General features: G+C 37.6%; 1 protein-coding gene, 1 non-coding gene and 1 pseudogene across 4 annotated transcripts; 1 reads left to right on the top strand and 2 right to left on the bottom strand.

Moving 5' to 3' along the window:
- Positions 1–35032: 35032 nt before the first annotated feature.
- On the bottom strand, positions 35033–39983 carry LOC130859246 (oligosaccharyltransferase complex subunit OSTC-like; annotated as a pseudogene).
- Positions 39984–46597: 6614 nt separating this feature from the next.
- On the top strand, positions 46598–46669 carry TRNAE-UUC (transfer RNA glutamic acid (anticodon UUC)). The gene has a single exon. It is a non-coding gene; the product is annotated as a tRNA-Glu (tRNA).
- A 33876-nt stretch (positions 46670–80545) lies between these two features.
- OLA1 (Obg like ATPase 1) lies at positions 80546–257678 on the bottom strand. 3 transcript variants are annotated; one of them, XM_057745501.1, is made up of 11 exons: positions 257536–257678; positions 256143–256243; positions 229528–229671; positions 224755–224882; positions 148765–148940; positions 126962–127042; positions 126566–126663; positions 87309–87449; positions 86521–86617; positions 84355–84477; positions 80546–81061 (listed from the first exon to the last, which is right to left on the bottom strand). In XM_057745501.1, exons 2-11 carry the CDS (start codon positions 256241–256243, stop codon positions 80960–80962), a joined length of 1191 nt encoding a protein of 396 aa, XP_057601484.1. In that variant the 5' UTR covers positions 257536–257678; the 3' UTR covers positions 80546–80959. The 3 variants fall into 3 exon arrangements, with proteins under 3 accessions (XP_057601484.1, XP_057601486.1, XP_057601485.1); XM_057745503.1 differs by lacking the exon at positions 257536–257678 and adding an exon at positions 254731–254805; XM_057745502.1 differs by lacking the exon at positions 126962–127042.
- Positions 257679–288358: the final 30680 nt, after the last annotated feature.

Below are 288358 nucleotides of genomic sequence, written 5' to 3'. Positions count from 1 at the left end.
GCTGCCCAGACAAGCCGACTGATGGGCAGATGTTTCTGAGTCTGCACATAACTGAGGGATGCCCCTTACAATGCAATAATTCTTAAGCCCACATCTGCTGACCTCCAGGGCATAATTATTTTATTTTTAAAATTGCACCCTGTGCAACACAGCCCTTAGGTACTTGTACAGAAAATGAGCACATTATAACAAATAAAGTATCACAGAACAACTAATAGCTTAAACCCATTAAAAATAAAAACCCACAGAATAGCCTTACTGCTGGCCCACTGGGGAGGAGCAAAGGCCTTTAGCCACTAAGACTGGGATGCACTAGAAAGAAGAGACTTTGCTTAGGCAATGCAGGAGAAGCAGGAGTTGGTAGAGGGAAGAGGGTTGGAGGAGGAAAACATAAAGCTTTATTTGGAGCACATTACTTTCCAGCAGGCCCACCAAAGGTCCCTGCTTTTGGCCCAGGCAGTACTGGCCCACATAGGCCCTGATGACCATAGGTAGGTAGGGTCATATTTGGTTTCTTGAGATGTGTAGTCCAACTTTATATCACTAACTGAAGCCTTTCCTGTTTCACTTTCCTGCCAAACTTAGAACCTGATGTCATCTCCCTTACTTTTCAAATAGGAAAAGTTCTATGTTATTTTAAAATTTAAATAGAACTTATCTATTTCATATACACAAATCACAACAGTAAAAGTGTATAAATAAGTGTACACAGGCATATGCAGACACACACGTATACACACACACTCTCACATGTGTATCTGTGAACTTGCCCTTTCATAGATGACAACATAGGATAACATAATTAATCTACTAGCCAAAATACCAAGCCAGTAGGCATTCTTGAAATAAGAGTGTACTCTAACTTTTCTTTAAGCCTCCACAAAGTTTTGCATTGCTATCAAAATATTTTTGGAAATTCTGTAATGTTTCTTGCTTTTCCCTTGGCTTCTTATTTCTGGCAAGGACTAAACCCCAAAATATCTTTCCTCTGGGACACTGAAATAACTGTCCCAAAGCAGCTGCCAGAGCTATAGCTATTCAGAATTTTAGGACAGATTTCAGCAAAGGCCACTTGCAATTTTAATTATTAGAGTTGAAAGCCCCACCTCCTCAGATTCTCCAGGAACAGGTGTGGGGGGGATGATGGGTAGGGGTGGTAATCTTCCTGGATTCTCTCATTTTCGTTCATGACTCTTATCTGCTGTTTCACTTCTGTTTCTTCCGTCCTTTTGTCTTTGCCCCACCCCTCCTCTGGGTTTGATTTTAGATGTAAAGAAAAAACAAACCACTCCCTCTCCCCCCAGTGCTCTGAAGTTGTATTCCTCCTCTGCTGACTTTCCAAAAGCTCCCTTACTATAATGGTGCCACAGAACTGGATTCTTTTTACCTAGGACCACTTCCCTCAAGTTTAAAACAAGTTAGAGGAGCTATCTGGTAGATAAAGAGAGAAAGAAAGAGGTCTCCACACCAAGTACAGCTGCCTGACTGGCCCAAACTGAGGGGCTTCCTGCAGACGAATAAGGTTTGGACCCATTACGTAGCACGCAGGGACCCTTACTGTGTTCGTGTCCAGGCTACACACCTTTACATCAGTGGTTCTCAACCCTGGATGCATCTTAGAATCACCTGGGAATGGTTACAAAAAGCACCTTTGTCAAAAAAAAAAAGACAAAAACAACACAAAAAATAAACAAACACACAAAAAAACTTTGTGCAAGTCTGATGCACTGAATCTGGGCCTGGGCCTGAGAGTCTCAATTCTTTAACAGCTCCCAGATGATTCCATTGTGCAGGAGGGTTAAGATTCAGCTCATGGAAGTTATCCAACCCTGAGCTTACTCCCTTCCTTCCAAATACACCCCAGGAGATTCCTCTGCCTGTTCTCACACCAAAGATTTCTGGGAGCCAGGAAATGGAGTACTGCAGCCTAGGGAATGTAGTTTAGTTTTTGAAGGGAAAGAGGTTGAAAAGAGAAGTGGTGCCAAGGTGTGGAGGAGGCTGGCCTCGCTGGTCCTCCGGGCCCCCTGGATGTGACGGCACACAGCTGGTGTACATGAGGCACCTCCTCTCCCCAGGGCCTGATTCTCTTAGGACTTGGAGGATGAGGTACTTTAGCGTCGTAATTCTCAGTTTCTTTCTTGCCTGGGTAGGAGAGGGGGAAAACTAAGTTGTCTAGGACACTGAAGACTCAGGAACTGTGATGCAGAGACTTGGGAAAAGAATACAATCTCCAGCCAGCAAAAGGGCAATTTAAAAATTGTCACATTCATGCTGAAAAGGTTAAGATACAATAACAAGTATGATTTCACATGCAGATTGTAGCTGGAGAGACACACAGCTGCTGCCGTGACTCAGCCCACTCCTGGTCACAGGGCTCAGCTGGCCCGGGAGAAGTGGCTCCAGAAGCCCCCAAACACGATGGCCACTTCAGACCCTCCAGCTGCTCACCACGCAGTTTGGAAAGAACAAGGAGGCCCCTCCTTGGAGCCCAGAGTTCTCACGAACCCCGGGGGGGGGGGGTTCCAACACCCCCTGGTTGCTAAGGCAACGGGTGGGCACCATCTGATTCTTCTAGGCCAGGCCGGTGCTGGGAGAGGGGCCGGCACTGCTGCTCAGCTCTTGCTCAGAGATTCTTGGCTGTCCGCCGGCCTCCCTCTGGCACGTTTATGGCTGCTGTTGCGCTCTTGGCTTCTTCTGTACAGAGAAGGTCTCCCTGCCTCCACCCGTCTTTCTTCCAATCTCTCTCTCTCTCTCTCTCTGCAGATGTCTCAGGGTTTATGTGGGAAAGCATGTACTTACAGCCTATTAAAGAGACGTTCAAAGTCATGCCTTCCCCTGCAGCCTCTGGGGTCCACCGCGTCAAGGCAGCGTGTCAAGGGGACTGAACCAGAGGGGGTGACTATTTGCATTCTCTGGACAGAGTTGCTAAATGTTTCTGGGTTTCCCCTGGCATGGTTCTGATCAGTGAGCATCCAAAACTCAGGTCCTTGCGCTCAGAAACAATTGTGAAATGCATGGGCAGTGGGATTAATGCAGATGTGCAACGTGGATGAGTTCCAGCTAGGAAGGAACAGGGTTTTACATTTTCTTGTTCAATTAAAATCCTCCCCATTCATACAACCTTGGTGCTTCCAAATTAACAAAGTTCCATTACTGCAGATTTTGGGTTTCTTTCTTCCTTTCTCTTTCTTTCTTTCTCTCAAAAAGAAGTTTAAGCAATGACCAAATGAGAGTGAATGGTCTCTCTTTCAGATAGTGAACCTCCAGAGGCCAGGCTGAGCTGTGCCCCACCAAACCAGCATACGTCAGCCGGTGCTGGTCACCACACTCCTGCCAGACTCAAGCCATCCAGCTGACTCCTCTGGGGCTGGGGGTTGGTCCCTTCTTAGAGCTTCAGCATAATATTTAGTAAACATGTGTACCTCCCAACTTCAAGAATAATTTTTTTTAATGAAATGAAACCACGTAACCTACTGTACTTGCATTCTAATCCAACAGTCAGACCTGGACACTGAATGTGATGTATCTTTAAAACTTATCAGAGTAATCACATACCAAGGAAATGGAAGAGGAATGCCCAAAGGCAGGTCCTCCTAGAGGAGGAGATTGGCAGGAACACCCTGCCTGGAACAAAAACTCCTGCTGCAGGGGTTTCTTGCCCTGTTTTGTTTTTAGAAACCAGAAAAACATGAAATGTAAAAAAGGCTCCAGTTCTAACCTTCCCACTCAGGCCTGGCCCCAGGCAAAACGAGGAACCAAGCCAGCAGGGCCAGGCCAGGCTTCCAGCCCCATCTGCCCCTGTGAAAGCCAAGAACCCGGTCAGGGACACCGTTCTCCCCAGCCCAGAGGAGATAGAGCAGCTCAGGGGCACATGCATTCCAGAAACCTCTGTGTACGGGACAGAGAGCAGAAAAGACAGAGACGTGTATCAAGGAGTCAATATAATAACCAGCATGATAATAATAACAAAAAAAATTATGGCTATGAGGAGTCTTATCTTCTTTCTGCTACTTAGAGGCTTTGTAACCTTGGACAGCCATCTAACCTCTCTCTTTCTTCACCTGTAAAATGTTACAATTATCTACCCTGCCCTTGTCCCAAAGTTGTCATAAGAACCAGCTGAGATCATATGAAGGTTATTTTGAAAACGGTTATGTTGCTTTGTAACCTGTTTAGCATATTTATTGTTTTTAAGACTACATAACCACACATAAATATTACACCCAGTAGATAGTATCTTAGTTATCAATTGATGGCTAAATATGCAGAATTTGGTGGGCACATCTGCTATATTGTATTTCTCTTACACTAGTCCAAACTGTTACTGAGGATATGTAAATCGCCTTATTGCATAAAACCAGTTATCACGGCATTTGCTAAAGTGGGGTTCTACCAGTGATGTGGTCTGGTTTCAAGGGTCCTTAAGGGGTGCTCTGCACAACTCTGAATGGGTGGTGCACCTCTTCAACTAGACCACATGAAAATTATCTCTATTCTCGTTGAGCACAGCTATCTCTGTGATTTGTGAGTAGGCTGCTCAATGAGTTCAAAAAAAATTTCCCTCTAGCTCCAGCTGGCAAGATGTCAAGACTGAAAAACACATTTCCTGGTTCTCTTTCTTGCCCCAATTGGGATGAATGACCCTAATTCTCACCACCCCATTTCCTTAAGGCATTAGCAGTGATTGACTCTCTGCCCATCCCAATGAGGCTCACACTGGCAATTTTAATGCACAGCAGCACTCGTAATAGAGAGAACTATGTTGTGAAACTTCAAATTTACTTTTAATTCCACCTTTGACAGAACAAATTGCAGCCATGGGTTATACTTTGCTATGGCCACTTAACACTAGCTGGAAATCCAGGCACCCTTCACTTTGTAAAAGTTTCCTTCTCTCATTAGCCCCAGATCAAATAGAGGCATCTCCATTTCTATCTTGATGGCTTTCAGTCCACAGAAAGGGTTCATCTTGACAGGGAGGTGGGATAGGAAGGACAGCCAGAAGCCAGTGTCTCTGAGAAATTGGGGACCTAATAGGAGAGAGATGATGAGATAGCCGAGTGTCCTCTTACTGTACATACATCCACAGTGCACTTGTTAAGTACTGCTGAGTGAGGAAGGAGTTTCATGAAACACAAAAACACTACAAGTAATATTCACTCATTAAGTGACCAAGCATCATTTATCTGCTATAAAGTTTCAGAGAAGAGAAATATAACAGCAACATCACCATTGACTATTATCTCTCTTTATTCTCACAACAAACACATGAGGTACTGTGATTCCCATTTTACAGATGAGGTAATAGGAGGCTTAGAAAGGTGGATAACTGTCAGTAGATATTGTCAATAGATATTGGGTGGCAGACCAAAAATTCGAATCCAGATTTATTTGAATCCCAAATTTTTTCTCTTAACCATTATACTCGGCTGCCTACCATTGTCCAGAGGGGTCAGTCAGGAAACCTTTAGGAAGGTGAGGCTTGAATTGGCTCTTGAGGGCAGTGTATGGTTTAGATTCCTTCGATTAAGGAAGAAGGGAAGAGGGCATAATCCAAATTGCCGAGTTTGTATTCACAGGACACAAAACACTGCTTTGTATATGGTATATGCTCAATATCTAGTCAGTGAATGAATGAATGAGAAACAGTATAAATAAAGACAAAGAGATGGGTTCAGGGTTGGAGAGCAAGGGCTGGGAAAGGGAAAATGAGGAAGTGGAAGGGGAAAGACGAGCAAAGAGACCAGATCTGCAGCGCAGTGTTCACTGTGGCAAGGAGCTGAGGTCATCTACGCCAGGTAGAATTAGCTGATGGAAGCCTTAAAACTCTAGGGTGAGGAGTTTGGATTCAGTTCTACGTATGTTATAAAATTAATTCCTAAAGAGGGACCAGATAAGGTGAAAGCCATGATTTAGAAGGATTCATCTGGCTCTCGTGAGCAGCAGGGGCTGAAGGTGGAGGGACCAGAGACAGTGAGACCAGCACAGGATGAACGCTGGGGGACTCACAAGGAGGACCTGGGGGCTCTGACTGGTGAGCTAGGGCAAGAGGCAAACACAGACCTGTGTTTTAGTTAGACAAGAGACCGAGGTGTTTACAGCAAGCAGAGGACGGCAGGGAAACACAGCAGCTCTCTTCATCGCCAGCACACTTCGATATGGAGATACTTTGAAAATATTCAGCTAAGCCTCACTGTACAAACAACGACTTCTAAACATCTTTGGATACCAGGTCAAAGAAATTGGCTACTGGTCTAAGCAAATGGTTACGTGTACTTTCAATGATCTTCGTTGACTTGAGTTTTTAAGTCCTCAAATTGGAGCAGTTCTTTGGTTTAACTTAGGTGGATCCTCTTGCTGATAAGAGTCATGAACCATAGGTAGCCATTTCCACAGAAGCTTCCCCAGCCAGATGGCCAACCTGTCAAGAACGAGGACGGGGCCTTCTCCTTTCGGGAGAACCTCACCGTGGAGTTCACAGAAATGAATATTTCACAAATACACACTATCTTGACTTTCGAGTCACTAAGAGAGCTTTGTTCTTATGGTCTATACAGACTTGACACTCAGCTGCTTCAGGTAAATACTCAAAGAGCAACTGGAGCATCAAACACTTGTGTCCAACATCAGTTCTCTAACTACACCTTGATCACATGCACCCACAGGGGTTGTGCCTTTAAGAAACGCACCTTAGGGTTTCTTAGATGTCAGTAGTATTCTATGAACAGAAGATGTTTGGAAAGTGCAGATATATAGATGTCCATCAATCATTCAACAAACATTTTCTGTGTTCCTGCTGTGTATACATATATATATATATACTAGGCACTGTTTATGGCACTAAAAATACATCAGTGAACAACATGAGTAATCCTTCCTCGTGAAGGTTACCTTCTAGTAGATGGAGAAAAATAAGCAATAAATATAATAAAAAAGTAAATTATTAGATTGGAAAGTGATAAGTGCTCTGGATAAAGGAAAGTGTGATGGTTGCGGGTGGTATCACAATTTCAAATAAGGTGGTCAAAGTAGGCGTCATTGAGATGGTGATATAGATCAGCGACCTGAAGGAGATAATTGTCCATGTGGTCCCTTAGTTATAATACTTAAATTTAAAGTCTTTCTTCAAACTTAAGGTAAAAATAAAACATTAGCTCATGTCTGGTATAGGCAGAGTTGGGCACTGGCCTTCTTATTATGAAACTAATCAGACACATATTTTGTACACTTACATATTAACAACAAAAGCAATTAGAAAACTTAATCTTTCAAAGGAGACCATGTTAAAATACCATCTCCAAAATCTTTCTATGTAACAAAACCCCGCTCGTTAAAACTCTGGCCCCACCTGTCAGTGCCACTCTCTCTCAGGTACTATTCTTCCTCTGAATACTACAATAACAAATGCTCTCTTATCAAGAGTAAAAGCAGAAACCAAATTTTTGTAAGGGATAATTAGTAGCCAACAGCAAGTTTTAGCATTAATGCAGCAGCATATGAACAAATTACAAAAATTTCCTTTCCTAAAGAAACAATCAGCTGTCTTACCAATCACCCAGCAGCCTTTATTCCCCACCTGGTACTATATGTATGGCTTTTATGGGGGATAAAAGAGGCTAAGAATTATGGTTTGAATAAATTTGCTATGTCTAACCAATGATAACAATTCATGTTTAAGTGCATATTGTTAAAATTGTAATCTCTGTTCCAGATCCTAAGCTATTGTAATATGCTTCTTTTCGCGACTTTCGGATTTCAAATGGCTCCCAAATCTAGAAAATTATCTTACTGGTCAGCTAGCCAAGGAGTTGACCTTGAATGAAACCAGTATGGAGAGTGCTCTCATGGGGAACTTTCACGAATTCTGCAGCATAAAGGTGTGTCTGAGAAATTAGCAAATTCACAACACGTGTTTCTGTTACATGATTGTAACTGGGTTTGTGAGTGGTGTTCATGGCTACTAAGTGGTTCTGCTCAAAGATTCACCCCCAGTACCTCCACATATCTGCCTCCTGCCTGCATACCTCTGCTGGTGCATAAATCTTCACTCTGACTTTGCTCAATGCAGCTCAGGCCTTCCCCAGTTCTGGGCTGCCTAGACCAGAGTGCATGGCTGAAACATTTTTGAATACTCATGTGAAAGGAACTCAGCTTCTGCTTTTGGGTCATTTAGTAACACTTGCTGTATTTCCTTTTCTTCTGTTAAGCAATGCTATTTGCACAGGAAAATATAACCAACAAGAAACATTTTTTTTTTTTACCAAGTAATGAAAACAATGATATAAACTAAACTATGTCAGACATTTACATAATCTACTCCATGCTCACTGGTCACATCTGGCAATGTGTTGTGAGCCCTTTCAGAGGAGAAATAACAAAGAACTTAAAAGAACTTTATAGAGATAAGAAAACATGGTTTAATTGTGACTTGATCTGATGAGAAACACTTCCTGCTTCAAGCAAAAAAACTTCAGACTATTGGGCACATTATCGGACTGATGTTGAATACCCTTATTTATTTTCTCCATCTTTTGCCCGATGCTCAATTCCAAGACTTGGTCTAGAACCAATGAATACTTCCCATTAAAGCACGGGCAGGAAATAGATGTTTCTTCCACAGGATGGCTCAACAGGAAAGCTCAGGCACCATCCCCTTGACCTATCTATTCTTGAGGCTCCATTCATGACTTTCTACATGCATCGAGCAACCCTGTATCTCACTATAACCTCAACCATCCTCCTAGTGTGCAGATGACTTAACTGTGACGAGATGAAGTGATCTGCCCAAGACCCAAGTGCCAGTGTCAGCATCGGAACTAGAATTCAGGTCTGCAGACTGCAGAAGTGCTCTATTGCTCAGATTTACACAATCATCACCTGCTTTCCAGCTTCCAGCAACACCCAACTCCCCCACCCTCTAGCAGCCCCCCTCAACACACCTAGCCTGTGCCTCACACACAACGGGAATGTCTCACTGCTATAACATGCATTTGTATCCACTCTCTCTTCTGTCATTCGGTTGAGTGCTGCCTGTCTTAGATGCTGATATTCAAAATATTGTACAACCGGGATGGCCTAGGCACTGACCAATGAGAAGGGATGCTGGCTTCCTGCTGGATCAAGAACCTGGAGGCTCCCCTCCCCCTGCAATAGGCCCCTTTGGCTGCAGGTGCGTAGGGAGATTAGAGGACCCCAGGAACGCCCTGCTTAGGAGCAGCTTCTGAAGAGAAACCTGTAAAGGATCCTGTCTTCTGTCATGCGTGCACCATGTGCACAGTGCTTCCAATTTATTATTCATTCAACAAATATTAAGTACCTACAAGGTGCGGAACCTTATGAGAAAAGCAAAGGCAGTCAGACATGCCCTCATGTCCTACCTTCTTTCCTGGTAGAATAGATAAGAAATGTACCTCAGCAGCTAGAGTAGAAACCAGGAATTTGTCTATGTTTCAGGATAGGTCCAGGAAAATGGGTATGGGCTGTTGACCAAAAAAGAAAGGATCCTTTCTGGTTGTAGGTCATAGAAGGCTTTTTGGAGGGCTCATCTCAGCTGTAGCTTCTAAAGGGTGGGGAGAAGCGATGATCATTTTTGTAACATATAGAAATATTAAATCACTATGTTGTGCGCCAGGAACTAACACTGTGGGTCATTTATACTTCAAAAACAAACAAACAAACAAACTCATAGAAAACGAGATCAGATTTGTGGGGGGAGGGGGAGGGAAAACTGGATGAAAGTGGTTAAAAGGTACAAACTTCCAGTTATAAGCACTAGGGATATAATGTACAAAATGATAAATATAATTAACACTACTGTGTATTATATATGAAAGTTGTTAAGAGAGTAAATCCTAAGACTTCTTGCCACAAGGAAAAAAAACCTTTTTCTTTTCTTTTGTATCTATATGAGATGACGGATGTTCACTAAACTTGTGGTGATCGTTTCATGATATATGTAAGTCAAATCATTATGCTGTACACCTTAATCTTACACTGTATGTCAATTACAGCTCCATAAAACGGGAAGGGAAATGAATGAATGAATGAATGAGTGGTGGGGAGGATTTGGTGAGGAGGAGCTAAAAGGGATGAGCACTCCCAACTGCGGGAAGAAGATAAAGGGCACACGTTTCGGAGAAATGCTCGGGTGGAGAAAGGCAGCAGTGGCTGGACTGAGAGGCGCTGGAGGGCACTGGTGGTGCCTGCACAGGCGGTGCCTGCACAGGCATCTGCTCCGAGTGGCGTCACAGACCAGGTAAGGGGGCTCAGCAAGGACCACGTGCTCCAGATCAAGGTTCGCTGGGGTTCAGCGCATGCTCCCTAAGGGCCCGCTCATTTCTAAACTGGCTAGGCAGCCCCTGCCCCCACCCGTTCTGACCACACTAGAGAACAAATAGGCATTTGCCAAGTGGCCTAGGGGATTACATGCCCTTGCCTGGCTCCGACGGGCCGGGGAAGAACTGGCGACTGAATGCTGCCCCTGGAATCGCTGCCTGGGAACAGGATGCGTTCCCTCAGCCTGCCTGGAGGCAGCCCAGCGCTGAATCTGGCTCCAGTCCAACCCAGCGCGGGAGCCAGGAGGGAGGACGTGGCAGTGGGCGGTGGGTGCTCCCTGGTTCCTAGCACTGACTCAGTTGAGGCTGGAGGTGGGAAAGGGGAGTGCCGGTCAAAGGCAGATCTAAAATAGGAGTAGGCAGACAACACGGGGAGAAGTCATTTGAGAAGAATGATGGATTTATCAGAGTCTGCTGAAGACAAAATTGGAAGAGATTTAAAAGTTGTTTTTACCATCTCCTATAGAATATAAGCGCCCCTCATAATTTTAGATGAATGACAAAAACTAGCTGCGCGCTAATGGGAAAGCGTGGGGGCTCTGGAGTTCCCTCATCTGGTCAAGTTCCTTCCTTGTCAGGAGAAGAGCACAATCCCTATTTACCTAGAAATGATGCATGGGCAGGGAGGGCTCGTGGAGTCACGATGAAGTCTAGGAAAAGGAAAGTTAGTGAACAATAATGTGTCAGTGCTTCTCTATCATAAGCCAAGAACGATGGAGCTTTGTTCTCCATGACTGCTAGAATCTTAAACAAAAATATTTGTAGAGCAAATGCAGGTTAGGATACCCAGCCCCCCTTGTCTGAGGGCTGTGTTCCCTGAGAACAGCCAACTCCCTCTGCTCTTATTCTACACCCACCAATCTGCTTTCTGATCTGCAATCTGGTTTCCTGAATGGACTAGCTTTAGAGCACCCTGTATCCATAACTAGCTCGTTTTCAAATGAAGCCTTTCTCCTATCGCATTATTTTTCATATTGGAGTCTTCAATCATACTCTTAGAGGTCCAGGAATTCTTTAGAATAACTTTAAAATTTTGTGTTTTCATTTTAAAGATAATATAAAAATGTTAACACAAGCATCACCCAGATCACCCCCTTTTCATAGAGTAATGCCATGTAATATCAATGTCCAGACTGGATTTGCATTCATGACTCTTTTGATCAAGTGATCACCTAAGTCTCATAATGTAAGTATAAATACAATGTTTCTCAAAGTGGGATATATTCAAGAGTCTACAAGTTTTCAAGTTTGAGAAATATTTCCTATTATAAATAATCTGACAAGTTGGTATATACATCAGTTTTTTAGGAGTTTGGCTGTAATGAACTAATCCTTTCCAGCCTAATCACTCTGAGTGAAGGGGTCCAGTAGTTATTTGATCTGTAAAGCTGATCTGTACCAATATACTGCCAGTCAGTGAAGCAACCAGCCAGATGGCCTCCTCCCGAAAATCTCCACTGTCTTCTATGTGATAGATGGATTGTAACTGGTTAATAGGACAAACCCACCTTAGATTTGAAATAGAAGATTTTCTGATCCTGGGTAAATCCCTTAATCTCTGCTCTCAATTTTGTAAAATACAGGTGATACTACCACCACCTCTACAACAACAGGGATCTTGTGCTGATAATTTCACACTTTCTGCCATACCAGGTCTGTGTGGCCCTGCTGCTGACACAGTACTCTAAGGGGCTTACAATCTGCCAAGAGACCAGTGAGATGAGGGAGGCATAAGAAGGAATATTTTGGGAGTCATCCCTGAGGTCTGGAGACTACCTCTGGTGGAACTGTGAGAAGTGTCTTTAGGCAAACAGCGCATCTGAGGGACATCTTGGAGTCTGGATGGGAGGAGCAATGAGCCTAACTTGGAGGCAAGTAATGAAGTAACAGGACTCACTGGCTCTTGTAACTGGAAGTGCAGAGGTGGATCAGGCTTCAGGATCAGTACTGCCCTCAGGACCATTTCTTTCTGCTACTCTGCCCTGCCACCCACAGGCTGATTCTCCTCATGGGCATAGGATGGCTGCCATGTGCTTCATTTGGGGATGCTCCTGTTCAGCATTCCAAGGAAGAATTCTAAGGTTCACCCTGACTAGAGTCCTCCTTGACACCTGTCTTCTCCAACATTCACATCCAATCTGTCAGAAAATGGCTCAGGCTTCAAAGTTTATCCAACATCCAACCACCTTTCACCATCTCCAATGCTACCACCTTGTTGCCAATCAACACTTGGATGACCAGAGTCATCTCCTAACTGGTCCTCCCTGCTTCTGCGCCTGTCCCTCCTACTGCAGACTGAACAATACTTTAAAAATGTAAGTCAGATCACGTCACTGCTCAGAATCTTCCGATGGCTTCCCATCTCTCTGGAGTAAAAGTCAATGAACCTGCAATGCCCTGTAAGGACATGATCTGACTCCCCTGTGACCTCTGATCTCAGCCTCTGCCACCTCCCTCCCTTTCTTACTCCACTCCAGCCCCACTGGCCTCCTGTTTCTGTTAACATGCCAGGTGCACTCAGCTTCTGATTGGAGACTTTATACTGGCTATCCCCTCTGCCTGGGACAGTCTTCTTCTGGAGAACCACATAGCTTACCTAAGTCATGTTGTCAGTGAGGCCGACCCAGGACACCCCTTTGAAAACTGTAATGCCCACAGACCCTCTGTGTTCAGTCTTCCTACACTGTTGTATTTGTCTACAGTACTGCTCACCTAGTGTATTTATTGATTTGTTGACTGTTTCCGCCCAGCTAGAATGTAAGGAATTTGTGTCTGTTTTATTGAAGTATCTCCAGACCCTAGAACAGTATTTAGTTCCTAGCAGGTGCTCAAAAAGTTCTGTTGAATGAATGAACAAATTGGACTGGCTTGGATACCCACTCTTCTTCTGAACTCTTAGGTGGGAAATGCTTAAATCCTTAAAGCTAAGAGTACAACCTACCAAGGCTGGACCAAGCTGGGTGTCTCCAGAACGTGGAATTTAAATTATGCTCTAAGAAAGAATCTAACACAAATCAACAGATAACCAGTGAGGTTAACAGCACCTGTGATGCTTATTTAACATGATTATCCTTGGGTCCCACCATAAACTTACAAATCAAAATTTCAAGGGGCAGGGGTCACACATCTGCTTTTTTTTGGTGTGTTTGTCTCTTTTTTCAATCAGCAGCCTCCAGCTGATTCTTCCGCTCATTAAAACAGAATAGTCTGGGGAATACGTATAAATGCTTGGCAGGAACAACCCTGGTGTACTGTGAGACATAACTGGAGTATGGCAAAGAAAACTGAGATATGATAAATGGCCCTGACCTATCAGAAAAAAGAACATATAAACAGAAGAAGGAAGCTGTAATATCACATCATCTGCAAACACTGACATTTTTATTTCTTCCTTTCTGATTTGGGTTTTTTTTGTTTTGTTTGTTTGCCTAATTGCTCTAGCTAGGACTTCCAATACTATGTTGAATAAAAAGTGGCAAGAGTGGACACACTTCTCTTGTTCCTGATCTTAGCGGAGAAGTTTTCAGCTTTTCACCATTAAGTATGATGTTAGCTGTGGGCTTTACCATGTTGAGGTACATTCCCTTTATACCCACCTTGTTGAGAGTTTTTATCATAAACGGATATTGAAATTTGTCAAATGCTTTTCCTCAACAGATTGGGACGATCATATGATTTTTATCCTTCATTGTGTTAATGTGGTTTATCACATTGATTGATTTGTAGATCTCTGGAATAAATCCCACTTTATCATGGCATACGATCCTTTTAATGTCTTATTGAATTCAGTTTGCCAATATTTTTTTGAGGATTTTTGCATCTATGTTCATCAAGTGTATTAGCCAGTAATTCATCTTTCTTGTGGCATCCTTAATTCTGGTTTTGGTATCAGGGTAATGCTGGCCTTGTAAAATAAATTTGGAAGAGTTCCTCCATCTTCTATTTTTTGGAAGAATTTGAGAAGGACTGGTATTAATTCTTTGAATATTTGGTAGAATTCACCAATGAAGCTGTCCAGTCTTGGACTTTAGTTTGTTGAGAGAATTTTAATTACTCCTTACCAGTAATTGGTGTCTTCCAATTTTTTATTTCATCAAGGTTCAGTCTTGGTAGGTTGTATATTTCTAGGAATTTATCCATTTCTTCTAGGCTGTCCAATTTGTTAATGTATAATTGTTCATTGCAGTCTCTTATGCTCCTTTGCATTTCTGTGGCATCAGTTTAACATCTCCTCTTTCATTTATGATTTTATTTATTTGAGTCCCCTCTCTTTTTTTCATGGTGAGTCTAGCTAAAGGTTTGTCAGCATTGTTTATCTTTTCAGAGAACCAGCTCTTAGTTTCATTGATCTTTTCTACTGTTGCTTTTTTTGTTTTTCTGTTCATTTGTTTTGTCTCTATTTTCACTCTAATCTTATTTTCTTCCTTCTACTAGCTTTGGGCTTCATTTGTTTTTCTTATTCTAGTTCCTTGAGGTGTAAAATTAGGTTGTTTATTTGAAACTTTTATTGTTTCTGGAGGTAGGCATTTATTGCTATGAACTTCCCTCTTAGAATTGTTTTTGCTACATGCTATACATTTTGATATGTTACATTCCTATTTTCATTTTCCTCAGAGATTTTTAAACTTTTTAGATTTCTTCTTTGATCCATTGGCTCTTCATTAGCATTTTGCTTAATCTCCACATATTTGTGAATTATCCAGTTTTCTTCATGGAATCAATTTCTAGTTTTATACCATTGTGGTCAGAAAAGATACTTGATATGATTTCAGTCCTCTTAAATGTATTGATTTATTTTGTGACCGAACATATTATCTATCCTGGAAAATGTTCCATGTGCACTTGAGAAGAATGTATATTCTGTTGCTTTTGGATGGAATGTTCTGTAAGTATCTGTTAAGTCCATTTGGTCTAACATGTCATTTAAGACCAATGTTTCCTCATTGATTTTTTTGTCTGGATGACCTATCCACTGATTTAAGTGGGCTATTAAAGTCCCCTACTATTATTGTATTGCTATCTATTTCTCCTTTTAGGTTTGTTAAATTTGCTTTATCTATGTAGGTGCTCCTATGTTGGTGCATAAATATTTACAAGTGTTATATCTTCTTGTTGGATTTACTCCTTTATCATTATGTAATGCCCTTCTTGGTCTCATTACAGTCTTTGCTTTAAAGTCTATTTTGTCTGATATAAGTATAGTGACTCCAGCTTTCCTTTGGTTTCCATTTGCACGGAATATCATCTTCCATCCCTTCACTTTCACTCTGTGTCCTTACATCTAAAGTGAGTCTTTTGTAGACAGCATATAGGTGGATCTTGTTTTTTTATCCATTTAGCCACTCTATGTCTTTTGATTGGAGAATTTAGTCCAGTTATATTTAAAGTAATTATCAATAGGTATGTGCTTATCACCATCTTGTTAATTGTTTTCTGGCTGTTTTTGTAGTCCCTCTCTGTTCCTTTATTCTCTTGCTCTCTTCCTTTGTGGTTTGATGACTTTCTTTAGTGGTATGCTTATATTCCTTTCTCTTTATCTTTTGTGTATTTACTATAGGTTTTTGCTTTGTGGTTACCATGAGGCTTACATATAACAACTTACATCTATAACAGTATATTTTAAGTTGATAACAACTTGAGTTTTCTGCCACCCCTATTTATACAAATGCAAGTTACACTGGATTAAAGGCCACCCTATTCTTAATCAATTCATCTGAAATGAATGACTCTATTTCCAAATAAGATCACATTCCAAGGTACAAGGAGCTAGGACTTCAACGTATGGATTTGGAGGGGACACAGTTCAACCCATAAGACCATCCATTCCTCTCTTGTGATTCTGAGATCACCAAACAACTTTCTGGTTACTAGCATGGTTTCCCATGTATACAGGAGTTAGTAGTGAGGATCCTGGAGGACATATGGGAGTCTCCTGATCACTGGAGATGAATGCCCCCATTGTGAACTGGCATTCTATTCACTCAAGAATCTTCAGTGAGTCTGGCTAGCACGAATCAGTCCCTGAGAATTTCGTCACTCTACTTGCATTGATAATGTTGAGTTTTGGGGACTACACGACTGTGATTACCTCTCATTAGGCCTGTTTGCAGAACTGGCTGGCTTCTCTCTCTGATATTATTGTGTTCTCTCTATATCTACAAGATGGCGCTCCATCTCAGAAGACTCAGAAAAACAGCTAATGAAGCCAGGAGATATGCCTACTGCACATCCCTCACCAGCTCTATTTCCAACCAATCTCCACACCAACCTAAGGTTCCAGGCCTAATATCCTCAAAAATGAAGAATGTCACACTGTGAACACTCATTTAAAAAGGTCTCCACCTAGAGGCTGTCATACAGAGTGAAGTGAGTCAGAAAGAGAAAAACAAATATCGTACATTAACACATATATGTGGACTATAGAAAAACGGTACAGATCAACCAGTTTGCAAGGCAGAAATAGAGACACAGATGTAGAGAACAAACATATGGACACCAAGTGGGGAAAGCGGGGAGGGTTGGGGGGGAATGAATTGAGAGATTGGGATACCAAATTGTACACTCTAAATATACACAGTTTATTGTACGTTAACTGTATCTCAATAAAAGTTCTTAAAAAAGGGGGGGGGGTACGGAGGTACCTGAGTTGCAGGCAGGGATTCCTAGATATTTCACCACAGATAGTTCACCCTTCCCTGGCCACGTCTCCCCTCAACAAGAGTCATTTTGAAAAGGGGTAAACTTCTGAGAGTTAGTCCTGCAGATCAGTGTAAATACATTTATTAATCCAGGAAAATACCTACCTGCCTTTACTACACTTTCAGGCAGGACAGCCCCCCATATCCTTTTTATCTGGGAGGCTCCACCAAGGAGAAGGAAGGTCTTGACTTCAACTTAAACAAATATTCTTGCTTGCCATATCCTTTTCTGGCACCATCAAATATCTTTCAAGTCCTATATCCCTGGAAAGAATACAGGACTTAAATGGAGGTTCTTAGAAGCCCAGACATTGTCATAAACTAGGAAAAATGTTTTCTTAGATTAGCTTAGACATTTTATCAATTAATCTCCTTGCTCTATCCATAGAGAAGGATATAATAAAAATGGACTTAAAATGGCTCAGTTATGGTTGGTTAACCATATAACATGAACTCTGTGGGCCACTAGCACTAACTCTAAGCTTGATAGTTTTAGATCCATGCCAGGTTTCTTTAAAACTCAAGCCGCACACCCAAAACTTGAGTGCAAGGAGATTCCCAAACCCTAGTGGTTGACCCAGAAATTTAATTCAACAAAATTTTAATACAGTAGAAGCCCTCTTAATGAAACACTGCTTAACTAACTCACTGGATTAACCTTCACTCTCTATCCCTCTCTAACCCCCACTGAAGTCAGGTGCACTGAATGCTAGGCGACTACTCTTTAAAACAGTATTTTTCAAACTGTAGGTCTTCATATCAATTTAATGAATTGAAATAAATTCACTGGATTGTGACTAACATTTTTTAAATGAAACATTACAGAATAGTTGAATTGCATCCTTAGAATCAGTTATTTATTCTAAAATGTGTTTATGCCTATTACATAAAACAATGAAATGAGTGCAAAAGAAAAAAACCTCAAAACAAAGAAGTAAACCAGACATAAAAAGCGATATTAAAATGAAGTTGAATGATTTGAAAAGAATATAAAGGCAGGTCACTAAACAATAAATAATAAAAATTGATGTCAAATTAGTTGTGAGCTAGAAAATGATAAAAGATGAAGAAAGAAACTGTAAAGCCTAAAATCTCCCCACTGATATTATTTTACAAGTGTCTTTATGTTCTCTCTCCACTACAGAAAAACAAAGGCTGGAAATCCTAAACCCAATGAATCAAGAGTGGGAATAATGCAAGAAAAAACTATGAGTAATTTTAATCGGAGGACCCACAATGAGCCCAACACCTAAAGACTTAAGAATGAATGTATATGCTTTAAGTAAAAATAAAAAGTTTAAGGTTTAAGATGTTTTCTAAGCCTCAATCATATCTAATAAAAAGGACTTACGTATTTTTAAATTTTGAGCGTCCTTGGAATATGATGGAATAGGACTTGACCATTATAAAGTCACTGCACCTATCAAGGAAGTAAGGAATCACAAAGCATACCCTTAACGTATCAGAGAATGTAATAAAATGACATCATTAGGGCAAAGTATGGAAAAAAAATAATAATTTCACATCAGGAAAAACTACCCACTTATAAGCTAAAGATTTGTAATCAGCCCAGATAAGTAGTTTTCTATGAATCTTTTCCTGCCTCCTCCTTCTCACTGTCCTCTTGCCCCACTAGAACTGGCTACTCTTTTGTGTCCCACTGGCTGCTGTAAGTTTGTCTACTCAGGGACCTATCAGAGCCCCTGAAATAATTCTCTATAACATCATTATTTATATATGCATGTCCATCAATGAGACCCTAAGCTCCTGGGGATAAGGACCAGGTCTTGACTGGTATTCCCAGCATCAGCACAGGGCATGGCATTTGGTAGGTGCCCAGTAAGATTTTGTTGAATGAATGAATGAATGATTGGGCAGATAAATCAAGCTGTTGTCCGCATTTTCAATAAAAATGGAAGGCAACTCTATGTGAAGTAAATTGTAAACCTGAAATTTTTTTTAAAAGGTGTTACAGTAATACAAGCAGAAGGGCACTGGTGAAACTCTAAGCCAAAAAAGAAAATCACTGGAAAGGTCAAAATTCACTAGACTGTTACAGCTTGGTTGAAATAACCATTAAGACCATTTTGCCTTGACTCTGGATTTAATATGAACCCTTCTATGATTTTTGTTCCCTGTCTGGGCTCTTGATCCTTCAAAGGAAGTCCCTAAATAGGCAAGACAAGTATTCTGGTCACTGAAAAGGAGATGTCTTTATACTTCAAACTAATAAGTTGATTTTCTAGTATGAATCAGAAAAGATTTCCTGGTCTGAAAAAAAATAGAAGAAAACTACTGCTTTATTCTTGGGATTTTTTTTTTCCCTCCATCTCTAAGTATCCAAAATATAATTATTTTTATCACCTAAATTATATAAAGAAGTTTTCCTGAGTAACAGAGTAATAAATACCCTGAAAGTATGGCCAGGACTAAAGGGTATAAAGCAGGAGAAAAGAAAACCACTCATAATTCTACTCCAACAGGGTATCAGCTCTATAATTTGTCATTGTCACTTCCAATTGTCTTTTTTACAGTTTATTTTATATAATTGAAATTACTATAATGATACCTTTTTATGGACCTAAACTAACAAGATAACGTCATCTATTGAGTTTTTTTCTATTTACCTTGCCCCATGAAGAGTTTTACTCTTCCATAACTTCAAACTTTCTAGAAAAACCTCTCCCTAGGTATCAGAGAGATTTTATTAATCGTTCAATCCACAAACATTTATTGAATACAAGCTATGTGAAATGTATCAAATTGGTGTCAGAGTACACATAGAAATGTGAGTATATTTAAAGAACTTAAAAAGCAGGTTGAAGAAACAATCCACCTATATGTACACAAAGAAAACATGTCAAGCAAGCCCCTGCTTAATGGGTTAGGTGGCAAAGTAATGGGGTGCATAAGAGGGGATATCCAGGGTAGCTTAGGAGTAAGGGGGCTCATGGCTCTGACAGATAAGACTAGATAAACTCGACATGAATCATTTCACTGAATCCTCCAGTCAACTTTGTAAGATGGGTATTACTATTATTACCTCCATTTTACAGCAGTGGAAACTGCAGTGTAGGCAGATTAAGTTATTTGCCTCAAAGCATAGATCTAGTTAGTGGTGGAGCTGAGATTCAATCAAAGTCTTTCTCCAGAGTTGGACTCTTAGCAATGCCTTCTATGAGATGCCCAAAAGCCCAAGGGAGTCAAAGAATAATGGGAGACATCAATCGTTAGCCGAAACGAAAGTATGAGCTTGTTACCTGGAGTTGGGAGGAGAAAATAATAGGCAAGAAAGGAAAACAAATGCAATGAACATGACTATTCAACGACAGGCTTCCCAGGAGATCATCACGGGCAGGACAGGAAGGAAGGCAAGGTGCCTGGACCATTTTTCAAAGATGCTCAGCACTTCTGTCCTCCTGGAAGATGGGGTTTCCCAGGGGACCGCCTGGGTTTCTGAATTCGGACAAACCGCCTCGCCTTCACCCCACCACTCGGTAGAGGTTTGGGGAGAGGGGTTCCTTCTTCATGGCTGCACACTCCTGCTCACATACCTCGGTACATGCTCGCATTCACACACCTTTACCTAGAGGCTCCCCCCGCACTTCTTCTGCCAGTTTCCCAATTGGGGACACAGAAATGCAGACCTCACTGTCAGAAATGGGAGCCCCTTGGAGGGGTTGGTTGGGGAATTGGAGGAGTCACACTGAATCCTGCGGAATCAGGCTCCCGCCATTCAGGCTTGAACACCAGAAGCGAGGTGCGCTCTTGGCCCCTGCCTTCTACAGAAAGCACCTCGCGGCCACACTCCAGCCTCACGCCCGCCCGGGGCCCCTGCCAGCCGCCCCGCCTTCCGCGGCGGCGGCGCACACTTCCGCTCCCTTCCCCGGGCCGCGACGCCCTGCCTGTCCCCCGGGCCTCCCGGGGACGCGCGGGAAACCGGAGTTGGCGCTCCCCTCGACGTAAGCAAGCGCTCACCAGCCTCCTCGTACGACGTCCGTGGGCCGGGCCCGAACTCTGGCGGCGCGGGCGGGAGGAGGGGCCAGGGCAGCCCCACCCACGCCCCGCCCCGCCCCGCCCCCTCCCGTGCCTCGCGTCCCCCTCCCTGCGCTCCGCTTCCGCCCCCCTCACCTGCCCGCGCTTCCTCTCTCCCAAGCCCCGCTCTCTTCCCACTCTTCTGCCCTCCCTCTCCCTCCTTACCCTCCCCTCCCTCCTCCTTCTCTTCCCTCCTTCCTGCTTCCCTCCCCCGCGCCCCGCAGGGCAGGGGGCACCCAGCAGAGGTGAAGACCCCTTCCCTCCGCAGGGAGCTGGACGCCGAGACCCTTGAGGCCGGGGCCGCGCTGGCCGCCTGTGTCCCGGCGCTCCTGGACCCGGAATCGGCAAACACTGAGCCGGTGACACTCGCCAAACGGGTTAAAGGCGCGCAAAGGGGTTTCAAGGAGGCTCTTTCGGTAAATCAAGTTTTCACACGAGTGGCTACTCCCTTAGGGCCGGGGAAGTAAAAGGCAACATTGCAACTCCTTGGAGAAAATGTTTGGACGCTCTCGGCCCTGAGGCATGGTGGAGAGTGGGGGAGATTTTAGGTGAAGGAGCAAGCAAAAGGCCCCGGTCTGGCCCAGCTCGCCTGTGTCCTGGGCCTCTTCCAGGGGACTTGAGCCCCGGGACGTCCCTGCACGGGCCCTCCAGGCCCTCGGGGTGCTGGAACCATCGTCATTGCCTTCCCCTGGTGATCTTCAAGGCTTCACTGGGAAACAGAATTTCAGGTTGGGGGAAGGGATTGCAACAGCAACCCCTCGGAATTTAGAACCAACATTCTGATTTGACCAAAAAACAAAGTGATGTGCTCAAGGGGGAAAAAAAGAAAAACCAGTCGGAAATACAGGAAGTTCTCCAGATCTGAAGTCAAAAGATGGACTTAAGTCTTGGCGTTGCTTCAGGCTAGTTTTAGGGCTTGAATGAATCACTGAAGCTCTTTGAGACCATTTCTTCATCTGTAAAATGGAATAATAATACCACCCTCCGAGTTGTTGTGAGGAGAAACTGAGGTAATGCGTGGGACAATGTGAACTGTAAAATGCCACACAAATGTGAGCTGTTACATCTTCTGAGATTTATGGCCCAGTGTAAGGAGAAAAGAAAACAGGATAGCTTAACCCCAACTTCAGCAAGACCACAGTGAAAGCCACATTTCCCAACACTGCTTTAGCAATACCCTGGAGGAGACCCCAGGGACCTGTGGGTCACAAAATTCTTGCGAAATTGTCTTGAACTGGGGTGCTTGTATTTCACCATCAGTTTTTAAAAGCTTACCATCTGAGAAGAGGGAATGTTATGAATCAAAGATTGGGTGTCAAAATAGTGAAAATGTAGTTGAGGATTAGGAAACATTGAGTTAAGCCAAATAAACTCTGTTCTTTCTTTGTTGTTTTACTACAGAATTCCTCAGAGCCTTTGGTATGTTATGCTCCAGAAAAAAAACTATTACTGATGGGATCCAAGTGTTTGCAACTCGGCAGCTTTGTCAGCCTTAAGCCTTTACCCAGAGAGACCCCCGTCTTCCTTACAGTGGGCAATAACCAAACCAGAGAGTGGTGCAGACTGCGGAGTCACTGGAACAGACTCTAGGGAACACCTCCTCATATAGTGAGCCCCCTACCACAGTGTCCTTGAGATGGCTTTGTGGGCCCCACATGCCTGCCTCCACCCTGCAGACTCATAACTCATTCATCAACCTTCACCCTCACTCTTCCCAGTCACCTTGCCTTTTACCTTCTTGGAAACCTAATGTTTACCAATGGCGAACAGACATGTGCCCCTTAATGTTAGAAGGCTTTACTGCCAGTGTCATCTTATTTAAAGAAAACTGCCTCCATGAAGAGAGCCCAGTTTCTCCTCTAGGCCCTTGTCCATTCTGCTTCTGCTCCCAGCCAGGCCAAAAATCCTCATCAAGAAGGGAGACCCCACCTAGCCATTGGCTCAGGTCACTGACCTCATCGTCAGGAGAGCCCTGTGGCTCCGTGGATATCGTTGGTCAGGATGAGGCTACCTTGGGCATCATGGTTTTCAAAAGTGAGTTTACTAAAAGAAAAATATTAAATGATAACCCATATGGTTTGTGGATAAAGCAAAATCATGAGGGTTGTTCACAAATGGCTGTAGCTGACGGACCGTTCATCCAGTGAATAACTCACCTGGCATAGAGGAGTGCCCTAAGTGTATGGGGGCGGGGTGGGGGGGGTGGGGAGCGGGAGGGAGGCAGCTGAGATGAGTGAGAAGGGGCTGGGAATCCTGTGTGTCCAGCCTGAGTCAGGTGGGCCCTCCCTCACGTCATCACACCTCCACACTCTTCCTTGAGTGGAACTTCAGCTGCACTTTAACGCTAATAGTGACAAAATCCTAACATTCTTCACAAGAAAACTCATTGGGATTTTCAGCAGGAGGGAAGCAGTTTTCATGACACTCTATCCCACAATTAAGCCACAGCAGGAATTACCCTTGGATGTTTGACTTCATGTGAACGGAGGGGAGGGCCACAACTGTCACTCTGCAGCCATAAATTGCCAATTTAATTATCCACTAATGTCCCGCAAACTGTAAGTCATTTGATATTTTCTCCAAGAAAACATCTCCAAATTGTCAGCAGTCTCCCCTGCGTCCTAATTATTGTGTCACCGACTGTGTTGGTTCCATTTCTTTTTTCCACAAAATGGGTCCCTCAGCATTGGCTGATCACAGTTATCATTTTTTAATGTTCAAATCTGGTGGATTTACAAAGAGTTTCCCCAAAGCCTCTGGCCACTTGGGCCAAATGCATCATTGCAAGATGAAAGGGAATTCCGTCTCAGCCATTTGTCAACACCTCAGAGGAGAAAATGTCAGCAGAACATGACCGTGATCAAAATAGTTATGAATTTGAATTTGGCTGTACTCCTTCTAAGGGTTATAACTGCACGATGTTAATTGCTTATTACCTTTACATTTCATAGTTGGTACATAGTATAATCTTCCTCCAAAATTCTTGGCCTACCAGCTATGGGTAGGATACCACCAAAGGAACCAGAGATTTAGTCTATAATAATAATAATTGCAAAAACAATAATAGCTAACAGTTAACAAGTACTTACTAGATGCTAGTCCCTGATCTGAGTGCTTTGTGTGCGTTAACTCATTTAATCCAACAAAAACTCTGTGAGGTAGTTATTGTTATTATCCCCATTTTACAGATGAGAAACTGAGGCACAGAGAGCTTTATTAAGGTTACGAAGCTGGGCAGTCTGCCATGAGTCCATGCCCTTAAAACTGATGTCCCCTAACAGAAGCAGCAGCATCTTCACTATCATAAAAAATATTTATCGATTACTTATGATGGGCAAGTGAACTGCTTCACAAACATTATCTCATTGAATTCTCGTACAAACCCCGTAAGGAACTGCAATTATTCCCCATTTTGTGGAAGAGAACACTGAGGCTTCCATAGTTGTGTGCCCAACTGCTAAGTGCCAGAACAGGGACAAAGGCTCTGTTGAATCTTTACCATTGTGAGAGTTGCCTGTAAGGAAGGGATTCTGGGACTTCCCTGTGGCACAATTAAGAATCCACCTGCCAATGCAAGGGACGTGTGTTCGATCCTGGTTGCCATGGAGCAACTAAGCCCGTGTGCCACAACTACTGAGCCTGCGCTCTAGAGCTGTGCGCCACAACTACTGAGCCCGAGTGCCACAACTACTGAGCCCATGCGGCTAGAGCCCATGATCCGAAACAAGAGAAGCCATCTCAATGAGGCCACACCCTCCAATGAAGAGTAGCCCCCTGCTCACCAAAACTAGAGAAAGCCCTCACACAGCAACGAAGACCCAACACAGCTAAATAAATAAATAAATAAAATTTAAAAAAAAAAGAAGGGATTCTAATCCTGGAAAAGCAGCAGGCCCTTAATCAAGCCAGTAGCATATCAACAGGGAAATTTAAAATGCCCTGGAACACCCTCTGGAGAAATGGCAGAGTCTATGGCTGGAGGAGCTGGGGCTGAAAATACAAAGTGATCTTGGGGCATCTTATATTGACAGAAAGTAAAGTATTGCTTAAAACAAAGCAACACACAAAAAAGCATGAGGGCATGCCGAAAGGACACAGGAGCAAATCTGAAAGCGCTCCCAATGTCCAAAACTGGCACAATTTGAGCAACAAAATTAATAACAATAGTATTTGATTGTAACTCAAAGAAAAAATAAAGATCCATGAGCCCATAGTGATATAATTAATTGGATTCATTAATAAATCAGAAGAGAGAAACTGTCCTTACAGAAGGATTCCAAGCTATAAATGCGGAAGGAATGAGGCAAGTCAGAAATCATCTTTAAAGCCCCATGATAGTAATTGCTTCAGGCAACATCCACTGAGAAATATGAAAAGTAGTGGATGAAACTTTAAGGAGAAACAGGATCTTTGTATAGCCTCAAAGTATCTGCCCCCAAATATTATTGTAATTAATTACTGTGGCATGTTTAGCATATGTCCACAAAGGTTTGATACTCCTTCCTCCAGAGAAGGAGCTTAATTTCTTTCCCCTTGAGCATGGGCTAGACTTAGTGATTTACTGGTAACAAGAGTATGGAAAAGAAAATTAGTAACTTTATAGTGGCAAAATCTGGCAGACATCACCTTGATCGTGACAAAAGTTCACATCGTCTGTAATATGTCATGTTCATGTCATGAACCCCCTGATACAATGCCATGCAAAAGGCACCTCCCAGTGGGGTCTTCTTCCCAAATATTCATAACCCCAGTCTAGTCATGAGAAAACATGAAACCCAAGCCCAAATTGAAGGACATTCTACAAAACTTACGACCAATGCTCTTCAAAAGTGTCAAGGTCGTGAAAGACAAAGGAAGCCTGAGAAGCTGTCACAGATTGGAGAAAACTAAGGAGACAGGACAAGTAAATCCTACAGAATATCCTGGATTGAAGTCTATTAATACAAAAAAGCAGATGTTAGCAGGAAAACTGGTGCAATCTGAACAAAGTCTGTAGTTAAGTCTCCTGTCAATGCTAGTTTCTCAGTTTTAATAAGTATATCATGATATGTAAGGTATTAGCAGTAGGGGAAGCTGGATGAAGGGTGAAGGGACCCCCCTTGTGAGGGCTACAGGGAGGGAAATACCCAGAGGTTGAGGACTGGAGGGAGGCTGTCGATAATCCCTTGCACCTGTAGGTTGCTTTGTGACTGTTAGTGCTTCCAGATGTTCTCTCTCATACTGGAGCCACTCACCCAGTTTCAGGATTTCCTCTGTTAGCTTTTGAAAGCTTGGAGGGAGATGTGCAAAACAGGGAGTACAGAGTGGACATGGAGACAGCTTGGATTGATGGTAAAAACTAAGAAAATCAGAATGCAGTATGGACTTTAGTTAGTAGTACACCATTATTGGTTCATTAATTGTAATAAATGTGCCATGCTAACATAAGATAGTACGAATAGGGGGAGTTGGGGGGGGGGTGGGTACAGTGAGGATAATATGGGAACTCTCTGTGCTATTTTCTCAATTTTTCTGGAAAATTAAAACTATTCTAAAAAATATAGTCTATTTAAAACGAAAACATTTTAAAAGCCCCGCCTTTGCTCCTAAGGTAAACAGACTATAAAGATTCATTGACGGTTCAGCAGAGCTGCCCTGGTTTGGCTGCAAGGGACTTGGGATGGTACCACAGAGAGGATGGGACAGGTACCACAGAGAGGATAGGACAGGTGGCAGAAGAACCAGAGAGATGATAGAAGGTCATGGAGGAGGGCACAAAATTAGTCATAAGAAAACAGGGAAAGGAAGGCTGGTGGGAGAGCAAATGAAGGACACCCTGTGCTTCAGGCAATCTGTTTTATGTGGCTGCCCTGCCCCATAATTCATTCCTCTTACCTGCTCCTCTTCCTCTTGCACCTGTTGCCTTTAAATAAACGATACGATGATGCTAGATATTCTGTTTGCCCCTTTAGATTCCCTTTCCACCCTTTTCCACACTGCTCTGTGCCCCAGGGGACTCCCTGCCTATAGCGTCCCTGGGGCTTGCCCAGTGAGAAGAGAGGAGAGTGGGGTCGGAGTCCTTAGGCCCCTTCCCCACCTGTGTGCCTCTCTTGGCCAGGTGCCGCAGCAGAGGCCAGAGCCCCGAGCTCCTCCCCACAGCTCTCGCTGGGTCCTGGTCATCACCTCTCCTCTTGTCCCTTCAGGACTAGATGTGGGTATGCTTCCCACAGTGGGTAATTCTGGGGTCCTGTACCATTCCTTGCTGGCTTCCCTGAAGTCAGCCCACATCTTGGTAAATCCTCCCTTTGTTAAACTCTTCTCAGTTACTCAGTTGAATGCATCATCTGTTTCCTGCTGGGACCACAACTGATATGTTGATTGTCTATTGTTTATCTTGCCCTTTAGAACAGAAACTCCATGAAGGCAGAGATTTTGTATGCTTCCTTCACTGCTGTGGCACTCAGAAAACATTTGTTGAAAAAGTGAATGCAAGTTCACTTTATCTATACCGTTTCAAACAGTCGTTACTAAGCTGCATGTGCCTATGGAGCACTTGGAATGTGGCTGGTGAGACTGAAAAACAATTTTAAATTTTATTTAATTCTAACAGCCACAGGTGGCTAGTGGCTACAGCGCCAGTCTGAGGAGATTTCCTGAACTCAAGGCAATTCTCCAGCTACTGAGGTCCACTCTGCCCCTAAATGGGCTGAACAACAGTAACTCAGGGGCCTGGGCTATTTCCCTGGCCCTGGGGAACTGCAACGTTGGGCTTTCCGGCGTTCTCTCTAGGCAGGCAAACTTGGGAACACGTGCCTTGCTTTTATACATTTGCATTTTTATTTCCTTGCAAACTTTCTGTTCCTTGGATAATAGAGTTATAGTGTGCTCACCAGGCCCTTGCAAACTTGCAGCTTACAAAAGAGCTCTGGCCCCTAGCCAAGGGAGTCTCCAGCTGCTGACTGACCCTGCCTGGAAAGTCAACTTGGAAGAGACGCAAATGTCCTAATCCTCTTCCAAAATACTCTAAGTAGGTTTTATCCAGTGACCTGTAAAACCAAATTAGTAAAGGGACACTTTAATTCCAGCTCATTAGAGAGCTTCTAAAATCTTTGAGAAAGCCAACACAGCAAATTTCTGTGCTGGCGGGCTGAGAAACCCATCCCGTTTTCAAAAGCAAAATGTCCTTGCTTTCCCATGGTTTCTCTTACATCATTCAGCATACAGCAGATATTTTCTGAGGCTTTTACAGGGATCCCTGGTGAAGGTGGGAAGCAGTTCTCCAGGAGGAGAGAAATATGGTGGCCCAGAGAGGTCAAGTGATTTTTCCCCAAGTTCTGCCAAGTTTGGTCGTAATTCTGGTCTCCTGACTTCCGTACAGGGAACACTTGCACTGTTCTGATTATTACCCCAGGAGCTGGCTTATTGCACAATATCAGGAAATCGTCCACATGAAATCCTGGCCCACAGAGCGTACATGTTCTGCTTTTTATTCTGCAGCTTTTTTATAAAGTGTGTTTTCCTTTCCCATAATGTCATCTGGAAGCAATTCCTCCCAACAGCTGGATTTGCTTTCACAATTGGTAAACACGTAAAATGGAAGGCAGGGGAAGATGCTGAGTGTCATCAGAGAGCCTTTTCCCCACCCGTTTGGCTCACGTTCTGAGGCTTATCTTGGGTCTCTGCACAAGCCTCATCAAACCCGAGAATGTCTTCAAACAAGAGACCCACCCTGCGCTCCCTCCTTCAGAGGGTCAGCATGTTCTTTGGGGGAGAAATTTTCTGAATGCTTCGCCAATAAAATGGATCAGATGCAGACCAGATTCCAGCTGCCAGGATCTCTGCGCTACATGTGGGGGCTGGCGGAGCAGCTTCCCCCCAAAGTTCCCACCATCCTGGTACAGTCAGAACGTCTGGGGTCCCCCAGGGAGCCTGTCTGAGAGCAGAGCCCTCCCAGCGCTGTGGTCACCAGAGCCAATAAAGAGAAGACAAGAACCCAAAGAGCACTAAGTAGGTCATCAAGGAAGATGAATGTCCCCCAAACGTGCTCTGCAGGAACATTTCCATGCAGACACAAGCAGAAAGGCCGGCCAGTGCTCTAAAATGGTCGAGGCCCAGAGCACAGCTGTCATCTGGGTGTTGGCTCACACCTCTCCACTCTTTTCACCAGCATGGCTAGCTCTGGTCCAAGAGGTCCAGAGGCACACTTATGCTGGAATGTCGCACCAGAGGACGAAGCTCAGGCTCCATGCACTTCCTGCTCTCATGTAAGAAATGCTATTCTTTAGATCAAAGTTTCAAATCTAGGGGAAGTCAGCCTAGCATATGGCTGAACTCTCAGAGGGAGCACAAGAGGATGCCAGTGGCCAGGCAGCTGTATGAAGACATAGGAGAGGGCGTGTGTGACCCGGCCCAGCTGCGTGGATGACCTCAAAGCGGTGCCGGCCAGCTTTGGGGTGGGGGTAGGAGGGGCTTCCTTCTAAACACCACCAACTCTCTAGGTAACTAGGGCCCTGAACCACATGAAGGTGTTTCCCTGTGTTTATGGGCCTTTGACTACAAAGTTCTCCCAGCAGTGATGGGTGTCCCTCCCACTGGACACACAAAAGGAGAGTCAGGGGCAGGGCTCACCAGAGGACCCTGGGGAGAGTGGCTGCCTAGCCCCTCAGTAGAAGCCACAGAGGGAGCCCCTCTGCCTGGACCCTCAGTGTGTGGCGCGCTCCACCCCTCTCAGTTCTGCTTCTCTCCTGGGGTCCCTCTTCTCTCTCTCTCCTCCAGCTACCTCCTTTTCCTCCTCTACGTGGAAGCTGTATCTTTCCTCAAGCCAGGGACAGAAACTACATCATTCATTTGCCCAAATCTCATGGTCTCGTACCTGGAATTTTGAACATCTGTGATGCTGGTTCCATGACAGGTCTGACACCTTCAGACCATGGTCACTCTGGTCTGGTCACCTGGACTGCTCTGGAGGGGTATACAATGTCTGGGATTTATTTTAAAATACTTAAAGTAGGGATTTCCTAGGTGGCACAGTGGTAAAAAATCCACCTGCCGATGCAGGGTTCAAGCCCTGCCCTGGGAAGATCCCACATACCACGGAGCAACTAAGCCCATGCGCCACAACTATTGAGCCTGTGCTCTAGAGCCCGTGAGCCATAACTACTGAGCCCATGTGCCGCAACTATTGAAGCCCACACGCCTAAAGCCCGTGCTCCACAATAAGAGAAACCACTACAATGAGGAGCCTGTGCACCACAATGGAGAGTAGCCCCTGCTCTCAGCAATGAGAGAAAGCCTGTGTGCAGCAATGAAGACCCAAGGCAGCCAATAAATAAATTAATTAATTAATTAATTAAATTAAATACTTAAGGTAAAAAAGCTGAAGAAGAGAATTGATGTGTTAGTCCATTTGGGCTGCTGTAACAAACACTATAGACTGGGTGGATTAAAAACAACAAGCATTTATATCTCATAGTTCTGGAAGCAGAAAGTCTAAGATCATGGTGCTGGCAGACTTGGTGTCTGATGAGAAGCCTATCCTAATTCATAAATGGCTGTCCTCTCACTTAACCTCACACAGTGGAAGAGGTAAGGGAGCTCTCTGAGGTCTCTTTTATAAAGGCACTAATCCCATTTATGAAGGCTCCACCCTCATGACCTAACCACCCCGCCAAATGCCCCACCTCCTAATATCATCACAGGTTTCAACACATGACTTGGGATGGGACACAAACATTCAGTCTATAGCATGTCGCACGGTGTTAATATTTACATTGAGATGATGGGTATATGGAAGTCTTTTTGTTTGTAAAATGATTTTTAAGTTTGTAATGGCTGCACAGTAGTCTATCATACGGTTGAAGAGTTTTTTTTAACTGTTTTTTTTTAATTAATTTTTAACGTTGAGATGTAATAGACACATTACGTTGTGTAAGTTTAAGGTGTACAACCTGAGATTGTACTTTTATATATGTTGAAAAGATTTTTTATAATAAAAAGTATAAAATATAGACTATTTTATCACAACAACTTACAGAATCAAACCCCTGTTTCGTGCCCTTGACGGTGACTGAATTCTGCACTAAGGTTCTTAATCCTGATCATCAAACCAGGGGTCAGGTCTCGGATATAATGGGGAGGTGATGGAGAGGGGCCAGTGGAAAAGGACCCCTATAAGCTTTGACCAGGGGTTGTAGCATAGCTCTCAGCTCATCTGCCTGGTCAGAAGTGGCAGGAGCTTGTCTCCCAGGGCACATGCAGCCTCCTTCACTCCAGCTCCTGCTGGCTTTTAGGGCTGTCATTTCCTCCTGGGCGTGCTATGTTGCTGCATGAGCAGTTCGGGGCCTGCAGGAGGGAAAGCAGGACACAGATCATATGCCACTGTAACTACCAAGTAAAGTTCTGGTGATTCCAGCTCCAGATGGCTCTTGCTGCCGTCACCCCCAGCCTTCTACAGCGTCCCATCAGTGTACTGACTGTCATCCTGCGCTGACTCACTCACAGACTTGTACTCAAGAGTAATCCTCTGCCCGTCTCCTCTCCCCCGGGGGCAAGGGAAAGGCCTCTACTTAGAAGAGTCAATGCAGGTGTGATGCTCATTCTCTTCCTAGCTCTGGCCCTTGCCACCTTCCCATTTCAAGTTAGTCTACGATCTTTAGCCTTAACCTACTGTTGGGAAGGAGATGATTCTTTGCTAGTTTCTTATCTCCTCTTTCTGGCTGAAATGCAGTCTCTTCTAGAAAACCATCTTTTTCCTCCTGCTTTAAAACATACTGGTTATTTTATTTTCCTTTAAGTCCTAAGTATATGTAAGTGCATTTTCCTGATGCCGGGCCATTCCTGGTCCTTTCTCGGTCCCCGCTGCAGCACCCAGCCCTCTGGAGTGGAAAAAGGCCTTCCCTTGTAGAGGTGGTGCCTAGAGAGTGCTCTTGCCGAGAACCTGCCCAAGCTGTTGCCAACACATGTTATAAGGAAGACTGCTCTCACAGAAACAAAAAATAAATTTGAAAAATCCTAATTATACTTTATGAGACTCAATATATGATATTCCTACACTTTAAATAGGTTCTCTCATTTTCCTTTTTTCCTTCCTAGTGGTTTCCATCTCTGTCTCAATTATAGTAAGTTCGTGAGAACTTACATCCTTTCATTTTTCAGATTTCTGCTCATTTTTAGTGAATAATAAGGGTACTGACACTACACAAACCAGGCTGGTGTGACATCACACAACAGCTCAGACATTTCACTTCTCAGTGGGTATGTGAAAGTCCAAATTCAGTCTACAAAAGGAGATTGGAGAAGGTCAATGGATGAAGTTGTAAGCCGTTCAAAGCCAAATATACAAAAGTTGAAAATGTTGCCCCATTTTCAGCCCAGCTGAAATGTAATCTCCTTGCAGGCAGTAATGTTGTCCATTTTGTATAGAGCAGTATCCCAGTGCCTAGAACAGGGCCTGCCACATGGTAGATTAGCTTAATACTTACTGGATGTGTGCACGGTCTGTGCTTTGGAACTCTTGTAGCCACTTTTCACATGCTACCATTTCTATTGCTATCATGTCATCATAATTCAAGATGGAAAGTTTCTCGGAAGCAGAAGTAAATCTTTCTGTCTCATAACACCTACATCACCCATAATTAGGATTCAATAACTGTCTATTGAACAGATAGAAATATGTTCTATTGGGAGCTAGCTAGTGATTAAATAATTTAAAAACAAAATCCCACATAGGTCATGAGAAAAGCCACGGGCCGTGCTGTAGAAATGAATGATTGCTGGAGCCCCAGAAGTTTCTAATGTACTGTGTGGCAAGGAAGTAAATTTCCTACCCCAGAAATCTGGAGAAAGAATTCACTTGAGGATTTAAGTCTCAGAAAAAAAGACTGAGGGAACGAAGCAGAGAAAGGGAGGTCTTTTCCAGGGCTGATAGATTAAGGGTATTTAGATCCCACTTAAGAAAGGAACCAGATGCCAGCCAGGTTTGTGCTTCGGTTTAACCACATTCCCTGCAAAACTTGCTTATGGGAAGATCAGAAGCTCTGGCGATCATTACTGAAGAGGATTCAGAGAAATTATCGCCTACTCCCGGTTGAAGAGAGAACAAGTCCTGGTCTTTTTTTGGTGTCAACCTCTACTGAAATGTGCTGTTGTCAAATCAAAAAGGGGACAGATCTGGAATTTTACAACTCTGATGAAAGTGAAATAAAAGGAAATCTGTATCATCTTGATCAAAGTGTGTGCCACCTGAGTCGGCTCCCTGTCTCGTCCCTTGGCCTTGGTGACTCTCCTGTGCTGGGGGTTAAGGATTTGTTAAGGAAGATGGGTTTTGATTAAGTGTCACATTTAGTGTGATGTGCCATGCTCTTTATCACTGCAAGGGAAGGTTGGGGGCCAGGAGGAGCTTTATAGCTAGTTCCCAATATAAATTAGGAATCTTGGGGAATGGGTGCTTTGCAGTTGGCCTTGATCTTTCTATGGCCCTCTGAATGTGTGTATGTGAGGGTGTGCATATAAGTGTGTGTGTGTGTGTGTGTGTTTGGAGAGATGGCAGAAGAGTCAGTTTCCAGGTGCCTGCACTAATGGGCTGGTTACCCCTCTTGGATTTTGACTTGCAATTGTAACACGAGGCTCCAGCTCTAAATGTGTCCATATTCTTGATGTACCGGGCAAAGGTCTCTGTGCCTTTTACTCTTCTGGAATTTCAGGGTTGCTTAGGGAAATCTCAAAGCCTTCACTCATCCCTCTTGGGGACCACAGCATGAATTTGAAGATGGAGAAGCAGGAGGAAGCATTCCAAGTGCCGCATGCCATTTCTAACCAGAGGTCGGGGTAATGGTTCCCCCAATTTCACCTAAAGAAAGGAGAGTAAGCAGAGCCAAAGGTGCCTCCCTCCAAATCTAAGATGTGCAACACACCTTCAGATTCTGATTCTGGCTTAGTATGGAGCAGTGAGAACACAAGGAAAATGGGGGCAGAGAAAAACCCCAGACTGATGGAGGCTGCTCATCAAGAAGGGGAAAACAGGTAGTAGGGATCTAGGAAAATATCCCAGAAGGGACCACTCCCACCCCAAAGGCACCCCAGCACCAGATTCATCTTCCTAAAATATTACTGGCATCAAGTACCTTCCCGGCTCAAAACTCTTTTCATAGTCCTTCCTTTCCCTCCCGTTGTCTATGAAAGAAAATCCACAGCTCTTATTCTGGTATCTGATGCCACACACCCTGAGCACCACCAGACTGGTCTACTTACTGCCCCCCAAGTGCAAGTGGGGCTGGAAGAGTGTGGCTAGGAGATAGTGTTAGAAAGCCCCTGCTTCCTCCTCACTTTCTAGGTGGCTGTGTAGGCCATATGGCTCTGGAAGAGTGTCTGTGGACAAAGGAAATGTAAGAAAATCTGTAATGTCAAATATTGAACAGAAAGGCCTTCCGTGTTTGTTGCTGTCAGTTCTGCATTAAGGAAGAAGACAGCAAAGCAATGGAGAGGTTTTCATTGTTGGCTTCAAAAGTAATTTTTTTTAACTAGAAAAAAATATTTATTTCTGCTCCTTTCTTACTGTTGAGGACACAGTCTGAAATACATATCTGAAATAATGTGCTGTCACACACTGTTCAAAGGCAAAGCACCATCAGTAGCGCTGATCGGCCATCCAGGGTTCTCAGCATACGGGATCTTGCTTCCTGATTTTACATTAATTTCTGAAAATCAGAAGTGTCATCTCCAAAAAAATGTTAAGGGGGTTGTAAGAAAGATTGTTGCATTTAGTAGTATAGTTGTAGAAATGGAGCATATTTTCTTTAAGAAACAAAAAACTAAGAACATGCCACTTAACATCATCAGTACGTCACCATAGGTCAGCAGGACAAAAATACTGTGATAAGCTTATCTCTTCCATACGCAGAAGGCATTCTAGTCCAAGCTTTATACGCTTCCTATCTTTTCACAGATGCTTCTTCTGCTGCTGCTTTTCATTCTTTCCCACATTTCATGTTAGAGGACTGATACAGCCTTTAAAACTTCATTAACAAGAGCAAATCCCTTATCCACTGTTTTCTTCTCAAAAGGCACACTAACGTTCAGATAGCCCGGCAGTTTTATTCTCATGAATACTCTAGCCATGAAAAAACTCAATAGGACAAAAATCCAATGAACAGAACAAGAAATCTATTGAGTTTTGGAATGTTTGCTGTCCTGAATCAGCCCGGGATTATGAAACCTAAACCTCGGATTGTAAACAGGAAGCTGGCTGCGGTCCCACATAGTATGTTGGCCATTTTCTCCGCAGGCCAAGAACGCTGCAGGCCTCCGAGGCCCATGTTCATCAGTCACGGAGCCAACACTGGGAGGTTCCACAGTGACATCATCAGTTATTCCTCCGGTGATAAGAAGTAAGACGAAACCACTGGAGCGCAGGCCATCACCAGGCACCCAGGGCGGCTTCTTCCGATCAGGTTGGGACATCGGAGCACTAAGCATGGGACTCAGGACAAAGTCTCCGTGTTTTTGGCAGCTGAAGCAGCTCTCAAACCCTACACTCGACCAGAAATCAGCTAAGATAACTTTTAAAAGATGTTACAATTATACAAGTATTAACTGGCAATTGCTTCTTGATAACAAATACATTCATGAAATTGCAAGCACCCCTGTGCTTCTTTATACAGTCACTGGCTGTCTCTGTGACCCATCGCTGACTCACCAGTTCCCCTGTCGTTTGGCTGGGATTCTCATCACAGACACTGCACCAAGGCTTATTTTTTTTCTTCTCTTTTTTCTTTTTTAAAAAAAAATTTATTTATTTATTTATGTATTTTTATTTTACTGGCTGCATTGTGTCTTCATTGCTGCACACAGGCTTTCTCTAGTTGCAGAGAGCGGGGGCTACTCTTCATGGTGATGCTCAGGCTTCTCACTACAGTGGCTTCTCTTGTTGCAGAGCACAGTCTCTAGGCTTCAGTAGTTGCGGCACATGGGCTCAGGAGTTGTGGCTCGCAGACTGTAGAGCACAGCCTCAGTAGTTGTGGTGCACGGGCTTAGTTGCTCCATGGCATGTGGGATCTTCCTGGAGCAGGGATCGAACTCGTGTCCCCTGCATTGCCAGGCAGATTCTTAACCACTGCACCACTAAGGAAGCCCCCGAGGCTTTCTAATACCATCTCCTAGCGACACTCTTCCAGCCCCACTTGCACTTGGAGGTAATCTGGCGTTGTGATGGAATCTGGAGTGGAGTCCCTGAGTCTTCACTTCCTTCTTCTACTCTTTGGGCAGCTCAGCCCGTTTGTGCCTCAATTCACACGTCTATAAATGGCGTTTATCCTAACATAGCCCTGCAACTCACTCGAGATAACCCACGCAAAACACAGGGCTGGGGCCTGGCACACCGTCAACCCACGCAAGTGCTCAACGCTGTAATTGGCCTCCCGCCCGGGGTTCATGCCTCCTGTTACAGCTTTCTTCCTCTTTCTGCTGGAACCACTCAGACTTCACAGCCCCTGCTCTCTCTATCACGTTCATGCCCACCGCATGAGTGCTGAAGTTTCCCAGGCTCTCTCAGCCCACACTTCCTATGTGGCCTCTTCGCAACCATAGCAGTGGCTTCAATCCTCTCCCTCCCTGTATATATTGGTGGCCACCACCTGATTTCTCTATCCCAGCCCCTCGCCTGCCCTCCAGACTGGGGTATCCACGTGGACAGAGCACCTGTAGGTACCAGAGGTCTCACAGTCCATTCAATCCAAACCTGTCTCAGGCTGCCCTCGCCTCCAACCTCCCACCCCCACCTTCTCCAATCCCTGACTGTCTTTTCCACCCCCTCTCTCCCGTCCTGTCATTCATTCCTGTAATCTTCAACACTCTGGAGCATTCATAAGGTTGAGAAAGATCTTTACAAAGTGGTCCCTACTCTCAGGGATCTCCCAGGTCAGGGGCAGATAATTACAATTCAAAGAGGAAAGAGGTTTAACAAAAGGAAGCAAAGGACTTAGGAGAGAGGGTAGGAGGGGGCCTATCTAGCCTCAGGGGTCAGGGCCAACTTCTCTTAAGAGGGCATTTTCAGCAGGAACAGACTTGAATAAATTGTCATCTAGGAGCAGGGAAAGGGTGTGATGGGAGGCCTCTTAATCCATTGCTTAGTACCTAAGGGAAGAAATAAGACCTCCAGGCCTGAGACAGTCGCGCCTGTAGAGACTCTGTCCTACCTTGGAACAAGCATTTATTATTATTATTATTATTGTTACTGTTATGATTATTTATTATTATTTTGGCCGCACCTCCACAGCATGTGGGATCTTAGTTCCCAGACCAGGGATAGAACCCATGGCCCCTGCAGTGGAAGTACATGCGAGTCCTAATCACTGGACCGCCAGGGAAGTCCTGGAACAGGCATTTAAGTGCACGTTTATCTCACAGGAAACAATTAAATTGTTGTTTCTGAGAGGTCTCATCATTTTGCTTTTAAAAATTATATAGCTATCAAAAAAAGAATTGAATATATATAAGCTATGAATTTCTCTCAAAGGTTAGTCAGAAACTCTCAAATATGAGACAAATTTAGCCTACAAATTGATCTCAAATTTAATGACATTTTTATGAAGTCAAAGGTAATGATTGAAGGAACTGACATAATTTACATTTTGTAGCCACTGCAATAAAAATCTCTAAATTTTAATTTTGCACTTTTCTTCTCATCTTTTTGAGCCCATGCCTTCCCCACCCCTGCACCTCCAGGTGTCAAGTGTGTTAGTAGCACCTTGGCACACCTGTAGCCCTGGCGATCAACTTAGGGAATTCACTGGGTCATCAGAGCCAAGCCCACCTCAGCCAGGATGGAGAGGACAGTGGGCTTTACGCTCTCCCCCGGAGGCGACGGTTTTCAGTGCTGATTCCATTCCATCCAGATTGGTGACATCGGGCACCTAGACACAGACTTGCAGGGGTGTAGGGGACCCAAGATTAGCAGAGGGAAGCACCTTCTAAAACTGAGTCACAAGGCTGACTTTTAAAACACTCCCTCCTTTACCAAAGTAATATAGGCTCATTAAATAAAATTGGATAACAAGGGAAAGTACATTAAAGAAATTATATTCCACATAGATCTGTTAGCCAAACGCAAGCATTGCTCATTTTTTTTTTTATCTTCTGGTGATTTTCTCTGCATAGAGTTGTTCCTCTCTCTCTCTCTCTCTCTTTTTTTTTTAATGTAGTTGTCATTGTACTATTTCATATCCTGCTTTTCCTACTTACTGTATTGTGTTTCCTTCTGTCATTACTCACTTCAGTTTACTGTAACAAGTCCATAAAATGTCATCATGGGATTCATCACAGTTTTCTTAACCATTGCCCTATAGTTGAACATTTAGATTGCTTTCAATGTTTTGCTATTATACTTTTTTGTTGTTATTTTCAATGATATTGCAGTTTAAACCTTTTTTTGACACAGGACAATTTCTTAAGACAGAGTCTCAGAAGTGGAATTATTGATTTAACAGATACGAATATTTCTAAGCGTTCAAGTCCATCTTGTTGAATTGCTCCCTAGAGAGGGCTGTGCGAATGTTCACTGCCTCTAGCAATACGTGAAAATTCTAGCTTCCTGATGGCTTCAACTGCATGGCCATTATGACTTTTTTTTCTTTTTCTGCTAACTTAGTAGGTAGAGAGTGAGGTTATTTCTTATGTAAACTTTATAGTGTGGTTTATCATACATTCAGAGACGTATACAACTCACGAGTGAATGTTCACCAAATGAACACCTCTGAGTAGCTAGCACACCGATCACGAAACTGAACATTAGCAGAAGCCCAGAAGCCCCTGCTGGACCCACGGTCACCCTCCTCCACCCCACCCAAGGGTAACTGCCATCCTCACTTCTCACACCATAGGTTAGTTTTGGAACGTGGCCTTATTAAGAATTTTCATTTCCTTGACGACCAGAGGAGCTAACCATTTTTCCACGTATTAGTCGATGAATTGTAGTTCCTCTTTTGTAAATTGTCTTTTCAAGTTCTTTGTTCAGGAAATGGTTGACTCTTAAGCAATCTCCTAATTTGAGTTTGGCTAAAGTTGGACTGTAGTCATCATGACATTGTTCAAAAAAGGAGAAGTGTGTGTATGTGTGTGTGTTTACGCTGCCATGATCTCACTCTGGCAATACTCTTCTTATTTGTTTATGTTTCTTTACTGCAAAGCGAGATGGCGCCTCCTTAGGCAACACCTGGCAGGGGTAACTTTTTGGTGACAGAGCTGAGCCTAAATAGACTGCTGTTCTTTCGGTGTCTGTGAGAATTACAGAAATAGGTCACTGAACCTTTTTAAAAATAGAAGTGACACATTTGGGGGAAGCATTTTTTCTGCTGAGATAGCACACAGTACAAGATGAAATGATCTCTAGAGGATAGATGAATTTAGACATTAGATATTAAAAATAAATATTCTTAATGGCAGTAACTCACAGGAAATATAGTGTCTTTCATAAGAAAGGTCTCTAAACATTGTTACCCGACCAGCTTACATAAAGTTTTCCCACTTCGGTTCCAGTGTGGGTTCTTCCGAGGCGCAAGCAAGTAGCTTGCTAACCCCTGTCCAGCCACACCTGGCAACAGCTGTAGATGGAGAGAGGGGCCACGTCATCAGTTGTGGTCCGTGTTTGTTCCGTCGCCAAAGCCAAGATCTCCTGTCCCACTGGGTTTGTTTTCTCCCCTCTTAAATATTACACAACCAGCTGTTCACCCTTGCGTAGCTCTCCACACTGCAAAACAGGCAGGGACAAGGCCATCTCTTCACCAGGAGAACGAGATGGTACAGCTCCGTTCCGGGCCCTCCAAGGGCTTGACTGATTTGTGGAGGGCCAGCCCCGGTGTCTCCGCCCACAGGCTCCCCAAGAGCTGTCTGTAGGGGCCCCAGGCCTGCCCTGCGGGGGGCCCTTTTCTGCCTGCTCCTGAGACATCCTCAGAAAGCTCTCTCTGGCTGTTGCCCCAGCCCCTGCCTGTCCTCACACACCCCCCCATCCTGCTGCCTTTCAGGAGCTCCGCGCGCCTCAGAGGCAGACATGTATGTCTTCTCCAGGGATTCCCAAGGTGCTGCCCACACCACCGTGCTTGGGCTCCACTCATGAGAGGGGCAGGATCTGTTGGCTGGAAAAGCAGGGCCTGGAGTCACTACGGGAAAGACACTTCAGTTCAGCCCCCAAAATGGCAAGGAGGATACACGAGGAGGTTGGCTACCCCAGGAGTTGGGGGGGTGCACGGCGGCAAGGGAGGAGGATGCAGAGCTGGAACGGGGACACCTGTGTTTCAGGAAAGTCTGGCCGCAGGGAGAGAGAAACAGGGTAAGCGAGCAGTGGCTGTGGGGGGTTGGGGAGCAGGAGGGGACAGAAAGACAGCTGTGAGGAATTTCTCAGAAGCAGAACACAGGCAGGACCTGATGACTTTGACATGGGCACCGAGGAAAGTGGAAGAGTCAAGGATGCCAATGCCGTCCTTTCTAGTGAGAACGTGATTCTTTTATACAACACGGATCCGCTCATGTACCAAGTGCATGTTGAGTGCCTCCCTGTGTCAGACACTGTTGCAGACTCTGGGAATGACATGTTTCTGCCCAAATCACATTTTCACTCTGTTGTGTTGGGGTCGGCAGTGCAGACAACAAACAAGTAAGCAAGTAAAAAAGACGATTCCCCGTGGTGATGGTTGCTCTTGGAAGATAATTTGGGCTGGGGGAATTGTGTGATCAGGCAGGACTTTTCTGAGGAAGTGATATTCCAGCTGATACCTGGATGATATGAAGCAGCCAGTCAGGAGAAGACCCTGACTGGCAAGAACATTCTAGGTAGTCAAAATGCCTCTGCAAAAGGCCACAAGATAGGCATGACCTTGGCACGTTTCAGGAACAGAGAGAAGACCACTGCTGCATGACAAGAGTTTTGCAAAACAAAGTTGTTTTCTCACCCATTTGCTGAGCTGTCCCTGGACCCACACTGCCTCGGGGTTTCATCTTTGCTTTCTAGACACTTCAGACCTCTTCTAGACCCTTCCCACATCTCTTTTCTCCTTCTCTCCAGACCAGCTCCACTAGGAAGGGAGACCAGTAGCCATAAGATCCAATCTGGGGCTGAGGAAGGAGCTAGAACCAGTTCAGTCCTTCCAGAGCCAAAAGGGGAGAGGGCCCTGGGGCCAGCATGGCTCCTTTTTTTCAAGTGGTTCTTAACCATTTTTGAACTAAGAACCCCTTTATCAATCTGATATAAGCTGTGAAAAATACACACATACGTAATTCTGTACATAATTTCAGGGGGTCTAGGGACCCTTAGGAAAGCTCATCATGGACCTCTTCTAGGGTCTCTACTTTGGCAGTTCTTTTTTAAGCAAACCATGTCCATTTTCTCATTAAGGCTGCATCGCTTCCATGAGAGGGAGGATACATGGGAAAATCAGCCTATTACTACAAATTCTTTTGACCATCATATCTTACAGACAGACAAATTCATACATGATAAGATGTAACCATGATGATAGTAAAAATGCATTTATACAGTGTTTTTTACTTTGCACACACATTTCCACTTATATCATTTTATCCCACTGACATCCTTGGCACACTGGTAGGGAAGGCACTGTTGTCCCATTTTACAGATGAGAATACTGAGGAGTAGGAGGCTAAGCAACATGCTTATGATAACAGTGCCAGCTGACAGTGGCTTTGGGCAGGAACCAAGTTCTTCTCACTCCCAGGCCCAGGCTCCCAGGGAAGCACGGGTCAGGGCAGGGGCCATCCTGACCTCTCTGCCCACTGCCTCACCCCAGGGCCTGGAGACACAGAGAAGACAATCTCTACGCACACACACTCTTGGCCCACATGGCCTTCCTGCTAGGAAACAGAGATATGGAGGAAGTGATATGTTCTAACAAGGGGAAAGCAGCACTGAGCTTCTTTTCTTGAAGCACCAAGCTTCAGCCTTGGCTACAGAAGTCAAAGTTGTGTGGATGGAGGGGAACTTCCCACTAGAGGCCTCCTCTTGGCCAATGAAACCTAACCAGTCATTTCCCTTTTCTTCTGAAGACTTAACAGCATTTCCTCCTACAAGTCCCGCAGAAATGAGTCTAGAGGAGCGCCACCTAGTGGCCGAGACCATAAGGATGTCCCCATTACCCCCACACCCACCGCCACTGCCACCGCCACTGCCACCCCGGCCCCAGCACCTCTCCAAGGGGCCACTGTGTCTATCAGAAAAGTGGACCCACACCTCTTACCATCCACCAGGATAAACGCCAAATGGACCAGAAATCTAAATGTAAAAGATGAAACCACACAAGTATTCGCAGAAAACACAGTGAACTTATTTATACCCTGGGTGTGGGAAATGTCTGTCTCTGACTCAGACCCCATGCAATTCCAGGGCAGCTCTGGGTACCTGCTCCTCCAGCTGAGCGAGAAAACGTGAAGCAGGTTTCTGTCCCACGTAGCACCCACCCCTCCCAATGAGAGCTAAGCCACTGTCCCCAACCAAGGTTCCTTGGGTAAAGGAGGGATGTGGAATTTCTGAGAGAGAAAGATGAAAAGCTGATCAGACTGGCTAGGCTCATGGACCCTATCTTCTTGGCAGAAGGGGAAAGAGGTCTCACCATGGTGACTCACGAAAGGGAGACACAATGCCGACATGCACGGAAACCCAGACCAAGCCTAGCCCAACTCCCAAATAAATGCTCTCTAATGAAAACTAAAATATCCAGATACAAAAAAGAAAATATTAACAAATTCAACATTTGTAAAAAAAAAGCTGCTGCATGGCAAAAAAAGCAAACTGAGAGAAAATCTTTGTAACATTTATCATAGATACAGGCTAGTCTGTAATGTTAGGAATATAAGGAACATTTAAATATTGAGAAAAAAAGGCTAAGACTTGATAGAAAATTGGGCAAAAAGTGTGGATAGACATTTACACACATACAAAATATGTAAATGGACCTTAAAATATGAAAAGATGTTCAGCTTCACTCATGATAATGTAGATGCATATCTGAACTACATTAAGATACCAGTCTTTATCAAATGTCAAAAATTCAAAAGTTTGGTAATACACTCTGTTGATGAGGCTGTGAAAAAAAGCGGATTCTCATAATCACTGATGGGACTGCAAAATAGTACAGCTCTTATGGAGGAAAACTGGAATATCTAGAAGACTACATATGCATTTACCCTTTGACCCAGCAATCCTAATTCCAGGAATTCACCCTGAAAGTACACTCCCACAAATATAAAACAATATATTTATAAGGTTATTCACTGAGACATTATATATAATAACAAAATATTAGAAACTACTTAAATGCTTATCCATTAGGATACTAACTGAATAAACTATGATGAGTTCACACAATGGAGCAATATAAAGCCGGAAAAGAGAAATATTTCTATGAATTAACATGTGGTGACTTCTAAGAAATATTAAGTAAAAAAATCAAGGTGCTAGAGAGTGGATATAGTATGTTACTTTTGGTATAAGAAAAAGAAACACAGTGAGTGTAAATCAGAAACTAATAGGACTTTCTAGGTGGCGCAGTGGTTAGGAATCCACCTGCCAATGCAGGGGACACAGGTTTGAGCCCTGCTCTGGGAGGATCCCACGTGCCATGGAGCAACTAAGCCCGTGTACCACACACCACAATAAAGAGTAGCCCCCGCTCTCAGCAACTAAAGCCTGTGTGCAGCAATGAAGACCCAATGCAGCCAAGAAATAAATAAATAAACTTGAAAAAAAAAGGGAAAAAAAAGAAACTAATAAAAATAGTTGTTTATAGTGGTTGGATAGGAATGGAGTGGAATGAATAAAAATGGGAGGAAGACTTCCAAGTATACTTTTTAATATAGAGAGTTTTGACTTTTGAACCATGTAAAAGTTTTATATATTAAAAAATATAAAATTTTAAGAGATTTGAAGAAGCAAATCCTGAAACTAAATGCAAATAGAAACAAAGAAGCCTAACCACATATCAAGTCAGTAATGGAACCTCCCTCCCCCTCAAACACACACAGAGTTAATTTCAATGCTTTGTGAATACTATACTCTGTATACCTTCAGTGGGATACATTCTAAGAACAAATAGAACCACAAAGTCTTGAATTTTTCTTAGAAGTCTTCTTCTTAGAAATGGTATTGGGGTAGTAACTCTGAAACTATTTTGAATATGTTGTAGGACAGAGCAAATTATTACGTATACTGCTGTTGCAGGGTTCTCACTGCGGAGGAAGAAAGACACAAATATGGAAAGGGAAAGTGAGGAAGAACCCCACGGAGTTGGATTTAAATGGGAGGAAATGCATTTTAGAAAAAATGCATTTCCTACTTCTGTCCACTAAAAGATCTATAAGCAATGTTATCCCAGTAACAGTGAGCAAACCTAGGGACCAGAGCCTGGTTTCTGAAAGCCATTCTCCACTAAAAAAAAAACCTTGGAGAGAGGGCTGATTCCAGGTCTGGAGCAGGGAAAATACAAAGTGAGCCAGAAAGTAAGAAAGTGCTCAAAGAACTGATGGAAATATGTCAGGATACAGACCTCAGCTTGAAGGAACTTCTACTAATTTGGGACAGTTTGGCTATCAAAAAGATGTTATGATAGTCGATTATATCACTCAGGCGGCAAGCCTCTGAAGATTAATTTCCAAGATCACTCCTGTGGGCCTCTCCATATGGCCACCTCAACACCTACCCACCCACCCACACACACAGACACACACACACACACACACACACACACACACACACACAGCAACTAACTTCCCCCAGGGCAAGTGATGCAAACAGAGAGAGCTCCCAAAATGAAAACCACAGTCTTTCAATAACCTAATTTCAGAAGGGACATTCCATATCTCCTGCCATAGTCTAGTCTCTAAGGTGAGCCGCTAAGTCCAGCTCACGTTCAAGGGGAGGGGGACACACAGGATGTGAACACCAGGAGGTAGCGACCGCTGGGAGCCATCTTAGAGCCTGCGCATCACACCAAGTAATCAAACATAAGAAAATCACCAATAATGGGACAAACTGACATCATATGCCTCCTGATACAATACAGCAGGCGATACACAATGACACCTATGAAAAACACAAGGGAAAAACAGAGAAATCCAGAATGTGGGATGCTCTACAAGAAAATTTTCTGGACTCCAAAATGTCAGTATCATGAAGAAAAAAAAAGTCAGTTTTAGGTTAAAGAAGACCAAAGAGAAAAGATAACTCAATTAGATCCTGGATCAAAAAACAAAAATAGCTATAAAAGGACATTCCGGAACCAATTAGGGAATTTGAGTATAGACTCTATATTAACCATTAAGTGTATATTAATTCGTTGGGTGTGATAATGATATTGTGACTATGGAAGAGAATCTTTCTCCTTAACAGAAGCATGCCAAAATATTTAGGAGTCTGCAAATTATTTTCAAATAGTTTAGCAAAAAAGCCAAAATACACAAAAAACCCTAAACCCCTAATATGTAAATACATATATGAGTGTATATGTATGTTTGCAAATATGAAGGGTACACTCATGTTCACTGTCCTACTCTTTCAACTCTTCTCCAGGTTAAAAATTTTCCAAATAAAAGGTTATGGGGGTGGGAGACAGCGTGGGGGGGGAGGAGTGGTTAGCAGGAACTCAAGGCAAATCTCCATGAAGACCCTCGGTATCTGCTAGGCTGTCATGAGGATTCCAAGGAACCCATAAGCACTTTAAAGGTCTCTTGGTGGTGCGCCGTGCACGTGTTGGGGGTTCTTCGAGTGAATCCTCACTCCATCATGTGGGTAAAAATGTGGACTGGGGAGTCAGACCGCCTTGCTCTAATCCCTGTTCTGTCCCTTCCTGGCTGTGTAACTTGGGGCAAGTTACTAAAGCTCTCTGACCCTCGGTTTTCTCATTTGTGAAAAGAGAGATCATGCCTAGCCTGCAGGGGTACTCAGTACATAATACTTCTTAGTCCCACCTCCCAAACTGTCAAATCACTCATTCCTGCATGCATTCAATACCATCTCTTGTTATTCCCTGCCGTGGGCAAGGCTCACAAATATGACTCCAGCTACTTTAGGGAACTCATGATCAAATGGTGGCGGTTAGGGCGGGGCAGGGGACACAAATACTAAAAGATAAGTGTGACAGGAGCCCAAAAACTTCATGGTAGGCGGGGTGAGGGGGTGCTCTGGAACGGTGAGCTTGGTGGCCTGCATGGGTAATGAGGAAGGAGAGAGACCTGCACGGAAGGCCCTCAGGGGCAAAGGGTGAAGAGACTGGGACAGAGTGGGCAGGGCCAGGTCAGGAAATGAGCTGTGGGGCCTTGTGAGCCATGTGGGCCCCGCTCTAGAATGATGAGGTGCCCCTAAAGGATGTGTTGCCAAAGATCTTTTATCATCATTGACCACAGCAGGCCTTGATGTTCGGTTCAGAAAGTATATTCAGCAGAGCTCCTCTGTATTATATTCGTTTAAAAAACACTCGCAGAGGGATATTAGTTTAAAAAACACTATATAGAAAAGAAATAAGATAAAATAAAAATATAAAATGCTTGAATTTGAATTCCCTGATGGTCCAGTGGTTAGGACTTGGCACTTTCACTGCCAGGGCCCAGGTTCAATCCCTGGTCGGGGAACTACGATCCCGAAAGCCACAGGGATTGGGGGGGCATGGGGGACACTTGAACTGACAAACAGAAGGAAGATACAGACCCTAACCTTTTCCCTGTTGCCCTTCTCCCAGCCCTCTTCCCAGAAGGGGAAGGGAGAAAGTGATAGAAAGGGATTGCCAAAGAGTAAAGTTTACCTGTTACCTTGTCTGCCACCATCCCCTTATCCAGTCTCTGTCCCCAAGCACCTAAGACTGTTAGGTCCACCCAGCACCCAGCACCCAGGATGGCAGGGATTTCTACTTTCTAAATCCCACATTTCTGTAATGCATTAATATACCCCCTCACTGGGGGAAGCACGGAGAACCCCATCCTGAGCCAGCGCCCCAGAGCTGAGAGCTCCTGGTCTCCTGTCCCAGCGGGCGGGTGCCTGGGCCCTGCTGCCAGCCCGGGCAGAGCGGTGGGGCCCGGGGAGCGCTCAGCCCCGCTGAGGGCGTACGCGGGGAAGGAAGCGTCTTGCCTAATTCCAAATCATTTTTCTAAGAACAAAAACTATGTACAAATGAATATTTCCATCTTTATTTCAAATTCTAGGTTTCAACTGCAATATTAATGCTACTCCACAGTGTAATTTACTTGTAATAATATATCATTATTTCCATTTTACAGTTCTCTTCTTAAAGTAGTAAAGCAAATGTTTAAAACAGCACCAATCCCCAGCCCCACAATTCTCCATTCAGGCTCAGAATTTGTGCTCTCCTTTCAGAATTGCACATAATTGAAAACAATGAAAACCCCCGATGTGCTAAATGCTCTAGTCATTAAAGCATTTTTTTATTTTAGAATAAAAGACCGTTCTCGTGGCTGTGGTTATTATTTATTTATTTATTTTTAGAAGCCCCACACAAGCTGCTTCCTGTTCCCAGACTGACATCTGCTGGGGATGTCAGGCTGACCTGCTTCCCAGGCGGGCCCGCAGCCGGCTGCCACTCAGCCCACCCTGGGGGGGCAGGGGGCTGACCCCAGGGGGCCAGGGCCGTAGAGGCAGGCCAGGGCCAGGGGGCCTCTGCTCAGGACTGCTTTCCCCTCAGCTGAGATCTAAGCCCAGCAACGGGTCCCGGGGTCCCAGTTTCTCTCCTGCTTCTAGCAGCAGGGTTAAGTCCCAGAACGGCACGGTCTCGCATAGGGTCCCTGGTGTTCGTAGCTCCGGCAAGGGGCTGATGGGCAGGACAGAGTTTGGGGGCAGAAATAGGCAGGCAGGCAGGATGGGAGTCCTCTGTGTGACTTTGTAGAGGCAAGCCCTGTTTTCTTGCTTTCTCCAGGATGTCTCCATGTGCATCTTTCTTTTTAAATTAATTAATTAATTGGCTGTGTTGGGTCTTCGTTGCTGCACATGGGCTTTCTCTAGTTGCAGCGAGGGGGGCTACTCTTCATTATGGTGCGCAGGCTCCTCACTGCAGAGGCTTCTCTTGTTTTGGAGCACGGGCTCTGGGCACGCCAGCTACAGTAGTTGCAGCACATGGGCTCAATAGTCATGGCTCGCGGGATCTAGAGGGCAGGCTTAATAGTTTTGGTATATGGGCTTAGTTGCTCCGTGGCATGTGGGATCTTCCTGGAGCAGGGATCGAACCCGTTTACCCTGCATCGGCAGGTGGATTCTTTTCTTTTTTCTTTTAATTAATTAATTTATTTATTTCTTGGCTGTGTTGGGTCTTTTTTGCTGTGCGCAGGCTTTCTTTAGTTGCACTGAGCAGGGCTACTCTTCATTGTGGTGTGCAGGCTTCTCATTGCAGTGGCTTCTCTTGTTGTGGAGCACAGGCTCTAGGTGCGTGGGCTTCAGTATTTGCAGCACATGGGCTCAATAGTTGTGGCTCACGGGCTCTAAGGCATAGGCTTAATAGTTGTGGCACACAGGTTTAGTTGCTCTGCGGCATGTGGGATCTTCCTGGAGCAGGGATGGGACCCATGTCCCCTGAATTGGCAGGTGGATTCTTAACCACTGTGCCACCAAGGAAGTCCCTCCATGTGCACCTTTTTTTTTTTTTTTTTTTTTTTTTTGGTATTGGTTCTTTTTCCTTTGGTAGAACAGCTCTCTGCTTTGGCAACCCTGGGCATCAGATCCTCTAGGGGAGGGTCTCCATCTTTCACCAATTAGATCCCAATTCCACTGGCTTCAGGATTAACAACCAAGGACCAAGTTTCCTTTTCCACCTAGAATGAGGGCCCCTTTGCTTATTTCCCAATTTGTAAGCAGACTCTGTCTCCTCCCTGATATAAACCACGGTGGGGGGGTGGAGATGAGGACATGAGGGGTTGGGGGAGTGGAGTGTTCTTTTCTCTCTCCTGGAGATGTCCTCCAGCCCCAGGGCCCTGTTACACAAAAGGATGGCATTCACAACTGCATCTCTGGCTCCCAGCTCTGGCTTCCTGTCCCATGAAGGACATTTTCTGTAAGATGCACTTAGCCCCCTCAAAGTCAGCACCCTGCGGAGCCAGCCCACAACACACTCTTCTACATACCCGGGCCCTGTCCCAGTACCTCCAGTGGGTCTGCACTCCTACCCCTTTGAACCCTCTTGTCCTCCCATAGCTGTTCCACATCTGTCCCTTCATGACCACCAACCTTTCCCTCCTGACCAATTTCTCCCACTTCAGCCAAACTGTTCACCCCATCCCCAGATGAAACTCTCAAAGGCACCCCCAAACCTACTTAAATATCATTAATGGAACCTCATCATCCACAGAAAAAGCCCAAGCCCTTGGCCTGAACTTCAGAGAGCATGGCCCAGCCCAGACGCAGCCAGGGTTTCCCAAGGCTAGGAACCTGCCCTGAGCATCGGCAAATCCATGGGATGATTTTAGGTGGAATGAGGAGGGAGCATTAAAAAATGAAATGACTGGGACTTCCCTGGCTGTCCAGTGGTTAAGACGTCACCTTCCAATGCAGGGAGTGCCAGTTCAATCCCTGGCCGGGGAGATAAGATCCCACATGCTTCGAGGTCAAAAAACAAAAACATAAAACAGAAGCAATATTGTAAACAAATTCAATAAAGTCCTTTAAAAATGGTCCATATCAGAAAAAGAAAAGAAAAGAAAAGATAAAGAAACGACAAAGTGATTCTACTTTTTAGTCTTTCAGTTATCAATGTCAAGAGAAAGTTGACTTTTTAAAAAATTAACTTAACTTTACAATAGTTTCGACTTTCCAGAAAAGATGCACGAATATCACTTAGAGTTTCTGTGTGCCCTACACCCAGTTCCCGGCATTGTTAACATTGCCAGGGGAGGTTGTGAACACCTGCGGCAGGGAGGGTGAGCTGGACTTTGAATCACATGGTTTCCTTTGCAATGAACATATTTTCTGTTACCTTCCATTTCCAGCAAGTGATACTATTCACCCACATTCTAAAATGCAAAAAACTCTGAAAAATGAAGCTTGTTTTTTTTTGTAAGTTTGGAGCCAAAGTTGATTTGAGGCATGCTATATATAGTCTTTATCTTAGTGTAAATATTCATACATTTCGCTGCAGAAATATTCATTGATTCTTTTGCCCCCTGGTGGGGTGTTAACTAATGTTGAGTATACGCATTATATCACCTTTCTGAATCTGAAAAAAATATCTGAATTTCAAAACACATCTGGCATTTTGAGCTTTCCGTTTATGGTTGTGACATAAAGTTTCTTCGAAAAACAAATTCAAGTTAAAAGAGCAAGTCATTTAAAGAAAAACAGTAAGTAAACTGTAAGTACAGATGACCTGTATTTTAAAGTTTCTCTTTCACTCTTTCCCGCTCTTCATATAAACACACAACTAGCACCAAAAACAAGACAAAGAATCTGCAAGGCCTTCAAGACCCAGACCAAACCCCTCCGCTGGTATTCAAGTGCGCTCTGTGCCCTCCCCACCCCCGCCCATACCTTAGACACCTCAGTTCCCCCAACACACCAGTCATGCTTTCACGCAATCAGCTCCATCTCCCTGAAATGCCTTCCACCGCTGGCAAACTCCTGGCCCTCCCTTCAACCTCAGGTTGGATTGCACGTCTACGGAAAGCCTTCCTTGGTTGCGCCCAGTCTTGCCCTATGCGGTCTCAGGGTACACTGCACAGTGTCATTGGTAAGGAAGTGGTTTGACCCCTAGCTCTGCCCCCTTTTAGGTGGCTGATTTGGGTCACTTAATTATACTCACTGAACTTAATCAGTGAGAATAGGAATGATAGCTACTATCTATTGAACTTCTGCACTGTTCTCAGTGCTTCACATATATAAACTCGTTTCATCTTCACAAGCCTGAGAAGTAGAAGCTGTTTTGATCCCCAACTAACACATGAAGAAACTGAGGCCCAGCGAGGTTAAGTTCCTTTTCCCAAGGTCACAGGAAGCAAGGTTTCTTCCTCCATCCCTCTCACTCCTCACCATGGAGCAGCTGGGACAGTACCTGAATAACGGGGTTACTGGGAGAATAAAATGAGATGATCTCTGCCACTCATACTCCAGACACGGCAGGCTCTTATTTGCTTCCCAGGGGAGCTCAGCGAGGGGCCTACGAGTCCCTGCTCCTGCCCCTGCTCCTCTTTGCTTTATCATCTCCTCATTGGAATCTTCTGGCCTAAGCTCAGTCTGGGTGGGGCCTGCCCACAGCTTCACACTGTAATCAGTGTTTACAATGTTGGCCGCTCCCTCTGAGCTCAGCAGAAAGACATGTGCCGGACTCACATTTGTCTTTCATCTAGCACCCTGCACAGGGTCCAAACCAAAAGAGTTTGGTAAACATGCAAAGAATAAATGATGTATGGATGTATGGATGTATGGATGGGTGGATAAAATAACAAGAAGTGGACACATTTTTGTCTTTAGAATATTCAACATATTTGACATACCGTGACTAAAGCAGAGTGAAAAATAACATTATCCAGATAACATTCTTCCAACCAGACGTTCAGAGACTGAAGAAGAAAGGAAAAAAAAAACAAACAAAAAAACAACCCTTCACACTGCATTGCACTCTGTGTCTGCATTTCTAGTAAAATAATGTGGTAGTGATATTCAACCCTCAGGATTCTCACTTGAGATGGGAAGCCAGGAAGAGAACAACCGGCATTCGTGATAAACTTAAGACATATGAACTGGCATTGAAGAAATGTGATGGTATAATAACACTTGTAAGCGAATGTGAGGCAGAACCATAAGTGGCAGCAAACAGCGGCAGTGGGTCAGCAGGTGCTGAAAGGTGCCGGGCCACACGGGACCAGAAGGGATCGTCACCACACTTCAGCACTGGGAAAGGAGCTCCTTACGGAAAAACTACATAGAGGACCAGATATGACCCAAAACAGACAGTTTATATTTCAATGATGACAAAAGGATGAAATGTCATTGACATTTAATTTATTAGACTACTGTCCCTCTTTTTTTCTTCTCTTCTAAATTTGGCAGAGGAAGGATAACGCATTCATTGATGAGCGCAGTTTTTAAAAGTGTCTAGTTATGGATAAGAGGAAATTATTTTTCCAGGGAGTGCAGAAGAACCCAGAGTCTGGAAATGGTACCCTCGGGTACTGATGTTTAATTTATAAGCTATGTATCTCCTCGCTTACACCTGGCAGAAACAATTAGCACTTGGTAATTTGTTGATCTTATCCAGGCCCTAGGATCTGTTATCATAGCCGCCTCCACTATAAATGCTATGTGAAAAAAACAATGTAGAAATGGCCTGCTGTGAAATCATGCCCATTTAGCCAGGTTTGAGTTTATTTTAGCTTGGTGGAGTTTTTGCATTTTGCGTCACTTCTAAATCAGTACGTTAATTCTCCAAGGGATTGTAAGATGCTTTCAGAGCCCTGTGGGGATCAGCATCCTTTTCAAAGTGCTATCTGCGCCTCAGAAAGTACCAGTGGAAACAAAAGCGAAAGGGCGCCGAAGATGCAGACTTGTAAGAAAGTTTTCAAAAAGCCACCAAGAACAGCAACCTTCCCCAACTCGCCCTCTGCAGCCCAAGGACTCAGTACCTCCAGATCAACTGGGACTCCCCCAGCTGCACCCTCCCTCCCCTTCTGCACCTACGCTCCAGAATGGCCCACAGCGTCCGGAGATGAAAGCCTTCCCTACGGTCTGTGGCCGTCTGCAGACTGTGAGCCCTGAGGCCATCCCGTGGCACTTCCTGGGCACCCGGCAGGGTCCTCAATAGGCCACGTGGGAAGCTGCTGGCAGACTTTGCCTGAAATGTTCCGAAGTTCAAACAGGTGTGATGGCGCGAAAAGTATTTTCGGATATGAACGTCTTCATCCCATCTCCCCCAGTTTCATACGTTCCTCTTCATTTAAGCAAATGAGGGGTACAGTGCTCAATGCCTTAAAGGAGGCTTCTGTTAGGATAGAAAACAAAACAGCCAGCCTTTCTGGCTTTTGTAATTTAAAACTTAAATCCTTAGGAGAATTCAGCCGATTTTCAAGCAAAGACTGGTTGACTAGAGAGGGATCTCCCCAGCCGGGGAAGTATTTGAGCTCAGGAAGGAGAGGAGGAAGGGAAGAGGGAAGGATCAAGGAAGGGATGGGGGAGAAGGAGGCATGGGGCAAGGAAAGGGGGAGTCAGGAAGAGAAGGTGGGAGGGAGGGATCCTGTGTCTGCCTGTGGTGCAACAGAGCCAAGGGAGGTGGCAAAGGAAAAGGTCAACACAGCTCGGAGACCAGAGTTTGCAGCTCAGAGGCTTTCAGGAGCCTGGAGAAGGGGAGACACAAGCCTGAGGTGAGAGGAGTGATGCAGACAGGGGAGCTGGAGAAAGTGCCTCCTGCCTACAGGACGGGATTCCTTTGCTCTGAGTGTCACAAAAGGACCAGCCCAGAACTAAGAACTGGCCCGGCCGTGTGGGTAGGGATGTGGGGCATCTGAGCAGTGCCTGGGTGGACCAATGAGTGAGAACCAGAACCAAAAGGGCACCCCTCCTTCCACCTGGAACCGGTGTACAACCCTGGGGGGTAGGGGTGGTGAGAGAATTTCAGGAAGGAGAGAAGTTATGTTTCGTTTTGTTTTCTCATCAATCTGAAAGAAAGGGATTCAGAATCACAAATTAAATATCTTCTTGTATACTTGAGCCTGTGGCCTAAGATTTGTACCCATGTCGTATGTTTGGGAAATGCTTATTTCATAAAGTTAAACAATTTTCCTTTATGTAGGACTTCTCAGAATTTTAATTTTCTAAAGTAACACATTCTGGACCTCAGAGAAAGGGATTCAGTAGATCACTTGTGTGCTGTTAAGTGATCAATAACCCACTCAAGGGTCAGATCAGGGATTAAAAGTTCTGACCTGTAGCATTTGCCAGTTTCCATGGTGTAAATATTCTGAAGGGCCATCCAAGCTCCAGGGTTCTCCTGGGTCTTTGCTGTAGTTCAACAACTCCCTGATCCCATCCTGCTGGTCCTTCCCATAGGTGGGAGTGTGGTGGTCCAGAGGGCTCTCCACAATCAACTTCTTGGGTACAAATCTCTGCCTTGCAGACCTGACCTAAGACTTGTCCTTTTACACATGTGTCATCAGTTTTGATCAAAGGAAACAGTTTCCTGATTCATTACAGTATTTCTGCATAATTGGGTTAAGTGATTATACCAATCCCAACATCTATGACCTGTGAGGCATAACATAAAGAATGAATAAAGGACGGGGTCCCCATGGTAGCCAGCCTCCAGAATGGCCACAAATGACTCCTGCCTCCTGGTATTCACACCCCTAAAAAGGGCTGATCTGTGTAACCAATAGGATATTTTGCAAATGAGTGTGTGACTTATGAGGCTAGGTCATAAAAGCCCACTGTGGCTTTTGCCCTGTCCTTTCTTGGATCACTCACTCTGGGGGAAGCCAGATGCCACGTCATGAAGACTCTTGAGTAGCTTTATGTTGCCGGTTATTTATTTTTTTAAGTTTTAATTCTTTTTTGGGGGGCGGGGTTGGGCAGAGACATGCTGCATGGCATATGGGATCTTAGTTCCCTGACCAGGGATCGAACCCATATGCCCTGCATTGGAAGTGCAGAGCTTTAACCCCTAGACCACCAGGGAAGCCCCTTGAGTAGCTCTGTGGAGGAGTCCACGTGGTGAGAAACTCCGTAGCACCACCCGGAAGCAGATCCTCCAGTCCAGTCAAGACTTTACTTACAGGACTGCAGCCCAGCTCCTGAACTTCTGACCTGCAGAAACTATGCTTGAAAAAAAAATGTTTATTGTTTATTTAGCAGTTTATTTTAAGCTGCTAAATTTGGAGGTAATTTGTTATGCTAACATAACTAGCAGAGTACCTAATCTATAGGCGCTTTATAATTAGCAGGGGAGAGAAGCTAGGTATGGGTATACACAAATATGTGAAGCCAGTGTATGTATAATCACATACTGACTGTTACAAGCTCTGAAAAATGGAGAGGGTGGGAGGGGAATGAGTTTGTACAGCTGAAAAATAAAGAGCCCCATTTGGAAAGCTTTCAAGAAGTCAATTTTGGAAGAAAGGGAGATTGAAGAAAGGCAGGATCATATTTTGGGGTTTCTCTTTTTTTGGAGAAATCAGATTCCTGAGGAGTTGATGCAAATGTTCTTTGCAAAATGTGAAATTCACTTGAAAATAAAGAATATATCTTTTGAGACTTCCCTGGTGGTCCAACGGTTACGATACCATGCTTTCACTGCAGGAGGCCTGGTTCAGTCCCTGGTTGGGAAACTAAGATACTGCATGATACACGCTGCGGGGGGGGAAAAATATATATATATATATATATATATATATATATATGTATATACATATGTATGTATGTGTGTGTATATATATAAAGTATGTCAACCTGTTTTTATTTTATTTTTTTAAACTTTTTATTTTACATTGGAGTATAGCCAATTAACAATGTTGTTATAGTTTCAGATGCACAGCAAAGAGACTCAGCCGTACATAGACAGCTATCCATTCTCCCCCAAACTCCCCTCCCATCCAGGCTGCCACATAACATTGAGGAGAGTTCCCTGTGCTATACAGTAGGTCCTTGTTGGTATCCATTTAAAATATAGCAATGTGTACATGTCAATCCCAAACTCCCTGACTACCCCTTCCCCTCATCCTTCCCGTCACCCAGCCCCTGTAACCATAAGTTTGTTCTCTAAGTCTGAGTCTGTTTCTGTTTTGTAAATAAGTTCATTTGTATTATTTCTTTTTAGATTCTGCATATGAGGGATATCATATGATATTTCTCTTTCTCTGTCTGACTTACTTCACTCAGTATGACAACCTCTAAGTCCATCCATTTTGTTGCAAATGCCATTATTTCATTCTTTTTAATGCTGAGTAACATTCCATTGTATATATGTACCACATCTTCTTTATCCATTCTTCTGTCGATGTACATTTAGGTTGCTTTCATGTCTTGGCTATTTTTAGACAGTGCTAAAATGAACATTGGGGTGCATGTATTCTTTTGGACCATGTTTTTCTCTGGATATATGCCCAGGAGTGGGATTGCAGGGTCACATGGTAGCTCTATCTTTAGTTTTTTAAGGCACCTTCATAGTGACTGTTCTCCATAGTGGCTGTATCGATTTACATTCCCACCAACAGAGTAGGAGGATTCCCTTCTCCCCACAACCTCTCCAGCATTTATTGTTTATGGATTTTCTATGACAGCCATTTTGACTGCTTGAGGTGATATCTCATTGTAATTTTTATTTGCATTTCTCTAATAATTAGTGATGTTGAAATCTTTTCATGTGCCTCTTGGCCATCTATATGTCTTCTTTGGAGAAATGTCTATTTAGGTCTTCTGCCCATTTTTTTATTGGGTTGTTTTGATTGTATTAAGCCTCATAAGCTGTTTATAGATTTTGGAGACTAATCCCTTGTCAATCACAACATTTGCAAATATTTTCTCCCAATCCATGGGTTATCTTTTCGTTTTGTTTATGATTTCCTTTGCTGTGCAAAAGCTTTTGAGTTTAATTAGGCCTTATTTATTTATTTTTGTTTTTATTTCTCCTTATTCTGGGAGATGGATTGAAAAAGATATTGCTGTGATTTATGTCAGAGAGTGTTCTGCCTATGTTTTCCTCTAGGAGTTTTATAGCATCCAGTCTCACATTTAGGTCTCTAACCCTGTTTGAGCTTATTTTCATGTATGGTGTTAAAGAATGATCTAATTTCATTTTTTTACATGTAGCTCTCCAGTTTTCCCAGCACCATTTGTTGAAGAGACTGTCTTTCCACCATTGTGTAGTCTTGCCTCCTTTATCGTAGATTAATTGACCATAGTTGCATGGGTTTGTTTCTGGGCTTTCTATCCTGTTCCAGTGATCTATATTTCTATTTTTGTGCCAGTACCATACTGTTTTGATGACTATACCTTTGTAGTATAGTCTGAAGTCAGGGCGCCTGATCCTCTAGCTCCTCTTTTTTCCCCCTCAAGATTGCTTTAGCTATTCAGGGTCTTTTGTATCTCCACACAAATTTTAAGATGTTTTGTTCTAGTTCTGTGAAAAATGCCATTGCTAATTCAATAGGGATTATATTGAAATTACAGATTGCCTTGCGTAGTATAGTCATTTTGACAATATTGATTCTTCCAATCCACAAACTTGCTATATCTTTCCATCTGTTTGTGTCTTCTTGGATTTCTTTCAACAACATCTTATACTTTTTGGAGTACAGGTCTTTTGTCTCTTTAGATAGGTTTATTCCTAGGTATTTTATTCCTTTTGATGCATTGGTAAATGGGATTGTTTCTTGAATTTCTCTTTCTGATCTTTTGTTGTTAATGTATAGAAGTGCAACAGAATTCTGTGTATGAATTTTGTAACCTGCAACTTTACCACATTCACTGATGAGCTCTAGTAGTTATCTGGTAGCATCTTTAGAATCTTCTATGTATAGTATCATGTCATCTGCAAACAGTGACAGTTTAATTTCTTCTTTTCCAATTTGGATGTCTTTTATTTCTTTTTCTTCTCTGATGGCCATAGCTAGGACTTCCAAAACTATCTTGACTAAAAGTGGCGAGAGTGGACATCCTTGTCTTGTTCCTAATCTTAGAGGAACTGCTTTCAGCTTTTCACCAATGAGTATGATGTTAGCTGTAGGTTTGGTGTATGTGGGCTTTATTATGTTGAGGTATATTCCCTCTATGCCCACTTTCTGAGTGTTATTATCATAAATGGGTGCTGAATTTTGTCAAAAGCTTTTTCTGCATCTATTGAGATGATCACTTAGTTTTCATTCTTCAATTTTTTGATGTGGTGTATCACACTGACTGATTTGTGGATATTGAAAAATCCTTGCATCCCTGGGATAAATCCCACTTGATCATGGTGTATGATCCTTTTAATGTATTGTTGGATTCAGATTGCTAGTATTTTGTTGAGGAATTTTGCATCTATCTTCATTGGTGATATTAGCCTTTAATTTTCTCTTTTTTTGTGGTACCTTTGTCTGGTTTTGATATAAGGGTGATGGTGGCCTCATAGAATGAGTTTGGGAGTTTTCCTTCCTCTGCAATTTTTTGGAACAGTTTCAGAAGAATAGGTGTTAGCTATTCTCTAAATATTTGATAGAATTCAACTGTGAAGCCATCAGATCCTGTACTTTCGTTTGTTGGGAGTTTTTTAATCACAGTTTCAACTTCTGTGCTTGTGATTGGTCTGTTCATATTTTCTATTTCTTCCTGGTTCAGTCTTCGAAGACTATATCTTTCTAAGAATTTGCCCATTTCTTCCAGGCTGTCCATTTTATTGGCATACAGTTGCTTATAGTAGTCTCTTATGATCCTTTGTATTTCTGTGGTGTCAGTTGTTGCTTCTTTTTCATTTCTACCTTTATTTCACTTTTATTTTTATTTATTTATTATTTTTTGGCTGCATTGGGTCTTCAGTGCTGCATGCGGGCTTTCTCTAGTTGTGGTGAGCAGGGGCTACTCTCTATTGTAGTGTGCCATCTTCTCATTGCCGTGGCTTCTCTTGTTGCAGAGCAGGGGCTCTAGGTGTATGGGCTTCAGTAGTTGTGGCATGCAGCCTCAGTAGCTGTGACTCGAGGGCTCTAGAGTGAGACTTTGTAGTTGTGGCACATGGGCTTGGTTGCTCTGTGGCATGTGGGATCTTCCCGGACCAGGGATCAAACCTGTGTCCCCTGCATTGACAGGCAGATTCTTAACCACTGTGCCACCAGGGAAGTCCCCATTTCTGATTTTATTGATTTGAGTCCTCTCCCTTTTTTTCTTAATGAATCTGGCTAAAGGTTTATCAATTTTGTTTATCTTTTCAAAGAACCAGCTTTTAATTTCATTGACCTTTGCTCTTGTCTTCTTTGTCTCAATTTCATTTATATCTGCTCTGATATTTGTGATTTCTTTCCTTTAACTAACTTTAGGTTTTGTTTGTTCTTTCTCTAGTTGCTTTAGGTGTAAGGTTAGGTTGTTTATTTGAGACTTTTCTTGTTTCCTGAGGTAAGATTGTATTTCTATAAATGTCCACAAAAGAATTGCTTTTGCTGCATCCCACAGGTTTTGGATCATTGTGCTTTTATTTTCATTTGTCTCTAGGTATTTTTTTTATTTCCTTTTTGATTTCTTCAGTGACCTATTGGTGGTTTAGTAGCAGATTGTTTAGCATTCACATGTTTGTGTTTTTTATAGTTTTTTTCTCTTTTTGAGATATAATTAACATACAATAAACTGCATATATTTAAAGTGTACAATTTGATATTTTTTTCTTATTAGTAATGCATATATGGCAATCCAAATCTCCCAATTCATCCCACCCAACCCCCCCACCCCACTTTTTCCCCTTGGTGTCCATACGTTTGTTCTCTACATCTGTGTCTCTATTTCTGCCTTGCAAACCAGCTGATCTGTACCATTTTTCTAGATTCTGCACATATGCATTAATATATGATATTTGTTTTTCTCTTTCTGACTTACTTCACTCTGTATGACAGTCTCTAGGTCCACCCATGTCTCTACAAATGTCCCAATTTCATTCCCTTTTACAGCTGAGTAATATTCCATTGTATATATGTGCCACATCTTCTTTATCCATTCATCTGTTGATGGGCATTTAGGTTTCTTCCATGACCTGGTTATTGTAAATAGTGCTGCAATGAACATTGGGGTGCATGTGTCTTTTTGCATTATGGTTTTCTCTGGGTATATGCCCAGTAGTGGGATTGCTGGGTCATATGGTAGTTCTATTTTTAGTTTTTCAAGGAACCACCATACTGTTATCCATAGTGTCTATATCAATTTACATTCCTACCAATAGTGCAAGAGGGTTCCCTTATAGTTTTTTCTTGTAGTTTATTTCTAATCTCATAGTGTTGTGATTGGAAAAGATGCTTGATATGATTTCAATTTTCTTAAAGTTACTGAGGCTCACCTTGTGGTCCAGCATGTGGTCAATCCTGGAGAATGTTCCATATATATTTGAGAAGCATGAATATTCTGCTGTTTTTGGATAGAATGCTCTATAAATATCAATTAAGTCCATTTGGTCTAATGTGTCATTTAAGGCCTGTGTTTTCTTATTGATTTTCTGTCTGGGTTATCTGTCCATTGATGAAAGTGGGTTGTTAAAGTCCCCAACTATTATTGTGTTGCTGTCAATTTCTCCCTTTATGACTGTTAGTATTTGCCTTACATATTGAGGTGCTCCTATGTTGGGTGCATACATATTCACAATTGTTATATCTTCTTCTTGGATTGATCCCTTGATCATTATATAGTGTCCTTCTTTGTCTTATAACAGTCTTTATTTTAAAGTCTATTTTGTCTGATGTGAGTATTGCTACTCCAGCTTTTTCTTTTGATTTTCCTTTTGTGTGGAATAGCTTCTTCCATTCCCTCACTTTCAGTCTGTATGTGTCCCTAGGTCTGAAGTTGGTCTCTTGTAGACAGCATAGACTCTGCCAGTCTATGTCTTTTGGTTGGTTCATTTAATCTATTTACATTTAAGGTAATTATTGATATGTGTGTGTATTCCTACTGCCATTTTCTTAATTGTTTTGGGTTTCTTTTTGTAGGTCTTTTTTCTTCCCTTCCTTTTTTTGTTCTCTTCTCTTATGGTTTGATGACTATCTTTAGTGTTCTGTCTGAGTTGCTTTTACTTTTGTGAGTGTGTATCTATTATAGTTTTTGGGTTTGTTATTCCCATGAGGTTTTGATATAACAGTCTATATGTGTACAAAGTTGTTGTTGTTGTTGTTGTTTGTTTTTTGTTTGTTTGTTTTTTAAGTTGCTAGTCTCTTTCCCACCTAGAGGAGTTCCTTTAGCATTTGTTGCAATGCTGTTCTGGTGGTGCTGAATTCTCTTAGCTTTTGCTTCTCTGTAATGCCTTTGATTTCTCCATCAAATCTGAATGACAGCATTGCTCGACAGAGTACTCTTGATTGCAGTTTCTTCCCTCTCATCACTTTAAATATATTGTGCTACTCCCTTCTGTCTTGCAGAGTTTCTGCTGAGAAATCAACCAATAACCTTACAGAAGTTCCCTTGTATGTTATTTGTCATTTTTCCCTTGTTGCTTTTAATATTTTTTCTCCATCTTTAATTTTTGTCAATTTGATTACTATGTGTCTTGGTGTGTTCCTCCTTGGGTTTATCCTGCCTGGGACTCTCTGCATTTCTTGGACTTGGTTGACTGTTTTCTTTCCCATGTTAGGGAATTTTTCAGCTATTATGTCTTCAAATATTTTCTCAGGTCCTTTCTCTCTCTCTTCTCCTTCTGGGACCCCTATAATGCAAATATTGGTGCATTTAATGTTGTCCCAGAGGTCTCTTAACTGTCTTCATTTCTTTTCATTCTTTTTTCTTTATTCTGTTCTGCGGCAGTGATTTTCACCATTCTGTCTTCCAGGTCACTTATCCGTTCTCCTGACTCAGTTATTCTGCTACTGATTCCTTCTAGTATATTTTTCATTTCAGTTATTGTATTATTCATTTCTGTTTGTTTGTTCTTTAGTTCTTCTAGGTCTTTGTTAAACATTTCTTGCATCTTCTCAATCTTTGCCTCCATTCTTTTCCCAAGATCCTGGATCATCTTCACTATCATTATTCTGAATTATTTTTCGGGAAGGTGGCCTGTCTCCACTTCATTTAGTTGTTTTTCTGGGGTTTTATTTTGTTCCTTCATCTGGTACATAATCCTTTGCCTTTCATTTTGTCTAACTTTCTGTGATTGTGGTTTTTGTTCTGACAGTTGCAGGATTGTAGTTCTTCTTCCTTCTGCTGTCTGCCCTCTGGAGGATGAGGCTATCTAAGAGGCTTGTGCAAGCTTCCTGATGAGAGGGACTAGTGTGGGTAGAAACTGGATCTTGTTCTCGTGGGCAGGGTCATGCTCAGTAAAACTTTAATCTGCTTGTCTGCTGATGGGTGTGGCTGTGTTTCCTCCCTGTTGGTTGTTTGGCCTGAGGCAACCCAGCACTGGAGCTTACAAGCTGTATGGTGGAGCCTCCTCTGGGAGGGCTCACACCAATGGGTACTTCCCAGAACTGTTGCTGCCAGTGCCCTTGTCCCTGTGGTGAGCCATAGCCACCACCCACCCCCACTCTTCTCTGCAGGAGACCCTCCAACACTAGCAGTTAGGTTTGGCTCAGTCTCTTATGGGGTCACTGCTCCTTTCCCCTGGGTCTTGGTGCACACAAGACTTTGTGTGTGCCCTCCAAGGGTGGAGTCTCTGTTTTCCCCAGTCCTGTGGAAGTCTTGCAATGAAGTCCTGCTGGCCTTCAAAGCCAGATTTCCTGGGGATTCCTAGTCCCATTGCCAGACCCCCAGGATGGGAAGACTGATGTGGGAAGCCTTCGCTCCAGTGGGAGAACTTCTGTGGTATAATTGTTCTCCAGTTTGTGGGCCACCCACCTAGTGGGTATAGGATTTGATTTTATCATGATTGCACCCCTCCTACCATCTCATTGTGGCTTCTCTTTTGTCTTTGGCTGTCGGGCATCTTTTTTGGTGGGTTCCAGCATCGTCCTGTTGATGGTTGTTCAGCAGTTAGTTGTGATTTCAGTGCTCTCACAAGAGGAGGTGAGTGCGCATCCTTCTACTCTGTCATCTTCCAAGTCAACCTGCTTTTAGAAAAGTAATTTACTCTTATAAAAAGTGCAAAAAACTTATCAATACACACAAAAGTTGTTACCAGTTTGCTCTCTACTACCTTTTATGTTGGTTGAGAAATAACAGAATACTTATTTATTAGGTTGGCTTAAATTAAAAAATAAAAAGATTCAGTTCTTGGCGGGGGGGGGGTTGGGGGTGGTTTCCATGCTGGAGAAATGGATATAAACTGAATTAAAGGAAATGAGTTTTATTTAGTTGATAAAAATAAAAGTCCTTCAATCATCCAGAGGCAATAAGTACCTCTTTCCAGTCTATTGTCTTTCATTTCGCTTAGTTTTGTTTTTGTTTTTAAAGAAGTTTAAAACCATAGTGGAAGTCATGTTGATGTGGAATGTTGGCTGGGAAAGCATCTTGGTATCTTTTCATTTTGCCTGATTCTTACTCAAGATATTAGTTTCAAATGGCATGGGAATTTTGCTTAAATCAAATAGAAAATTAAAGCACATGAATTAAGCATCTGGAAGAGAAAGTACTATAAATATAAAGTAAATGCATAAATATATCAAAAAGATATCCAGCCTCACGATAATTAAAGAAATGCAAACTAAATTGCAAGGAGATGCAATTTTTAAGAGCCTGTCAGGTTGGTAAAGACTAAAAAGTTGGATAATACTCAGTAATTGGGAGTAAGGGGAATTGGGCAGATCACAGGCCAGGGGTTGGAATGTAAATTGATACAACCATTTTAGACAGCAATTTGACAACACCTAGCAAAATGTTAAGTGCATATACCCTTTGGCATACCAATTCCATTCCTAGAAATTTATCCCAGATGTGAATATATAAGTACAAGCTCAAGAAAATTCACTGTGGCCTTGTTAGAAATAATGGGAAAATTAGAAATAGCAATGTACACAATAGACGGCAGGCTGAATAAACAAACAAATAAAAGATAACACATGGAATACTTGCTTGTTTTGTGTTAGTAGTGTTCTAAGAGCTCTACATATGTGAAATCATGTGATCTCACAAGAACCCTCACACTTGGTTCCCGTCTTATGATGGTACAGCCATATAAACACCATTCAGCCATCCAAAAGCACAGGAGTAGGTCCAGATGTGCTGACACCAAGACTACTCATGAAATAGAAGGAATAAAAGGAAATTTCAGAACAGGCTATAGAGCACAATTTCATTTATGATTAAAAAGAACAATAAAGTGAGTGTATATGTTTATATTTGTGCAGAAAATGTCTAGAAAGATAAACCAGAAAGAAAGTTAAAGTAGGATCCTCTGGGGAACTGGGACTGATGAAGCCAGAGAAGGCAGGAAAATCTTGCATTTTTTAATTAATACCTTCCTTACTTTTAAATGTATTTTTTTATGTACAGTGCATGTATATATACCTTTTGCCTGGAGTTAGACAAACTGCAAAGTTTGAGGTCACAGTTCCCTAGACTGTCTTTCCTTCTAATACCAAATGCATGTTTTGGGGGAGGGGTTCCCAAGACCACCCTTAAGCTTGATAAATCACTAGAAGGGCTCTAGAACTCACTGAGAGCTTTTATATACATGGCTATGGTTTATTACAGGGAAAGGAGACATTAAAATCAGTCAAAGGAGGAGAGGTGTTGGGCAGAGCCGGGGAGGGTTCCAGATGTGCAGCTTCCATTATCCTGTCCTGTGGAGTTAGGATGCATTTCCCTCCTGGCATCTACATGCACACATGGAGTACTACCCACTGGGGAAGTTCACCTGAGCGTCAGTGTCCAGTTTTTATTTCATTGTGTAGGCATGATTGAGTGCCCACATGGTTGAATTCAGCCTGTAGGTTGATACTGTGTGACCTAAGCCCCACCCTAAATTACTTGGCTGGTCTTTCTGGAGAGGCCAGTCCCACGCTACAATCTGATGTGGCCATCCTGGGCCCTACACAAAGACAGTCCTATCAGGTATGACACTGATTAATCCCATAAGCTGAGGGCAAAGGCCAGACCTCTCTGGGCAAGGCCAAATTCTTTACTGCACATTTCTATAATTAAAACCTGCAATAAACCTGCAATAAACAAAAAATAGCAATATAAATGAAAACTTGCAATAGCTATGCTTTTCCACGTGCTTGTCCATACATAGTATAGTTTCTAAGTTCTGTTTTTATGTAAGAGGATTGATTTGCCCTGAGACTTTCTAATCATGTGGATTTTTGTTCTGTGCTTTCTTAGATTCTATATTTGTCTACTTGGCATTCATTAGTTCACAGGGCTAAAATAACGGCCACCATTGTTGACACCTCCCCTATGAGCTAGCTTTCGTGGGTGCACAAAAATCATATTACAAACCCTCTAACCAAGCATGAGTCCGCATTCCCAACCACCTCCTTTATTTAACTCTCACATACCAAGCCCATATTCCTCTCCCCTAATCACCAGAGAGAGGTAGTGCACAACTAGACACCATCCCTATAGCCCAGAGCCTGCCAACGTTATTTAAACTAACGAATCCTAAGCTGTTTTCCCTGCCTCACTTTGCCATTTCCTGGGGAAAACAATAAAAGTCTGGACCATGTGTTCCCTTTGCTGCTTCTGCCTTCTGACTAAACCTGGTGCTTTCCCGTGGGCCCCTGAGAGGTATGGCAAGCTCCTTTCTCTTGGGAAAGGTAAGTAATCCCTATCTTCCTTCAGCGGCATTAGCCTCTCTGTGATGTCACTCAGTCACCTCCATCAATTAAAATCCTGTGGGTACAATCAAGACAACTTTAAAACCCCACCTCCACGGACCTCGGTTTCAGAGGGTGATAGTCCTTACTGGTTGGCACAAGCCTGGCTCACGCATGCTTGTTGAAGTTAATGAACAAGTTTACAGTCATTGCTCCAGTGACGCAGGAGATGAATTATTCATCCTGCTTGATGCAGTCAGCACTCTACCTGGAATGTAAGAATACATCCCATAAACCACTTGCGGGGACATGCATTGTCCTATAAATTCTGCACTGACTGAGTTTACAGGAAGCATTTATGTCCTAACTTGGTCACTGTACTTTTGTCACTCTTCCCTCCCCTCTCCCCCACCATCACCCCAACTCATTGCGTTAAAAAATAAGCTTGTACCTACTGTCATTAACTACAGCTGCCTTGGCCAACATGAAAGCTAAAACTCAGCATGAAGAGAAAGTTTATTCCATCCAAGCTTGTTGCACGGTTTATTTTAGGCTCTGAGAAAATGCTCGTTTATGACCATTTTTGCTTATTACAAAATGTCAGGGATTTCCAGGAGCTGGTTTTAACTCAAACACTTTAACTGTACTCTCAGGTAAAGATATCAAAAACAGAAAACTTGGTAAACTGAAGATGTGCTTTTGGTAGTTAATTGTAAATGACAGTATCACCATCTTTGATTTGATCCAGCAATCCCCAAAATGAGATTTAGCCATATTCCCGCATTTTCAGGGACACAAGGTGTAAAGATATGAATGGATTGGAAAGGAGAAAAACTGTGATAAGAATATTAAATACAGAATAAATTTAAGTCTCTAGTAATAAAAAGTGGATAAAGTGCTGAAGTTATGGACAAATAAGGTTAAAAAATGTCAAGCCACAGAGGATGAAGAATATTTGGGGTTTTAATAACACAAGTGAGCTTTTATAGCAGCAGCAACAACAACAATAATAATAATAATAATAATAATAATAAAAAACCACAGTGACTGCCTCAGGCAACAGCAGAGGCTGTTTATGGTTGGTTTCTAATAATTTCCAAAGGCTGACTCAATTAAGAATTCAAGTTCTGAACCAGAAAGGTTGAAAAACACTTTAAAGATAAAAACTCTAAAATGGCTATTTGGGAATACTGACATTCTCTCTTCTACAGATCAGTTAACAAAAACTCATTTATTTATATTATTCCACTTAGCTATAGTGTAGCAGAAAATCAGAAGAATTAAACTATTTTGCTTCTTATAATACTCTTGGATCTTTAACTACATTTAACAAGCTACTCAGGAACCATGGTTTAACAGCCAAGTAGAAGATGGGGAGCTGTTTTCGTTGAGTCGGGATAAGCAGTGTTATAGATGCTCTTGAGCACAGTAAGTTCTGTGAAGTCAGGTTTATCTGGAGGCTTTTAGCTGCAAGTAACAGAATACTCAGCTAAAAGTGGCTTAAACAATGAGAGCATGAGAGCATTTAATTCTTGCACAAAACAAGAATCTGGAGGGAGGCTGACCCAAGATGGGCTAACAGATAGGGATGCTTCTTTGCCCATCTCTTGGCTTTCCTTTTCCACAACTCCAAACTCAGTTTTTTACTAAATCGATTTTCAAACAAAGGAATGATGTATAGAGGGCCCCAGAATTCACCCCAAATCCCTCGTGGCAGGATGGAAAAGAGAGCCACAATGTCTTCTTGTCTCCCTCGTTTCATCAGGGAGGAATTCCCCGCTCCCCCCCCCCCCCCCAACCAAAGCTCTGCCAAGCCCCTCTCCCGACCTCTTTACACTTCACAGGCCAGAGCTGGGTCACCTGCCTATCCCTAACCCTGGTGGAGGAGAAAAGAGATTACGTGATGAATTTAGGCCAGTAACAACGCACTTCCTGGAGCTGGGCACACTTACTCTCTGTGGAGCAAATTAAGATTTTGTTGCAAAGGCAAAGGGGGTGTGTTGAAAATGGTTACGGGTAAATAATCAACACTGTTTGTGGTATTTGGAGGCACAAACAGGTGAAAGGAGGGACTTTGGTCCCAATGCCTGAGCTGGTCATCACTATTCAAATCTTGCATACGAAAGGAAACAGAGCTTTCATTTGTTACACAGTTTAAATTGGGTAAAGATCTTAGTCAAACCAGAGATGGGATATACCTTTGGATGAGTTAAGCCACAGGCCAGGCTCCTTCCTCGGAAATAAAACTAGGCCAAATGTGACACAGTTCTTCATTACATGTATTTGCAAGTAAAAAAGGAATGATGTCCAGAGGCCCCTGGAATTCACCCACAAATGATACAAATATAAGAAGCCAAATGGCCAGAATCACTTACACACAAAATTTGACCAAAGCAAATATGCTTGCTTTCATGCTGTGATCAGAAGAGCAGCAAACTGCAGGCTTTGTTCAAAGCAAAGAGAGCAGTGAATTCTAAAGATGAGGGTCTTCCAAGGGGGCCAAAAGATGTTAGTAAACAGGGTTAGTTAATCCACTCAGGCACGAATCGCAAAAGTCCAAGGGGTGCCCTCTGGTCTGCCTGTCATGAGATTTCAAAGGACTGACATGAAAGGATGAACTGTACACCCCCACACCCCCATTTATATCATTGACAGCAGCAGCCGTGACTGCTATTCTCTACTGAGACAAACTTTTTGAAGAGGATAGTTACCCTAAACAGAAACTGCTCAGATTAGGCAGGCCTCACAAGGGAAAGAATTGAGGAATCCTACCACAAAAATAGAAAGATAAAATTCCTTAAACGTTGGTATTTCCTATTCCCTGGCACAAGGTAAAGAGCAGGCTCACAAGGAGTGAGAAGGTGCCCATTCCCCCAGGATGACACTGAGCTGGTGCACTGTCCTGCTGATACTGGAATCCTTTTAAAGTTGACTCAAACCCCAAGTGCTCCTCCATCCCCACAATCCAATAAATGAAGGGTTGATAAAATAAATGGAGGCTTCCAGGATTCTGTGCTAGCCCACGGAAACTTGGTCTAAAAAAAAAGAAGAAACAAAAGCAAAAAAGGCAAGTTGAAGAGAGCTGTGGAAAAGCTTCTACTAACCCTTCAAACCTGCTCTCTCCACACACCCTCTGCTATGGCTTTGATCCAAACATCACCGGGAAAACGAGCTACATTTCTACTCATGTTCTCCCTGTCTTCTCTTCTGTGCCAGCGGAAGAAGCATTCCTGCATCTACCAAAGGCCAGTCCCTCCGCCTGGGTTCCAGATAGAACTCTCCCACCCCATAGCTTCTCAAAGCTGCACTTCTATCCTCTCCTTTCTCTCTTGCCTCATCGGCCTCAAATTCTCCCTTCTCCAAGAGCATACCTACCAACACCCAGACAGGCTCTAGCATTTCCCATCACACAGAAAACAAACCAGACCAAAAAACCAACCAACCAACCAACCAATCAAAAAACCCTCTTGCCTAACATTTCCCTCCAGCCTCTACCCCCTTTCTCTTGTCTCCTTTACGGAAAAATTTCTCAAAAGAGTAATCCAAACGTGTTTCAAACGAAACAGAACTTGTCAACCAGCATTGTTTTCCCCAACTGCTCAGCAGCATTTGCTTTCTTTTTGAAACTCTGTCTTCTCCTGGATGCTCTGACCATACTCCCTTGGTTTGTTCCTGCTTCATGAGCTCTTCTTTCAGTCTGTTTTGCTGATCTCTACTCCTTTCCTTGACCTGTGATCAGACTCATTCTTGGGCCCTTTCCTCTTCTCTTTCTATACACTCTCTCTAGTCTGGGTGATCTACTCTAGTCCCCAGGTTTTAAATGCCATCCATATTGTTGTGATTCTAAATTTATATATCTGCTGCCTCAAACTTCCCTCTGAGCTTCAGATGTTATGTAGCTAGTGGCTAACTTTATATCTACCCATCTTGAACCTACGTTTAAAACATTTTTTAACTGGGCTGTTTTTCTTATTGTTGAGTGTTAAGAGTTCTTTGTATGTTTTGGTTAACTGTTCTTTATCAGATGTGTCTTCTGCAAATATTTCCTCCCAGTCTGTGTCTGTCTTCTCATTCTCTTGAGAGAAGAGCATAAGTTTGTCATTTTAATGCAGTCCAGCTTATCAATTCTTTCTTTTTTTTTTTGATTGTTATCTTTGCTGTTGTATCTAAAAAGTCATCACCATACTCAAGGTGGGCTAGATTTTCTCCTATGTTATCTTCCAGGATTTTTATAGTTTTGCATTTTACATTTAGGTCTGTGATCCATTTTGAGTTACTTTTTGTGAAGCATATAAGTCTGTGTCAGGATCCATTTTTGTATGTGGACATCAGTGGTTCCAGCACTATTTGTTTGAAAGATTTGTTGAAAATCTTTGCTCCATTGTATTGCCTTTGCTCCTTTGTCAGTGATCAGGTGACTATATTTATGTGGGTCTATTTCTGTGCTCTGTATTCTGTTTCATTCATCTATTTGTCTGTTCTTTCACCAATATCACATTGTTTTGATTACTGTAGCTTTATAGTAAGTCTTATGGTCAGGCAGTGTCACCTACATTCAAAACAGATTCTTGATACCCACCCTCACACACATCCCATACCTCCTCCTCCCCCAGGTCTTTCCCATCTCAGTATCCATCGTGCATCTACTTGCTCAGGCTAAAAAGCTAGGAGTCATTCTTTTTTTTTTTTTAATAAATTTATTTATTTATTGGCTGCATTGGGTCTTTGTTGCTGTGGGGGGCTTTTTCTAGTTGCGGAGAGCGGGGGCTACTCTGTTGTGATGCGCGGGTTTCTCATTGCGGTGGCTTCTTGTTGAGGAGCATGGGCTCTAGGTGCTCAAGCTTCAGCAGTTGTGGCTCTTGGGCTCTGGAGTGCAGGCTCAGTAGTTGTGGTGCACAGGCTTAGTTGCTCCACAGCACGTGGGATCTTCCCAGACCAGGGCTTGAATCCATGCCCCCTGCATTGGCAGGCAGATTCCTAACCACTGCACCACCAGGGAAGCCCATAGGAGTCATTCTTGATTCTTCCCTTCCCACTTCTCATCCATTCCATCCGTATGTCTTATGAATTCTTCCTCCAGCAAGCAAGTCAAATCAAGTTGCATCTCTCCATTTCTTCTTAGTTTAAGTCAAGAGTCATCTCATTGGTATCTCTTATAACTGACCTTTCCCATGTTTTCCTCTACAGTCAGTGAGCCCCCCGCACACTCTTGTCTTAAAAAAAGAAAGAAAAAAAAAAGCAGTAGGGATGAGGATTTATGATACACTTTTTATATTCAGCCTTAAATGAAAACACAGCCAGTGTAAGCAAAGTGGGTTTTTATGCACTCTGTTGAAATCAGCTGGGGATGAGAGTAGGCCAAATTCCTTAGGAGAAACGGAAAGCCCTAGACCTGCACTATCCACTACAGTAGCCACTACAGCACATGTGGCTGCTGAGTACTGGAAATGCAGCGAGTTTAAATTGAAGTGTTGTAGGTAGAAAATACACTCCAAGTTTTGAAAACTTAGTATGACAAAAAAAATTGAAACCATCTTATTAATTTTTAGGTTGATTACATGTTAAAATGATAAAAATTGGATATATTGGGTTAAATAAAATGTTATTAAGATGAATTATTATGAAAAATGTGGCAATTGGAAAAATCTGAGTTACATACATGGCTGACAGTATTTTTCTATTGGACAGTAATACAAGCTCGGTGTGGTCCTCTGACCTCTGACATTCCCTTTTCCTGCCCCCAGGATCTCTTTGGCTAAGATGACAGATGGGTCAAGATTCCAGGTAATTTTTATTTTTTTAATTTTTTTATAATTAATTTTTATTGGAGTATCATTGCTTTACAATGTTGTGTTAGTTTCTACTGTACAGCCAAGTGAACCAGCTATAGGTATACATACATCCCCTCTTTTTTGGATTTCCTTCCCGTATAGGTCACCACAGAGCACTGAGTAGAGTTCCCTGAGCTATACAGTATGTTCTCATTAGTTATATTTTATATGTAATATCAATAGTGTATATATGTCAATCCCAATTCCTCCCACCTCCTTTCTCTCCCGCCTTGGTGTCCATATGTTTGTTCTCTTTATCTGTGTCTCTATTTCTGTTTTGCAAATAAGATCATCTATACCATTTTTCTAGACTCTACATATATGCATTAATATACGATATTTATTTTTCTCTTTCTGACTTACTTCACTCTGTATGACAGTCTCTAGGTCCATCCGCATCTCTACAAATGACCCGATTTGGTTCCTTTTTATGGCTTAGTAATATTCCATTGTATATATGTACCACATCTTCTTCATCCATTCATCTGTTGATGGACTTTTAGTTGCTTCCATGTCCTGGCTATTGTAAACAGTTCTGCAATGAACATTGGGGTGCATGTGTCTTTTTGAATTACAGTTTTCTTTGAGTATATGCCCAGTATTAGGATTGCTGGGTCATATGGTAGTTCTATTTTTAGTTTTTTAAGGAACCTGCATACTGTTCTCCATCATGGTTGTATCAATTTATATCCCCACCAACAGTGCAAGAGGGCTCTCTTTTCTCCACACCCTCTCCAGCATTTATTGTTTGTAGATTTTTTAATGATGGTCATTCTGACAGGTGTGAGGTGATACCTCATTGTAGTTTTGATTTGCATTTCTCTAATGATTAGTGATGTTGAGCATCTTTCCGTGTGTTTGTTGGCCATTTGTATGTCTTCTTTATAGAAATATCAATTTAGGTCTTCTGCCCATTTTTGGATTGGGTTGTTTGTTTTTTTGATATTGAGCTGCATTAGCTGTTTGCATATTTTGGAGATTAATCCTTTGTCAGTTGCTTCATTTGCAAATATCTTCTCCCATTCTGAGGGTTGTCTTTTTGTCTTGTTTATGGTTTCTTTTGCTGTGCAAAAGCTTTTAATTAGGTTTCATTTATTAATATTTTTTATTTTCATTACTCTAGGAGGTGGGTCAAAAAAGATCCTGCTGTGATTTATGTCAAAGGGTGTTCTGCCTACGTTTTCCTCAAGAGTTTTATAGTGTCTGGACTTACATTCAAATCTTTAATCCATTTTGAGTTTATTTTTCATTTTTTAATATTTTTTTTTAAAGTGTTTACTTATTTATTTATTTGGCTGCACCAGGTCTCAGTTGCGGCATGCAGAATCTTTGTTGCCGTGTGCAGGACCTTCACTGAGGCACGTGGGATCTAGTTCCCTGACCAAGGATCAAATCCCTGCATTGAGAGTGCAGAGTCTTAGCCACTAGACCAGCAGGGAAGTCCCTGAGTTTATTTTTGTGTATGATGTTAGGGTGTGTTCTAATTTCATTCTTTGACATGTAGCTGTCCCAGGTGATTTTTAAAAATATAAATCAAATTATATATCCCTTTTGTTTAAAATCCTTTAATGGTTATCTATTTAAGTCAGAATCAGATGTCAGAACTTTCTCATGTATGCAAGGTCCTGCATAACCAAGAACCTTTTACTCATTATGCTTCAGCCACTCCAGCTTCCTGTTCCTCCAAAACACCAGGTCCTTTCCAGCCTCACACCCTCTGCATTTGCTGTTCCTTCTGCCTGGGATGCTTGTACCCTACTTGTTTTGATGGCTGCATACTTTTCATTCTTCAAGTCTTGTCTTAAAGGAATACATGAAAGTTATCAGATATGATGGGTAATTCTAGATTCATTTTTACATTGCCTTCAAATCTTTAATTCAGTTATTTAAGTGAAAAAAATTGCATAATAATTAGAATCCCATTTATGTAAAAACATATGTAGATGTATACATATATGTAAGTATAATGATAACTATTTGGAAAGGTACACACCAAACAGTTAATTAAAGGTTCCTCTGTGACCATACTATACAAGTTCTACAACTTACTTTTTCACAAAGCAAAATGAATAAGAAATCTATGCTGCTCATATAGATGTACTTTATTCTTTTTAATGGCTGAAGGTAAGTCTTTTCTATGGATGTATTATAATTCACTTCACCATTTTTCTATATTGATGAATATTTAAATTGTTTCCAATTGTTTTTACTATTACAATTGAATCTTATTATAGCTGATATGGATTTCAATTCTTTGGACCACAGAAAATAATTTACCTTCTCATCTATGGGAATGAGTCTTTTATCATGGTTTCTGAAATAATACCTCCTCCTGTTCAGTTGTGAAATGTGTCCATCTTAAGCATTAACAAATTTTTTGTCTGTGGCTTATACACTGATATTATTGCTAGCCAATATCTTTAAAAATTTAAAGTGTGTAAGCACTCTATGAACACTCAATATTGCAGTAACACTTTGGGCATAAGGGCTATACCAACCAATTATTTGAGGGATGCATTTCTTTTTTTTTTTTAATTGAAGTATAACATATACAGTACTCAAGTCTTGACTGTACAGTTGGATGAAAATTTGCATATATGTACATCTGAGTAACTGTTCCCCAGGTAAAAATAGAGAGTGTGTCCTCCACCTTAGCAAGTAGAGAGACAGCACATTTTTATCAAATAGAATTACTTTTTTGCTGTGCTGCGCAGCACACAGGATCTTAGTTCTCTGACCAGGGATGTAACCCGTGCTCCCTGCAGTGGAAGCACTGAGTCTTAACCACTGGACCGACAGGGAAGTCCCAAGTAGATACTTACGCTGCCTTCTTTTCTTTATATTTCCACATTCTTCACTTCTTTACAGTAAATAGTCCTTTATGATTCTTATGGTGACAATATTTTGAAGGAGAAGAGGGTAAGGTGAAGAAATAGAGGGATCACAAGGCTCTGTTGGGTATTCTCTCACCTCTACGCATCCCTAAGCATTTATTTATTTTTAGAAACTGCTCGTGGACATCCTGGACTGAATTAATGGGAAAATCATGGATTGTGGAAACCTTTCGCTTTTATATGATTCAGGCTGGCAGGATTTTCATTCTGCCCTCCCAAACTTGTTTCTATTCATTAAGGCCAAAATGCATCATTCAATGCAAATAATGCTCTACTGTGCTGGTTTAAAAATTATGAAATCATCTTTTTTTTTTTTTTTACAGAGAAAATAATGAGCTGTGTAATTTGCTTAAGGGATTTAATTTCCTTGTGTCTTTACAAAAAAAGGAATAATAAGAGAGAAATAGGCTGTGGTCAGATCATCAGTGACCTCAATTGCCAAGTTGAGATGTTTGGGTTTCCTTACCCTTTCTTTTTCCTTGGCTGTCCAAGACCCCCTACAGTATTTCAGTTACACTGTGTTGAATAGGATTTTGTGCCTACTCTGAAAATGTAATAACTGTTTTCTTGTGAAAATTAATTTCAACTTTTAAGTAACGAATTTATAAATTAATCTTTGCAACACAGTTTATTATGTTATGACAGTCATTATGGTTAGCACTGCTTAATCTTTCTGCTTCTTGGTTACTTTTTTTTTTTATAATATAGTATTTTTTTATTTGGCTGAGCTGGGTCTTAGTTGCAGCATGCAGGATCTAGTTCCCTGACGAGGGATCAAACCCGGGTGCCCTGCATTGGGAGCCTGGAGTCTTAACCACTGGACCACCAGGGAAGTCCCCTCAGTTACTTCTTATTTATAGGGTAGGTAAATTAAGCAAGGTACTCTGAAATGACACTTTCAGTCTCAGAATTCAATGATTTATATGAGGTCCTGGCATGTTATTAGCAAAATGTCAACATTTATCACTCAGTTCAACTATTTCCCCTTTCAGAATATTCTTTAGCAACATTAAAATATTAATATTTCTTCTACAGGACAGGTATTTAAATAACCCCAGAAAAACATGCTCTATGGTTTTTTTGCGTGTGGTACATAAGGATTGGGCCTGTTAAGAGTGCTTACTTTTGGGTGATGTTAAAGGAATTTACATTTATTGTGTGCCTATTATATATCTAGCACTCTCTTTAGTCCTTTCACACTAAGCCATTTAATTTATGATCTCCATTATACCTGTGAAGAATCTAAGACAGGAGGAGTAATTTACAGAAGGTGACACTGAAGCAGTAGAAGTGGTACCTGACCCAGATTGGATTAGAAGCTCTTTCTACACAATAAACTGTGCTCATAACATAGAACAGAAGGTATAAACTCCAAAGAAGGTATACTGGAGACAAGAACAGAAAATGTCTATATTTACTAGGGTAAAAGCTAAGCTGCTACAACAGACATATGGTGGCTCAAATACAGTAGCTTAAAGAACCCTGAAGTTTATTTCTCTTTCACGTACCAGTCCCAAGGGAAGCAGTCAGGTTCTGGGGTACTCCGCTCGCCAGCGTCCTTCAGAGATGCAGGTTCCTGCCATACTGTTGCTCTGCTGTCCCCTAAGGTGCTGTCATTTTTTTGCATTATTAACAAGGGGTTCCCTGGAAAGAAAGCAGCTCCTGAGGGGAGCACATACCCAAGGTTTAAAGGCCTTCATCCCTATTCCACTAACAAGAACTTAGTCAGGCAACCTACATGTAGCTGCACAGAGTGTGGGTAATAGTCTGCAGCAGGACAACCAGGTGCCCAGCTATAAGTTCTCTTTAAACTATGAAGAAAGAAGAATGCATTCTGGTAGACAACTAGCATACCCTCTTATAATGTCATTTCCTCAGGGTAAAATCAACATAGGATGGATGAAATAAACTGCAAACAACCTTTTTCAAACAAATAGTTTACAGTCATCATCTGGAGAGTAAAGTGTTTTATAAAACAATATCAAGAAGACTAGGAAAATGTGATTGAAACAATTAAATGAAGATGCGATCTACTCCTTATACTCTAAGGCAACCAAGATGGTTTATTTCACCAGAAAAAAAAAATGCAATTTGCATGCAGACCAGAAGGAGAGTCCAAGAATTGAACATTTCACTCTTTATCCTTCTCTCCCACACTCCTGTGGCAAGAGACTGCACTGACCTTAGTGGATGGGCTCTGTGGGGCCTCAAATGCAGGCCACATACACAGGCCCCTTATGACAGGTTCTTCCCTCTTTGGTTGCTTGCCAAAGCATGAAAGCAACTCTACTATCCATATAAGAAAGCAGATATAGAAGTGCTCCTCTGGAATGGTATCAAAATAAGCCACTCTTTAGCTTGGGAAGCATAAATTCAGAGTCAAAGGAAGAGCATTCCAACTCATGTGACCTGAGTTTTTTCATGTTTCACTAAGAACTCTGCTGCACACCCTAGAGCCTGGAGGTCTACGATGCTAAAAAGGTAAATCCCCCTGTTATCTTCCATTTTCATGTGTCTTCAGAAGAAATACCATAATTATTTGTGCCCATCTTTTTACTATGACCATATAGAGGCAGGACTAATAAAATGACCTGCTGACCAAGTAGACAGAAGTATCCTTAATTGGGGACAACCACTAGAAGTCCTGGAAGTGATTTCCTAAAGAACATTTACATTTCTCTCTTCTAATTTTACATTCACCAAGCAACTTACTGTTCTATAGTTTTGTGTCGTGAATGGATAGAGGCTAGAAGGAAGCACTCCAAATATAAGTTAACAGAATTGCTTACATTTACTAAGTACTTACTAGTTACTAAGCAGTTTTAGCATTTTACCGGCATCTCTCACTTTATTGCGCTTTACAGCTATTGTGTTTTTTACAAATTGAAGGTTTGTGGCAATCCTGTGTTGAGCAAGTCCTTCGGTGCCATTTTTTTCCAACGGCATTTGTGCGTCTGTGTCACATTTTGGTAATTCTTGCAATATGTCAAATGTTTTCATTATTATATTTGTTATGGTGATCTGTAATGAGTGATCTTTGATGTTACTACTGCAAAATATCACAACTTATTGAAGGCCTGGATGAAGGTTAGCATTTTTTAGCAATTAAGTATTTTTAAATTATGTACATTGGTTTTTCAGACATAATGCTATTGCACACTTAACAGACTACAGTATAATGTAAACAACTTTTATATGCACTGGGAAATGAAAAATTTGTATGATTTGCTTTGAGTTATTAGATTTATTGCAGTGGTCTGGAACCCACACTATCTCTGAGGTATGCTTATACATATATAAATTCACTTAATCCTCACAACCCCATGAGGGTGGTCCATAATCCCCATTTTATAGCATAAGAAACAGGCTCAGAGTACTCAAGTAACTTACCTAACTAAGGTCACACAACTAGGAAGTGGTGTAGTCAGGATCCAAACCCTGGCCTCCTGAGTATGGGCCTTCACCAACACTTCTTATTTATATATCTGGAACATCTTTTACTATAAATGAAAGAAACTGGCATTCCAGTTTATAAATGAGACTCTTAGAAGTTTGGAAAATGTCACACAGAGCATCAGCTGAGCTGAAAAAATCAAGTCCCTAGACACGTAAAGCCAAGGACCAGATCTGATAGGTGGTTTGAGAACTCTGTAAGTGCTACCCTGGGAGGTTGAGTCCCATCTTTTTTATACTTTCTAATTGAAAAATGGGGCTTTCCACTGAAATACTAATTTACAAGTGGCTTAGGATATTCACAGATCATGAAGGCAAACCAAGAAATGTCAATTTTTATATGGGGTCCCAAATCAGTTCAGACAAAAAGTCACTCAAAAGACAAACCTAGCTCTTTTATTCTATCACTACAGTGTATCTTTACAAGCTTAAAATGAGATCAGTTTTCCTGGCTAATACACTGTGCTGTCAGAAACAACATTTCTGAAATTCCTGGCAAAATAAAAAAAGACCATTACGTGTATTTAAGTATACTAATCAAAAAATATAAAGGACAGGAAAAGAAGAGGTTTTCTGTCTCTGACTCTTTGAATGAGGGGGGACAGAGATGTTACAAAGGAGCTTTGAGAATATAATACTAAGAGACAACTAGAGATAAACATCAATCTGGATTTTGATGCAGGAAAGCTGATTAATGAGTTAGAAAATTTACTCTCCAAATGGAGCTGGCAGATTATAAGTGAACAGAAGCTTCACACAACTATGTTAACAATAAAAGCATTTGTGCTTTTTGCGGGGTTCTGATCTGAGCGATGCCCATAGTGAAATTATGAAGGTAATATGTTAAAACTAAACTAAAATGCTATCACTGACTTTTTTCAAATCAAATCTCTCAACTAAAAATCTGATTAAGATGGATCTACAGTCAGGTTAAAAAATATTCACTTATAATGCTAAAAATACATTAACTATCACCAATATTAAAGGAGGGAAAACATGAAGATAATAGGCATATACCCAGTTATCTATAGGCAAAAGTTCTTGGAATTCTCAACTTTTTAAGAAAATACAAATTTGAACACATGTATGGAATGCTGCAGAACTTCTAATCAAATTAAACATCTTTAGCATTTAATTTCAGTCCCTAATGAAGGCAGTTACCTCAAAACTAACTCCTTTCTCTTATTAATGGTTCTGTTCTGTAATATGCAATTATCACATTAGAAGTTAGAGAAAGTAAAATTATACAATCTTAAAGGCTTTTTAATGAGATTCCAAACTTCTTTAAGAAGTCTATGCAATTTACTTTGGAGAGGACTCAAAAGCAAGAGATTGGATTCCTTCGTATACTGCTGAAATCCCTGACAATCCACTAATCTCAACATTCCTCCAATACACAAATATAACAAGAATTGTCACTGCAAACCTAGTCAACTGCACCTGTACCTGAGTTTCATTTCTGCTTTACTTAGTTCTTTAGAAAAAAACAAAGAAAAACTTTTCACTTAATTTTATTCTTATTTCCCTGCTACAGTTTACTGATTTTTATGTTAGCAAAAGAATATCACTATTTGATTCTCAAAAACAACATACTCATTAAAGGGCTTCTAAATTGTGTTCATTACTCAGCTGAATCTTCTTTAAACGTACTTTCCTCTGTAGAGCAATTTGCTTTTAAGATCATTTCTTTTCTTGCTTTTTGTGCTATATTAAGTAACTTTCAATGTTAAGTTCGTGTGTGTGTGTTTTAAAACTATCTTTTATAAAAATAATTATTATTTATATATTTATTGGCTGCGTTGGGTCTTTGATGCTGCACATGGGCTTTCTCTAGCTGCAGTGAGCAGGGGGTACTCTTCATTGTGGTGGGCGGGCTTCTTATTTTGGTGGCTTCTCTTGTTGTGGAGCATGGGCTCTAGGCACATGGGCTTCAGTAGTTGCGGCACACAGGCTCAATAGTTGTGGCTCGTGGGCTCTAGAGAGCAGGCTCAGTAGTTGTGGCCCATGGGCTTAGTTGCTCCTTGGCACGTGGGATCTTCCTGGAGCAGGGATTGAACCTGTGTCTCCTGCATTGGCAGGTAGATTCTTAACCACTGCGCTGCCTAGGAAGTCCCAAAACTTTCTTATCTTTAATGTAACAAAGTAACACAGCAGAAGCAAGGGCTGGCCTAGGTGGGAGTCTGCACTCCACTGAAATGGTCCTCTGGTCTCAGAGGAGCACAACAGGGCCATGGATGGGGACAAGGGCAGTCTTGCAGGAGTGTGAAATTGGAGAGAAAGGGAGGGCTCAGGGAGGAGGAAACTCTAAGACTGTCATCATGAGAAGAAGGCTAAGTGGCAAATGATCTCCAGAAAACTACTTTATCATTATCTTCTTCCAGGATTTTCTGCTACAATTTTAGAAAGTGCTTAATTTATATATACCAAAATTTCAACTGGTCCTAAGATATTTTAATAGGAAGTATTAAAAAAGTTTTATAATTTTCAAAGTCTAATCTTTTTAGTAATGAACTTTTTACACTCACTACTGAATCGAAACAAAAATATAACCCACCAGGTATGAATGGGTTAGTTTTCACAATAATTTCATAATTTCAAAGGAATGATTAAAAATGAACCTTCTCTTCAATATGGCCAGAACAACAACAACAACAACAACAACAACAACACCACCAAAATCCTTTAATTTTGGAAGCATAATTTTTTTCCAGCATTATTTGCTTTTTGGTCACAGTCACCTATGTTATATCCTTTGTAATATCATTGCTATCATCTTTCAATAAATGTCCATCTACAAATTAACTTTCTTGAGACAAATCCCTGGTATACCATTCTTCCGATTCCTATGAGAGACCCACTTTTAAGATACAATTGCAGCTGCCCCACATGCTAGTGACTGTGTCATACACACGCCTTAAAATTCTGTAATCAGCAACCACCAGGTGCCGTATCGCATTCAGCACACCACAGTCAGTCAATACAGACATCCCCAAACACACCACGGCTGGTTTTGTCAAATGTTTTATTGAGTGTAGACATCTGGAGTACTGTAAAACATGCATTATCTGTAGATTCAAAAAGGAGCAAGCCACATTGTCCTCACTGTCAAATGTGTCAAGCTTGGCATACATGATGGAGATTAATGAAGTATCATGAGAGTAATATGGTTCCTGAAAAGCTTCTACAATTTGGAGTAGGGTCTTAATCACATGAAAAGCAAAGCTGTTCGCATTTAGTGAACTTGCATTTCACTGGAGGTACACAGTATTTTAATTTTAAAACAAATAAAAATAGTTCTGTTTGTAGAAGTTTCCCATCCCCCCAACTTTATTTGCCTTTTCAGTTTTCAGAAATTTTAATTTAAAAAAAAGGTATATGCCTTTTGGAAGCTGTATGTTTATCTGAGCAATAACTAAAATTTATTTTTTCTTCGGTTGCTGAGGCGTATTAAATTTGAAGAAGATAATATCTCCATCTTCAACAATATAATTTCTGCCTTGTTGTCTGTACTTTCCAGCAGCCTGTAAAAAGGAAATACAGAGGAAATGGGTTATTTTACAATTAAATATATAAGGTAAATGGTAGGAGCACATGTGAAAAGTATTACACTTCTTGGGTCATATTAAAGAAAAAAGAAAGAAGAAAAAACACAGGAAGGCACACAAGTTCAAAACTAGACTTGGAGAGAAGCAAAGTATTCCTGATTTGGGCAGCACTAGATTTTCCCTACATACATAATCATAATGTATTCTCCACTAAATTGTTGGTACATAAATGTAATTATACCAATATCATTAACTTTCATTACATGTTGTTTATGGTACATTTCTGATGTGTCTGCAAACATTTGGCAAGTCACTGTAACAAACAGATCAAACCAGGCAGGAAAAAGATTATATAACTAGGTTAAAGCAGCTTTATTTGCTTAAAGAAATTCTTTGGTGATACTGGTAATGCCAAAAACACAGCTTGCTACACGGAAAACTATTATCAACTGTAATGTACAGATTTTAAATTATTTCTTTATAGTTTTTAATTTGATCTTGACGATGACCATACATAGTGGTGTGTACTAGAATTCAACACGAAGGAGTTTACTGACTAAAGGCCCTAGTTATAAGCAGACTCTTACAGGTTGGAACTGCAAAGGCAGATATTTTTTCCACTTGTAAATCAGTCAGCAAAGCAACTGATTCCACCCACTGACATGTAGGTCAAGACAGCAATCCTCTGGTAATTCTAACATAAACAAGCAGCAGTTTCAGAGACCCAGGTATACCCTGTGGCACAGCACACACACTTCATTCTCAGCACAACAGGCTCTTTAACATCTGCACATCCACACTTAACACTGCACACAACCAACCCAGGCCCACATGACCCCACATCAACCACTCAACACTGAGGACTTGAGGATCTTTTGGAAAAAATCCTCAAAAGTATTTTCCTTCTGTTGGAATTTATTGATAACATGAAACCTTTGCTCAACAAGATTAGTATTTCCCTTTGAAGATATTGATGAGAATGTTAAAAGTCAAGTGCAATTATATTAATCAGAAACAAGACTAAGAAAGACCATACATCTGAGGTTAAAATCAACAAACCAGGTCATAGAGCCCCTAGTAAGCATATTTCAATTATCTAGACCACATATTAAAAAAAATCTACTAATAAATAAGTGCTTTTAAAAATGAAGCTAATTTTTAAAAAGCCAATATACCCTAACATTCTAAAAGGCATACCCCCTCCCCACACACACTCATACGACTTTTGTAAAGCTGTGATATATGGAAGGCCATATGCTGCTTGTTTTGAGAATCTAAAGTCCAATGTTATAAAACTACACAGAAAATTTAAGTCCAATACATACTGACATGACATATTAATGTAAGTTTACATACTTTGCTATCACTCAAGTTTACTACTAATTAAAGGTGACAGTGTTCCTTTAAATTCTCTAGAGACCATTTAATCCATTTCCACTGCTATCAGAAACACTGGTTGAAAAAAAAATCAATACCCATTTGTGAATCTTGAGTATGTATTAAACAAGACACGTCTAACCAGTTCATTTGCACTTGAAAGCAGCCATCTGTAGAAGCCAGCTTTGCCTAAGCAGATATGATTGCTAATAATGTGATATCCCTGTAGACTACAAAGCCCACACAGAGCTATTCAGTATATAGTTCACAGCACTGGCATTAAATTAGTTATGCTGTACTGGTGTTCGAAATATATATACATACATACACATATACACAGATCTTGCTCTCAAACCGAAAACCTGCTTGATAATATGCAAGAAAGTATTTGTTGAATAAAAGACATTCATAAATGCTTCATTTTACTTGGAGTTCAAATTTTGAAATGTTAGTTTTGGAGATTAAAAACCACAAAAAATACATAATGGTACTCTAAGCTGAAAAGCCAGAGGTCAATCTTTTCCAATTTATTGTATAAAAGCTCCCAGTCAGTGCTAAGCATTTCTACAAGCAGGCAACATTATTTTACTGTATATTAAAAAAATCTGTCTGTATTGTTAAAGGAAGTATTCACAATTTATATATCTTTCAAGTTTATTACAACATGGACATCTATTAAAGGTTGGTAAGACAGGCTCATCTGAGAGTATAAAAAAGAAGCATCTGATTTCTAGATTCTAGTAACAGAAAAATATTCTTATTTTAACCATCTTTACTCTATGAAAAAAATACACGCCGGCAATGATGTAGCATGTTGAAAAATAACCTGAGATTTTTCAAGTCTAATTAGTATTCTTGACAAAGTTCAATCTTAATACACTGTATTTGCATATTTATCTAACGACACAGATGACACCATCGAAAAGTTAATGACTTTGTTTGGTTGTAAATTGTAACTTCTTTCATTCCTTTTTAAAAAACAAAATGGCTCTCATTCCACACTAAACCAATTATACCAAGATTTTTCCCTTCTCTTCCTGGGGTTCCAACAATTCTATTATAGTCCTGCTGTTCAGTATGATCTTTCCAGTGATACCAATGAGAATAAACTAAACTTGAAATAAACTTTTTTGCATTCCTTTCAAATTAGGAAATAGTAAATTCTTTAACATTTTCTATAGTAGTCTTCAAATAACAAATTAAAGATAAAGAAGGCGTCTTACAATGTCAGTTTAATCCCTTTGACCTATCTATTTATTGATTAGAGATGACATACCTACTGGATTTTGCTAAGTAAACCTAATAAAGTCAAACAAAATCAAGCCTGCAACAGAATTTACATTAAAAGAAATCATTTATTACTCATGTATAACACAGCTTCACTTTTAGTGGATGCAAATCAAATTACACTTAATTAGCTAAAATAAAGCACAATTTTGGACCTGTCCTCTAGTGTTGAGAAAGCAAATCAAGTTCCCAAAGATCTTTTAAAAAAAGTACAACCATGAAGTTCAGCAAGAACAGACTTTATATTGCTTTCCTTGAATTAATGATAAGCACGTATATTCTACTTCTATTTCAGATATTCAAGCATAATGAGTGTAATTTTTCATTGGCCATCGGTGAACAAATTTTTTGAAATTATTTATAACTACTTAAAGCTAGCTTTAAAATTTTTTTTTCAGTTTTAGAAAAACACCGCAAAATTACTGACAACAATTTACACATTTAAAAAATTGTCTAAAAGCATGTAAACATCTACAGCTCTTCAATCAGTTGACAGTAACACTAACACTGACACTCAGTTTAAAACTGTTATGATTCATTTTAATCATGAGTATCTTCATATTGGCAAAAATTATAAAGTGTGAAACTAGAAAATAATTCCTTACTTTGACCGCATTTTCAGAACCTTCCTCTTTAAAATCTTCGTATTTCATTACTTCAGCCATAATGAATCCTTTTTCAAAATCTGTGTGAATCTTTCCTGCAGCTTGAGGAGCCTTCGTCCCTTTCTTTGAAAAGAAAGACCAGAGAAAACTAATTGCATTTAAGATGACTGAAAGCGCAGAGTTTCTTTTCTCTGATCTGCAGTTGGGCTCAACTTAAACTTAGTTTAGTATCAGTTAAGATGTCAGATATACAATTAGAACATTTTCAACACTGGGCACTATCTGTGCAGCAGATTTAGCACAGACAGATCAGTAGATATTAAAAGAAGCTAGCTTTGTTTTCCCTAACAGTCATCCACAGATTTATCGATTTAGATGCAGTGGTCTGGTTTTGACGTAGGTTTCATTTCGATTTTCTATTCTTCACAATGGAAAAAAATAAGGATTTTAAATAGCTTTGAAGCTGAATTATCAAAGGTTTCAAAAAGATAAAAAGCCTTGAAAATTTCAGCTCATCTAAAGAACACATAAAAATCAATATATAAAGGGATATTTTTAAGACATTTCCAACAAATCATACAATCTACGTTCAGCAAATAATTTTAAAATCCTCATAAAATTTTAATAATAAAATTTTGAACACTTTACATAATACACCCTGCCTCTAACCATCATGAAGGAAAATTCAAGTTGATATAGGAAGAGAAATGTCTTATAATTACCCCATATGTTAAATTACAAGGACATACATTCCAGACACACACAACCATGGAAAGAAATTTGAGAAATAATGGTGACCTAAAGGCTGCTTAATAAAGCATGTTAAAGTGATAAGGAGTCTGACACTATAAAGCACAGTTTTTACAATAAAAGATGTATTGGGTTAATATGGCTACTCACTGATGCTTACCTGACTAAATATCTTAGCACATTAAATCATGGATACTTACAATCAGTCTTAAGATAAACCAGCTTTCACATTTTCAAGCCCAGAATATGTTATCTTTCCTGCTGCACATACTTAAGTCTGAAAGTTTTAAGGCTTTAAAATATATAGTAAAAATAAACCCTGGCAATTTGTTTACCAACTCGGATTTGCTTTGACATTATCTTGTAAGTCTATATAAAAGGACCTTAGTTATAAATCAATCAAACTTTTTTTTTTACAAAGAGGAAATCAAAGAAAAGTGAATCTCACATTCACACAACGCATTTAACATTATGTTGAACTGACTCCCTGTTCCTATCCATCTTAAATCAAAATAAATGTAACAATAAATTAAGGTAGTCAGTGAAAACAGAAACCAAAGCAGCCCTAAAATTTATCATGTAGCATACATTAAAAAAAATAATAAAAGAATGAATAAGACACTGAGTATTTCTAAAAGTTCTGACATTATTTTTAGATTCTATAACACTATTTCGGACTACATATATTTCAAAATATTTTTCAACAGTAACTACCATATTACAATATATTTTCATTTAAAAGCAAGCCATTACAGTTCAGTTTCTATTGTCCTTTGGGAATAAATTAGTCATTCTTTCTGGCAGTAATCAGTTATATATCAATATTTAAAATACATATCACATTATTAAAGAAGATTGAATATAAAACATTGCAAAAATAAACACTACTTCTATGAATTCAAATTTTAAAAGCCATGAATTATTACACATTGAGTTTAGCTCTTTGAGCCCAACTGTGTATCTATGAAGAGCATAATGATGTCATATTGCTTTTATTGCTGAAAATGTAATCCGAGCAAAGCAAAGGAGGAAAGAACCACCCGCAACCCAAACAAACTTAGCGAATACAAAATGAAAAGCAACATCAATTTCACTGCAGACAAACCCAGTCACACAGATTAAGCAAGCACAATACTGGTGCGTCTTATCTCTGACCACAGGAGGAGGGTAGACAGATTCTACAGGATGAAGAAATTCAGACTATGTAATAGGCAGAATCAATTGTTACCTGCCTCAATCAATGCCGCTCCACTTTCACTGTTCAGCAGCTCACAAATAATTAAAGTTATCCTGGACAAAAACCTCATCTGTAATGACTAGCTAACCGCCACCATGACAAACTTCAAAGTCAGTGATATCAATCTGAATTCAATAGTGTGGAACTGGATATAGCTGATGAATAAGTATGAATCTTACCCTGATGGTCCATGCACGTACTTCATCTGGGCCTGCAGTGAAAAAGTATTCTAGTTGGAGTGCTGCAAACCCAGCCTTAATGATCTTTGGCAAAGCACTGAAATAAAATGTAACAAATCCACTCAACATATAAGTTGATTGTGCCAGAGATCAGTACAAAGCTGAAATTATTCATTTCAAGCAGAAAATGTTAGAGATATTAGCAAATGACCATTCATCTTTTATAACACATTTGAAGAAGTCAGAAAGCACATAACTATTTCTAAAAAAATCCCTTCTAAAATTGGTTTTAATTGTGTTAGTCTGAACACATCATTTTGAATTGTTTACTATAAAAAAAGAGAAAAATATGATCTACCCATTCTATGATTATATTCCTCCAATATCAATTATTTCTAGGACGGGGGTCACGAAAGCAAAATTATTTGATTGAAATCTAATGTTTAAACAATATATTACTGTTACTCAGAAAAAATTAAGGCAACTGATTCACCCTTTCCCCTCCCCCACTGAACATGACGAAAGAGTTTTGGCGATCATTCTTTCTCAAAAATATACATAACTAATACCTATGTTATAATTAAAACACTGTACGGAGATGACAGATGACAGTTAAAAACTTAATTTAAAATAAATCTTTTCACTCTGTCTCATGGTAAAGAAAGGAGAAGATTCCCTCTTTATAATGGTAATTACTCTGTCATTTATTATTCTATCAGCGCAAGCAATTAAATTACTGCAAGGAAATAGTTGATAATAAAGTGTAGGGAAAATGAATGCTAATTAACCTTTGTGTCATGTTCGCTTCCAGATACTTCTGTCTCTCCTCAGCACTCAATTCTTGCAACTTCAGTTCCAAGGCCCCACTAAAAGGAATGACCAAAGCACCTGGGTCATACTTGTCCACCCACTCTTTAATTTTTATCAACCTGTAGACAAAAAAGGGCACAACATTATCTTGTAGTGCATGCATGACTGTACCACATTCATTATTATCAAGTAGCACATACATATTCATAAGAATTGCACGGTTTTATGATGCCATCTTTTTGTGTATAGCTTTCCAAGGTCAAGGCATTAACAGGCAGCAATTGCTTCAGGTATACGCCATAATATTTTACTGTAATCTAGTTTTACTTTAACACATTAGCTATAGGAACTATTATACAAATATTTTAAAACTTTTTACAGTTACACTAAATTTGTTCCACCTTAACACCTGTGACCTTGAAAGCCTTAATGTTATGATTTATTATTTTCCTTACTTTACAAAGTATATTTTTAAAAAGCAAAAACACAGAGTTCTATATTTATAGGAATCACACTAAAAGCATCAGGTAATTTTGAAGAGCTTTGACAAATAATTTGTTCCACCCAGATATCTATATGCCTGGTTCAGTTCCTTCTTAGACTAACAACACCTTACAGTTGTCACTGGTTTTGAGGGAGACTTTTGCTAATTAAAAAAAAAACAAATGTCCAGAAATGCAGATTTACAAACCTAGTTGATTGTGTACACATTGCTCTTATGAATCTCACTTTCGTAGGAACATGAATAATAGAACTACGGAGGAAATAAAGTCCTTTAATAGCAAAAGGGTTTGGAAAGCCAAATCAGTTAGGAAATTGATATCAAGTGTTACCTGAAAAGACATTATTGAGTGATTTCTCCCAAAGCATGGAGTATTTTAGCCAAGCGGTAGTTAGAACATAAATGAAATAAGTGTAGTGAATATATTAACCCAGGTTCTGATCCTACCACTTTGCTAGCTCTTTATTCCTAGGCAGATTACTAAACCTTTCTAAGCCTCAGTTTCCTCATCTACGGAGATAATAATAGCACATGCTATACTGTAGGTAAAGAACCTAGAAAAGTAAAGCTTGGCATATAGTAAATAAGTATTAACAGCAGTTACTATTGTTAATTTTTATTCTCAGATAATCATAGCATATATGCCTATGATTCTGGAATAGAGTTTAGTATAGAACTGGATATAGATTTCATAGTTCAATGTATATCACAGCCTCACATAGTTCCACTTGTCTCTCATATTTAGACCAAGGTTTTAATAATTATCATGGTAAAAAAGTGAGGCAGGAATCCTTAAATAAACAATGTAAATGTCACTACAGTGGATAAGAAACACAAGAGCTAAACCACAAATTCATCAATACTCACCCATCAAAGAAAATGGCAGGGATGAGAGTTATTAGAAAATTAAGAATATGGTCTACTGAGCAGAACTGGATAAAGGAATGAAAAGTTTACACAATAGTTCATACATGTTTGCTATACAAAGCTAACCTATAATTTACTTATTTAATATTTATCAGTGGTTTTTGATCTTCATAATATTCTTTTCCCCTTTTGGTCACAACCTAAAAATAATGAACAAATCCCTAAGATGTATTTTGGAATAAAGCATGTGTCCTTTTAAATAGGGAATCCAAACCAGCTATTTTCCTATCCAAAATTATGAAGGAAAGGTTAAAGAAAAAAGTAAAAATTTAAATTGATACTTCTGCCTATAATAACGTTATGAGATTCTAACTTATTTTATAGACTTACACTATTCAAACAAGACTGTATATTAAAATTTACCATCAGTGGTTTAGTAACATACATTTACTATACAACTCAAATCAGATATGTAGCTAAAAAAAAAAAGTCACATAACAAATACAGATTCAATGAAAGTAAAATAAAACAAACCCATGTAAAAGGGTAACATAAATATATAATACACATTTTGTTTCATAAATATGGTCAACATAACTAATAAAACTAGAACTGTTACGAGACAACAAGATAAGAAATAATTACTTTGGCTAAAACATCAATTCAGAATAACAATAGTTTTACCCTGTCATTTTAACAGCCTTTCCTGCAGATTCCTCAGAGGGATTATTTGCATTCCTCAGGTGTTCTATTGTACAATTCAGATGAATAAAGACTTACAAATCATTCCTCTACCGCCAATGTGAGACTTTGATCTGGTGAATACACCATTGTACCTTAACTATAATTGGCAAAAAACCTGACAGTGTAGAGCATCACAAGCTTAATAACAAAGGAGAATATCTCAAAGTGTTGACAGATGATCTTCATAATGCAGAAGCAGAGCTGGTACATTTTAGCAATAAATGAGCACTGAGGTCTAAAGGTCTCTAAAGTGACTGACATCAGACCTGCTATAGCCTCACTAAAAGAAAAAGGTACCGCAGCACTCTCCGTAAAGTGAGTTAGGTCTTTGCCTGCAAGCTTCACTTTTGTGACTTTCACTGTCATAGAAAACACAGGGAAGATGAAAAGTGAGTTAGGTTCTTTGGCTGTCTGTTTTACTTTTGTTACGTTTACTATCAAACAAAAGTGAGAAATGTCCCAAAGTGATTTCTAATTACATATTTGAAATAAGCCTTGAGTAATTAAAAATATGACTTGATTTCAAGATTACAGACTGAAATACACACAATATATCTTTAGGTCTGATTGGTTACAAAAGTGTGATAATGAGGCCAAGATCACAAGTTTGAACCCCATTGGGACCAGTTACCTTTTGCAGAAAGATATCTATTCTATTGCTACAAACCATACCCCAAACTATAGTTAGTCATCTCAAAAATGTAAGCTACTGGCACATGAGGGATATGGAAAATCAAGGTGAGCTCAGTATCACTAGTAGAAAAACAATTTCAAATACATTCTGTCAAAGTGACTGAATAGTAATCTCCATACACAAATGTTAGCAAATGTCTAAAGAAAACTATCCAATTGTTAGTAACCAAAATAATAATGATAATGATATTGTCATAGAACATCAAATTATATGAGGGGAGAAGACAGACAGTACACTCCCAAAGAGTTATTAAACTGTAAAGATTTTCACAGCATTCATTTTATAAATTTATTTAAATAGATTATTACACAAAGCTGGAGATTACCGATAAGGAGCCAGAGCCACACTGATTTCCCCGAAGTCTTATGAATGACAAATGGAAAAAGGAACTGCCTTTAGTTGTATTTTTCTTCCTAGTAACAATTCCACAGCAAGCAGACGAAGCAGGGACAATCAGTTTTAAGGCTAAAGGGTTACGCTTTGAGATACACTGGCAAGTTATGATTGGTTAGAGTCTTTGGCAAAATGAGATCTTTAATATTAAACTAGCATTAAATTTCTAAAAGTTTATGGCTCAAATTTACCTTATCTGACCTTCTTATCCAGTCTTGAAATTTGATTTTCCTAGGGTTAATTTACATGGTTTATATTTCTCTTCCCAGATACAAATTTTATCTAAAAAGTGTATTTGTTTCTCTTTAAATCTGCCTGTTCTTTTTTGGTTACATTTTACTCTTGTTTAATGAATTCTTATTCTCCTTCAATATTTTTAAAAGAGTAACTTAAAAGTCCCTTTCAGACTGCTCTAATTACTCCTAGTTTCTTGTGTGTAACCCTGCCCCTCCACCCCCATCATATACCATCTGCTAATGACCTCTCAAAACAGCTGGCTCCTGTGTATGTGCTGTGTTATTCTTGGATGTGTGGTCATTTGGCAGGAGCCATTTGTTCCAAGAAAATCTGTGGTCAGCCCCTGGGCTGTTGACATGGTTTTGTGGTTGTTTCTTCTAGGAAAAGACCTATGGAGGGTCTTGGGTTCTGGATCACTTTGACGCTTAGCGTTTCTGTCTCATTTACTGGTAATGCGAATGAAGACCCTATTCCTCTTATAGTGCTGTCCCAGTTTCTAATTTCCTAATAACGGTTTCTTCCCTGCTCTGGAAGGGGTGGGAGCTGGGGGGTGCATTTTTCTAGTATTTGATCATGGAAAGGACGGCTCTTTCTGGGCTTTATGAGCGAGCCTTATTCCAGCACCTGTAGCCTGGGGCCCGTGCCCTGAGTCTTATTCCTATACGGACACTAAGGTCTCTAAGCCATACAAGCTCAGTTTTCCCTGAGGACCATACACTGTTGAGTTCACTTTCTACTATCACTGAGCTTCCTCTTTGTTTTTGGCACCTAGAGAATCCTTTTTCTTGCTTTCAAGTCCTGCCATGTTCTAAAAATACCACATCATCATCAATACTATCCTTCCTGGCTATTTTCTCTGGTGTTTCTATATATTAGAAACATGAAGGGAGCTTCCTGTATTGGCTCAGTCCACTCTCTTAACTAAAGCTCTCCATACTAGAGTTAAATCCTCCATTTTATTGTGTCCCAGTACAACAGCTTTCAAACTTTTTCTGACCATCACCCATAAAAGAAATGGAATTTATACTTGATTCAAACATATGGTGCATAGACACATTATTTTCATATACATAGCCAAACTGAGACTGGTTTCACAACACAATACTCACCTTTATAACGGGAAAGAGCAATCTCAATGGTACGATGATATCTCAATGGTATGTTATTCTGCGTAAAACTAACTTCTTGCAATTTAAACTCCTGAAATAGTTTTCTCTAATACACTTTAATAAGAATTTTAATTTATTCTTTTCTACACTTCACGTCCATCCAGCCATTCAATTCTCCCCAGCTACTCAAATTCTGATTTTCTAAAAATCCTTTAAAGATGGCCCATTTTAGCATGAAAGCCAAGTTATATTACCATTTACGATATCTTTGTTGAACATTAGAACTCTCTCAAATCTCCTTATTCTACTTTCCAGTGTCAAAGCAGATTTAAAATGTTTAAAATTGTTACATATGGTAATATTAGGTCCTTATACAAACTTGTATGGTTTCCTGTGTCAATCTGGGTCTTAACTTTCATGTTGTTCAAGGCATAGATATACCAAAAATCCAGGGGACACTGATAAACAATGAGGTTATGTCTAGTCTCCTTCCTTGCAGGTTTACTCCCATTTCTATTAAAACTGCTCAAAGTCCCAAATAATGACTTTAAGATATCACATTTTTCTATTCCATTTTCCAAACATGATCACTGCAAATTAATGTCAATTTGCAGTGTTTTAAAAGAAAAAAAAAAAAAAGTAAGGCTTAAAGAAGGTAAGGCTATCTTCTTAAAGATAACATAAACATTATTTAATTAATCCAGTTATTTTACAAATGGCAATAAATGATACTAGAAACCTGCACTAAAATTAATACCACAAATAATATACAGACTGAAATATATACCATAAACAATATTCATTCAAGACCAAAAAATTAGTTCTAGGAAATCCAAATTTCCCAACTCTTTAAAAGTCTTTGTTTGAATAAAGTTATTAGAATGGGGTTATTAAGGAAGCCAGTGGGAAAAAAAGAGGGAGAAAGAAGAAATACCAAAAAAATTCTAGTCTGATTAGTATCCTGAAATCTAATCCCTCTTCTAAAAGAGATCCCCATCTTTGATATATGTAATTGACTTCAAGCAATTCAACTTTGCTTCACAAAGTGTGGTCTCATCACTCTGGTGCTTCTTAGAAATGCAGAATCTCAGAATCTGCGTTTTAACAAGATCCTCAGGTATTTCATGTGCATGTTAAACTTTCAGAAGCACTGAATTAAAGGACTTGGAAAATAAAAGCACATTAACTAAAAACATGAAAATGTCTGCAATAACTGCAGACCAACTGATAACTAAGCAGAGGCTGGCTACCTATCCCATTGATATGAGAGGAATGAGAATAACAGAAGAATTCCTGCTTACATCTCCCAGGCTCAAAACCAAAAGAGCAAAAAGTCACTAGAATTTCAGCAAGTATAAGGAAAATGTTTGCTCTGAATCCCCTGTAGTGTCAAAGAAGCTTTAGATTCACAGTAAAAATAATTAGACAGAATTAGTATGGTCAACAGTTTCTTACTTTTTAAGACACGATTATGCCTCTCTTACTCTAATAAGCCTTAATACCTGGAAAAACATCTCTAGTAAGTTAGCTTTGGAGTCTAGATTCAAATTATAAGAAATGATTTCAGCAGACAGGACTTTGTGAAATCTGAATTCATATCAAGTAGAAGGGATATTACAACAAATTGTTCCCTATGAGGACCTCACAGAATCACCATCTGAAAAACCCCATTCATTTTGCAGTCACCATATTAAAATGGCATTTGTATATATACACACGTGTATATGTGTGTGTGTGTGTGTGTGTGTGTGTGTGTGTGCGTAGAAAAGGAAATAAATTCCAGGGAAATGGACATTCCTTTTACAGCAAATAAATAAAACTTGGTTTTTAGGTTTTCTGTTTCAAGAATTAACAAAAGCTTTTTGACTCTGGTGGTAACTGGAATGTTATGAGGAAATTGAAATGATAGTCATGACAAGCAGACAACCTTAAAAGCAAATTAGAGGGGGTTCCCTGGTGGCACAGTGGTTAAGAATCCGCCTGCCAATGCAGGAGACATGGGTTTGATCCCTGGTCCAGGAAGATCCCACATGCCATGGAGCAGCTAAGCCCGTGCACCACAACTACTGAGCCTGTGCTCTAGAGCCCATGAGACACAATACTGAGCCCGCCCACCACAAATACTGAGCCCGCGCACTGCAACTACTGAAGCCCATGCACCTAGAGCCCATGCTCCGCAACAAGAGAAGCCACCACACTGAGAAGCCCATGCACCGCAATGAAGTATGAGGAGAAACACTGGAAAGAGCAAGAAAGGAAGAATAGGGAGGTTCTGGATCCTATACTTTTGCATTTAACCAGAGCTGAATCATTCTTATATGTTGGACTTTTGCATCAGATTTCATCAGAAGAGTTCTGTTGTTTTTAACAACTCAAGTTCAATGACTAAATGATCCTTTTAAGATGGCAAATTCTACCATTTTACCATTTTATGGCATATGCCACAAATTGAACAAATACAAGTGCTGAAATCTTTAGGCACTTCAAATTTCTGCTTAAATGTTACTTTTCACCATCTTAAAAAAGAAGCTAAATAATAAATAAATAAATAAAATTAAGAAAAAAAAAAAGCCTATCCTTTTCCATTTTCTGTCACTCTCTAGTCCCTCACCTTGACTTATTTTTCTTCACAGCACTTAATATATTATGTTCTTTTAAAAAATTAGTTACTTAATTACTTTATTTATTTGGCCATACCACATGGCACGTGGGATCTTAATTTCCTGAGCAGGGGTTGAACCAGCAGTCCCTGTAGTGGAAGAACGGAGTCTCAACCACTGGACTGCCAGGAAAGTCCCATATGTTCTTAATGTTTATCATCTTCCACCCATTATTGGTAAACCCAATTACTCAGTTATTAGGGCAAGGAACTTTTTGAGTATTTTGTTCACTGCAGTATTTCCAGCACCACTTATGATAGTGCCAGGCACAAACATATGCTCAATAAATGTTGGGTGGATCAATAAATAGGAATGAATTAAGCTGAAAGTTAATCTAAAAGATTAGGTAAATGAACACTCAGAGAAGTACATATGTACTTCCTTAGGTACCTGGCTCTTCTGCCAGAGTCAACCTTTAGAAATTAGTAAGCTATGGTTGACCTGACCATTGGAAGTATGCACATTTACTAGAATAGTGAAGTGAAAAACTATACCAACAGACCATGGGGAAAGTACACCTAATCCAGGTAAGGCTACACAAAGAAAAAATCACAGTATAGTGGGATTATTTTCATTCCTAAGGTAAATCTGTGGCTTGCACTACTGTAATTCAAGTCAGGACCATCAAGGTTCACTGAGAATGTACCAAAACGAGCACCTCCAACTTCAAGATGTTCCCTGAATCTCAGGCTTCTTATCTCTTTCAAGGCTACCGGGTTGGGATCTGCATTCATACTAAGTGATACTTTTGATACTTTAGAGCAGTGTTTCTCAAAATATAGTTCCTAGACCCCCTGTGAATCTAAGGACTTTATAAAAAACCCTAGATTTATGATCATTAGAAGTGGGATTTGCACCTAACCCTTAAAACACTCTGAATTTTGAAGTCTGAGAGCTACTATTTGTGAATCTCTACCATTTCTTTATAATTCTATATTCTAATCTTAAACATTACACATAGAAACATTCTGTAACAATGGTTGTCATGAGGTATGAAACCAGTATTTGTAGCTTGAGACTATGAAACTCTGTTAGCTACAAGAAAACTTCCCAACTATATTATGATCCTATAGATGAGATTTAATTACTTCTGGCCATGACACCCCAGGATAAATTATCTTTTTTTCCATTTTTGTGCAAAGGTTGATTCAATCTATAATCAAAACATAAATTTATAGGGAGAGCCACAAATCTTGATCTAACTATCACAGATACAAATTTTTTAATGTAGATGGTATCAGAAATGGGACTTCCATACCCAGACTACTCATGAATATGAAGAAAGTAAAGAAGACTATCTTTGATATCTTGGGAAAAATAGGGGAGAAGATCCTTGGAATAAGAATAAGTGTGTATGGGGGAGAGGGGGGAGAGCATGTGTTGCAACATGTGTCACTGTGGTAGTGCACCAAAGAAATGCAGTACTATAAAGATGATGAAAACTTCAGAACCCAGTCTTTTTGAGATTGGCCTAAATTTATGAAGGGCTTACAGATGACAAATAAAAGCTAAACTGAGATAGGAATACATTGAACAAAGGAAGTGTACTTGTAACAAAAACTACAAAGCACCATCAACAGAAATTAAATACCAAATTAAATGGAAAGACATCCATGTTCATGGGTTAGAAGACCTAATATTGTTAATAACTGACCTACAGATTCAATGCAATCTATCAAAATTCCAGCTGCCTTTTGTGCAGAAATTGACATGCCCATCCTAAAATTCATATGAAAAATGAAAGCACCCAAGATGGCCAAAACAATCTTGAAAAAGAATAAAATTATAGGACTCACCCTTCCATATTTCAAAACTTATTATAAAACTAGAGTAATCAAGACTATGTGGCACTGGCAAAAGACTAGACATATAGACCAATGCAACAGAATTGAGAGTTCAGAAATATACCCATACAGCTATGATCAACTGATTTTTAAAAATTTTGTAATTGCAGTAAAAAAAATAACATAAAGTTTACCATCTTAACCATTTTAAAATGTACTGCTCAGTAGTGTTGACTATATTCACTCTGTTCTATAACGGACCTCCAGAACTTTTTCATCTCGCAAAACTGAAATTTTATATCCAGTGAATTTTATATCTGCTGTTTTTCACCACCCCACCCCACCTGACCTCCAGCCCCTGTAAACCATCATTGTACTCTGCTTTTATGAGTGTGAATACTTTAGACACCTCTTATAAGTAGAATCATACAGTTTTTGTCTCTTTTGTGATTGGCTTATTTTACTTCACAATGTCTTCAAGTTTAATCAAAGTTATAGCAGATGACAGGATTTCCTTTTTTGTTGTTGTTTTTTTAAAGGCTGAATAATATTCCATTGTATGTAGTATATACCATATTTTGCTTATCTATTCATTCACTGATGGACATTTCTTTGGAGAAATGTTTATTCAAGTTTTTTGCCCATTTTTTAATTGGGTTATATGAGTTTTTTTGTTGCTGAGTTTATGATATGGTCAACTGATTTTTGACAAGGGTACCAAAACAATTCAATGCAGAAATAACAGTTCAATTCAATGCAGAAATAACAGTTAACAAATAGGGCTTAGACAAGTGAATATCCACAAACGAAAGTTAAAATGGACCAAAGACCTAAATGTAAGAGTTAAAACTATAAAACTCTTATTAGAAGAAAGCAGGTGGAAATCTTCACAACCCTAGATTAGGCAACAGTTTGTTAGATATGACACCTAAAGCACAAACAACCGAAGAAAAACTAGACTTTGTCAAAATAAAAAATTTTGTGCACCAAAAGACATTATCAAGACAATGAAATGGCAATCCATAGACTGGGGAAAAAAAGTTTGGAAATCATATATCTGATAAGTGCCAAGTAAAGAGACTATCTAAAAAAATTCAATAACAGATATACAACAAGAATTTACTGTATAGCACAGGGAACTATATTAAATGTCTTATAATAACCTACAATGGAAAATAATCTGAAAAAAAAATATGTAACTAAACTACCTTGCTGTATACCTGAAACTAACATGATACTGTAAATCAACTATACGTCAATAAAAAACACCACAATAATAATTAAAACTTACAACTCAGTAATAAAAAGGCAGAAACCCAATTTTAAAGGGGCAAAGAATTTGAATAGACGTTTCTCCCAAGAAGATATACAAATGGCCAACACTTACTTGAAAAGATGTTCAACACCACTAATCATCAGAGAAATGCAAATCAAAACCACAATGAGATACCATTCTACACCCACTAGGATGGTTATAATTAAAAAGATGGACAATAAGTGGTATATCCATACAATGGAAAGTAATTCAGTCATAAAAAGAAATGAAGTACTGATATATGCTACAACATGGGTGAACCTTAAACAATATTACACTAGGTAAAAGAGGCCACATACAAAAGGCTACATATTGTATGATTCAATGTATATGAAATATCCTCAAGGGACAAATCCAAAGAGACAGAAAGTAGATTAGTGGTTGCCAGGGGCCAGGTGGAGGAGGCAATGGGGAGTAACTATTAATGGACAAAGCGCTTCTTTCTGGGGTGACGAAAATGTTTTGGAACTAGTGGTGATTGGCACATTGTGGATATACTAAGGCCTACTTTAAAAGGGAAAATTTTGTGTATATTAATTGTCCGAAAAATAAAAAACCCAAAGCTAGACTGAGAATTTAAAGATAAAAAACAAAAACGCTAATATTCTGTACATTATGATCTTATAATGTCTAACCTTCCTGCAGAGATAGAAACGATCAATAGAAGAAGCAGAGATTCTGGAGTAAAGCAAATATCAATTCAAATGCCAGCTTAATCACATACTAGCTACAAGAGTCTGGGAAAGTCATTTAAGCTTCCTGAACCTCAGTTTAATCACCAATAACATAAATAATATATCCTCACAGGCTGGGGTATTAAAGTGCCTAGAGCACAAGAGGTCTTCAAAGGTGAGCCCCCAAACTTAGCTGTCTTCTCTCAGTGATTAGGGCCATTCTCAACAGTTACTACAGAATTTTAAAAAACATTAGATTAAAACATTAGATTGCTTGGAAGTAAAGAATGAGAGTTCTTTTAAAAAACCAGGTCTGTATTTCTGGAAAGAAGCCTTGCCTAACCAACTCCTTATAAGACATGAAAGTAACTGGAAAGAATGCAAACACACACACACACACACACACAGAATGCAGGCACAATGACTGCAAATATAGACAGTAAATAACCATGTATGCTGATAAGTATTATGTTAAACCTTGGGCAAGCAACTTTGGAAAAGGAGGTGTAAGGGATGGGGGAGGGAAAAGAGACATGCATAATCTAAGAAGAGCATGATAAGCACTCTGACGGGGGAAGCAATGTGCCACAGGCATGATGAGGAGGGGATGCACAATCTCAATAAAGGAAGATTTTGGCCTCGTTATGATCATGACTTTTTAGAAAAAGAAACCAATACATTTAATGGCCTTTTCAGTCTTATAACTCTAAAAAAAAAAAATAGGAAAAGCAGAAAAGGAAAGGGGTCTTTGTTCAAGACAAAGCTAGGATTTTGTGGGGCCAGTAAAAAGTAGGAAACCCCCAAGGGAAAGATAAATATGGGTCTGTATGTCAGAATCAATCCTTTCCCATATGGATCCTTCTTCCTGAAGTTGTTCTTAATTCAGCCTCTGGAGGGTGCTTCTATATTCTAACGAAGGAGTCCATTCCCTCATGAGCCCATTTATCCAAATCCTCTATTTACCATGTGGGATACATGTGAATTTCATAAAGGAGCAGACACAGAAAGATACAAACCCAAGGCAAACAGTCACTGTAAAAAAGGGAAAGTCACTTTCTGTATCTTTTGAGAACAGTGATTTGGGGACAGTGGAGAAGCAAGAAGCACTAAAAAAAGAGAAGAGCTCTTAATGCAAACTTCAGTAGTTGCAAACAGATACAGGCAACTATTCTTATTAATAGACATTTTCACAGATGCTAAATGGAACCATGTTAGATGAGAAATGAAGCGACTTCTCCCTGTCAGTGGTAAGTAATCTGCGGCAAAACTCCCAACTGCTTCTAAAAGAAGACTTATTCTCTGCTATAAGAATATTCATGTTAACATAATTTGGTATGCGTAGTCTTATACAAAGTGCCAACTGGTTTAGTGGAATATTTTCATACAAGAAAAGGGATAACTAAGAAATGTGGGAGTTAGAATCACAGCTATCAAAATTTGTAGTGGTTTCACAGCTTGTAGTTTGTCCTAGCAAGTAATAATATGTCAGAGTCCATTATTTTACTGAAAAGATATTGTATGCAAAATGAACTTTTGTAAATAAAATACAAAAGTTAATTTATTTTAATGAAAGGAATCTTATAATTAAAGGATTCTCACACATAATCCCTTTGCAAAGGGAGGAAGTATTGAATATGGTTACAGAGTACTACAGCCAGGCAGAGGTGGTATCCTAGCCATGTCATGGAACCTTTCTTGTCTCAGTTTTCTCATCAATAAATGGAGATAATAATAGCATCTACATCAGAGGGCTGCTGTGAAGATTAAATGAGAAAGTGCATGTGATATGTTTAACATGGTATCTGACACAAGATAAGTGCTCAACATATATTATCTATTATTATTTATAAAGTGAAGAATGGCTTTGCCTTTTTTGAATACCTCAATGTTCAGAACATAATTTCTTAAACAGAAGTGTGTTGTACATTTATCTGTGATCTGGCTATTAATCAATTTATCTGAGAAAGCAAGTCAAAGCACTAACCACTTCAAACTTTATTTAAAGGGATTTCTTTTCTTTCTTACTTTCTCCTTAAACTGTCCTATTTGCCGTATAGGGAAATGGCAAGTTTTGCCACTCATTAAAATCACTGCTGAGTGATATTCCGGCAGTTTCTAAGAAGGTCAAAAAACTACCTAGGGTTGCAAATATATAAAAAATAGATTTGAAGTGAACCAGTAGGAAGTATATTTGACTTTGCTAAAATTTCTAAATCAATATTCATCAAAGTAGTCAGTCTAGGAACCACTTGTTCCTTGCCTCTGAGTATGAAAAGCAGCTTCTCACTTCCTGTTCCCTGGCCATACTGGGAGACGCAAAATTAATAAAACCTTTATTCCTTTGCTCCCATTCTTATTTCAGAGGTTTCTCTTTACTGCCTTTACACACTGCCTACTACACTTATCTACTGTTTTAAATAAATTCACTTGAAAAGAAATTTTATTAATGACATATTACAGTTAAAGTATATTCTTGAGTGGTTTCTCTTACTTTACAATAAGATTTCTTCTCTTAGAATATATCAAAATAATAACTATCAATGAGAAATCAAATGCTATGCAATTGACTTAAGCCCATGTTTAATTCTGTTCCTAGTGGAGATGCATCTTTTCTCTAATAATTAGTTTAACAGTCATTAAAGTTACCCTATCTTTACTCTGTAATCAAAGAAATAAAAATTGAAATAATATACTACTTGTTGTCTATCAAATTAGTAAAGATTAAAGCAAGAATAACACCCAATGTTGGCTGAGGTTAAGGAAAATATACTTTCTTGGAAGGCTACAAGGATGTTCACAGTACTTTTTCACCAAAAAAAAAAAAAAAAAAGTCAAATAACCTCAATAGGAAACACTGGGGGATCTGTATAACTGAAAAGGTTAATATCAAAATTATATAAAGGAATCATACAATTCAATATCAAAAACCAATCTGAGTTTTAAAATGGGCAGATAACCTGAACAGACAATTCTCCAAAGAAAAAATACAAAAGGCCAATAGACACTTGCAATGATGTCCAATATCACTAATCATCAAGGAAATGCAAATCAAAACCACAATGACATATCATCTCGTATCTGTCAGAACGGCTATCATCAGAAAGACAACAAACAACAATTGTTGTTGAGGATGTACAGAAAAGGGAATACTTGTGCACTGTTGGTGGGAATGTAAATTGGTGCAGCCACCACAGAAAAAAGTATGAAGGTTTCTCAAAAAATTAAAAATAGAACTACCATATGATCCAGTAATTCTGCTTCTAGGTATTTACCCAAAGAAAACAAAAACACTAACTTGAAAAGATATATGCACCCCTCTGTTCACTGTAGCATTATTTACAACAGCCAAGATATGGAAGTAACCTGTGTCTACTTATAGATGAATGGATAAAGAACGCACGCGTACACACACACACACACACACACACTGCAATATTACTCAGTTGTAAAAAATGAAATCTTGCCATTTGTGACAACACAGATGAGCCTAGAGGCTATTATTATTCTAAGTGAAATAAGTCAGTCAGAGAAAGACAAATTCCTATGATCTCACTGATGTGTGGAATCTAAAAAACAAAACAAAATGAAAACAGACTCACAGATATAGAGAACAAACTGGTGGTTGCTAGAGGGGAGAGTGGTTGCTGGAGGTTGGATAAAATAGATCAAAGGGATTAAGAGATACAAACTTCCAGTTATAAAATAAATAAGTCATGGGGGTGTAATATACAGCATAAAGAATACTTAATAATACTATAATTTTATATGGTGACAAACGATTACTAGACTTACGGTGATCGTTTCATAATGTATTTGACTGACAAGTCACTATGTTGTACACCTGAAACTAACATAATACTGTATGTTAATTATAGTTCACTTTAAGAAATAAATAAAATACAGCACATCAATATAATAGCATATCACACAGTAATCAGAAAAAGTATTATACAATATGTGCAAAAACAATCATGGTGTGTTAAGACTATTGACACACAAGAAGTACTTATTAAATATTTACTAGGTGCTAGCAAAGTGCTGGGTTGGTAGGAATAAATGAGATAAACATTGTCATCATGTTCACAGAGCTTATAAAGTCAGCCTGTTGATCTCTTTAGGTATTTTAATGTATATTTGGATATACCTGATAGGGATCAAGGAGCCATTGATGGCTTTTTAAAATTTTATTTTTTTGCTGCAGTATAATTAACAAAAAAAGTCTTTTGCCCATTCTTAGAATTGGGTTATTGGTCTTTATATCATTCATTCATAGAAATTTAAAAATATATTCTGGATATAGGTCCTTAGTCAGAAATATGCATAGTGAATATGTTTTTCCAGTTTGTGGCTAATCTTAATAATGGTTTTTGGTGAACAGAAGTTATTCGTTATAATGAAATCCATTTTTTTCTTTTATATTAGTACTTTTTCTGTATTTCATCCCAGGTATCTTTGCCTATCCCAAGTTGTGAAGATATTCTATATTTCAATAAAGGATAGTGGGTTGAGAAAATGTCAGAGTGAATATGTTTCAAGCAAATCAGAATGCCTTGCATAGGAAAACAACCTACAAAGTCAAGGATGATAAGCTGGGAGACTATTACCTAACTTAAAAATGAAGTGATAAAGTTTTGGTTTGGGTTAATAAGCACTCTAATAGAAGAGGAAGAAATGAGTAAGGGCCAGATTTAGAAGGAAAAAGATTGAACTTAGTGACTAACTGAATAATATGTATGAAAGAACATATGTTAAAATGATTGGAAGAAATGAGCTTAAAAGAATCAAAGAGTATCAGGGCTACTAACAAAGATAAAAAAAAGTTTGAAAGTAGTTTCTACTGTGGATGTACTGTAGGAAAAAATAAGGAGTTTAGTTTCATACATATTAAGCTTCATAATGATAATGGATTAGCCAAATGGAGATTTCTCGTTGACAGTATGGAATAATGAAACTTGAAAAGGGCTAAGAGGAAAATGTAAGGCTGTAGATCTAGCAAATCACTAGCTGAGAGCGGTGCATCTCAAAGTAACATCCATGTATCAGCAGCACCCAGGAACTTGGACTTGACAGTTTTCGGGCCCCTTCCCAGACTGAATGAATCAGAAACTCTGGCAGTAAAGGCAGCAATCTGTGTTTTAATAAACCCTCCAGAGGATTCTGGTGCACACTAAACTTTGAGAACCACTAGCATATATACAGGTTAGAGTTGAAGGTATGAGAGCAGAGGGCACGTGAAAAAAGTTAACAAGAATCACTCAATTACTAATTGTTAGGAAAGAACCATGGCAGGCAGAGAGAAAATTAGTAAAGAGAAGAGATTAGAAGTGGAAGGCTAATATGTCTGTCACCCAAAAGTCAAGCAAGAGAATGTCATGAAGTTTCTAAGCACAATTTATTCAGAAAGAGACAGAGGTGGTGCACTGGGTAAGACTCTGTGCTCCCAATGCAGGGGGCCCAGGTTCAATCCCTGGTCAGGGAACTAGATCCCACACACATGATGCAACTAAGAATTTGCATGCCACAACTAAGGAACTTGTGTGCCACAACTAAGGAGCTGGTGAGCTGCAAATAAGGAGCCTGCCTGTCGCAACTAAGATCTGGTGCAACCAAAAAAATTAATGAATATTTTTTTAAAAAAGAGACAGAGACAGAAAGACCGAGACATGTACACAGAATGGAGCCTTCTTCCATCTATTATATACCTCTTCTTCACCCTACTTGCCAACGGGGGCATATTGTCTAGTTTTCCTTTAAATAAGGAAAACCTGCAAAGTAACACAAAAAAATACAACTGTACAACTACATTTCTTTTAAAAGGAAAGGAGAAAATGACAGGCATCTTATATATGTAATTTCATTTAATACTTATATAACTCTTTCCAGAGGAAGGAGAGAATGGGCTGTAGTGTGAAAGGCAAGTGGGGTCAAAATAAGTTGTTGTTCTAAAGATTGGAGAAATGACAGCATGCCTATATATTGATGGGAAACAACCACTCAGAAAGGAAAAACTGTTGATGCAGGAGAGAGAGGAGGAACTACTTCAATAGATGAGTGGGGATATATAATCACGTGCACAACTGAAAGGTTGTCTTTAGCTAAGTGCATGGAACAGGGGTCAGCAAATCATTGCATATTTTTGTTTGACCCGCAAGCTGAGAAGGGCTTTTATATTTTAAAATGATTTCTCAAAAAAACAACAACAAAAAAGGAAGACCATTTTGTGGCAGTGAAATTATATGAAATTCAAATCTAAGTGTCCATAAATGAAATTTTATGTACTGCTGTTACAGTACAACAACAAAGGTGAGTAACTGTAATAGAGACTGTGTAGTCCTCAAAGCCAAAAATATTTCCTTTCTGACACATTATGAAAATCATCCGCTGCCCCCGGCATAGACATCCATCCACCTGTGCTCTAAACCTTTGGTGTATCTAACCAGAATAGATAAACTTCAAGTGACCTACATATTTCTATTAATGAAGACTAAAAGTCACAGTTGAAACATCAAGGAATAAAGTCAACCGATTTCATCCAGCCAGCCATTCAATCAACCACAAAATTTACTGAGTCTGGTGCCAAGCACTGGAGACATAAAATGAACAAAACAGGCATGATCCTCATTCTCATGGAAGTAAATTCTTATGGGACAGAGAGACAAATAAGTGAGATTATATAACTTATGATAACTGCTCAGAAGCAAATACACGCGGTGCTTTGAACAAAAGGGAGTCTGGGGATTACTCTAGACAGGGTAGCCAGGGAAGGGGTTTCTGAGGAGGCCAGAGGAGCCAACCATGGTGGGGGAAAGAGGTGTGGTGAACAGGAGGAGCAGACAATTAAATGTCCTTAGATTTCCACAGACAATTCCACATGCCAGGATGGAGAAATTTATACATTGTGAGTAGCACATGCATGGAACACTTTCCCTAATAAATTTTCCAATGGTATTTTTACTACAAAGTATACACAGAGTAATTATATAATGGGTTCAAATGGTTTGGGAACAAAATACAAATTAAAAAAAAAAAAAAAAACCCACAACACTGTATAATTACTTAATTACCCAAGAGATAGGAATGGGTCCAGAAAGCCATTTCTGCTTACCAGGTATATACGGTAAGAGTCTTTTTTTTTTTTTTTTTAATGGGGGAGAAACATTCCACACAATGTTAAGTTTTACAGGATACTGGCAAATGCAAACTATCAAAGAAAGTATAAATGGTAGGCATTTCTTAAATGCTTAAAATAAAATTAAGCTTTTCCTACATCACCACAAATAAATATCAAAAATGATCATAAAAGGACAAACAATACTGGAAACCACAGAATGTGCTTAAGTTATAATTCTTACATAGCTAATACAGTATAACATATCAGTTGAAGCTTGACAAATGATAAGCTGTGGACTTTGGGAAAGAGTTAGTGTCATCTGGTGCTTAATTCTAAACTTCTTATTTGCCATGTACCAAATTAACTATTTAAAACACCACCTGCCCATTTTGTGGGTTCGTTATGTAGTTTGTTTCATGTTAAAATAATCGGTTCTTTCATTACCTTGTTTTTCAGGCACAAATAACTTCCTACTTAAAATTTAAGCAGGTTGAGGGAGCATAAAATAAAATGTTCAGTAGTAATCTTTTAGATATTTATAAAATTATGCAATTCGAGTTTATTTTTCCTTATGAAAAATGATGAAACATGACTTTCAACCATTTGAAAAGGCAGACACAGGTCTATCGAAACGTAAGGTACATTCAATGCAATGATTCATAGTGTCTCTAATAGAAAGATTCAGCAATTCTCAATCGAGACCTTTATTCCTTCTCTGAATAAATGATGCCTGAAATTTTTATTCTTGTTCTAATGGAATTTCAATGGCCTTCACTGCAAATCTACTGGAAATTTTTGCATATTAAGTGGAAAAAATTAAATGATGTTAACCACATTTTAATGTGATTAAGGCTGACAGGGTCATTATTTCTGCTAATCACTCAGTTTAAAAAGCTCAAACAAAACTTTATAACAGACAAGGTTTTTAATTTTCTGTATATCTTGTTGAATTAAAAAAAAAAAAAAGAACCCGAAGAAGAAAAAGGGAAAAAATCGTACTAGAGTCCTTGACAAAAACCAATGAGTATTTCCTACAATTTGCAGATGGGTTTCATTATACTTAATCTGGTGATGTGAAAACAAAAATGCAAAACAATCTTATACTGCACATGCTTCCCTGGTTTCTTTCCCTTTAAACACAAAGATGGTAAGAAAATACACTTTGTAGAATTTTGAGTTCTGTGTTTCCTATTTGCTGCTAAATGGAAACAAATATAGTTTTTTCTTTAGATCTTATAGCAAACTAAAAACAGAATTAATGTATAATACTGCCTCAAAAAATTCCTCAATGTTCTGTGTTTTAGATTAATCTATGCCATTCAACACAGAATATTTCAAATATATCAAAAGAGTAATGCTAACTGCTGTAAGAATAACAGGAATTCTACTTATAGATAATTCATTTTTTCTGTTTTCTGATAAGAAATTTACTTTGGTCACGATCATTCTATACTAGAAACTTGATATTAAATTAATTTCTTAAGATGGCAGGTATATTTGACGTAATTTTGGTGCTCTACTTGCAAAGAATTGTTTATAAGTGTATCATAATATTTTTAAAGTAAAAATGACTTGGAACCTAGCCTAAAAGACTTAGCCAGGATATTCACTAATTTTCTGGGCATTTCAGTATTTTCCATAAAGAATATGCTAGGTACATAACCCATACAACTATATAATGAATGAGTCAAGTATCTCACTGCTCCTTTTGTTGGCTGTCAGCTGCTTAACCAACATGAGTTGTTGAAAATCATCTTTATCTTTCAGCTACTAAAATGGTAATTTCTAAAAATGATTTGAGGACTGTAATTCATTTTGACATATGAAGGAAATATGACTATTCCTAATCCAGGAGTTATAGTTTTTACAGAAACAAAATTAATTATCTTTTAGGAAAGTATGACGAGCAAATGATTTTTGAAAAGAAATACACACCTGAAGTTCAGACGGTCTAATTCATATGATTCACTCCAATCTAGTAAGCTTAAACCAAATTCAATGACTAAAAACAAAACACTTCATACATAAAAAAAGATTAAGTAAATATCTTTTGCATTGTAGTTTTTCTAAAGCTGTATGAAATTGTGTCACTGCAAATAATAGTTAAACCAACAATTATAAAACTTAAGCTACAGGTGCAGTACCTTTATTCAAAACAAAAACAAAAACAAAAATCCCCAGACAAACAAAAAATAAATGATCATCCTTTTCATGGTAAATTACTCAACTGCATGCAAATAGATAAATGAGTTTACCTCACTGATCACAATCTAAGCAGCTAACAAAAGCAGAGCACCTGGCCACAAACAAGTCCTTTGAAATACAATTTAGTATAAAGTTTGAGAAATTGCTGTTCCGCTTTCATATTAAAAATCATCACCAAACTACTTTTCAGCAGGAAGCTCAGCCTTTTGTGAAGAGGATGAGATTAGGGTCTGTAGTGGATTATTTAAATATCAAGAAGTTCAATATTAATGCCGCACTGTAGCCATAATCTTTGGTGTTTGTTGAAAGAATTAATATTGTTGAATTTTTAAAAATTTTTAGCGTGATGCTATGCAATGGTGCATCAACTAGTAACCCTCCAGAATTTCTGTGCTCATCTAAAAAGAGTCCCTGCTGAACGTTCTAATGCATCTTATTGTGAATCTTCAGCAAATAAAACTTCATGTATGAGCTCATGATGTGCTTTGCAGCCAGAAAGTCACAGACTCTGTGGGAAGCTCTTTATCTTCCCAGCAGTCAGTTCTCTGAGAACATCAGTGCAGCTACTGTAGTTACCTGTAGATTACTTGTATTTTCTCACATCTGTGTCCAGCAATCTAAACCATGATGATAAAGGGTCATTAGGTTTTGAGTGAGGAAGGGGATGGACTAGACAATTTGCTCTGATAAGCTCCTGGTTGGGAGCTCCAGTTTAGAATGTGAAATGTTGGTATGTACAGTTTTACACTAAAAAGGAAAAAGAATTTCACTTTTCTGCACTAACAATTAAGAATGATACAGTTTAATATCTCACTATAGTCTACTGATTCACATTTTATTTGGGGGATTTATAATTAAAAGTATTTAAGAGAAATAATTTTCTGCTTGTAAACGCTCTATTAGCCACAAAGAATTCAGGTACAATTACTAAGATAACTGCTGTTTGGAGCACAGCAAAGCAATTTCCCGCAGTGGGACTTACAGTTCAATTTACCAGTTGGGCAAATATTTTGTGCTCTGTAGTGGCCTAGAGAGTTAAAAGCTATAGGTAACAGTTGAGCCATGTTATACCTGGAGAAAAGTTTCTTCAATTCAAATAGATGGTTTAGATTTCGAAGTAAAGAGACTACCCCAAAAAACATTTCCCCAAATTAAAATTATATAATTTTAAAGCTAACACAATATATAGTTGTCACAGAAACCCTGACTGACCTCTTGTCCTCCCCAAAAATAGAGTTCATAATTTAGAACTCAACACTATTTTATTTTCATATTTGTGTTGCATCCTAAATCATTCTGATACTTAATCACATTTTCCTAGTTAGTAATCAGCTGATAGAATATGCTATATTCTTGATTAGATTATAGAATGGGAATACTAATTACTTAATTTCAAATGGCTTAGAATAACTGTGTCAGGTTACAGAAATATAAAAAAGAAAAAATTTTTTTCTGGCATCCTTCAGTTACCACGTGACACACCATATAGACAGGATAAAAAGAAGTGTTTTAGTTTAGCAAAAGAGAGAGTTTAAAAAATGCTTGCTAAATTTGCATTCATAATTTATTTATTTAGGTATGCTTATTTTTGTACAATATTATATCTTCTATACATCTTCCTCCAAAAGGAAATTTTAAGAGAAAATAGCGACTGGAATAAATAAAACACTACCCTGCCTTAAAAAACTGTATTAAAATTACAAAAGTATGTGAATAAAAGCATACATATTTTAAAATAAAATGCCAAGTAGTGATTTTGCTTCTTGGAAATAACTTTAAAATAGTATTCATTTGGACCATTTGAGGGCTTCCCAATGCTGCTGGAGAAGAAAAATAAAAATAACTTATTCTGAAAGTTGTTTGCTAGCACTAAACACAAGCAAGTAATATTTTCTAACAGATCAAAGATAAATGAAGCATTTAAAAACCCCTGTTCTTCCTTTCAAATATATGAATTCTTTAAAATCCTTTTAAGAAAGATCATAAGATGGAAGATATGTCACCAATATCAATATGGAGACATTTCCTAAAATAAAAATTACTGTAAAATATAACATTTGGGTAACTAACATTAACATCCTAAGGCAATATGGGAACACAAATCCATAATAATTATTCATACACCAAGCCACTGTAAACCTAAGTCATTTCTGAAGACCTGAATGTGTCAAGAACTTTGACAATTATGACTGGAGCCAGGAAACTGTAGCAGTGCAGAATTTCTTATGAATTTCTCCAGTTACTTTTTATAAATGCTGTCTTGGATGACAGCTTAATGTGTACCACATGCAATATTTATTCTTCTTCAGTGTCAGACTGTCTAGCCATCCAAGGGAATACAAAGAATGTCACTTATTAGGATAAAAGCACAGGGAAGGTAATCAAGGACATATGTAACATCAGCCAATCATGCCCTATTTCAACATCCTATTCCATTCATAACAGTTCAACAATTATTTGCTTACTGATAACTTGCTTTCAGGCTATTTGTGTTCACCATAATGGTGGTTTGCATTTATTTTGCTCTTTAGAATTGGACACTTGCTGTGCCATACGTGTTTGTCAAAACTTATATATCTTCTGTCAGAAATGGCTTAGTATATCAAATAATTTCTATTTGTCAGGAACTACTAATACAACAATCAGTAACCCTTGATGTCAACAGGGCACTGAAATAATCATAAAACAGCAAATTATAACTATTAAATATTTTACCAAAAAAATCCTATAAGTGATATATAATTATTAACAGCTAAGTCACACTCACATAAGTTCCCCTGCATATAGCTAAGAATATTTAATAGGCATTGCTTTTCCTTTTGTTTCGGTTTTCCAAGATTGTAAAGCTGTTAAGAATTTTGCAATGTAATTTGGTGCTCTCTAAACCATATAGCCAAAATGTCTAAGTAATACCATGTCATATTAAAACATATACTTGGCCACCAATACAAATTTCACTTAATAATAGATTTAAAATAATGTCTGATCATGTATCATAATCACGAAATGGGTAACTGCAGAAACACAATTACTGAATCATATTTCATCATTAAACTTTAACCAGATATGACTTCAACTATTTATTCTAGTAACATTTAAAAGCTTTTGAAAGTACTAATTTCAAGAGATCTAGACAACTAAGATGTTTACCTCTGAACACGGGAAAGGAAACAAATGGTTGGTATTCTCCATATTCTCTTTCCTGGTCTCTTTTTCTCTTCTGTCTCAGATTTGGCCTGAAGTAAAGTTCTACAATGCAAGAAATATCCCGTGCAAACTATTCCATACAATATTTTTTTAAAAAAGACTCAGAAAAAAGAAACAACCCCACTTTTAAATAATAAAAACATTATTATAAATTGTTCTTTTTCAGTCTACATCTACCTGAACTGTCTTGTAAACCACTGATTTTCTTAGCTACATAGTACACGTTACAACGTACCTGCTGACAAGACTAAGGAAAAACCCTAGACAGAGCTGGAAAGGTATAGGGTTTAGTCTTGATTCATGACAGGAGAAACACAGCAAGATTTTCTAACTGCTACTGTTCCACTTAAAAGTCTTGAGCGTTCAAGAAACAGTAAAATCTCCAAATATGAAGTATGGTACTTACATTTCTAAATAGACTTCTAACTGGATCCTAAACTTAAAAAAAAATTTTTTTTTTTAAATTTTGGTAGAGGAAGGAGAGAGGAAACAAAAACACAGTGAAAGGAAGAGAAAATGCAAGTGACCTGATCCTTGTAAATTTCAGAAGGCAGACCATTACAATATTATAGAAAATACAAATATGTCTACTTAGGAGAAATAGAAGAAAACGGGAAATTGCTTCCTTTATTTCTTGAGAACTAACAGGTTGAAAAATGTTTTAAAGACTTAACTTGAGCTCATGAAAGAAAATACAAAACATTCTTTTGCATTTATAGCATGCTTTTCATGCAACCAAAAGTGCAAAAAGAGTTGTCTATGTTGGTTGTATACCAGTGAAAATTACAGAAATGCATACTTGCTGGGAAGCAAACATAACTGCACTGGTTTATGAAAGCAGGACTCAAGTTAGTTAAGAGAAATTATTGTGTGATTATAATCGCCAGACTAACTATAAATCGATCATATATATGCTTTTCTCATCAAATTATGAGAATTAAATTCCAAGACAAATGGACCTATCTACCACAGAATAATTTCACTTAATATACATAAAATATTTTATTTAATTCTCATTATTCTATAACATTCTATTTCACAGGTGAGGAAACAAGGACTGTAAGGAAATTAACTAAACTATCTTGAGTCCTGCTTTCATAAGTAGTATATAAAAACACTACATTTATGTTTGTTCTCTAGTTGGTATGGGTTTCTGTGTAATTTTTACCAGGATACTACCAACACAGACAACTCTTTTTTGCATTTTTTATTTCATGGAAAGCGTGCTACAAATGCAATAAAATGTTTTATACTTTCTCGAGTTTGAGAGAAAGATAGATATTTGGGTAGGTAGTTGCCTTGTGGTGAGGATGAAACCAAACGAGAGAACATGTGTAAGTGCTGACATGCAACAGGTGTTCAACAAATGGCAGTCATGATTTTGCCCCAGACTTGTCTCTATGTGTACATACACATACATGAATATGCATATACAATGTTCTTTCATCTATATTCCTATGTGTTAGTGTAGTATTTGAACAGAATATCACACAAATTATCTGCATGCGCTCTGGCTAATAAAAGAGATATGTGCACATACATGCACAATTCCCTACTCCCAGGAAGGTCTCAAAAACATATCCAAGTTACTGAAAATGCAAGGAAACAGAACAAATCACTCTGTGGTTAAAAACAAACACATGAACAAAAAAAATCAAGTGGTGGAAGAAAGTACTTATCTTAAAAAAGAATTGATAACGTATTTTCCATGTAAAATATATATAAACTATTTTAATTACTGACCATACAAAGGGCTATTGCATTGGCACAGAGATAAGTCCATGAAAATACAGATACAGTTTCAGGTAAAATGTTTATATTACCTTCAGTTAGCATTCTCTAACCAGGTTATAGTGAATTTTTAGTCAAATGTTACAGTGCATGAACTACGGCTAAATGAAATGTAGTGGCAGGGAATGTGGCTTGCACGTGACCTATTTCTCAAGCCTTGTCTACCTTTCCAACATCACCAGTGCCTCGATGCTGAGATACCAGGGCACAGTAGTAAAGAACAAGAACTCTGGGCATAAACTGCTCAGGTTTGAATCTTGGCACTCCTCTTGGGTAAGTTCCTCAATCTCTCTATACTTGCTTTGCCTTTCTTAAAAAAACAATAGTACTTACTCTGTAAGGTTGGTGGGAGTCTTAAATGTAATGCATACAGTTAAGTGTTTAGTACGTGTTGCCTGATGCCAACTACAACTAACACAACAATACTTTAGGTGCATGAACTATCTGCCATTGTTCTATTTCATGATAGTCTCTCATTTCCCTCTTCATTTACACATCAACTCCCTCACCCCAGCAGTGAAGAATTGTTCTTAATAAACTGTATGGTATGCTAGAAGACAGAAAAAAGGAAAATTCTGCTTATCATATTAATATTCAAAAACTGAACCTGGTGTACCCCCGGAAAAAAAAAAAAAAAAAAAAAAACACTGATCCGTGGTTATAGCTGTTTTCTGAGGTCTATTCTGTAGTATTATTTTAGACTTGGCAACTTCATGCAATTTTTATATTGGCTTCAATGAGAACCACTGTATTTTCTCCACCAAAATTTTCATACATGGTATTAACATGTCTAAAAATGGATGCTAAAGCGGGAGCTAAAATATTTTGCTGTAACAATATCATATAGTTAACAAAACTACAAGGCAAGACAAAATGGCAGCAGCTAAAACTTATTATCCTAAGAAGAGCACACAGTTGTCATCTTGAGAATTATTTTCTTTAAAATTAACTAAAACAATTTGATGCAGATGATATATTCTGAGATAAAACATAGCTGAATACAATGTTAATTAAAGCAATATTTTCGGGCTTCCTAGGTGGCGCAGTGGTTAAGAATCTGCCTGCCAATGCAGAGGTCACGGGTTCGATCCCAGCTCCAGGAAGATCCCACATGCTGCGGAGCAACTAAGCCCGTGTGCCAAAAAAAAAAAAAGCAATATTTTCTGAAAATTCACAAATCTGTCTTGCAGTGATGTGTGGCACTGGCACAAATATTCAAGTCAAATGGGTCTATTTCTTCTACTACTATAAGAACTTGGGCATGTTCTGAATCTCTCCAACTGTCTTATCTGTAAAATGGGCATGGTAATACCTATGTTCCATAAATATTCTTAAAATTTTCATATGTTTCATCTATTCTTCTATTAACATCTCACCAATTTTGAAGCTCTAAAGGATGCCTAGCACATAGCGGGAACTTGATAGCAGGACAGAGAAAAGAAAAATGGCACAATTTAAGAGATAACAATTTTAAATATAAATTATGTATGAAAACTACTAGTGACCTTCACATTTCAAACATCCAGATATGTTCTTTGGGAAAAAAATGAAACATCACTTAAAAAAAAAAAGAGCTAAAAAACAATTACCAACAGACAGATGTTATTCGATCTTTTCCTTTTGAATTTCAAAACTGACTAAACCCAAAGATGTTTTCCATGGACTGTTTTTTTAAAGAATTTCTAAGGAAAATGTTGATAATCACCTAGGAATACTGATGAGTACCCTTGGATATTAATGACAAATACTTAAAGTACTAAAAAGGCACTTTTGTATCTGTATTAATGGAGACATAAATTTTACTTATATCTCTCCACTATCTTAACCCATTCCTAAACTAAAATGCAGATCTCTTAATCCAATTATGAAAATGCTTCATTTTAGTAAAAATTCAATTCAAGGCCAAATAATAGTGCCATAAGGGCCATCTCGAGATTTGTCTGAGGATCCAAATGAAGTAAGTTGAAACACTGTAAACTTCTGACAGATGTTGGTTGTTGTTATTCTTAGTAAAGTTCAATCTACTTCTTGGAGGTCATACATCAAGGGATTTTTAAAGGAAGTGATTTACGAGTAGTAGTGTGGGTCAGCAAGTTGCTAGACAAGCATGAAAAAGATAAAATTCAAAATAAATCTCCATAATGGCAAATTTTACTTGAACACACTTAGGATATGTTTTAATATCTTTTTAATTGCAATGTATTGGAGTAAGAATTTATTAGCTCTTTTCAAGTGGTTGTCTTCACCTTTTATATCCTTTTTTGATGTTCCATCACATTTGCCTTTGCATTTGCTGTTCCTCTCCCTCCACCAAGCTTTCCTCAGATCCTCCCTCTCTCATGGTGCACTCCCTTAATTCTTAAAGTCCTCCACTGAGCACCCTAACTAAAATAGCACCCTCCTACCCTGCTTTATTTATTTTATTCATGCATTTATTCTTTCATTCATTTGTAAACATCGAAAATGCTTCTTGGGAATTTACTATGTACCAATTACTACCCTAAGTGATCAAAGCGTATCAATACATATAACAGTCATAACAACTTTATGAGGAAGATAGAGTTATTATTTTTATTTTTAAAATGAGAAAGGCAAAATTTCCAAAAGATAGACTTTAAAAGCCAGATATACAATTCTGGCAGCCTAATTTTCAGAATTCATAAACTTCACCACCACATTATTCATTCAACAAATATCCTCTGGATGCTAAATGCTAATTATGCATTATGCTACATGCTAGGTTTATTTGAAAAAAGGAAGACAGTGGGATTAGTCATAGAGCAATAAAACCATACACGATAGAGAGGGCGGGGACAACAGAAACGGAAAAAAACACATTAAAATGTGAGAAATATTATGAAAAAAGTTTACCAAGAGTGAATAATTAATTTTGAAGAAAAGTATAAATCTCAAATATTAATTCTGATATTTCAAACATATAGACTAGCATAATGATGGTATCATAAACACAGATGAGGAAATAAAAATAATCAAGTGAAATAGTGATATAAGTTAAGCCACTGAGGTTATCTATTTCTTTTTTTTCCCTTCTTTTTCCAAAAATTTTTACTTTATATTGGAGCATAGTTGATTAACACTATTGTGTTAGTTTCACGTGTACAGCAAACTGATCCTAATCATTTCCTGACATTATATTAAATATTTGTTTGCTGGTTGTCTATTATCCCATGAGACTATAATCCTTATGGAGGCAAAGGCTTCCTCTATTCAGGCTCAATGATTATGTGCTTAGAAAAGAAAAAAGCAAGCATAGTACCTATCTCCTCAATGAGCTCACAGTCTTCATAAGAATACATAAATTTGAAATTTATATTCATATTGACAATTTTTATGAAGCTAATTTGTCTTCCTGATAAAGCATTAAAAAAAACTGAGTCAGGTTGCTGTCCAATTTTCCCAGCACCATTTATTGAAGAGGCTGTCTTTTTTCCATTGTATACTCGTGCCTCCTTTGTCAAAGATAAGGTGCCCATATGTGTTTGGGCTTACTTCTGAGTTCTCTATTCTATTCCATTGATCTTCCTTTCTATTTTTGTGCCAGTACCATACTGTCTTGATCACTATGGCCTTGTAGTATAGTTTGAAGTCAGGAAGCCTGATTCCACCTACTCCATTTTTCCTTCTCAAGATTGCTTTGGCTATTTGGGGTCTTTTGCGTTTCCATACAAATCGTAAGATTTCTTGCTCTAGTTCTGTGAAAAATGCCATTGGTAATCTGATCGGGATTGCATTAAATCTGTAAATTGCTTTGGGTAGTACGGTCATTTTCACAATGTTGATTCTTCCAATCCAGGAAATTAGAACACTTCCTAACACCATACACAAAAATAAACTCCAAATGGATTAAAGACCTACATGTAAGGCCAGACACTATAAAACTCCTAGAGGAAAACATAGGCAGAACACTCTTTGACATACATCAAAGCAACATCCTTTTTGACCCACCTCCTAGAATCATGGAAATAAAATCAAAAATAAATGAATGGGACCTAATGAAACTTAAAAGCTTTTGCACAGCAAAAGAAACCATAAACAAGACTAAAAGGCAACCCTCAGAATGGGAAAAAATAATTGCCTATGAAACAACGGACAAAGGATTAACCTCCAAAATATACAAGCAGCTCAGGCAGCTTCATACCAAAAAAGCAAATAACCCAATCCACAAATGGGCAGAAGACCTAAATAGACATTTCTCCAAAGAAGACATACAGATGGCCAACAAACACATGAAAAGATGCTCAACATCACTCATCATCAGAAAAATGCAAGTCAAAGCCACAATGAGGTATCACCTCACACCAATCAGAATGGCCATCATCACAAAGTCTGGAAACCACAAATGTTGGAGAGGGTGTGGAGAAAAGGGAACTCTCCTGCACTGTTGGTGGGACTGTAAGTTGGTACAGCCACTATGGAAAACAATTTGGAGGTTCCTTAAAAAACTACAAATAGAACTACCATATGATCCAGTCATCCCACTCCTGGGCATATACCCAAAGAAAACCATAATCCCAAAAGAAACTTGTACCATAATGTTTATTTCAGCACTCTTTACAATAGCCAGGACATGGAAGCAACCTAAATGCCCATCAACAAATGAATGGATACAGAAGATGTGGCATATATATACAATGGAATATTACTCAGCTATAAAAAGGGATGAAATGGAGCTATATGTAATGAGGTGGATAGAACTACAATCTGTCATACAGAGTGAAGTAAGTCAGAAAGAGAAGGACAAATATTGTATGCTAACTCACATATACGGAATCTAAAAATGGTACTGATGAACTCAGTGACAAGAACAAGGAAGCAGATACAGAGAATGGACTGGAGAACTCGAGGTATGGGAGGGGGCGGAGGGTGAAGGGGAAGCTGAGAAGAAGCGAGAGAGTAGCACAAACATATATATACTACCAACTGTAAAATAGTCAGTGGGAAGTTGTTGTATAACAAAGGAGTCCAACTCGAGGATGGAAGATGCCTTGGAGGACTGGGGCAGGGAGGGTGGGGGGGACTCGAGGGGGGGGTGTCAAGGAAGGGAGGGAATATGGGGATGTGTGTATAAAAACTGTTGATTGAACCTGGTGTACCCCCAAAAAAATAAAATAAAATAATAAAAAAAAAAAAACTGAGTCAGGTACCAATGTGCAGCCCCAAATTTATAGACAGGGGTGAATTGAGAGTTCCTAAGTCAGTTATTTTGAAATATACTTTTCAGCAGAATTTTAAAATTAGTAATAAAAATGGTCACAGATACCAAAATATGTCTCACCCAAACTGTACTATTTTTACTACATGGTGGATTAAGTAGGCTTTTGAGGGTGTTTTATAATCAAATGTTTTTGATGGGGAAATGCTTTCTAGGTCAATTTAGAATAAGGAAATGCAATATTTTGAGTAATGTAACTAGCTTCAAATACAGATATGCCAATTCTACAGGTAAGTTTTATTTCCACTTTGTTCTCATTCTAGTCAGAGCAATAGCTGCCCCCTATGAGAAAGACAACAGCATGGTAAGATCCAGAAAAGACTTATGTTTCAAGAGGTAGAGATATGGGAGTGGGAATGAGAGGAGGGGAAAAGAACAGGTCTTATCTTCAATTTGATCCAAAAAAAGTTTCTCATGAATTGCGTATCTGCAACCTCAGGAACGCTCTGGATTGTCCCACAGTTAGAAAAAGAATCCTACCATGACAAACCTACACATGACGGTTGAGAAGGTACTAGACATCTGACTGGGCCTCTTTTCTTTGAGAATTTGCTATAATCCAATTCAGTAAAATTGTAAAATTCTGGCACTAGAAGGAAACCTTAGAGATGATCTCCTTTAATTCTTTATTAACCTTCACTGCCTCATCTCCAACACACATATATACATTCAAAAACAGAGAAGCTGGAATACAATGGAACTGTTTTAAAAGACTTTTTAAAGAATAAACACCTATTTTTTTTTTAAATTATGCTATGGTAACAAAAAATGATTTACTCTAATAGTAGCCCAGGAGTGACAATGAAATCCTCTAAGCTGCAAATGATGAAGTCACAGGGCCTAACCTGAGAGAGAGATGAGGGCAGAGTCCCATGGAAGATGGTGGTGATATCATGGGAGTTTTATTGCTACCACCACTGCACAAGAGAGGGGTCTCAGTTTGTTTCTGTTTTGGATGACAACTGTTTCAAAGCATAGAATTATCGATGTAAACATATATGTGATACATTTTGTTCCTTTATCCATATAATGGAAAGAAAAACCAAGGGAATGTATCCCAAAGATACATTTAGAAGACTTAACAAGTCTTTTTTCTATTATTGTATTCTTTTTGAGTTATGTTACTTAAATTTAGGAAATATTGTTTATATAGAACACATTTTACGTGAACATTCTGATGAACTGTCTTTAGTACATGAAAGGCTATATAATTTGCCTGAGGTCAAAGAACTAGTTAGCAGCAGGCTTTGCTGGTGGCAGAGTGGTTAAGAATCCGCCTCCCAATGCAGGGGACACAGGTTCAAGCCCTGGTCCGGGAAGATCCCATATGTCATGGAGCAACTAAGCCCGTGTGCCACAACTACGGAGCCTGTGCTCTACAGCCCATGAGCCACAACTATTGAGCCTGTGTGCCACAACTATTGAAGCCCGCATGCCTAGAGCCCATGTTCTGCAACGACAGAAGCCACTGCAATGAGAAGCCCTTGCTCTGCAAAGAGAGAAGCCACCGCACTGAGAAGCCCCTGCTCTGCAATAAAGAATAGCTCCTGCTCGCCACAACTAGAGAAAGCCCATGTGCAGCAACGAAGACCCAATGAAGCCAAGAAATAAATTTATAAAAAAAAAAGAACTAGTTAGCAGCAAATAAGGACCACAACACTAGCATTTCAAATTCTAAAGTAGCTGTATTCTTAATACACCATTCTTTTTTTAAAATTAATTAATTTATTTATTGGCTTCATTGGGTCTTCATTGCTGCACATGGGCTTTCTCTAGCTGCAGTGAGCGGGGGCTATTCATCGTTGTGGTGCGCGGACTTCTCATTGCAGTGGCTTCTCTTTTTGTGGAGCATGGGCTCTAAGCACATGGGTTTCAGTAGTTGTGGCTCACGGGCTCTAGAGCACAGGCTCAGTAGTTGTGGCACACGGGCTTAGCTGCTCTGCAGCACGGGGGATCTTCCCAGACCAGGGATCAAACCCGTGTCCCCTGCACTGGCAGGCGGATTCTTAACCACTGTGCCACCAGGGAAGCCCCACCCCAAGCTTTCTGATAACATACACTACCTAATTTACAAACAGACTATACGCTCCAAGTTTCTTAGAATTTACTTTCCTTACAGAACCAATGCTATTAACCGTATCCAGCATTTTGGTCTAGCTTTCAGAAGTCTATTTAACTTATAATGTAGTTCAACTACAACAATATCTCTGAAGGTACATCTAGTAACTGGGGAACACAGGAGAAACCACAGAAGAGAAGGGCACAGAAAACGATACTGCTCTCCTATCCGGCATTAATAGGAGATATAAGGCAAAACATTGAAAATGCCCCAAACAGCACTTTCTCCTTTCCTTTTCTACAGCCTTCTCCCAGGAGAACATTTATTGAGATCACATATACTGCAGTAAGACTCCATTCTTCAGCCTTCACAAGGCCCTGTCCTATCTCTCTTATCACCAACAGTCCTAAGATTTCTGGGCCTCAACATTCTCCTCTACCTCCACCAACTACAACTCAAAACTCCCATTTTATGAGTGTAGTTCATCTTAACTCACAGTTTTAGAAACAAAATCTGACTCGGCAGTCCTAACATCTGAGACACAGATTTTTAAGAATATTAACAGACCTTGAAGTATTCACCAAAGTGAGTCTGGCAGAGAGGCAGAGAAACTCTCTGTGTACATGAATCACTTGTGATTTGAGGAACATTATATAGCTGTATGCCAAAGTTTGCCTTTCATTTCCTAGGTTATATATGTGTGTGTGTGTATGGGGAGTATATGTTTTAATTTCATGAGAGAATCCTAGAGAATACTTTTTTTTTTAAAGAGCTTTAGTCTCTTAAAGCTAGAAGAAAATCTGCAAAATTTCTCCCTATTATATGCAACGAAATTCTTCAGCTACTTTAAAAAAGTTGAAAGTCCTGACACATTTGATAAATTATACCACTCATAAATCAGTAAGTCAACAGATGGTGCTAATAAAGATAACAACTGACTCTGCCAAAAGTACAGGATCACTTTCTCAAATTCAGTGAATGATCTTGCAAACCGAAATCGCTGTCTATAAACTGTACTGGGGAAAATGGTAAATAGGCCAGGGGAAATTCCTAGCATGCCTAATATGGTGGGTCAATAGCATTATATCCACATAAAAAAGATGTGCTTTCTTCTATAATTACCTTTTTCAAATATGGAATCAGAGGTGTGATTTGGTTTCATTAATGACTACGTGCTCGAGGGCACTAACATCTCTTGATAGGAATATGAAATTGCTGAAAGAGTAACCAAAAACCATTTAACGAAAACGAGGAAAGTTCACAGGTATTATTACATGTACATACATATCCAAATGCCAAAGGACATTTCAAATAAAAAGATTCCTGAATGGCCAAAGGTCTTTTCCCTCCCATTTCTTTCAGTCTTCCATCTTTTGTAATAAGAAGATTGTCTTGCTTTAATATATTCTTTTTAACTCTCAAGATTTTGATCAGAGAAATTAAGAAATAGTCAACTCCACAAAATCCATTCACCAGAAATTATTTGAAATCCTAATTCATAGTGCAGATGGTACTGTTTCAAAGCGTTATTATAATACAAATTAAAATGTAAATAATTGATAATCATCCAGCAGCAAAAACAAGAAACTATAAAACAGAAAAGAGGTCTTAAGAAAATATTTTTTTAAGATTCATTTACAATTTACTTCGGTAAAATTAAGAATATTTTGTATAGGATTTACCTATTTAATCAATCCCATACTAAAAAAAAAAAAGAAAAAAGAATCACTCAGTTTAGGCTTCCAGAATATCCTTGGCCTGTCCTATCACCCTTTTATATCTGGCAAAGAAGCATATAAGCACTAGTCCTCATAAAGCAATCTCCACTAAAAATGATAAATTATAGCTTTTAAATTTTAATTCAACTAAAAAACTCCTCACATGTTATAACGAACTTACTAACATTACATTGTGATTTCAAGTGGTAGGAACACAATTAAAAAAGTTTTCTCACAGCCTTCATAATGTTAGGTACTTCAAGATGAAACTGACACAACATTCCCCCCAAATCATATGAACCACAAGTGATTTTTTTAAAAAATAGAAATTATAATCCCAAAGAAACACTGCATGGATATTTCAGGGCTTTTACTCTGCCAGACTAGTGGATGATAAAGTGAAAAAATCATTAAAAAAAAATCTTATACATGCAAATCTTGCTTTATATACTAGTGTATGTTCCTGAAAACTTCATATGAATTGGACTTAATTTCAAATCTATTTGAGAAGCTTTTTGAACTAAAATGAATAATTTATTTAGGAATAATTAATCATTCCCATTTCATTTGTTTCAAGTAAATCAAATGTGTAACAATGTGGTTTTTTCAAAGCAGCATATCTGTGTTAAATTTCTAGCTTCAATAAATAATCTTGTCAGATATTGATGACTTCTTATAGTAGTGTTACAGAATACATCATGGCATTCCTGAAAGGTCAAGAAAATGTTGTGTAAAGAAGGTTATATTAAACTTCCACAAATATAATTGTGAAGTGGGCTTTTGCTCACGTTAAGTGTATAGCCTGAAAATAATGGAAATCAGTGAACAAATCCTCCTACAGTGATGAATATTGCTCCTATTGGTAAGACATAATGGAAATGTGCTACTACATAATATGTGTTGTGGAGAACAATGTCCAAGGACAAGTTAGGTAGAACAATTTCTGGCAGACCTCCTACTGTAAACAGGAAAATAAAACGTAAGGCTCACAGTATGGCGGATGATCATTCAATATTACCTCCATGGAGGGTTGCCAATCAACTAAATACTTTTACTCCTGTAGGAATAGCAATAATTACAGTAGCTGTGTAAAGTATGCTCGCGTGTCATCATCTATTCTTATTGTGAATATACAATGAGCTCATACAAGAAAGCCTAAAAAACCAATAGATGTTATAGTTCAAACTATCCCTATACACCTGAAAGGCACTTTTTTTCCTGAATAGTATGTAACATATAAATATAGGTTTATATTATATTTTATATATTATACATAAATAAAAATTATATGCAAAAAATGTTCACACTTCTCCCTTTGTAAATAGTTGCTGAGATATGGTGTCTGTAATTCTTATATACAGTTCAAGAAACACCAAACTACGTTTAATTATGTACAAATTATGTGGAAAGCTAACAAAAACAGAAAAGCTGGGGTAGGGGAGACTGAATCGTAGTAAAATAAGAATTAATAAAACATTTTTCTATTTAAAATTCATTTAGTAAACCTGACATATTGCCCTTGATTATACAACAGCTTAAAAGACTTTGAAACTACTTGTCTACCTATCTTGAATCAATTTCAACACTCAGATTGACTCTTTCATATTAGTCGGAGGTGTTCAGTGACCACAGCCCACCAGAGCATATGCAAACCCATGTGTTTTGTTTTTGTAAACACACATTTTACACACACACACACACACGCACGTACATAAGAAGTCTGAATGTCTTAAGTTTTAGTTATACTTTCCAGTAGAATATGAATATGTAGTATAATAAACAACAAAATAAAATTATCCTTTATCGACAGTTTTCAGAAGAATGGGGACAAGAGAACACAAAAATGAAACATAACTGGCAGGTGTACAAAATTAGTTTGTTCTATCGATTTCATAATTGGATAGCATATACCACTAACAGAACAGCAAAGATGCAAAGACTGAAACTTACACCCCTAATTAAGCAACGGTGTGGCAGGTCTAATGTCCCGTACCTGCATAACACCATGACCCAGTAGGCGATCTCAAGTGAAAATTAATACTGCATGTAATAGGATTAGTTATAACCAACAGATCATGTTTAAAATATGAGATCCTCGCGTTCAAAAATCATTGACATCTGCCAAAGACGATGATGACAGCAACACAACAACAACTTCCGCATAGTTTTATTCTTTCAAAGACTAACAATACATAATAATAAAAAAGGGCTCCCTTACAACATCCTGATTACTGTCATCTGATCCCAACACAACTGTAACTAACCCGGCTGCCATGTGAGCTTCTCTTCAGGGGCTAGGTCTTGATCATAAATCAGTGAAATGACTAATTCCACATTGTTAAAACCAGTGAGTAGATGCTTGGAGCCATTCTGGCTTTTACATCTTTCAAAATGGTCAATATACCTACTCAGTAACACAATAGACTTATCTTTCAGAATGCTTCCTTCTTTACTAGGGTTGAAAAATAGCATGTTACCATTTAAATTTAAAGTGAACTTTAGTAATTAAAACGTTCATTACTTTTGAAATGGTGATCCACTAAAATATAGTTTTAGTCTTCCTCTTGTGGCCAGAATCACAAGCTCCTCCTCCTCTTTCCTGACCATTTAAAATAGCTTTCTAGATCTAAAAGACCCATGAAAATATTTATTACTGCTTCCTGCATCAGTCTTAATTTGCTACAGTAACATTACATGATAACCTTAAAAAATAAAACCTTTTTCTTTCGCTAAAGGAGCAACTAATGTAAATGGAGCTGAGATATAAACATTACCAAAAAATAAGACGCTAACACAAATTTAAAGGATTTAGTAATTAAAATATATTTTAACCATTTACATCTGCTTAAAATGTTATAAGTGATGAAACCCTAGTGTTCATATCCCTCATAATAAAAATTTATTCTGCACTTTAATACAAAGGCTATGTTGCATAAACAGAGGATTTAAAGCTGCAGCAGAGTGGCTGAATGAAAGGAAAATGGCAATCTTTCTGGCTCCAGTAGATGCCATTCCCTATCACACAATGTTTCCCACTCATAAATACATGACAAATACTTCCTCAATCATTTTTTACGAGCAGGGATGCACAGGGGGTAGTCAATGGCTAGCTTGAGGGAAAATAGGAACAGCAGGCGGCAGAAACTGTACAGAAAATGGCTATGTGGTAAATTCTCTTCTGGAACATCACTCAGTTACCCAGTCTTTGATCTTTCAGCTACAATTACACTAACTTCCACAAGATCTGACCCCCCCCCCCATCAAACATATACACTACCCCAAACCAGATCATTAGTTATATATAAAATCTAAAATTTGGTTTTATAAATAGGATCATCAATACCTCTACATTTTTATAAATTAAAATTTGCTATTTAGACAAGAGTTTACTTTCAATTGGCTGTAACCATATCATCATCACAACTGGTCTCACAAAAAACATGGGGTGTCTGGCGACAGCTAAATCACAGACTGGCGTCTCCCAAGCAGTCTGTCTACCATTAGGGTCTGGGAAATGGTATTTACTATACAATTAGAGCCAGGGAGTTCTACCTGTAATCATCCAAATACAGGTGTGAGAAGCCCCTTTGGGCAAGGAAACTGACTCATCCCTTTTCATGTAAACTTTGATGTCTGTATTGTTTCACAGAGCCTCAGGAAACCTTACCATTCATACTACAATGAGATTTATTAACTGAAGCCAAATAATATATTTAAAATTCCTTCCCAAAGGTAACAATGTTTAACATATCAATCACAAAATTTATAAGAATTTTATATAAGAAACAAGACAGAACTGTTTATTTTAAAGTTAATTATCTATTGGAGAACACTGACCAGTCAGAACTAAATTTCATGTCAGGTTTATGCTTTCTAGAACATTACCAATAAAGAGGCCAAATTCAGTTTCCTATCAGGAACACAAAATGTCTTATAGTAATATCAACAGGGCATTTTTAGTTGCAGTAATTTCACAGAATTTATTCTAATGATTTATTGGAGTTAACCATCTGACATTAATTATTGTTTTGGCTTCCAGTCTATGAATGTTTATTTTTCAGTTTAAAGCTTCTCACTCTTTGATATCACATGGAAATGAGAATTTTTAATGGAAAATTGAAACCATGTGCATCTAAGTACTTAATGAAGTACAGGGGGAAAAAACGACAATATATTTTAGGAGGATTCAGATACTTTGCTTTGGATAGTTTTGGTTTGTTTCTATGACTTAATAATATAAAATACTGAGGGTCCAGTGAGTACTATGCCAAATGTGTACAGGCCCTTATGTTACATGAACATATGATTTTTTGAAGTTACTAGTGAACAAAAGAAAACCTTGTATATTTCGGTTACATGTCAAAAATGACAATACGTGAATGCATAGTTTTTTATTTTAAAGTGTTTGAAATCTCTGTATATTTCAAAGTGTTTGAAACAAATACCTGATCTTTTCCTCCACCATACAGTTTTTGTTTTAATTAGAAAAGTGTTTTTAAAGCATTCAATCTGGATTTAAAACTGATGCCCAGCTACAATCCCAAATGGATATTTTAAAGTCACATATAATATCAACAAACCTAGAATTCCCTAGTTTAAAAAGTTTTATTGCTCTAACTACATTTATTCTCATTTTGCAAAGGAAAAAAATATTAATGTCTATTCAATTTAAATTTGATAATTAAATATGTATAATTCAATATTGCCTAATGGAATTCCTTTTTTCCCCTTAAGTTCTTTCAGTGTAAACCATTAGGAGACTCATCTCAGAATGTTAAAAAAACTAGGCAAAGCTTTCTCATCCACTGTAAACTTTTTAATAATAAGGAGAAAAACATTAAAATCAAATGTAGCAATAAATACATATGTATGTGTATTTGCGTCTGTACAGATATGGTATGTAGGGGAATATCTGGGGAGAAAAAAACTTACCATTTGTTTTTCTTTCTAATGTAGTCTTTTTCAGAAAGATTAACCAAATAGACCATTGGTTTTGAAGTCAGAAATAAGTGTTTATTCAACACTTCAATCTAGAGTGGGAGACAGAAAAAGAATCCTTTTTAAAAGTTGAGTAAATACTAAGTCACTGAAGAACTTGAAGGAAAACTCTTTAAACAAGTAGCTTTTTTTCATTTTTATAATTCCTGTTTCTAAAAGATTAGTTGTCACAAAATATCTGGAGCAGGGGAAAAGAAAAACTAACAAGCCTGGGAATAAGAAACCATTAACAGAAGTTTAGATATAATAATGTTAAAATAATAACTTTAATTTGTCCTCTAAGAAATCAAAGCAAAGGTAATAACAGATTGCATCTTATTTATAACTTACCTCTTTATCATTCCAATCATGATAGAAGCGTACAGGTTTCTTTTGATCTATAACCCAGGATCTGACTTTGCACATTATGTCCTATACACAATTGAGAAAAAAGTAAATACAAGATGCATACTAAGCATTTACATACTAAATACTAAAATTAAAAGTTCTCAAACCCTCAAAATAAAAATAAAGTCAACTTTCTTATGAAAGGAGAAGTCACACAGATAATTATTTTCAATATCTCATTAAAATACTAAATAGCAATGAAACATTAATGTGGCATTAAAATTTTAACATATGAAATGTGGAATACTAGCAAAATTAGTAACAATCTTAAAAATTTCAAGACAATTAAAACATACCAAAGACTACAAGAGTTAATGATATTTCAATATTATCTAGTGATGTCAACTGCAAGATAAATGTGCTATTAGGAAATGGAGGGGGGAGTACTGGAGAAAGATTGAATTATAATTTTTTTCTTAAAAAGCAAAACAAACAAAATAGATGAAACTGAGCCTATTATTGATGATCTACCCTCCAAAATATTAAATCAACTGACCAAAACCCCTTTTATTCTGAATTAATTTTTTTGCTGACACCTTTTCCCTGCCCACTTCTCCTGTACCCGCTCCAAACCACACCCCCGCCCAACCTGCCAAAGCCTCCATTACACAATGGCAAGAGCCCTGCACTGGTGACCTCCAACCAGCTGCATTCACTTTCAGAACATCTCTCTCTGCTGGAAATCTAAAGGCCTTTTAGTTAGCAAGCTAGTGTGCATTCAGAAGGAGTAACTGCAGGAAGAGCCCAATGTGCTTTGTTTCTCTGGCCTTTCTTCACAGAAAGATTAATCATCTGTGAAATGGAAACGGCAAACAGCAAGTGACACAAACTGAACCCTTCAAGCCTTTCCTCATCAGTTTTGTGGTTCTGAATCTAAAAGCTGCGTGTGGCAAGGCTCTCCTTACAGGCAGGTGTTAATAAAAGGCTCTTGGGTCTGAAAGGTCAAACTTAGCTCTTGCAGAAGAAGTGTGTTTGAGAGTCATCTGTTTTTTGTTGTTGTTGTTGTTAAAGATAACTTATGAATATGTTTTAAATACGCATTTCTCAAAATTTATTGAAATACACAATTATTAGTAATAGATTTCTTAGATTTTTGTTGATGTATTTTACTTTACCATAAATCATTAGTCTTCTATAAATACCCACTTGTTAAATTACCTCAATATTTAGTATACTTTCCTTCCAAATCTTGCTGTTACCAACAGGAAAAATAAGAAAAAAGCCCTATATCCTTAGATCCTGATTTGCAACCCTCCAGGAAAAGGACTTCCCACAGACTTTAGCAAGGAAGGGGCAAGCTAAAAACTTTTAATGAAATCTAACATGTTCTGCTTAAGAATAATCACTTTTACTCTTCTATAACTGAATTTCACTCATAAATGTTTAAAAGTGGCTAATGTAACACCATTTCCTACAAGGAGAAGATCAAAGTGCTATATTACAAATGCATTATGATTAAAAAAGCCCTGTGCAGCCTTGCTATTAACTGTTCTTTAAACCCTAAAAGGCTTCCCATAGATCTCACTTGGCACTGCATATACAACCTTTGACAAGTAATGTAGACCATTTTTATTCATTGCCTAAAATTGTAGGCAATTATGTGCGTCACACTGGCCACCTGCAAATTCTGAATGCCTGCTCCAGTTGTCAGTGCAAAAAACTAATGTCGGAGGGGATTAATCTAGGGGGAGAGAGTCCTCTTTAATGGCTCCAGCAGGTGAAATGGCCCAGCTGGTTACTATGATGAGTGGCCAGAACAGCTTATGTAGAGACACGCAACAAGATTATACAAAAGGAGGAGAAAACAGTGGCACCATCTTACATTTGGTTCCATTAGTTTTTCAATTAAAAAAAGAAAAGAGAAGAAAATAGACAAAGGAAAGCCAAACCAAAAATAAGGCAGGAAATTAAATCTTAATAATATAAAAAGTGTAAAATACTTTTGTAACTATAAACATTTTTACAAAACCAAAGGGCCTCAATAAATGCTGATTGCTAGTGAAGGAATTTCAGTATTTCACTCTCATTTTAAATTAACTAGACCATCACTTCAGACATAGAGATCTTATCACAAAATCTTTTTGACATAGTTTCTTTCCCCCTTCATGCCAACATATTCTATTACAAATTAGGAGCACACAAATTTTAGATAAAAGAGAATTAACTCATAACTAAAGTCCTAAAGCGGTATATTCATAAAGACACGTTCAAATCTTTTCAGAAAAATTTATAGATTATAACCAAATTTTTAAAGTTGAAAGTAAAAATATTTTAAAACTTAAAATATTTTATTTTATACTCAGTACTCTCTTAATTATGCTCACAAAAGATTTAACAGCCAAGGAAAGACACTTTAGATTACTAAGCTGCCAGTCTTACTTAAGACAAATCAAAAATAGAGTGCTCTCAGATTATCTTATGTAAATGATCATTATATGGTATAGTTGCAAAGTGCTGTTTTTCTTACATAAAGTAAAAATTAATTTTTAGTTTTAGCAAAATTAAAGATGTTATGTTCCTTATCCTAATAAGAACCCAATGAATAGCACAGGGAACTCTACTCAATACTCTGTCTCTGTAATGACCTATATGGGAATAGAATCTAAAAAAGAGTGGATATATGTTTATGTGTAACTGATTCACTTTGCCGTACTGCAGAAACTAGTACAACGTTGTAAATCAACTCCAATAAAAATAAATTAAAAAAAAAAGATGTTATGTTCCTTATCTGAAAAACTTCTGATCAAATGAAAGAAAAGATTTGGACTTATCTCTATTCTTAATGGATTGACTGAATTTTTTTCTTACACTTGTATATATAAATACATATATTAATAATTATGGTTAGAACAATATTCCATTGAATTGAATTTGGTTAACTGAAAAAGTAATCTAATACATACTTAACCTACTTTTAACAAATTAGAATACAATAAAAACAAAATAAAAACATCTTAATGCATCAGAAGTTACTTAAGAATTTTGTATGTCTTTAGTAACATCGTTATATAGAAATACAGATACAGGAGGAGGACTTCTGATACCTTTAACAAATTCCTCATTTTCAAAATTAATTCTGTACATGATGAAGATTATGCAAAACTTCCTGGTCATTTGAACTTTTTTGGTTATACTACAACAACATGAGTATACTAACTCAAGGTAACCGCTTAATGCTTAAATGTGGGAATAAATTCTAGATCCACCACTTACCAGGTCTATGACCGATTACTTCACTGATAAAATGCAGATAATGATGTTATCTACCTCCTGGGGGTTATTGTAAAGATCAAAAGAGATAATGCATATAAGGTGTTTAGCATAGTTCTTGGCACAGAGTAAGTCCTCAATAAATGTGACTTGTTGCCACTGTTATTATGATTGTTGAATGATTAAATACCAGTGATCTACAAAATGGCAGTATAGTCTCTTGGGTACTCCTTTATAGCACACATCTTCTCCAACTGTTCACTAGTCCTTTTCTTCAAATTTCTGACAGTTACCAGCAATACTGGCTTTCTTTGTAAAATCTCAATTCAAGCTTCTAGTCTTAACATTTTATAAGGACTGGCTTTTGCTGAATAACTACATTTTAACTGCAAAAACATTTAATCCAAACTCACCTTGAAAACTTTGCTCTTCTGCCCTGACTCTTCTTATTGATAGCCTCATATTTAATTTTAGAAATGCTCTATGTTCTTGACATATTTTATTACTGTTGTTGTTAGTAGCAGCTACAATGTATTTAGACTCAGAGAGGATGTGTGATTTGCCTAAATTTCTATTGCCAGCAAGGGGCAGAGCTGAGATTCAAATTCAGGTCCAAGTGACTTGAAAATTCATGTTCTGTCCAATCAACCTGGCCTGTTTGTCTTCCTTACTGCCTTTCTAATTACTCCTCGTTTAGCTTAGGCATTCCCAAGGTTGTAATTCAAAGTCTTCATTCTCGTTCCAAGATCATTAGGAAAATTCAATAGTCTTACTATTTGGGTACAATATCTGATTGTCAATCCATGTACCACAAAAATAATATTTTCTCTGCAAACACTAACATAACCTTGTTATGTTATATAACCCACACAGACTTTCCAAGACTACCTGACTTCTCTGTCTTGGTATTCTTTAGTTCCCGTAGCAGAAATTATTAATCCATGACCCATAAATGGATTTCAGGAGTTTCCTAATACCCTGAAATTGTGTGTAAAGTCTATGTGTGTGTGCTTTTGAGGGATAATGGCACATACCTTCCAAATGCTTTAAAAAAAGATTCACGATCCAAAAATCCAAGAACCATAGTTATGAGTGACTCCATGGCAACACTCAAATGCTCCAATGACAGCCAATTAAGTATATGTCCTAACCTCAAAACTGGTACAAGAGTGTAAAGCAATTATATTCCAATAAAGAGCTTCAAAAATAAAAAAAATAAAAAAATAAAGTAATGTCCTAGGTTCATGGACTCCCAGACTTGAGGTTCAGAGACACTGACCTAAAACTTGCTTCAGCCAGACTCTGAACTCAAAATTCACCTATTTTTATCAAAACTGTGCTGATAAAAATTCTAGCCACTATGAGGTTTATCTAACACAATTACAGTTAAAATCATAACAGGGTTGTTGGAAAATAAGTTAAATATATCATTATTCTAAAAGAATAAATTGCTTGAGAGTTAAATATGTTCAGAGAGAAAAATATGTAACTTGCTTTACTATATATTTAAATAAACCATAAAGCTACAGTAATCAGAACAGTGTGATACTAGAACAAAAAGAGAGGTATAGATTAGAAACAAACCTAAAAATCCATTAATTGAAGATTTGTTTATAAATTATGGGGCATTCATATAACAGAACAGTTTTTATCCATTAAGACAAGACACACCTGTACATACATCTGCAAGGGAATATGTTCAAAAATACATTGCTAAGTAAAAAAAGCAAGTTCAGAACAATGGAAAAAAGTTAAGAATATGGATTTTGTTGTCAAACAGTTTTGGGCTCAAGTCCTGGCTCTGCCACTTCCTAGCTGTATAACTTTGGGGCAGGTACTTAACCTAAGTTTGTTTCTGTAAAACTGGGATAGTAACTCCAATTCAATATACGGTGATTGTGATGATTAAATGAGAAAATACATGTAAAGTAACTGACACAGTTCCAGGCACACAGTAAATACTTCATAGATATTAAGTATTATTATTTATGGCAGAATGCATAATGTGATTCCATTCGTGGTTCCGAAACCATATATAATACATATAAATAAATGTGCTCATAAAATGAAACTGGATAGATGCCTTACCAAATTGGTAGGAACGGAAGTCAGGATGATTGGATTCCAGAGAGACTTTCCCCTTCTGTTTTTAAAACTGCAATGCTGTTTTATTTATTTTTAACCAATAAATATCACCCTTAAAATAGGAAAAAAAAAAAAAGGTATATTCACAGGGTGAGGGGGGAAAGAGGACTTCATCTGTCCTCTGCCCACCATCTGTAATCCTAAAATTTGATGGCTAACTGGATAGGCTTGGCAGTTTATCAAGGTGACTCACTCTTATTCTACAATAATTATAGCTTCCAAGCCTGATACTTTTCTCTAGCCAAACCCATTACTCTAATACCTGAAGTTAACAGCCAGATGAGCTGACCTATGCTGGTTGGGTGGCTTTAACGCACACAGCCAACAATGCACTCAAACCAAAAGAATGGGGAGCAAGGCCTCCAGCTCAAAATAATCTGGTTAGAAGTTCAGTAATACAGCTTCCTCTTGCTCCAACCAAGTATCCCTTTAAACATCCCAAAACGAGAAAAGTCCAATCTATACTTTCATTCACGAAATAGACCTCTACTGTATTCTAAGTTGAAATTTAGGATCTGCCTGAATCAGAATATTAAGCATTTGTTGCTCTACTAGATGAATGCTGCTGTTTATAGAAACCAGAGTAGTGATCACTGACTACCATCTTTCTATATACTTCAGTGACTAAAACTTCCAGAAAAGAATCAGGCAACATAGAACTAAGACACATGGCAGCAATGCTCTGATGGCTGAGTGAGTGTGTGGGAGGTGGGGGGAAGAATGTCCTCCAAGAATTAAAATGATACATTAATTCCAGCAATAACCTATGAGAATGTATGTTGGCAGTTGTTGGTTTTCAGTTATGTGATTCCCTGAAGTAAATAGTGGAAACTTAAAACAGCAATGGCCCCTGTAGGCTATAAAGTGGCAACCGGGATGGACACTAATTCATTTTTGAGATATAGATCTCAGCAGAGGATTTGACCATTACTAAGAATAAGGCAACTGTCCCTATAATTTCTGTAAATAAGTCTGAATGGGTTTCACCATGTTCAAGGAAGGACAAAGGGAATGGGAAAAGCCCCAAAATCTGATTTTAATAAAAAGGCTACTGAATAAGGAGAGTCATAAAGGACGAGGAAAATGACCATATGTGTGCGCGCACGCACGCACGCGCACACACACACACACACACACGCCACCCTCTTCATTATTTGGCATACTTGGCAGAATGCAAAAAGAGAGAGTGCCTATGAAACAGGAGCATGAGGCCATAAAGAGAGAACAGAGTGAGGTTAGGAAAAAATGGATGAGATGCCAAGAGAGTTGAACTAAGACAGATTTTCAAGGAAACCAAAATCAAAGCGGGAAAATAAAAATCTAAGCTGGAGCTTCACCTGATATGGCAGAATACAATCAGTGGTTTGACGGCCAAACTTGAAAAGGGGTTACACTGAAGTATCATATATATTCAGTGTAATATACATAAGTGTACAGCTTGATGAAGTATCACAGAATGAACATATGCATGTAACTACCAGCTGATCAACCCACAGAACATTATTAGCAATGCAGTCACACTGTTCTGCTCCTCTCTAGAGATAATCACTATCTTGGCTTTTTTGCACCACAAATTAGCCTGTTACTGAAATTTATGGAAATAGAATCATACAATATGTATTTCTTTGTGTCCAGCTTCTTTTGTTTGACATTGTATGTGAAATTCATCCATGTTGTCAGATGTAGCCATAGTGTGTTTTTCTTTGCATGTAATATTCCACTAAAGGAATATACCTCAATTTGTCTATTCTACTACTGATAGACACTTAGGTTGTTTATACTTTAAAACTATTACAAATAAAGCTACTATAAACATTCTTGTACATGTATTTTAGTAAATTTATGTATGCATTTCTCTTCAGCATATACCTAAGACTGGAATTGCTCCACTCTTAGGTCACACGTTTACTCAAACTTAGTAATTGCCAATCAGTTTTCAAAAGCAGATGTACTAATTTACACTCTCATCAACAGTGAGAATTCCAATTCACATTCCCTCCAACACTCGGTACTGTCAGTCTGCTTAATTTATAGTAAGTGTGTAGTATCTCACTGTAGTCTGGATTTGCATTTCCCTAATGATTAATGGGGGATTTCCTCTTTTATGAAGTACCTGTTCAAGTCTTTTGCCTATTTTTCTGTTGGACTTCCTTTTTCTTATTTATAGTTCTTTGCATATTCTGTAGACAAGTTCTTTATTAGATACTGTAAATATGTTCTTTCGCTCGGTAGCTTACCTTACCAAATTTTAGCTTAGCAAAAGTCCTAATTTTTATGTAGCCCAATTTTAAAATCTTTTCCTTTATAATTACTGCTTTTTGTGTCCTGTTTAAGAAAAATACCCGTCTATTCCAAGGTCATGAAAATATTCTATGTTATAGATGTTTTATTCTATAAGAGTTTCACTTCTTACTCTTTGTAAACTTTACTTTTTGTGTATAGTGTGAGGTGGGTGACAATTTATTTTTCTCTCCCACAGGCATATCCAACTGACCCAACACCATTTCTTGATAAAAGCATTCCTTTCTCCATTATTCTGCAGTGCCATCTCTACCACAAATCAAAGTGTATGTGTGTCTGTATACCCACTCTGTCACACTGGTCAATTTGTCTATCCTTGCCTGTCTTAATCACTGCACATTTATAATAGTCGATATAAGGTTCATGCGTACCAAGTCCTCCATGTTTGTTTTTGAGACTGTCTTGCTTACTTTGGGACCTCTGCATTTCCATGAAAAACTTAATTTGTCAATTTCCACAAAAACCAAAATGATGAGATTTTGACTGGGATCTGGTTGAATCTACAGATCAATTTTAGAGAGATATGACATTTTTAAAATATCAAGTCTTCCAATCAAAACATGATATAACTTTCCATTTATTTCTCTAAATAAGTGTTTTATAGTTTTCTGCATAGAAATTTTAGTATAACTTTCACTAGATTTATCCATAGGTATCTGAATTTTTAAAATGCTACTACAACTGGCATCTTTTTAAAAAATTTCCTTTAAGTTCCAGATTATGAGATATAATTTTTTATATTGACCTTTATCCAACAACCCAGATGACTTCATATATTAATTCCAATGGTTTATATCCCAAATTCTATCATGTCTTCTAAGTATACAGCATGCCACCTTTTATTTTATGTTATCTAATATAAGAATTATACAAGACTGAAGAGAAGCAGTGATAGTATGCATGACTGGTTCTGTTCACGATATGAGGGGGAAAGCTTTCAGTATTTCACCATTAAGTATAATCGTTTATGTAAGTTTTTTTGTAGATACCCTTCCTCAGATTAAGGAGATTACCCTCTATTGCTAGAGGTCTTTTTTAAAAATCATAAGTGATCAAATACTATCAAATCCTTTTCCCAGTGTTTAAAGATGATCATGTAATTTTTCTACTTTATTGTGTTACATTAATTTTTAATATCAACATGCTTTGCATTCCTAGAATTTTAGTCATATCATATTATCATTCATATTATTTTTTACTGGATTCAGTTTGTTAATATTTTATTTAAGATTGTGCATTTATGTTAATGAAAGATTTGTCTTTAACTTTTCTTTCTTATATTGTATCAGGACTCTTCTGACCTCATAAAACCAGTTGGCAAGTTTTGTTTTTCTATTCTTTTCTTTTCTATTCTAAAGTTTCTTTTTCTATTCTAAAGTTTTCCTTTTCTATTCTCTAGAAGAAAGTGTGTAAGACTTTAAATGGTATAGTGAAGTCACCTGGGCCAGGAGTTTTCTTTATAATAGGGTTTTAAATTATGAGTTCAATTTCTTCAATAGATACAGAACTAATGAGATTTTTATTTCTCCTTATATTAGTTTTGTTAAGTAGTTTTTAAAGATATTTGCTAATTTCACATAGTTTTCGAAGTACTGTCCTAAGTTGTTTATAATATCCTCCTATTAGCATACTAACATCTGTTAGATCTATGGTAATACTCCTCTTTCATTCCTGGTGCTGGTTTTGTTCTTCCTTTTTCACTCTTTCACCAGTCTTGCTAAGAATTTTTCAATTTTATTAGTGCTTTCAAAGAAGCAACTCTTGGCCTTTTTGAGACTCTTTATTACATGTTTCTTTTCTATTTCATTAATGTCTGCCCTTATCTTTATTGTTTCTTACATCTACTTTCTCTGGGTTCTTTTTCCAGCTCCTTCAGATGGATACTTTGAGAACACGGATTTTACCCTTTCTTATTTTGGATATATACATTTGAGACTATAAATTTATAGAATTTGTATACATCAGAAAATAGGACAAATTTTGAAATGTATTTTCATTCTCATAGGGTTAAACATTTTCTTTTTCTTTTCTCTCTCTCTCTTTTTAATTTATTGGCTGAATTGGGTCTTTGTTGCGCACGGGTTTTCTCTAGTTGTGGCAAGCAGGGGCTACTCTTCATTGCAGTGCACAGGCTTCTTATTGCAGTGGCTTCTCTTGTTGCAGAGCACAGGCTCTTGGCGCATGGGCTTCAGTAGTTGCGGTGCATGGGTTCAACAGTTGTGGCTCACTGGCTCTAGAGCACAGGATCAGTAGTTGTGGTGCACAGGCTTAGATGCTCTGCAGCATGTGGGATCTTCCCAGACCAGGGCTCGAGCCCATGTCTCCTGCACTGGCAGGTGGATTCTTAACCACTGCGCCACCAGGGAAGCCCAAACATTTTATTTTCATTATCATTTCTTCCTTAAGACATAATATCTTTTAAAAGCGTACTGTTTAATTTCCAAACATTTAGAAATTTCCTGTAATCTTTTCATTATTGATTGCTAATTTTAATTCATAGTGGTCAGATAACATATTCTTTATGATTTCAATCATTACAAATTTGTTCATTTGCTATACGGCTAACAATATGGACAATTTTGGTAAACGTTCTGTTGGCACTTGACAAGAATGTACATTTGTGGTTGTTAGGTGCAGTATTCTATATGTCAGTTGGGTTAAGTTCCTTAATCACATGGTTTAAATCTTCTATATTTTTACTAAAATTGTGTCTGTTTGTTCTATCAAATACTAAAAGAAGTATTAAAATAGTCTATCCTGGGGACTTCTCTTGTGGTCTAGTGAATAAGACTCCATGCTCCCAGTGCAGGGGGACTGGGTTCGATCCTTGGTCAGCGAACTAGATCCCACACGCATGTCACAACTAAGAGTTCACATGCCACAACTAAGGAGCCCATGTGCTGCAACTAAGGACCCAACAAGCCACAACTAAGGAGACTGTGAGCTGTAACTAAGGAGCCTGCCTGCCACAACAAAGATCTGGTGCAACCAAACAAATAAATAAATATTTTTTAAAAAATAGTCTATCATGATTGTAGATTTGGGTCTTTTTAAAAAAAAAACTTTTTAGTTCTATCAGTTTTTGCTTTATATGTTTTGAGGTTATATTATTAGGCATATACAAACTTAAAATTATTTTATCTTCCTGGTAGATTGAACATTTAGCATTATGAGATGCTTCCTTGTAACTCTTTTAAAGTCTACTTTGATATTAGTATAATACAGTGGCTTTTTTTTGAGAATGGTGGTGGTTAGGACTTGAGGAGTGGTATCTATTTCTTTATCCTTTAATCTCAATTTTTCTCTGTCTTAATATTTAAGATGTATCTTATAAGCAGCATAGAGGTCAGTTTTAAAAATCCAATCTGACATTCTTTGTCTTAACTAATTTTTTAAAAATTTATTGAGAGGAAATTCACATAAGCATAAAATTAACCATTTTAAAGTAATTTAGTACTAAGCATCCATGATGTGATGCAAACACCACCTCTATTGACTTCCAAAACATTTCAATCACTTTAAAGTAAAACCTCATACTTATTAAGAAGTTTCTCCCCTCCCACTAGCTCCCAGCAACTACCAAGCTGCAGTTCTGTCTCTATGAACTTACCTATTCTGCATATTTCACACATATGGAATCACACAATATACGTGACCTTTATGTCTGAGTTCTTTCACTTAGCATAATATTTTCAAGGTTGATCCACGTCTGGCATCTGCACTCATTTACTTTTCAAGGCTGAACAGTATTCATTGTATGTATATATCACAATTTGTTTATCCACTCATCCCCTGATGGACATTTGGGTTGCTTCTACCTTCTGGCTGTTGTGAATAATGCTGCTATAAAAATGCATGTACAGGGGACTTTGCTGGTGGTCCAGTGGTTAAGAATCCACCTTCCAGTGCAAGGGATACAGGTCTGATTCCTGGTTGGGGAACTAAGATCCCACATGCCGTGTGACAACTAAGCCAACATACTCTAGAGCCTGTGTGCCACAACGAAGACCCAATACATCCAAAATAAATTAAAAACATGCATCATGTATACATATTTGTTTGAGTACCTGTTTTCAATTCTTTTGGAAATATCAATCTGGGAGTGGAACTGCTGCGTCATATGGTAATTCTATGCTTAACTATTTGAGAAACTGCCAAACTCTTTGTCTTTTAATTGGAGTATTACATAACTTTTAATTATTTCATTATTGCCCCCATTGTGCTATTATTGTCACGTATTTTAACTGTACCTCTATATAGTAAAGTCATAAGACATTTTAATTTTTTTACCTTTTATTTTGAAATAATTTCAAACTTAAAGAAAAACTACAAAAATAGAGAATGTCTGTATACCCAGATTCATTAAAGTATCATGTTGCCATATTTGTTTTATCCTTTATATGTATGCATATACACAAGAAAATATAGGCATATTATTATATTCTTATATATACATATTGCCAGAATTCAGTGTAGATATGAGAAATGATGGAAAGAGAATGTGTCAAAGACGATTAAGTTTTTGGTTTTCATAATCTAACAGATAGTGGTACAATTCACTGAGCTAAGAAACCCTGAAGAGAATCAGGTTTGAGGGAAGGAGTTTGATCTTAGATGTGCTCACTTTGAGATGTCTTTGAGAAACACATGAGATGTCAAGTCAGGAATTAAATACACTAGCCTGGAGCTCAGAGAACAGATCAGGGTTAGAGATACAAATCTGGAAGTTATGTGTATTGAAATAGTAATTGTATCAATAGATATGGATGTATCACATAGAAAGAGAATTGAGAGCAGAGATGAGAGCCTAAGACTCAACTTTCAGTAATGCCAATATTTAATAAAAGGTATACGATGAGCCTGCAAAAGAAACTGAGAAGTTGTGAGAGAAGTAGGAGGGAAACCAGGAGATTGTGGTCATGGAATCCAAGGAAGAGCAGTTCAGGAGATCACCCAACAGTGTCCAATACTACTGACAAATCACAATGACGAAAATGTTCCTTGGATTGATTTAACAATGCAAAAGCCACTGATGACCCTGGTAAAACCTGTTTGAGTTTAATGGGCAGATAAACTGGATAGATTGAAGTGAGTTATTAGGAGGTGGAAAAAATAACTCTTTCAAGAGATTTTAAAGAAGGAGAATAGAGAAATTTTGGTAATTGAAGGATGAGAAGTGTGGTATTCAGGAAGAAGTGTTTTTTAAGATTAAAAAAGAAATCTTTAAATAGTTGATAAAAAAGTCTAGTTTGAGAGGGATAAGTTGTATATACAAGAAAGAAGGAACTACTGGTGACTGAAATACAACTTTGTGAATACATTAAAAACCACTGAACTATATACTCTAAAAGGGTGAACTTAATGATGTGTGAATTTACCTCAATAAAATCACTTGAAAGCAACAAAAGGAAACAAAAAAAGAAGGGAAGACTAAGAGTGTCAGATTTCTAGAAAGTTAGGAAGTGATAAGATTCAAAGAATTGGCATAACTAGCCACAGATAAGAGGAATGAATAGTAGGCTTTAGTGTTCGCTACTGGAAAATTAGAGAGAAAATGAAGGAATTCCCATGTCTGATGGCTTTCATTTTGATCTTTGAAGTAGGCGGCAACGGCATCTGCTAAGGGTACGGATGGATGAAAACAGGGAATGGGCATAAATAAGAAGTTTGAGGAAAGTAGGGAAGCAGTTGCAGCAAAGAGCAGGAGAGCAACTAGGAAATCTGGATATAGCTGAGGACCCACTTGAGGTTGGTAATAATGAGTTTATGGGGATACTACCATGTCCTATTTTTAATTTTCTCCATCTGTGTTCTGCTGGTGACAGGCAAGGAGAAAGTGGACAGAGAGAAATATCCAGGAAGGTATGCCTATAGCATATGTACCATAACATAAGTTATTATATGAGTTCATTCCCCTCAGAGCATTTATAAACTGATGATTCTAAAGTAGTTTGGTCTTAAATGACTCTAATCCTTGTAAGCCTTGCCCCAAACACAATACATTCTTTGTGTTATCCCGCTACCTTAAAGAGCTTTGCACTTCCTAATTTCTGTCTTCAAATAAGTAACAGTGAGTACTGAGAACCTATAAGCCAGACACAAAAAGACAAAAATTGTATAGTTTCGCTTATATGAAATACCTAGAGTAGGCAAATTCACAGAGAAAGGAAGTAGAATAGTGGGCTGGGGGAGGAGGAAATGGTATGTTACTATTTAAAAGATACAGAGTTTCAGTCTGGGATGGTGAAAAAGTTCTGGAAATGAGTAGTGGTGATGGTCGGACAACACTGGGAATGTACTTAATACCACTAAATTGTACACTTAAGATGATTAAAGTGGTAAATTTTATCTTATGTATAGTTTACCACAATCAAAAAAAATTTTTTTTCAAGAGTAAGAAGCGTCTGCTTTCGGCTATGTCTTAAAGAATGACTAGGAAACAGGGCTGAAGGGGGGCAAAAGGTAGAGCTGTAGTAAATGAGCTCATGTGAAACCAAAATGTTTAGTTCACTGTTGGGAGAGTTGAGAAACTGTAAGTCAGGCAAGGTCGGATCACAAAGAAATTTGTAAGCCATGGACTGTATGCTGCCAGTATCTTATAGGAAGATGGTGAGGTACTCAATCAAGGGAATAACATTGTGAGACCTGCAGTTTCTAATTGTGGAGAACAAGAGCAAGAATGGAGGTAAAGAAATCAGTTTAAGCATAAATGAGGCCCAAACTAAAGAAGTTTTTAAAATAAGGAGGAAGGAAGAGATATAGGGAATATTCAGAAAATAAAATCAATAGGATGGGATATAAATGGTAAATGAGAGAGGAATCAAAGATACTGATATTCAATTCAAACAATTTGGGTCCACTGAGTTGGAGATCATGAGAACTGAGAGAATATGGGGAGAAAGGTGAATGAATGCAATTCAGTCTCAGCAAGTACTTTTAGTATCATGTTCTTTTAGAAACGATCTTTTTAAGTCATGTAAGAATAGTTCTGGAAAGATATATAAGAATCTAAGGAGGAGAAAATGGTAAATGAGAAGACATAAGTGGGTGGGAAAATTAGGTTTTTACAGTATACTCTTTTGAATCTTTTGATTTTAATGAAAAACACATCTGCTACATATTTAAATATTTTTAATATTTTTTAAAGTTATGTAAAAATCAACTTTAAAAAGTGTCATAAGAATAATGAGAAGAAATCTGCTAATAGCTATATGTTTGGGGGACATTAATTATTTAATTCAGAGAGACTGACAGGAAAAAAAGATCTGTTGATTACAATTCCTGGTTGCCTTATTTAGTTGTTTAATTAAGTGATTGTTAGTTGTATAAATACTTTTTAAGTATGATGATTTCCAAATAACTGATCAATAAAAAATAAAAATTTCCTTAAAGCTTTCTACCTTCATTTTCCAAATTTTGTTTTTCCAAATAGAATGTATACACACTTTAAAATCAACCTTGAACTTGATGCCTTGGTGTTAATGTTATGGCTTAAAGTATCCTCCAAAAAGATAGGTTGAAGTCCTAATCCCTCAGAGTATGACCTTAGTTGGGAATTAGCTAAAGATGCCTATCTGGAGTAGGATGGGCCCTTAATCCGATTATGACTGGTATCCTTATAAGAAGAGGGAAATTTGGACAGAGAGGGAACACAGAGGGAAGGTGGCTATGTGAAGACGGAGGCAGAAATTGTAGTTATCCTGCCACATACCAAAGAATGCCTGGGGCTACCACAAGCTGAAGAAGCAAGAAAGGATTCTCCGCTGGAGGCTTCAGAAGCAGCATGGCCCTGCCAACACCTTGATTTCAGACTTCTAGCCCCCAGACTGTGAAAGAATAAATTTCTATCATTTTAAGTCGTTTAGTTTGTGATACTTGTTGTGGCAGCCCTAGGAAACTAATACACCTGGCTAATTAATACCAATAGTAAATGCTTATCCCACTCTTGACTTCTTTAGTGCCTCAGTTTTAACACAGCAGAAACACCCACTTTATAAAAGGTAACTTTATGTCAGAATTTATGAACATTACACTTAGGAAGATTCTATCTTAGCATTAAAAAGTTGGCTCATGTTTTATGCTAAAGTATATCTAATCCATGTTTTTCCTGCTTATTTACATTAAAAATACAAATGACACCCAAATCTAGAAAGTGGAAACTTCACAGGAAGAGAGACTTGAATGTTAAATTTCTGCAAGATTATCCAGAAAATAAAGACACATTTGAATGAATATTAAGGAATAATCACAAAGTACCTATTTTTCTTATAACTTTCAAGTAGCTTTTATAGTCTAGGATCTACATCCAATTAAAGTCCCTGATTCTGTTAGTCAAGATTACAAACATAAACGGAAGAAAAGAAGCCAATCGCATTTTACACCTTTAGACCATTTGTTAGAGAATACAAGAAAACATTAAAAACAAACAAACACACAATTCCCCTACAAGAACTAATTGATATCATAATCACATAGATTCTCTCTTTGTATTAGGAAAACTAAATTAGAAACAAGGAAAAATATAAAACACCACCAAATTAAACACCAAAGAACAACCAAAAATAAATAGAATGATTAGGATAAAAAGTTCAAATGCACACTGGATGAAGAAATGAGCAGCAGAGACTGTCAGTGCCCTGCCTCTAACCCCTCTGCCCTCACAGATCCAGTACATTCTGATGGCTTCTTAACCGTAAGCATTTGTAACTACCTAAGCACCGTGCTCAGACCTCACAGACATCAGGTGCCAGGCAGTTAGTTAACACTCCCAGGAGCAGCCCATAACCCATGACTGATGGAAATTAGTTAATAATTAATTACCCCAGCTTCCTCACCCTTCCAGTAGAAAAACTATGACACTCTGTCTACACTGTATTCTAGAGGTCCCTAAAAGGACTGACTGATCCCTATCGGCTCAGGGTTTCCCACCTGCTCATATACATACTTTGTATTGGTTTCCTTCTTCTTGGTCTTAATTCCCCACTCCCTAATGTGTGCCTCCTAAGTGAACTCTCAAGGAAACTACTCCCACTCCAATACTTGCTTCAAGGTCTACTTCTGAGCAAACCCAACCTAAATTTAGATTAAAAGGCAAAGAGTTTGAGATATGATTCAAAATGGCTTTGTAACTCAAAAAAAGTCACAGTTGTGAGAAACTCATAAGGAGCTTCTACTTAATTCTTCATAAATGACATTGCCTATTCAAATTCTCGGGTTAGTGAAGATGAAATTGATCCTAAAGCCTATGACTTCTCATGTGTGCATCTCTTTCAGCTTCACATCTCCTACTACATTCCTTTTCCAATTTCGGACAGAAACTTCAAAACTCTTCCTATAGTGCAAAGCTAAAAATTATAGTTTGATGAATACAGGTCAGAAACAGCTAAGGACAATGTATAGGCATTTACCTCTTTTTTCAGAGGCCACCTAAAGGAAATAATTTCCTTAGACCTTTTTTTCTTAATAGAAATTAATAATACCTTGGTATGTAAAGAAGTCAAGTAACAGAGAGGTATAGAGGGTAAACAGTCAAAGCACCCACCCCAATCACTCATTCTCTCACAGCCGCTAGTCCCTTTCCAAACACTGTACTGTAAAAAACTTTTTTTTACTTTCTAAATGTTTACTGTTAAAACATAACAATTAAGTGTATTTCTATACCTCTTTTGATGCACTTATAAAAATACAGCTATCTTTTTTACATAAACTGGATCATACTATAAATATTGTTGTAACAGTTTTTTTAAAGACAAAAAGAAATCATAATGTAAAAATATTCTCTAATAAATCAACTACTTAAAATAACTCATCCTCAAATGCCTTTCCCTGCTTAATGCTGCTTTTATCCCCACGAACTGTGAGATTGTTATGATATCAATCAAATTGTTGGTAAAATTATATCGAGGAGACCTCCATTTTCAATAATAATGAACTGATTCAGAGTAACTGCCTCTATAAAGACAACAATAAAACAGGTCTAAATCAAGAAAATATCTTCTTAATAGTACCAAGGACCTAAAAAGGTAGTGCGGCATTACCAGACCAAGAAAGTGGTAGAGGAAGGCCTAAGACTCTTCTACTCTGGGGTGAGGGTAGAGGGTAGAAGGATGGTGGCTACTCTAAAGCAGTGACCCTCAAACTTTGTCTAGCATGCATAACAGGAGAGCCTGTTAAAACACATCCCCAGAGATTCTGATTAGTAGATCTGTAGCTTGCCTTTCTAAGAAGTTCCCAGGTGATGGTGATGCTGCTGGTCTGAGGACCACACTTTAATTGTGCCTGACCTAGACTAGAGACTGGGACAGCAGAGGATGAGGAAAGTATAAAAATGATGTGAGGAACAAACATAAGACCAGAGGGTCTGTGGGATATAAACCCCTCATTCCATCTTCCCTTCTCACCTTCACCTCAGCAGGTTTGGGATCCCACTGCTGCTTTTGGCCACTTTTACCTAGACTCATCTGCCGATCCTCAGGAAAGAGCTAAGACGTCACAGCTCTTTGATTTATGACAGAGGTAGCACCTCATTGGAGTAGGGAAAGGATAGTCTTTTTTTAAAAATGGTGCTGGAACAACAGGCTTCCCATATGGGGGGAAAAATCAAATTGGATGCCTGCTTTAAACTATTTATAAAAAATAAATTCCAGGTGGGTTAATGAGCTAAATGTGAAAGATAAAACAATAATGCTTTTAGAATACAAGAGATTATCTTGATGACCTTAAAGTAGGAAAGATTATTAAACAAGACAGGAAAACACTAACCTTAAAATTAACACCTGTTCATCAAAAGATACTGTAAAAAGATTAAAAATAAAAGCCACAAAATGGGAGAAGATATTTGCAATCCATTCAAAGCAAATAACTAATATCCAAATTATATAAGTAACTTTCAAAATTATTGAGAAAAAGACACTGGACGAATAGAAAATGAGCAAAATAATTAGAACAACCACTTCACAAAAGAGGAAGTCCTAAAGGGCCAATCAATATTTAAAAAGGTCTCCACCGACAGGCTGTCATACAGTGTGAAGCGAGTCAAAGAGAAAAACAAATATCATATGTTAACACATATGCGGAATATAGAAAAATGTTACAAATCAACCGGTTTGCAAGGCAGAAATAGAGACACAGATGTAGAGAACAAACATATGGACACCAAGTGGGGAAAGCGGCCGGGACAGAATGAATTGGGAGATTGGGATTGCCATATATACATTACTAATGAGAAAAAAATATCAACTTGTACACTTTAAATATATGCAGTTTATTGTATGTCAATTGTATCTCAATAAAAGTTTTTAAAGAAAAAAAAAAAGGTCTCCAATCTTACATAACTAGAGAACTGCAAATGAGGAACATAACCAAATACCATTACACAACTATCAAACTAAAAAGATGAAAAAAGCTGATAATAACAAGTGTTGACAACAGGATAAATTCTCACACACTAGGAAAATAGTGTTATCTAATAAAGTCTAAGATATACACATACTACTGACTTCTATAATAAATATAAGCCTTAGACTACCCTTATATGCATCAGGATGTAAAAGGATGTTCACAGCTGCATTGTTAATAATTATGAAAAAACTTTGAGGGAAAATTCAAATGCCCATTGACAGTAGAACAGATCTTAAAATTATGATATATTTTTCAATGAAATATTTTACATTAAGAACAAATGAATTAAAGACAAATACAACATAAATGAATTATACAAAATAACGTTGAATGAAAATGCTCATATAGATAGATACAACATGATACCATTTATATACAGTTTGCACTCAGGAAAATAATTCATATCATTGTAGATGGCACATACACTGATAAGGATATTATTATAAATTTTAGGATTACGGTTAGCTGTGGGAAGATAGGGAGTTTTAACACTGGTAAGTGATGGAAATATTTTGGGGTGCTAAACGATGTTCTATTTCTTGACCTGCAAATAGGTTTTACTCCTGTTTGTTTCACAACTATTTGTCAAACTATACATATGAGGTTAACGCATCTTTTGGGACATATTTTACAATTTTAAAAATCATTAAAAAAAAAAAACCAACATACTCGCCCTGTAGTTGGACTAATCTGGTTGGAAAACCTGATTTTCAATTTACTAAGTACGAAATCTTGAGCAATTCACAAAACCTCTTAAAACTTGGCCTTCCTCAGTTTTAACACAGAGATAATAATACACATCTTACCTGTTGACAATAAATAGAAATATAAGATGTTCTTGCATTGAAGGATTCTGTACTGTTAAGATGTTAATTCTTTCCAAACTGAGTTACAGACCCAACCACAGTCCTATTTTTGTTAATAACAAACTGAAAAAAATGTTCTAAGAAGCCATTTGTTTTACCATACTTACCAGTATTGGGTTTGCTACAAGATAATCTATAGCATGAATTCACAATAGGGGTAATATTACTCCCAGAGGAGCAAAAATACTCTTGGGAGTGAAAAAAAACTTAGTTATTAAAATGTTTTATGGCCCTCCAAATCTCAAGTCTATCCAAAAATTCTTACTTGTTAGTATTTAATTTCTCTCATTAGGGAGAAATTTAATTTAAATTAAATTTAATTTTTTTTCCTTAGGGACAGTGATAATTTTTTTTTTAAAAAGTTTGAGAAACAAATCTATAATTTATTCTGAAGCAGCTGAATCTAATATGAGGGGGAAAGTGATGAAAAAACCACAGTTTTTGGAAATAAGGAGTAATAGCACTCATTCTAGTTTTCTTTGAGAAGAAAGGCTAGGAAATGGTAGCCCAATAATTTCAGAAGAACATGATGCCTCTTTTCCCCATTTAAGTAAAAGCAAGATCAACAAATTTATATTTAAGACAGTTAATGCTTCTGAAATATATATGGCTGTCAGTAAGTTTCAATTAATTAAGGGATGACTGCATAACGCTTTACTCTTATCAGAAACCATGTTGTTTGGGTCAAAGGAATTGCCTTCAATCCCACCATCTGTCTCAGGATTTTCCTCCCTTTTCTGAAAGGAATATCTTTCATACCCATACGTGAAATCCCTTTTCCGTGCTAAATCTTGTACAATTTCCTCAAACTGCTCTCCTTACTCCATTCTATTTGAATAGGGAAAAAGTGAAATAACATGATATTAAGAAAAGTAAAATGACTTGGGCTTGTTCCAGACTATCAGGGAAATCGGTAGCACAACACAGGTCTCCCTGTTCCAAGACCAGGCACTTTTGACCATAATTTATTGGTAGTGTGCCTATGTTTAGAGTTTGATTCTGTAATTGATTTATTCCTATTAGAGTTCCCTAATCAACTGTGTATTTTCCAAACTTATTAAGAACAAATGAGAAAGCAAAATGATAATCAGTTTCCAAAAATGAGAAAATAAAAAATAAACAAATTAAAAACATATGAAAAGTTAAAAAAGAAAGAAAACTCTTCCTGCAACAAAAAAGCATAAAAAACAAGAACAGATTATGGAAGATGTTAATAAATGAGAAAATATATAATTAAGGCTGCTTTTTAAAGGTAAAAGACATTTGATCATATTTAAACTAAAAGCTTTAAAACTGATTTTGAGATATTTATTACAGTATTACTAATAATCATTCACTACAACATGATAGAAAACACATTTGAATATTAAAGGCAATGACATGTGTTTTCACTCCATAAAGGATTAAAATTATCTGTCTACTTTAATAGTGCATTCATTCAGTCAATCACTATGGAAGACCAATAACTTATATAAATCACTTCTTCAAATCCACAAAACTCATATTCAGTCATCTGTCTAAATCCAGTAAGTTTTCATCACAAAAACCCACATTTCCAACACTAAAACTTGACGATATACATAGTAACCATATAAATACTCAATATTACTGCTACATATGGCTTGCTAGGAACACCTTAAACAGCCTGTCACCAGGATCCCTTGCTGCCAAGAGAAAATAAGGTTTCTCAACAATTTTTTAACAGAAATGATCCATGAATCCTAAAATTCCATATCAATATTAGATATTGTATGTGCTTTATTTTAAAAATTTAATCAAGGAAAATGAACGCGAATATGTAAAGAAACGGTAAATTTTACTTACATATTCAGGTTTTAGTTTTTTATCTCCTCCTCTCACAGCCACTTTTTCTAGTTTATCTATAATGGGCCCAATCATTTCCTCATCTTTAAGCTGAAGCTCTTCATGTATTATTTCTATATCTCGAATAGGATCTACACTTCCTTCAACATGCGTGATATCATCATCTTCAAAAGCACCTAAAATAAATTAAAGGGAAGCAATTCAATAAACAAATAACACAGAAGGTCATTATTAGAGTGAGTCAAGATTCCTAGAAGGTTAACAATTTAATCAAGTTATTCTGAATTCTTACAAGTAGGACAGGGTATTTTTTTTTCCTATTTAGTACTTTTTAGGGCACTAGCAGCAAAACAGTAATTCAAGAGCCTCAACATTTCAAAAACTGATTGAAATAAATAAAACTATGATCTTTACAGAAAGAAAATTATGCTCCAGAACTACTGGTATTTTCAGGTTTGGTACATTAAAAGATACTGTATTCCAGGCATAAGAGCCTGAAGTCCTAAACTGCACTATTAGGGTTTCCAAGGGAAACCGGATTTGGGGGAGGGTGGTGAAATCATCTGGCAGACCTCTTCCCTGCTTCAATCTACTTTATCACTGTGGTTCTGACGGTGATTAGATAATGAACCACTCAGACACACAATTTACACAGCAGCTAATTTCATCGGCCTGATTTGAGGGTATGGTTTTTAGGGGGCTATCAAAGAAGCAGATGAAGGTGCATTTGTCATATATGAGTGACAACCACTCACACTATCAGAACAAAATGGTGCTGGCCCTTATTAGAAACACATGCTATTATCACATATTTAAAGTGCAGTTGAAGCCATAATTTCAAATTGCCAACTGGAAACATAAGGGTAAAACAACCAGACATTACTGAAGCATGTGTACTGACTTTATGCCCTTTTGAAGACATAATGTGGCAACATAATTCAACTGGGATTTACTCAAATTATCAGATAACAGAATCACAAAAATGAACAAATACTAAGAAATATTATAAACAGAAAGCAATGATATACCCACAACAAATAAACACATTTATAGGCAAGTTAATTTAATTAAAATTACCAATTAGATTATATTCCCAAAATGAGAGGTTTTCAAACATAAAGTATCAATTATTTTAGATAGAGGTATTAGGAATCATGAAAGACAGTTTGAGTTTGATAAGAGAAAAAGTGACTAGAACTCATTCTTACATACTAAAAGACAAGACATTCTCATTACAGGTTGCACCATTTTTAAATATAATTTCCCAGATTAAAAATAATTAATCTGTTCATATCTTAATGTGGAAATATTCAGTAATAATAATTTTAAAAGTAAATTATTACAATTAAATATAAGTATTTAAAATAATAAGTATTCTTGGGCAAGCAATTGATGTTACATAGTGCCTGATTCATATGAACAAAATTAGCAAGAAATGAAGAGGTACTGTACATTACATCTTACTGATAAACACACGAGACAATGGTTTAGATAAATTTTTTGAATATCTGAAAAGTATGAAAAAAGTTTCCCTGGAGCACAATACTATTTACTTCTTACCATGATGAGGCAACACAAATAGCACAATAAAATAGGAAAATTGAAAATAAAAGTTAGCTTCCTGGCAGTCAGATCAACAAAGGAAACACGGTCAGTTCAGTTATAGAAATAAAAAACTTTTTATGACACTTAGAATGAAAAATTTCTTGTATAGTCATCTTGATGTAGGGGCTAATGAATAACTATAGTGATGTCCTCTACAACTACCCTATAGTAAATGCCTCAGCAGAATTTAAATGCAATTTCTTAATTTCAGCCCTCAATTTTAACCAAGTGGATAATAGAAACTGAATTGCATTGTTGTTCTATGCCTGAAAGTTAGTGTTCCTGTTTTATTCATCTGTACATGAGGTAGTAACATATTATGCAAATAAATTTATTTTTGAAAATAATGACAAAAATTAAGATAAAAATTAAATGAAGGGAACATTAAAGTTATCCTTCAAAAGTGAATAGCCCTGTAATCAACTGGGGCCAAAAACAGCTGTAAAATATAAGCTTACAGAAAATCTGGTGGCCATTTGGACAACTTCCCATTTCTTAAAACTAAAAAATTAGAGATTACTTTCCAGAGACGTGCTCCTGGGTCAACAGATATCACTGCACACTCACATTACAGCATTCTTTCATATCTTATCTTTTTTAGTACAAGGTTTACTGGTTAAGAATAAGGGCTTTAGGGACTTCCCTGGTGGTCCAGTGGTTGGGACTCCATGCTCCCAATGCAGGGGGTCCAGGTTCCATCTCTGGTAAGGGAACTGGATCCCACATGCTGCAACTAAAGACCCGGCACAGCCAAATAAATAAATAAATAAATAAATAAATAAATAAATAAATATTTGGGGGGAAAAAAGTGAATAGGGCTTTAACAGGCCTGCTGGTCATAAAATCTTAGACAAATCACTGAACCTCTAAGGATCTCATTATCCTATCTTTAAAATGAAGATGTTTCTACCTTTCAGAGGATAGGTATGATTAAATTGGATAAAATACGTAAAGTGCTTAGCAGAGAACCCAATAAATAGAACTCTTTCAGTAACGGGGGCATATACTATTTGTTTATGATGTAAGAATTAGTAATTTAGAAGAAACTCCATAGTAATATACTCAAACATTCATTTTGAGTAATATCATTTCATGTCACTCAATTCACCTTGAAACTGGTTAAAATAAACTTTGAGAGTTTATAGGTTTTTCCCCCACTAATTCTTACTAGTTCACCATAACATTTTTACCCTCGTCCATAGCAAAAGTTATTTATTTCAACTTCACATTAACTAAAACAATTATTATCATAAATGTTACAATTATTATCTCAATTCCCTTTGGGGGGAAATACTTTACTGGTAAAGATCTTGAAGACAATACTATTTCATACTGAATTACTTGATAAGAAAGTTATTTCTCTTTCAATTCTCTTTTAAGCTGTTGATCTTTAATGTTTAACATTTATAAATTTAACTTTTTATCAACAGAACAGGCCTCAGCCTCAGAGCTTCTAAAGGCTAAAAAAAATAAATACATAGTTTTCATTGTATTTATTTTTGTTATCTTCAATTTTGGCAAGTGATACCAATTTTCCACTTACATTAGTGAAAAAGTTTCCTATTTAAATAAAGTCAAAAATCTGAGATCACAATTTTTTTTTGTAAAATCAAGAAATGTCTGAAAATATTAACTCTGGACATTTTGGTGGTGGGATGTCATCTGATTTTTAAAAATGTTTTTGGTACTATTCCGTATAAAATAGGATAATGTGATAGAGCATGTGTGTGCTGGGGGGAGGGGGTGGCACTGCTGGGCAATACTTGAACGAGAACAGTCAGAGAAGCCTCTCTGAGAAGATGGTATTGGAACTGAGACTAGAATGGCCAGAATGAGGGAGTAATGTGAAGACCTGAAGGAAGAGGGTTCTAAGAAGTAGAAATAAGGTCAGTGTGGGTGAACCACAGCAGAGGATGGTAAATAAAGTTTAAGTTGGAGAAGAAAAGCAGTTCACAAACATTTATAAGCCATGGGTGTTCGGATTTTATTCTAGCTATAATGGGAAGCCATTGATTAGAGAGCTTTAAATAAAGGGAACATAGGATGATGATATATGATTTAGACTTAAAGAGGCCACTTTGGTTACTCTAAAAAGAAGAGACTTTTACAGACTCTAAGGGAGGGGACAAGAATGATGGCAGAAAGATGAGTCAGGGGCTAGTTGTAGTGGTGCGGATGAGTGGTAACCTGAAATAAAATTGTTGCTGTAGAGAAGATGAGAAATGTTTGTCCTGGGAATATATTATAGAATGGACTAGATGTAAGATGGAAGGTTATGACTGGAGATCTAAAATTCGGAATTATCAGATGTGTTTAAAGTTATGGGTCTGGATGACATATAGAGAGAGTACTCAAAAACTCAGGTGTCTGATAGAAACAGATTTGGCAAAAGAGACTAAGAAGTGGTGACAAAGTCAGTGAAAAAGCAGGAGTATGCTCTCACAGGAGTAAGGGAAAGAAAATGTTTCAAGAAAGGAGTATTCAACTGTGTCAGATGCTGTTCAGAGGTAAAGAAAATTAAATAGAGAAAGATGATCATTGCTTCTGGCAAAGAGTGTGTCTTTGACAAATACTTTAATAGTTATATCCCTTTCCATTAGAGTCTATTTCTTTCATATGCCAGAGATGAGAATACTATGACTCAAGGATGTAAACATGGACCTATCCTCTTATTTCTTATAATTGAAGAGTACAAAAGAGCTAAATTTTAGTGTTGCTAAGCTCATTCAGGTTTTGAAAATATTCTTCTTTATATATACTCTAAGTGGATTAATTAATTACACCATAAGATTTCTCAATCTTTGAAAGAGATCCTATCAGTCAAGAAGGTGGCCCACTTAGAAATCATAGCCACTTTCAAAGTTTTACACTCTAAGTATGCTGGCATAAACAAACACTGAAACAAAAACTGACCAACTGCAAGCTGGTCAACCAACTGGTACAGAATCACTAATTTCTTCCATACTACTTCAGTTCTTTTTCTCTCTTTCAAACTAAATATAGTATTGTATTTAAAACAGAATATACACTAATGACCCTATTTTTATAAAGTCATTTCTCTTTTAATAACACAGACCAAATGCTAATAAAAATAATTCCTCGGCAATGAGCTACTGAGCAATTTAACCTTCTTTATCAGTTTTATCTTGCTTAAACTTTTTATAATGAACATGCATTGTTCATATAAAACAAGTCATTTTTAAAAGTCATTCTTTTTTAAATACAATAAACAAGTTTAACTTGTAGAAAAATTTACATAAATTTTAGTTAAAATTTTGGTTTTGCAGTGACTAGCCACAAGGAGAAAATCACTATTACCATGAAAATTAGTTTATATCTGTGTATTTCTTTGTATACATATAAAATGGGTGACTGAAAATAATACTAACTAAAGTCTCATTATTAAGCAATGTGTTAAAAGAAAAATTTAACCATAAGCTAGGCTCAGACTGGATTTCATCAAAGATTTTTCACCCAGCAATCCTGCAATGTTTCCTTTCCCAACAAAGCATCTTTTTTAAATCTTCTTGACTTATCTCGCATTTCCAATGCTTTCCTCTTCTCTCCTGCTACCCAGAAGATGACCTAATCATTCTCATTTCACAGAGAAAATGCATGTCATCTTAGAATACCACCCCCCCTTTCTGTTTTTACCCAATCTTTCCTTCTTTCCAGCAGTGAAATGGAAAACGTTACCTTCTACTATTTATGTCCAATCTTTCTACCGTCTCTGCTCTGGATCTTACCCTCTTCCAAGGAAGTTTGCACCACACACTGTTCTTTGTATTTCCTGAGACCTCAATCTATTATGCCTCCCTTTCTTCCTATATTTGTATCATCGCCATTTCCATTAATACTTTCCCATCAATATTTAAGTAGGCTTAAGATTCTATATTAAATCAGTCATCTCAGTCACCCTCAGATATTAATTCCCTTTCCAACTATTGCTTTCTTTCCTCCAGTTTGGAGCCAAACTTCTTGGCTCTGAGCCATACTGGCTCTCACCATTTCTTTACTTTTATACAAAACTTAACCCATAGCAGTTTGGAAAGTGCCTCCACCATGCTATCAGAAATCAATCTCAAAAAGGACACCAATGATTTGTCTTCATGATGCTAAATCAAACAGCTATTCTTCAGGAATCCTGAGTCACCTCTCAGTAGCATCTAACTTCAGAGCACTAATGAAGTCTCTTTCATTGCTTCTTTTCAACTGCATTCTCCTAATTTTCTTCATTTCTTCTCAGGCTATTCCTTTCCTTGCTCTAACCACCCCATAAATGTTTATATCTCTCTTAGCTCTCTTCTCTTAACCCTCTATTACACACTTACTAACAGAATTTCCAGCCCCAACTCCCTTAATTGACCCCAGTATACTTTGAGGTAATAGCAAATAAAATGAACAAAGAAACATATTTTTAGTTATTAATCATTTCTTTTATAAAATCTATTCACTAAGTAAATAAATACAAAATGTCAATGCTCATATTAAAGCCATGACTTTTAAAATTTGTGTACCTCTTTACTGAGAGCCAGTCAAAATACAGAAATAATATTTGACTTGAGATACATCTGATTACCCACATGGTATTGAACACTGCATCACATTTATTTTTTGGTATGATATGGCAGAAATGAGTTGGCTATTTTCAATTATAAATGGACTGAAGATTGACCAATTTACTCATTAATTAATTCATTCAAATCTTATCTTATTCCATAAAGATTTGAGTAAGATAGATAAATCTGTACTTTCAGGATGCTAAATCTAACTGGGAAGGACCTCAGAAGTAAAAATATACTTTGAAAATTCAGCACTTCAGTGAACTGCTTTGCTATATTACTACTTAAATTTGGGCTGTGTTCAGTTGTCAGAAGCAAAGCATCCCTAGCTAGATGCAGAAATAAATTTTAAAACACATTATGTATTTAAGTGTGCAACTTCACAGCAATACTTCATAAACTACCTGTCATGGAAAGAATCTAGAAATATCCACAAATCAATCAATGTGATACATCACATCAACAAACTGAAGAATAAAAGCCATATGATTATCACAATAGACACAAAAAAAGCTTTTGACAAAATTCAACCCCCATTTATGATAAAAACTCTCCAGAAAGTAGGCACAGAGGGAATATACCTCAACATAATAAAGGCCATATACAACAAACCACAGCAAATATCATTCTTTTTTTTTTTTGCTTTTATTGAGATACAACTGACATACAATAAACTGCACATATTTAAAGTGTATAATTTGATAATTTTTTTCTCATTAGTAATGTATATACAGCAATCCCAATCTCCCAATTCATCGCACCCCAATCCCCCCCATCCCCCCACCCCACCCCGCTGCAAACATCATTCTTAATTGTGAAAAACTGAAAAGCATTTCCTCTAAGATCAGGTGCAAGACAAGGATGTCCACTCTCGCCACTATTATTCAACATAGTTTTGGAAGTCCCAGTCACGGCAAACAGAGAAGAAAAAGAAATAAAAGGAATCCAAATTGGAAAAGAAGTAAAACTGTCATTGTTTGCAGATGACATGATACTATACATAGAAAATCCTAAAGATGTTACCAGAAAACTACTAGAGCTCATCAATGAATTTCGTAAAGTTGCAGGATACAAAATTAATACACAGAAATCTCTTGCACTCCTATACACTAACAGCAAAAGAAGAGAAAGAGAAATCAAGGAAACAATCCCATTTACTATCACATCAGAAAGAATAAAATACCTAGGAATAAACCTACCTAAGGAGGCAAAAGACCTGTACAGTAAGTCCCCTACATATGAACCTTCAAGTTGAGAACTTTCAAAGATGTGAACGTGCATTCAGATGAGAAGTCAGAAGAGGACTTCAGCAACTTTGCGATCCTCAGTGAGAAGCTAGAGCTAGATCTGCAAGGGGATGACTTCATTGAACTTCTTGTTGTGCAACACAAGGAGCTTACTAATGAAGATCTGATGGAATTGGAGGCCCAGAGAAGGGATGAAGAGAGACAAGAGGAAGAAGAAGTAACTGAAGAACCAGAGAGATTCATGAAGCAGTAAATGGCAAGAGAATTTTCTTTATTTGGGGAGGTACTGTTAGGTTTTGAGGCACAGGACTCAAATGTAGAATGGTACATGAAGGTTGCAGCAGCCATCAAGAATGCAATCCAGTGCTACTGTGTCACCTATGATGAGAAAAAAAGAGATACTACCCCCACATCACTGGATCATTTTTTCAAGAGGGTAGACAGAATTGAATCCAGCAGGGAACCAGAACCTGTACCATCAATGTCAGGCATGAGCAAAACTGCAGCTTGCCCTCCATCTCCTATTGCTGATGATCCTTCAGCTCTACCATCTCCCACCTCCTCTTCTCCTCCAGTCAGTAACTCTTCTTGCCTGTTCACTAGATTCCAGCCCCTGTATGCCAGCTGTTGTACTGTACTACTGTACTTTTCAAGGTACTGTACTTTAAAAATGTTTTCTTTATTTTTTGTGTTTTTTATGTATTATTTGTGTGAAAACTATTATAAACCTATTACAGTACAGTACTATATAGCCAATTATGTTAGTTGGGTATCTAGGCTAACTTTGTTGGACTTATGAACAAATTGGACTTATGAACGCACTCTTGGAATGGAACTCGCCCATATGTAGGGGACTTACTGTACTCAGAAAACTCTAAGATACTGATGAAAGAAATAAAAGATGACACAAACAGATGGAGAGATATACCATGTTCTTGAATTGGAAGAATCAATACTGTGAAAATAAGTATACTACCCAAAGCAATCTACAGATTCAATGCAATCCTTATCAAATTACCAATGGCATTATTCACAGAATTAGAACAAAAAATTTTACAATTTATATGGAAACACAAAAGGCCCCAAATAGCCAAAGCAATCTTAAGAAGAAAAATGGAGCTGGAGGAATCAGGCACCCTAACTTCAGACTATACTACAAAGCTACAGTAATCAAAACAGTATGGTACTGGAACAAAAACAGAAATATAGATCAGCAGAACAGGATAGAGAGCCCAGAGAGAAACTACAGTCAACTAACCTATGACACAGGAGGCAAGGATATACAATGGAGAAAAGACAGTCTCTTCAATAAGTGATGCTGAGGGACTTCCTAGGTGGCGCAGTGGTTAAGAATCCACCTGCCAATGCAGGGAACACGGGTTCAATCCTTGCTCCAGGAAGATCCCACATGCTGTGGAGCAACTAAGCCCATGCGCCACAGCTATTGAACCGGCGCTTTAGAGCCTGTGAGCCACAACTATTGAACCCATGTGCCACAACTACTGAAGCCCATGGGCCTAGAGCCTGTGCTCCACAACAAGAAAAGCCACAGCAATGACGAGCTTGTGCACCGCAATGAAGAGTAGCCCCTACTCGCTACAACTAGACAAAGCCCGTGTGCTGCAACTAGACAAAGCCTGTGTGCAGCAACGAAGACCCAACACAGCAATAAATAAATAAGTAAAATTTAAAATAATATAAAAAAAAGTGATGCTGAGAAAACTGGACAGCTACATGTAAACGAATGAAATTAGAACATACTCTAACATACATAAAAATAAACTCAAAAAGGTTTAAAGACCTAAATATAAGGCTGGATACTATAAAAGTCTTCGAGGAAAACATAGGTAAAACACTCTCTGACATAAATCACAGCAATATCTTTTTCAATCCATCTCCCAGAATAATGAAAATAAAAACAAAAATAAATAAATGGAACCTAATTAAACTCAAAATCTTTTGCAGAGCAAAGGAAACCATAAACAAAACGAAAAGATAACCTACAGAATGGGAGAAAATAGTTGCAAATGAAGTGACCACAAGGGATTACTCTCCAAAATATACAAAGAGCTCATGCAGCTCAATATCAAAAAAACAAACCCAATCAAAAATGGTCGGAAGACAAATATTGTATGCTAACTCACATATACGGAATCTAAAAATGGTACTGATGAACTCAGTGACAAGAACAAGGAAGCAGATACAGAGAATGGACTGGAGAACTCGAGGTATGGGAGGGGGCGGGGGGTGAAGGGGAAACTGAGAAGAAGCGAGAGAGTAGCACAGACATATATATACTACCAACTGTAAAAGAGTCAGTGGGAAGTTGTTGTATAACAAAGGGAGTCCAACTCGAGGATGGAAGATGCCTTAGAGGACTGGGGCAGGGAGGGTGGGGGGGGACTCGAGTGGGGGGCGTCAAGGAAGGGAGGGAATACGGGGATATGTGTATAAAAACAGTTGACTGAACCTGGTGTACCCCCCAAAAAAAAAAAAATGGTCGGAAGAGCTTAATAGACATTTCTTTTTTTTAAAATAAATAAATACGTTTATTTATTTATTTATTTATTTATTTATTTATTTATTTATTCTATTGGCTGTGTTGGATCTTTTTTGCTGTGCACGGGCTTTCTTTAGTTGCAGTGAGTGGGGGCTACTCTTTGTTGTGGTGCGTGGGCTCCTCATTGCGGTGCCTTCTCTTGTTGTGGAGCACAGGCTCTAGATGCGTGGGCTTCAACAGTTGCAGCACATGGGCTCTTGTTGTGGCTCACAGGCTCTAGAGCACAGGCTCAACAGTTGTGGCACACGGGCTTAGTTGCTCCACGGCATGTGGGATCTTCCTGGAGCAAGGATCGAACCCGTGTCCCCTGCATTGGCAGGCGGATTCTTAACCACTGTGCCACCTAGGAAGCCCCCTTAATAGACATTTCCACAAAGAAGACACACAGATGGCCAACAAACACATGAAAAGATGTTCAACATCACTAATTATTAGAGAAATGCAAATCAAAACTACAATTAGGTATTACTTCACATCCATCAGAATGGCCATCATTAAAAAATCTACAAACAATAAACGCTGGAGAGGGTGTGGAGAAAAGGGAACCCTCTTCCACTGTTGGTACAAATGTAAATTGATACAGCCACTATGGAGAAAAGTATGGTGATTCCTTAAGAAACTAAAAATAGAGCCACCATATGATCCACCAATCCTACTCTTGGACATACATCCAGAGAAAACCATAATTTGAAAAGATACATGCACCCTAATGTTCATTGCAGCACTATTTACAATAGCCAGGATGTGGAAGGAACATAAGTGTTCATCAACAGAGGACTGGATAAAGAAGATGTGGTACATACATACAATGGAATATTACACAGCCATAAAAAAAGAATGAATAATGCCATTTGCAGCAACATGGATGGACTGAGAGATTGTCATACCGAGTGAAGTCACACAGAGAAAGACAAATATTATACAATATGGCTTATATGTGGAATCTAAAAAAAGGGTACAAATGAACTTATTTACAAAACAGAAAAAGAGTTACAGATGTAGAAAACCATCTCATGGTTACCAGGGGTAAGGGGGGTGGACAAATTGGAAGATTGGAATTGACATATACACACTACTATATATAAAATAGATAACTAATAAGGACCTACTATATAGCACAGGGAACTCTACTCAATACTCTGTAATGGCCTATATGGGAAAATAATCTAAAAAAGAGTGTATATATATATACGTATAAATGATGCACTTTGCTGTACACCTGAAACTAACACAACATTGTAAATCAATTATACCCTAATAAAACTTTTTTTAAAAAGACTCTAGAAAAAAAGAAATGAAATTATTATACAAATATATTGAATTGTAAATCACAGCACCAAAACACCCTGTGTCCTATGAGGTAAATAATAAATGTTCTGAACATCTATATTCTAATCCAGAATCCCACCAAAATCACTGAAAGGTTAAAGGCCACACTCCTAAACCAGTTAAAAAATAATTAAATACAATATTAGAAATCAAGACAAGGATAGCCTGCTCAGAAAAATCTCTGTCTTTTCAAATTTCTAATCTGTTCTTCAAAGCAAAGTCTTATCTTGTGTCATAACTATGATTCCTAACTTCCTTATAATTCCATAGCTCATTAATATTTAAAGAGAAGGGAGAGAGCTAAACTTGCATTGGCAATTCACTTAACATCTACAGCTTTATTCGTAAACACTGAAAAATGCCAGTTCCTATTTATTTTTTATAAATGACGTGAAAAAAATTCTTTATTGCATGGGAGAAGAGTAGTTTAAAGGGGTAGTTATAGCCATAAATAATGAAATAAATAAAATAAAAAATAAAATAAAACCTTGCCATTTGCAACAACATGGAAGAATCTAGAGGGTATCATGATAAGTGAGAAAAGTCAGACAAAGACAAAAACCATGACTTCACTTATGTGGAATCTAAAACACAAAACAAAAGAATAAACAAAACAAAATGCCAATAGATTCACAGATACAGAGACCAAACTGAGGCTGCCGGGGGGGGGGCGGCTGGGTGGGTGAAACAGGTGAAAGAGATTAAGAGGTACAAACTTCCAGTTATAAGATAAATAAGTCATGGGAATGTAATATACAGCATAAGAAACATGGCCAATAATATTGTAATAACTTCATATGGGGACAGATGGCTGACTTATGGTTATGATTTTGTAATGCATTTAAACACTGAATCACTATGTTGTACACCTGAAATTAACATAGGATTGTACATCAACTATATTTCAATTAAAAAAAAAAAGAAAACTAAGTTCACTCATGTTCCTTTTTCAGTTAAATTGCTCCCCTCTCCCCAAATAACCACCATTCTGATGCCTATCACTTAGAGCTGATTCTTGAATTTCATATAAATAGAATCATGCAGTTAAAAAGGCAGAGGGAGTTAATGTTATTTACTGCATACTCCAAATGCTATGATTTAGAAGTATAGTTTAAGCCCAGGTTTATAGATGCACTTTAAAACTCTAGTCTAAATCTAGATAAAGCCCCCTCTCATCTTGACAATAAAAGCGATCTGAGCAAAAACAGAATCTAATGCATAGCTGGAACTCAAGCTTGTAATATTTCTTTATCTCTGTTAAATAAGATGTGTAGTTTTAACTACTTTTCTCAAGTTAGAAAGTGGGAGAAGAGCATCTCAATTTATTATATTAATTTCAAAACTAAATTTGCCTTCTTAAAGATATCAGGGAAGAAGGCAAGTTTTGGAACACAGAAAAGAACGAATCATTCTGTTAACAAAATTCTATTTAAAAGGATGTAGATTTAAGTCTAAACCTTCAGAGTTTGAAGCAAATGAAAAGGGCTGTATCAATCAAATTTTAATTACTTGAAGTGAATATATTTATAGACCCTTGGAGATATAAAATATTTTGTAAACATATAAACATGGAAATAGTTAGTCTAGTAATATAAATTGTTAATTACTTGATGCAATAGCGTAAATGGAATAGCATAACTAGACTTAGTGGATTGTAGTTATTTACAATAACAAATCAATCAAAAGTAGCCTTTAAAGTCTTTAACCTTTATTTTTCAGGAGAAAACCTATTATATGAGATATAGCAAAGATAGTCCAGTCTATATTACAGGCTAACTGTTTAATGCTGGAATAGAAAAGAGAGCTACGTATTGAGAAAGCCAAAAATATTTGCTTCTGCTTTGCTTCTCTTGCATCTCCTCTCCCTTCCTCCTCTCTCATAATATGGAAAGGCTCAAAAACCAAAACCTGGCCAAGAGGAAAAAAACTACCATCCCTCTGATATTCAAAAATTGATCAAGGTTTTCAAAAAGTTTAGTAAAATAAAATGCACATGTTGCTGACTTTGAGGGACCAATCTAAAATTAAAGAAATTATAAATGATTCACATAGGACTTCAACACAAAGTAGTTACCTTAAATGAAAACAATCAAACAATGCTAGAAGTAAAGAATCCTTCCCAATACTGAGACAAACAGATATTTAGTACAGGAAAAAATAATAAAATGGGTCAGTCAGATTCTAAGAAACCTTAAAATTTTTCATTTATTATTTTTTCTTAATTTGAAGAGTTCATATATGTGTAAATTAAAAATAATATGCTCTTAAGCAGTGACTCAAAACCAAAACATTAAGGTGAATATACTAAAAGAAGAAACAGACTCATGGATACACAGAACAAACTAGCGGTTACCAGTGGAGAGAGGAGAAAGACAGAAGTAGGGAATTAAGAGATACAAACTACTAAATATAAAATAAGTGAGCTATAAGGATATATATATATAGCATGGGGAAATACAGCCAATATTTTATAGTAACTATAAGTATACTATAACCTTTAAAAATTGTGAATTACTATGTTGTACACCTGAAAATTATGTAATTTTGTACACCAACTAAAAAATAAAATAAAATAAAAATAAAAAATTTTAAAAAACCAAAGAAAACAAAACATGAAGTAGGAAGGATAAGATGAGAAAAAAAGATACAGGTATAAAAACATGAAAAATGTTTAAAAATGGAGCTTGTGTTAGTGTAGCAGCAAGCAAAAAAGCTTTTTGATTATTAATGACACCACTTAACTGATTAGAAGCAACACATTACAATATTATACAGTATAATTCTTTTAAATGTACAGAACAGCAGAAAACTACCTAACAGTTACCAGTATTGTACCTATATTGTAGATAGACATTCACACCATTAAGGAATCTGTAAAGTCACTTAAAAGTTATGAATTATAACCCAGAGTCAACACCTGTACTTAATTATATTCAATTGCTCAAGGGTTTTACATTTTTAGTTGCTGCAATACATCAAATCTTTCCAAAGAAGCAGGCAGAAAAGAAGTACCTTAATGAGAACTAAACTCATCTCTCAACAAGATTTTCACTTCTTATCCTATATAATAGATACTTAGATATATAAAAGGTAAACTTAATCAATGGTATTTTGAATTAATATTTATTGAGATTCTGCTCTACTACCAATGTTGAGCAAGCTGCTTTTGCTGTATTTAATCTTCCCAATAACTATCTTACTAACTTCCTAATTTCTAAAACATCACTTAGCTTTCTGCCACTGGAAAAGGCACTCTATACACTGGCCTTGCCCTACCCTGACTCTCCACAAATCCTCAGCTCAAGTCAAACTCTTATACTGACTCCCTAAGCCCTGAAAGTTCTTAATATTCAACTGTCAGTAAATTTTTCCCACTCCTTTTCCTGGGCCTCAAAGATACATATCCTTTCTTTCTTTAAAAATCACATCCATCCCTAAAATGCATAGCTTAAATTCCCCTCATCAGCACAGCAATTCTGGAGAAGTCTAGGTCTAAGAGATCTCCACCATCCCTGGGTAAGAAGAGGAGTTGAAGATACTTGTTTGGAATAAGGTGTGGTAAAACTGATGGTTTAATATATTACCCTAAATATGACTTCTGAAAAAATCCATTTTTATATCTTTTTAAAGAATAATGTAAGAAGATAAAATGAAAATGGAATAATTAACAAAACTAGAATTCTGTCTTTTTGTTTGTTTTGTTTTTGATTTATTTACTGTTTTGGCTGCATTGGGTCTTTGTTGCTGCTCACGGGCTTTCTCTAGTTGTGGTGAGCAGGGGTGGGGGCTACTCTGTTGCAGTGCCTGGGCTTCTCAGTGCAGTGGCTTCTCTCATCCTGGAGCACGGGCTCTAGGTGCACAGGCTTCAGTAGTTATGGACTGTGGCCTCAGCAGTTGTGGCTCACAGGCTCTAGAGGGCAGGCTCCACAGTTGTGGGGCATGGGCTTAGTTGCTCTTCGGCATGTGAAATCTTCCTGGACCAGGGATCAAACCTATGTTCCCCTGCATTGGCAGGCGGATTCTTAAGCACTGTGCCACCAGGGCAGTCCCTAGAACTTTATCTTTATTACCAGCACTGTAAGCAATGAATAAAGGGTGTCATGTGAACGCTCTGCCATTCAAGAAATAAACTAAGTGACAAATCAGAGCTCTAATTTTTCTAATGCTGGTGCCTAATGACATCCCACACCTTTCAATCAAACTGACCTACACTCAATGCTTTTATTTTACATTTTCAATACTGTTACTCATCGTTCTGCATGGAATATTATTCCTCCCCATTTCTGCCTTCCAAAAAAAGTTACATATCTTTCGTGACCTTAACTAGAAGTCACTGAAATGGTATCTCCGTGATAATGCCTTCTCTAACCATGTTCTGACCTGTAGCATGTATATCTAATATTAGAATATGTGATTCTATCTCCTAGTTATTTAAGCTCAAGGATTCTGTCTTAAATGCCTTTCTGGTTCCCGCCAATGCCTTAATCAGAGCTGATATACAATTAGGTATAAGGTGAAATGAAGAATAAAGGAATCAATGAATGAATGAATGTCTCAAGCGCTTTTTTAGCACTCAGAATGAAAAACTGTTAGAGGGGAACTATAGATTCTAGATGAAGCTAGACATGCAGCACAACAGCAAAGGATCAACTTCACAGCATGCAACATATTCAGCAAGTATTAAGCATGTCAGTCACATAAAGTAACAGAGTATGTAAAGGACAAAACATGGCAAACTGAAATAACAGATGTGAGAAGTTTCTTGTGTTTTATCTGAATTGCTTAGCTATTAGTGACGATATTCACTTAATTATTTTCCGAGGACTTCTTGGGCATATTGCACTGGATTACATATATGGTATAATTTTTTAAATGTATAAATCAAATTAAGAAGAGGGCAAACAAACCTATACACTATAACTAAGACCAACAAATGCAGCCATAAAAGAAAAGAGAGAGAAGGGATTGATTAGCATGAATCAAGATTAAGGAGGGAAGACTTAAGTACAGATGAAGACTCTTAGGGACAGACATTAGCAAAGGGAAACAGAAAATCGAGAGGCAATTCCAGGCAGGATAGAAGTGTAAACACCAGAAATGATAAAGGGCACAGACTCTGGAATCAGATTATCTGGGTTCAAAAGTCTAGATTTCAGACTGTTTGATTCATTAGTTGTGTGATTATTTAATTTCTCTGTGCCTTCACCTACCTCGTAAGATTGTTCTGAAGATTAAAAGTGGTAATATATGTCAAGATCTTAGGATGTAAACACTCAAAATATGTTAGCTATACTTACAAGTGAAAAGCTAAAGACAAGGTATATACCAGGGTTTCTCAACCTTGGCACTACTAACATTTGGGGCCAAATAATTCTTTGTTGCGGAGGGCCGACCTATTCAGTGCAGGATGTTTAACAGCATCCCTGGCCTCTACAAACCAGACGCCAGTAACACATACATACACACCACACACGCAGCAGCGTGCGTGCACATGCACACAGGCACACGCACTAGCTGTGAAGATCGAAAATGTCTCTAGACGTTGCTAACTCACAGTTGAGGACCACCAGTGTACACTAAAAGACAAAGGTTGTGCTTCGTGGCAACCAAAAGATATTGCCGTAAGTTCAAATGTGTAGATGTCAATTGATGAAAAGGTTCTAATGCTGGGCTCAGCAGTTAAAATTTAATCTCCTTGATTATAAAATTCCTATGTAGATTTTCAGAGAAGTGCCCTTGTGATCTTGCCCTTGCTCACTTATTCACTCACACTTTCTTTAAACAATTCTATCAGTTATATACAAGATCTAATAATAGCTTGGAGAGAGACTACTGGTCACAAACAGAGCAGCTGACTGTTGGGTACCAGTTACAGAAATAACATGAAAGTGGTTAAATCTAAAAAAAAAATTAAAATCTTTACAAAGATTTTTTTTTGGGGTCTAATGGGTAGGAAGAATGATATTAAATTGAGAAGAAATGAAATGTGGCCAGTCATAAAATTGGAGCTGTGTAACAGCTAGTTAAAGATACATATTTTAAGAGACATATTTAACAAACGTGTACTGAATGTTAATCTCAAAGAGAATGGTGCCAGGAGCTGGAAGGCAAATTTCAGAGATGAGAAAAAGCTGAATAAGATTAGTTTCTGCCTTCAAAGATGTTTACAGTCTAAAAGGAGAGAGACAGATCAGAATATAATAAATACAAGAAAGTAAATCCAGGACGAAAGGAAGCAGGGAGGGGGTCAGTATTCAGTGCAAGCTGATGGATAAGGTTTCAAACTGGAACACTGGTCTTACAAAGATGTCATTTAAACTTTAAGTTTCATGTGCAAGTTTTGATGGAAGTATAAGTTATTTTTAATCCCATATTTAAGTACACTGATGCTCTGATAAGAGATAATATTGCCTCTGCTAGAGTTTGATACTGGTGTTTAAATGCTTGAAAAATGTAAACATGTGACAGGTATTAATCAGTCAAATAAATGACTGGCTATTAATTTTTTAAATGACCATTTTTAGCTTCATCTATAATATCAATGGATTATGACTTTTATCTAGGTTTTTAAAGATATGATGGGGTGGGGGTGGGGATAGAAGGAATGGAAAAGGAAGGACTCACCAAGAATATTTGGTGTTAGAATAGGAAAATAATGGTTTAACTAAATCCACATTACATGATAGGGATCATTCTTGGGTCCAAACTGTGAAGGCAGACGTCATAAAACCAGATAACATACTTCACAAAATAATTATGCCCTTAAATGCAATAATCCACAGTTCTAAAATGAGAGCAGAAATGCAGAAGGAAGGGTAAGGCCTAGAAAGATTAAGGACAGGCAAGCGACTGAACCTTTGGAAGCAGATTGTGTAAAGCAGGTCACTGCATACCCAGTAGTCTTCCAACCCAATCCACCCTAACTGGCTCAACAAAATGGGTACCAACTACCTGAGAGATTCCTAGAATTCTACTGCTACCCTTAAGTCCTAAAGATCTAGTCATCCCCATCAATAGTTAAGTCAGAGCACACAATCACCACCAGGTGGTGCCAAATCAAAGCCAGTACCAGAATGGATTTGGCTGGGCCTGCACCCTGGCACACCCCTCAAGCCCTGCAACTAGGTGTGCAGGTTCACCTCAGCCATTTCATTCATCTAGCAATAAACTGACCTCATATTTTATGCAACTGAAGCTCTTGGACTCAAGTAGCACATTATAGCAGAGGAGGGATCGTTACTGTGGGGGGATGGGGGGAGGGGGAAGATGAGAACTAGGGCTTATTTAAGAAGACTAGTCACAAGGGGATTTAAAAAAATTTTTTTGCTTTATGCCAGTTTTTATTAATGTAAACTCGGATAAAGCCTTGAAAATAATCAGTAAATCATAAATAATGCCATCTACAAAAAGTTCTGACTAATCAAGACTTTAAATAGTTAAATATGAACACAATTAATGCCTCAAGGCTTTCCCACATGGCTCTACTAATGAACCGTGATCTTCAACAAGAGTAAAAGGATATAATATTGCTGATCCCCCTAAAGAAAGTTAAATAATCCTACAGCTCTTTTGTCTTTAGAGCATAAAACATGGGGACTGCAGTATTAAAGTAAGACAAATCTCCCTATCCCTTCCCCAATGTAAAAAAAAAAAAAATGTTAGTTCCTCTCAATTCCTTTAAGAATCACCTCAAAATATCTAATAAAAGACTTCATGGCGAATTTACTCCTCTCCATCTCCATCTTATCCCCACTACCACCAGATTTTAGCACTGCTTATATGTTATACCTGTCAAGATCTGATGACTGTATGTTATGTATTCATCTGAACAGAACCACTACACTTAGTTACAGGCTATCATCAACCAATTCATTCTCTTGCTAAAATCAAGTCATCCAATTACTCCTTGACTAATCAAGGCTGTTTTGGCTTTTTCTTTTTTCAAAAGGTACTCAACAGCATAAACAGTTCACTTACAAGAAATGGAAAGGGGCTAATCAGCAGAATTATTGTTTTGCTGCTACAATTTGCAGTATTTAAATTTAGTTGCTGATTGGACTGAAAGTTTTATGATATAGCATATGAAACTAGTTTAATACAACTGTGAAGCTGTGTAGCTGTATTGTCTTGCCATGGCTATACTGGTCTACTTTGTGGGATAAACTGCTTTCTTTAAAATAAAGATATTTAAAAAAATAAGTTACAGTATACTTTCCCACATATATTGTTTTTATAAAAGCAGCAAGCTATTAATTTCTGAGCATTATTTCTTAAAGTTAGCAACTCTGTGCATGCATGCATATTGTGTTTGTGACGTGTATAAAACCCACAATTGCTTAGGTTTTTAATCTACATTTATTTTGGCTTCTAAGCAACAATAAACTAAAGAGACATTTGATTATTAGTTCAGAAAATAAGGATTATCTACAATAGGTACATGTTTTAAATAAATACATGTTACCCCTCATAATATAAAAACAAATTATTATCCATCAGTATTGTTAACTCTTATCTATGCAGAATTTCTGAGAGAATATTTAACAGAATGACTAAAGAATAAAATCTAAAGACTAAACTAAAACTTTCAATTTTATTTTCCAATAAAGAGCTTTAAAAAAAACCTGAATTTTATTTATTCACTAAAAAATAAGAAAAGACTTATATGTCAAAACCTGGACTGAAAATTTTGAAGAGAGAGGCAATCCAATCTTTTAATTCAGATTTACCTTGTTAAACAAGGAAAAATATTAACAAAAAGGAGTGCAGGAGGAAGACATGCTTTCATAGTAAAATGAATAGTCTGGTTTTTTTTAGAACCTTAAAACATAACCAAATTCTTTATACATTAAAATAATGTTGTGCAGTAACCATCAACAAGAACTCCTGTAGAGAGGAAAACATAACACCCACACATAAATAGGATTAAAATAATTTCTGAATCTTTTACATATGCACACATTCATTACACGAGTAATACTCTAAAGGTGTATCTTTTGCATGCTAAGACCCATCAAGAAATGAAATTCTAGACAGAATTGTAAAATTATGCTTCCATCATATGTCTGATAGGATCATTCAACATATACTGGGTTGGCCAAAAAGTTCGTTCAGGTTACAGAAAAACCCAAACAAACTTTTTGGCCAATCGAATACATAAACATTTCAGAAAAGTCTTAATTTCACAAATGCACTGACAAGGTATGTAAATGCCAGTACATTTCAAACCAATTCTGCTTAATTGCAAAAAAAACATGCTATTATTTTAATATTTTTTTAAAAAGATTCAATCTGGTTATCTATGCTGAAATTCAAAGACAAATAAAAACTAAAATACATTAACAACAGAGAACTAATATTCATTAAAGCTGAGTATTTTTCAGGGGAGGCACACCTGCCAATATATTAAAAATACGCAAAATCAACTACAAAAGTGATAAATCAAATGCCATGGTAGACTTGACTTCTTGAGACAGCATTTTCAGCCGTCTTTTGTGGCTTTGTTTGGCGCCATAGTCCTTTAAGTTTTGTCTTCATAAAGCCCTAACTAGTTGTAATCATTTGCAGCCTAATTGTGGACATTTATCTGCTTTTCTTATGCATAGAACATAGCTATTAAAGCTGAATGGTGATGGTGTGAAGTATAGGTTAAATTGGGTGAAATTAAAGCAAATTACTCCGGGATGTGGAAATCTGAAAATAGAAACCACCAATGATTTGCAACCCTCTTGATGATCAGCTTCACAGAACCCTAAACGACAAGAAAACTTACATATTTTAAAGTTAACTAGGTTTTTTTAAATAATATGTATAAATGTATTTTTAACTACATGCACTTCTTAGCAATGGTGGAAAGATTATTTGTTTTACTCAGCTGCAATGTGAAAAAGATCTCAGGTTTCTATTTTAAATAGTGCAGTTCATTTCTTAAATAAGATTTCCTTCCCATCATATAAATTTTTACCTATAAGAATTCATCCAACTATATTAAACACAAACTATATGCCTTATCATATATTATTTTGCTAAGTATTAGCAACCCTGAATAAAAGTATTAGTACTAGAGATAATACAAAACTGAAGTACAGTAATAAAAGTAAATTTTAAATATAAGCATAAATTATTATATGTACAGGCTTTTTTATACATATGCCATATATAAATCTGCACGTGTGACTAGCATACAGAAAAAATATACAGAGGCCTAGCTATAAATGTAAACATTAAAATACAAGAATTTTATTTTCATTTATCTAAAATCTTACTGCTTGATCCACAGTTTGGATAAAAACAATAAAAACATATCCATTTGCACCTTGCATATCCTCTCAGGCAAGCAAGCAAAGTAACATAACACAATTTACTAGACCACAATTTAGGCCAGCTTACTCTAAAGCTGGAAAAAAATTCTAAGAACAAAAATGACGTTCTTCTTTTATTTTATTGGCTGCTACATAGAAAGCATATTTAAATACGTGGGGAGAGGTGAAATTATATGATATGGCCCATACCTTCAAGGAGCTTATAGTCTAGTTGGAGAAATAAGACAAGCATATGTAACTAAATCATGGCTGCATGAAGTGGTACCTACCACACAGAGAGCTCCTGATCTTAAAGATAAGAAAGAAAGAGCAAACGGGGGTTGGGGGAGGAGGATCATCAAGGACATGGACCTTAGAGAATAAACTTCCCTAAAGGTACAGCATAGACAAGGGTGATATGCATAAGAAACACGCAGAGCACAAAGAGCAAATCCGTCTGAGGAAAATTTGAGACAGAAAGAAGAGCACTGAAAAACATACCAATGCTTAACAAAGAAGAGCCTTGAGTACTAGGCACGAATGGCTTCTGAGTACCAGGAAGGCATGAATGTTTTATAAGAGGCAGTAACATTATCAAATGCAATGATTCACAAGCAGCAGTACATCTAATTTCTCAATGGCTATATCACAATTAAAAGTGATATGCCAAAGATGTGGTCCCCTGGAATATTAACAATATCTCTAGACCTTTGGTGATCCCCCTTCCTTGCTTCATGCTAGGCTATGAAGGTACTGCCTCACTTAATAACTGTATCCTTATGTACTCATTATCTTGGTGTATCAGAGTTAGCATATTAAAAAACAATGTTCACTGGAATTTTCAGCGACTGGTAGATTTTTATTTGTGTATATTTTTAAACAATAGCAATAGGTACTGCTAAATAATACTGCAAAGTTAATATAACTTAGGTTGGAAATTAAACAAAATGTACAATTACTTTCTGCTTCATAAAAAAATATGCATTTTTTTTTCCTTCATGGTATGAGACCCAAATTCTTGGACACAATCACTATGAGACATAAGAATGGTTGAGAACCACTACTCTTGAAGGAAGAAACTGAGGGAAGGAAAGACTAGAACAGCGATTTTTAAAAATCTCCTAGGATGCAGCTAATTCCCAGCCTTCTCCCTGATTCTGGATCACCAGTGTCCCACCTAGGATTCTGCATTTTAAACAAAACATGTCTGATACAAATGGTCCCAGGGTCACACTGATCAGAAAAAGAGAGGCCCAGCAAGAATTTATTACAAAGGTCAGTTATGATGTGTAAGAGCCTGAACCAAGAAGTAGTAGTGGAGACAGAATGAAGTAGAAAAAGAAAAGCACTTCCAGAAAAGACCAACAGAAGTGATACTGATTATAGCAATAATATAAAACATTACCTCTACACAGGAGTATGGGTGACTACTCAGAAAGATGATCAAAAATTTAAATCAAAAGAAAACTTTTAACCTAAAAAAGCAAAAAAAAAAAAAAAAGAGAGAGAGAAAAGCTTTTCATTTGTAGAACAGAATTCTGTTTAAAAATAGATAAAAAGAAATAAAACTTTTAAAACATGGCATTAAATAAAGTTTGTAGTAACCAATACAGAACACTATGAGTAGGCTTTCATACCATTCTGCTTTATGTTTGGGGATCTCACAAAGTAAAGTAACAGTTTCATTTTCATGAATAATAAACCACATATTTAATGAAGAGGAAACATTTTTATTACAACTCCGGTAATGAAATTTCATCAGAATTATACTGCTTTAATTATAATAATGGGATGTTTTAAACCAGTATCATGAGGTATTACCATGAAAAGAAAGATGATATGTGCCAGGCAAGAATCAAAGTATTAAAGTGAATTAGTTCCTAAAAAAAATTTTTAACTTAAAATTTAACAGGCATTTTCTCTCCTCTCCAATTAGGGGGGTTAGATGATTCTATCTGCCCACAATGAATGGTCAAAGATTGGGCATGTCCAAAGCAGGTCCAAGTGGAGTAAATCTCAAAGCTTTTTACTGGAAGCCTGGGCCAAAGGCACTCTTTTTCCCTGATGGATGTGAACTAGAAACCACGTGGCCAGTGAGGTGCTGGAAGCCATCTTCAGACCACTACAGTAATAAGCCTTAGGATAAAGTTGGTCAAGGCAGAGGGCAAAGACAGAAAGAGATTAAGTCTTTAGGGACAGTTTGGAGTCAGTAGATCAAATACCGCCTGAAACCATATCTTACTTGCTTAATAGTGTAAGCTTATAGATAATATTCATTTTTAAGAAATTTTTGAATGGTTCTATTGTAACTGGAAATATCACAACTCAGATATTATGCTTCCTACCATAGGTAAAACATTATGAGTATCTATTACTCCATATTTAAAAATTAAGGCATCCACTTGGTATAAGGTGTCATCAGGCCAACAGTCCTGGCTTCAGAAATTATGAGTTCTGCCATTAACTTGCCTAAGGTCATGTAGCTAACAACAGTCTTCTTGACTTCTAGTTTCCTCCTCTCTAAACAGAGATGTTATCCACTGGGAAAAAAAATTTTTTTTTAAGTTTTTGTGTGTAGCAAAATCTTTGATACACAGAAGGTACAGAACAAGTGTTGGTACTATCCCCTTTCATCTAGCCAAAGTCTATCCAGTTCAAGCCTTACTTCTCCCTTAAACATAAAATGATTCACTTAAATGAGTTTAAGCCCTCATCAACTGTATTCAAGAGTACCACCTAGCAAAGAAATTAGATAAGCTTTGTCAAATTAAACAATTTCAGTAAAAATGCACCTTATAAGATACTGAGAATGTCCTTCCTCTTTTCATTGTCTAGCAAATAATTTATCACTCATAGCTTAAATGTCACCTCCTAATACTTATCAGAAGATAATATCTGATTTTTTAATGCACCTGATGAACATTTTACTTTGATCCAACTTTAAGAATTTTAATTCATATACTAAAAATAAGCCAATGTACTTACACAAGTGGAAACTGAATTTCCCTCTGCTGAATAGGAAGATATAATAAAGCTTTTGAGAAGCAATTGCCGAGGCAGAGTGAAGACAACTATCACTGTATCACTTATGAGCACGTAGATACAAGAAGCCCTGAGAAGAACCCAACTGTGAGAATGGCAGTACCAGTTCACATACTTTGGAAACATGATCTGAACATGAACTAGAAAATATCAAACCAACCAACCAACCAACCAATCAAACAAACAAACAGAAGAATAGCTTACTTAAATGTGGCTCTGGTCCCTAAGAGGAAGATTGTTTTTATTGCTACTATTACAAAGTACAATACCGGTTGGTCCTTTATCATTTTGTGAAATATCTCCATCCATATATATTTTAAATATCTGCAAAATTCTGTTCTGGAATAATACAGTCTGCTACAAAATTTCTGTTAGTCATAATCATCAGTAGTACCTTTAAAATAATGGGGCACAAAGATGCAGTAAAATACATTTTCTTGTACTAGTGATTCATATACCTATTCCAATTTATGGCCCAAATTTACCATGCTAATAGATATTAATTTAGACTTCCTTTAAGGGAAAAATATTTTAAGGTTCTCTTCCCTTCTCCTACTGTGACTATTTAGTTAAGAATTCATTTACTATGTCTTCTTTTATAATACTGTCATTATAATTGTTATACAAGATAAACTCATATTAAAAGGTATCAACAATCATGTCTTAAAGAATCTTAAGTAAATTTTTTTTAAAAAAGGGAAAGAACCCAAAAGTCAATACAATATTTAGCCTATCCCCAACAAAAATATTCCCATCAGTAAATATAAACCCGTTACAATTTAGTTAGTAACACACTGGACTGAATCTTTTGTATCTTCTTCAATATACCCCCAAAGGCTATCTGAGAGAGAACACTGCAGCACAAGTAAATTCAGAATCTTCAGAAATGTAATACTTACAATTATCAATTATCCACTCAACAGAATTTTATTATATAATAATCAAGTTATAATGATATTATTACTAAGGATAAATACTGTATAATAACTCAGATTTGATTATATTTTGGTAAAACATTGAATTTAACTATAAATCTCAAATACATTCTTCTTGAGGTTGAAAACTCACTGCCTTAGTATGCATGCTATCACTACAGTAAGTAAAGTGTTGGTGTATTACAAATCTTAAAAGAAATTGTATTCCAGTTTTGGTGTGCCACTGAGTTATTAGGTAGCCTAAAACTCCACTCAAAGGGCTTCCATTTTCAATAACCGCATAGTAAAATCCCATTGGAAATCTACCACTCCCCACTCTAGGGGAGAAAAGTGCTATAGAACAAAAACAAGATATAAAAAAAGCAGCTATCTAAAGGCACTGAAGAACAAAGACAGACTGGCTGAGAATACATTCTTAAAGGAGGGGAGTTACATGTAGTGAGTTCCCATTTTCAGGACTTTCAGTCTGAGGCCAAGTGTAAGCAGCATAGCACAAGAAGCAGATAAACTGTCTGGTCTGGGGAACAATAAAAGTAAAGTCAGAGAAATTCTGGCAAGGAAACAATGCAAAGGGACAGGACAGAGTAAGGGAAAACAGAGGGAATCCCCAAATTCTGTACACACATCTCTTTGCCTGATGCCAGAACCACTTACAGGCAGGGCAGACTCAAAGCAGATAGTTAAAGACAAAATATCTGAAATGAAACGGGAGCTACCAACTGAGAAATGGAGTTTATACTTCACATCTAATTGCCTACTAATACAAAGGAAATAACACACAGCAGAAAAAAGCAATGGAATCCAGAATCATAACTTAACATTCACAATGTCCGGGACAGGATACAACCCTAAATTTCCTAAGGAAAATCAAACATATTAAGAGAGAAGAAAACAAGTGAAACTGAACTTGAGATGACCCAGATATTGGAAGCAGCTAAGGAAAATTTTAAGTGCTTATTAAAACTACCTTCAATAAATAAAAAACAAATATGCACATGATGAACAAAAAGTTAAGCATTCCCAGCAGAGAAATAAAAATTATTTTTAAAAAATCAGAACTGACAACACAATACTTTTGTAAAACAACAGCAATAACAACAACAAACCTGTATAGACATAACAGCCAAATTGAGATGACTGAGGAACGAGTAAATTAACTTTTAGGCAAATCAATACAAACTATCTGGTCTGAATAACAAAGAAAAATAGATTAAGCAAAAATGAACAGAGCCTCAGAGACCTATTAGATTATATAAAATGGTCCAGCATGCATGTAATTAGAGTTCTAGGAGGGCATAAAAAATATTTGAAGAACTGAGTTAAAAATGCATGTAAATTTACTGAAAGAAATTTACAGCTCAATAAATACCAATAATAATAATCTCAAAGAAAATCATTAAGGGACACACTCAATGGCAGACACAATGGCAGAGGTATGACACAAATGTCAAAAGAGCAACTCTTGAAAGCAGAAAAAGAAAAATGTTTCAATTAATGGTTGACTTCTCAAACTAAGAAGACCAGAAGAGTGCAACATTTTTAAAGTACAAAAAGGAAAACCAAAACAACCTGTCAACTAAAAACTTTATACCCAGCAAAAATATTCTTAAAGAATGAAGCTGAAATAAAGACATTTTCAGATGAAAGAAAACTAAGAGAATTTGTTGCCAACAGCCTCCCACTTAAGCATACGGAAGACATCTTCAAGCTGAAGGAAAATGACAATAGATAGAACCTCAGGAGATATATTTCAAGATGGTGGAGTAGAAGGACGAGCGATAATAGACAGAACCTCAGATTCTCAGAAAAAAATAAAGAGCATCAGAAATGGCAAATATTTGAGTAAATGCAAAAGATTAATTTTTTTGTTTGTTTTTGTCCCCTTGATTTATTGACAATACAAACATGTTTAAAGCAAAAGCCATTTGTGGGATGCACTACAGGCCACTGAAATGTACACTTTTTTATTTTATGTGAATTTAATCTCAATTTTTTTATTGTTGCATTTATATAAGTAGAGTATTGCATACAACAACTATAGCATAAAGGAAGGACTGGAAGGGAATATGGGTTTATATAGTTGCAAGGTTTTCATATTTTACATGAAATGATACAATATAAACTATGTAAACTATAAGAAACTTAAAGACATCTGTTCACTAACTGTGAAAAATTAAGGATGTGTATTGTAATTGCCAAAGCAACCACTAAAGAAAAAGGTGAAGTCTAGTTAAAAACCAAGACGAATATTAAAATGAAACCCTAAGAAATTTTCAAGTAATAAAATAATACATAGAAAGAGAAACAGAGGAAAAAAACACAGAAGCAACAAACAGAACACAAGGAGAAGCACACAGATCTAAACCTATCAGTAAGTACATTAAACAATGCATTTTAATAGTTGCTGACTATCAAAATTAATAATAAAACAGGACATAACTATATGCTCTGTACAAGAGATGTACTTTAAATATAAAGACATTGATAGGTTAAAAGTAAATGAATGAAAAACAATTAGCATAAGATAGTTATACTGGCTATATCTTATGATTTCAAAATTATAAGTATTCCTAAAGATAAAAGCATATTTTATAATGAGAAAAAGTAAATTCATCAGGAAGGCATATATTCATATATGTGTACATGCTTTATAACAAAACTTCAAAATATAGGAAATCAAAATTGACAAAATTAAGATGAAATAGACAATTCCACAATTAAGAGTGGGAGATTTTTCACACCCCTCTCTTAAATTGACAGAACCAGACAAAAAAAAAAAAAAAAAAAAAAAAAAAATCAATAAACATATAGAAGATATGAAAAATGCTATCAATCAACTTCACTTAAATGACTGATATTTATTGAACAATACACCTAATAATAACAATGTATATATTCTATTCAAGAGCACATAGCTCATTTGGCCCACACTGCACATCAAGTCAAAAAACAGGTCTCAATAAACTTAAAAAGACTAAAATCACACAGAATATGATCCTTGACCACAAGGAAATTAAATTAGAAATCAATAACAATAGGTATACCCCAAACATTCAGAAACACACATACTTCTTAGGAATTAAGAAATTACAAGAGAAATAAGAAACTATTTTTAAATGATAACAAAAATACAACATACCAAAATATATGGAATGCAGCAAAAGCAGAACTTAGAGTAAAGTTTGTAACTTTAAATGATTACATTAAAAAGAAGCTCTAAAATCAATGATCTGTAAAAAAAAAAAATTAAATTAAATTAAATTAAAAATTTTAAAAATAAAAAAATAAAAAATAAAATCAATGATCTGAGTTCTCACTTTAAGAAATTAAAAGGGAGGTGAATTCCCTGGCAGTCCAGTAGTTAGAACTCTGCACTGCTGAGGGCCCCAGTTCAATCCCTGGTCAGGGAACTAAAATCCCACAAACTGCACTCAAAAAATAAATTAAATTAAAAGAAAGGAACGAAGGAAGGAAGGGAGGGAGGGAGGGAGGGAGGGAAGGAGGAAGGAAGGAAGAAAGGAAGGAAAGAAGAAAGAAAGAAATTAAAGGGGAAAAGCAGATTTAAATCAAATAGGTAGAAAGTAAATTTGTCAGTCTAGATGAAATCATCAAAATGCTAAAAAGACACAAATTACCAAAATGGAACCAAGAAATAGAAAATATGAATAGACCAAGTCAATTAAAGAAACTAAACTTGCAGACTTCCTAGGTGGCACAGTGGTTAAGAATCCGCCTGCCAATGCAGGGGACACGGGTTTGACCCCTGCTCCAGGAAGATTCCACATGCGACAAAGCAACTAAGCCCATGTGCCACAACTATTGAGCCCATGTGCCGCAACTACTGAAGCCCACGTGCCTAGAGCCTGTGCTCTGCAACAAGAGAAGCCACCGCAATGAGGATCCCACGCACTACAATGAAGAGTAGCCCCTGCTCACCACAACTACAGAAAGCCCATGTGCAGCATCGAAGACTCAATGCAGCAAATAAATAAATTAATTAAAGTAAATATATTTAAAAAAAAGAAACTAAATTTGCAAATAAAATTCTTACCACAAAGAAAACTCCAGGCTCAGATGGCTTTGCTGGTAAATTCTATCAAACATTTAGGGTAGAAATAACACTAATCCTCCACAAAGTCTTTCAGAAAATCAAGGAAGAAATACTTTCCAACTCAACTTATAAGGCTAATATAACTCTCATATCCAAATCAGACAAAGATCTGAAGAAAAAAAAAAGGAAAGAAAAGAAAACCACAGAACTGATGATCCCTGATTAACACAGATCCAAAAATCCTTTAAAAAATATCAAATCAAATCAAACATAACGTAAAAAGGACTATTCATCAGGAATAAGTGAGTTTATCTTGGGAATATGAGCAGCTTATTATCCAAAAATCAGTCTATGTAAGTCATCATATTAATACAATAAAAAAGAAACACCATATAATCATTTCAAAAACAAAAAGAAATGCATTTGATAAAATCCAATACCCATTCAGGATAAAAGCCCTCAGCCAACTAGGAATAGAAAGGAACTTCTTCAACCTCATTAAGGACATATACAAATAACCTACAATATCATTTACAATGGCAAAAAAAAAAAATTTCAGGATAAATTTAACAAAATATGTACAAAACCAGTATACGGTAACCTACAAAATATTGTTGATAGAAGACCTACATAAATTAAGAGATTTACTGTGTTCACAAATTGGTAGTCCCCATACTTACTTTCAATACAAAGTCAAAAATCAATAAAAACTCAGCAGGCCTTTTTTTAATTTGTAGAAATTAATGCTGATACTAAAATTGATATAGAGAACCTAGAAAAGCCAAAACGATCTTGAAAATGAACAAAGTTGCAAGACCCATACTATGTGATTTTAAAACTTACTAAAGCTACATTAATCAAGACTGTGTATTGGCTGTGGAAGAACAGATAAGTAGACCAATGGAACAGAATATAGTCCAGAAATAGACCTACATTTGACCCCAAAACATGGTCAATTGATTTCCGACAAGGTGCCAGGTTAATTCAGTGAGAGAAAATATCAGATGATTCTGGAACACACAACTAGCTATCTATATTGAAAAAAATTAACTTTAACCCCTTACCTCAAGCCATATGCAAAATTAAAATGGATGACAGACCTAAATGTAAGTACTAACATTACTAAACTTTTTAATGAAAGAAAACCTTTGGGACACTGAGTTGGGTAAAGATTTCTTAAACTGGGCACAAAAAGCATTGACTCACTGGAGGAAAAAAATGATAAAATGAAATCATAATGAAAAACTTTTGCTCTCTGAAAAACACAATCAAGAAAACAAAATGCAAGCCACAGCCTGGGAGAAAATTTCACACAATATATATTTGATAAAGGACTTGTAGCCAGAACATACAAAGAACTCTTTCAGCTCAAAATAACACAAATGGTTCAATTTAATATAGGCAAAAGGTCTGAACAGACACTTTACCAAAGAAGACATACAGATGAGCGTGAAAAGATGTTCATCACTAATCACCTGGAAAATAGAAAGTAAAGCCACAATGAGAAACCCTTTAGAATGTCTAAAGTTTAAATGACTGACAATATCAAGTGTTGAAGAGGATGAGGAGTATCTGGAACTCACCTATTGCTGGTGAGAAATCAAAATTACAGCCACTTTGTTTTGTTTTGGCCATACCACACAGCTTGCAGGATCTTAGTTCCCCAACGAGGGATTGAACCTGCACCCTGAGCAGTGAAAGCATGGAGTCTAAACACTGGACCGCCAGGGAATTCCCAACAGCCACTTTGGAAAATAGTATATGGCAGTATCTTATAAAGCTAAACATATACTTACCATATGCTTCAGCAATCCCACTTCTAGGTATAATATTTATCCAAAAGAAATAGAAACATATGTTCACACAAAGACTTGAATACATATATTCATAACAGTAAAATTACAAAGTTAGAAATTCAAACATCCATCAACTAATGAATGGATAAGCAAACTGTGATATATCGATACTATTATTACCATGGCAATAGCAAAGAACAAGATATTAATACACAAGATGGATAAATCTCAAAAACATGCTGGCTTAAAAAAGTCTAACACAAACATATCATATGATACTATGTGAAATTCTAAAAATGATAAAACTATAATGATAGAAAGCAGATTAGTGGTTGCTAGAGCAAAAGAGTTGAAGGAACTACAAAAGAATATGAGGAAACATTTTAGGATAATTAAATGTATTTATTGATTGTGATGGTGGAAACAACTGTATTCAATAAACAAAATTCATCAAACTGTATAGTAAGCATGGGTGATTTCATTATATGCAAAATACACCTCAATAATTTGGGGGAAAACTTCTTATAGAGAGAAATAATATATAAAATCATCTTTGATACGATTTCATAATTGATTACAGAAGTTGAACATTCTAGGCTCTTAGGAAATTAAGATTGAGTTTCACCTATTTTGAAATCTTAATATGGGAGAAAAGCAGCTTACAATGATTTGCTGTCAAACGAATTTCAAAAATTATTCTGGTCTCAGGTTTCTAGAGATAAAAGTGAAAGGCAATAAAAAATTTTTAGTAAAAATAGTAGAAGAAAAAATTGTAAACAATATCAATTTAAAACACATGTTGTCATGGGGATATGTGTATAAAAACAGTTGATTGAACCTGGTGTACCCCCCCCAAAAAAAAAAATAAAAAAATAAAAAATAAAACACATGTTGTCACAAGCAATGAATAATAAAAAAATTTGAGAGGAACAATTTGCTACAGAGGAATTAATTGCATTCTACTCCTAATAACTTTAGGACTTTCCTAGATTCATTCTCTATGATTTGAGGGCTTTTCTAAACTCCTTCTCATGTGATCCTGTGGCTATACGAAGAGTCTCTTGACATAGCACTTAGGACATTAAAAGCTGAACATTTTACCACGGTCCTGGACCTAGAAAAATAAAGAGCTTCTTATCACAAAAGGTGGGTGCGGGGTGGATTAAAACAAAGAAAACAAAGTATGTTTCTGCAAAAACTTTATTTTAAAAAGGAACCATTTTGTTTTAGATGTCAAACTCATCAATACAAAATTTTGTTTTCAAAAGATTTCCTCAATGAAGCAGTTCCTTTCTGTGCTATTTAGTTCACCGTACTTTCATAAGCCCCAGGCTGAGCAAACCATGATTGAGAGAAGCCATCTTATGCACATTGCTGTTGTCCCACATCATTCAGAACAAACCTTTTTAGATCGTTAACTACCACAGGAGTGCTGATTACACAGGCACCAGCAATTTCCTAACCAATGACCACCTGAACAATGATGTGTTCAGCTTCTCAGACCCTGCAGCCTTTCAAAGGTGAATCATTTCAGTTTGGAACTAGATCTCCATAGCAACTTCCCTTTGAGGGTTTTAGAATCACCATCCAGTAATTCTATGATCATCAAGCTCAACCATTCCCAATGGTTCTTTTCACAGCAGATGGAAAAGGAAGCCTTGAAATTTTACAGTCTATTTCAAGCAATTCATCTGGCAGCCTATTAGAATTCAAAATATTTCGACCTTCAATCACAAAGCATGTTATCTGAAGCTGTGGTGATCTCAAGTCAAGACAAGCAGACGTTTTAGTCTAATCATCCATGATGAGAAGAGACTGACAAAAACTCTTAATTCAACCACCATCAAAATGCTTATTTTAACCGCATGAAAGTCTTTCAACAGGCAATGAAAACACACCATGTACCATTTTATCACAACCTTCTGTTCAAGGAAAATATGAATTCTGAATATTGACATGGATCTCTGCGCTTCTTAGACTGCTTGGAACAAATATGTTTCTTAAAAGTCAGCATAAATCCAATTTAAAAGCACTACTATTCTCCACCTGCAAAAGCCAGAAACCATAAGCAAATGGCAATGGACTTATGATAAAGTCATCCAGTTTAATAAAATCAAGTACATCTGGATCATTTAAATTTTTTTTCAGGCAAGCCCTAACATGCTTAATCAGAAAATATGAATTCCCCAGGAAATTAATATCAATTAAGAGAAAAAGACAGATCTTAAAGAAAAGTCTTAATTTACAAAAAGTCATTGACTTACCCCAATTTAACCGATTCTCTAATGGATTCATAATACACTAATCCTCCTTCTTTAAAATACTGGATTCAATCACATTAAAAAGCTGTACATTTCAAATTGCTAATAAATTCAGTTGTTTTATCCAACCCTTTTATACTTGAAATATAAATTATATGTAATAATTTCATTAAATAAATAATTTTCAGAATTTGTTATACATGTAAACCAAATATAGGTATTTCTCAGTTTTCTTAGAGATATTTAGTGGCATTTTAGAAGCTTATACAAAAATTTTTTAAATGCCTATTTTCTAATTACTAAACAAATCAAAACAGTTTCCTATGAAGAAACTGTCCTTAAACTGACTTTAAGGACAAACTAAATTAAACACCAGTGTAAAAAAACAAAACAAAAACAAACACAACAACTATACTCTATGAATCTAAATCAATTCAAAGCAGAGGATTTTTTAAAAATATCAGAATATAAATATTAACTACTTGTGCATTGCCTCAAATGTAACATGGAACATGGAAACATATATAGTTTTCCAAATGACCACCACTGAACTTATAAGCCAATTTCAATTTATGAACCCACCTCTTTCCACAAAGGAACACTATAAACAAACACCAGTTCCAAAGCCTCATGCTTTGGAAAAAGATCTAAATTATTTAAATTTAGTAAGCAAGAAAACTTTTAATAGATTTACTCTACTTCCTTAAGACAGAAACACAGACATAATCATATGATTACTTTCTGCATAAACTGTGCCAGATAATTTAACTTGTCTTTATATGAGCCTATGAAATAAGTATATGTCAAATCAAATACATATATATTTTATTTTCTGCCTAATATCTTTAACCTAAAGTTTATGCTTAGTTTAAATATTTAAACACAAAAAGAAAAGATAGCAAAATTATTTTATGTTGTAGAATTAGTTCCCCAAAACTTGTACAAGCTAGATAAACTCCTGACTTCTAAAAACTAGTACAAATTTTTAAAGGAAAAATAAGCAACTTAACTTATTTTAAATAGCAGCAACATTAAACTATCCTTCTAAGGAATATCTCCTCTTATTTTCAAAATTTTCACTTCTATCAGGAAATACAGAAGTGTGAGGAAGATGCCAGAACATTATGCCTTACTTGCCATATTTGGATTGGCAAATATAACTTAAATTTAAACCAAGGATAATGCTTAAAATAAAAGGGTAATGAGCAGATTATATGCACATACATTCATGCATTTTCTATTTTTAACTCTAAGTACTGATATTTTATTTTACTCCATCTGGGGGGGGTAAAACATAACCAAGAGGAACATAAAAAAAAAAACTTACTAATAAAATTCTCACTAATACACCAAATTCTCAAAGTGCAATTCAATGGCTACAGTATGACAATAATGTAAAAAACTGCAGACTATTAGCACAACACATCAAAGTTTAACAGAACAGAACTTTCTCAAAGTAGTTATACATGAACATGATTACATAATACTATCTGAGTTCAGTTTATTAAATATTTTAAATTTTATGTCCATATGCTGGATATTCAAATATGTATCTTTGTTGGCCTACAAGGCTCTTTTAGGGGGACCCTATCTTTTTTTTTTTTTAATTTTTTTTATTTATTTATTATTTTTTGGGGGGTACACCAAGTTCAATCATCTGTTTTTATACACATATCCCCATATTCCCTCCCTTCCTTGACTCCCCCCCCTCGAGTCCCCCCCACCCTCCCCGGCCCAGTCCTCTAAGGCATCTTCCATCCTCGAGTTGGACTCCCTTTGTTATACAACAACTTCCCACTGACTATCTGTTTTACAGTTGGCAGTATATATATGTCTGTGCTACTCTCTCACTTCGTCTCAGCTTCCCCTTCACCCCCCCACCCCCTCCCAAACCTCGAGTTCTCCAGTCCATTCTCTGCATCTGCATCCTTGTTCTTGTCTTGTCACGGAGTTCATCAGTACCATTTTTAGATTCCGTATATGTGAGTTAGCATACAATATTTGTCTTTCTCTTTCTGACTTACTTCACTCTGTATGACAGACTCTAGGTCTATCCACCTCATTACATATAGCTCCATCTCATCCCTTTTTATAGCTGAGTAATATTCCATTGTATATATATGCCACATCTTCTTTATCCATTCACTTGTTGATGGGCATTTAGGTTGCTTCCATGTCCTGACTATTGTAAATAGTGCTGCAATAAACATTATGGTACAAGTTTCTTTTTGGATTATGGTTTTCTTTGGGTATATGCCCAGTAGTGGGATTACTGGATCATATGGTAGTTCTATTTTCAGTTTTATAAGGAACCTCCAAATTGTTTTCCATAGTGGCTGCACCAACTTACATTCCCACCAACAGTGCAAGAGGGGCACCCTATCTTAACTAAAGAAATACTTAAAAATCTTCACTATCAATAATTATGGAACCTCTAAATATTTTTACTCAATTATCTGTAAAACAGACAGAGGCTCACATGGGATACCAAGGTTAAATAGCCATTTCTGTTGGTGGTAACAACATTATAATAAACTTCCATTTATTGAATAATTCTGAGTAATTATGAACTCCATCATTTGTCTTAATTTCCCCATTTGGCTGTGAGTTTTTTAAGGACAGATATATTATGAATTTTACTAACCCAGCCCTAAGGGCTTTACATCTGACATTGTAGGTATTTAACAAATGTTTGCTATCAGTTTATTAGATAGCAGTGATGGTTACAACTCAAAAGCTCCATGTTCCTAAAACATTCTGGACTGGTAACTAAACTTATGTTTCACTTGCCAGTCACATAACAAGAACCAGAAAAAGAAAAGTAATTTGCTATGAAACTTTAATGAAAGAGAAAATATTTTGATATCTTTATTTTTCACATTTATTTTCCTCTTCCCTTCCAAATTTATAAGAAACCTACTCCTAACAATAAGCTAACATGCAACTATTGAGTTTAGAAGTCTAGTGTAAACTTTATTTTATAACATATAATCAAGCAACAAACTGTAACTGAAGCACACTGAAAACAGCAGTTACTAGCTAATAAACAATAGCAGAAACACTTCCTTCAATGAAGGAAAAAAACCTAAAGACTCCATAATAAAATATAATTTGTTATAAATATAATATTTACATAGAAAAAATTTACATTCAGTATAACACTACAACTATAGAATATATCCATTTTTATTCTTATCACTAGCCTTATCAATATTCTTATCAAATGCACACATTTTAATAACAAAATATTGGGAACAATTTTAAGTAAAATCAAACTATTCAACTTTAAGTCCAGAATCAGAAATCCACCCATATAATCTGAGTACAAATTTTGGGGGGGTGTGTGTTAGCGCTCTATTTCTTCTATATCTTCAATCAATATAGCAAACGTGTAGTTACCACAGTACTTGACCTCTGACTCGGGCAGCAATCTGGAGGAAAATACCTCTAGCAAATGTGTTACTCCTCAGATAAGATAGCAGGATGCGGTATAATGGCTAAAACGTCTTTCCTAAAGACAGTCATGCTACTTCAACGATATTCTAAGTCTCCAAAACTCTGTGGACACAAAACTTCAAGAGCACCTTTTTCTATTAGACTATCTAGCCCTGACAGAATATTAAAGTATGAAAGTGTAAGTTACATCGGAATTTTGGCAACCTGGGAAAAGATACAAATCTAAAATAGTAAAAGCATTTAAGAGGTGTTCATAATAAATGCTAAAGCCTTAAAAATAAACAAATATTAACAGTATGTTCTGGTTAAGGAAGCAGCTTACTAACAAGTAACAAAAGCCTTTAAAATGTGTACACTCTTTGACTCAGTAATTTCCACTTTTAGCAATCTACCCTAAGGAAAAAAAACTCAGGCAAGTGGACAATGGTGTATATAAGGTATACACAAGGATGTATGTACAAGCATCACTTAGCATGCATTCAACAAATATCAAGGCGCACCCACGTGCATGCTATCCTGGAACGTACATATTAATAAGGAGAAACAGGTAATAAGTAAATGGATAACTGGCTATTATTTAATCAGAGAGAATGATGAAAAAGGAGCATTTGGCAACATGGAGGTCATTGGTGACCTAGACAAGAGCACTCTTAAATGCTCTTTTGGGGGCAAACCTCAGCAGAGCAGGCTTTAAAAAAAAAAAAAAAGAATGGAATACAAAGACGTGGACACAGTATAAACAACCTCTTTTCAGTTTCATTGTGGAAGAGAACAGAGAGTAGTAGCTGGAGGGGGTCATTATACCATGTTTGCATGGAAAAAAATCAATAGAAAACATGATACAGGAAAGGGAGGGCATGGCAGCAGGATCACAATCATATGTGAGAGAGAGGGAAGCAGATTTAATGTACAAGTTGGCCTTGGCAGGGACAATTCACCTGTTATACTAAAAGGAAAAACAGAGTATATAATACAGGTGGATGTAGAAGAACAGAACTCAAAAACACCAGGCCCTACTCCGCCTCAGGGCCCTTGCATTTCCTGTTGTGCCCTAAATATTTACATAATTTGATCCCTTACCTCCTTCAGCTCTTTACTCAAATGCCAACTTCTCAGTGAAGCCTTCCTTTGCAAGTGTTTAAAATTACAACCCCCACCCAAACACTTACTACCCTTTCTGTACTTTATTTTCCTTAGTATTTATTACCATCAAATATAAAACATAATTTTCCTTTTTAAACATTTTGTTTACTGTCTATAACAAATCTCTAAAGATACAAAAGTCTGACATCTCTTTAATAAAATGGGACACTACTTCAACAACAACAAAAAAGGGTCAATCTTTGCTAATATGACTACTATATCTGCATATAGCATACTCTGAGGAAAAAGTTTATTTCACCATCATCAGTTCTGAGGGAGAAATCAGTTAAGTAAGCCACTGGCATCAGAATGAACTGGCCAGTGGCAAAGTCAGACTACTGATATTCCAACCATCAGCTGTGCAACAGTGAGTTGGAACTGAGACTAGGAGAGTCCAGTCTCTTATGGGTTTCTTCAGGTATTCAGGAAGTATACACTAAGGCAGAGAAAACAGGGCACTACATGATCTAGACTAGGAAAAAGAGAATCTTAACTTCAAAATCTGATTACAACATATACCATTAATAGTTTTTATCTTTTCATACCACCTGTTAAGTACACCAAATAGCTATCATATCCCTCTATTTAATGATAACTAGGTTGTTCTCATTGAGGTAGAGACAAAAGAACTGGTGGCACTGATATATAAGATGGAAAAAAAGGAGGTGGGGGAGAAATGGTTTTGACCTGAATACTACTTCTTATAAGCTGAATGACATTAGGCAAGTCAAAATCTAGTCTCAGTTTTTTTGTGGTAAAATGTACTTTCCAAGTCTTAAGATTGTTCTGAAGATTAAATATGATTCATGTAAAAGGCCTAGCACAGTACTGGCCCTATAACTAAATAAATGGTACTCAGTTAAATCTTCCCATTAATACTACCAGAAATGTTTAGGTCTCCAGAGACAGGGAATTTAACTTTGATTTCCAGATCAAGATGAGAAATAGAAAAAAAAAAATGAGGCATCTGGAAATGGACACAAGTATATTCTCTCTGACTGCATTTATTCCTCTTTGTTCCCAATTAGTAGGCTATACTCTATGTAATTAAACAAGGAAATTCCAGGACTTCCCTGGTGGCACAGTGGTTAAGAATCCACCTGCCAATGAAGGGGACACAGGTTTGATTCCTGGTCCAGGAAAATCCCACATGCCACAAAGCAACTAAGCTCATGCCCCACAATTACTGAGCCTGCGCTCTAGAGCCTGCGAGCCACAACTGCTGTGCCTGTGTGCTGCAACTACTGAAGCCCACGCACCTAGAGCCTGTGCTCCACAAGAGAAGCCACCACAATGAGAAGCCCATGCACCACAACAAAGAGCAGTCCCCTCTCGCACAACTAGAGAAAGCCCACCCACAGCAACAAAGACCTGAAGAAGCCTAAATAAATAAATAAATAAATAAATAAATAAATAAATAAATAAATAAGTAAGTAAGTAAGTAAGTAAGTAAGTAAAATATTAAGAAAAGAGAAAGAGAGACAGCAGAGAGCTAGCTCGAGCTCTCTGGTTCCATGCTGACTAGTCAGCTCCCCATAGAATCAAAGAAAGCAGAAAATTTCAAGTATCCAAAGCTGGTCTGGCAGGCATCAATTCTGATATCTATCAGATTAAATTTAGTCTTCAAAAATGGTTATTTTCCCATTTCCCTTTTATTGTGGGCTAGATTTGACTTGCTTCCGAAGAAAAGGAAAAATATGAAAAGGAAAAAACAATAACTGTACACTGAAAAAACCTGGCAAACACCACCTTCATCAAGTGATAAAGGTTTACATATCCCTGATGTCATGAAGATACTATGTATTCCTGGATATGATGTGAAGGGCACTTTCCTCTGTGGTATTCTTTCCAAAAACCCATAACCCTGGTCTAATCATGAGAAAAATATCAGATAAACCCAATTTGAGGGAACTACAAAACACTTCAACAGTCCAAATTGTCAAGGTCATGAAAAAGAAGGAAAGACTAAGAAACTATCAGAGGAGATCAGAGAAGACTAAGAAAATATGACAAGTAAATAAAATGTGGTCTCCTGAATTGGATCCCGGAACAGAAAAAAACATCAGTAGATAAAATGGTGCAATCCAAATAAAGTCTGGAGTTTAGTTAACAGTAATGTATGAATGTTGGTTTCATAAATGTACCATGTCTTATATACTTAGTTTTGACAAATGTACCATGGTAAAAAAGGGGATACTGAAACAATGATAACATAAGAGGAAACTGAAACTGGGTGAGGGGTATATGAGAACTCTTGGTGATATTTCTGTAAAGCTATACTAATTCGAAATAAAAAGTTTATTTACACAAAAATGGGCATTGATGGCATGGAAAGATATTCAGGATATTTTAAATGAGAAAATCAAGTTTCAATAAAATAAGTATAATATGATCCTACATTCTTTGAAAATGGATTTTTTTATTATAAAACTAATGTGTTGATGGTTGTATGACATTGTCAATATGCTAAAAACACTGGATCTCAAAAAAAAAAAAAAAAAACTAATGTGTTCAAATATTTAGAATACACAAGTGTATTAGCCAAAGTAAAACTAGAACACAAAGAGAGCCAAAAATAGAGTGAATTAACAAGCAAAAAGTTTATTTTTTTTATTTATTTATTTTTTTATTTATTATTTTTTGGGGGGTACACCAAGTTCAATCAACTGTTTTTTTTTTTTTTTAAACCTGAGTATTTTTATTATTATTTTATTTTATTTTTTTGGGGGGTACACCAGGTTCAATCAACTGTTTTTATACACATATCCCCGTATTCCCTCCCTTCCTCAACTCTCCCCCACCCTCCCCGTCCCAGTCCTCTAAGGCATCTTCCATCCTCGAGTTGAACTCCCTTTGTTATACAACAACTTCCCACTGAGTATCTATTTTACAGATGGTAGTATATATATGTCTGTGCTACTCTCTCACTTCGTCTCAGCTTCCCCTTCACCCCCCACACCCCCCCAAAACCTTGAGTTCTCCAGTCCATTCTCTGCATCTGCATCCTTGTTCTTGTCTTGTCACGGAGTTCATCAGTACCATTTTTAGATTCTGTATATGTGAGTTAGCAAACAATATTTGTCTTTCTCTTTCTGACTTACTTCACTCTGTATGACAGACTCTAGGTCTATCCACCTCATGACATATAGCTCCATCTCATCCCTTTTTATAGCTGAGTAATATTCCATTGTATATATATATGCCACATCTTCTTTATCCATTCATTTGTTGATGGGCATTTAGGTTGCTTCCATGTCCTGGCTATTGTAAATAGTGCTGCAATGAACATTACGGTACATGTTTCTTTTGGGATTATGGTTTTTTCTGGGTATATGCCCAGGAGTGGGATTACTGGATCATATGGTAGTTCTATTTGTAGTTTTTTAAGGAACCTCCAAATTGTTTTCCACAGTGGCTATACCAACTTACATTCCTACCAACAGTGCAGGAGAGTTTCCTTTTCTCCACACCCTCTCCAACATTTATTGTTTCTGGATGTTTTGACGATGGCCATTCTGATCGGTGTGAGGTGATACCTCATTGTGGCTTTGACTTGCATTTTTCTGATGATCAGTGATGTTGAGCATCTTTTCATGTGTTTGTTGGCCATCTGTATGTCTTCTTTGGAGAAATGTCTATTTAGGTCTTCCGTCCATTTGTGGATTGGGTTATTTGCTTTTTTGGTATTAAGCTGCAGGAGCTGCTTGTATATTTTGGAGGTTAATCCTTTGTCCGTTGTTTCATAGGCAATTATTTTTTCCCATTCTGAGGGTTGCCGTCTAGTCTTGTTTATGGCTTCTTTCACTGTGCAAAAGCTTTTAAGTTTCATGAGGTCCCATTTGTTTATTCTTGATTTTATTTCTATGATTCTAGGAGGTGGCTCAAAAAGGATGTTGCTTTGATGGATGTCATAGAGTGTTCTGCCTATGTTTTCCTCTAGGAGTTTTATAGTGTCTGGCCTTACATGTAGGTCTTTAATCCATTTGGAGTTTATTTTTGTGTATGGTGTTAGGAAGTGTTCTAATTTCATTCTTTTACATGTTGCTGTCCAGTTTTCCCAGCACCACTTATTTAAGAGGCTGTCTTTTTTCCACTGTATACTCGTGCCTCCTTTGTCAAAGATAAGGTGCCCATATATGTTTGGGCTTACATCTGAGTTCTCTATTCTATTCCATTGATCGTCCTTTCTGTTTTTGTGCCAGTACCATACTGTCTTGATCACTATGGCCTTGTGGTATAGTTTGAAGTCAGGAAGCCTGATCCCATGCACTCCATTTTTCCTTCTCAAGATTGCTTTGGCTATTCGGGGTCTTTTGCAAATCGTAAGATTTCTTGCTCTAGTTCTGTGAAAAATGCCATTGGTAATTTGATCCGGATTGCATTGAATCTGTAAATTACTTTGGGTAGTACAATCATTTTCACTATGTTGATTCTTCCAATCCAGGAACATGGTATGTCCCTCCATCTGTTTGTGTCGTCTTTGATTTCTTTCAGCAATGTCTTAAAGTTTTCTGCATACAGATCTTTTGCCTCCTTAGGCAGGTTTATTCCTAGGTATTTGATTCTTTTGGTTGCAATGGTGAATGGGAGAGTTTCCTTAATTCTCTTTCTGCTCTTCCGTTGTTAGTATACAGGAATGCAAGAGATTTCTGTGCATTAATTTTGTATCCTGCTACTTTACTAAACTCATCAATTAGTGCTAGCAGTTTTCTGGTAGAGTCTTTAGGGTTTTCTATATATAATATCATGTCATCTGCAAAGAGTGACAATTTTTCTTCTTCTTTTCCAATTTGGATTCCTTTGATTTCTTTTTCTTCTCTGATTGCTGTGGCTAAAACTTCCAAAACTATGTTGAATAATAGTGGTGAGAGTGGACACCCTTGTCTTGTTCCTGTTCTTAGAGGGAATGCTTTCATTTAGAACAATGTTGGCTTTTGGTTTGTCATATATGGCTTTTATTATGTTGAGGTAAATTCCTTCTATGCCCATTTTCTGGAGAGCTTTTATCATAAATGGATGTTGAACTTTGTCAAAAGCTTTTTCTGCATCTATTGAGATGATCATATGGTTTTTATCCTTCAATTTGTTGATATGATGTATCACGTTGATTGATTTGCGTATATTGAAGAATCCTTGCATCCCAGGGATAAACCCCACTTGATCACGGTGTATGATGTTTGTAATGTGCTGTTGGATTCTGTTAGCTAGTATTTTGTTGAGGATTTTTGCATCTATATTCATCAGTGATATTGGTCTGTAATTTTCTTTTTTTGTGACATCTTTGCCTGGTTTTGGTATCAGGGTGATGGTGGCCTCGTAGAATGAGTTTGGGAGTGTTCCTCCTTCTGCAATATTTTGGAAGAGTTTGAGAAGGATAGGTGTTAGCTCTTCTCGAAATGTTTGATAGAATTCGCCCGTGAATCCATCTGGCCCTGGGCTTTTGTTTGTTGGGAGATTTTTAATCATTGCCTCAATTTCCATACTTGTAATTGGTCTGTTCATAGTTTCTATCTCTTTCTGGTTCAGTCTTGGAAGATTGTATTTTTCTAAGAATGTATCCATTTCTTCCAGGTTATCCAATTTATTGGCATATAGTTGCTTGTAGTAGTCTCTCATGATGTTTTGTATTTCTGAGGTGTCCGTTGTGACTTCTCCTTTTTCATTTCTAATTCTGTTGATTTGCATCTTCTCCCTTTTTTTCTTGATGAGTCTGGCTAATGGTAGTTTATTTCTCTTTAACTTCAACCTTGAAAGGAATGGCCCAGCTTAGTGAGGTAGCTCTGCTCCTTGTAGTCATTCATGGATCCAGGTTCCTTCCAAGACATGGCTCAAGCATCCTCTAAGGCACCACCATCATCTGCATGGTCTAACCACTTCCAATTAAACCAGCGTAAAAGGAGAAAAGCAACTACTAGAGGAGGAATAGCCAATGCCTAAAACTCTAGGACAAGTATCACATATCACTTCTTTTCACAATCTACTGCTAAAAATGCAGACACATGTCCATTCTCACAGTGGGTTTGGAAATGTAGTAAAGATGGAGGGACATGTGCAAGAAAGGAAAATGTGGATTTTTGTGAATAACTAGTAACTGCCACCAGAAAAGTTAAATGCAAAATGAAGAAATTATCTAGCAATCTCCAAAATACCATTGTTAACATCTGAATACGTTTTTGAGACTTTTTCCCTAGGATTTAAACAAAACCAGAATACCTACTTTTTCACTTCATGTGTCACAGGAACCTGTCCACTTTAACATAAACTGCATACTATTCCATTGAATTAGTGTACTATATCTAATTTCACTTAACCTATATTTTATCCATTTTTTAAGACCTTCCTACAGTACCTAACAAAGAATCAGGTGAACAGGTTGATTTTTTAAAGTATTCTTAAAATACAAACAACAATCAAAAATATAATGAAAGAGAAGACCACATTTACAATACCAAAAGCAACAAAAAAAAGATAAAATAACTAGAAATTAATTTTACAAAAAATGTACAAAACCAACACAAAGGGGACCTTTCCAAACACTTCAAAGGTAGACTTGAACAAATAAAAGACACATGTTTCTGAATGAAAAGATTATAAATTCTTTTTAAATTAACTTATAAATTTAATGTCATCATAGTAATAATGCCAACAAGATTTCTTTTTCTGTGATGAGGAAAGCTGATTATTGTTTATACAGGAAAAATAAATAAGCAAGACTAGCCAGGGATACTATGAAAATGCAGGGAGCCCTACCAGATACTACAATATATACAAAGTCTTAATGATTTAAAAAGTGTCGCATTAGCAAATAAGTAAACTGACTTACTGATGAAACAGAATAAGATTTGAAATAGAGTACTTATAGGAATCTAGCATATGACAAAGGTGGCGTCTCAAGTCGGTAAAGGATAGACTTTAATAAATATTATTTGACAACCAAAGAGCCATTCTCCAAAAAAAAGGAAAAGAAATATATATACAGTAGAATCGATGTGCTGCAGTGCACACAAAGATAAACTCCAAATGGATTACAGATTTACAAGTAAAAAAGGAAACCATAAACATGCTGAAAGAAAATATAAATGAATTATTTTATAACCCTGAGTGGAGAAAGGCTTTTTTTCTTTTTTCCTTTATTTTTGGCCACACCAGGCAGCTTGCAGGATCTTTGTTCCCCAACCAGGGATCGAACTCGTGCCCCCTGCAGTGGAAGCACAGAGTCCTAACCACTGGACCACCAGGGAATTCCCTGGGGAAGGCTTCTTTGCTAATACCTTAGCTCAACTACCAAAAGAAATTTGTGTAGCAAAATGGACCATAAAGAAATACAAATGACAAATTGGGAAAAAATATCTGCAACTCATAGATCTAATATTCACAACATAAAGAATTGTTAGTTATTGTAAAATAGTCAGTGGGAAGTTGTTGTATAACAAAGGGAGTCCAACTTGAGGATGGAAGATGCCTTAGAGGACTGGGGCGGGGAGGGTGGGGGGGACTCGGGGTGGGGGGAGTCAAGGAAGGGAGGGAATACGGGGATATGTGTATAAAAACAGATGATTGAACCTGGTGTACCCCCCAAAAATAAAATAATAAAAAAAAAAAAGAATTGTTAGTTATTATGGAGAGAAAGAAAAAAGAAAGAAAGAAAGAAAGAGAGAGAGAGAGAGAGAGAGAGAGAAAGAAAGAGAGAGAGAGAGAGAAAGAAAGAAAGAAAGAAAGAAAGAAAGAAAGAAAGAAAGAAAGAAAGAAAGAAAGAAAGAAAGAAAGAAAAAGAAAGAAAGAAAAAAGAAAGGGGGAGAAGAGAAAAAAAGAGGGAGAGAGAGAAGGAAGGAAAGAAGGAAGGAAGGAAGGAAGGAAGGATGGAAGGATGGAAGGAAGGAAGGAAGGAAGAACCCACTAGGAAAATGGGCAAGCAACATAAACAGGCAAACCGAAGAAAAACACAAATTGCTATTAAACATATAAACAGATGCTCAAATTTCACTTAAAATGAGAAAAACAAATTAAAAGCACACCCATATACCAATTCTCTCCTAATGACCTGCAAAAATCTGTAGGTTTAACACATATTCTGCTAGCAAGGTTACAGAGAAATAAGTATTTTTGTACATTGCTGGAAGCAGTACAATAACTGCACAACCCCTAGGAAGGAAAGAAATCTGGCAGTATCTACCATAATTACCAATGCATTTTCCCTTTAATTCAACAATTCCATATCTGGGAATCTTTCTCTCATAAACTTACATGTTTATGAAATAACATATGTACTAGATTACTCATTGTGGCATTATAACATAATCAGTGTAAAAAACGGGAAATAAGCCAAGTATCCAGCAATACTGAAACTTTTAAATAAATGATGACCTAGTCACACAATGAAATATAGTGTATCTGTGAAGCATAATGAAAACACCTCTGTGCACTGATTTGGAGAGCTCTCAAGGACATTTTAAATGTCAAAAGCAAAGTGCATCACAGTTTATATGGTAAGTATTTTGTTTAGGAAAGGGAAAGAAAAAAAATATTTAATTGTATTTGCTTGTATTTGTATAAAGTAACTACAGAAGAATAAGCAAGAAACTAGTAAAAATAAATACTATAGTTGGAAGAGGCATGGTAGATAGAGACAAGGTGAAGACTTTTCAATGTATATCTTTAGATATTTTACTTTCGAGCAACATATATAATTACATATTCAAAACAATTACTTTGGGATTTAAATTCGTATAATATTTCTCAGTATTTAGTGTTTTATATACATTACATCTCATTTAAACCTCACCATGTAAACCAGGCATGATAATAATCTCCACTTCACTCAAGGAGCCTGTTACTGCTTGTACAAAACTAGTTAAAAACAAAACTGGAATTGAAAACCACAAATCTCTTTCCAAATATTGAATTATTTTCAAAGGCAATCAGTATTATTTCAAATTATTTACATGAAAGTTACCAATAAAATATTAAGCACAGATTTTGACCTACAGCACATTAGTATTTACAAGTAGTGTGCAAGCATTTTTACTGTAGTACAGTCAGCAGTATTCCAAAGGGAAAAATATAGCTAGCCCTAGGAATGGATGTGTACCTAATAACAAATTATATTTCACAAATGAATTCTGAAAACTTCCTACATTAAAAAATAACTCCTAATCCAAGTTACTTAGGTAACTGACAAGAAAGAACAGCTTTAATGTGTATTTACTGCGATGCTTTTTTTCCTTTATTTCAGATTGGTGTTTCTGAAGCCTGGAATACAATGTACCCTTTTATCTCTAGTCATACCAAGTCAATTTTTATTCCCTAAAATGAAAATTATTCCTATAAGTAAATTACTATTTAACACATGGGTATCACAGGACAGTATCTGAATTCCTCCTTACGCAGGTAAATGAGTATCTAAATTCTAGATGCCCAATAGGTCCAAAATCTTCCTTGATCACAGCATACACGTACACATAAATGAAACTGTAGTTGGAAGTACTTTTGCCAATCCCTGGTTTAGACTATCCACATTTAGTGTGATTACTGATATGACGAGATTAAAATCTACCATCTTACTGTCTTCCATTTGTTCCATCTATTCTCTGTTTCTTTATTCCTCTTTCTCTACCTCCTCTTGTGCTCAGGATTGTTTACAATTCCATTGCATTGCCTGTATAGATTTATAATTTATGCCCCTATTTCAAAAACTTTAGTGGTTGTCCAATACACATTTTTAATTAATCTGAGGCCACCTTCAAATTTTATACCATTTCATGTGTAGTACAAGGACTTACAGAAACATCATACTTCCGATTCCTCTGTTCCATCTTTTATGCTATTGTTGTCATATCTTTTACTCTTAAATGTGCCATAAACATATAAGACTATTTTTGGTTTAGACCATCAGTTATCTGTTAGAGCAGGGGTGAGCCAACGATAGCCCATGGGCCAACTCTAACCCACTGCCTGTTTTTAGAAATTGTTTTATTAGAACACAGCCACATTCATTCACACTACAATGGCAGAGCTGAGCAGACGCAATAGACAGTGTGGCTCTCGAAACCTAAAATATTTATTGTCTAGCCTTTTATATAAAAAGTTTGCTGACCTTTATCTCAAAGAAATTAAAAATAAGTAATAACTTTTATTCCATGTCTAGTGGTCTTTACATAGATGTAAGTTTGTGCAGATCATATTCCTTCTGCTTGCAGAACTTGCTTTAACATTTCTTACAGAGTAGATTTGCTGTCAATGAATGCCTAGTTTTTGTTTGCCTAAGAAAAACTATTTCTCCTTCACTTTTAAAAAAATTTTTATTGGAGTATAATTGACTTATAACGTTGTGTTAGTTTCTGCTGTATGGCAAAGTCAATCAATTACACATATACATATATCCACTCCTTTTTAGATTCATTTCCCATAAAGGTCATTATAGAGTACTGAGTACAGTTCCCTGTGCTATACAGTAGGTCCTTATGAGTTATCTATTTTATATATAGTAGTGTGTATCTCCATCTTTGAAAGATATTTTCATTGAGTATATATTTCTAGGCTGCCAGTATTTTTTTTTCATTTAGCACTTTTTAAATGTCACTCTGAAAATTAAAAAAGTAAAAAATAAATGTCACTCTACTGTCTCTAGACTCCCATGTTTTTGATGAAAAGTCAGCCATCAGACAAAATCTTACCTTTGTTTTTTGTGTATGTTTCCTTTGACTTTTGTTTTCTGAATAGTGTGTGTGTGCATGCATGCGCACATGTACACACGCGTTACGTATCCAAGTTGTTATTCTCTGAGATTCTTGGATCTGTGTTTTTGTACCTCATTAATTTGGAAAATTGTCAGTCATTATTTCTTAAAATACTTCTTTTACCTCATTCTGTTTACTTTCTAGCATTTCAATTATGTGTAAGTTAGACCTTTAGATGTTTTCCCACTGGTCTTCAATATTCTCTTTTTCTCTTCAAGTTTTCTTCCCTTTGTGTTTCAGTTTTGGTAATTTCCATTGACCTATCCTAAAGTTCACTGATCCTTTCTGTCACTGTGCAGAATCTACTAATGAGACAATTGAAGATATTCTTGTCTCTGTTACTATGTTTTTCCTTTAAAGCATTTCCACCTGATTCTTTTTTTTTCCATCTCTGCTGAAATTACCCACCTTTATCATGCATGTTGTCCACTTTTTCTGTTACAGCCTTTAACATATTAATCAATCATAGTTATTTTAAATTCCCTGTCTGTCCCAAAATCTGTATTATATCTGAGTTAGTCCCAATGAGATTGCTCTTTCCCTGAGTGTGATTTTCCCTGCCTTTTTGTATGCCTGGTAATTTTTTTGTTGAAAGGGGAACATCTTGGGCAGGACAGCAAAGCCTGAGGTGAAAAGTTTTTATGTCTGAAAAAGGGTAAGCTTTTTTCTTCTCCTAGGCCTTTCAGGTGGGGAAGTGGAGTCTAGTTAGTTAGGTGTCGAGCTGGGTTTGACATTATCTCTATTGTTACCCTCAGGGCACTACAGACTTCAAATTCCTGTAGAGATGGAAGCTTGGCCTATCAGAGTAGTGCCTATTCTATTCTGAGTTTATTCCTTCCCCTGCACTGTGTCTCTTTATCTATCCTTTTTCCTCTCCTGTACCTATTCTGCTATTATTCATTATCAGAAACGTCTTAGTTTGGTGGTAGAAAATGGTTGGGGGAGGATACATCTTCTGCTGTTCTGAGCAAGCCTTAGCCTTAGTCATGTATTGTGTCTCTGGGTCTTGAGGCTGTCGTTTTTTTCAGTTTTCCTTCCCCTTGATCTAACCTCACAGTTGTGGGTTCAGCATATTCCTGAGAAAGTGGGTGTCCCCCCCTCCCTTCCCCCAGCTGCAATGAATTTCATCAACGCCCTAAGGCAGAGGTGCTGGTTGCCTCCTTCTCCACCACTCCCACTGTCCATAGATAAAGGCTTTTGTTTTGTGGTGGAGTGAGAGGAGAAGGATCCTGTCCATGCTGTCCTCCTCCCTAGGGTGTGCATCACAATACTTCTTAAGGCAGCGGTCCCCAACCTTTTTTTGCACCAGGGACCAGTTTTGTGGAAGACAATTTTTCCACAGATGAGCCGGTGGGGGGATGTTCAGGATGATTCAAGCACATTGCATTTATTGGGTGCTTTATTTCTATTATATGAATTGTAATACATAATGTAATACATAATGAAATAATTACACAACTCACCATAATGCGGACAGGAGGCAGAGCTCAGGTGGTAATGCAAGCGATGGGGAGCAGCTGTAAATACAGATGAAGCTTTGCTCGCTCGCCCACTGCTCACCTCCTGCTGTGTGGCCCGGTTCCTAACAGGCCACCGATGGGTACCGGTCCGTGGCCTGGGGATTGGGCACCCCTGTCTTAAGGCTCTTTCCTAACTCCTATCTCTTGGGGTTCTTATCCCTCCCCAGGGTTACTGGAGAAAGACCACACATAAGGGTACAGGGTTCTCCCTGTCCCTCAATTTCTTATATTCTCACAGATTTCACGTGTTCCTGTCAGCCTCTACTTGACCTTCACTAATTTGTGCACAATTCTAGCTGAACTCTTCTTACTGGTGTCCAGCTGTGTCTACCTCAGGTAAGTGAGTGAGTGTTCATGTCCCCTCTTCCCCTGCAGGTATTGTATATCCTTAGGTTTTGAAGTTAGTCAGGTTCTTTTTCATTGTAAGGTAGGAGTAACACTCCTTCCAGCTCTCTACATCCAAAAGTTCTTCTAACTTTTTAAAACCCTCTTTTGGAATAAAAATATTTCCTGATGACTGTTCTCTATTTCCAAGATTTAAAAATCCCAATGTGTAAAATAACATGCATCCAATTCTTATTCAAACGTCCTACTCTAATTAAACTCATTTCTCTCTTCTTTTTTTTTGTTCTTTTTTTTATTTTTTTATTTTTTTGGGGGTACACCAGGTTCAATCATCTGTTTTTATACACATATCCCCGTATTCCCTCCCTTCCTTGACTCCCCCTCCTCGAGTCCCCCCACCCTCCCTGCCCCAGTCCTCTAAGGCATCTTCCATCCTCGAGTTGGACTCCCTTTGTTATACAACAACTTCCCACTGACTATTTTACAGTTGGTAGTATATATATGTCTGTGCTACTCTCTCGCTTCGTCTCAGTTTCCCCTTCACCCCCCGCCCCCTCCCATACCTCAAGTTCTCCAGTCCATTCTCTGTATCTGCATCCTTGTTCTTGTCACTGAGTTCATCAGTACCATTTTTAGATTCTGTATATGTGAGTTAGCATACAATATTTGTCCTTCTCTTTCTGACTTACTTCACTATGTATGACAGATTGTAGTTCTATCCACCTCATTACATATAGCTCCATCTCATCCCTTTTTATAGCTAAGTAATATTCCATTGTATATATATGCCACATCTTCTGTATCCATTCATTTGTTGATGGGCATTTAGGTTGCTTCCATGTCCTGGCTATTGTAAATAGTGCTGCAATAAACATTATGGTACAAGTTTCTTTTGGGATTATGGTTTTCTTTGGGTATATGCCCAGGAGTGGGATGACTGGATCATACGGTAGTTCTATTTGTAGTTTTTTAAGGAACCTCCAAATTGTTTTCCATAGTGGCTGTACCAACTTACAGTCCCACCAACAGTGCAGGAGAGTTCCCTTTTCTCCACACCCTCTCCAACATTTGTGGTTTCCAGACTTTGTGATGATGGCCATTCTGATTGGTGTGAGGTGATACCTCATTGTGGCTTTGACTTGCATTTCTCTGATGATGAGTGATGTTGAGCATCTTTTCATGTGTTTGTTGGCCATCTGTATGTCTTCTTTGGAGAAATGTCTATTTAGGTCTTCTGCCCATTTGTGGACTGGGTTATTTGCTTTTTTGGTATGAAGCTGCATGAGCTGCTTGTATATTTTGGAGGTTAATCCTTTGTCTGTTGTTTCATAGGCAATTATTTTTTCCCATTCTGAGGGTTGCCTTTTAGTCTTGTTTATGGTTTCTTTTGCTGTGCAAAAGCTTTTAAGTTTCATGAGGTCCCATTTGTTTATTCTTGATTTTATTTCCCTGATTCTAGGAGGTGGGTCAAAAAGGATGTTGCTTTGATGGATGTCATAGAGTGTTCTGCCTATGTTTTCCTCTAGGAGTTTTATAGTCTGGCCTTAACATGTAGGTCTTTAATCCATTTGGAGTTTATTTTTGTGTATGGTGTTAGGAAGTGTTCTAATTTCATTCTTTTACATGTTGCTGTCCAATTTTCCCAGCACCACTTATTGAAGAGACTGTCTTTTTTCCATTGTATACTCGTGCCTCCTTTGTCAAAGATAAGGTGCCCATATGTGTTTGGGCTTACTTCTGAGTTCTCTATTCTATTCCATTGATCGTCCTTTCTGTTTTTGTGCCAGTACCATACTGTCTTGATCACTATGGCCTTGTAGTATAGTTTGAAGTCAGGAAGCCTGATTCCACCCACTCTATTTTTCCTTCTCAAGATTGCTTTGGCTATTCGGGGTCTTTCGCGTTTCCATACAAATCGTAAGATTTCTTGTTCTAGTTCTGTGAAAAATGCCATTGGTAATTTGATCGGGATTGCATTGAATCTGTAAATTGCTTTGGGTAGTACAGACATTTTCACTATGTTGATTCTTCCAATCCAGGAACATTGTATGTCCCTCCATCTGTTTGTGTCGTCTTTGATTTCTTTCATCAATGTCTTAAAGTTTTCTGCATACAGATCTTTTGCCTCCTTAGGCAGGTTTATTCCTAGGTATTTGATTCTTTTTGTTGCAATGGTGAATGGGAGAGTTTCCTTAATTTCTCTTTCTGCTCTTCCGTCTCTCTTCTTAAAAAAGATGAATTGAATGGCTAAGTATAAATTTTCTAAGGGAAGAGGGCAGACTTTTTCTACTTTAAACCGCACCCTTTAGTAAAATTAAATATGATCACAAGAATTTGTCTTCTGTGGCTTGCTAATATAAGAATAAAATACACGCACACACACCACAATTCTCTGTGTAATTATCATCAGCTGGTATTCTGCAGTGTGGCTGGTGATAAGTTTTTACTCCGTGTGAAACACATGAATGTGCACATACACTTTCTCTCTTTTGCCAGCCCTCCTGCCCCCCCACCCCCCAACTCTCTCTGGTGGCAATTTTAAAACTATAGGAATGCTCCAGCTCAGAAGGGACCCAAAATACAGGCTTCTGTTTTAGTTAGATAGCCTATCTGAATCCTGCTGTGCTTCAGGTTCCATCTGGATTTCGCTCCTGTAGTAACAACAGCATTTGCAAGAAAATTTAGTAAGCATCTATGAGTCTGCAATGTAAAATCCTATCATAAATAATGACTTCAAGGCAGGTAAAAGAAAAACTTTATATGCTCATTGCCACCACTTAATTATTACTATGCCAAAAAAAAATCACTGTTTTAATTTTTTATTCAGCTATCACAGGCACAAATTTTCCAGTTTCCAGCATGAAAAAAAATTTGTTAATATACTGTCTTCATATAGTAACTAATCCAAAATAGAAAACTATCCTTGCACCAACTGAAGTCTCAGGGACAGATGCACTGATTAGAGACTTCAATAGCATAGCTTATGCTGTCTGAAAGGGCTTCTGAGGCAGATGTTCCATCTTATGACTCATTTGATCATTTACTTATATACTAATGTCCACCATACTGCATCACTTACATCAGAGCAACCATGAAGTGAAAAAGAAACTCCAAATTTTGTTCCTGCAAATGTAAGTTCCCATTTAGTTTCAGATTGTTTCTGAAAAGAACAAAAAAGTCTTATTTGTGAGTTTGCTGTAGTAGTTCATTTAGAGTTTATGTATACAAACTATTGTCAAGGTGTAGGAAGCCAATTACACTGCAGAGACATACCACTGGCTACCCTGGAAAATGTACTTATACTATACTTTACCTTTATAATATAACAATAGCAGCATTCCTAAAGCTTTTTACAAAATACAAGATAAATTTGCTTTAAGTGAGTAATTTTATTCCATTAGTTCTGAAATCTGTTCACTGAAAAAATTATCTGGATAAAATACTTGTCATTTTAAATAATGTCAATATATAAGTGCTATTAACTTATTTTAAAAAATTATAACCAGGACTATTTAACAAGATAACAAAAAGGAAATATTCAGATTACTTAGAATCCACTGGTAAAGTTATCTAAGCCTCCAGACTGCTGTGTAGAGTTAATGTTACTGTAAGTATAAAAGAAGTTATCTAACGGTCTAAATATTTATTCTAGTATCAATCTTAAGTCTTAATCAAGCAGTTGTACTTTGTTCTTTTTTAATAGAAGAAAATGAATAAATGACTGCAAAACTTTTAACTAGGAATTTAAAAATTAGAACAATACTACTAAAGTGACCATGAATATATCATATTAGAAGTATGAAACTTCATTTGAAAATCAAATCATATGAGAAGGATTATCCACAGACATGGGGTTTTCAACATGTTATCTCTTTATGTGATATTTATTGAAGACAAATTTTTAAATTGAGAAAAACCTTTTATACTATAACCACCTTCTTACTTGCTACCAAAATAAAGGGGAAATTTTTATGAATCTGTCATGTTAAATAGTAGTCAATAGCTGCATACAACCAGTAAACAAATTCAGTTCAAGGCAGGAAGAATTAAATCACTATTTAGTGGTTGCAATTTAGATTATTCTAGCGTGTAATACTTTAATTATATAAAACAAAGCTGATGTCACAAATACAAAAGAACTTATTGCAAAGCAAGTATCACAAGTAATTTCTATGCTGCCACTAATGGCTGACAAGTGATGAGCACTTTGTTCAAATGTATACACTAGGCACATAAGACAACAGGTGGCTTATAAAAAGAAAATACTGAAGTGAAGCTCTTAAATTGTCCATAATCAACATTTTTATAATGTTTTGCCAGAATATCTGCATTAATCTTTGAATAGCCAAAAGGTTTCTTCTACAGGGAAATATAGTATTCCCAACATAAAAAAGGAGAAGTTGAACAAGACAAACTAGGATTAATATGGGCTAAAAGTATTTATATGAGACAGTGTATTAATATATTCCCATTGTGTTGATATATTACCAATGTATGTCACAGTTTAATAATTTAGGTTAAAATACTTTCAAAAATTTTTAAAAATCTATTCTTATTAATTGATATCTGGGTACTATTACTCAGTGCTGGAGAAACATCTCCCCATAAAACCAAGAAACAAACACCCAAGCTCTTTAGGCCTAATTAGCTAGCAGTGTTAGAGGTGTTTTCTCATTGATGGAAAAAAGTGAAACAAATGGCAGTGTTCAAAATGACTAGCATTCCTCACTACCACCACCACTCAACCTAAAAATCTAAACTTTTACTGGAGCATTAGAAGCTATGTTGTTTTGATGTTGTTTTTAATAATGCAAAGTAGAATGAAATAAAACTTCAAGTTTAAGACACAGGTACTCACTACCCCAATTCTCCCACCACAACGAAGTAATCACAAAAAAGATTTGATTAGGAATGGATTATGACTAGAAGATTTTCCCACTCCCAAATGTTCCTATACACAAAGGATCCTTATTTGTCTTAAATGATTTTAACTGTTCTAGTTTAAAGAGCAACAACTGGGGATGGAGAAGAGTAGGCTTAAGTCACTAAAAAATGAGGAAATAAATAAACAGGCAAGTGGGATTTACAACATCCCTTACAGTCACATTAATATCAATACAACCAAGGAATACTGAGTTATCTCTAAAACTCACATTACAACTGTTTAATTCTGGGATATATATGTAACATCCAATTTATTTACACACTCTAGCCAAATATTCATTTGTAGGCAAGGTGCCTGATATATGCAATGTCTATTATTCAAAGCCTTTTAAAATGACCATGTAGCTGAAAGCTCTGTACATATGCATTAAAATTTTGTATGCGATCCTTGCAAAACAAAAATGGTAAAGTTGAGTGATAAATTATTTTCATTTATCTGGGAAGAGTGGAACTTGAAGAAATCCAGGTTGTATTAACAAAAGATGTAAGTAGATTCGTAAAGACTAACAAAGACTTATAGGCATTTTCAAAGAATTTAGAACAGTGGTTCTCAAAGTGTGGTCCATGGACCCCTGAGGGGTCTGCAAGTTCAAAACATTATATAGTAATAATAATAAGATGCTATCTGTCTTTCTCACTGTGTTGATATTTATAGCCATGATACAAAATCAATGGTGAGAAAACTGCCAGGACCTTAGCATGAATCAAGGTAGTGATGTCAAACTGTGCTAGGAATCATTGTATTCTACACACACACACACACACACACACACACAAACAACAATCAAGTTGCACTTAAGAATGCCCTTAATGAGAGTAAAAATTATTAATTTCATTAACTCTCAACATTGGGTACACATCCTTTTAACATGCTGGGTGAGGACACAGAAATACACATAAAACACTTCTGCTACATACCAAAGTACAATGGTTGTCAAGGAAAAGCATTTGAATTGCAAGCTGAACTAGCCACTTTTTCTGCGGAACATCATTTCTACTTGAAAGAACAACTGACATTCAAACCATGGTTAGTATCTAGCAGCCATTTTATTACAAGTGATAAAATTCAGGCTTTCAATTGAAAATTAAAATTTTGGAAAATTTGTTACTGCCACCATGACACTGACAGCTTCCCATTATTTAAAGATTTTTCTTATGAGATCTGTGGTAACATTAACAGATGTGATTTTGAGCTATTGTATAATGAAAGGTGTCACACTTTAAAAGATCTGTATCACTCACTGAGAATTGGTATTTTCCCAATAACTAAAGGCATGCATAGGTAGAAGAGTCATTCAAAGTACAAAATAGACCAATGGACTTTAATGTGAGAGAAAAAAAAGTCCATTGCTATAGTTGTAGAGTCTACATTTCAATTAACTTCTAATAAGCTTTCATTTGTCAAGCTTTGCTGTATCAAATAATAATATTCACAATTATCTGAAACGGTTATTAAAATGCTCTTCCTTTTTCCAATCACATATCTGCATAAGGCCAGATTTTCTTCATATATCTTACCCAAATCAAAATACTGCAACAGATTAAATGTACAAGCAAATATAATCCAGCTATCCCCTACTATGCCAGATATTAAAGAGATTTGCAAAATATAAAACAATTCCACTCTTATTAAATATTTTTTTAGAAAATATTTTTCAAAAAATATGTTAACATACGAATGGGTTCAGGGATTTCCTAGGTGGCGCAGTGGTTAAGAATCCACCTGCCAATGCAAGGTACACGTGTTCAATTCCTGCTCCAGGAAGATCCCACATGCTGCAGACCAACAAGCCTGTGCGCCACAACTATCGAGCCTGCACTCTAGAGCCTGTGACCCACAACTACTGAGCCCATGTGCCACAACTACTGAAGCCCACATGCCTAGAGCCCATGCTCCAAAACAAGAGAAGTCACTGCAATGAGGAGCCAGCACACCACAATGAAGAGTAGCCCCCACTTGCCGCAACTAGGAAAAGCCCCTGTGCAGCAACAAAGACCCAATGCAGCCAATGAATGAATGAATTAATTAATTTTAAAAGAGGAGTCAAGAAACAATAGTGCAAAAAACACATATAATGGGTTTATCACTATTTTAAAATGCGTTAAGAAGAAATAAACTTTTAGTCTTAGTTTTAATTTCTAATATGGTAAATATTATTGATATTAACCTACATAAACACAAGGTTTTGGTATACTTAATAATTTTAAGAATATAAGAGTCTTGAGACCAAAAAGTCTGAGCACTGCTTCTTTGGAAGTTATTAATCCCAACTCCTTTTAAGATATTTTCCCATCTTTCCATATGGAGACAAGTGGCTGGAAAAACTGCATTGTTTTTATAAAAAGTGAATTTCTCTAGGGGATATAAAAAGAGATAGCTGAGTGAGAAAGACTATAGCAGTTGGAAAAAGGAACCAGCGTTCTTTGGCCATTTTGCTATTTCCAGACCTGGGGCAGAAAATAGAAGAGATAAGCCAGGAATATCCTTCATATCATACCAGATAGCATAAAACTATCAAAGACTACTAGTGTGGTAGCAAAAGAGATTCAAAAGGTATCACCAATCACCTTCAGAGGATGCTAATGAACCAATTCATTATTGTGCCAACTTTATTCTAGGAAAATGCCAATATATCCCATTTTTTGGTATTCCACCCAAATGTCCAAGGGGCAGGGAAAAGCTTAAGTCAGAAAAGTGTTTCAATGGAAACCTTATTTAGTAAAAATAAGATCCTGTAACCTTTAAATACATTTTTTAATTCCAGATAAAATACTGATAGATTGATGCTAATTAACAGTAAGCATCCACTTTCTAAGGTAAGCTGTATTTCGCTTACCATACATAAATTACCTTCAAAGAAACCCACACAAAACATCTATCTTTACAAACCAAGCAAAATTACAACTTCTCCGACTAAACGTGATCTCTTTTTCCCTCTGAACTCTCTCTCTAAGAAGTGCTTGTGAACATCAAAGTAATTACCATGAGCACTTTAGGTTCAAAAACAGAATGTGAAGATTTTCTTGAAGTAACTAGGTTCTAAGGTAAAGGAGACTAAAGACTTGAAATGTGGGGACCATGAACGTTATAGTCAATTATACACAACATATGAGAGAGAATGGTTAAAAGGAAGAGCTTTAGATCAAAGAGCCCAAATTCAGCTTCCAGTTCTGCCATTTACTAACTTGAGTGAGTTACTTATCCTCTCTAATTGTTTCCCTAGTACGTAAAATGGGAATAGCACTGCAAACTTCAAGTAAACCTTGTGAAAAACTAAATGAGGTAACAGATGTAATAATAAAGCTTTAAGACACTGCCTATAACATATTAATCCCCAATAAATAAAGCTTCTGATAATAGTATTTGTTATTCTTCATGTCGTGTAAAGGGAAATAAAGGAGATGATGGGAAAATGTTGGGCAGAACAGCTCCTTCCACCACTATCAAGGGATATCATCATCAGTCCAATAAAGGTTAGCTACCACTCTGCCTTAGCTGGTATGGGGCAGTTATCAAAAAAGATACGAAAATACAATATACAAACATGAACATATATTTTCAGACACCAGGGTTAAGTATACCATCTGAAATAACATTAACTTTGTTTCCTTTATTAGATTTCCTAATAAAATATTAACAAGTCATTTAGTGAAAAACTTAGTGACATTTGTAACATAATCCTTCTATGTAAATACTCAGTATAAATCTCCTATTTGCAAGTAAAATAGGTCTGTCTCCTAATGCCTCTTAAAGCAAACTTTAAAATTCTCATCCACGAATTACAATGTTAGCAAAGAAAGGCTGACAAAAAGAACAGAAAGGGATTATAACAAAGAAGGATTAAAATTCAAATTCAAATTATAGTCTGGTCTTAATTTACATCAAATTTAACTCAGAGATTAACCACAAAACCCTGCCAAGAACAGCAAACCAGGTACAAACCATCCCTGTAGTAAAGTCCAGGGCATCCAGGCTCCTCCATCCTCTTCCAACTACTATTATTTAGGAACAGCCCCACTCTTGGGGCTTCGCCAGCTGTTTCCTTATCAAAGTCACTCAGCTTTTCCCCTTTACTCTCCATAGGGTAAACAGTCACCATGTAATCTTATTTCACTGATTTATGTACACTTGAAGTTGTTCCCAAAATAAGCTGTACAACTGGTGTTTACAGTTGGTTAAATGGGGTATGGTAATTTCTACAAAAAGCAAATTCAAGAAACCCTACTGAAAATCAACACGGCAATGGCTAGCAAGAAATGAAAGGTAAAAGAAGTGCATCCTTTGATTCATTAATTTCCCTCCAATAAATATTTCTTAAGCAAATAATACAATAAAGGTGAAAAGATATATGAATAGTCCCTCTCTGAAGAATTATCTATCATAGCAGAAAAACTGAAAACATATTCAGTACCTAGGAAATGATAAATCGTAGATCACTGACAATGAAATATTATCCTCTCATTAAAAACTATTAATATTAAAGCTATTCTAAAATAAGAAAAATGTTTTATGATATAATTTTGAGCAATAAAATAGCTTTAGGAAGCAAACATAGGGTAGCAATTAAAGTATGGGTTTTGCTAAAAATCTTGACTCTGCCACTCAGTAGCCATGTGATTTTTGAAAGTTATTTAAACTCCCTGAGAACCAGTTTCCTCATTTCTAAAATGGGCTAATAAGATCTAATTCATAGGGTTCTCGGGAGAATCAAATGACAGTACTGTGAAGCACCTGCTCCTAACCCAATAAATTCCTTTCCCTATTACTCAACTGATTCCTTCCTATTACTACAACCATGAGTTTATAAATAGCAGATCATATCTAAAATGGTGATATATAATGAGACTGTGGTTCTATACTTAAAATCATAACCTGCCATAAATTTCCTTAATGGGGCTTTATTTCCCTCATTTCTTTAAAGTAAAATATCAACCCTTGGTCTGACTATAACCCCTAATATAACACTGCTTCAATTATTTTAAAAAATCTTATTCAAAATAACTTTAATTAGGGTTCTTTCCCAAACATTTTACTCACAGTACACAAATCAGAATTCAGTCTGAATATACAACGATGAGAAAAACAAGTTAGGAAAATGGGTGGAGTACATTCAATCCCCTGCATTTTCACACTAAAGTTTTATTAATATTTGAACAACAAATTTATTTGGGGGGTGAGGGAGAACACTATTCCCAGAAAGCTATAAATTAACGTATAACCATTGTTTCAGTTCTATTCACCTGACAATCTGGCATGCAAGAGAAGACCTTCACAGCTGGCCCTAAAGAGAAGGTGGATACAGTTGTCCCTCTCAATTCAGGGAAGAGGAACAAAACCATCCTTCCCTGACCCAACTCTGTACCTATGTGATGTGCAAAATATCGAAACGTCTGGTGGAACAATGGGGTCTTTTTTAGGTCCCAATGGCAAGAACTGAGTCAATCAAATCCAGGCCGGCCAGGCAACGCTCCTTCCTCCCTCCTACATCGGGAGCAAGGACAGCAAAGACAGGGTTAGGGTGGGAGGAGAAGATGGACCAGAAAGGAGACATCACAGACCTGGACAAGATAATTCCAGGCTCACAGGCAGTTGAGAGATTCTGAGGAGACACCTTAACCTCATCAATGGAGAGAAGAGTAATCTTCCAGTTTTAAAGGACTAGTGCTGCTACACAGCCTGTAACCCTTAGAGGAAGCCCTGCCTTTCCCTCCACTGCCTAGGCTGGCAACCCATAAGCTCAAAATTTTAAGTCACTGATGCAGGAAAACTGTATCGGGCCCACAATGGGTGGTTTATGGGTATCAATGTAAAATTTGCAAAGGGACAAGTTATAAGGAAATTGAAGACTCACACTGTAATAAAACACAAGTGCTCATCTGATTCATTCATGCAAGTCAAGTATAACAATGAATACACTGGTTTTCAAAACCAAATCAGTCTCAAACTTACATTTTTAACTTAACATAATGTCAGTGCTCTGACAACTAAGAAAAACGTGGTGCAAAATTTAATGTTTAAAAGAGCAAGAGACTCTCCAGGACCTTAGAAGTTTCCCTTCCATCTCTGAGTAATTTCAACTCAGACAAGAGTTTCAAAAAGAACCATATAGTTGCTATTCTGAGCAGAGGGGACAGGAAAGGAGACCTCTAAAACCTGTCAGAAAAGACAACTGAAAAAAAAGAAAATGAGAATGCCTCAAGCACCTAAAGTAGATATAAGACCACCATGAATATGAGGCTATTTTCAAGCAATTAAATTGTAAACAGCTAGTAGATTAAATAGCTGCATACAGTATTACAATGCAAACTATAAGGAACTGTTTCCTACTGCTGCAATATTTTCCACAGTAAACAGAAGTCGGTTATTAGAATGCATTGTATATGTAGATGAGAACCACTGCATAATTACTTAACCCATTGAATTTGCACCGAAGAAACAAACAAAACATATGTTTTTTGGTCAGACTGTTTACTGCAATCCAATACTAGATTAATTTAATAAATACTGCTGAAAAAGAAAATTACAGGACCCAAAGAGAAAAAACTCCAATTATTTTAGGATACAATCAAAGACAGCTTTATATTGGCAATTTGTGTCTAGGCAAAAATGTGTGACTCATTTTAAACTCTTAAATGACGTTCTTATGAGGAAGGGGGGAGGTGGTCTCTTGAAAAACAGTAATTTATGTTCATGGTAATTAAAGGTGATTTACAAAACATATAAACACCTAACTTAACCTAAGCGGGGTGGGGGGTGGGGAGAGGGAGGTGGTGGCAATTAAATGAAAGCATTTTTACCTTCTCATTTAGCAGTTAAATAAAGTTGTAGTGCCTTAAGGGCTACAATTCCATATAAACTAGAAAGGCAACTTAAAATCTATTTCTTCCATCAATGTTACCTTCATCCCTTTTTAGCAAACACAGGCAACAAAACTAAAGGAGTGCTCTGGAATCTTATGGTTAAAGCTCTAACTAAGCAATTTAGACATATGAATTTCAAACAGATACAGAAGAGCAGTAATACCAAACAGAATGAAGATGCATTTGTCATTAATAACAAAGGAGAAAGGATAAGGGCTTTTATTTTTCCTGGCCAAAAATTCTAACCATCTGCACAGAAATCACCTACATAGTTAATATTAATTCTATCTCATAAGAACTTGTCTGTCCAGTTTAAGAGAGGTAAGCCCAAAAGAGAAGTAAAATCAGTCAAGGGTTTAAAATCATACTGGGGGGGAGGCCGACAGACATATTTTCTAAGAATTATAAAACTGCATCGATCTTTCAAAATAAAAAGAAATGACAGCAAACTACAATTAGAAATTATTCCAAAAAATTGAAATGCTCTACTTACTCAAGTAGACTCCTTTTTTTAAGGAAAATAAACACTGCAAAGTAAATTCAAACAGAAACTAAACTCTTCCATGTAATCAGAAGAAAAGAAGCGTACATCCTTTCAGATTTTAAAAAAATGAAAAGCAGTTACTTCTGAAGACTAGAAACAAGGGACAAGTGAAATTTTATTGTGAACACCTTAATTATTTCCTATTTTGTTTATAATAACCATATATCATTTAGAATTTTTAAACATAATTTTTTTTTGCAGTAACAGCATCTGTTTAGCCATTTATAATCAAAAGGTAAAGCAATGGGAGTTTCCTGGTGGCACAGTGGTTAAAAATCCACCTGCCAATGCAGGGGACATGGGTTCGAGTCCAGGAAGATCCCACATGCCGCAGAGCAACTAAGCCCCGGCCCCACAACTACTGAGCGTGTGTTCTAGAGCCCACGAGCCACAACTACAGAGCCGGTGCGCCTAGAGCCTGTGCTCACAAGAGAGGCCACAGCAATGAGAAGTCTGCACACCGCAACAAAGAGTATACCTCTCTTGCCGCAACTAGAGAAAGCCCGCACACAGCAATGAGGACCCAACACAGCCAATAAGTAAATATTTAAAAAAAAAAAAAGGTAAAGCAAAATCTGATAAAACCAAAACTGCCTTCTCGTTAGCTATGATGGAAGGAGGGCTGTGGATAAACACATAATTAACTTACAATTTTATGTGGACTATGGAATGACACTCATTTTTTTCTAAAGCACAAGTTTTTGTACCTAAATTGCATAAAATTCAATCTGTTATAAGGGAATACTTTTTGATACCAAGTAGATGGCTACTGATTATATCTCAAACACCAATGGGCTGGCACGGCTAGCAAGGGTTTCCCTTTGCTTTGACAAATAAATAAAGGAATTTTGTTTAGATGACTCTGCACTGGGCATATCAAAACAAGTGGTGTAAAGACAATACAAATGTTAAAGAATCTATTTAGAACACTATGCTTCTTTTCCCATTACCATTCTTATTCTTGGGGGTAAAAATCCAGATGAAATGAAATACTGAGTTCTCAATGATCTTAGCTCAATCTTTTCACCGTTCAAAGCCCAGCTCAGGTTAGGAGGCCAATTCCTGGCTCTACCTGGCAATGGCACAGATAAGGCTTTCGCAGGCTCCCAGGGTAGAAAAAGGAAGCTGGCTAACATTCCCTTACCAAGAATACATGGAATGGGGAAGAGATAACTACACAAAAAGGCATTAGCTTGTTATTAGAACAAAGAGGTATAAAGGCATTCCTGCCTTCCCCACAGCCTCTTCTCCCCTCAACACACACACACACACACACACACACTCTCACTACATAACACTAAGGTATCTTAGAAATGCAAGTATCATTTTATGGCAGAACATACCATACAAATATAATTCTGTGGGAGCTCTCAAGGAAGTAACTTCTTTAACAACAGAACCCACTAATTTAGTTATCTGAGAGTAAAATCCTTAACTAAATCATCCTGGCAGAACTACCCTGAGATTAGCCCATCTTAAAAAATCAAACATTTTACAGAGATAGCAGCAGATCACCGACAACTCCTGAATCACAACATTCTAAGCCAAAGCTATCTTCTCCTTAATACAGAACTCCTGAGAATTTTATTTGAATCATTTGTGCGTACCTTACATTTGGTATTTAAATAAGAAAATTCCTCATGTTTTAAAAAATCAGAACACGTTTACTTTTTAAAAAGCCAAGGGTCTAAAATATAAAAGGAAAGTCACCCATCTCTCTCTCCAACCCAATTCTATTCTATAAAAAACCAATCAACAATTTGATGTCTCTCTTCAAACTTCTCTCTATGAATATAGTGTAGTGCTAAGCTATCTAATACTGTAGCCACTAGCCACACGTGACTATAAAGTACTTGAAATGTGGCTAGTCCAAATGGAGATGTGCTCTAAGTATAAATTACACACCAGATTTCAAAGACATGGCACCAAAAATATATCAATAATTTTTCATATTGACTACATGCTGAAATAATATTTTTGATAGATTAAATATATGCTATTAAAGTTAATTTCACCTTTTACTTTTTTAATGTGGCTATAAGAAAAATGTTAATTACATATGTAGCTCACATTATATTTTTATTGGTCAGCACGGGTACAAAGGCTAACAACAGTGCAGGTTTTGGACTCAGACTTGCCTTACTGAGTACTACTCCCAACTATACCATCTACCAGCTATGTAACCTTGGACAGATGTTCTACCGTCTCTGTACCTGCTTCTGACTTGTTTTGAGAACTGAATGAAATTCCTCACATAAAGCACTTAGCACAGAGCCTGGCACATAGTAACTACTTAATAAATATTTGCTGTCAACAAAAGAATAAAACTATAACCTAATTCTTTCAAAATCACTATACAGCACCTGTCTCTTCAGAAGTCTCCAGATATGCCCATAGACTATTGTGCAGAGCAGGTAGTCTCTGAAAAACAACGTACACCAAGCACTTGAATTTTCTCTCTCTCTCTTTCTCTCTCTCTCTCTCTCACACACACACACACACACACACACACACACACATGGATCTTGAACATATTTACTGTATAGATCCTAAACAATTTTTTTTTGGCCACACCACACAGCCATGCAGGATCTCAGATCCCCCACCAGGATTCGAATCTGCGCTCCCTGCAATGGAAGTGGAGTCTTAACCACTGGACCACTGGGGAAGCTCCAGTAGATCCTAAACATTTAGATCTTAAAATGTACAAAGGCAGTGTGGTACGGTGAAAAAACTGGAAAGGAAAAGAACTTAAAGAAGAAAGATGGGAGAATTCCCTGGCAGCCCAGTGGTTAAGACTTGGTGCTTTCACCGCTGGGTCCCCAGTTCGATATCTAGTCAGGGAACTAAGATCCTGCAAGACATGCAGCACAGCCAAAAACATAAATAAAATAAAGACGAAAGATGGGCTCTATGCCCAATTTACTAGCTATGTACCCTAGGGAAACTATTTAGCCTTTCTCTCTCAATATCCTCATCTGTACAGCTGGGATAATACCAATCCTGCAGAACTGTTAAAATTAAATAGGATAATATATTAGAAAGAATCTACCATAGTACCTAATACACACTAGGTACTTAATAATCACTTCCCTTCTTCTGGAAATCAAAATAAAACGCCAACAATTCAGACACATGCTAATAATGTTAACATTGAATTGCCTGCCATGCCATAACTGCCAAAGCCTGTTCATACCTTGAAGAGGTAATTTAAAAACATGCTAGCTCTATAGTCATACCAGGTTCCCTACATTTTATCCCTTTAACAAGCAACTGGAGAATAGAACTCTGGACAGAACAGGGCATCGTGTATCCCATCCTCTCGTCATTCCCACCAACATAATACATGCACACACACAAACACACACCAATTTAGCTGAAAATAATCAAACTGTATTTGAAATTTTGTTTCCTATAAGTGATTACATACTTTATAATTAACAATTCAAATCTGAATCTCCTATATTTCTAAATTGGGAACAAAACTGTCCCATACAGAGTGAAGTAAGTCAGAAAGAGAAAAACGAATATCGGATATTAATGCATACATGCGGAATATAGAAAAATGGTACAGATCAACCGATTTGCAAGGCAGAAATAGAGATACAGATGTAGAGAACAAACATACAGACACCAAGGTGGGAAAGCAGGGGTGGGGGGGTGTTGGGGTAGGATGAATTGGGAGACTGGGATTACCATATATACATTACTAATAAGAAAAAAACATAAAATTGTACACTTTAAATATATGCAGTTTATTGTATGTCAATTATATCTCAATAAAAGTTCAAAAAAAAAAGGTACTCCCCTCCCCCCCAAAAAACTGTCCCATACCTCAGAAAACAGAACTCTTGTTTCCAGCCTACAAGGTCATATCTCTCAGTAGCTGTTGAGAAACTAACAAGTTTCATCTATAAACAGCTTGACAGTAGGTGCAATGATTCAGCCAAAGGTGCTGTCCTTCAGATAACACACAAACACCTTAGCTTCCTGTTGAAAAATCACTTCAAAACCTCTAACACTAGCTTTAAAAAGCTAAGGATTCAGTGAAATCAGTAGCTTCGTCAGGTTCAAAGCTTTAAAAATCTAATAATAGGAAGTTATATTGCTTCTAAAACAAGTCATATTGGCTCACGAAACCTTAGAGAAAAAAAATTAATCATTTTTCAAAATAAAACAGCTGTTAGAAATTAGTGTATGTATATGAATTTTAAAAGAATTTGCTTCCATTGTATGGTTGCTGTTTCCCTATTCTGTATTGAATCTTTGGCAGTCTTACTTCAGGAGACTTCTGTTTATGGAGATGTAAGAAAAGCCTATCATTAAGTCCTATCCCTTCTTCACAAAGTATCTCAAATTTGCATTCCCTTCAACTGCCACTGACAGTTTTCTGAAATCTAGTCATTATTTCCTCCATGAAATACTATAAAAACCTCCTGGCTGTTCTTTTTGCCCCAAACTTCTTCCCACTAAAAGCCGTTCAGAATGTGTTGATACATAGTTGATAGAGCATCAACACTGTTAACTAAGTGACATAATCCTGCATAGTACCCGTGAAGTAGATAAAATCCAAATTTCTAACTTAACAAAACTACAAATTATCAATATTGATATATCCAATAGGGATGAATCTCACGGGGGTGACATTATGGTGAGAGAAAGGAGGAAGGCACAAAAGAATATAGAATGTGCGATTACATTTATAAGAAGTTCAAGAAGAAGCAAAACTAATCAATGATGACATAAGTCAGAACAGTTATTACGCTGAGTGGGGAACTGACTGGAAAGGGTGACAGAAATGTTCTCTACCTTGATCCATACATAAGTGTACGTACACGTACAAATGCATCCAGCTATGCACTTCAGATTTTTGCATTTTATACACTTTACTGTATCTATTTTCTATTTCAATAAAAATAATGGGAAATAAACTAGAAGAAAACAGTTGTGAATATCTACCTGATCATGGGAAGGATAGGAACCTTCTAAGTATAAAGGTAGTAGAAGGAATCAAAGGAAAAGACTGATAAAAGTACTTTCAACAAGGATGACACATATAATTAATATACTCGCATGTGTCTGCATTATATGAACAAACTCTAGAACAGGGATCAGAAAACTAAGGCTTGTGCCCTATTTTTGTATAACCTTAGAGCTAACAATGATTTTTATACTTTCTGAAGTGTTGCAAACACACACAGGTGCAAAGAAGAACATGCAACAGAGCAAAATGTTTACTATCTGGCCCACTAAAGAAAAAGTTCCCCAAGCCTTGCTCTAAAAAGTAACGCAAGAAAATAATAAATGACATCACTTTTAAGGGCAAAACAGAGAAATCAGAATGTGAGTAGGAACAAGATTTCTCAATGTATACCCCAATGTTATAGCAGTTTTCGTTTTGAACCATGTAAACGTTTCACCTATTCCAATATATGACATATCTAAAATTATTCAAAAAATAAAAATTTTAAAACACTAGCATCCCCTTTGGAGATAGAGGAGAACAATTTGGATGTATCTGACAGAATTCTAAGTGTATACACCCTTTGACCTAGTAATTACACTTCTAGACATCTCTTAGAGACATACCCAGACATGTACCAAAACAAAAGCAAACAAAAAAAAACCTGTATAAGAATTCTATTAGCAACATTCTCTGTTAAAAAAAAAAAAAGTCAGGGGGCTTCCTAGGTGGTGCAGTGGTTGAGAATCCGCCTGCCAATGCAGGGGACATAGGTTTGATCCCTGCTCCAGGAAGTTCCCACATGCCTCAGAGCAACTAAGCCCGTGCGCCACAACTATTGAGCCTGTGCTTTAGAGCCCGTGAGCCATGACTATTGAGCCCATGTGCTGCAACTACGACTACTGAGCCCATGTGCTGCAACTACGACTACTGAGCCCATGTGCTGCAACTACGACTATTGAGCCCATGTGCTGCAACTACAACTATTGAGCCCATGTGCTGCAACTACTGAAGCCCACGCGCCTAGAGCCCGTGCTCCGCAACAAGAGAAGCCACGGCAATGAGGAGCCCACGCACCACAATGAAGAGTAGCCCCACTCACTGCAACTAAAAAGAAAGCCCATGCACAGCAAAAAAGACCCAACATAGCCAATAAAATAAACAAATAAATTTATAAAAAAAAGTCAGAAATGATAATGCCCATACATTATGCTAAGTGAAATAAGTCAAAGAAAGACAAATATTATAGGATCTCACTTACATGTGGAATCTAAAAAAGTCAAACTCAAAGAAACAGCGAATAGACTGGTGGCTACAGAGAGTAGACCCCAGGGGCTGGGGTGGGGGAAACAGGGAGATGCTGGTCAAAGGGTACAAACTTCCAGTTACAAGATGACTAATTGACAGTACTATATTGTATGCTTGAAAGCTGCCAACTGAATAATATTAAGCATTCTCAACTCACACACACAAAAATGTTAATTATGTGATGTGATGGATGTGTTAAACTAACCTTACTGTGGTAATCATTTCACAATATATACATGTATCAAATCATCACGTTGACAATGTTATACATCAATTATATCCCAATAAAGCTGGGAAATAAATGCCCACAAATAGGAAGTACTAGTTCAATAAATTCTGGTACTTCCATACTGTGGACAATGTTGCAGCAGTTAAAAAATAATGAAGCATGAAATAAGCCAGTCACAAAAGGACAAATATTGTATGATTCCATTCATATGAGGTACCAAGAGTAGTCAAATTCAGAGACAGAAAGTAGAACAGTGGTTGACAGGGGCTGGGGAAAGAAGGGATTGGAAGTTACTGTTTAATAGCTATGGAGTTTCAGTTTGGGAAAATGAAAAAGTTCTGGAGATGGACGGTGGTGATAGTTGCACAACATGTGAATGTACTTAACATCACTGAACTGTACACTCAAAAATGGTTAAAATGGCAAATTTTAAGTTATGAAGTTACAATTTTCAAAAATTTATAATTAAAAAATATGTAGAAAATAAAAATCTAAGTTCACAAGAAAAACAATGAAGCAGCATTAAAAATAACAGTCTATACACACTGACATAGAACGATCACTTATTTAAACTCCAAAATAATTCTTCAAGCACATATTACAGTCCCCATTCTACATGAGAAAACTGAGGTTCAAAGACACAGTGTTACTTTTTCACAGTTACACAGCTAGAAAGTAGGACTGAGAGTCACACTCAGGTTTGATTCTAAAACCCACATTCCTACTTTACTCTAGGCACCAGACTGATATAGCAGAAAAAATAAAATAGTTGCTTTATGCTAACATGATTCTGATTTTTTCCCTTTCATTATTATCTTTAATGTCATTTAAAAGTAACTAATTTTTAACAGACCACTTTGAAAAGCACATCCTGAACATCACACATCTGCATTTCTGCTTCAAAGTGAATGAAGGCTAGTTTTTTTGTTTTTGTTCACAAAAAAGCTAACTCAGCTTATTGAATAACTAACCTATTAAGGAAATGTGGATAATGTGCTTCAAAAAGAATTTTTAAATGAATAAACATGGTATTTAGCTTTTTAAAACAAAATCTTCAGAACAAAATTTTCCATAAAAGTGATATATAGTAACTATAATGGATATCTGTTTTGTTTTTAAAAGCAGTTAATCCATTAAGTAATTTTTAGAATGTTAATTTCTAGTTATTTTTTCTCAAACACCGGAAACTGTTATTCTTTCTTTCTCAACGGCATGATCAAATGAGGAAAACCAAACCAAAAACAAAAAAAAAGGAAAATTATGAATTCATAAAGAATTTCTGTTCTATAGTTAACACGTATAACTAGCAATGTATAGACAGACATACCCATAGCTAGTCAGAGTTGTCTATGCAAAATTATAGGTGCCACTTATGGCAAAAATATGGAGAAATTTCCACTTTTTAAAAGTTTTTCAGTTTTTTAAATCATGCAAACCATTAAAAAAAAAGTTCTGTATGGTTCAAAAAACCTGAACAACAGTCAGCTGTAGAGTAACACATCTGGACTAAGAAATAATTTCTGCAGAATTTCAAACATTCAAAATACTTTTGGAAAGGGGGAATAATTAAGTAGGAAGATGATTATTTAGAACATCACCAACATTCAAAAACAGTTTGACAGACCAAAGAAAAGAATATATATCTCAGATAAATAACTACAGGCATATGAAAAAATGCTCAACATCGCTAATTACTAGAGAAATGCAAATCTCAACCGCAATGAGGTTTCACCTCTCTCCGGTCAGAATGGCCATCATCAAAAAGTCCACAAATAATAAATGCTAGAGAGAGTATGGAAAATAAGGAACCCTCCTACACTACTGGTGGGGATGTAAACTGGTACAGCCACTATGGAGAACAGTATGGAAGTTCCTTAAAAACCTAAAAATAGTTACCACATGAACCTGCAATTCCACTCTTGGGCATGTATCTGCAGAAAAACATAATTTGAAAAGCTACATGCACCCCAATGTTCACTGTAGCACTATTTACAAAAGCCAAGACATGAAAACAACCTAAATGTCCATCAACAGATGAACAGATAAGAAGATATACTGTACATATATATATACACACAATGGAATACTCAGCTGAAAAAAAAAGAATAGAATATTGCCATTTGTAGCAACCAACATGGACAGACCTAGAGACTATCATACTAGGTGAAGTAAGCCAGACAGAGAAAGACAAACATCATATGATATTGCTTATATGTGGAATCTTAAAAAAAAAAGAAAAGAAAAGATTCAAATGAACTTATTTTCAAAACAGAAATAGACCCACAGACAGAAAACAAACTCACGGTTACCAAAGGGGAATTGGAGGGGAAGGCATAAATTAGGAGTTTAACATATACACACTCCTATACATAAAACAGATAACCAATAAGGACCTACTGTATAGCACAGGGAACTATACTCAATATTCTGTAATAACCTACAAGGGGAAAGAATCTGAAGAAGTATACACACACACACATATATGTATATATATACACACACATACATATGTATATATGCATGTATAACTGAATCACTGTGCTGTACACCTGAAATTAATACAATATTGTAAATCAACTATATTTCAATAAAAAAATTTTTAAAGAAATTTAGAGACCTCAAAATAAATTAAAAAATAAAATGAAAAACAAATGTATGAAAAAAAAATTTAAAATGCTACTCAACTGAATAACTCCTGTAAACACTTTAATCTGCCCCCCCCCGCCCCCCAGCCAAGCCTCCATTCAAAACTTTATACTTAAGTCATCAGAGAAGAAAGTCCTTAATATATTGGACATGGTGAATCCCCAACTACTTTCCAGGATCTCTTCCATCACTCCTACTTCTTGTCATTCATCCTATCCATGCTGACAATTCTTTCACTGCGCTAGGGCCTTTGAAACAAGCCATTTACTCTGAATAATCAATCTCTCCTTTCCTCCTTCTGCTAACTTATTAGCTCTTACCCAATCTTTACCTCTCAGCAAAATCATCACTTCCTCAAGGTAACACCACACACCCACTCACACACATACTGTTTCCCTTCTCTGTACACAACTGGAGAATGACATCTAGTGTTTATGCGACCATTTATTCAGTGTCTGTCTCCTCCACTGGATTGTAAACTCCATGAGGGAGAGTCATTTCTGTTTTTATGCACCATTACATCCCTTAGCATCTAGCACACTAAAAAGAAGTGCTCCACAAATAATGTGTCAAATGAATAAGACAGAGTGGTCTAAAGATTTAAAGCCATTAGGAGGTACAAACAACTAGGTATTAAAATAAGTAAGTTACAAGGATGTAACATACTGTGCAGGGAATATAGTCAATATTTTATAATATCTTTATATAAAGTATAATACATAAAAATATTGAATCACTATATTGTACACCTGAAACTAATATTTTGTAAGTCAACTATACTTCAATCAAAAAAAAAAAGTGTTTGTTAAAATAACTAGATTCACAAGGTTAAAAAAAACATCTAAAGCCAAAGCAAACCTGTCAAAATAACTATTCACATTTAAAACAAATATAAATTTTTGATACAAGGTATATATTTACATCCATCTAATAACCAAGGGAAATAAACAAGGTGAGGGGAAAGTTAATTTTTAAAGATCAAACTGATGAAGAGAAACATAGCATTAATAAAAACTCAGTAACAAACCACAACTTGCCATTAAAAATTTTTTCTCTCCCTTTCCAGAAGTTCTAATGGAAAGCTTTAAAGTGCCCTGAACACACTAATATATGTCATCCTACACTGTCCCTTTCCTTAGTAGTTTAAACCAACTGTACAAAACAAAAATAGAGAAACTAAAAGATATAAACATAAAAAATGAATTTTTCCTCACCAAAATAAAAATGAAGAATTAAAACAAGTTTCAAATGGCTAAAAAGCAAATAACTAAACAATTCACAGGTATGTCTTTTTTTAAAGTCCAAATCCAATAATGTAATTACACATTTATTAATATAATTAATCAATGTTTATTTCCACCACTGGACTAGAAGCTTCATAAAACCTGACAATGTATTAGATTCTGCTACCCACTATATATTCTCAGCACCCAGAACAGAAAACATTTACTATCTAATTAACGAATATTAAATATACAAACAAATGAACTGCGTTTCTGGTGACTTTAAGACATTTGAAGAAAACAACCTTTGTAAAGAGTAATATTAAAGATAAATTTTTCTTTCACAATCACATTTAGTAATCTGCTGAAGATGAAAATATACCATAATTTGAAATTAAAGAATTCTCACCTTCCATAGCTTCAGAGTAATCACTTTATCCTTTTATTCTCTACAAGTCTTTTTTACTGCCTGTAATTCTACAAAGGTTTTTTTTTAATTCTTGTTATAAATATATCATTCTGTGCTCTGTGCACTATACAATATATACCATATTTCATCAATTCTAAGATGTATGTTTTCACAGTTTAATATTTTTGAAATAAATCACTATAAGAAAGCATGTTAGCCAGTTTAATTGGATCTTTTTTCCTTTCTTAACAACAATATCTTTGGCCTGAGTGCAGTGCAAGTAAAGTATGTATGCCCCTAACCAAACTTATTTTCCCCCTAAAGGTTAGAAAAACATATCAGATGAATATTATACAAGAGACAACAAAACCAAAGACTTTATGACATATACTAATGGTTTCAGGCTATTCTCAGGAACTTACCATCACCCTAAACTGCTCCAGTTCTGAAAATCTGAAGTCAAATATCCCTCTCTAACCACCCACTTACAGTCAACATACCTGTTTCTGAACCTCATCAAGAAATAGATTCATGAGTCTTCCACTTTTCAGTCTTTTCCTACTTTCTCTGCTACCCTATGGTAAGCTCTATCCCACTGATCAGTTCAATCACCCACACCCCAACCTTCAGTTCTCTTGACCTCATCCTCCTGTCACACCTGCCCTATTAATACTACTTTCTTAAAGACATCCCTATCTGGATGTCCCAGGTACATATTCAAAACATTGTCCCAAAGTGAACTTATTAACTCTCTCCCAAGACTTGCTACTCCTTCTATATTTAACATCTTAGTGAGTAGCATCAAGTCATTCAATTGGCCTGGTCCAGAAACCCAGGAGTCACACTTGATTGTACCCGCTCTTTGAAACTCTCACATCGGTCACCAGAACCACTGAAGAAACAAACTGTCAGGAAAACAGAGGCTTCCACCAATGTATAGACATTAGGTAACACTACTCAACATAACTGAATCCCGCCCCCCCACACACACACACAAACATATAATCTTATTCTTTGCCAAACCCTTCCAGAAGGTGTCTCCAAACCTTCATCCAAGTAAAGCTTCCTAGACCAGTGCTTCTCAAACTATCTGTCATGGGCTTTTGTAAAATATCATAAAAATGAATTACTAGGCAAATGAATTTTTTAAAAGACATACATAAATATACACACAATATTGTAATTAAATTCAAATGACCAAAAAATTACTCAAATTGCTATAAAATTTTCTAAATGCTCATTCTCAATTGCTTATAGTTATCTGTCAAAGGCCAGTAATAAACAAAAGCACTAAACCAGACCCCACCTCTAATCTGTTTCCTTCGTTTGCATTAATTTGCTCATTATAATATGATTACCATAAAGTACAGTCTTGACCTGAGCTTTAACCTAAAACTTTCTATTTTGTCAGAGAATTACTATGCCTTTGGCTCACTTTTGTAGTCAAAAGAACACAAACCAACACATAATTCTACTTATTTTCTCTTTGCTTTATATCCCTCTCTCCATTAAGGACTAGCTGATCTACAGTTTCTCCTTAATCTTTTCATCTCTAGTAAATAACCTGGATGCTTTTCTCTCCTCTGAAATAATAGAAACCCCACCTCTATCAATTCTGCCTTTTCAACACATGGAAAAGCAAAAATGCAGAAAAATTCCACAAGTTAAGAAAATTTCAAAATGCCTTTACAATCAGCAAAATTACTTCTGCATAGAAACGCTTCTCAATGGGTCTAATCCAGAATGGGATAAAATTCAATTAGAAAATGACAGCAACACAACATATACTTGCTATGGAATAAGCTTCATATGCAGAGGATACTTAACCACATTAAGTCAAAATTAACAAACAAATCCACAATTCACCTTGTGAAGCTACGCAAATCTTATTTTATTAACTATTAATTTTATTTGCACAATAATGGAAAGAAAACACAAATCATGATGAAATCAATCAACTAAATAAACTGTACTTACGTGTTAGATGAAAGATTCCATCACAGGCACTAATATGAGATAAAAAGGCATTTCCCAGGCCTTGCCCATTGTGAGCTCCTTTCACAAGGCCAGCAATATCCACTACATTTAGAAAAGCAGGAATTTTGCTGAAAAACAAAAGATGGTTTTTGTATAGAATAGTACTAAGAACCTGTTTATTAATCAAATGGCTTTCCCAATCATGTTACATGAATTAATTCTTTCCTTTCTAGGATAATGTTTATTAGACTTGTTTAAAAAAATTTAAACAAGAAATAATCTTTTGAAACATTAGGTCTGGGACTTCCCTGGTGGCCCAGTGGTTGAGAATTCTCCTGCCAATGCAGGGGACATAGGATCCACCCCTGGTCTGGGAAGATCCCACATGCAGTGGAACAACTAAGCCCGTGCGCCACAACTACTGAGCCTGCGCTCTAGAGCCCACGAGCCGCAACTACTGAGCCTGCATCTTGCAACCACTGAGCCCGCATGCCTAGAGCCCATGCTCCACAACAAGAAAAGTCACCACAATGAGAAGCTTGCACGTCGCAATGAAGAGTAGCCCCCACTCGCCACAACTAGAGAAAGCCTGTGTGCAACAACAAAGATCCTACACAGCCAAAAAAAAAAATAAAAAATTAGGACTTTCTTAGGGAAAACATTTTAAGCAGAATGGATGTTTTTATTGTGTCTCTAAAAACTAAAACTCATATCATTAATTTTATTATACTGTTCCACTGGCACATACACACGTACACAAAAGTAGAGGAGAACAGTTAAAGAGATACTGATACCAGACAAGGTAATCATCATAAAATGAGCCAATTTACTCAACAGATATTTTGTGCCAGGAACTGGACAAAGTGCTTTACATGTGTTATCATTCCAAAGTTCAAAGCAACTCTATAATGTGGATGTTATTTATTAAACCCACTTTAGAGATGAGGAAATTAAGCCTTAGAGGAGTTAAGATATCTGTTGCACACAGAATCACTCAGCTAATAGTGACAAAATACTTCAAATATAGGATATCTGGGTTTGCATTTAATCACCATATAGGTTTTACAGCCCCAAAATGCATGTAATGATGTGAACCAAATATCAGCATAGTAATAACCTAGTTGTTAACAACAGCAACAGAATTGGACAAAGTAAAGTAACAGTTAACACAAGTTAGAAAACAGGTTAAGAAAACCAGTCAGCCATGTAGAAATGGAGTAAATAAAGCTACTTACAATGTAATATGACAAAGGTATACAGAATATGTATTTATATATCCTTTGTCAATTTCCAAAGAGTATTTATTTTTCAGAATGTCAATCTTATTACATGATAAAATACAACATAAAAGTTCTCCAAAATAATTCCCTATTATCTGCATGGAAAATGAGTCCTTTTAAAATAATTGTTCCATAAAAAATTTTTATACAAATAGAAATTACTTGATAACTGTTACCAGCAAATCCAAAGAAAACATACATAAGATGTGGTTAAGTTTTTGGTGGATGCTGTGGTTGCCTCTCCAGCATCCTCTGCCACTGCTCCTGGTGACTATGTTGACTGTCATGTGACCAGCCATACCACCCCAGGGTAGCCGGAGCTTTGAAGAAGCTGGCTCTACACCTAACTCTAGAAGGGGGCGTGTAGCTTGTGCCTATATTAAGCAGTTTAATCTCTCCCCCAGGCACAAGTAATGATTCTAGGACCTTTGCCTTGCCCCATTTGCCTAGAAAGACTTCAGAGATTTGCCAGAGAGGATTAAGAGGGTCCTTCAATAGAAGCTCATCAGTCCTCTAACAGAGCTTCTAGAAGAAAACCCCTCTTCCTTCACTTTGAACATGGATGAGAAAGAATACAGTTCCAAGATCTGAGAGGCATCCTATGACTAAAGAGGAAGGCAATCTTATGACCAAGCTGATAAAGTAAAATGGAGATGGGGAACAAAGCCAGGTCCTTGATGACAAAACTGAAACAGACACTAAATACCATGCTACCTGTTACTAACTCAATAAATCAATTTTTAAGTCAATAATGTTAAGTGCAACGAAACTCATCTAAATAATATAATTTCTAACAACAAAACATATCACCATATGATAAATATAAATTACAGTCGCATAGATATGAGTGGAAAGGCCCTGAATTTGAAGTAAGAAGCCTTGGGTTCTAATCCTGACTGACATTAACTATCTGTGCGATCTTGGGCAAATCATTTCACCTTTCTGGGCTTCAGTTTCCTATCAGGAGGAAACCAGACAAGAAAATCTACAGCTCTGAGATTCTGTTTTCTAACGAAAATGAGTTCCTTAACTCTGATTCTTGATTTAAGGTCAGGATAAAGGTTTAAACCATTAATACGATATTTCAAAAAATAAAAACTTGAGACCTAATTCAAAGATTTTTTTATATATTGTACCAATGATTTTTAAGACTACTCTACGTTTTTAGACATTACAAAACTTTCTTGAGACTAAAATGATAAGGTTAAAAATCTTTTTAATCACTATAATAATATAATGAACACAGGATACCAAAAACATTTATAAGTCTTTCTTCAATAGAAACAGATGAAAATGATGAGGAGGATTTTTCTTCTATCAAACAAAAAACCTGAAAACTTGCAATATAACAGATAAGTTTGGGGTTGCAAGAAATACTATGAATTACTGTCAATTCTTCTTTATTTGCTTGACCAAAAAGAGGCAAAATTAAGTTATGGAAAAAATGAAGATGGGTTCCCATTCAATCTTTTTATCTCCATAAAGGCATTTAATCAATGTTTATCAGTAAAGGAAAAGCCAGAGAAATTTTGAGAAATTAATTCCCTCACTGCCTAAAATTTCAACAAATTTGAAATTCAGGAGCTTTATTATTGCTGTTGTTCTCGTCATCTCTCTGAAAAATTTCAGAGATGTCACATGACCACAAAGCCCCGCAGTGGCAAAGACTCACACAAGGAGAGAGTCAGAGTGGGCAGAGAAGGCAGCACAACAGCAGCTGGGGCCTGTACAAGGAAGGCATCTGGGCAGCAGAGCAGCCCAGCAGTAGGCAGGGCCCAAGCCAGAAGAGTGTCCAAAATGGGCAACAACCAGGTAGGTTCAAGAGATTTGCAACATGTAAAGGGACTGAGCAAATAAGCACATTATTGGGACAAATGAAGAAATCTAAATGGAATCTGTGAATTAGATGATAACGTTAGATCACTGTCAATGTCCTGATTATGATGGTTTACTGTGGTTATGTAGGAGAGTGTCTATATTTAGCAAATACAAACTGAGGAATTAAAGTGCAACGTGGCATCATGTCTGCAAGTTATTTTCAAAGGTTCAGAGAAATCCGAGTGAGAGGCATACAAGCATTCTACATATAATTCTGCAGCTTTTATATAAAATTGAAATCATGTAAAAATAAAAAGTTTTTAAAAAGGATGCAGAAGTCAGCTTGAGGAGCCAATTGGAGGGATATAATTTGAGCTATATCCAATGATTGTGACAGATTATAAGCAAGTGAGTAACACTGATATGAATAAATATATGAATGAATAAATGAAAACAAGAGAGCTCTTCTTACAGCAGAATGCCAACTAATAAATGAAGAAGAAATGGTGGAATTACAAAAGCATCATGTGACAATCATCATAGTAACAATTCATCAAAAAACCAACAGATGCTAAAACTAGAGGATGAAAGTAAGAGAAGTAAATAAATTTGGTATATATTCTGTAGTTAGAACTCATAGGAATTGCTGGTAGATTGGAAGCAGGGATGAGGAAAGAAAAGAATCAAGGATAAATCTTGGGCTTTAACAAGAAATAATAGTGCTATTTATTTTTTATAAATGTCTTGAGGAAGAACAAATTTGACAATAGGCAGGGTGAAATCTAGAAGTCCATTTTGGACATGTCAAGTCAGAGCCACCTGTTCAGTCATCTAAGTTTCAATGTTAAGGAGGTGGTTAGATATATGTCTGGAGTTCAACAGAGTTAAGGGCTAGAGACAAAAATTTGGGATTTATCAACCCATTCAAAATAGTGAAAAACTAAAAGCAAACTAAATTCTCAATAATATGGAAATGGTAAATAAACTGTGTACATTCATATAACTTAGTATTAAACTATTATATTAGAAATTATTATTTAAATCTGTAATTTTAATCTAGAAAAATATTAATAATACCCCAAGTAAAAAAATATCAAAAAGTATGGAAGGATCTACCTCCAAGGTATTTAAATCTATTATATCAAGGTAGAAGTATAGGTGATTTTTACTCCTCTCTTTATACATTTCCATATTGTCTGAACTTCCTACAATAAAACTGTATCATCTTATTTTTTCTAATTAAAGATATAATACATGCTTATTATAAAAACTTCAAACATAGAGAAATACAAGAAATAAAGAAAAAATGACCTAAAAATCCCATTCCCCAGAGATAATCATCAATTAGTTTGTGATCTTCAGTTCATATATTTTTCTATGAATACACACATACATGTATCATTTTACTTGAGTGGAATCACATAACACAGACTAATTACTCCCTTCACTTCACACTCCCCAGAAAAAACTAACTGCAACGTTAACAGTGGATATATCCTTCCTCACCCTTCTCCAGTTTCTACATTACTTTTATAATCACTCAAAACAATAATGCTATATTAATTTTGAAAAAACAACACAAGCCTTCTACATGATTTTAAATATATCACCTACATATATTTACTCAGTCTATACAGGGCCACCACATGAACAATGGCATAAAGATTTTTCTTACCTTGCTGGTTTGTGGTACTGGCAAAGAAAGTCAAACCTTTCATCTGGCACAGGTACTCTGCTCTCATTAGGATCAATAGTGCAGAATGGGAAGTTTTCTGCTGAAGCTTGACTATTAGTTAAAACATTGAAGAAAGTAGATTTCCTAAAATGAATAAAAATTATTTCAATCAATCCTTAGGCTAACACTGAGAAACATTTATCTCACTCTAATTTCAATGTTCAAAATCCAGGAGGATTATAAAACCAATCCGGAAAGGTTGGGGGGGGGATACATTTTTACTAACAGAAATGAATGAAATTTACAACAATGTAGCTTATGATTTACAATTAGGTTATGCTCCTATCTCAGTCTATTTGGAACATGAAAAGCATCTCCCCACAGAATCTTTGTTATAAATGGTAACTAGTTTCACATCACACCACAAAATCTATTTTACTCCTAAAGTACCTGGAATACCAGTATCATTTCACCTATATCTAATAGAATCTTCTCTGGCATAAATGTAGAGGTGTGTATTTAGTTAGGTCAACTACTTTCCAAGCCTCCTGAATTGGGAGACAGATGCTAATTGTCTAAGAGGAAATGGGAGTTTGGAGCTCAGACTCCCTACCGATTGGTAGTGCATAAGGATTACTGGTAATCTACAACTGTGAATTGTGGATTATAAAAGTCAAAGTGTGAATTTTTTCCAAGGTATAACTTTAATCAAGGAAAAGCTATTAATAATGAATAAATTGTTCACTAATTTTCTATTCTCTGATTCTTATCAGGTAATACACACTCCAAGAATGCCAACTTGTATTACTATTCTCTCTTTTCCAAACACTTAAGGTAAAAAATGTCTATTAGATGAGATCTAACCCTATATTCATCATTAGTTCTTCCGATTGAACTTTTAAATCAGAGAACCAGTCCTTTTAAAAAAAAAAAAAAAAAAAAAAACCTCTGAGACCCTTTTGAAAGCATAATGAACAAAAGGCAACAAGGGAGGCTTACCTAATGAGAAGTATGGTTTAGCAACGATATATTAACTTGAACCTGCCCATACATCTTTAAGATACTGTTCTTATATCACATTTAGACTAAATATTCCAGATTAAAGTGAAAAAGTTTCCAAAAAGAGCCACTTAAATCATTACTGGTTGCTTAGAGCACCACTGGTCAAATCAGTAGCTTTCAAATGCTTGTCTATAATAGACTTAGCTGAGAATTTAAAGGCATGCACTACCAGGCCTCTTTCCAGATTTGGTGTATGCCCCAGTATTTTAACTCAGCTAACAACGCACTGAATAATACTGACTGTTGTAGAATTTATATTGGTAACCTCTAAAAGCCTGGTAACAATCCCAGCACTCTCAGAATGATAATTAAGAGGAAATCACTAGTTCCTATAGAGCTAGCTTTTCATTTCAATACTGTTAAGATAAATGTCACAGTACTTAAATTAAAAGTCTGTATATTTATCAGGTTATAGTCCATCTATTTGAAGAAAGACCCTGAAGATTAATACATTTTAAAAATTAACATATATAATAAGGCAGATAATTTTTAAAAAGAGAACGTACATTCAGGCTATGATCTTTAAGTGCTATGTCCATTAAAAATAACGAGGATTTCTTGGAGAAATGAATAGTTCCAGGTCTGGGACCAGAAATATACAAGATGAATCTCAAACAATTTTTCCAAGGGAAAACAAGGAACCTATTAAAGGCCAGAGAGACCTATCAAAAGCACTCTGGAGCCAATTTGAATAGGCCCATGGGCCAAAGATGGGTCAATATGAGCATCTTTAAGATAGCTACAATGGACTGTAACAAACCAAATACATACCCATGAGCTATTAATAATTCTCAATAAAACAAAATCAAAAAAAGAAAAAAAAACCCTCTCTGGCTACTTTTCAATGATGCTAGGTGATTAATTGATTATTTCGATGATTGTTAAGTAAAACATTCATTGTCTTTCCTATATAAACTCTTTGTTAGAGTAACAAAGAGTTGGTGAAGAGAAGATTCTTTTATAGACATATTCCAGCCAATAAATGAAAGAAGAATAAAAAACTCAGAATAGCACCATTTTGCAACCATTAAGGAACTAATGGATTTGGGTAATTATCACCAATGACAGTTAACTGCCCCCCCCAACCCAAAAGTACCTCCTAACAAAATTATGTACACCATCTTTCAAGTATTCCTGACAAAAATTATAAGATCAAAAATTATCTGATACTTATCTGATCAAGCCTTTAGATATGACTATCACTTAACAGGAAATACAGAGAACAACATATTAAATGACACCACATAGATGCAACTAACAAAATTCAGACTTTGGAAAATTCTGTAAGACAAACAACCAGATTTCTCTAACAAGTCAACTGGTGGAGAGAGGAGATTCTGCTTCTGGGTGAGATGCAAAAGCTAACAGCAGACTAGAACTCTCACTCAGAACCAGAAAAGCCATATAAATACAGAATATAGAAAGTATCTATTTGAAGGCGCTAAGAATCTGGAAATGGGACATTTGCCCATTCGAGGCAAAGTAAGGCAGCCAAGAACCCAGGCTTTACACTCATGAAAGCTGATGTTGTAGGACAGGGAACCCAGCAACAAATTAGGAGAAGACTTGGAGGATGGACCTCAAGAACAGACCAGTTTTCCCCTCAGGAACAATCCACAAGTCCTTATTTATTGAAAATATAACTAAAGGAAATTCCCTGGACGTCCAGTGGTGAGGACTCTGTGCTTCCACTGCCGAGGGCAGAGATTTGATCTCTGGTCGGGAAACTAAAATCCCACAAGCTGTGTGGTGTGGCCAGACAATAAAAATAAAAAATAAAAATGTAACTAAAGGACTGTATACCTGCAATGAAAATGTTACAAAATAATGGTACAATAAAAATACTTCAAGGAAAATTTAAATGTATTAATTAATCCACTTATAGGACATCTGTGCCCCTCTTGGGGGACAAAAAAAGTACAGCTGTATTTTTGTACACTGCAGATAAAAACCTGCTCGTCGCTATCACCACAGTCACAGTGATTGTAATAGAAAAAGGCCACAGGGAGTTCATGGAGTTATTTTCAAATTTATTGGTATTGTTAAATATTGCATTTTGACTGCCTACATGGACAAAAAGATGTTTCATAATAAAGAGAAAAAGGTTATCCCTTAAAACATATATTATACAGTAAAAATATAAAAAAGAAAGCCCCATTATCTCTTAGGCCAAAAAAATTCTGACATTCAGTCAAACTAAATTGGAAGACATCTTCATTTTCACAGATCACCTTGTCTTGGACATGATCTTAAATTTCATAAAGTCCAAGTCATCTGTACCTTCCAATAGCTTTGTAAGTACAAAAAAGTAAAAAGGAAGAAGGAAAAAGAAAATTTTCTAAAGATTATTAGTACAGGCTTCAGTGGCAAGTTAAGACATTATGATCTATTCAAATCTATTAAAAGAGGAGACTTGCAAAAGCAAAGAATTTTAAAGTTTTGGCTTAAATTGGAGTGTTAACCCCATAAGGCTTTTTGTGAAGTAAGGATTTTATACACACACACACACATTCTAATCCCTTAAGGTTATTTCTGAAGCTTGAAAGTATAAGATTCGAAATCGTAGGGATCTCTCTTATGCAAGAAGAGGTTTACAAATGGATGGCTAGTGGGAAGCTGCAGCACAGCACAGGTAGATCTACGCTTTGTGATGACTCAGAGGGGTGGGATAGGGAGGGGATATGGGGATGTATGTACACATATAGCTGATTCACTTTGCTGTACTTGTACAGCAGAAACAAACACAACATTGCAAAGCAATTATACTCCAATAAAGATCTGAAAAAAGGAAAAAACAGGTTTACGTAAATATTATTTCAGCAATGATATCATAAAAAAGAGGGGGGCTAGACATATTGTATGCCCCCTCCACTTAAGACCTAAATACTTTATTTTTGAAATTATATATTTTACTGTAATAAATAAATCTGACTGAATGTTTTATCTAAAACTTTATGCAAAATTACAACATGTATAGGGAAATCAGGATACCAATGCAAATTCCTCCAGCATTCTGAATTAACTATTCATACGACACACATCCAAAAGCATGGAAAAAAGTAGAATGTTCTTTCAAAATGTGTTGAATTTAGATATAACTAAACTGTTAAAAAGTATCTAGCTGCTAGATACAGAAATAAAAATTACAGAAACAAATTCCAATGTGTGTATACATGAGTTAATATAACCACATATGTTTCCTAACTCTAGCAGGTGAGAGGACCTACAAGCAGTAACACCCCAGCAGTAGGATCATATCTAGAGCCCAGATCTTAGTTTCTAAATACCATTCTTCAATAAAAGAAACCAAGGCTCTCTGGAGACATGGCTGGGACAGGAACAATACAGTATTAGCCTGAAATGTATAGTGTCAGAGAGTAAGGAAATGCTTGAAAAGAGAAGGAAAGGAAAAACAACAACAACAGGAAAAAAAGAAAGGGAAAAAACAAAAAGAGAGGAAAAAAAAAAGGTGGAGGTATGTCAAAAGGACATAAGAGGCAACATGAAGAAGCTTCCAATGACCAAATCTGAACAATCTGAGCAACAAAATAAATACTGGTAATAGTGGATTAAAACCCAAAGAATAAAAAAAATTTCACTGAGTCTAAATAGAACTATATAAATGATTGAATAAATAACTAAATGTAGGGGAAAACACAAATCTTCCTTACAGACGAATTCCAAAAAATAAATGTAAAAGGAATAAGGGAAGTAGAAAAATTACCATTAGAACACCACACTAATAAATGTTGCAGGCAAAATCCACTAAGGAGTGATAAAGTTTAGCTGGGGAAACTTTAAGAAGAAACAGAATATTTAAATAGCCTCAAAATATCTTTCCCCCATAGTATTAGTTAATTACTGTGGTGGTTTTAACAAATGCCCACAAATTCTTTGATACTCATTCCTTCAGGAGGTGAAGCTTAATTCCCCTCCCCTTGAGCATGGGTTGGACTTAGTGACCTGCTTCTAATGAACAGAATATCAAAAAGAAAAAAAAATAATTTTACAGTGGAGAAATCTGGTGGACACCATCTTAACCAAGTGATCAAGGTTAACATCACCAGTCATAAATCATGTTGCTATCATATAGCTCCTCAATATGACACAATGAGAAAGGCACTTCACTTCCATAGTGTTCTTCCCAAAATCCATAGCATGATTCCTGATATCAAAATATATTATAAAACTACAGTAACCCAAACAATGCAAAACTGGCATAAAGATAGACACATATACCAGTGGAATATAAGAGAGAGCCCAGAAATAAATCCTCCCACATACAGTCAAATAATCTTTGACAAGCGTATCAAGACCACACAATGGGGAAAAGACATTCCCTTCAATAAATGACACAGAAAACTGGATAGCCACATGCAAAGGAATGAAGACCTTTACCTCACACCATATACAAAAATTAACTTAAAATGGATTACAGACCTAAAGGGAGAGCCTAAAACTATAAAACTCACAGAAGGAAATGTACAGGAAAAGCTTTGTGACACTGCACTTGGCAATTATTTCTGAGATATGACACCAAAAGGACAGGCAACAAAAGCAAATTCAGAAAAAAAATGAGACTACATCAAACTTAAAAACTGCACGTCGAAAGAAACAACAGAGTGAAAGGCAACCTATGAAACAGAAAACAATAACTGCAAATCACGTCTGATAAAGAGTTAATATCCAGAATATATAAAGAACTCCTATAACTCAACAACAACAAAAGTAACTTTAAAAAGAAATATTAAAAATGGGCAAAGAACCTCAATAGACACTTCTCCAAAGATAAACAAATCACCAAGAAACATATGAAAAGATGCTCACCATCACCAATTATCAGGAAAATGCAAATCAAAACCACAATGAGGCCTTTCAGCCGGAACTGCCATCTTCCAGTAATTTGCCAAAATGACCAACACAAAGGGGAAGAGGAAGGGCACCCACTACATGTTCTCTAGGCCTTTTAGAAAACATGGAGTTTTTCCTTTGGCCATATACATTGGAATCTAAAGAAAGGTGATATTGTAGATCTCAAGGGAATGGGCACTGTTCAAAAAGGAATGCCCTACAAATGTTACCATGGCAAAACTGAAAGAGTACAATGTTATCCAGCAATGCTGTTGGCATCATTGTAAACAAACCACTTAAGGGCAAAATTCTTTTTTTTTTAAGGGCAAGATTCTTGCCAAGAGAATTAATGTGCGTATCAAGCGCATTAAGCACTCTAAGCACTCTAAGAGATAGCTTCCTAAAACATGTGAAGGAAAATGATGAGAAAAAGAAGGAAGCCAAAGAGAAGGCTACTTGGGTTCAGCTGAAGCACCAGCCTGCTCTACCCAGAGAAGCATACTTCATGAGAACCAACGGAAAGGTGCCTGAACTGTTGGAGCCCATTCCCTATGAGTTCATGGCATAACGGGTGTAAACAAAATAAAAGACCCTAGACTATTAAAAAAAAAAAAAACCCACAATGAGGTATCACCTCACACCCACTGGGATGGTCACTATCAAAAAAACTGAAAACAACAAGCGTTGGCCAAGATGTACAGAAACTGGAACTCTGGTACACTGTTGGTGAAGTGTAAAATGGTGCAGCTGCTATGGAAAACAGTATGAAAGTTTCTCAAAATTCTGAAAATGGAATTACTATGTGATTCAGCAACTCCACTTCAGAGTATTTACCCAAAATAATTAAAAGCAGGATCTCAAAGTGATATTTGCACACCCATGTTCACTGCAGCATTATTCACAATAATCAAAAGGTGGAAGCAGCCCTAATGTCTATCGACAGAGGAATGGATAAAGAAAAACTCCTCAGCATGAGAAAACGTCAAACTGGAATTGAGAGACATTATACAAAATACCTGATTAGTACTTTTCAAAAGTAAATAAAGTGTTTTGTGACCTTTAAAAGGCCTGTACTGGAAAAGAAAAAGGACATCAGTGGGAAAACTGCTGAAATCCAAATAAAGTCTATAGTTAATAGTAAATAATAAATGAGAAAAAAAAATTCTGAAATTATATAATACAGCAACAGTGACCAGAATTCTGAAAAAGAAACAATGAAAATTAAACGATTTAACAGAATGTAAATTATGAAGTACTTTTAAGGCACACAATTACTGTTGATAACAGGAAAGAGTCAGTGGGAGAGCAGATCAGTTGTCCAAAAGATTATTCAAAACACATTGAAAAAGAAACCAAATAATTCCCAAGCCACAAATTTCCATGAAGGAGCAGGCATCCCGCAATACTGACAAGTATACAATAACATTTAAGTTCATTTAAATAGTATTTGAAATTTTGCTTCCCCTTCTATTTATGAAACTGCCCTCCTGACACAAAGTGCTAGGAAATCAGATAAAACATATGAAATAACAGTTTTCAAACAGAGGACAGTATGCAGCACAGGAGACTGTGTTCCCTGAAAGAACAACAAATGAACTAAGCTCTAAAACTGCCCTAGCCTACTGCCTACAAAGCCACAACACAGGGAGGGGGAACCAACAGAACCTGGCAGTCATGCCAAGTTAAAGAGACTGAGATGAGACTTTGAGGACAGTATACTAGAAAGGAAGCAGCTGCACAGAGAGAGGGCTCTGGAGATAAGCAGAAGGTATCTTCAAGAATATGGCTGGGGCTTCCCTGGTGGTGCAACGGTTAAGAATCTGCCTGCTAATGCAAGGGACACGGATTCGAGCCCTGGTCCAGGAAGATCCCACATGCTGCGGAGCAACTAAGCCCATGCGCCACAACTACTGAGCCTGCACTCTAGAGCCCGCGAGCCATAATTACTGAGCCTATGTGCCTATGTGCCCGCACACCAAGAGCCTGTGCACTAGAAGAAAAGCCACTGCAATGAGAAGCCCGCACACCACAACAAAGAGTAGCCCCCACCCTCTGCAATTAGAGAAAGCCCACACGCAGCAACGAAGACCCAACGCAGCCAAAAATAAAAGAAATAAGTAAATTTACAAAAAAAAGAATATGGATGAGTAATATTTGTACATGAGTACAAATATATGGAGTATAGTCTCCAAAGGCCAGGAGAAAAAAAACAACCAAAAGCAGCACAGTGAACAATTCTCAGGTTCACACAGAACTTAGAATGGTTCACATGCCTACCAGCCAGAGCAGAAAAAGATATAATAATATATGGAACTTGGATAAGAGTCCTTGAAGAGTCACATCTTAGTATGAAAGCTAAAGTGGCACCACAGCAAAATATACTATGAACTCATCATAAGAAAAAATAATAAAAAGCCTCAAAACAACCAAAATGATACACAAAAACTAAATTCCAGAACAAAATCCAACAGTCATTACAGGAATACTATAACATTCAGCACTCAACATAAAATTCAGCATCTGGAATCCCATAAAAATTAAGAGGCATGCAAAGAAGCAGGAAAATACAGACCAAAATCAGAATAAAAGTCAATAAATACAAACAAACCCAGTAATGATAGAGATGATGGAATTAGCAGGTGAAGACCTTAAAATAAATGTTATAGATCTTTTTAAATTTTTCTGAAGGATGTAAAGATAACTATGAAGACAATGAGGAATTAAGTGAAAATATGAAAACTATCCAGACAGAACTACTACATAAAAAATACAATACCTGAAAAAAATGACATTGAAATGAAACACACTGGATGTGGCTAACTGCAGATCAGACACTGCAGAAAAGATCAGCGAACATGAAGACAGAGCAATAGAAACTATCAAATGAAGCACAAGGAAAACTAAGATTAGACAAAAAAATAACCAGAGCTTCAGGAGACTATTATTTAGAGGATTAACTTATATATAATTAGTCTCTAAAGGAGAGGAAGGGAAAGGGGGAAGGGGGAAAAAAGCATTTGAAGAAATACTGGCCAAATATTTTACAAATTTAATGAAAATCATAAAATCACAAAACTAAAATCTCAACAGACCCCAAGCAAAAGAGGCATGAGGAAAACAACACCAATACATATGAAAATCAAATTTCTGAAAACCAGTAGTAAAAAGTTTAGAGAAAGCCATAGGGAACAACAACAATAACAAAAAAAACATTATGTACAGAGAAACCAAGATAATAATGACAACAGACTTCTCATTAGAAAGCTAGAAGCAAACAGAAGATACCTTCAAAGTGCTGAAAGAAAAACTGTTCCTGGACTTCCCAACGAACATCTTTCCAAAATGAAGGCATAATAAGCACAGGAAAAGATGCTCAACATTGTTAGGCATCAAGGAAATGCAATTCAAAACTACAATAAGACACCACTTCACACCTTGGCTATAATCAAAAAGATGACAACAATCAAAGAGACCGCAAATAACAACCGCTGGCAAGGACGTGGAGGAAAAGGAACCCTGTATACTGCTGGTGGGAATGTAAACTGGCACAATCACTGTGGACAACAGTATGGAAGTTCCTCAAAAAACTAAAGCTAGAACTACAATGTGATCCAGCAATTCCACCCTTGGGTACATATCCAAAGAAAATGAAAACACTAATTCAAAAAGTTACATGCACACCAATGTTCATAGCATCATTATTTACAATAGCCAAGATACACACACACACACACACACACAGGAATACTACTCAGCCATGGAGGGAGGGAGGGAGGGAGGAATTTCACCATTCGCAACAATGTGGATGGACCTAGAGGGTATTATGCTTAGTGAAATAAGTCAGGCAGAGAAAGACAAATTACTGTATGTTACCATTTATATGTGGAATCGAAAAAACAAATCAGTGAATATAACAAAAAAGAAACAGACTCACAGATGAAGATAATGAGGAATGAAAAAAATATAAAAACTATCCAGACAGAACTATTGTATAAAAAATACAATATGTGGGCTTCCTAGGTGGTGCAGTGGTTGAGAATCTGCCTGCCAATGCAGGGGACACGGGTTCGATCCCTGCTCCAGGAAGATCCCACATGCCATGGAGCAACTAAGCCCGTGCACCACAACTACTGAGCCTGCGCTCTAGAGCCCGTGAGCCACAACTATTGAGCCCATGTGCTGCAACTACTGAAGCCCACGCACCTATAGCCTGTGCTCCGGCAACGAGAGAAGCCACGGCAATGAGGAACCCGCACACCACAACAAAGTGTAGCCCCCACTCAGCACAACTAAAAAAAAAAGAAAGCCTGCACACAGCAAAAAAGACCCAACACAGCCAATAAAATAAATAAATAAGTAGATAGATGGATAGATAGATAGATAGATAGATAGATAAAAATACAATATGTGAGATAAAATGAAATCAAAATGAAGATATAGAGAACAAAACAGTGGTTATCAATGGGGACAGGGAAAGAGGGCACTGGCAAGATAGGGGTAGCGGAGTAAGGGGTACAAACTAATATGTATAAAATAAATAAGGCTATACTGTACAGTACAGGTGATATAGCCAATATTTTATAATAACTATAAATGAAGTATAATCTATAAAAATTTTGAATCACTATCTTGCATACCTGAAAACTAATATAATATTGTAAATTAACTATACCTCAATCTAAAAAATGTTTAATAAATTAATAACAAGCATTGGTGAGAATGTGAAGAAAGTAGAACCCACATATTTTACTGGTAGGAACACAGAATGACACACTGGCTTTGGAAAAGCTTGGCAGTTCCTCAAACAGTTAAATACACGGTCACATACAACCCAGAAATTCTACTGCTAGGTATACACCCAAGAGAGATGAAAACATGTTAACACAAAAACTTGTTTATTCCAAAGCTGGGACAGAGAAAGTACAAAATAAGCATGGAACACAACGTGGACAGAAAGCAGAAAATACTCAAAAAATAAAGGACACATCAAAAGGAATACGAGTGAACAGGAAGGCTCCCGATGGCCAAATCTGGGCAATTTGAGTGACAAAATAAATAACAACAGTAATGCATTATAACCAACAAAGTAAAAACTGATCCTGATACAAACAAATTATAAGTAATTTACAAACAAATTATAAGTAATTTACATGAATAAATGGGGGGGTTCTTATTTACAATAGAATTCTATACAATAGAATTTCCATTGTTCCTTCTATAAATTGTTCCCTCTATAAATGTAGAAGAACAATACAAATTTAAAAATCACCACTTGGTAAACACCACAATAATAACTATTTCAAACAAGAATCATTAAGACATGCCAAAATTGGGGGGCGAAAGTATGAGAAATACAACATTTACATAATTTCAAAGTATCTCGCTACAAGATATATTTATTAATTGTAATGGAAAATATAGAAATTTGTCACACCTTCTTAGATCAGTGATCAAAGTTAACATCACAGGAACAAATCAACATTGTGTGCTTCCTGATATAAGGTACTAAGAATTTAAGAAGCACGTGTCACTTCTGCATCCAAAAATGCATAATTTGAATTCAATCACAAGGAAATGTTAGATAAACCCCAAGGTTTAAGGGCCCACCATAGTGGTCAGCACTCCTCAAAAGTGTCATGGACATGAAAGACAAAGTGAGAAACTGTTCCAGATTAAAGGAAACTAAGAAGACAGCAACAATTAAATGCAACATATACGTAATCCTGGATTAGATCCTGGACCAGAAAATGGACATTAGTGAGACAACTGGTAAATCAATGCTAAGTTCCTGATTTTTATAACTGTCCTATGTTAACATTTAGGGAATGTAAGCAGACCTCATACAGGAATTTTTTAAACTAGCTTTGCAAGTGTGAAATTTTTTAACTGTGAAACTACTTCAAAAACAATTTTTATTTATTCTTAAGCAAAAAATCACACAGACTAGGAATAGGTAATTCTAATACATATCCAACAAAGAATCCATATCCAGAATAAAAAACACCTAATCATTACTAAAACAAAACAAAACAAGAAACAAACAAACAACAACAACAGAAAAACACAGATCCTTCACAAAAGATGTCCAATAAACATATTAAAGGATGCTCAAAATCATTAGCTATCAGAGATATGCAAAATGATCATGAGATATTATACACAAGTATGGCCAAAATGAAAAAGAATGATAATACCAAGTGCTAGTGAGGATGCAGAGCAATTAGAACTCGTTTACAGCAGCAGCACTATAAAATAGAATGAAGACTTTGGAAAATCATGTGGCAGTATCTACTTAAAGCTATTTAACTCCTAGAGGTGGGGAGTTCAGGGGATAGAGTGAGTGGGGTAAGTGTATACATTCACCCAACAGAAATGAGTTCTTAGATCTACCCACAAAAAGACATTGATCAAAGCAGCTCTACTCATAATGGGCAAAAAATGGAAAAAACCCAAGTGCCTATCAACAGCAAAATGGGTAAATATATTGTATATTCTCTCAGGTATGATGTTGATGTATAAAAGATATAATGAGTGCATAATGTGTGATTCCATCTGTATCAGTCAAACTAATCAGTGTGGTGATAGAAGTTGGAATATGGTTATCCTAGGAAGGACAGTACTGACTGGGAAGGGGTACTGGGAAGGCAACAGTACTGACTTCCACAAGGAAGTCTTGTGGCACTGGATTTGTTCTAGATCTTGATGTGGGTACTGGTTACATGGGTGAATTAAAACGTAAAAATCTGATATGTACATTTAAAGTTTTCGCATTTTACTGTATATGTTATACCTCAAATTAAAAAAACAAAAACAGACAAACAAAAAAACACTGGGGCAAAACAAACAAAAAAAAGATTCACTATAGATACTGCCCTGAAAGAAAGCCCACTTAAGAAGCCTCTGGAATAATTCAGGTAAGTAATGAGTGGCAACGAAGATGTGAAGATAATAGATCAGAGGGATATTCAGGCACCAGGTTTGGTGCCCTACTGAAAAATACAGCTGAGGGGAAAGGATGCAAAGATAAATCTCTCAAGTATCTGGGTGGAAAGCAGTATTATTACCCAAGACAAGGAATGCAAGAGGTAATGAGCTCAGTTTTAGACGTGTTAGGTGGAGACATTTAACTGGAGATATTCAGGGCAGTTAGATACACAAATCTGGAACTCAGATGCAACCTGAGCAGGACATATAACTTTAGAAAAGAGAAGCCAACAGACAATTAAAATCAGGAGGATGAGACAGCCCAGGGAGAAAGTATAAAAGAGAAGTCAGCCAAGGACAGAAACCTAACATTAAAGAGTAAACACAGGAAATGTAGCAAGCATAAAAGACTGAAGGAAGCTAAGAGAGGTGGGGAGTTACTAACAGTGCCAAATAGGGCAGAGAGGTTAAGTAAGTTAAGGACAAAAAATGAGTACCAGCTCTGGCAATCAGATCACTATTGCCTTTTGCTATAGTTTTTGTCAAAAGGCCTTCTGACACTTTTAAAAAGCCTTAAATGACCTAAAAAAAATAGTTAAAATACACAATTTGCACCACGCTGTACCTTCATTTCCACATCAATTTCAAACTAGTTCATGCAAGCTATCCGCAAAAAACATATTATTAATAGTCATAAGTGGAAGATACTGTTAAGAACTTATAACTATAAAATGGGCAGAAGATCTAAATAGACATTTCTCCAAAGAAGACATACAGATGGCCAACAAACACATGAAAAGATGCTCAACATCACTAACCATCAGAAAAATGCAAGTCAAAGCCACAATGAGGTATCACCTCACACCAGTCAGAATGGCCATCATCAAAAAATCTAGAAACAACACATGTTGGAGAGGGTGTGGAGAAAAGGGAACTCTCCTGCACTGTTGGTGGGAATGTAAGTTGGTACAGCCACTATGGAAAACAGTATGGAGGTTCCTTAAAAAACTACAAATAGAACTACCGTATGATCCAGTAATCCCACTACTGGGCATATACCCAGAGAAAACCATAATCCAAAAAGAAACATGTACCATAATGTTCACTGCAGCACTATTTACAATAGCCAGGACATGGAAACAACCTAAATGCCATCAACAGAGGAATGGCTAAAGAAGATGTGGCACATGTATACAATGAAATATTACTCAGCCATAAAAAGGAATGAAATGGAGCTATATGTAATGAGGTGGATAGACCTAGAGCCTGTCATAGAGAGTGAAGTAAGCCAGAAAGAGAAAAACAAATACCGTATGCTAACTCATATATACAGAATCCAAAAAAAAAACAAAACAAAACAAAAAAAATGGTACTGATGAACCCAGTGACAGGGCAAGAATAAGGATGAGGATGCAGATGCAGAGAATGGACTGGAGGACACGGAGTTGGGGGGCGGGGGACGAAGGGGAAACTGGGACGAAGTGAGAGAGTAGCATAGACATATATACACTACCAACTGTAAAATACATAGCTAGTGGGAAGTTGCTGTATAACAAAGGGAGATCAACACAATGATGGGTGATGCCTTAGAGGGCCAGGAAAGGGAGAGCGGGAGGGAGTCACAGGAGGGAGGGGATATGGGGATGTTTGTATAAATACAGCTGATTCACTTTGGTGCACCTCAAAAGATGGCACAAGAGTGTAAAGCAATTATATTCCAATAAAGAGATTAAAAAGAAAAGAACTTATAACTATAAAAGAAAAATATAATCTATCCCAAGGATAGAATATACATAATTGCCTATTGTTTCCTATATATTTTATATATATATAAGGTATTTTATATATACATAAAATAAACACTATTCTGTATAAAAAGTCAGTGGCTTTTCTGTACATGAAATTTTTTATAATCAAATATTGGGAAAAAATCTGGCCAGCATGAAAAATAAATATATGCATAAAAAGAGCCAGTTATTAATTGAGCACCTAAAAAATAATCTTCTTTCAGTGAGTTTCTTGAAGCAATCAAGAATGGAGCCTCTTCAGTAAGAACAAGAAGCTAAGAATCAGCTAGGAAGAATTCTCCAGGAAACAAATGGGTGTCATACAAAACTATATTAGGAGGGACTTCCTAGGTGGCGCGCTGGTTAAGAATCTGCCTGCCAACGCACGGGACATGGGTTTGATCCCTGCTCCAGGAAGATCCCACATGCCGGGAAGCAACAAGGCCTGTGCACCAAAACTATTGAGCCTGTGCTTTAGAGCTGGTGAGCCACGACTATTGAGCCCGTCTGCCACGCAACTACTAAAGCCCGCGCAACTACTAAAGCCCACGCACCTAAAGCTCGTGCTCCACAACAAGAGCCCACGTGCTACAATGAAAAGTAGCTCCCTTTCACTGCAACTAGAGAAAGCCTGTGTGCAGCAACAAAGACCCAACACAGACAATAATTAAAATTTATTTAGAAAAAAAAACCTATATTAGGAAAATAGTAGAATGCAATGGATTAAATATGGCCACACATTCTTTGCCACTCCTCCCATCAAGAGGATGAGTCAAAAAAAAAAAAAAGAAGCTGAGTCTATTTCCCTTCCCTCCATGTCTCTGTGCTGGTGTCACAACTTGCTTTGACTAAAATAGGTGGAGGCATACCACTGCCGCCTTTCGCTCTCTTGGGAGTCAGCTATGCTATAAAAAAGTTTGGGCTGGAGACCACTTGGAGAGAAAGAAGCCAGGCAAAGGAAGAACGAAATACCCCAGACTTCCAGCCAACCATGATAAGGCCCCAGCCCTGTGGATATGGCCATCTTGGACCTTCCAATTCTGACTAGCCACCAGATGAACACAGCCACAGGAAGAATCTTAAGTGAGACCAGCAAGAGACTCACCCAGCTAACCTACAGAATCATGAGAAATAATAAATAGTTATCATTTTAAACCACAAACTTTTGGAATGGTTTGCTACATAAAAATATATAACTAGGACTTCCTAAGTGGCGCAGTGGGTAAGAATCCGCCTGCCAATGCAGGGGACACGGGTTTGATCCCTGCCCCAGGAAGATACCACATGCCGTGGAGCAACTAAACCCATGCACCACAACTACTGAGCCTGCGCTCTAGAGCCTGTGAGCCGCAACTACTGAGCCCATGTGCCACAACTACTGAGCCCATGTGCCACAACTACTGAGCCCATGTGCCGCAACTACTGAAGCCTGCGTGCCTAGAGCCCGTGCTATGCAACAAGAGAGGCCACTGCAATGAGAAGCCCACGCACCACAATGAAAAGTAGCCCCCACTCACTGCAACTAGAGAAAGGCGGTGTGCAGCAACAAAGACCCAACACAGCCAATAAAAAAATAATAAAAACAAATAAATTTAAAATATATATATATATATATATAACTAAAACACTGAACATAATTTTCCTGCGATTTTTATTTTAAGCATTTCCTACAATATTTTCCTCAACAACAGTACACAGCTTTTAAAGACTCTGCGGTTGGACCCTGGCAAACTGGGAAAAGGCAAGTTGTAGGAACAACCAAAGGACATTCCCAGAAGTATCAACTAAGCAAGACAAATACTCCCCTGGGGCAGCTGCTGAGTATTGGAACAGAATATACAGTTGTCCCCCAATATTCATTCTCTCCTCCTTCCATAAGCAACAGAATTTTTAACTGAACATATGTCCATCAAAATAAAGACTACATGTCCTAGCCTTCCTTGCAAATAGACTCTTATGACGAAATCTGGACAAAGGAATGTTACCAGAAGTATACTGTGGCAACTTACAGGAAAATAAATCCCTCTCAGACTTCAGGGCAAGTCATTTGGCCCTGTGACCCTTTGGATAACCAGCTGTCTGGAATTCACAACACTTTGGACCATGAGAATGAAAGGCCACTCCCTTGGGATTGCTGAGGCATGAGGTGCAAGGAGCTACGGTTTCTAAGACTTCATAAAGCAAGGTCAATGTAACAATCTATGACTGCCAAATTTACACTTTTACATAAAGAGAATGAGAAGACAAGCCACAGACTGGGAGAAAATGTCTGTAAAAGATACAGTTATCCAAAATATACAAAGAATTCCTAAAACTCAACAATAAGAAAACAAATAACCTGATTAAAAATGGGCCAAAGACCTTAACACACATCTCACCATAGAAGATATACAGATGGCAAATAAGTATAAGATGCTTCACATTATATGTTATCAGGGAAATGCAAATTAAAACAATGGAATACCACTACACACCTATTAGAATGGCCAAAATCCAAAACACTGACAACACCAAATGCTGACAAGGATATGGAGCAATGGGAACTCTCATTCATTGCTGGCAGAAATATAAAATGGTACAGCCACTTCAGAAGCTTCTTAGAAAACTAAACACACTCCTACCATACAATGCAGCAATCATGCTCCTTGGTATTTATCCAAACGAGTTGAAAATTTATGTCCACACAAAAACCTACACATGGATGTTTATAGCAAGTAGGGGTTTTTTTTAATGAATTTTTAAAATATTTATTTATTTATTTGGCTATATGGCAGGTAGTTTTATTCATAACTGCCAAAACTTGGAAGCAACCAAGATGTCCTTCAGTCAGTGAATGGATAAATAAACTATGGTGCATCCAGACAATGAAATATTATCCAGCACTAAAAAGAAATGAGCTATTTAAGCCAGGAAAAGACATGGAGGAAACTTAAATGCACATTACTAAGTAAAAGAAGACAATCTGAAAAGGCTACATACTGTACCATTCCAACAACATTCTAAAAAAGACCAAAGTATGGAGACAGTAAAAAGATTAGTGATTGGGGAGGGTATGCGAATAGGCAGGGCACAGAGGATTTTTAGGGCAGTGAAACAACTCTGTATGATACTATAATGGTGGACAAAGGTCTTTATATATTTGTCCAAATCCATAGAAGATAAAACACCAAGAGTATACCCTAAGGTAAACTATGGACATTGGGTGATGTGTCAATGAGGTTCATCAATGGTAACAAGTGTACCATTCTGGTGCAAGATGTTGATAACAGGGAAGGATATGCATGTATAAGGGCAAGGGATATACGGGAAATCTCTGCACCCTTCCCTCAAATCTGCTGTGAACCTAAAACTGCTCTGAAAAAAAATAAAAAAAATCTTTAAAAAAAGAACAGTTTCCACCAACAATGTCCAAGCTTCACATCCACTGGCCCAAGAGGAGCTAATTTACAAAGGGTCAGTCAGGTAAGAAAAAGAACAAATCTAGAAACCAAGCCTTCATACCCTTGTTTTAGTATTCTTTCTACTTCACTTCATTACAAGTGGCCATCAAAACATGCCTCCTTATCATTAAACCTACACATGGGGCCGAGAACTTCTTTTTCTGATTCCGCCCCCCCAGCGGTCCAGTCGTTGCTCCTCAGGGACTCTAACACCTTCGGTCACCCGGACCAACATCTTTGCCCCAATCAAGCCTTCAGATGACGGCACTTCTAGCCAACAGCTTCACAGCAATCTCATGAGACACCCTGAGCCAGAGTCACTCAGGTAATTGACTTGCTGCTGCTTCCTGGGTCGGCCGCGTCCTCTCTTCTGAGGCGCCGGGGCGGCAGGTTGTCCCTGGGCTGAAGTGGACGGCTGCCCGGCGCCTTCCCCGCGTGCGCTCATCCTGCCTCCCGCCGCCGCTCCCGCTGCCGCCACCGCCGCTCCTACCGCCGCTGCAGCCACTTCGCCTCGGCCGCCCCGAATCTGCCCGGCACCTTTCGGGAGATGGTGAGTGCCTCCCACGGCCCAACTCAACAAGAAGCCAACAAGCAAGGGAACTTGGATGACTGAAGCCACCAGCATCAGCCTCCAGAAAACGCAAAGCTGGGAGGAGAAAGATGGCGGCGAAGTAGAGGGATGTGGAATGCATCCCTCTCCACAGATGTATTGGGAATGCACCGAAGGAAGCAATAATTCCCACAGAGAACCAGCTGAACACCAGCAGATGGCCTCGGACACCAGAAAGGACCGCAAGGAGCCCGACATAACCGCTAAGTTTTTGGACAAGCAACCCCAAAAGTTTGGACAACCATGAGGAAACAAAGAAACACCATGCAGGCAAAGGAGCAGGAAAAAAACCCACAAGACCAAATAAATGAGGAGGAAATAGGAAAAATGCCAGAAAAAGAATTCAGAGTAATGATAGTAAAAATGATACAAAATCTTGATAACAAAATAGAGAAAGTACAAGAAACAGTTCATAAGAACTCAGAAAAACAAACAGCAATGGATAACAAAATAACTGAAATTAAAAATACTCTAGATGCTATAACCAGCAGAATGACTGAGGCAGAAGAATGAATAAGTGAGTTGGAAGATAGAATGGGGGAAATAAACGCCACAGAGCAGGAAAAAGAAAACAGGATAAAAAGAATAGAAGACAGTCTCAGAGACCTCAGTGATAACATCAAACGTACCAACATTCGAATTATAGGCATCCCAGAAGAAGAAGAAAACAAGAAAGGGTCTGAGAAAATATTTGAAGAGGTTCAAGTGGAAAACTTCCCCAACATGGGAAAGGAAATAATTAACCAAGTCCAAGAAGCACAGAGAGTCCCATACAGAATAAACCCAAGGAGAAATACACCAAGGCACATATTAATCAAACTAACAACAATTAAACACAAAGAAAAAATATTAAAAGCAGCAAGAGAAAAGCAACAAACAACATATAAGGGAAAACCCATCAGGATAACAGCTGACCTTTCTACAGAAACTCTGCAGGCCAGAAGGGAATAGCAGCATATACTGAAAGTCCTGAAAGAGGGAAACCTACAGCCAAGAATACTCTACCCAGCAAGAATCTCATTCAGATTTGAGGGAGAAATCAAAGGTTTCCAGACAAGCAAAAGTTAAGAGAATTCAGCACCACCAAACCAGCCTTACAACAAGTGCTAAAGGAACTTTTCTAAGTAGGAAACACAAGAAAAGGAAAACACCTACAAATACAAACCCAAAACAATGAAGAAAATGGTAATTGGAACACACATGTCAATAATCACCTTAAATGTAAATGGATTAAATGCCCCAACCAAAAGACACAGACTGGCTGAATGGATACAAAAACAAGACCCTTCTATATGCTGCCTACAAGAAACCCACTTCAGACCAAGGGATACATATAGACTGAAAGGAAAGGGATGGAAAAAGATATTCCATGCAAGTGGAAGTCAAAAGAAAGCTGGAGTAGCAATACTCATATCAGACAAATTAGACTTGAAAGTAAAGACTATTAAAAGAGACAAGGAAGGACACTACCTAATGATCAAGGGATCCATTCAAGAAAAACATATCACAATGGTAAATATCTATGCCCCCAATACAGGAGCACCTCAATACATATGGCAAATGCTAACAGCTATAAAAGGGGACATCGACAGTAACACAATAGTAGTGGGAGACTTGAACACCCCACTTACATCAATGGACAGATCATCCAAACAGAAAATAAATAAAGACACACAAGCTTTAAATGACACATTAGAGCATCTCAACTTAATTGATATTTATAGGACATTCCATCCAAAAATGATAGACTACACTTTCTTCTCAAGTGCACACGGAACATTTTCCAGGATAGAGCACATCTTGGGGCACAAATCAAACCTTGGCAAATTCAAGAAAACTGAAATCATATCAAGCATCTTCTCAGACCACAATGCCATGAGACTAGATATCAATTACAGGAAAAAAAACTGCAAAAAATACAAACACATGGAGGCTAAACAATTCACTCTTAAACAACCAAGAAATCACTAAAGAAATCAAAGAGGAAATCAAAAAATACCTAGAAACAAATGACAATGAAAACACAAAAACCCAAAACCTATGGGACGCAGCAAAAGCAGTTCTAAGGGGGAAGTTTATAGCAATACAGTCCTACCTTAAGAAACAAGAAAATGATCGAATAAACAACCTAACCTTACACCTAAAACAACTAGAGAAAGAACAAAGAAACCCCAAAGTGAGCAGAAGGAAAGAAATCATAAAGATCAGAGCAGAAATAAATGAAAAAGAAAGGAAGGAAACCATAGCAAAAATAAATAAAACTAAAAGCTGGTTCTTTGAGAAGATTAACAAAATTGATAAACCATTAGCCAGACTCACCAAGAAAAAAAGGGAGAAGATGCAAATCAACAGAATTAGAAATGAAAAAGGAGAAGTAACAACAGACACCTCAGAAATACAAAACATCATGAGAGACTACTACAAGCAACTATATGCCAATCAATTGGATAACCTGGAAGAAATGGATACATTCTTAGAAAAATACAATCTTCCAAGACTGAACCAGGAAGAAATAGAAACCATGAACAGACCAATCACAAGTACAGAAATTGAGGCAGTGATTAAAAATCTCCCAACACACAAAAGCCCAGGACCAGATGGGTTCACGGGCGAATTCTATCAAACATTTCGAGAAGAGCTAACACCTATCCTTCTCAAACTCTTCCAAAACATTGCAGAAGGCGGAACACTCCCAAACTCATTCTACGAGGCCACCATCACCCTGATACCAAAACCAGGCAAAGCTGTCACAAAAAAAGAAAACTACAGACCAATATCACTGATGAATATAGATGCAAAAATCCTCAACAAAATACTAGCTAACAGACTGCAACAGCACATTAAAAAAATCATACACCATGATCAAGTGGGGTTTATCCCTGGGATGCAAGGATTCTTCAATATACGCAAATCAATCAACGTGATACATCATATCAACAAATTGAAGGATAAAAACCATATGATCATCTCAATAGATGCAGAAAAAGCTTTTGACAAAGTTCAACATCCATTTATGATAAAAGCTCTCCAGAAAATGGGCATAGAAGGAATTTACCTCAACATAATAAAAGCCATATATGACAAACCAAAAGCCAACATTGTTCTAAATGAAAGCATTCCCTCTAAGAACAGGAACAAGACAAGGGTGTCCACTCTCACCACTATTATTCAACATAGTTTTGGAAGTTTTAGCCACAGCAATCAGAGAAGAAAAAGAAATCAAAGGAATCCAAATTGGAAAAGAAGAAGAAAAATTGTCACTCTTTGCAGATGACATGATATTATATATAGAAAACCCTAAAGACTCTACCAGAAAACTGCTAGCACTAATTGATGAGTTTAGTAAAGTAGCAGGATACAAAATTAATGCACAGAAATCTCTTGCATTCCTATACACTAACAACGGAAGAGCAGAAAGAGAAATTAAGGAAACTCTCCCATTCACCATTGCAACCAAAAGAATCAAATATCTAGGAATAAACCTGCCTAAGGAGGCAAAAGATCTGTATGCAGAAAACTTTAAGACATTGCTGAAAGAAATCAAAGACAACACAAACAGATGGAGGGACATACCATGTTCCTGGACTGGAAGAATCAACATAGTGAAAATGATTGTACTACCCAAAGCAATTTACAGATTCAATGCAATCCGGATCAAATTACCAATGGCATTTTTCACAGAACTAGAGCAAGAAATCTTACGATTTGTATGGAAACGCAAAAGACCCCGAATAGCCAAAGCAATCTTGAGAAGGAAAAATGGAGTGGGTGGAATCAGGCTTCCTGACTTCAAACTATACTACAAGGCCAGAGTGATCAAGACAGTATGTACTGGTACAAAAATAGAAAGGAAGATCAATGGAATAGAATAGAGAACTCAGAGATAAACCCAAGCACATATGGGCAGCTTATCTTTGACAAGGGAGGCAAGAATATACAACGGAAAAAGGACAGCCTCTTCAATAAGTGGTGCTGGGAAAATTGGACAGCTACATGTAAAAGAATGAAATTAGAACACTTCCTAACACCATACACAAAAATAAACTCCAAATGGATTAAAGACCTACATGTAAGGCCAGACACTATAAAACTCCTAGAGGAAAACATAGGCAGAACACTCTATGACATACATCAAAGCAACATCCTTTTGGACCCACCTCCTAGAATCATGGTCATAAAATCAAGAATAAACAAATGGGACCTCAAGAAACTTAAAAGCTTTTGCACAGCGAAAGAAACCATAAAGAAGACTAAAAGGCAACCCTCAGAATGGGAAAAAATAATTGCCTGTGAAACAACAGACAAAGGATTAACCTCCAAAATATACAAGCAGCTCATGAAGCTTAATACCAAAAAAGCAAATAACCCAATCCACAAATAGGCAGAAGATCTAAATAGACATTTCTCCAAAGAAGACATACAGATGGCCAACAAACACATGAAAAGATGCTCAGCATCACTAATCATCAGAAAAATGCAAGTCAAAGCCACAATGAGGTATCACCTCACACCAATCAGAATGGCCATCATCACAAAATCTGGAAACCACAAATGTTGGAGAGGGTGTGGAGAAAAGGGAACTCTCCTGCACTGTTGGTGGGACTGTAAGTTGGTACAGCCACTATGGAAAACAATTTGGAGGTTCCTTAAAAAACTACAAATAGAACTACCATATGATCCAGTAATCCCACTACTGGGCATATACCCAGAGAAAACCATAATTCCAAAAGAAACTTGTACCATAACGTTTATTGCAGCACTATTTACAATAGCCAGGACATGGAAGCAACCTAAATGCCCATCAACAAATGAATGGATAAAGAAGATGTGGCATATATATACAATGGAATATTACTCAGCTATAAAAAGGATGAGATGGAGCTATATGTAATGAGGTGGATAGACCTAGAGTCTGTCATACAGAGTGAAGTAAGTCAGAAAGAGAAAGACAAATATTGTATGCTAACTCACATATACGGAATCTAAAAATGGTACTGATGAACTCAGTGACAAGAACAGGGAAGCAGATACAGAGAATGGACTGGAGAACTCGAGGTTTGGGAGGGGGCGAGGGGTGAAGGGGAAGCTGAGACGAGGCGAGAGAGTAGCACAGACATACGTATACTACCAACTGTAAGATAGATAGTCAGTGGGAAGTTGTTGTATAACAAAGGGAGTCCAACTCGAGGATGGAAGATGCCTTGGAGGACTGGGGCGGGGAGGGTGGGGGGGACTCGAGGTGGGGGGAGTCAAGGAAGGGAGGGAATACGGGGATATGTGTATAAAAACAGATGATTGAACCTGGTGTACCCCCCCAAAAAAATAAATAAATAAATAAATAAATAAATAAAAGAAAAAGCTAGCACTAAAGCAAATAAAAACATAAATAAATAAAAATAAAAAAATAAAAACAGCTGACTGAACTTGGTGTACCCTCCAAAAAATAATAAATAAATAAAATTAATAATAGTAAAAAAAAAAAAAAAAAACAAGGTTATTGAGGTCTAACTTATATAATTATAAAAATACTTTAAAAGTTCAAAAAAAAAAAAAAACCTACACATGGTACTAAGGGCAGAAAAACTATCCATTCACAGATAATTACTGAGTGCCTACTAAGTTCCTAACACCAATCTAGGTGCTAGGAATATAACAATAAATAAGAACAAACAATCCTTGCCTTCATGGAATTCAAATTCTAATGAGAAGAGGGCACAGATGTTAAACACTGATTAAATTAGATGATATATATAACGTGCTCAGAATAGTGATAGGCGTACAGTAAACAACTGTTCAAATAAATATTAACTATTGTTAGCTATAAATATTACCTCTTTGTTTCTAGGTAATCAGCCTTATAGCTACTAAAAAGCAAACCTTCTTATTCATCCAGTTCTCTAAAAACCAAGAGATTCTTTAGATGGTTTCTGCATTAAATGTCCTTACTTTGATCAGCAGACCATCCTTCAAAGAACTGTCCCCTCTCCCCAATCCATTTCTTTATGGGCCTATCCAGAGGTAGACATGCCCAATCAGATTTCCTTACACAGGAATCTGCATCACTGGAGAGGCAGCAGGTGATAAGAAACACCCAGAAGTTCAGTTTACATGGCTGAGCTCCATATGGACCTATCTCTGCCAGCACTACCCAGGCTCCTGTCCCTCCTGAGGCCTGGGTGTTCAGCTTGTCCTTCAATGCTCTCCTTCCAATTAGTTTCTTTTTCTTGCTTAAAGCAGAGAGAATCTGTGTTGCTTACGAAGAACTCTATCTGATACAGTTAGGCAATGTAAGAACATTCTAAAAAAAGGAGTGTTCATAACCAAACAAAATTGCCAAAACTCATCGAACTGTACATTATTAAAATGAGTGAATATTACCATTTACAAAGTATATGTCAATAAAACTGGGGGAAAGTGGGAGGAGTGTTTAATTTAAAAGCATAAATAGCACATTTATACTGGATAATAAAATATTTTAGGTTATTTTCATATATATTGACTTTATTATGCTCTATCCTAAAAAACTCACATCGGAAACACTTTTTAAGATGGCCCATTTTAAAGTAGTCCCATTGAAAGTCAAGCTGCATTGACTGCAATGATTCTAGAATGAGAGAAGTATGTTAATACCTAAAAACTATGTCTTGCTTACTAATGCAATAAAGCTCACAACATACATAATGATCATATCTTGCTTTCAAGTTTATTGACAGCGCCCTACAGTACTTTGCTTAATTATTTGTTTTGCTTATATTCCCACTCTCTATTTAGCTTTACTTTGCAAGCAGCCTATATCACAGCAGGAAACCCCCTCAAAATGCAAACCTCTCCAGCTCCAGACTGAAATTAGGACAGCTACACTTGTCATGTTTTACATTACAAGAATTTCAGAACTGCCTTACATGGTCACACCATGCTCCACTCACTAAGCAATCTCTATGACAGGGGCTCCTAGAAACACATGAAAGAACATGGTTGTCCGACCTGCCACCAGTCTAAAAGCCTAAAGCACATTCCAAAATACCTTCCATCACCTTAATAAATCCACATTGGACCTACTACTCCTTAGTACATCCTAATCACTTCTGAGACACTTTACATTTTAAGGTTAGTAAAAGGTATTAAAATAAAAGGGCAAATAATGAAAAAAGCAGACTTTGAACACCCAAGTTGCCTGTGTACAGATTTATATAATAAACCCCACAAATATTTCCTAATTACTGTCTTATTTGCAATAATAATTCACTTTAATTTTGAACATTAGAAAACTCAAAATTTTATCCTCACAGCTTTCAGATTTAGCCACTTTACAACAGATACCATTTTATTGCACAACCTCCAATATTGAGTTCAAACTTGTCACCTTCTTTTCCAGTAAAAATTCAGCCCTCAGTTGATTGAACCTGGTGTACCCCCCAAAAAAATAAAATAAAATAATAATAAAAAAAAAAAAAAAAATTCAGCCCTCTGATACCTGATCTCCCCAGTATCTAATCAAATTTATGATGGGGCTTTTAAAACTATTTTCTAAAGTATCCTACTGCATGGCCTCTGGTAGCCAGCCTAGGTACCCTACATAGCCAGCCAGCAGAAAAATCTAATTTAAACACTAACTCCACATAAATTCAATACTGTGTGTCTCCCAACAGTGTTTCAGGCAAACTGGAGATGACCTGGTTCAACTTTATGTTTAAACTCCCATTGCTTCTTCCTCTGAGTTTAGCAAAACAAACAATATAAGTAACTCAAGTTTCAACATAGTATCTGTGTAGAAAACCAAAAATAAGATACATCGAAATGAAAACCTTGTTTTGCAACATATAGCCCAGCTTTCTAGCCTCTTTTCTTCTATTTAAATTTTAATTACCTCATGAGTGCTCATTCCTAAAACAAGACCCAAAATATTTACAAAATGTTGAGAAAAGCCCAACATTCACCTACCCAACATTTGGCAATCCAACAATACCAATTTTCAAGGAGGTTCCAAATCTTCCAATGATTGGGGGTGGTTTAATTCCATCACCTCCCTTTTTGGGGGGCATCTGAAATGTCAAAACAAACATACATATGAACAAAACTTTGTACTGTCCCCATCGACCACAAACACATTTCATCCCATGACATATACTACTGAATAACAGATTAAGAATAAAATGTACTGTATATATCAATCCAAAACTGACACACTCTTTCAACAAAAATGAAAACAAAAATGTTCTGTTAATAGATCTGATTCTGATAGTAGTCAAAGCAGTCACTCCTGAGAAGTCCTTGAAAAACTGATCTAAAAATATGTGGCACCAGAAATCAAAAATAAAATTTAGCTCCCAATCTTCCATCCAGACTGTTCACAAAACATTTTTCTTAACCTGACGTTACATGAATGAAAGCATTTGGAAGCAGAAGCACAGGTAAGTGTCAAAGAAAACCCATTTTAGAACCACTAGCAACCGAGTCACCTCCCACCAAACCATTCCCTTAATCTGGAACCTGTTCTTTCCCATTTCGCCCACAAACACCACTTTTCACATGAATGAACACACGCCGGGATCAAGGTCTTTCCAACAAGTCTGTTCCACCTTTGGCACTGTAGGTACGACTCACCAATCCTCATAAGGAACCTCCGGAATTTACCCTTTGGTTATTTCCAGTCGTAAATGGATCTACTAACCCTTTTTATTTCCAGGTCGAAACTTTCTCGGTCCCTGACACTCTGGCTGTAAGTTTCCCCGTAGAGACTTGACCCCACTTCAGTACTGCAAACGGAACTCATGAGGACTGCTGAACTGACGTTTTATAAGCCGGGAACTAAAACTATCCCTGTCTTCTGGCTCCAGGTGAACCTCCAAGGGCCACGTTGAGGCCATGCTCGTGAAGTGATAGTCCAGCCTCTGATCCCTGACCTCGACCCCGAGAGCCAGGAAACTCCCTTCTCAGGATCTTAACTCACACCTGTTCCCAGCCAAACCCCAGGTCTCCCAAGCACAACTGCACGAGCACTGACTCTCCAGTCCTCTGGCCTCCTACCAAGGGGTGGCCGGCCGCCCAGCCACGGCGGGATCCCACCCACCATCTTCCCCCTCTGGCCTGGGCCACTGGCCGTCCCCGACTCCGGAGAAGGCTTTCCCCAGAACATGCCAGGGGAGGCGTGGGCCGCTCCCAGGACGCGCGGCCTAGTCCGAGAGCGCCTCATTCATCCACACGCTCCACGCCGCCCGCTGCCCTCGCTCCACGCCGGCCGCCCGGCCCTGGCCCGACGCCGGCCTCACAGCAAAGCGCCAGAGGGTAGCAGACGCGCCGCGGGGCGCGCCCGCAGGCTCCCTGAGGACCTCACCGTGCTCGGGGCGGGCGATGACACGGGGTCTCGGCGGCAGCGGGAGACGGGTCCTGCCGGCAGCGGGAGGCGGGGAGGAAGGAGGAGAGAGCGTAGGCCCGGCCCCTCCGCCGAGCTGCACGCACGTCGGCGGCGGCGGCGGCAGCGGCGGAACGGGCGGGCCGGGCGCCGAGCTGCACCTGCGCGCAAGCCGCGCGCCCCGTCCCGCCCCGCCCCGCCCCGCGCGCCCGCCCCGCCCATTGGTCTGGCCGCCGGGAGGCGGGAGAGGGTGGGAGGAGCCGCACGGCGCCTGGGCGGGCGGGAGCTGGGGACCCGGGCGGGCGGGAGCTGGGGACCCAGCCGTGCCGCCCTGACCCCGTGGCACCCAGAAGCGCACGTCGTCCGCCCTCCCTGCACGTGGGGCTTCTCGGCCCGGGATCTGCGCTTCCTTCCCGCTGCGCGCCCCGCGTTGCGCGCACACGCTCGCTCGCCGCCCTGCGGCCCCGCACTTCACCCTCTGGTTCTTCAAGCACCCTGGGCTCGACCGCCAGCCCAGAGGCGGATCGCCTGAGGTCGGGCGATCTGCCGCGCGAGCCCTGCTTGGCCACCAACTGAGCGCTCGGGGACCATGGCCCCAGCTCGCCTTCTTTTCCTGTAACTCTATTCAGTCACTCCAGATGGTGAGAAGCTGTTAAACTTTCTTAACGGAGAAAAGGGCTGAGGGAAGCTTGTCATCTAAGGAGTCCTTCGTCGCCTTATTGTTCAGGCGTTCTACGGGCGGTGGATCCCAGAATGCGTTTAACACAGCCAGCTTCCGCACACACTCCACCTTCTTTTCCTCGGGAGGGTTAAGAGCAGGGGCCTTTGGAATTTGGGATACGTGGGTTCCAATCTGGATTCTGCTACTCATTAGCTGTTTGGCACTGACCGAAATAACCTCTCTGGGCTTCGGTTTCCTCCGGGGTAAAATGAGGCTACCGAGACCCACCTTAGGAAGTTACCGTGAGGCTAAAATGAGATCATGTGTGTAAACCTTGTAGCAACAGTACCCAACACAGATAGGAAAGGCTCATAAATAGTAATAAAGGCTATTGTTAATATTAGGGCCTCATCTCATCTCACCCCTACTTGACTACACCGTGAGCTCCATCTGTAGAAGGAATTCATTCATTTAGGTCCTGGCCTTCAGTCAGCATTCAAGTATTTGCTACATTGAATGCAAAACTTGTCCAAAAATTATGACGCTTTTTTTAGAAGCTTCATTCAAAGAGACTAGTTTCTAATAAAGGAAAAGATCCGAGTTGGCTGGTATGCCCGTTTTACAGATGCAGGAACAAGATCAGAAAGGTTATATAATTTGGATAGTCACACAACTAACTGGTAAATGGCAGAAGCCAGATTTCAAGCGCCAATCAAACTGAAAAATCTGTTCCCTTTCAGCCAAAATTCTAATAGGGACTTCTTATAAGCAGCAACTGAGCTATTATTTATAATAAAATTGCATTAACATTTTCCTTAGCCATATGAGAGTGATCTACTAAGTTAAAAAAAAAAAGGTTTTTCTATAAATTTGGAAATTCTGAAGGACAAGGGCAACTTAATTTGATTTTGGTTTTGTATTATTTTTTCTTTATATCATTGATAAATCTGCACTGTTTAAATTCAATCTAGCTCCCTTGTCACCAAAACCTTGTATTTATAAAAACAGGTATGAGTACACGCTAGCTACGAATCAGAAGGAAGCTAAATAGCCCACATTTTGTACCCACCATCAGTATAAACTCTTATGAATAGCCCTAGCAAAATAATTGCTAAATCATTTACTGTTTTAGTAGTGAAGTTGTGAAGTTCTATAGTTGGCTTTCACACTGCTGCTTGTGAAAAGAGAGGAATCATTATTTAAAAAGCTCAAGAATCCCAGAGAGCCCAATCTGTCCAGCAACCAGCCACTCCCATATTGATTGAAAACGTTCGCCAGTCGTGGAGTAGCAGAATTATCTTCAACTTATCACTGTCTTTAGGCCAAACCTTGCTCTTCTTCAATCTCAGTATCTCTGCGATCTACCCCTTACCTTCAATTCACACTATCAAGACCTTGAGTCAATTACCTGCTTCTTTATTTGCAGCTGTATCTTTTACTTGCACTTTTCACCGCCTTTGAAGTGCCTTAACAAAGCAGGTCACACAGATGTCAGTGAGCTAGGCAGAGTTTCAGGATTGGACAATCACTACTGCTAACAGTTGCCCGATAATAAGACCCATTTCCAACTCACTGGGGGAAATGTGACTCACTCACAGTCACTGGTGGTCAATTCATATTCATGAGAAAGAGGATCTGATTGGCCTTGTTTGGATAAAGTTCTACCAAGGGTCCAATCAGCCTTGGTCAGGTGGGTTGGGGTCACATAGTAGAAACATCTCTGTGAATGACCTCTGTATACTAATGAAGCAGGCCTGTCTCAGAGAAAACCCTAGCAGGTATCTTCTATTCTACATGATAAATGAAGACTCAGTAAGACAGACAGGATATTAAGCATTAATACTGACACCAAGCCAAAGAAAATGACTTGAACAAGGAAAGCTTGTCCTTGAGCCTTTGCACAAAGGGAAGACTATTTAGTACCTGTTGGGCTCAGTGATTAAGTGAAGCCTAGAGGAAAGAATCAGAAGTGATCTAGAATGGAATTTTTTTTTTTTTTTTGGCTGTGCAGATTCTCCATTGTGGGCTTCTCTCGAGTTGTAGCATGCATGTTTAATTGCCCTGTGGTATGTGGGATCTTAGTTCCCCGACCAGGGATCACATCCACATCCCCTGCATTGGAAGGCAGATTCTTAACCACCAGACCACCAGGGAAGTCCCTAGAATGGAAATTGAGCAAAAGATCTCTGTCAGAGGAGGCATGAGAATAGACTATCATATAAGCTCAACATAAGGGTGCTGCCGAGGAAAGATTAATGGGATGAAGATAAGCAGACAAAGCTCATGTTATTTGTTCTTTGTTATTATTAGCTTTCAGAATTTTTCTTACCTTACCAGGCGTCAGTCACTGACCAGGAATCAAGTGAGTTGACCAAAGGTCACAAAGGATCTAGGGAGTGGTTTGGAGTCAGTATACAGACTAGCTCAGTTGGAAATCCAGAGATTTAGTGATCTTGTACAGAAAGCTAAGGGACAGGAGACAGGAAGAGTTTATAGAGAGGATCAGAAGGAAAGGAGGGAAGTGGAGGAGTGACGCATTTATCATGGGCTGGCAAGGCTGGACTACACGTATTGGTCAACCTCATCCATATCTGTTACAGGTAACAGATAACAAAATAATAGTAATAACTATGCTAAAAGGGAAATTGAGTCCTGATAATAACTTTACAGGGGAAGGGAACAGCTTGCAAAAAAGTAAGTACCCTGGGGGTGGGGGTGGGGGGAAGTGGGGACATGTTGGTCAGAGGGTATAAACTTAGAAGATAAATAAGTTCTGGGGACTTAACGCACACGTTGTGATTATAGTTAACAATACTCTGTTATACACATATACTTGAAAGTTGATGAAAGACTAGATCTTAAATGTTCTCATCACAAAAAAGAAATGACAATTGTGTGATGGAGGTGCAGTGAAGAACAGGATAAACATGGTCCTTACCCTCGAGGAGTTTGCAGTCTAACAGGGCAGGCACACAGGTAATTACACAAATAACTAAGAACTTGGTAAAAATCTATAGAATACCTAAGTACTTTGATTACAATTTCACAATTTAAAATACACCACCACCTTGATTTTTACTTACTTGCAGGACTTCTGATATTATGTTCCAGACAGTGCTTCATCATCCCCTTTCCCTGTTCCATTACCAGCAGTACTCAGACCCTGTCAGGCATCAGCAAAGAAGCAGATTTTCAATTTTCAGTCTTCCACTTGACAGATCGTAATTTTGAATCTTTGAAATTTGACCATAAGTTACCTGTGAAGTAAAACATTTAATCATCTGCTCTGTATCATGGAATTGTTCATAGTGTTTGAAAGAATGCTGATTGATTAAAGAGTCCGTTGTTATCGCAGAAACTGCTAGCGTTTTGTTATCTAATCTCTATTGTAATTCATGGATAGATTTAGGAAGTCTTAAAAGCAAATTTTACATGCTGTTTTCTCAGAGGCAACATAAAAAGGCATACGCTAATCTAAAAAAGTAGATGCAGTATTAATGTATTAGCTAGGATGCTTTTAGCTGCAAGCAATAGAAATTCTGACTCAATGGAAATTTGTCTTATGTAACATAAAGTCCAGAGAGGAAGAACTTCAGGATTGATAGATTCTGCAGCTCAACACTATTTTCAGGAATCCTGGTTTTTTCTGTATCACAGCTCTGTCTTCTCTGGGCATCCTCTGGTTTCATCCTAAGACTAACAGCAAGGACTGCTGTGGCAGTTCTAGGCAACACCCCGAAAAGACAATATTCAGAGGGGATAAGGGGAAGAAACCATTTCTTCCCGTAACTCTTTCGTAGGAAAAAGGGAATATGTCCTAGAAACCCTCTAGTAGACTTCTTTCACTGGGCAAAGTGGGGTCTCGTGCCTGTACTCGAACCAAACACTGGCAGGGGAAATGGGGTTAGCCTGAGACCATTCAGCCCAACCTTGGGACTGGAGTAGAGCTCAACTCCCTCTGAGGCACCTGACTGTGAGGGCTATGGATAGGTCTCTGAGCAAAATCGGGGTTGTATAAGAAAAGGGCACCTATGTCCACTTATACTTCCTGAACCATTGTTTCAAGATAACAGCTTGAGCACAGAATGATAATCCTGAAAGAAATCATTGGCATTGGTGGTCATCTGATTCAATGTACATAATTGTAATAAACATTGATACACCTAGTTCACTGAGAAAACACTGAAGAAAATTGATCATCTTCTGATAACACTTAATGGTGTTATATAATGAGAGGATGTGAAAATAATATTTTTATTAACCTTTACAAGATACTTAGAATTCCAGTCATGAGAAGTGAAGATTACTTACCAAAATGTATCACAAGAGTCCCGTCAACTGAACTGGAAATTGGGGAATCTTGCCCGTAGCCCTAGGTCACCAAACTTATGGCCTCTCCAATTAGCACCAGCTCAGGATAATATTTCACCTTCATTACAGTGTGGAACCTGTGTGGTTCATTTCAGAGAATATTTATATTAGTCAGGTTAGGCTAGGTTATAATACAATAACAGACAACTCCAAAATGTCAGGGGTGTTACAGAATAAAATGGTTCTCTTACCTGAAGTCCCCTGAAGATCGGCTAACTGTCCATGAGTTGGCTTGGTACTTGCAGCCTGCATCAGTCTCTAAATCCGTCCATACCAAAGTGCCTCCCCCACAAAGTGACATTTCATTGGCCAAGTGAAGTCACATGGCCACATCAAACTTCAAGGGGCAGGGGATCCTTGTACCCAGCAGTAGAGGAGAATTAGATACTAATAAGTAGTGATAATGCCTGATACAATATTCACAATAGATTCACAAATAGATTCTATGAAGGACATTCTAAATCAATTGGCTATTGTCAGTACATGAAATACTGCAATCAAGTCTGCCCTTCTTTCTAAAATATTTCTTATAAAGAACTCATGACTAATGTTACTTTGGTGGTGCCTCCTCATCCCATGGCCTCTTCCTTCTAAGAAAGATCAATCCCCCTCACCCAAATGAGGGGGCAGGCCTAGGCCTTCCTATTTACAGCACATGAATTTTAGCCTCAGCCGATTGTTCTAGCGGTGGGTGAAAGTCCAGTCCAAGCTGGGCTATCAAGATTCTCTCTCTTGAGAAGCTGGACTTTGGACATAGCAATAAATACTATTGACTGCTTAAAGGGAACAAAGAAGCAGAGCTATATCAGACACTTTCTTGATAGTACAGACAAAGCTCTTTGAAAGAAAGAAAAGACAGGCAGGCTGGAAAAAAGCGTAGCAAATAAATCACCCACATAGTCCTTTAATCGCAAGTTCTGACTTTCAAGTTACAGTCTAGTCCTCCTAAAGCTCTGTATACCTTCTGACTTTGGACTCTGTGAGATAGCCCTGTGTTCTACCAAAACTTCAATCTTCTGTTTAAATTGGTTTGCAAGGGGTTTCTATTTCCTACAGCCAAACAATGGTTGCAATAGACAAAGCAAAGAAGAACTTATACTTTCCTGAAAATGATTAATGAACATTAGGAGCCCATTGGTCCAGAGATCCTCTTACCTGTAGTTTTAAATTATAAGACATTATTTCCCAGAGTGCATTCTGTGCAACAGTGATCCTCCACACTGCTCTGTGGAACAACAGATCTAGGATCAGATAAGTTTAGGAAGTACTGCGTCTTGCATGCCCCTCTGGGAGACTGTAATATACATTAGTATATTTAAGGGTCTGAGAAATTCTGCAATAACGAGACCTGTTAAATCTCTTTAACCCAACATTACCAAATGGGTACCTGCATTTTCATATAATACACATTAAGGTCCATGAAGATCTCACATGCCGTGGAGCAACTAAGCCCGTGCACCACAACTACTGAGCCTGTGCTCTAGTGCCGATGAGCCACAACTATTGAGCCCGTGTGCCACAACTACTGAAGCCCGTGCGCCTAGAGCCTGTGCTCCACAAGAGAAGCCACCACAATGAGAAGCTCACGCACCGCAATGAAGAGCAGCCCCCGCAATGAAGAGCAGCCCCCACTCGCTGCAACTAGAGAAAGCCCACTCACAGCAATGAAGACCCAATGCAGCCAATAAATAAATTAATTAAATAAAAAATTAAATGTAGAATTGCCATTATGATTCAGCAATTCTACAAAAGAATGGAAAGCAGGCTCTTGAAGAGGTATTTGTATATCCACATTCACAGTAGCATTATTCACAATAGCTAAAATGTTGAAGCAACCCAACGTCCATCAACAGATGAATGGATAAGCAAAATATGGTATATCCATACAATGGAGTATTATTCAGCCCTAAACAGGAAGGAAATGTTTACATAAGTTACCACATGGATGGACCATAAGGATATTAGCTAGTCACAAAAAAACAAATGCTATACGACTTCACTTACATAGAAAGTAGAGTGGTGGTTTCCAGGACCTTGGGGGAATGGTGAGTTATAGTTTAATGGGGAGTGTCAGCTTTACAAGATGAAAAGAGTTCTGTGTGTGTCTCTAGATAGAGCTAAGATACTTATATCTACCTGTCTACTAGAAGGCCTAAAACACTGACTGATCCCTAGAATACAGATTATGATCTTGAAATGCTATTTCCCTCTTAAAAAAACCCAGAAGTTTCTTGAAGAAATGACTTCAGATTTGGGACAACACTGATTCAAGACATCAGGCAACAAGGAAGTTATTACAGACTAGCAGGGTCAGACTTCCCTGGCAGTCCAGTGGTTAAGACTCTGGGATTCCAATGCAGGGGGTGTGGGGTTCCATCCCTGGTCTGGGAGAGGCAAACAAAACAAAACAAAACAAAACAACCAGACTAGCAGGGTTGTATCAAAAGTATAAGCTTGAATAGTTTCCTCCCAGCCAAAGATGAGACCATATGAGCTTTGATAATAATAATTGCAATGAACTGAAACCTAGAAAATGTTTAAATTCATGACCCCATACTGATATTAGATTTTTTTAAGAAGAATTGTCTTCAGAAAATAAGGAACAAATTAATTTTCTCAAAAATTGGTAAATAAATGGAAAGAATCAAACATTTATGCTCCTTTCCTAAAGGAATTTTACTGCTGAGTATTCAAATGATAAGGGACTAATATTCCAACTAAAGTAAAAAAGACATGATAGAATTAGAATATCACTATTTTGCAACCTTCAAAGAACAGATATAGGCATTAATTATCAACAGGTGCTGAAAATACAAAAAGAAACATGAGACATTCCGTGCCTCCTATGATCTTGCCAAACACCACCTAGAGAATTACCAAAGAGATTGAATCTGAGTCTGATCCAGTCTTGAATCCAGCTACCAATGTGCAGGAATTACCCAGGGCAGGGGAACATGACTAACTCTACATGAGTATGCAATCTGCAAAATCCAGACTGTAGGGTATATAGGTCAAATGACCCAAGTTCTTCATCAGATAAATTATAAGGAAAAGAAAGGAATAGGGAGAAAACCTATATATTAAAAGTTTTTTTAATTTAATGAGCAAGACTACATTATAGTGCTGAAGAATATAGATTTATGAAAAAACTTTTTTAACACAAGGAAATTACTACAAAAGTCAGAAGAATGGCTACTAATGGGAGTACAGAAGTAATTTTAATTGGGATGGAGCAAAGTCTTAACATGGTTCTCCACCCTGAACTAGGTGGTATCATCTTTTAATAATTCATTAAGCTATACATTTGGTATATGTGTTCTTTTCTGTTTGATTTCATAATAAAAATTCATTTTTTAATAAAAAAATACACATTAAAATCTCTTGGAGCATGTGCTCTGAGATCAACTCTGAAATTTACTATTAAGTAGTGATTGAGGAGTACTTTTTTCTTTTTTTTTGAAGTTCATTTGTCTCTTTTTTTAATTAGACTACATATAAGTGATATCATATAGTATTTGTCTTTTTCTTTTTTTATAAATTAATTTAATTTAATTTATTCATTGGCTGTGTTGGGTCTTCATTGCTGCATGCCAGCTCTCTCTAGCTGCGGCAAGCGGGGGCTACTCGTTGTTGTGGTGGGCAGGCTCCTCATTGCCGTGGCTTCTCTTGTTGCAGAGCACAGGCTCTAGGTTCAGTAGTTGCAGCACATGGGCTCAGTAGTTGTGGCTCACGGGCTCTAAAGCGCAGGCTCAATAGTTGTGGCACACAGGCTTAGTTACTCCAAGGCACGTGGGATCTTCCTGGAGCAGGTCTCGAACCTGTGTCCCCTGCATTGGCAGGTGGATTCTTAACCACTGTGCAACCTAGGAAGCCCTAGGAGTACTTTTCACTGTGGCAGAAATCTGTTGAACAATGCTCTCTTCCCTTGCTTTTTTAACAACTACCTAATGACAAAAATGATTATTTAACAAGGAAAAAAAACTGAGTACCAACCTAAGAAAAGCATTGCTCCCACCAGATGTCTCACTACCAAGATGCAATTTAGAATTGAGAGTCTTGTGTTTCATTTTACTCTGGATGAGAAAATGCCTTTTCACAAGGAGGAAAAGACCTCCAAAGAGTCGGATGAAACATGTAGGTTTTCTTGAGTGACCTTGGAAAATTACTGAGGAGTTGCCTTATAGAAGCCATCTTTGGGATATCCTGTCTGACAGCTGATAGGAGAAACGTGACTAGGACAGCCACTGTTTTATATTACCTCTGTGCCTTATACAAATTAACAGGACTTAAAAGACTGCTTAATGCTTCAGCTTCCTGGCCAACTGAAGCAATAACAGCTCAGGTTGGCGTTCCTTTAAAGCAGAGCCAGATTGCACACAATGATCTAAGAATCAAGAAGGGAAGTAGCACTGTACTCACAATCATCTTCAAGATCAAATGATTTTTTTTCTGCTCCCATTTGTCCTAAGAGGTTTTTAGGTAGAGAATGAAGATAGTTATTAAACCCATAATGTGTGCCAGATACTGTCCTAGCCACTTTACATTTGGGACCTAATTTATGAACTCTATAGGTAAGTATTACTATGCCCCTTTTGTAGCTAAGGACATCAAATGCCTAAAAGGTTAGGCAATTTTATTACAGTCTCATAACAATGAGTTAGGTGATAACCTAACTATTAGGCAGTAAAAAACCAATTCCATCTGATTCCAGATGCACTTTCTATTTAAACACACTTGTCACACAACAGCCAAATGATATGTTACATATAGTAAATGATGCAGTCTGTCTAACAGTATAAAGAAGGAAGGGGTATGTATGTGTGTACTTGTGCGCATGCATGCCTGTGTGTGCTTTTAACTGGAGCAAAAGATTAACTCAAATATTTCCTGTAAAAAAATTGACCTCAAGGGGAACTTCTGGCTAGGATTTCTTTTTTTAATCATGAATATTTCAGTTCAGTAAATAGGACTATTAACACTATTGGAAGACATATTCAGTATATCTGTGGGCTTTGATATTCAAGGACAAACAAGAGCCTGGAAACATTAAGGCTTCAGTGTTCATGACATGACCAGGATTATCTAAATTGATGCAGTGATTAAAATGTTTTGTCAGGGAACAGTTTATTCAGGGAATCCTGGATGAATTGCTGTGAAATCATTGGTGAACTATTAAATGATGCATATAAGCACGAAGATGAGGTCCCAGAACTGTGCTTCTTCCCATTTCATCTGTCTTTTAACTTCAAGTCTCATTACAGCTTGAAGAAAAGTATTTTCTAATGATGCCTATAAAATAAAGAATGTTGCCTGACAAAGTACCAAGAAGACTGTTTTAAAGCAAATGAACTTAACTGTATATCAAGTTGGTGACAAAACAACACAGAGAAGAACTATTTTAAGGCTTCTTTTTAGTACATAAGACTTTGACTATATATTCTTAGAAAGAGGTATTCGAAGGACAAAAAGAAAGGTAAATTCTTAATTTCACCTAGTAGCCTAATTAGTGAAAAATACTGGTATCATTTTGAAACTATTTTATGGACATTATCAAGCAAATTATTATGTTAATGTGTTGGGATCCAAAATGTATAAAATGAGCCCAGGATGCCTTCTACCTGAAAGCAAGGAAGTTATCAAAGCCTGTTGGGATCATATCAAAATGACACAAAAGTAAATTCTAGGCTTCCTTTAGCCAAATATGGAAAGACTTAAACATCCAAAAGAAATGTTTTCAACAAAATGAAACACGTTGAATATATAAAATCCATGCATTCATAATGATATGAAAAAGAAGAAAGCTAATTAATTAATTAGCTAATTCATTACACAAATATACAAAAAGTTACTGGTCACCATTAGAATTGGCAAAGGCATTGTGTTAGCTTGCTAGGGCTGCCATAACAAAGTACTACAGACTAGGTGGCTTCAACAACAGAAATTTATTTTCTCACAATTCTGGAGGGTAGAAATCCAAGGGCAAGGTGTCAGCAAGGTTGATGTCTTCTGAGGCCTCTCTCCTTGGCTTGCAGAGGGCCACATTCTCCCAGTGTCTTCACATGGCCTTCCCTTTCTGAATATCTGTGTTTGAATTTCCTCTTCTTGTAAGGACACCAGTCCTGTTGGATTACAAACCACCCTAATGACTACATTTTAACTTAATTACCTTTTAAAGACATCTCCAAACACCTACTGGGGGTTAGGACTTCAACATATGAATTTGAGGGAGGACACAACTTAGTAACAGCAGGCACCAAATCCTTACTTTGAAAATTAAAAATTAAAAGAAAAGAGGGACTTCCTTGGCTGTCCAGTGGTTAGCACTCCATGCTTCCACTGCAGGGGTGCAGGTTCCATCCCTGGTCAGGGAAATAGGATCCTGCGTGCTGCACATGATGCAGCCAAAAAAAAAAATTTTTTTAATTAAAAAAATAAAGGAAAAGGAAAAAGAATTTATCCTGCCTGTCCTTTACAAAATACACTAAGTTGCCCTAATTGAAGAGGGAAACCCAGTTAATAAATGTAAACAATGATAGAATTAGAAAAACACTATTTTGTGGTATAGGCAGTGCTTATCAATGGATGATTAAAACTATTAAGGAGAAACGTTGATGGTTCACATTACAATGGTTAAGCTGTTACCACTTGAATCTACTAATCAATGTAGCATCACTAAAAATAGAACAACTAGACATTATGTGCCCCCTGATGTGACCGGCGTGAAAACGTGGCATCGCCTATGAGATATTCTTGCTAAAGAAGCTAAAACTGAATCAAATTGAACCTTTAGTTCTAACTTCCAGTTTACAGGAAATACAGTAGTTGGGAGGACAAGTTGAATTACACTACAAAGAAGCAATTATCCAAATCCACAAGGTAAGACATTCTACAGGGTAGAATTTGTCAACAAGTCAATGGCATGAGAAAATAAAAAAGGGAAAGACCACTGTTTTAGATTAAAAGAGACTTAAGAGTCACAACAAAATGGAATGTGTTAACCTTGTTTTAATCTTGATTTGAACAAACCAACCATAAAAAGTGTTTTTGATATAATCAGAAAAATTTGATCACTATCAATGAGAGATATTAAGGAAGCAGTGTTAACTTTTAGGTGTGATGATATTATAATGTGGTTTTTTAAGTCCTTTTTTAAAGATATATATAGAAATATTCAAGGGTGAAATGATAGAGAAATTCAGACATTTGCTTTTAGAAAATACAGAAGAGAAGGAAAGAGGAAGGAAGGGAGGGAGGGATAAATGCTAGACATGGCAAAATGTTGATAATTGTTGAAACTGCTAGGCCAATAGTTCTCAGAAGTGTTCCCCCGACCAGCAGCAGTAGTATCATTTGAGAATCTGTTAGAAATGCTAATTCTTGGACCCACCCCAGACTCACTGGATCAGAAACTCTGAGGGTAAGGCCCAGCAATCTATAGTTTCACAAACTCTCCAGGTGACTCTGATGCAGCTAAAGTTTGAGAACCACTGTGCTGGACGAAAGGGGGTCTGAGAATCTTAAGTGTTGAATATTTTTCAGTATGTTTGAAATCTGTCATTATAAAAAAAAAAAAACTTAAAAAAAAAGCAAGTATCTGTGGTATATACAAGAGTCAGAATGAGAATAAATTGTAACTACTTCCAGGGGTTCATCATAGCATAAATAACCCTAAGGAGGGCGTGTGAATTCTCTCTCAATAAAGCTGTTTGAAAGAGAAAGTAAGTTAGTGTCTTTCTGTGGACCTCCTTGAAGGTGCCTTTCCAAGGCTTGATTTTTTTTTCTTTCTAAGACAGAGAGGTTTCCCTTTTATTCTGTCCTTTAATAAGCATGTACTGACTCTAATGCTGTGGCAGGTACTCTGCTAGGGCGGGGGGGGGGGGGGGGGGTGGTGGAGGTAAAGGTGAATAAAATGCAGTTGCTTTCCTCAGTGGTTCCGCAGCATAATGGGGAAAAGGGACAAAGGAATCTCACTGCAGTAAGTGAGGGCAGAACTGAGGGTGAGTCAATGCAGTACGGCACCAAGACTGACAATGATTGGAGGGCTTACCGAAGGAGGAAACACTTGTGCTGAATCGTAAAGACTGAGTTGGGATTAATGAGATAGGGAGCAAGTCTCAGAGAAACGCAAGAATACCACTCACAGAGTCCCAATAAAGAGCTGCCAGTGGCTAGGGCAGAGCAAGGGGTTCATGGTGGCAGCGGACAGAGACGAGACCCTACAGGAACCAGCCTGCCAGACTTTACACCACTGCTGTCTCCATCAATATTTCTGTGAATGTACACAATATGTATTAAAATCCCTAGCAACTGGAAAAGAATCCTAAGAGCCAGATTGAAATTATGAAAGTCTAGAGCAATCAAATAAAAGGAACAATTTGGCCTAAAACCACTGCTCACATTTATATAGAACTATACTGCTAAAAAGAATGCTAAGAGACTCCTTTGTATAGAATTGTTAGCTAAATAGAACTACCTAATCATTTGTGAATAAACTGAAATGAGCTATCTTGGGAAAGTATAGAAATGTCACTATTCTTTAAGCACAGGTTCCATCTTAGACATGGGGATTTGAAGCAGGTATTTCATGCTATTTGAAGATTTTTCAGTGTTAGTATCCTAATCCACGTTATTTCTTTAAGTCAAAATCTCAGGAATGTTGTGCCCACCAAATGTACCTATCTTCTGTTGCATTTTCTATATATGCCAAAAATATTAACTTTAAAGAAAGTGAAATATAATGAATGGATTTTTGTCAGCGGGTTTGACAGCATTAAACCAACAAAATAATTCCATAAGTAAAAAAATGAAAGATTTTACCATAGAAATATAATTAAAATCTATTATCAAAATAAGCAAGGAACATATCTCCCTGTTATTTGAATAATACATGCTAAAAGAGGAAATTAAGTTCAATAAAAGTCTATTGAGACTATGATAAAGCAAGGATTTGGCTTTCTATACATTAGTGTTGTATATAAAATAAGAATTTGTTAGGACTTAAACAAGATTTCTAGAGTAGTACTGTTTAAAATCATCTCATATTTTTCTCTATGTTAAACCTGATGTTTTCCCATTAATTATAATATATTGTTGTGTGTCACGGTATACTAAAAAGAATACAGGCTTTGGGGCTCAGATAACCTAGACCTGAATTCTCGTATTACCACTTACTAGGTATGTCATTTGGACCAACTCATTTGTCTCGGCCTCAGTTTCCTGATCCTACCACCATCTTCCTCACAAACGTTTTATGAGGTCTAATGAAAATGGTGTGTACAGTGGCAAGCAGGCTAGCTGGCACAAGATGAAAGCATTCGACAGATATTGTTAGTTCCCTTCAATTATAGTCTTCTGTACAAATAAAACTTAGTGGCTTAACACAAATATTTAGTATTTCTCGCGTTTCTGTGGGTTATCTGGATAGCTCTGCTTCAGGTGGAATCACTAGGCTAGGCACTGGGATTGCTAGAAGATCCAAAATAGCCTCACTCATTTGGCTGACATTTCTTGCTAGTCAGCCAGGGCTCTTGGTCAGGGCACCTCAGTCCTTCTCTACATGGCCTTTCTCTGCCTCTTAGGCATCTCACAGCATGGTGGCTGGGTTCAAAGAGGGAGTGTTTCAGCAGCTATAGGCAGTGGAAGCTGTCAGTTCTCTTAAGGTCTAGTTCCAGCAGACCTAAAATATCACTTTGTCTACATCCTACTGGTCAAAGCTAGTCTGGATTCAAAGAAAGGGAAATAAGCTCCATCTCTTAATGTGAAGAATGGCAAGTATACATGTAGGAGAAGTATTTGTAAGGGGTAATCTTTGGAAACTAGTTACTTTAGTCTACCCTCTGACCACAACAATTCACATCCTTCCCATGTGAAAAATATACTCACTCCTCAGAACCCTTAAAATCTCATATTCTTATGGCATCAGGTCAAAGTCCAGGACTTTCTCAGTTAAGTAAGGTCCAGGAGCGACTGAAGCTCTTTAAAGATGGTCTCTCAATTGCAGCCCTTAGTTGCAAAGACCTGTGAACTAAAAAGAAAAATAATCTGCCCCACATGCACCCAACAATACCATGGTGATAGAGACACAGATGTAGAGAATGGACTTAAGGACACTGTGGGGGGAAGGGGAAGCTGGGATGAAGTGAGAGAGTAGCATTAACATATATACACTACCAAATGTAAAATAGACAGCTAGTGGGAAGCTACTGCATAGCACAGGGAGATCAGCTCAATGCTTTGTGATGATCTAGAGGGGTGGGACAGGGAGGGTGGGAAGGAGGCTCAAGAGGGAGGGAATATGGGGATATATGTATACATATAGCTGATTCACTTTGTTGTACAGCAGAAACTAACACAACATTATAAAGCAATTATACGCTAATGAAGATGAAAAAAAACCAATACCATGGTGAAAAAGGGACAGAATAACCACAATAGACACCTCCATTCAAAAAGAGGGGGATAGATATGATCTAGCAATCCCATTCCTAGGCGTATATCCAGAGAAAACTCTAATTTGAAAAGACACATGCACCCCAATGTTCATAGCAGCACTATTTACAGTAGCCAAGACATGGAAGCAACCTAAATGTTCATCCACAGATGAAGGGATAAAGAAGATGTGGTATATATATGTATATACAATGGAATATTACTTAGCCATAAAAAAAGAATGAAATAATGCCATTTGCAGCAACACAAATGGACCAAGAGATTGTCATACTAAGTGAAATCAGAAAAAGACAAATACTGTATGATGTTACTTACATGTGGAATCTAACACGTGACACAAAAGAACTTATTTACGAAACAGAAACAGACAGATATAGAAAACAAACTTACGGTTACCAAAAGGGAAATAGGAGCGGGGGAGGCCTTCTGAATGAGTTTAGTGCTCTTCTAAGAAGAGGCCAGAGAGCTAGCTCTCTTTTCCTGCCATGTAGGGGTGGATACCACATGAAGTCAGCCATCTACGACCTGGAAGAGAGCTCTCACCAGGACCCAAGCAGCTAGCACCCTGATCTCAGGATTTCTCGCCTCCAGAACTATGAGAGAGAAGTTAGTTTGTGAGGCTTTGCTATGGCAGCCCTATCTGGCTAAGTGACTAAGCTGACTTTAGAAGTGACTAAGCTTCACTTTTAAAGGTGAGGGACAAAGTGTGCATTCAGGCAGAGGAGGGACTGTTGGGTCTCAATTTTAGCCCCCAATTTTATCATAACAGTTAAGTCTAGTGCTGCCTTGTTTAGGGTAAATTGCAAGAAGTCCAGGTTCTGACTCATATTTTGCACCTCAGTGTGGGGGTGGATCTCTGTCTAGAAAAAGCACTGCCACTCTGGCCCTCAAACCCTGATTCAGTTCATCAGGGAATGTCATGCCAGACTTTAGAAGATTGCCAAGTTTCCCTACCTTTTTTTTCTTTCCTACCTTCCCTCTTTTTCTTTCCTTTTTCTCTTTCCTGGTTTTTTTTTTTTTTTTCCTTAAAGAGGCCATGAACGCATTCAACTGGTCTTGGTAAAGAAGTAAATCTTGCTTCTAAGTCAAATTAATGATATTTCCTTTGACTCAATCACCTACTTTGCTTGAATTGTAAAATGTTATTTCAATCAATTACTATTTGATTGGTTCTCCCAAAACAGTTTAAGAGAGTGTGTCAAGTAGTATACTTATCACTGGTAGATTCCACTCCTGGCTGTTTGACTTACAGACTGGAGACTCAGACTCACCACTGAGTTCAGCATGTGTAGTGAGACTTTTAAACAATGGGCATAAATAAGAAATGTTTAATATATGTAGAAATCTTAAATTCAAACAAAAAGGAAATATGAACAAATGATAAAAAAGATTAAGGTTTACTTCGTTTTTTAAAATCAGATAACTTCTTAGCTTAGAGGTAACAGACAAGAATAACAAGGCAAAATAAACTAGCCACAGGGCAGTAAATTGGAGTAAATGCTTTATTTCTATGTAACATGTCCAGTGTGTCATGTAGATCTTACTTCAGTCTCTAGTAGTTTTATTCACTTTACTTTTTTGTTGAGATATAATTCACATACCATAAAATTCACCTTTTTAAGATGTACAACTCAGTGTTTTTTAGTGTATTCACAATGTGCAACTATTACCACTACCTAATTCTAGAATATTTTATCACCCCAAAAAGAAACCCTGTACCCATTAGCATATACCCATTGGCTCTTTGTGTCTGGCTTCTTTCTTAGCAGTACCGTGAATCAGTACCTCATTACTTTTTATGGTCAAATGATATATAATTATATGGATAATACCACATTTTATTTATTCATACATCAGTTAATAGACAATTGGGTTTTCACTTCTTGGCTATTATGAATAATACTATGAACATTTGTATACAGCTTTATTCACTTTAAAGATTCCTATACAATATCTTAAATGAACAAGGTTAATGCTTTTTCAGTTTTTAGTTTTTATTTTAATATTATAGAGAGTTTTTTGGGAAAAGAAAACTGTCTAAAAGAAAACTGATTTCTGGAGGGAGAAATTGGGGCAAATAATGAATAGTTAGATAAAATGCAGAGTGTGAAGTTAGAAATTACAGGTCCACTTTACCAATCAAACTCATAACCCCAGGAGGATGACAAGAACATAAAAGAGAACTCAAGCTGTTTTCCGATGGTAGGGGGGATTTATATAACAAAACTTAAATAAAAGTTCTCTGGTTTCAAGATTTACAGGAAGTATAAACCAAATAAAATTGCCTTATTATGAAGATTTAGGCAAGGAATTCTTTCTAGCTAGTTACTTAACATCGCAAGAGGCAGAGAGGGCTTACCTCTCCTGTCCTGTTTCTCGTTTTGAGGGTGTTTTTGTTTTTACATATAATTAATGGTCCCCAGATGTACTTGCTTTTCAGAGCTCTATCTTTTCACTTTCATCTTCCTTAGGGAACAGAGGTTTCCAATATTTCCCCAAGCCCAAATTTTATAAAAGACCAAACAACAGAGCCATGTTGAGAGCGTTTTTAGGAAATTTTCCTTTTAGGTCTAATATCAAACTCTCCTGTGTAATCTCAGCACATATCTCCACTCATTAGCACTGACTTCAGGACCTTGTCAGTCCCTGAAGCTGCTCCTTCCCCTGAAAATTTTAATTAGAAACCGCTTTGTTTTCACCACCACTTCCTTTCTGCCTACACTTCACGTGTCCTCTCTTTCATTAAACTAGCTCTTGAGCCTTCTCTCTACCTCACACGTCCTAGGTTGTCAGACTTCTAGCCCCTTCCAGTTCCTTTGCTTCCCCCTGGCCTGGATCCCAAAATATCAGCCACTCTCTCACCAGCTCCCCCAACTTCCTCAGCCTGGGACTTTGGCCTCATCGACTCTCTCCGCCATCCAAACAGAAACCCGCCTCGTGGGATTTCCCTGGTGGCGCAGTTGTTAAAAGTCCGCCTGCCCATGCAGGTGACACGGGTTCAATCCCTGGTCCAGGAAGATCCCACATGCCACGGACCAGTTAAGCCCGTGCACCACACCTACTCAGCCTGCGCTCTAGAGCCGGTGAGGCAGAACTACTGAAGCCTGGGCGCCTAGAGCCCGTGCTCCACAAGACAAGCCACCGCACGGAGAAGCCCGCACACGGCAACGATGAATAGCCCCTGCTCCCCACAGCTAGAGAAAGACTGTGCAGCAGCTAAGACCCAACGCAGCCAATAAATAAATACATTAATAAATTAACTAAAAAAAAAAAAGAAGAAGAAAGAAATCCACCTCGTTCAATTGCTCTGTTCCAGGACTGCTATCCTCTGGCCTCTCCACACTCCTGTGAAAGCCATACACTCCACTGAGTGTGGCTCAGAAATTATTTTATTCCTTTTCTATTCACAGTGGCCACTCCAAATCTTTATTATTCTCCTCAAGTCCTATACTTCACCCACCATTCTCTTAACAGAAGCAAAAACAAAAGCAAAAACAGAGGCATCAGGCAGGGACTCCTTTAATGCCCCTCCATCTTTAACGTCTCTGAATCATTCCTCATCCTTACATCTTTCTTCTTTTCTTCATTGACCTTCTCCTCTGTGCCTTCTGCACCCTTGGCTTCCTTCAAGACCTCATTCTGTCCACTTGCTCATACAGTCTCAGGTTCTTCCGCATCATCTCTTCCCCTATGGTCTCTACATAGCACCCTAAAAGCACCTCCTTCTAGCTTCCTCATCTCTCTGGACTCACCCTTAACTTCCTAATTAGTTTCCTTGCCTTCACACACTTTCCCTCTTTACAATCCCATCCCCAGTTCAGACAGAGCATCTAAAACACAACTATGGTTGTGCCATTTCCATAATCTAAAATTTTCCATGGCTCCTCATAGCCTCCAGGATAAAATCTAAAATCCTCAGCCTGGTAGACAAGACCCTTCATCCTGTGAGCCCCATCTACCTCTCCAGCGCTCTCTCTCCCCATTCCCCTAGGAGCACACTACATATCTGCTATAGCAAACACCCAGTCACCATCATATACTTTTCGTGTCTTCATGCCCCTACCTAGATTACTCTCTGTCATGGGATGAATATGTCCCTCCTCCCAAATTCACATATTGAAGTCCTAACTTCTAGTACCTCAGAACTGACTCTTTGGAGACAGGGCCTTTAAAGAGGTAATCAAGGTAAACCGAGATCAGATGGGTGCTTCCTAATCCAAAATGACTGGTGTCCATGTGAGGAGAAGAGATTAGGACACAGACAAAGAGGGAAGGCCACCTACAACACAAGGAGAGAGACCCTCAGGAAAAAACCAACCCTGCTGGCATCTTAATCTGGGACTTCTAACCTCCAGAACTGTGAGGAAATTAATTTCTTTTGTTTAAGCCACTCAGTTTGTGGCACTTTGTTATCACAGCCCGAGCAAATGAATATACTTCCTATGCACTCCTCCAGAATCTCCTTCTAAATACCTACTATTTAGGCCACCTACTGCCTCCTTCAAACTTTGTGAATCCTATCTCCTCTCTAAGACACTTTTCTTATTAGCACACAGCCCCTCCTACCTTGAGCTCCATTCCTCCCGGGAGCCCGGAACTACCACCAGCTCCGTTACATTATCACCCTCGTCAGTCATCAAGGTTCTATATGCCTCAGTTGCTTCTTTAATGCAGGAATAGTGAGTGGAGCAGCTATATTACCGTGTGATCAGACTCTCTAGACACGAAGTATTAGGAACAGATATTTCTTTTCAGAGACATCGGTAGCCTTAGAAACCATCATAATTTCACATCCATATGAAATTTTCTCAGTATCTTCTAGTAGATTGACAACTGGATGTGATCTGAAAGTATAGTGTCACACAAATGTTTGTTCAAGAAGTTTCTGTGTATTTTAAAGATTCTTACCATGTACAATTAATGACATTTTAATAATTTTGAACATCGAGTTTTCAGATCTTACCTATAGTATTTATGCCTCCTAAAAGTGTGTCTTAAAGCATGGTGACAAAGGATATGGGGGAATTTTATGTAAGGAAACAGGTAGTTGTAGAGCGTTGCTTTTTTAAAGACACCCCCAAATAAAGAGTAGTCCTTTAAGATGCGAAATAGGTCACAACCTTTGCCAGACCAGCTGGAGTTCTTACAAGACAGCAAAAGGCATCTTCCTTTAAAGATGGCACTTTCTGCAGTAACGATGGAGACAGAATCTGGCTGCATGCTATCAGAGGTCAGAGGAGTAGAGAGAGAGGAGCAATGACATGTATCTGTATCCTCACTCATTAGAACCAGAAAGAGCATCTTAGGCAGGCAGACAACAAAAGAGACTACAGGAAGATCACCTCTATCACGATGAAGGCGCTGGGAGAACCATGTGCTTGCCATGTAGGTTGAGGTTGTAATCATCTCAGTAAGGCTTTGCTGCAAGCACTTTTCAGGGTCATTGTATAACTATCCAGCTTTCTCATGACTCAGTTCTAACATTTTAAAGGAAATGAGGATGTGGTAAACACTTCAGCTGCAGAATTTAAGGGCGGAAATTGTATTTTGTAGGTAGAAGATAGCACCTCAAAAATCTAGCCTGAAAAAACAAACAGAAAAAGACAGCCCAGGGGGAGGAAGAGTTGCCACAGACAATACACGGAAGACTCCACAGTCTCATCTTCATTGCTGCCAGGTGCTCCGCAGCAGTAAAGGAAGACAGTCCCATTTCCTGGCTGGTACCTTCCTCACTTAATACTTAAGTCACTATTCTCAACTTCTAGCAAAAATCACAGTCAAAATCTAGTCTGGTCCAGTTTGCAGTAGCTCTATTTCCTTGTCTGTTTCCAACTTTTGCTTATCCATCTTCCATCCTATACAGACAGTGATTTGAGCAATAGGAGAAGTCATTGGCCAAGAAATGGGACAGCCTCCTAGGGCTGTTTTCCAGTGATGGGAATGAAATTGTAGGACAGTGCTCCTTCCTCATTTGAGGTTATCCATGTCAGATTTCTCTCTTTCCCACCCTTTCTGGCTCTCACTCATCATCAAAAGATACCTTATCTCAGGTGCACTGGAGTTCCACTTTAACTCCTGATTGCCAGAGGCATAGTAGCTAATTTTTAAGTGTGAAGGAAGGATGGATATCTGGGGCAAAGGAACCAAACAATGGTACTACCTACCAGCCTTTCATGTCATCTTATGTTCTGCACATTTTCCCGTCCTGTTGGTCATTTTATACTGTGTCTGTGGAAAAGACCCTGGGCTCCAAACCTGAGTTTAAAGTTTAACTTTGCTACTTTACTCTTCCATTGTACAAAGCACCCTAGTTGTTGTCCTGTTGTAGATTCCTGGTGGTTAAGAACAGCAGTCTCACATCTGCCCTACTCATTCTGCTATTATGACATTCAGTTGAGGTGATGTATGTGAAAGATCTCTGCGAACTCGATATCATTATGGAAATATTAATAGTCATTTTTGTTGTCATTGTTCTAACATTTCAAATACACTGGGGAAAGTGCACTGCAATGCATTCCTTCCTTCACTCATTCAACAAACTGTTGACCTTAGAGGTGGGGTGTGTGTGTGTGTGTATATATATATATATATATATATATATATATATATATATATATAATGTCTTCACTTTTACTTTGTCCAGAAAAGCTGCTTAAATACTTTACATAATTTATCTCATTTAATTCTCACAAGAACTCTTTGAGGTAGGTATTATTATCCCTATTTTCAGAGAAGGAACTTGTGGCTTCTATGCATGTATAGCTCAAGATCTCATAACTTTTAAGTGGCAGAACTGGTTCTCAGCCCAGCCTTTAAAGAGATATTTATTTTTATTGTGGGAAAATGTATACAACCTAAAATTGACCATTTTAACCACTTTAAATGTACAATTCAGTGGCATTAAGTACATTCACATTGTTGTGCAACCATCACCACTATCCATCACTAGGACTTTTTTATCTTCCCAAACTGCAACTTTGTACCCATTTAGCACCAACTCCGCATTTCCCCCTCCTCCCATCCCCTAGTAACTACTATTCTACTTTCTGTCTCTGTAAATTTGACTATTCTAGGTAACTCATGTAAGTAGTATCATATAATACTTGTTCTTTTATGTCTGGCTTATTTCACTTAGCATGTTTTAAAATTCATCCATGTTGTGGCATGTATCAGAATTTTATTCTTCTTTAAGGCTCAATAATATGCCTTTGAATGTATACCATATTTTGTTTATCCATGCATTGCTTGATGGACATTTAGCCCATGTCTTTTGAGTGACAAACATCTTAACTACTAAACCAAGCTCGATTTTTATTTTAACAGCTATTAGGATGTCAAAATATACTAAAAGCTAAACTGTTGCCCTTAAGATTTTACTCTGGGTGATTCTAGGAATCATTTAATTTCCCTAGCATAATTAGACATTAAATTTAATAGGATTTCCTGCCTAATACAATAGTACCAACTCAGATTACCAAGGATGATAGAAAAAAACTGCATGTATTGTGTCATTCTAAAATTAGAATTATTCTGAAGAATTACTTTCTCATTTCAAAATTAAAAATCTATTCTTTTAGCAAAAATTATCACCAATTCTAATCCAGTATAGTAAGAAACTTTTTAAGTTCAAAAGAAAATAATCCAATGGTAGTATCTTAACTTAGCCTGGTGTGAATTTACCAAAGCAGAGGGTTGCCCTCTTGTTATGTTTATCTATCCATAGGAGATCCTAACCCAGATGGCATTCCAGTTATAGTTTGGGAGACATCTGACAACATCATCTCAAAAATTATACATTGGTTTTTCAGAAATAGATCTTAATGTTTTTTAAACAGCTATACTGAGGTATAAATGACATACAATGAATTATATATACTTAAAGTGTACAACTTGACAAGTTTTGACATATGTATATATCCATTCATTGTTATGCATGTGGATATCCAAACATTTCAGCACAATTTATTGGAAAGATTATCCTTTTTCCACTGAATAACCTGTGTACCTTTGTCAAAAAATCATTTGTTCATATACATGTGGCCTATTTCTGGACTCTATTTCATTGATCTGTTCGTCTATCTTTGTGCCAGTATACCTCACTGTCTTGGTTACTGAAGCTTTACAGAGTCTTGAAACCAGATAGAGTTAGTCCTCCAACTTTGTTCTTCTTCTATAGTTCTCTTGGTTATGCTAGGTCCTTTGCATTTCCATATGAATTTTAGAATCAATTCATCAATTTCTATAAAACAGCCTGCTGAGATTTTTTTTATTAGGATTGCATTGAATATACAGATCAATTTGGAGAGAATAGATGTCTTAACAATATTTAGTCTTCAACCCTATGAACAAAATATAGCTCTCCCTTTATTTAGGCCTTCTTTCATTTCTCTTAGCAATGTTATGTAGTTTTTAGTATACAGGCCCTGCACATCTTTAATCAGAAAAGTATTTCATATTTTCAAGGCTATTATAAATGTTCTTTTCTTAAGAAATTTGATCTTTAGATTGCATTAATTCAGCTTTGTAGAAAATTTGCATATACTAGAATATGGCTGTCTGTTTTGAGTATAGAAATGTTCTAATGTAAAGAATCTGCAAAACTTCCTATACTTCCAGTTCTGTTTCTTATTGACTAGGAGTAGAATAAGCAGCCTTGGTGGGAAGGCAAGCAAGCATTTCAGTCCTTATTTATGGTTACTCCTTCCCAACTACAAAGAAAACATGCTTCTCTCTCTAACTTTCTAATTAGAAAATCCATGAAAAATATATATTCTGGTTGCAATTTTGGGGCCAAGTTCTATTTTTCTGGTGAATGAAAACATTTCCAGCTTTCTGCCACAATCCTGGAAGGTGCTTAACAAATATTTGTTTTGAAGGAATGAACAGTTAGAATATGGGGCACAGAGACTCTCTGGGAAGATGCTTTCTGCAGTTGAAGGAGTCAGGATCTTTCATCTAAGCTCTGCCTGGGTTTTATAATTTCAGTCAACTTATTTGTACTCACTACTTTGTATTTATTTCAAAGAACTTTTAAAATGTGACCCTTGAGGATACTTAAATGTGGACGGATGGGAGGGAGTCAGTAGAGATATGTTGGTTAAAGTTGAGAACAGGAAAAGGCAGTCATAATTTAAGTGAGTTCTTTGAAAAATTAGAAGAGAACAGAGTCCAGGGCACAGATGGAGGGTTGGCCTTACACGGGAGCAGGGTAAATGCCTCTTCCTCTAAAATTGGAGGAACAGAGGTTACAGATGCAGTATAGGCTGAAGGGGTGTTGCCAAGACATTGAGGGAGTTGGTTCTGATGGCACCCACTTCCTCTGAAAGTGAGAGGTGGAGTAGTAAGAAAGGAGAACAGGAAGGTGTAGTAGGAGGACCCCAGTAAAGAATCATATTCTAGATCATCTCCTATTGATGATAACTATATCTTTGGGCTGCAAAATTATTCCCTTTCTACCCTCCCATCAATAATCACACCCCAAACCTTTGCCAAACCCTTGCTAGCACCATTGAGGACCCAGTGATTCAGAGACCATAAATAAATGAATAAAAAACTCATCTTTTAAGGAAAAAATTTGTATATATATAAGCATTGTGATTGTTCTGATGATTTCCAGTTACATTGTAAGATCATAAGAATTAAGTATTAGGAATCATTTTTGTTGCTATGATTTTAAGCACAAACCAATATAATAATTCCATTAGTAGTTCAAAATTTCAATATTACTTTCTATCAAATCTTTACCACTTTGAAACGCAAAGGTGAGAAACAGTTTCATTATCTAGACTCTTCCCTACCAGTGATAAGTGGTTGATAACCACTGATGTCAGCCATAAAATTACTCTTATTTCATCTATTCTAAGATGCATATTTTTTCACATTTTAATAGCTCAGAAAGCAAAGTATATCTTACAATTGATGACATCTTCCAACTATAATTGGAAGCATTTTAAAAAAATACAGCAAATATAGGTGCCCCCCATGACTGATAGCATCACACGAAATAGCCCTTCTTTCTCTCCACTCCCTACTCCTTTCTAACACTGAAAGGAAGAAAAAAGAGATTTGACGCATTCACTCTGTTTGAGGGACTGGTGGCTAAGAATGTTACCTATCCCCAAACTATTCACATTTAGAAAGAGATGGTTGAGATAAGAGAATGGCTCTATCTTATCCTACGAGACTAGAGGAGATTTCTATTAGGGAAAGGCCTTTGAGGACCCTCAGATCTACTGTGTTGGCAACTCTCTGCTCCTCTGAGATGGTTCTGTCTTTACCGCCTAAAAATTAGATAAACTTGTGAGCAAAAGGAGGCCTAGATTTTTGCCTATAGAACTACCCTAAATGTAACTCCAAAATTCCTTGGCGAGTACAGGTATCCCTAGCAAACAAATAAGACAGTGTTTTAAAAGCTCTGGTTTGGTGAATTGTTGGTCTCCAAAAATACCTTCTCATCAGGGTACGCTATCTCTTTCTCTTTCCAGAAACTCCACAAAGGTCTTTGCGTAGTATATTCAAAATAATAATGTAATGATTTTTTAAAAGGAATAACATGCCCAGAGGGTCTTGTTTAAAAGATGTGCATTTTCTGAAGGAAAAGGATAAAGGCTTGAAGCAACATTTCTCAAATAGTATGCTCTAGCCAACAGCATCAGAATCACCTGGAAGGCTAGTTAAAATACAGAGTCATAGGTCGCATGTTAGGGAATGAGCCACACACAAAAAAGCATTTTTAACAGGCTGACTCATATGCATATTGAAGTTCGTGATCTTGGACCGCTTTAGAGAAGCTCATTATCTTATAAGAAGTTTTGTCTGACAAACAGAACCTGGTACATAAATACCATAAATAAATGGCAGGGACTTGTACTAATTATCTATTGCCACATAGACAATCTCTCTGAGGAGTTCCCCAGTGGCCTAGTTGTTAGGATTCCAGGCTTTCACTGCTGTGGCCCGGGTTCCAGGTTTAATCCCTGATGGGGGAACTGAGATCCCACAAGCCTCATGACTAGGCTAAAAAAAAAAAAAAATCGCCCCCAAACTTAGCAGCTTAAATAATGAACACTTATTACCCTACAGTTTCTGTGGGTCAGGAATTTGTAAGAGGTTTAGCTGTGGGATTCTGGCTCAGGGACTCTCACAAGGTTGCCTTCAAGACCACCCTGGCTACAGCCGTCTAAGGGCCGACTAAGGCCAGAGGTTGGCTCACCCCGTAGTTCTTGACTGTGACCTCCTTTTACTCATGTTGGCTGCTGTTTGGAGGCTCAGTTCCTCAACCAGTGGGCTTCTCCACAGGATTGCTTGAGTGCTCTCTTGAGATGACCTCATGAGATGGCCAGTGATTCCAAAGAGAGCAAGGAGGAAACCGCAATGACCTATGACCTGGCCTCCAACACTGCGCCCCATTATTTTCAGCATATTCTATTAGTCACTAAGTCCAGCCTGCTCTCAAGGCAGGGAGAACGAAGCACCAGCTCTTGAAGGGAAGAATACCAAAAAATCTGTGGACATATCTTTCCATTACTATAATGCTAATAAATACTTCTTTATGGTAGTACAGAGAGCAAAGCTGTGTGAAAGGGCATCTTGGTTTAACTTCCTCAAAAATGCCCATAACTTCCCAATCATTTTTTTAGGGGGAGACTGGCAAAGAACCCAACCCTGCCGAGGCTGTTTTATGCCAGACATGACTTGCTTTTCTAATTGTGGATGGGAGGTGAACTCCCCTATACTCTTCCATCCCCAGCAAACAGGCTTTGGCTCAGCTAGTGGTTAAAATAGCTCAACAACCTGCAATCAAAAATGTTGTAGAGCTATAGGAAGAGAGAAAAAGCTTGAAGTGGGTGTTATTTTCTCCCTCTGTGGTACCATATAGCCATGGAAATGCCAAGTGGAATTGCCACAGCTGCATTGAGACACAGCCCCTGGACTTGTCCATCCGGAGGGCAGCACTCCATATAACAAGTAGGGATATGATAATTGACAACCTGCCTTTTAATAACAAATCCTTCATTTTATAAAAATGTGGACTATAACGTCCCTCTAAGTAACCAGCACTCTTAACACACCTAAACTATTTATTTTAAAAATTTTATTTATTTATCTATTTTTAAATTTTATGTTTAAATTTATTTATTTATTGGCTGTGTTGGGTCTTTGTTGCTGCCCACGGGCTTTCTCTAGTTGTGGTGAGTGGGGCTACTTTTCATTGTGGTGTGTGGGCTCCTCATTGCCGTGGCTTCTCTTGTTGCAGAGCAGGGGCTCTAGGTGCATGGGCTTCAGTAGTTGCAGCACATGGGCTCAATAGTTGTGGCTCACAGGCTCTAAAGCGCAGGCTCAATAGTGTGGCACACGGGCTTAGTTGCTCCACGGCATGGGGACCTTCCTGGAGCAGGGGTGGAACCTGTGTCGCCTGTATTGGCAGGCAGATTCTTAACCACTGCACCACCTAGGAAGCCCCTTTATTTTAAAATTTGATCTACATGGATGCATGAGGCATCTGAAGAACTCTAGAAGGTTGTCAAAGTTATACAGCTTCCAAAAGCATTTAGTTTACAACCAGCAAGTGGTTTAAGCAGTGGAAGCACTGGGCTGATTCCAGGGCTGCCTTAGCTGACAATGTGAAGGGAAATTGAGTGCGTTACAAGACGGAATCAAATTCTGATCTTTCTTCGAATGCCTATTGTCTGTTTTATCAAAGACGTTCGATATTGACACAGTGCAGGCTATTGAGTCTCAATAAAATCTATTCTTCACTTTCTTTTACCTCATCTGCAGACTGTTGACATTTTCTTTTATTCCACCACTGATGTTTTTCTTTTACATTGGAGATTTTAGCACTGATGTTGTAATTGCTTATCACACAGCTGGCCCTGTTATGATGTTCTTGTGAATGTCCCTTCATTTTCCTGATGGTCCTGTGATCCAATCTACAATCCATTTAAAAACAAAACATTCATGTGCCATTTTATGCTGTGGCTCTTCTGGAGTTCTATTTCAGCTTCATTAATATTGATGCTGTCTGTCTCCTTGCTTATTTCAGAAGATTCTTTGAAATTAATCTTCAGAATTTGCTGCGATTTGTTGCTGTTTTGTACGTCAGCCCCAGTACAGCTTGTCTCTCGTTAATTTTGTTTTTCTTTATTTTTACGCGTCTGCTATGACTGTTCTCCTACTTGTACTACTGGTGTGTGTCAGGTCCTTTATGGAATCCCGGTTTCGCCTCTGTCTTTCACTGTGATTTTCCATCATTAGGGACCTCTTGAATAAAAATGTAGCCCTTGTTTCTGACAGAGTCCATGTTCCTTTTCTTTTCTTTCTGTGTGATTTTCCATCATTATGGTTCTTAAATTTCTTGAATAATGATATATACTATGAACAAATGGACAGAGCAGTAATGGCTTCATCAATGTTTTCTAAAATGTATCTGCAGCTTTTAGAGCACACAGTGCCACAGCAGAATCTGTACTATGTATGTAAAAGAATTTTTAAAATAGATTTTGTGGTCTGTTGGTGACAATGCTGTGGTGCATTAATAATTCACATTCTTGCTTACAGCATCTGCTTGTTAGCATGGCAGCTCCACAGAAGCCAGGTTGGAGAATAGCCTTAGGTCTGAAAGTCTTTGAGGAATGTACATGCATTGCTATATCTGCTTTTTCACCCCATAGCATTTTCAAAGGCAGCCAATATTTCCTTGATCTGGAATGCTAAGTTGGAAATTACACTAATTTCAAAAATGAGGTAGATGAAGTCAAACTTTACTCATTTGAGTTATTTTTGTCTGCCAGGATGAGTAATTTCATTGACCATTTCTGAGTAAAATAGCTTCATACTTCTAGTTACAAATAGGCAAAGGAGAATTACAGGTTATAAGAGAACAGAATTCAAATTTAACAACTTCGATTGACTAAAGCCAAGTCAATAAATGCCAAGAAATGAGGGTAAAGCTAAAAATATTGGGTGTCCAATCATTGCTATAAAACTATGGAGAGAAAGTAATGCTAAAATAAGATAATAAAATATACCATTCACTATTGGTTAAAAACTATCCTAGCTTCATGTTCAGAATACCAATTACCAGCTAACAAATTCAAAATCAACTCAAGAAGTTTGATCTTAGAAAATGCCCTATAAGAAACTACCAAAACCTATACACTGCTGATATTTTTACAAATCTATAATGAGTTTTACAAATTTATGATGCATAAATGATTTCCAAGTTAAACAAAAGAAATCTAGCGGTTTCCTTTAGATGAAAATCACTGTAACTTGGACATAAACCTAGAAATCAGAAATTCTGAGTTTTCAGTTTATTGTTAATACATCTTATTAGAAATATATCATTTCCTTAATCAATACTTTCTATATTTAAAATAGAAGCAAAAATGCCTAGAAAATGGAAAAGATACCCACATGCAAAATAAAGAAGTTGGACCCCTATCTCACACGATATTCAAAAATTAATTTAAGATGGATCAGAGGCCTAAATGAAAGAGCTAATACTGTAAAACTCTTAGAAGAAAACATAAGAGTTAATCTTCATGACCTTGGATTAGGAATTGTTTAATTAAATATGATGCATAAAGAATAAGCATCCAAAGGAAAAAACATAGATAAATAAGGCTTCATCAAAATTAAAAATTGGAGTGCTTCAAAGGATACTATCAAGAAAGTGAAAAGACAGCCCACAGAAGAGGAGAAAATATTTACAAATCATTTATCTGATAGGAGTCTAGTATCCAGACTATATAAAGAATTCTTACAACTTAATAATAAAAAGAGGGACTTCCCTAGTGGGAAGAATCCACCTGCCAATGCAAGGGCATGGGTTCGATCCTTGGTCTGGGAAGATCCCACATGCCTCAGAGCAGCTAAGCCCCTGTACCACAACTACTGAGCCTGCACTCTAGAGCCCGCGAGCCACAACTATTGAGCCTCGTGCAACTACTGAAGCCCGAATACCTACAGCCCATGCTCTGCAACAAGAGAAGCCACCATGATGAGAAGCCTGTGCACCACAACGAAGAGTAGCCCCCCTAGCCGCAACTAGACCTGACGCAGCCAATAAATAAATAAATAAATAAATAAATTTATTAAAAAAACAATGACAGCCCAATTAAAAATGAGCAAAGGACTTGAATAGACATTTCTCCAAAGAAAATGTAAAAATGGCCAATAAGCACATGAAAAATGCTCACTCAATATCATTAGTCATTAGAGAAATGCAAATCAAGACCACAATGAGATATCACTTCACACCCACTAGGATAGCTACAATGAAAAACATGGACGACAGCAAGTGTTGTCAAAAATGTGGAG

This window comes from Hippopotamus amphibius, chromosome 8, assembly GCF_030028045.1.
Source record: "Hippopotamus amphibius kiboko isolate mHipAmp2 chromosome 8, mHipAmp2.hap2, whole genome shotgun sequence".
Classification (NCBI taxonomy): Eukaryota; Metazoa; Chordata; class Mammalia; order Artiodactyla; family Hippopotamidae; genus Hippopotamus; species Hippopotamus amphibius.
Note: the sequence above shows the minus strand (reverse complement) of the source record. Positions and strands in the feature narration are given on the sequence as shown.

Excerpts from the sequence above, each read along its gene's own strand:
- OLA1 (XM_057745501.1), bottom strand. The coding sequence starts at position 256,243 with ATGCCCCCCAAAAAGGGAGGTGATGGAATTAAACCACCCCCAATCATT. Across the intron at positions 86,618-87,308 it reads GAAGCGAACATGACACAAAG|TGCTTTGCCAAAGATCATTA; the intron begins GTTAATTAGCAT and ends ATTTTATTTCAG. Across the intron at positions 84,478-86,520 it reads TACGTGCATGGACCATCAGG|AAAGGGACGAAGGCTCCTCA; the intron begins GTAAGATTCATA and ends TTCTTTTCAAAG.